The 288358-nt window shown below is 38.8% G+C and overlaps 6 protein-coding genes and 1 long non-coding RNA gene across 32 annotated transcripts in view; 3 read left to right on the top strand and 4 right to left on the bottom strand.

Moving 5' to 3' along the window:
* Window positions 1-16198: 16198 nt before the first annotated feature.
* Window positions 16199-141634, bottom strand: MANBA (mannosidase beta). The gene is made up of 17 exons (XM_020901948.2): window positions 141361-141634; window positions 130911-131005; window positions 128225-128330; window positions 126060-126230; window positions 121873-121996; window positions 110521-110696; window positions 109348-109458; window positions 88727-88878; window positions 85785-85902; window positions 83872-83958; window positions 80232-80399; window positions 54290-54508; window positions 48779-48943; window positions 33607-33751; window positions 22470-22612; window positions 21359-21616; window positions 16199-17507 (listed from the first exon to the last, which is right to left on the bottom strand). The coding sequence occupies exons 1-17, from the start codon at window positions 141535-141537 to the stop codon at window positions 17283-17285; spliced, it is 2640 nt and encodes an 879-aa protein (XP_020757607.2). The 5' UTR covers window positions 141538-141634; the 3' UTR covers window positions 16199-17282.
* On the top strand, window positions 74009-74672 carry LOC139030231 (non-histone chromosomal protein HMG-14). The gene has a single exon (XM_070452196.1). The coding sequence runs from the start codon at window positions 74036-74038 to the stop codon at window positions 74339-74341; it is 306 nt and encodes a 101-aa protein (XP_070308297.1). The 5' UTR covers window positions 74009-74035; the 3' UTR covers window positions 74342-74672.
* Window positions 141635-160412: 18778 nt separating the features above from the next.
* Window positions 160413-187837, bottom strand: UBE2D3 (ubiquitin conjugating enzyme E2 D3). 7 transcript variants are annotated; one of them, XM_070452218.1, is made up of 8 exons: window positions 187669-187837; window positions 186217-186372; window positions 172374-172437; window positions 172254-172303; window positions 166391-166468; window positions 165318-165423; window positions 163256-163349; window positions 160413-161284 (listed from the first exon to the last, which is right to left on the bottom strand). In XM_070452218.1, exons 2-8 carry the CDS (start codon window positions 186238-186240, stop codon window positions 161239-161241), a joined length of 462 nt encoding a protein of 153 aa, XP_070308319.1. In that variant the 5' UTR covers window positions 186241-186372; window positions 187669-187837; the 3' UTR covers window positions 160413-161238. The 7 variants fall into 7 exon arrangements, with proteins under 7 accessions (XP_070308319.1, XP_070308322.1, XP_070308321.1 ...); XM_070452221.1 differs by lacking the exon at window positions 187669-187837 and adding an exon at window positions 187557-187627; XM_070452220.1 differs by lacking the exon at window positions 187669-187837 and adding an exon at window positions 187459-187549.
* LOC110142644 (uncharacterized) lies at window positions 186684-190062 on the top strand. The gene is made up of 3 exons (XM_020901928.2): window positions 186684-186777; window positions 186996-187600; window positions 189699-190062. The coding sequence occupies exons 1-3, from the start codon at window positions 186684-186686 to the stop codon at window positions 189789-189791; spliced, it is 792 nt and encodes a 263-aa protein (XP_020757587.2). The 3' UTR covers window positions 189792-190062.
* A 3642-nt stretch (window positions 190063-193704) lies between these two features.
* LOC110142654 (uncharacterized) lies at window positions 193705-224061 on the bottom strand. Of its 2 annotated transcripts, XR_011482526.1 has the most exons (4): window positions 223800-224040; window positions 210722-211090; window positions 200807-200939; window positions 193705-200706 (listed from the first exon to the last, which is right to left on the bottom strand). It is a non-coding gene; the product is annotated as an uncharacterized lncRNA (long non-coding RNA). The 2 variants fall into 2 exon arrangements; XR_002315368.2 differs by lacking the exons at window positions 193705-200706; window positions 200807-200939 and having other exon boundaries at window positions 203461-211090; window positions 223800-224061.
* An 18-nt stretch (window positions 224062-224079) lies between these two features.
* Window positions 224080-235871, top strand: CISD2 (CDGSH iron sulfur domain 2). Its single transcript, XM_020901934.2, has 3 exons — window positions 224080-224255; window positions 233318-233532; window positions 234990-235871. The coding sequence occupies exons 1-3, from the start codon at window positions 224153-224155 to the stop codon at window positions 235077-235079; spliced, it is 408 nt and encodes a 135-aa protein (XP_020757593.1). The 5' UTR covers window positions 224080-224152; the 3' UTR covers window positions 235080-235871.
* A 15249-nt stretch (window positions 235872-251120) lies between these two features.
* SLC9B1 (solute carrier family 9 member B1) overlaps window positions 251121-288358 on the bottom strand; it is a 75227-nt gene continuing 37989 nt past the window's right edge. For 16 of the 19 annotated variants that reach the window (XM_070452216.1, XM_070452211.1, XM_070452205.1 and 13 more), the window contains 9 exons: window positions 284335-284505; window positions 282788-282930; window positions 281564-281691; window positions 274519-274694; window positions 270605-270711; window positions 269602-269751; window positions 266181-266289; window positions 265510-265646; window positions 264032-264262 (listed from right to left, as the gene is read on the bottom strand). In XM_070452216.1, coding sequence (XP_070308317.1) covers window positions 264050-264262; window positions 265510-265646; window positions 266181-266289; window positions 269602-269751; window positions 270605-270711; window positions 274519-274694; window positions 281564-281691; window positions 282788-282930; window positions 284335-284491 — 1320 coding nt within the window. In that variant the 5' untranslated portion in view covers window positions 284492-284505 and the 3' untranslated portion in view covers window positions 264032-264049. Of the gene's footprint in view, window positions 252106-259214; window positions 259312-260455; window positions 263504-264031; window positions 264263-265509; window positions 265647-266180; window positions 266290-269601; window positions 269752-270604; window positions 270712-274518; window positions 274695-281563; window positions 281692-282787; window positions 282931-284334; window positions 284506-288358 lie in introns of those variants that run through there. The other 3 variants (XR_011482525.1, XM_070452215.1, XM_070452214.1) reach the window with 3 other exon arrangements.

Genomic DNA, 288358 nt, shown 5'->3' on the forward strand with positions numbered 1-288358 from the left:
ATAGAGAGGCCCTGGAAGGGGGAGAGAGACAGGGAATGGCCATTTGGCGGAGCAGTCAGCACACACACACCATTTATCAAAGTTGACCAACTTGTATGGCTCGCATGCAGAGCAGGAGGCCCAGGTTTGATCCCTGGGTGGGGAAGATCCCCTGGAGAGGGAATGGCAACCCACTCCAGTATTCTTCCCATTGGCTATAGTGCATGGGGTCACAAAGAGTCAGACACAACTGAGCGACTAACCAGCACCACCACCACCGACCTGTAAGGATGTGGTTTGTGACACTTCAGTTACAGCAGTAACATCAAAGCATTGATCACAGATTACCATACCAAATATAATAATAATGAAAAAGTTCACAGTATTTCAAGAATGACCAAACTGTGACAGAGACATGAAGTGAACAAATACTGTTGTAAAAATGGCACTTGATAGACTTGCTCAACACACGGCTGCCACAAGCCTTCAGTTTGTTAAAAAAAAAAAAAGCAATATAAGCAAAGCACAGTAAAGAAAAGTGCAATCAAATGAGGTATGCCTATATTCCAGTTTTTTAAAGTTATATTTCTAAAATAAAAATAGCTCTGAGTCTCCTTAATTCTCCAACAGCAAGCATATGCCTCCACTCCTTGCCCAGTTCTATGCCCCTGTGACAAACAGTTCTTTTCCAGGTGGCCATGACAAGGCCACCAGTTTTACCGTATCATGCTAACACTCCTGAGAGGCGAGGCCTTTGTTCTGAGGGGCAAGGCCAATGTTGCTTCCCTGCATATCTAGCTAGTCCTGTGACAAGAGCAGAAGTGATGGGGAGTGACTCCTGAGGTTAGGTAAGAAAATGCAATTCAACTTCTGCCCAGTCCCTCGGGTAGGGCTTGTCCTGTTGGAAGCCGGTTAGCATACATGCTCTGAGGGAGCCAGGTGGCCATGTGGAGACACCACCTGCGGGTGTTCAACCAACAGAAATGGCAGACATGTGCTGGAGTGAACCTCTGAGAGGATCCCAGCCGTCAATCAACCCTGACTATTCGCTGGAAGGACCGATGATGAAGCTGAAGTTCCAATACTTGGGCCACCTAATGCGAAGAGCCGACGACTCATTGGAAAAGACCCTGACGCTGGGAAAGACTGAGGGCAGGAGGAGAAGGGGGTGACAGAGGATGAGATGGTTAGATAGCATCACTGACTCAGTGGACAAGAGTTTGAGCAAAGGACAGGGAAGCCTGGCATGCTGCAGTCCATGGGGTCACAAAGAGTCAAACTTTGTTGATTCAAACAACTCAGCAACCGCAGCGGCAGCCAGAGTCACACCTACGGGGACTTCACTCTGCCTCGGCCAACGCTGACCCGAAGAGTCCAGCCCTGGCGGCAGATTTACAAGGCAACGAAGCAACAAGCTGATGTTTTAAGCCTTAGGTGTGAGGTGCTTGTTACTGTCCCAACAATTCCCATACCAGGAGGTCATGTTAAAGAGAAGCTGACTCCAGGAGGAACAACAAAGAAACACACGCCGGAAGTGAAAATAGCATTTCCCTTCTTTAAGAAGAAGCCCTATTTCGCTTCTGTTCCTTTCTCTTCTCCCAAATCACAGTGGTGTCCTGAGTGTGCGTGTGCGCTCGGACAAAAGGCCACCAATGCCGTCTGTGCCTCTGAGGAAGGAGTGTCTTTCATTCTGGCCCGGCAGATGGGGGTAAACAGCAGAAGGAATGCAGGAGACAGGTGGGGAGCTACAATGGGCCTGAAATAAACCTTCCCCAAAGCCCGTCTCTCAGCAGGAAGCCATGCAAAAATAGCTTCCTTAGAGGCTTCGTCATCTTCTGAGTCTTCTACACGCTGCAAGCACAACCCAGATTTTTTCAGGATCTGCAGTCTTTGTCTTTTGACAGCAGGAAGCCAGGCTGCTGCCCGTTCACCCGCCCGAGTCCCCTGTGGTAGTTGGATGTGGTGAAGCTATTCCTGGACCACAATGGAACACAGCCCCCACGAACCCACCCTCTGCATCTTAGCCGGAATAGAGAGGCAAAGGAGACAGGCAGGTCTGAGCGTCTGTGACGCGTCAGTCCCTTTGCTGTAATGGATTCTAGCCATCATTCTCAAGCCACCCCTATGGGTTCATATTTAACCCCAACTTTACAATGAGGAAACAGATATCTGAATATTAACTACTCACCCCAAATTCAAATCCAGGTATATCTGATTCCACAGGTTCTTCTTTAGCCATGTCTGAGTCTGAAGTCCTTTGAAGTTCTATATTTAAAAAAGAAAAGAAAAAAATACTTACAAATCCGTACAAAAGCAATGGAATCACAACGTCATACCCCAGCCAACATGCAAAATGAACCCAGAGTACCACTAAAAAGATATGTTGATTAAATGTTCACATGATTTGATTCTCCCCATAATAATAGGCTAAACTGCTTAAATATGAATTATTCATTGATGGGAGGTCCCTGGGTTGCATATCTTTCTCATGTTGTGAGTTTTGGGGTAACTTTCTTTCTGAACTGTGCTTCCCCAGGTAATGGATTTAGGGAGGCATGGAGTCAAAAGATGATGTAACTAAAATTCTTTCATTTTCTCAAGGCTAGACAATATCTTGAAGATCACCTAAGTAAATTATCCAAATCGCCATCTTTTTAAAGTCCCTACAATGTGATAGCACCTCCTTCCTATAATCCTGGCTGCAGCTGCCTTTCAACACCAATTCCCAAGGCTATGCGTTCCCGACCATTGGTTTTCTAGGTTTACCTGTTAGCACAGGGGCTGGGGGCGATACTGAGGAAGCGCTCATCTTAACCCAGAAGAAACATCCCCATCTCCTTCCTAAGCCCCAGCCCCTGCATCCCCCCCCCAATCACCACCTGGGCCCCAGCATCAGGGGCATGTTACCGTTCCCACTGGTGGGGATGTACATGCTGGGGATGTACATATGCTCATGGACTACTGGGCAAGTCAGCCCAATGCCAACGCAGCGCTTGGCTGTCTTCTCCTTCCCGGTTTTGCTCTGGGAAGGTCAAAGCCACCACTTGGCCCTGACTGCTTTCCTGCCTTGCCAAAAAAACATCTTGAATGATGATCCACACAGGCACACAGCAAACGTGCTGGGGGCCATTGTTGTTCTGAAAGGCAAAGAGACTCCAGGTTTAAAACTTCAAGGAAGAATGTGTGGTACATCCGAAACTAATACAACATTGTAAATCAACTATACTCCAATAAAAATTAACAAAGAAAGGAAATGTGGGCAGGAAGTCACACACACCCACACGTCCACCCCCCTTCAACAGAAGCAGCTGTGCTGGACCAGGGAAGACCCACCCTTGCTCCCTCCATTACCAGATTTCTTCAAATCATGCTATAACGTGCAGTTTCAGTCCTCATCACTCTCTGCTATTGTGCCGTTTAAAAGCTCATCTGACTTCGCCCCCATCAATCAGCCACTCTGGGGGCTTTGTGCCAAGTTTCCATAGATCCATAGCCATTCAAGTATGGTGAAAAATTGTTGAGATGCCACCCGTTTGCCAAGGTAGCAACAACGAAGGGAAATGAAATAGACTGAAAAACAGCAGAAAGGGTCACTCTGCAGGTCTGACCCTGGAGATCAGCCTCTTGGACGCCCTGCCTCTGAGCCCTGGAGCCGAAGGAGCTTCAGCAAAGCTGCTCTGTTCTTTCCTCCTGCGATCCTACTCTCCTCCCCGCTTTCTCTCTCTATCCATCCTTCTTTCGGTCTCTCTCTCTCCCTCCCTCCTCTCTCTTTCAGCAAAGCCTCCAGCATTCCAGGGCACGGACAGCCAGTTCTGTGAAGCCTGGACAGGGGACGGTGAGGGCAGAGGGCCACAAGCCCTTCCTTGGTCTGCCCTCCCTGCCTTCCTCTGGGGAAGCCTCCAGGAAACCAGTGTCCTGACCCAGGGTCCCCCTCCAGCGGCCACCAGCCTCATCTCTTGAGCACAAGAGGCCTCTGGTGGAAGAAACAGAACTTTGCATGATCACCCAACAGTTGGCACGCCTCCTGCTACTCAACTTTTTGCGTCAATATAACTGGAAAGAGGCTCACCAAAAGAAGGAAATTTAGAAACTTCTTCGGCTTACTGCCTGAGTATTTCTTCTCCAGCTCGGGTCACAGAAGTCTGATGATTACTTTCCCTTGGTAGAGAAGACTTAAACTGTTCTTTTTCTTTCGTCCCCAAGGCCTGATCATTCCAGCCACAACCAACCCTATTCTTTGAGGAATAATTGTCTTAAGCCAGCATTTATGACTCACTTACCCATCCTAGGCATTGTATATCCTTTATTTTTGGTAATCATCACAACTCTATAAAACAGTAGCTACTAACCTCGTCTTAAAGAGGAGACTGGGGTCTAGAAGTTAAGTGATCTGTCCAAGTTCAGTACATGTTAAGAGCCAAATTCGCATACTGCAGGTTTAACTTCAGAGCAAGAGCCCATACTGCCCTGTCCATAGGCCCACCTACGCCTCACCCCCAAGCCGCCTTTGTCCACAAGAATGCTTTTGATGATAAAATCAGAACACCTGACTACAAGTGGATTCAACAAACAGGGGCTTTCTTTTTTTTAAAAAAAATATCATAGTAAGATCAGAGATCTACATTTTACATGAAATTTTGTCTTTTTTAACTTAGTAAGTAATTCAAATTTGTAAAAAACATTGCTTGGGCCTGCAAAAGCATCTGCTGGCCATGTACAACTTGGGCATGGCCCAAACCACACTTTCTGCAACTGTACCTGCAAGATGACCAGGCGGGGTGATGAGCTGACAGTTCTGAGGAGGAATCAAGGTATTCACACCACTTCTCTTCCAGGGGCCACTGCTACCGCCTCACTCCCTTGGGCTGCCCTCCTCAATGATGCTGTTCCCAATGCCTGAGCAGATGTCCATTTTGCCCACCTCTGTAGGCTTTCTTTGATGACTAAATACAGAGGCAATGATAATGATAAAAACATTTGTTGACTAGCTGTTGTGTACTCTCAGTATCTATGCATCATCTCATTTAGCCCTCACAATTAACCCAAGTAGTATGATTATTATTACCCCATGTGTACAGAAAGACCTAGTAACTTATATGCAATGTCAAACAGTGCCCTGACAGTAGATCTGGAACTCAAACATATGTATGTGTAATTTCAGAGCCCATAACCTTTAACTGTTGCATCAACTAGGATGCTTTTGATTAAAACTCAGAATACCTGACTACAATTAGATTAAACAAATAGGCCTTATTCTTTTTAATAAGACCAGAGTGAGATGATTACAAGGCTAGTTTAACATCTCAGACATTCGCCCTGTGTCAACCGTATTCACTCAGACTTCCCCAGTGGTCCAGAGGTTGAGTCTGCCTACCAATGTGAGGGACAGGGATTCAGTCCCTGGGCCTGGAGTATTCGACATGCCGCAGGGTAACTAAGCCCATGCACCACAACTACTGAAGCCCATACACCCTAGAGCCCACACTCTGCAACAAGAGAAGCCATCATAATGAGAAGCCCACACACCACAACTAGAGAATAGCCCCTGCTTGCCGCAATTAGAGAAAGCCCAAGCATAGCAACAAACACCCAGTGAAGCCAGCAATAAATAAATAAAAATTTAAAAAATATTATTTCCTCAAGGACACAAAAAGGTTGCAGAAGCTCCAAGTATCAGGTCCTCACCCAGCAGCTTCTCAGTCTCAGCAACAGCAGAGGGTTCGTGCACAGATCTCTTTCTTATCAGCCAGGAAACCTTGCCCGCCCCAAACCCCTCAAGCCCCACACTAAGTATCACTTTATGCTTCATTTGCCAGAATTAAGTCACGTGCCTAACCCTAGGTGAATCACTGGCAAAGGAGAATAGGATTAGTATAACCAATTATGATTCAGTCCCTGGGGCTGGACATGTAGCCACCTCTATTAGTAGAGAAGAGGGCGCAGCTGTAGAATGCCCTGCCAATAATGTCTGCTCCAACTATAGGGAACATGTGAACTGTCTCCCAGGATCCAGTAAATTTTACAAAAGCCATAACAAGTAACCGTAACAGAGTAAGAACAAGAGGGTTGTTCCCACATACATTGTGAGACAGGAATGAGTAGCACCTTTCAACCAGACATTTCCAGGATCCCAACGTCCCATTTCCCCAGATTTCCAGGCCACTTCGGTGGTGTTGTCATCCTTTGTACTCACTCACTGCGTACACAGCACAACACGGCACGAGCTGGGGCTCAATAATCCTCTGCAAATACCAAAACCTGACCTAAGGAATTCAGCTGCATCACTGTTGCTAACTTTTTTTCCCCCATGGCAGGATTCAGTAACCCAGGTCTAAAGAAAGAGAGGAGAGACAGTTATAAAACATGATACAGTGATGTGATGCCCTTATTTCTGCAAAGCCTGTTTCCTGTTTGGCCCCTATTCAAGGGCTCAGAGATGTCATGGCAGGCAAGCTCCCTTCGGCTTATTGATCACAAACTTAAGAGACCAGCCTAATGGACCACCTAGTCCTGTGCTTTTTTTCCTCCTTGTGCATTAATTACAGTGACAATCTTGTAAGACTCCTTTCTCAACTGACGTTTTTTCATTTTTTTAAATTTCCTTTTTAAAAAAATTTTATTTATTTAATTGGAGGATAATTACTTTACAATATTCTGATGGTTTGTGCCACATGCCAATACAAATCGGCCATAAGCAGACATGCCCCCTCCCTCCGGAACCGCCCCCCTTTCCTCCCCACCCCGTCCCTTCAAGTTGTCACAAAGCACTAGCTTTGGGCCCTGCGTCATACATCAAAATCTCACAGGCTATCTGTTTTACATATGGTAATATATAAGTTTCAATGCTATTATCACAAACTTTCAAAAACTTTCCTTAAGTGTTGAACAAGATGGCCTTATCTAACATGCACCCTCATCAGGGTCATGTTAACCTTAATGGAACTGTCACCAGCTGAAATGACCTTATCTATTTACTTGCTTCCGTCTGTCTCCCCCTCCAAGGCCAGTCCATGACAGCATAGACTTTCCAGCTTTTTTCACGGCAATATCCCTGAGAATGAGGTCAATGCCTGCTCAGTGTTTCTTAATAAGGACTTGGTAAATGAATGAACTGGTGGAGGGCACGGCAACCCACTCCAGTATTATTGCCTGGAGAATCCCCAAGGACAGAGGAGCCTGGTGGGTGGATACATTCTTAAGTTAAACAGTCTTTACAGTCAGAATATAAATGTGTCTTAACAGTGCTTTGGTCTGTGACTTTAATAGTTTTGCACCACATCACTCTGGTACCTTCCAATAAGTCAATTAGAAAACAGGCTATCTTTTCTTCACTTGAAAATATTACAAAATGCCACTTCTGCCTAACACATTTAAATTTATGCTCTTACTGAAATGATAAGACTGAGTGCACAGTCAAGGCAGACTCGGGAATATTTTGAAATGCATTGAATTTCCCACACAAACAATGCCGACTTGTTTCTCTCCCTAAATCTTACCAAGTTGGAGGATAAGTTTCAAATCTGAGAGCCAGAGATAGTCTCAGAGAATATCCTTCTGTCTCAAGTCTGTGTCACACTTTAGGAATGCTTGGGAAATATATCTATTTCTCCTGAAGGCCAGTACACTTTCATTCCAACAGAGAACAAAATCTTCCCATTTTCCAAAGTCAAGTAAGAGAAAAAAACAAGAAGAGTTACAGTGAGTGTGATTGAGAAAATTACCATTTTTATTGTTTTCTCCACTCTAAAATGGGAAGATGGAATCCCACGAGCTGACCGCTCTCCACCTTGCTCCCTGGAATGTGCTCTGTAACCACACAGCAGAAGGACCTGAGCCTGGTCTTCCCATCCATTAACACTTGCAAAACCACTAAAAGAAGAGCCTTCTCAGGTATCCAAAGCCCAGAGCAAGTACATCCAATTCTATTTCAGCAAGTGTGGCAAAATAAATCTGCTAAAATGGTAGAAATGACTAACCTCAGTGCGGCACATGAACTGTGCAAGAACATTTTGGATGTAGCTATCCTCTTACAGAAACAGTATGTATACACATTCCAGCACATTTCTCTCCTCTTATAAACCGCTGTCAGCAAATATTTATGTCTATTCATTCATTTACTCTTCCTTTATACATTCATTCATTTCTGATATCTTCCCCCTATCTTTAAAAAAAAATTTTTTAAAGACATTTGCCTTGAGGAGGGGGATTAAGATGGTGAAGCAGGGGGACCTGGAGCTTACCTCCCCCAACAATACATCAAAAATACAATCAAAAATACATCTACACGTGGAACTCACAGAAAACTTGGAACTGGCCGAAGAAATCCTTTACAACCAAAGCTGCTAGAAAAATCTCCATGTAACTGGGTAGGGCAGAAAAGAGCATCCGGCCAGGACGCGTGCTCCTGGGAGAGATCTGTGAGGAGAAGGTGCACACGAGTGGATCACTGCGCCAAGGAGTGAGCGGGCTGGCTCACTACCTGGGCACCCCAGTCCTGGGTTCCTGCACGGAGGAGAGAAGCTCTCTCGCCCATCGGGAAACGTGCTGAGACAGACAGAAGGGCTGGAGGAGCCTAGACTTGACTCATGAGGAATGTACACACGTGCAGACCTGCTTACGACCAGGGCAGAGAGAGCCTTGGCCTGGAGGCTGCCACCTCACCACACGTCACAGTGTGAAGGGGCAGATGACCTGCCCACTCCACACCACAGCCTGGCGTGCGATCTGGGCAAAGACTGCGTCTAGATACACAGAGACAGGCTAGGGAGCCTGCAGTGTGAGCCACCGAGGCAGCCCGCACCCCGGGGTGACAGGTCCAGCCACGACAGACGTTATCCGCACGGGCACCGGGCAGCACCACAAGCACACACAGCAGCTAAGCTCCGAATCGTGGGCAGACGGGCCGGAGGAGCAGGCAGGAGTGGTTTCCCAGAGAGAGCATCCTGGTCCCGCCCACTTCACACCGTGGCTTAGCGCTAGGCCCGGGGAGAAGTCTGCCACAGGGGCGGCCCTCAGGTAGCAGCACAGTCACCTCAATCCCATTCCTGTAGACGGAACACCCCGACTCCCAGCCCCAGTCTACCCCTCACCACAGCCTGGCGCTAGACCTGGGACAAACACAACAGAGGAGGAGAGGTGACCCGGGGTTGATTTTAAGCGGGACCATGGATGCCTACACAGCTAAGGGTCCCCTGTGACCACACAGGTCTCGCTTCAGCAGGCATCTTTAGGGCAGGTCACACACGCAAGGCCAGGGGAACCTGAGGGAACCAGCCCTCAGGGCTTTGACTCCAACAATCATTATATGCCAATAAATTGAACAACCTACAAGAAATGGACCAGTTTCTAGAAACTTACAGCCTGTCAAAACGGAGTCGAGAAGAAACAATCTGAACACACTGATAACTAGAAGTGAAACAATCTGTAATTTAAAAAAGAAAACAAAACCGAAAAAACCATCCCTCCAAACAAGAGTCCAGCGTCAGACAGCTTTACTGACTTATACCTATCCTACTCACATTGTTCCAAATACCTGAAGAGGAGGGTACTTGTTGTTCAGTTGCTCAGCCGTGTCCAACCCTCTGTGACCCCATGGACTCCACTATGCCAGGATTCCTTATCCTTTACTATTTCCCAGAGGTTGCTCAAACTCATGTCCATTGAATCACTGATGGCATCCAACCATCTCATCATCTCGTCCCCTTCTCCTCCTGCCTTCTATCTTTCCCAGCATCAAGGTCTTTTCAAATGAGTCAGTTCTTTGCATCAGGTAGCCAAAGTATTAGAGCTTCAGCTTCAGCCATCAGTCCTTCCAAAGAATATTCAGGACTGATTTCCTTTAGGATTGACTGGTTTGATCTCCTTGCAGTCCAAGGGACTCTCAAGAGTCTTCTCTAGCACCACAGTTCAAAAACATCAGTTCTTCAGTGCTCAGCCTTCTTTATGGTCCAACTCTCACATCCATATATGACAACTGGAAAAACCACACCTTTGACTATACAGACTTTTGTTGGCAAAGTGATGTATCTGCTTTTTAAAACGCTGTCTAGGTCCTCAGAATGGGAGAAAATAATAGCAAACGAAGCAACAGACAAAGGGTTAATCTCAAAAATATGCAAGCAACTCCTGCAGCTCAATTCCAGAAAAATAAATGACCCAATCAAAAAATGAGCCAAAGAACTAAACAGATATTTCTCCAAAGAAGACATACAGATGGCACAAAAACACATGAAAAGATGCTCAACATCACTCATTATCAGAGAAATGCAAATCAAAATCACAGTGAGGTACCATTACACGCCAGTCAGGATGGCTGCTATCCAAAAGTCTACAAGCAATAAATGCTGGAGAGGGTGTGGAGAAAAGGGAACCCTCTTACACTGTTGGTGGGAATGCAAACTAGTACAGCCACTATGGAGAACAGTGTGGAGATTTCTTAAAAAACTGGAAATAGAACTGCCATATGACCCAGCAATCCCACTTCTGGGCATACACACCGAGGAAACCAGATCTGAAAGAGACACGTGCACCCCAATGTTCATCGCAGCACTGTTTATAATAGCCAGGACATGGAAGCAACCTAGATGCCCATCAGCAGATGAATGGATAAGGAAGCTGTGGTACATATACACCATGGAATATTACTCAGCCATTAAAAAGAATTCATTTGAATCAGTTCTAATGAGATGGATGAAACTGGAGCCCATTATACAGAGTGAAGTAAGCCAGAAAGATAAAGACCAATACAGTATACTAACGCATATATATGGAATTTAGAAAGATGGTAACGATAACCCTATATGCAAAACAGAAAAAGAGACACAGATGTATAGAACAGACTTTTGAAATCTGTGGGAGAAGGCGAGGGTGGGATGTTTCGAGAGAATAGCATCAAAACATGTATATTATCAAGGGTGAAACAGATCACCAGGCCAGGTTGGATGAATGAAACAAGTGCTCGGGGCTGGTGCACTGGGAAGACCCAGAGGGATGGGGTGGAGAGGGAGGTGGGAGGGGGGATCGGGATGGGGAATATATGTAAATCCATGGCTGATTCATGTCAATGGATGGCAAAAACCACTACAATACTGTAAAGTAATTAGCCTCCAACTAATAAAAATAAATGGAAAAAGAAAAATAAAAGAATAAAAATAAATAAATTTTAAAAAATGCTGTCTAGGTTTGTCATAGCTTTTCTTCCAAGGAGCAAGTATCTTTTAATTTCATGGCTGCAGTCACCATCCGTAGTGATTTTAGAACCCAAGAAAATAAAGTGTCACTGTTTAGAACACTCCCAAATTCATTCTATGAAGCTATCATCACCATGACACCAAAACCAAAGACATTACAAAAAAGAAAACTACAGCCAATATCTTTGAAGAATATAGACACAAAAATCCTCCACAAAATATTAGCAAACCAAATCCAACAATACATACGAAGGATCATAAACCACGATCAAGTTAGATTCATTCCAGGGTCTCAAGGATGGCTCAACATATGCAAACCAATGTGACATATCACATTAACAAAAGAAAAGACAAAAATCATACCATCATCTCAAAAGACACAGAAAAAGCATTTGACAAAATTCAACATCCATCCCTGATTAAAAAAAAAAAACTTTCACCAAAGTAGAAGGGGAGAAATTTCAACATCATAAAAGCCATTTACAACAATCCCAGAGCCAGCATAACATTTAACGGTGAAAACCTGAGAGGCTTCCCACTAAGTTCAGGGACAGGACAAGGATGCCCACTCTCACCACTACTATTTACAAAGTATTCTAAGTCCTAGCTACAGCAATCAGACAAGGGGGGAAAAAGGCATCAAAATTGGAAGGGAAGAGGTAAAACTGTCACTATTTGTAGATCACATAATACTCTATGTTGTTCAATTGCTCAGTCATGTCCAACTCCCTGCGACCCCATGGACTGCAGAATGCCAGGCTTCCCCATCCTTCACCATCTCCCAGAGCATGCTCAAACTCATGTCCATTGAGTCAGTGATGCCATACTCTATGTAGAGAACTCTAAATTCTTCTCACAAAGACTATTAAATGAATTCAGCAAGGTAGCAGGATACAAAATTAACATACAGAAATCTGTTGCATTTCTTCACACTAATAACAAAATATTAGAAAGTTAAAAAAATACCATTTAATATGTCATAATATCAAAAATATCAAAAAACAAAATACCTAGGAATAAAAGTATTTATTTAATAAAAGGTATTTATTATTTATTTTACATCCTTAATCAAGGATGTAAAAAACCTATACACTGAAAACTAAAATACTGATAATGAAAACCGATGGCGATTCAAATAAATGTATGATAATCCATGATCTTGGATTGATGAATGAATACTGTTAAAGTGGCCATACTACCCAAAGCAATCTACAAATTTAATGCAATCCTATCAAAATACCCATGATATTTTTCACAGAATAAGAATCAGTTCAGTTCAGTCGCTCAGTCGTGTCCAACTCTTTGTGACCCCATGAATTGCAGCACGCCAGGCCTCCCTGTCCATCACCAACTCCCAGAGTTTACTCAAACACATAACCATTGAGTCAGTGATGCCATCCAGCCATCTCATCCTCTGCCGTCCCCTTCTCCTCCTACCCCCAATCCCTCCCAGCATCAGGGTCTTTTCCAATGAGTCAGCTCTTCACATGAGGTGGCCAAAGTATTGGAGTTTCAGCTTCAGCATCAGTCCTTCCAATGAACACCCAGGACTGATCTCCTTTAGGATGGACTGGCTGGATCTCCTTGCAGTCCAAGGGACTCTCAAGAGTCTTCTCCAACACCACACTTTCGAAGCATCAATTCTTCAGCGCTCAGCTTTCTTCACAGTCCAACTCTCACATCCATACATGACCACTGGAAATACCATAGCCTTGACTAGACGAACCTTTGTTGGCAAAGTAATGTCTCTGCTTTTTAATATGCTATCTAGGTTGGTCATAACTTTCCTTCCAAGCAGTAAGTGTCTTTTAACATCATGGCTGCAATCACCATCTGCAGTGATTTTGGAGCCCCAAAAAAATAAAGTCTGACACTGTTTCCACTGTTTCCCCATCTATTTCCCATGAAGTGATGGGACCAGATGCCATCATCTTAGTTTTCTGAATGTTGAGCTTTAAGCCAACTTTTTCACTCTCCTCTTTCACTTTCATCAAGAGGCTTTTTAGTTCCTCTTCACTTTCTGCCATAAGGGTGGTGTCATCTGCATATCTGAGGTTATTGATAATTCTCCCCGCAATCTTGACTCCAGTTTGTGCTTCTTCCAGCCCAGCGTTTCTCATGATGTACTCTGCATATAAGTTAAATAAGCAGGGTGACAATATACAGCCTTGATGTACTCCTTTTCCTATTTGGAACCAGTCTGTTGTTCCATGTCCAGTTCTAACTGTTGCTTCCTGACCTGCATACAGATTTCTCAAGAGGCAGCTCAGGTGGTCTGGTAGTCCCATCTCTTTCAGAATTTTCCACAGTTTATTGTGATCCACACAGTCAGAGGCTTTGGCATAGTCAATAAAGCAGAAGTAGATGTTTTTCTGGAACTCTCTTGCTTTTTCAATGATCCAGAGGATGTTGGCAATTTGATCTCTGGTCCCTCTGCCTTTTCTAAAGCCAGCTTGAACATCTGGAAGTTCACGGTTCACGTATTGCTGAAGCCTGGCTTAGAGAGTTTTGAGCATTACTTTACTAGTGTGTGAGATGAGTGCAATTGTGCGGTAGTTTGAACATTCTTCGGCATTGCCTTTCTTTGGGATTGGAATGAAAACTGACCTTTTCCAGTCCTGTGGCCACTGCTGAGTTTTCCAAATTTGTTGGCCTATTGAGTGCAGCACTTTCACAGCGTCATCTTTCAGGATTTGAAATAGCTCAACTGGAATTCCATCACCTCCACTAGCTTTGTTCGTAGTTTTGCTTTCTAAGGCCCACTTGACTTTACATTCCAGGATGTCTGGCTCTAGGTGAGTGATCACACCAGCATGATTATCTGGGTTGTGAAGATCTTCTTTGTACAGTTCTTCTCTGTATTCTTGACAACTCCTAATATCTGCTCCTTCTGTTAGGCCCATACCATTTCTGTCCTTTATCGAACCCATCTTTGCATGAAATGTTGCCTTGTTATCTCTAATTTTAGAGAAAGGCAAATCAAAACTACAATGAGGGTATCACTTCACACAGGTCAGAATGGCCATCATCAAAAAGTCTACAAATAACAAATGCTGGAGAGGATGTAGACAAGAGGGAGCCCTCCTACATTTTTGGTGGAAATGTAAATTGGTGCAGCCACTATGAAAAACAATATGGAGATTTATTTAAAAAATAATTTTTTTTAATCATTGCCATACGATCCAACAAATTCTACTTCTGAGCATATATCTGGCTTAATTGAAAAGATGCAAAAGATGAAAAGTTTAATTGAAATTAAACTCTTAATTGAAAAGATGCACTCACCCCAATGTTCATAGCAGCACTATTTACAATAGCTAAGACATGGAAGCAACCTAAATGTCTATTGACAGATGCACAGATAAAGATGTGGTATGTTTACACTGGGTTGGCCAAATGTTCATTCAGGTTTTCCTACAACATCCTACAGAAAAACCTGAATGAACTTCTTGGCTAATCAGATACAATTAAATATTACTTGATCTTCAAAAAGAATGAAATAATGCCATTTGAAGCAACATGGATGGGCCCAGAGATTATCATACCTCATGAAGCAAGCCAGAGAAAGACAAATATTATATCCTATTACTTCTTCTGGCATCTTAAAAAAAAATAATGCAACTGAATTTATGTACAAACAGCAACAGACTCACAGACATAGAAAACAAACTTATGGGTAGAAGGAGAGGGAAGGACAAAGCAGGATGTGGGATTAACAGATACACACTGTTATATAAAAACCAGATAAGCAATAGGATTTACTGTGTAGCACAAGGAGTTATATTTAATATCTTATAATAATATATAGCATAAAATAATTGAGTATATATATATGTGTGTGTGTGTGAATCACTTTGCAGTACACTTGAAACTAATGCAATATTGTATTAACTATTCGTCAAAGTAAAAAAAGACAGAAAAAAAGAATCTGTGCTTATTTGCTTCATTTTTACCCTTGCTTCATGTACTAATTGGGTGATAATGATGTTCTAAAAGTATAACCACCACTTAGCATTTATTTTGTTCCAGACCCTATCTGTTTAATCTTTACAACTACCTTTGAGGGTCAGAGATAATCATCTCCACTTAACAGATGAGAAAACTGAAATCTAGAAGGCCAAGTGGCTGCCCAAGGCCACAGAGCCAATAAGCCTCAGAACCTGGATTCCAACTCAGGTCAGTGTGGCTGGAAGCCCTGCCCTCTCTAGACAACAGGGTCACACCGAAGATGGTGCCTCCATTCACAGAGCCTTCACTAAGTGTCAATACTGGGCCAAGCCCTTGAGCCACGTTTTTAATTTATTCTTCAAAACACACTTACAAGGTGAGGGTAATTATTCCCATTTCACCACAAGAGGACTGAACATAGAGGTTAAATTAGTCGGTTAAGGCTACAGAGCTAAAAAGGGCAGAACTGCAATGTAAATTCTGCCCATCAACTTCAAAGGTCAACTCACAGGGCACCTGTAATAGCAAAATGCTCTAGTTAATGGAGAGGAGGGTGCCCCCTGCCCACCCAGCAACAGTGACAAGAACGTGATATAATATTTATCAAGTAAGAATCTTCTGGATTACAGCCCTAAGCCCCAGTCTTTCATACAGTTTAAAAGCTGTATGAAATAAATATTTCACATATATATATATGAAAAGCTGTATATAAATATATATTTTGAAATGACACATAAAATGAGGAAACTTAGATATTGAAGGCGAAGAGTGGGTTGTCTGCATTTATTTTCTTTTTAGTCTCTGTGAACAATGGCCAAAAATTTCTTAGCTTTAAAACCAAAATATTACCTATTTAGTCTTGATTCTAAAGCCAAACTCTCACCGCCGGTAAATTCCATAACCCTCTTGATTCTTCTTCTAGAAGACCCTTCAAATATCCTGGTCTAGATTCCTCAAACTCTCCCAGTTTATCAAGTGGATTAAAAACCTGACCAGAGCTAAATGGAAATTAATGCCTTGCATGATACTGGGCACAACCGAGTTCATGGAATGAGGAAGTAAGTCACAGACAGAACACCAAATTGTCAATGCAATTTATATAACCTTAAATTTTTTATATATTTCAAACTTACAGAAAAGTTGAAAAAGCAGAACAAAAAAATTCCTATACACCTTTACTCAAATTGACTACTTATTAACATTTTGCCCCTTGCTTCAGTATCAATGTAATTTTATAAACAGGATGATGCAGAACACAATGATTTCATAGCAATTATAATTAATCAGTGTTTTTTAAAATGGCTCAATCTCAAGTTAAAAGCAATACCACTTTGCTGCCAGGTTCATCACATGCAAATCAAACCATAGCCTTGAATTGGAAAGTTCACTGGACTTAACCAAATCTGAAGCCCATACATAATACAGGTGACCACTTATGTCGGGACACCCAAAAGTTTCCAACGTCATGAAGGTGATGTCCATTTCAATGTGAGCTTTTTTTCCCCAAAGACGAATCACTAATTGCCTTTGAAAAAATAAATTATTACTGTTAAAACAAATATTAAAAAAAAAACACCTCACAAATGAAAAAAGATTCCTACTCAAAAAGTAATCGAATGGCAACAATCCATCCCACCAAACTTTCCAGCATCAATAACCAATATGGCTACCACCCAGACAGCTCTTTCTATTGCAACATCTGAATCTCTATTTCCTCTGGAAATAATGACAAAGCAGTTTCATTTCAATCGTTTGGTATTTCTCAAAGCGAACCATAGGGGCCTACGTGCCCTCACAACCTTCCACATTTGATTCCACAGATACCACAATGGTTATCACCGTGATTCCCTTAAAGGGCTACCTGGGAGTGTACCTCTGATTCTCTTAAAGGATTGCATGCGGACAGGACCTCCCTGTGGGGTTAGGAGAGACAGCTGGGTTAGAACTGATTCATGTGGTGTGAAAGGAAGAGCTAAAGACACAGCCCTGGTGCAGACTGAACAGCACCCAGGCACAGCTTTGCTGAGGACATCCCCTGAATATACACAGCCTTCCCTGGGAGAACCAAGTGGCTAATTAGACATCTGACAGCAAGCAGATGCATTTCCTGGCTTCTTCAACTTGTTTCTAGTTGCCTTCAGCTCTCGAAAATACAACCTGGATCCGTCAGTAAGTATCAGCCAGTGAAGTCACATGAAAAGATTGCTCCAATTCACTCTGGCTGGTGGGTTTCCAAGGGTAAAAGAATACAGTCCGTGTCTTCTCAGTCATGAGGAAACCATTGTCACTGAATCTCCCTGGGATGCTTCCTACATCCAACCAAACAAAGGGAGCGACAGCTGAGGTTTTCAGATCAAAAACAAATGTGTCCCCTTGCTGCGAGATGGTGGCCTGAAAGAAAAAGATAAATCAAGTGAAGGTGGAGAGCAGCTCTCTGTTCTACGTGGCTAACATGAAGTGCACTGCCTACAACTTTGGTTCTATTACTGCTAAAGTCATATATTCCATGCACTGTGTCAGATGCTGAAAAAAAATACATGGAAATTTACTGAAGGCTGTGGAAAATCACCAAATTGTAATCTCAAATCAGGGGTAGAAATATGTGGTCTCCAAAGATTCAGGAGAACATTTCACAGGAAGCTCAGAGTTTTGTAGCTGTGTATCTTCTCCTCAGGGTCTCATCAAAAGAAGCACACTTCTGCAGCAGGAGTGGTGATTTTAATGACTTGCTCAGGATCTGTCAGGAGCTGACTGTGGAGCCAGCCATGGCACCCACCTTTTGGTCTTATGAGAAGACCCTGCAGTCCAGAGAGCAGTCAGCCAGGCATCTCCAGAAGCTATCCCACTAGAGCTGGTGCTCTTAATGCATCGCTGATAAAGTCACTTTATTAGCACCTCAAACACGTGTGAATCCCACACAATATAGCAAAAGAGAGTGCAGTTTAAGTCTCGTCACCCTCAGCCTCTTGGCAGAGGCTGACAGTGAGGACGGCTGCTCCCTGGAAGGCGGGGTTGGTGATCCTCTCTCACTGTGAGGACACAGCTGGGTGGGACCTGGGAGTCAAGCCATGCATTTGTCATGACACAGAACTCTTCAACATGCATACATGCCATGCCACAGGTTTGACATTACAGGCTATGTGTGACATAAAGAATACCCAAAGGCAAATTTTACTACATATAACTTAGCCTGCTGCATCATGCAGGGTTCTACAGTATCAACAAGAAATCCCACACTGGTAGGACTTCCCTAGTGGCTTAGTCGGTAAAGAATCTGTCTGCAGTGCAGGAGACCTGGGTTCCATCCCTGGGTCGGGAAGATCCCCTGGAGAAGAAAATGGCGACCGACTCCAGTACTCTTGCCTGGAGAATCCCAGGGACAGAGGGGCCTGGAGGCCTACAGTCCATGAGGTGGCACAGAGTCGGCTGGGACTTAACGACTCCACCACCACCACCATCACTACTTTGGTAGAAGCAAGAAAAGAAATTTAAAGAGAGCTACCTAATTACTTTAAATTTCTTTTGTTGCTTCTACCAAAGTAGTGATGGTGTCAAATTCCCAAATCATGCTGCCCACTCGTTGCAATGAAGACCCTACAGCAGTCTCAGGCACACAGTTCACACGGCAGGGCCCTGGCCGCTGCCAAGGCTGCAGGAAGGCCTCAGCTAGTCTGTCCCAAGGCCAAGGCCAGAAGGGAAACTGGCGTGCGCTCACTCGTAGGTGCCTTCTTATAATTGGCAATCACACCTCTGCATTATCTGACAGCGGAGCAGGGAGCGCAGTACTCTGACTCAAGGCCCCTGGGGAGGCCCCAGGGGATGGAATTAATGCCCGGCTATGTTAAGCCCGCGAGGATGTTTACTATCATTACTATTATCGTTGCTACTGTTATTACATCTCTTTAGGATGTAATAAAGGGTCCCTTAGGATGCAACATATCACTGAAACACAACTGAGATAGGACCGAGAAAGAAGGCCTGCTCCTTTCCCACTCCCAGCTGTCTCAAGGTAATACAGACCTAGATGAGAAAAGATGAAAGAGTTCAAAATCCTGTCTAAAGACCACAAATTTGTCCACTAATAGTTTTGTGCTTTTTTTCTGGAAAGAAGCCATGTAAACGTATGTCATTTCCTTCATATCTGCTCTACATCAGATGTTACAAGTAAGTTAGATTTCATTAAAGGAACAGTTTACTATTAACTAGGAAGGAAGTTGTGTTTTCATTTCAAGGACTGAGTTTTGATATTTCGAAACCAAATATAAAAAAATCCTCTCACTTAAGTCTTTTCAATGAAGTCTAAAATAAACTTATAATTGGTTAAAAACAGAGAATGAAACTTTCTAGAAACATATTTTCAATCACCACGTGGAGGTGGGGGAAGGAAGGAAAGGTTTTCAATCAACTAGATAGATTCCATATTTTCCAGCTACACAATTTTTACAACACAGCCTATCCTGATCATCCCATTATTTTTCTTGACAATGATAAAGAGATCTGGTGATTAAGCAACTTGAACGTAATAAATCAGAGTGGAGAGTGAAAATTTTTTACATTAATAGACTCTCCTTAAAAATGCAAAATTAAGGGTGCTTTTAGTACGGCTGAGTCCCTTTGCTGTCCACCTGAAACCATCACAACATTGTTAATCGAATATAAATATATAAATATATATCGTTAATCCAATATAAAATTTAAAAGTTAAAAAAAAAGAAACGGAGAAGATTTAAATGCATGCTGTTAAGTAGAAAACAGCTGATCTGAAAGAACTACATACTGTATGGTTCCAATGATATGACATTCTGGAAAAAATAAAAATATGTAAATTGCCAAAAGGTCAGCGTTTCCTAGGGACTGAGGGGAGGGAACGATAAAGCAGGGCTTTCCAGGTGGCTCGGCAGCAAAGAACCTCCCTACCGACGCAGGAGACATGGGTTGGATCCCTGGGTCGGGAAGATCCCCTGGAGAAGGGAATGGCAACCCACTCCAGTGTTCCTGCCTGGAGAATCCCATGGACAGAGGAGCCGGGCGGGGTTGCAAAGAGTCAGACACGACTGAAGTGACTGGGCACAAGCAAAGATAGAGGAGGCAGAGAGCAACGGACTGCAGAGCGGTGGAAGTACTCTGTAAGACACTGTGACAGTTGTCACATGCCACTGCCATTTAGCCACTCAGTTATGAGGAAGACTGGGTTGCCATTTCCCTCTCCAGGGAATCTTCCTGACCCAGGGATCAAACCTATGTCTCCGGCTTGGCAGATGGATTCCTAACCACTGAGGCACCAGGGAAGTCCACATATCACTATACATTTGTCAAAACCCATAGAACACACAACAGAATGAGTGTATCCTGATGTAAATTATGACCTGGGGCTACTCCCTAGTTGCGATGCGAGAGCGTCTCACTGCAGGGACCAGGCCCCACTTGCTACAACTACAGAAAAGCCCATGCAGATACAGAGACCCAGCAGAGCCAATCAATCAATAAACAGCTGAAATTAAAAAAATATTAAATGAACGTGTCAAAGCTATCACAACATTGTTAATCAACTATACTCCAATATAAAATAGAAAGTTAAAAAAAAGAGAAGAAATTGTTTGTTAGATTAAAAAACAAAGAGTGCTTTTACTGGACTCTGACACTTCCTGGCTACAGACTGAATAGCTACTCGGCCCCACCAAACAGGTTGGTGTGTGTGTGCCCAGTCATGTTCAACGCTTTGTGACCCCATGGAGTGTAGCCCACCAGGCTCCTCTGTTCATGGGATTCTTCAGGCAAGAACGCTGGAGTGGGTTGCCATTTCCTTCTCCAGGGGATCTTCCTGACTCAGGAATCAAACCCACGTCTCTTGTACCTCCTGCCTCGGCAGGCAGATTCTTTACCACTGAACCACTTAAGGAGCCCCCAAACAGGCTTTCTCACTTACAAATGCAGGTGGTAATATTTCAGGGCTGGTGCAGAGGCTGGAACCCGGCTGAGGAGCACTCAGGGGTGAGGACCCTGATGCCCTGCTCTCTGCTGCACCAGCCTGGCAAGGAGAGGTGATGGGACCACCGGCGTGGCAGGCACCGTAAACTCTGACAAACGCTGAATCAGAAATAAAAATTATTTGCTCTTTGCTTCCAGTGGGAAGGGGAATCAATCTTCCCCAGGTCCCAAATAAACTCAGTACCAAGGGGAAATTTTGCAAAACAGCAGGACAGCCCTCAAAGCCACAGCAACTCCAGACCTCTGGTGCTTACAGTGATATTTGCCTTGAGGAGCCCCTTGGCATTCTTCAGCGAGGACAGGAAGTGATAGTTGATTGGGCTCAAGAGTTCCCCGTCAGTTGACAGGTAAAAGGAAACCACACAGCTTTGTCGTGTACATCTGGGACATCCTTTTAAAAACTCAGGCACTGGCTTAGTATACAGGAGAACAGACTCCCCAGCTTTTATCACAAAAGGCTTAGTCAACTCAGAGCATACGAGCTCCAGGGAACTCCAAGTGTGCACTCTCACCTGGGGAGAAACAAGACAGAAGAAAACCAAACATTCTTAGTTCCTAATTTTTTTAGAGAATAAGAGTAGTAACAATGGATGGAAGTCACAATAGCAGAATGATTAAGAGACTGAAACCTGAGTTTAACCTCAGCTCCGCCACGTACGAGTTATGTAACTAAGATGTGAATTCAACTTCTCAAAGTATCCATTTCTTTATACATAAAGTGAGAACAACAAATCATAAAAAGCAGTAACTTCATAGGCAGTTGTGAGAATTAAATAATCTATGGAAGGCACAGGACCTCAGGTATTGTAATTCTTCCAAACACTTGACCAATTCTCAATGTCCTCTCAATGGCAGCCACCTAAGACTTCAAGTTTCTATCCTCTCTTTTTACCTAACTTTGCTTTAAATACAACTTCACTTTCCCACATATACATTTTGCATAATTTTACTAATTTCCACTTTAATATACTGTTTTAAATGATTTCTTTTTATAAAGTTTAGGCTTTTTCCAGCTTCTGATGATTATAAATAATCTCTGATTTAAGTATCATTTTACAGTTTACAATTCACATTCATCTAATTATTGTATTCACTATCCACAGAAATCCTCTAAAAAGGTAACTTGGTGTCATTTTACAGATGAGAAAACTGAACCAAGACATTAAGGTCGTAGAATAAACAGTAGGATTTTGTCCTGAATATAGATTCTCAGATTTTAAGAACAGCCCATTTTCTGCTACAGGCACTAGAAACATTTTGATACAAATTTCTCTTTTCTTTTTTCCAAAAAGAACAGAACCAAATAATGAAAGAAATCTAAAATTCTCCCTCCAGCACAGAAAGAAAAAAGTCCAAGCAACTTACAGTGAGCATCGTCTGATGGTCTGAGTGAAGATCTGACACACCATAGATGAAAAGCACATCTTTATCCTCAAATCCCACTGCTAACACTGGGGCGAAGAAATGCCGAGCAAAGTAATGAAGCATTTTCCACTTTCCTCCATACTCTAAAAATAATCAGGTGGGTTAGGAGACATGCAGGATCAAGCAATGAGAGCCACTGTCCACACGGCCCAGGTGTATGACCTGTCACATTCTGGGCACTGAGCGGGGAAGAGGGCTGACAGCAGACAGGACCCGTTATGCGGAGCGCAAGGAGCATTTTGGACATCATCTCATATCAGCCTCAAATCTGGAGGAGGCAGCCATTACCATCACACTCTTCAAATGAGGAACTGGAAGCTCAAGCAGTTACGTTAAACATGCTACATGCAGTATTTTGAGCCTAGATGTGATTCCTGGCTGGCACTTTCTCATTTGCAGTTCTGCTTCCGGGAGCTCACTGCGCCAATGTTCCTTCTTCCTACTTACACGTGAAAAAGGGAATCAGGAGCATTGGCAGTGAACACCTGTTACAACTCTTCATTTATAAGAATTATTTAGAGGAAGTACTATTATAGAGGTTGGACAAGACGGTGGAGTAGGAAGACCCTGTGCTCACCTCCCGTGAGCACACTACAATCACAGCTATTGAGAGAGCAACTCTTCATGAGAAAGACAAAATCTAGCAGAAAAGATCATCGACAACTAAAGATACAAAGAAGGAATCATAAGATGGGTAGGAGGGGCGTAAGTTACGTAGTCAAGACCCACACCTCAGGGGTGGGTGAACCACAAATCTAAGAATAACTACAACTGCTCCTCAAGGAGTCTGAGTCCCACAGAGGGCTCCCCAGCCCATGGATCCTGCCCTGGGAAGACAAGTGCCTGGAAAGCTTGGCTTTGAAGGCCTGCAGGGATTAATTTCAGGAGTCACCGAGGGCTGGGGGAAACAGACACACCACTCTTAAAGGGCACACACAAAATTTCACACCCTCTGGGACCCACGGCAGAAGGATTCATTGGAAAAGAGGCCAGGTCGGACTCATTTGCTGATCTTGGAGGGTCTTCCTAAGAGGCAAGAAGCAACTGGAGCTCACCTTGGAGGCAAAGGCACTGGAAAGTGCCATTCTGGAATCCTTCAAGAGAATTAGCACCAGGATCCAGCCCCGCCCAGACTCCTGCAGCCTGTCTGCAGCAATGCTGGGACAGCTCAGGCCAAGCAACCAGCTGGATAAGGACACAGCGCCACCCTACAGCAGACAGGCTGCCTTAAGACCTTCTGAGCCCAAGGCTCCTAAGGTCACAGTCCTGTTCGCCAGAGGGCTCAGGCCCCAGTGCTATCAACAGTGAACAAGCACTAGCCCCGAGACCCCCAGGGACATGCAGCCGGAAATCTGCAGACCCACGTTCCAGCCACAAGCCAGCCAGAACCAGCCCTCAAATATTCTGGGCCTTGGCTTCACCTACTGGCCCCAACTTCACCCAGCGAGGGGCAGACACCAGCCCCAGGACCACTGCAGCCCTGCAGCCTACCTTGTTAGGACATAACCAACACAGCAGATTGGCACCCCGGCCCCACCCAAGAGCAGACCAAAACCAGCTCTGAGAAATCTTAGAGTCCTCAGCCAGCTGCCCTGGGATCCAGCCCCCCTCAGTTAGCCGGTGGGTCAGCAGGTGCTGGCCCATTTGGGATACCCTAGAACCTGTGCCAGCCATATTAGGAACTGGCTCCAGCTACCAGGAGGCCAAGACTAGATCCATGAGCCCCAGCCCTGTAACCACTCACCTAAGAACCTGCTCTGACCGTTCGTGAGCAAGGACAGGGTCCTCTAGGGTTCTGCAGCCAGCAGCCCCGTGACCTGGCCCCACCAACAAGTACCCAGCCCGCTCCACACAAGGCACGGCCTGGCAACCAACTGGGCCAAGGGCCAGCCACGTCTATCAGACCATGGCAGGAGCTGGGCCACCACACAGAAGGACCCACGCACCTCACACAGGGGTACCCCTAGAGCATATAGCACTAATGACCAGAGAGGAGGGAGCTGCTGGGACACAGAGTGTATCTCCTACAAAAGGCCCGCTCTCCAAGGTCAGGAAATGTAACCAACCTACCGGATGCAGAGAAATAAAAAGAGCCAGTTAGGCAAAATGAGGTGACAGAGAAACATGTTTCAAACAAAGGAAGGAGATAAAACCCCAGAAAAAGAACCAACTGAAGCGCAGATAGGCAAACTACCTGAGGAGGAGTTCTGGGTAAGGATCACAAAGATGATCAAAGAATGTGGGAGAAGAGTGGATGAACACGGTGAGAAGCTTAACATAGTTAGGAGATATGAAGAACTAAGCAGAGACGAAATATACAACTGAAATGAAACATAAACTAGAAGAAATCAACAGCAGATTAAATGATACAGAGGAATGGATCAGGGAGATGGAAGGCAGAGTGGAGGAAATCGCTGAAGCTGAACAGAGAAAAAAAGAGTAAAAAAGAAAATAGAGTTTAAGAAATCTCGGCACAACATCAAGGGCACTGATATTCACATCATAGGGTCCCAGAAGAAGAGAGAAAGGGACAGAGAACATATTTGAAGACCCAATAGTTGAAAATCTCCTTAACTTGGGAAGAGATAGAGACATCTAGGTCCTGGAACATAGATAGGATCAACCCAAAGAGGTCCACACCAAGATACACTGTAACTAAAATGGCAAAAATTAAAGTTAAAGAAGGAATATTAAACACAAGGGAAAAGCAACAAGTTATATACAAAGGAACTCCAGTGAGGCCATCAACTACTTCCAGCAGCTCTGCAGGCCAGATGGGAGTGCACAACAAATTTTAAGTGATGAAAGGGGAAAACCTACAAACAAGAATACTCTACTCAAGACTTTCATGCAGATTTGATAAAGAAGCCCCAAGGTTTGCAGAGAAGCAAAAGCTAAAAGGAGTTGAGCACCAGCAAATCAGCTTCATAAGAAACGATAAAGGGATTTCTTTAGGTGAAAAAGAAAAGATTACAAATAAAAACATGAAAATTATGAAAGGAAAAAGCTCATTAATAAAGGCAAAATTTAGGTAGTAAATCAACCATGTTCAAAGCTATCAGGAAAAGTTAAAAGAGAAAAGTGGTAAAAATCATTTATATCCATAATAATTAGTTAAGAGATACACAAAAAGATGTAAAATATGAAACTAAAAACAATAACCATGACAAGGGTGAGGCAGTAAAAATGCAGGGGTGTTAAAAATGCTTGAAATTAAGAGATCATCAACTTAAAATGAACACATATATTGCATTACATTATATATAGATTGCTATATATAAGCTGCATGGTAATCACAAACCAGAAATCTACAATTTATAAACATCAAAAATAAGCGAATCCAAACATAACTAAAGATAGTCATCAAATCAACAGGGGAGGGAAGAGGACAGGAACTAAGAAGAGCTACAAAAATAAGCCCCAAACAATGAACAAAACAGAAGTACATACCTATCAGTAATTAAATGTAAATGGACTAAATGCTCCAATCAAAAGATGCAGAGTGGCTGAATGGACACAAAAACAAAACCCATATATATTCTACCTATAGGAGACACACTTCAGATCTAAAGACATACACAGAACTCAAAGTGAGGGGGTTGAAAAAAAGTATTCCATGCAAATATATGTCAGAAAAAGCCAGGATGCCAATATTTATTAATATATTAGACAAAATAGACATTAAAACAAAGACGTGACAAGTGACAAAGAAGGACGTGATATAATGATCAAGGGATCAATCTAAGAATATGTAACAACTGTAAATGGATATGCACCTATATATAAAAGAGTGCTATATACATAAAGCAAATATTAATAGACATAAAGGGAGAAATTGACAGTAACATAATAAGAGTAGGGGAATTTAACACCCCACTCATATCAGTGGACAGATCATCCAGATAGAAAATTAGTCAAGAAACACATTAGATCAAATGGACGGATATAGAACATTCCATCCAAATCAGCAGAATACACATTTGATTCAAATGTACATGGAACATTTTCTAGGATGAACCACATGATGTACCACAAAAACAACATTCAATAAATTTAAGAAAACTGAAACCATATCAAGCATGTTTTTCAACCACAATCCTATGTGACTCTTCGAAATCAACCACAAGGGGGGAAAAAAAAAAACTGCAAAAAACACTAACATGGAAGCTAAGTAACATGTTACTAAACAACCAATGGGTCACCAGAGAAACTCAAAGAATCATCAAAATACTTGGAAACAAATGACAACAAAAACACAAAGACCCAAAATCTACTGGATGCAGCAAAAGCAGTTCTAAGAGAGAAATTTTAGTGATACAAACTTAGCTCAGAAAACAAGAAAAATTACAAATAAACAACCTGACCCTACACCTAAAGGAACTTAGAAAAAGTACAGCAAACAAAACCCAAAGTTAGTAGAAGGAAAAATATAATAAAGATCAGAGCAGGAATAAACAAAAATAGAGACTTTATAAAATAAAAATCATCAATGAAACCAAGACCTGGTTCTTTGAAAAGATAAACAAAATTGATAAAATTACAGCCAGACTTATCAAGAAAAGAGGTCTAATCAATAAAGTCAGAAATGAAAGAGACACTATAACTAATACTAAAGAAGTACAAAGCATAAGAGACTAGTATGAACAACTCTACACCAACAAATTGGACAAGCTAGAAGAAATGGACAAATTCCTAGAAACATATAACCTTCCAAGACTGAATCATTAAAAGATTTTAAAAAACAATCTGAACAGATCAATTACTTCAACGAGATTGAATCAGTAACCAAAAACCTCCAAAAAACAAAAGTCCAGGACCAGATGGCTTCACTGGTGAATTCTACCAAACATTAAAAAAAAAAAAAAATTAATACCAATCCTTCTCAAACTCTTCCAGAAAATTGAAGAGGAAGGAATGCTTCTGAACTCATCCATGTGACCAGCATCAACGTGATTCCAAATCAGGGGAAAAACCTTATGATCATCTCCATGTATGCAGAAAAGTTTCTGAAATAATTCAACATCCACTTATGATAAAAAAAAAACAACCCTCACCAAGTGAGTGTGGAGGGAACATGCTTCAACATAACAAAGGCTACATATGAGCAGACAGCTAACACCATACTCAACAGTGAAAAACTGAAAGTACTTTCTCTAAAATCAACAAGACAAGGATGCCCAGTTTTATTCAACACAGTACTGAAAGTCCTAGTCACAGCAGACAAAAAGAAAAAGAATTCAAACTGGAAAGGAAGGAAAACTGTGACTGTTTGCAGATGACGTGATACTAAGAAAATCCTAAAGACGGCATCAAAATCTAGTAGAGCTCATCAATGAGCTTGGTAAAGATGCAGAATACAAAATTAACCTACAGAAATTTGTTGAATTTCTATATACTAACAACAAACTATAAGAGAGAAATTAAGGATGCAATCCCATCTACCTTCACATCAAAAAGGATAAAACGAAAATCAAAGTGTTAGTCGCTCAGTCGTGTCTGAGTCTTTGTGACCCCATAGTCTGGCCATGGGATTCTCTGGAAAAGAAAACTGGAGTGCGTTGCCATTCCCTTTTCCAGGGAATCTTCCCGACCCAAGGATCGAACCTGGGTGTCCAGCATTGCAGGCAGATTCTTTACCATCTGAGCTATCAAGGAAGCCACATCAAAAAGAATAAAATACCCAGGAATAAATCTAAGGAGGGAAAAGACCTGCACCCAGAAAACTATAAGACTCTGATGAAACAAACTGCAGACAACACAAGCAAATATAGAGATACTTCGTTCATGGATAGAACTCATATTGTTAGAATGACCGTACTACTCAAGGCAATCTACAGATTCAATGCAATCTGTATCAAAATACTACTGGCACATTTCACAGAACTAGAACAAATATTCCTAAAATTTGTGTGGAAACACAAAAGACCCCAAGTAGTGAAAACAATCTTGAGAGAGAAGAAATGAAAAATGAAATTAGAACATTTTCTCACACCATTTACAGAAATAAACTCAAACTGGATTAAGAACCTAAATGTAAGATCAGAAACCATAGAACTCCTAGAGGAAAACACAGGCAGAACACTCTGACACAAATCGTAGCAATATATTTTTGGAACTGCCTCCTAAGGCAAAAGAAACACAAGCAAAAATAAGCAAACAACCTAATTAAACTTAAAAACATTCACACAGCAAGGGAAACCATAAACAAAATGAAAAGACAGTCTATGGATTGGGAGAAAATATTTGCAAATGATGTGACCATTAGGGGTTAATATATAAAATATATAAACAGCCCATACAACTCAATATAGAAAAAAAAATAATAATCAAAAAAATTGGGAGGAGACCTGAGTAAACTTTTTTCAAAAGAAGAAATACAGATGGCCAACATGCATAATATGAAAAGATGCTCAACATCGTTGATCATAAGGGATGCCAATCAATACACAATGAAGTATCACCTCACAACTGTCAGAACGGCTATCATCAAAACAATCACAAATAAACGGTGGCAAGAATGTGGAGCAAAAAGGAACCCTCCTACACTGTTGGTGGGAATGTAAATTGATGTGTCCCTCATGGAAATCAACTTGGAGGTGACTCAGAAAAACTAAAAATAGCATTATCATAAAACCTGTCAATTCCACTGCTGGGTATATGTTCAAAGAAAATAAAAACACTAATTCAAAAAGATATATGCACCCCATTGTTCACTGTAGCATTATTTACAACAACAAAGATGTGTAAGTAATCTAAGTGTCAATCAATAGATGAATGAATAAAGAAGATGTGGCTTTTGAACAGCAAAGGAAACTATAAACAAGCTGGAGAGACAACCCTCAGAATGGGAGAAAAATATAGTAAATGAAACAACTGACAAAGGATTAATTTCCAAAATATAGATGCAGCTCATACAACTCAATACCAGAAAAAAAAAAACCCGATCAAAAAGTGGGCAGACCTAAACAGATTTTTCTCCAAAGAAGACATATAGATGACTAATAAACACATGAAAAGATGTTCAACATTGTTCATTATCAGAGAAATGCAAATTAAAACTACAATGAGATGTCACCTTACACCAGTTAGAATGGCCATCATCAAAAAATCCACAAATAACAGGTGCTAGAGAGGGTATGGACGAAAGGGAACCCTCTTGCCCTGTTGATGGGAATGTAAACGGGTACAACCACTATGGAAGACAGTATGGAGACCCCTTAAAAAACCAGGACTAAAACGACCATCAACCCAGCAATCCCACTACACGGCATATACCCTGCGGAAACCAAAATTGAAAAAGACACATGTACCCCCAAGTACTATTTACAATAGCTAGGGCATGGAAACAATCTAGATGTCCACTGACAGATGACTCGATAAAGAAGCTGTGGTACATAAATACAATGGAGTATTACCAAGCCATAAAAAGGAACTCATTTGAGTCAGTTCTAATGAAATGGGTGAACCTAAAACCTATCATACAGACTGAAGTAAGTCAGAAAGAGAAACGCACTCTCTGAAAAGAAAGTGAAAGTGTTAGTTGCTCAGTCGTGTCCGACTCTGCAACCCCATGGACTGTAGCCCACCAGGCTCCTCTGTCCATGGAATTCTCAAGGCAAGAATAGTGGAGCGGATTGCCATTCCCTTCTCCAGGAATTTTCCCAATCCAGGGATTGAATCCGTGTCTCTGCATTGCAGGCAGAGTCTTTATCATCTGAGCCACCAGAGAAGCCCAATATTGTCTATTAATGCATACATATGGAATCTAGAAAGATGGTACTGACGAACCTATTTGCAGGGCAGAAATGGAGATGCAAACATAGAGGACAGACCAATGGACGTGGGTGGAGGGGGAAGAAGGAGAGGGTGGGACGAATGGAGTAGCATGGAAGCATATATACTACCATATGTAAAACAGATAGCCAATGGGAACTTTCTGTGTGACTCAGGGAATTCAAACCAAGGCTCTGTAATAACCTAGAGGGGTGGGAGAGCTTCAGAGGGAGGGGACATATGTATAGCTATGACGAAATCATGTTGATGTACGGCAGAAACCAATGCAATGTTGTAAACGAATTATCCTTCAGTTAAAAACAAATTTTAAAAAAGATGTGGTATATGTATAGATAGATGTAGAAATATATGCCATGGAATATTAGATGCCCATTAAAAAGTATGAAATTTTGCCATTTGCAATGATGTGAGTGGGCCTGGGTGGGGAGGAGTATTATGCTTAATGAAATATATCAGACAGAGAAAGACAAATACTCCATGTTATCACTTACATGTGTAGTCTAAAAAATAAAATAAATGGATGCATATAACAGAACAGAAACAGATTCACAGATATAGAGAACAAACTATTGGTTATAGGTGGGGAGAGGGAAGGAGGGAAGTGCAAGACTGGCATAGGAGTTTGAAAGGTACAAACGACTATGTACAAAATAAATCAGATACAAGGCTATACTGTGAGCACAGGGAATACAGACAGTACCTTATAACTTTCAAGGGAGTATAATCTATAAAATTTTGAATCACTATATTGTACACCTGAAATTAATTGTAGACCAACTATACCTCAATAAAAAGAGAAAAATAATAAGTTATATAATTTAAAAAATAAAGTTACTTAAAACTCGAAGTCTCTTTTTTCCATAGGCACAAATCCTCTGAGTGAAACAAAACAACAACAATCACAAATATGTCTGGCAGGTTCAGACTGCTGGGGGAACATCCAAACTCATGACAATTAACGGCAGTTCCTAAAATACAGTTAGAAGCTACCAAGAACCTTCAGAAACTTGTGCCTTGTTGGCATGTGCAGTACGCTAAACCCATAAACTATAAACAGTATTTCAACATGCCTCCTCTTCTTCACAAAACACTGCATCGAACAGCTTCAGAGAGAGGTACACAGTGAGAGACGGAAGGGGAGAGGAAGGGGAGAGGGGGAGATGAGGGGGAGAGAATGGGGGTCACTCTCAGAATTCACCAGTGCAAGTTTTTGAGACGGAGGAACAGCTAGAACTAATTTCTAGCTGTTGAGGTTCAGCTAGAACTAATTTCTTTAGGTTTTGCAAAATTTTGACTCTCCAGTACTTCAATTCCAACTCTCAGTATTTCCCCTTAAAAATAACAAGGGGGAAAGGTGGGGAGGCCTATCAAATTAGAACTACGAAATGAACTAGAGCTTAGAAAGCTCTAGAAAGTTTTCTCATAAATGGAAAATGACTCAAACCTGAGATAACTTACACACTCTAATTAGGACATTCATTACTAGGAAAAGACTTCAAACGTGAGGTTCCAGCCATGGAGGCCAAAAACAAATGGCAATCAAAAGAACAGCAACTGAAGCAAAAAGTCAGTGATACACACTTCAGTTACTAAACAGTGAGACCTCCGAGAGATGGTGACCCTCTCCTCGAAAGCACTGACCTGCCAAAGTTTAGAAAGCAGGCAAATTCTTCCTCTAACATCATACTCTTATACCCTTTCTGAAAAGCAGAGAGTCATTTAAGGCAAGAGTTACAAGCCCGAGCTCTCCCATTTGCTGAACTGAACTCAACTTCAGAAGACACCACCTCATTCACAGACAGGAAGCAGGGTCAGGCTCCTAGTCTCTGAACAATATATCTCTGTTCAGTTTAAGCATCCCAGAGAGGCTATTTCACTAGCATATACTCCTGCTGCTGCTGCTAAGTCGCTTCAGTCGTGTCCGACTCTGTGCGACCCCAAAGACGGCAGCCCACCAGGCTCCCCCGTCCCTGGGATTCTCCAGGCAAGAACACTGGAGTGGGTTGCCATTTCCTTCTCCAATGCGTGAAAGTGAAAGTGAAGTCGCTCAGTCGTGTCTGACTCTTAGTGACCCCATGGACTGCAGCCTACCAGGCTCCTCCAACCATGGGATTTTCCAGGCAAGAGTACTGGGAGTGGGGTGCCATTGCCTTCTCCAATCTACCCCTGATTCTCATTCAATATCCTATCCCTGGTTGATGTTGATAAACAGGCTGATCAGGGAAACTTGACCAAGACTGCAGTTCCCCACAGGAAATGATGAGCATTCATCGAAACATGTGGGGAAGAAAGCCCATGATCTGCACTCACGGCTCAAGAGCCTCACCCAGCGAAACCGACCTTTTACTTTATGACTTTGCCTCATTTTTGACCCAAAACTTTGTTCATATTATTAACTGAACTTGGCTTCAAATCACCTCCAGTGGTTCATTACTACACCTTAATTTTTTTAATGCACCAAAATAGACAAAATAATTCAAATAGCAAATACCACATCAGCCATCTCACCTGTTGCTCAACTGAACAGGTCCAACTGACAACCCTTCCTACTTGTACTTCTGATTCGACTCCCTTTCCCCTCAAGAGACAAACAGGGCAAAATAAAGATGATCGGGTGAACTTGAAGGGGAATCAGTAAAGGGACATTTTTAAGGTTTAGCTGGGTTAGACTTTCCCACATTTGAATTCTCCTAAGCAGAAGAGGTGCTGATGTAAATCTCCTTTTATCCTGGGAAGTCCTCTTAAATAAATTCAAAATTCTAAGCAACAATTAGAAGACACGTGGCTGAGAGTGGGGCATCGTAGGTGGCACTAGTGGTAAAGAACCCACCTGTCCATGCAGGAGATGGAAGAGACACAGGTTCGATCCTGGGGTTGGGAAGATCCCCTGGAGGAGGCAACCCACTCCAGGATTCTTGTCTGGAGAATCCCATGGACAGAGGAGCCTGGCGGGCTACAATCTATAGCGCCGTACAGAGTCGGACATGACTGAAGCAACTGACCACGCACACATGTGACTGAAATGTTTATGCGTGAATCCATCCCCTCGTCTGCCTGCTTTTGTGACCACACAGAACAGAACTCATAGTGAGGCTGCCTCTCAGGCACCCCAAAGACTGTGAAGGTGGGAGAGGTGGCCAAAGGTCAGACACTGGCAGCTGAACAGCCTCCCCTCCCCGGAGTCCTGCTTGGGTTCACGGGACGCCTCCAGCTCTGTGCTGTCTCAGCCTCTCCCGACAGGTTTGGCTTTTCTCTCACACACAAAGAATGCTGAAACACTCACCCAGAGAGGACCAGGAAGGAGCCTGCCAGATGTCATTCAGCTGCCAATAAAGCGCCCCCATGGTGTGCCCTTTTCCACTCACTATCTCGTTGCGACTGCGACGGTAGAATTCAGTTTCTGTTTTGACACACTGGGCCTGCATCACCTGATTCGGGGGAAAACGGTAAAACACGGGTGTTTTCAAATGAACTTATTTATGAAACAGAACAGACTCACAGATACAGAGAACCGACCTGTGGCTGCCGGGCGTGGGAGTGGGTTGAACCGGCAGTTTGGAATTCGTAGATGCAAACCATTACATTTAGAATGGAGTTAAAAACGAAAAGGCCCTGCTGGATAGCACGGGGCGCTTCCCTGGTTGCTCAGACAGTTAAAGAACCTGCTGGCAATGCAGGAGGCCCAAGTGCAATCCCTGGGTCATGGAGATCTGCTGGAGAAGGGAATAGCTGCCCACTCCAGCATTCTTGCCTGGAGAATTCCAAGGACAGAGGAGCCTGGCAGGCTGCTGTCCAATAGGGTCGCCAAGAGTCAGACACGACTGAGCAACTAACAACAGTAACAATAGCACAGGGAACCATATTCAATATCCTGTGATAAACCATAACAGAAACTACGAAAAAGAACATATATAACTGAATGACTTTGCTATACACCAGATACCCACAGCATTGTAAATCAACTACAACTCGAGTTTTCAAAAAAAAATTATTCAAAAAAAGAGAAGCTTAATCCATTGCAAGACAAAAACAAAACCTACACAGGTGTGTTTGTTTGAGGTAGGCTGTCTAGATCTGAGAAAATAAGAGGCTTGAAAAAATTGGGGCATTTAATTAGCACTCTATATACCATTACTATACTAGATCTGGGACCAACCCTATGAGAAGCTCTTATTTATAATGGCTAGGTCTGGGGGGAAGCATGGTGTTTGGTTTATCATAACAATGGGTAACCATGGAAATAGGATGGTGTAAAAGTTCTTTGCTACTGATAGTGGGGGCAGTGACAGAAAACAAAGACCACAGAGCAAATGCTTTATGTAGTCAGATACTAAATTTCGGGCAGTGAGCAGTTTTACTAACACGTCTGTGGCTATTGGGAAAGGCTAGCTACTCCAGTATTCTGGCCTATAGAATTCCATGGATTGTATAGTCCATGGAGTCACAAAGTCAGGCACAACTGAGCAACTTTCACTTTCACTTTGTGACTATTAATACCTTATTAAAAAAAAATCTGTAGGAAAAAAACTTTATTATGAATGATACTGTCAAATTCCTAACCCCTTTTTTTCTAGTCAAGCAATTGATAATGTAAAACTTATGAGTGCAATTCCTTCATCATAGCAGAACAGATGGTGAGACTGCAACAAGTGGTAATACTGCAACAAAGAGACAAATAAATTCAGTTCTTGTTTAAGAGGCACAAAAGAGCTTCATACAGAACCCTTGATTACTGTCGTCATCACTGAAAACCCAGTCTCCTTCACTGCTGCTGTCACTGACACTGCAAGCATCACATCTCTTAGCTTGGAGCTGCAGTTCAGAAAGGCCCACAAAGAGAAGGTCAGCGGCCTCATAGGAGGTTACCAAGGACAGCCTGGAGAGGGAGAGCTTCAAGGAAAAGGGCAGTCTTAAAGTGTGGCTGGCGTTTCACAGAAGGGGAAAAAGGGGACGCACATATGGCCACTGGAAGACTAAGCTCAGAGGCCTCCCTAAAACATGAGAAAAGCTCCAGGGAGGCTAACACCTTTAGACAGAGGAGGGCTGGCTAGGGAGGAAGTCACAGATGAAGTCAGAACTTACATGAGGCAGAGCTGTAACATTCCAGAAGGGTAAAGCAAAGAGAAACCATGGCCATTCAATAAATATTTAGTAAGTACCTACATTACATGTTACATGCTGCTAATGAGAAGCCACTCTCCCAGCAAAAAAGAAACAGCCCATCCTCCCGGAGCTTACTGACTTGTATAGAAGACAGGCCTTACCCAAAGAATCACACAACTATATGGAAACTCTGAACAGTCATGACGGCTAAGAAAGAGAGCTACACGATGTTAGGAGCCTGAACAGCAGGGAGATGGGTCTAGCTGAGCAGTGGAACTAGCCTCAAAGTAGAAAGAAAAAGAAAGGGGCAGAATTCTGCAGCCAGAGGGGACATGCATGATGAAAGGAGAACACATAGCAAAGAGCTGGAAGAAGGCAAGGCAGTCTGAGCCCAGAGAGCTGGGAGCAATAGAAGCAAGCCTGATGGGGTGCAGTCCCCAGACCTGGGAAGGTTTGGAATGCATCCTAAAGGCAACTGGAAGTCACAGAAAGCTTTTAAGCTAAAGGGTGAAGTGATCAGACCTGCATTTCCAACAGGCGACTCTGATCACTGAAAGCAGTCAAGAGACTAGAGTGGATTTAGGGAGATCATTTAGAAATCTATTACCAGCTTCTAGGCAAGAGAGATGCTAGCTGTGAGCAGATAAAGAAATGCCTCTCCCATTCAGGAAGCAGACCATTGGGACCACAGCAATGACAACAGGCAAATAACACTCCAAAGAAAGTAAGAATCTCACAAAGAGAAGGGGGAGGATGCCAGCTCAAAAGGACCACAGGATACTACCCGAATCTATCAGTCTATCACTGAGTCAAGGAGTGAAATAGAAAAATAGGCTGAGGAACTATGATCTATGACAGTCAAGTTAATCTGCAATTATGAGCTAGGCTGGGACCTAGGACTCTTTACCGGAGTACTGGCACCTGAACAAATGTCTTCTCAAGCAACAGAATACAAAGAAACAACAAGGGACTAAAACCTACCTCAGGCACTGCACAGCTGGAGCCAATTATGAACAATAAGATACAAAAGGGCCACAAACCAACCATTCATTTCTGAGATGCTGGGAGCAAAAGCAGGGTACCACACATGACCTCTGCACACAGCACCACCACGGGGGTGGGCAGACCACCTAAAACTATGCCTCCCGCCCAACTCACCAATCGATCTCCATCCTCACCCACATTTTAGGAGCCAGGGAACCTGTTACTTGTTTTCCCTCCCTCATGCTGCAGCACAAATCCCAACAAAGTCTTGCCTGAATTCTCATCCGACCTCATCAATTTCTATTGGTTAAAGAGTCCACACCCAGGTGAGTAACAGCTAGACTCGGGATGTCTATACAAGTTCCTTATAAAAAATAAGGATCTTATCTGAGCTAAACTAAAGAAGACAGAGAGTTACCTACATCTAGGCCTGGAAAGCTAGGCACAGGGAAATCAAGTTCCTTCATTAAATGTTCACTGTTTGTTGAGTTATCAAAATCATTGTTGCAGAAAAATTTTTATAAAGTTCTAAACTTTTAGAAAATAAAGCAGGCAAGTGAAATCTCATTGTTGCAGAAAAATTTTTAGAAAGTTCCAAGTTTTTAGAAAATAAAGCAGGCAAATGAGATCTCAGTAGAAACAGGGCAGCAGCAGTTAGAAGCCATGCCCATTGCAGATCCCACATCATCACATCAATATGGAAAGCAGTCTTGGTATTGTTTAAATTTGATAATATCTTACTTGGACCCCCAAATAATGTCCCCACCAACCAAGCGAAAATTGGCCCCTGGGCACAAAATCAAGCCAGTCCCTGCCCTGCAGCATGCACACCCAAGGCTTCTTGTTCTCCTCCTGAGATTCCTGAGCAATCATCAAAGGCTTTATGGACTGTGTGTGAAGGGGTCATGGGAAAAGATAAGGAAGCCTTCATCACACCAAACAGTAACAGGTAGAAAGAGGCAGTCTGGTCACCAGACATCCAGAAGTGCTGGCCTAGCCCCAACAGTCTGAGCAGGAGCATCTAACGGCAACCACCATGGACGCTCTGCTGTGGGTGCTGGCCCACAATTCTGGAATTCCCAGGACCTGAAGTATCGTCAAAGTTTGGGCCATTCCTGATACACCAAGGGAGCCAAAGAACCTGCAATGCTCTGCTATGGGACTTCATTCCGCGTGGACTCGTGAGCAGAAGGGAAGGAGAGGTGTCACTCAAGAAGTTTGGGATTAGGATCGCTTTCCTTGCATCCAGGTTTATAAAACAGGGTGAACAGGAGAAAAGTGAAAAACAGAACTTTGAGGTGGGAAACAAAACATCAGTGTATACCAGAGTAGGAAATTAATTCATCTCTTTCTGGCAAAACTACAAGCTTTGAAGACAAAGCCATACTCATTGAAACAGTCATGGTCATGCTTAGTTGGATCTAACCCAAAGGACGATTAGATGCTCTACTGAAGGCTTTGGTAGAGGTGACCTGCATTTTCTTCAAGGTGAATTTAAGCTTCTTTTGGGGGGGGGAATGCAAACAGCAACAATTTCTTTTCTTTACAACAATCCAAATTCCTTCCTGATCTTTGTTAATATGTATTGTAACTCATCATATTGTAACATAATGTAACAAATATTGTAATATTTTGGCCATCTGATGTGAAGAACTGACTCATTGGAAAAGACCCTGATGCTAGGAAAGGTTGAAGGTGGGAGAAGGAGACGACAGAGGATGAGATGGTTGGATGGCATCACTGACTTGATGGACATGAGTTTGAGTAAGCTCTGGGAGTTAGTTATGGACAGGGAAGCCTGGCATGCTGCAGTCCATGGGGTTGCAAAGAGTCTGACATGACTGGCAACTGAACTGATTATAACGCGTATGCATTTATAGTTTTGTATTCTATTCAGTTAATTTTCACCTATGTACACTTCCATGAGAGGCATCGGCATTTTCTATATATCTCTGTGCTTTAAAGGGTTATATAGTTATAGCTTGAGGAATCATTCTCCAACGATTATTAGGCATTTGAATGGTTTGCAGCTTTTTCTTTAAATATAAGGATTAAGAACATTTTATGTTCAAATTAATCTCTTTGCTTCTTGTGTTGTCTCTCTTGTCAATATATGACAACATAATGTCATATGTCAATATATGACAAAATAATACGACCATACAATGTCAATATGATGTGTCAATATACGACACATTTTATTTAATTTATTTATTTATTTATTTATTTTATACGACACATTTTAAAGGCCTGGTTGCATGTTGCTCTATTATGTTCCAAATGAGAGATTGCCATAAACTGGTAGCCTGCAGGCAGGGCTCAGCCCACACAGGTTTTAATTGGCTCACAGAGCAGGTACTTCTTGTCTCTAGCGATGGTATTGTAGTTTAGTGTCTTAACTCAGGGCCTGTATGCTCCATCTTGCCACAACCCCCAATATTCACACTCGTGCATTTAAATTACCTGCTGGGCTCCTACAAACATTTGAGTTTTCAGTCCCTAAACCATTCCAATTCTCAGAATCACCTGCAAAATATATTTATTTCTGTTTATCTAACCATTTCCGAGCTGTCATTTACCTTGTCTGGCTTCATAGATAAGCATTAGCAATCCTTTTATACTTAGAAAAAATTTTTAAAGCAAGCAAGACTCCTAAGCCTTGCGAGGAATGAAAGGAGAAGAGCAGTAGGCAAGCCCTACCTCACAGCCGATCACACTGGAACTTCATGTGAAAGTGACGACCAAGGCTCTGCAGGGCCCCGGGTTCTGTCACGCACACCCTGGAGGACCCTCCACAGACAGCTGGTGCCATGCCTGGAACACGGATCTGGGTTTATCCAAACCAGTGGGTGCCAGTTAGGGCTAATGAATGACACCTTTGTTCATAAAAATGCAGAAGACCATTGCCCATTGTCCATCTTAAAGGGAAAACGTACAATCCTACTTGCCTGGAAAAAAAAAAAATCTCTGCAACTGCCTCTTTTCCTTTAAAAATTGTACCCATATTTGTACATTCATGCATTTTTCTCCCACAGAAAACAATCTTTACATGTAAGGATAAATGCTTAGTCATTTCCTAGGTTACTCAGGCCCACTGTTAGCAGACAAATCTTATTTTAGTTTCAGAAATATGCCTATTTTCAGCAGCTCACTTGATTACACTTATGAAATTGGTCTCCTCAGAGAAACACAGCATAGGAAAAAGAAATGGGACCAGGACACCAAGACCTAGGTTCCAATTGCAGCTATGCCACTGTGATAAAGGTTGCTATGTACACAGCACAACCGACTCTCCCCTTCCTCCAGAGTGGCAGGGTTATACCTGGTTACATGCTCAGAACCACACCTCTGCCTTTGGAACTAGGAGTAACCACGTGATAAGTTCTCCTGATACAATGGTGTTTATACGCTATATTTACTTAAAATTATCTTGACAGTAATAATCCTATATAGCCACTTTTAAACTGGATATAACTCATGCCACACAACTTACTCTTTTAGTTTACAATTCACTGGTTTTTAATATAATCACACGTTGTGCAAACCTTACCACTACATAATTTAAGAGTATTTTCATTATCTTTCCCCACAAAATTCTGTGCTGGTTAATACAGTGTTATTCCTGTATTATACTGCTCATTCTTCCCTCTCCTCTGCTTCTGGAAACCACTCATCCACTTTCTGTCTGTATACATTTGCCTATTCTGGACGTTTCATGTAAGTGGTATAACACAATATGTATACCACTGACTTCCTTCAGTTAACCTAAAGTTTTTGAGGTTCACCCACATTGGACTATGTACCAGGACTTCAAACCTTTTTATTCTGCTGGATACTATCTCATTGCATGGATATGCCACATTTTGTGTATCCACTTAATTGGTTGATAAACATTTAGATTGTTTTAACTTTTTGGCTATTATGAACTTTGAGGCAGAGCTTTTTGTGTGAATGTTTTCCATTTTCTTGGATACATCCCTGAGAGTAGAATTTCTGTGTCCTGTGGTAATTGTTTTAACTTTTTCACTGACAAACTTTTTCACAGTAGCTGTACCATTTTATTAATACATTCCCACTAGCAAACCATTTGAGGTTTCTAATTTCTCCACATCCTTATTGTGATGGTTATAACATTATGTGTGAATCTGACTGGGTTAGGGGATGCCTACTCAGGTCACAAAGGGTCGGACTGAGCACGCACACACACAGACACAGCTGGTAAACACTATTTCTAGGTGTGTCTGTGAGGATGTTATTGGTGACTCCATAGACGAAGAAGGTCAATCCTCACGAATGAGGGTGAGTGTCATCACAGGCAGCCGACAGCCTGAACAGAACAAAGAGTAGAGGAAGGGTGCATTCTCTCTCTCGAGCTGAGACACAGCTTTCTAACTCTCCAACACTGGAGCTCCTGGTCACTGGACCCTGGGACTCCAGATCTTAGAGCAACAGCGCCTTGGTTCTCAGACTTCAAGCTGAATCATACCATAGTCTTTCCTGGGTTTCCTTCATGCAGATGGCAGACTGTAAGATTCCTTGGCCTCCATAATCATTTGATGCAATTCCTGTAATAAATTTCCTCTTTTATATATCTATGTGCTAAGTCGCTTCAGTTCTGTCCAACTTTTTGTGACCATATGGACTGTAGCCCACCAGGCTCGTCTGTCCATGGGATTCTCCAGGCAAGAATACTGGAGTGGGTCGCCATGCCCTCCTCCTGGGGGATCCTCCAGACCCAGGGATCAAACTCACGTCTCTTATGTCTGCTGCATCGGCAGGTGGGTTCTTTACCAGTAGGGCCACTTGGGAAGCCTCTATCTATCTATCTCTATGTATCATATTTGTTCTGTTTCTCTAGAAAACACTGACCAATATACTTAACCAATATTTGTCTCTTTTTTCTTTTTTTAAATTCCAAATATCCTAGTGGATATGAGTGGTATCTCATTGGTTTTGATTTGCATTTTCCTAGTGACATACTGTGCATCTTCTCATGTACCTACTTGGCCATATTCACTGGACAAATGTCTATTCAAATCTTTCACACATTTGTATATTAGAGTTGTCTTCTTCATTCCTGTGTTGTAAGAGTTCTTAATATGTTCTGGACATTAGATCCTTATTAGATACATGACTTGTAAATTTTTTCTCCGATTTCATGGATTATCTTTTCACTTCTGTGATAGTGTCCCCTGACACACAAGTTTTTAATTTTGATGAAGTCCAATTTAATTTTTTCTTCAGTTGCTTGTGCTTTGATGTCACATCTAAGAAACTGTTACCTAATCAAAATTCACAAAGATTCACACCTATATTGTCTTCTAAGAGTTTTATTCATTTGGATCTTTAACCCATTTTAAGTTCATTTTTGTATATGTTGTGAGGTGGAAGCCTAAATTCATTGACATGTGGTTATTCAGTTATTCAAGCACCATTTGTTCAAAGCACTATTCTTTCTCCATTTTATCATCTTAGCATCCTTGTAGAAAGTCAATTGACCACAGATGTGCTGATTTTTGGACTCTCAAGTCTATTTAATCAATCTATGTGTCTGTCCTTTGTCAGTACCATTGTGCCTTGATTACCGCAATTTTGTAGTAAGTTTTAAAAGCAGGAAGTGTGTCTTCCAAATTTGTTCTTTTTCAAGCTTGTTTTGACTATTCTGAGTGCCTTGCATTTCTATATAAATATTAGGATCACTCTGCTCATTTTTCTGAAGATGGTAGTATAAATTTTGAGAGGAGTTATGCTGAATCTGTAGGTCAGTTTGTGGAGTTCTGCCATCTTAACAGTATTGTCTTCCCATCCATTAACACAGAACGTCTTTCCATTTCCTTAATTTCCATTGCTAATGTTTTGTAGTTTTAGTGTGCAAGTCTTATATCTCTTCAGTTAAATATATTCCAACGTATTTTATTCTTTTTGATACTATTGTAGATATAGTATTGTTTACTTAATTTCACTTTCAAACTGTTTATTGCTTAAAATATAACTGATATTTGTATAGTGACCTTATATTCTGCAAAGTAGTTAAATTAATTTACTGGTTCTAATGGATTTTAGGTAGTTTTTATGGTTTTCTATATATAAGATCGTGCATCTGCAGATATAGTTTTTACTTCTTTCTTTCCAATTTGGATGCCTTTATTTCATTTTCTGGCCTAATTGTGCTGACTAGAATCTCCAGTACAATGTTGAACAGAAAGGACAAGGAAAGGCTTCTTTGTCTTGTTCCTCATTTTAGGGAGGAAGCATTCTTTCTTCCACTATTAAATTTGATATTAGCTACGGGTTCTTCATAGATGGCTCTCTTTCAGGTCGAGGGAGCTCCTTTCTAGTCCTAGTTTGTTGAATTTTTTATGATGAAAAGGTGTTACATTTTGTCTAGTGCTTTTTCTTCATCTATTGAGATTATCACATATATAGTTGTTTTTCCTTCATTCTATTAACATAGTGTATTATATGCCACTGTTTACACTGTTTCCCTATCTATTTGCCATGAAGTGATGGGACCAGATGCCATGATCTTAGTTTTCTGAATGTTGAGCTTTAAGCCAACTTTTTCACTCTCCTCTTTCACTTTCATCAAGAGGCTTTTTAGTTCCTCTTCACTTTCTGCCATAAGGGTGGTGTCGTCTGCATATCTGAGGTTATTGATATTTCTCCCAGCAATCTTGATTCAACCTTGTGCTTCTTCCAGCCCAGCGTTTTTCATGATGTACTCTGCATATAAGTTAAATAAGCAGGGTGACGACATACAGCCTTGACGTACTCCTTTTCCTATTTGGAACCAGTCTGTTATTCCATGTCCAGTTCTAACTGTTGCTTCCTGATCTGCATACAGGTTTCTCAAGAGACAGGTCAGGTGGTCTGGTATTCCCATTTCTTTAAGAATTTTCCACAGTTTATTGTGATCCACACAGTCGAAGGCTTTGGCACAACATACTAGTGTGTAATATGCAATGTTAGTAATCTCACTTTCATTCCCTTTCTTTACCCACCCTACCCCCTAACTTATAAATTCAACATGTTCTGGATCCCCACCACATTTGCTTACCAAAAAGGAAACTGTCTCAGAGTAGCAGGTATCATCAACACCTGGGCCTACCGCATAGGCTGTTTTTTTTTTTTCTTTGTTCTTATGATCAAGTCATTCGCAATGTAGTAGATAAAATGGATCCCTAAAGTACATCCCCAAACTTCTATCCCTCATTACATGCTCAGTAAATATGTGAAGAATAAACGAAAGCACTAGAGGGGGCTATAAGCTAAGGGGTTAGTGAAGCCAGCTTCCTCTCTAGCTGGCTAGCAAGAAGCCAGGGTGGTCGAGTAAGTCGCCTAACAGATTTGTTAGTGTAGACAGTCCCCAAACTAAGCAGCGAGGTCTGTGTGACACAGCTTAAGACAGTGTGCCTAGGTATGTAGGTAATTTGGAATACAACAGGTTAAAGTAGGAGAATGAAAAGTAGGGCAAGATTATTTTGGAACATTAGAAGAATTAAAGAGGTGAGAGCCTAAGGGATGCCTTTGTGGTTGTAAGATAAAGAGAAGCCAAGGAAGGATCTAAATGTAAAGAAACTTATTGCACAGCTTTCTCAGCCAAGAATTTTCTGAAGAGTGCACTCAAAATAAATTCCTTAAGAGAATGTCTTAAAAATTGGCATGCAGGCAAGTATCCTGGTTCTTCAAAACAGTGTAACAGATTATGAGAACAAGATCAAGAGGTGGGAGTGGGAACAGAGAAAATGGACCAAAGAAAGATTTACTTCTTGTATGTACACTAAAGATGACTGTTCTAATATGAAAATAGTAAGGAAAGAAAAACTTGTTAACAACATTTCCTAACATTTCCTGTCTATACTTAGTCAAGAAAGTCCAATACTAAGGACAAAAAAAAAAAAATCATAATTCTGATTTCTTTCATCTCAGATCCATCAAGCGTCAGAGTCTCAAGATAGAACCAACAAGTCCAGTTCCCAGCCAATGCCTGATAGGAAGCTCATACTTAAAGGATCAGACAAATCACCAAGAAAAACCACCAATACATAATCCCACTGTACACCAGTTTCTGGGTTTCCCAGGTGGCTCAGTGGTAAAGAATCCACAACCTGCGAATTCAGGAGACACAGGAGATGTGGGTTTGGTCCCTGGGTCAGGAAGATCCTCTGAAGAAGGGAATGGCTACACACCCAAGTATTCTTGCCTGGAAAATACCATGGACAAAGGAGCCTGGCAGGCTATCCATGGGGTCACAAAGAGTCAGACACGACTGAATGGCTGAAATCACACACGCTCCTAACTGTGTACCTCCAACGTTCATGAGTTTGGAAATAACAGTCATTTCTGTTAGTTCTTTGAATGTATTTTGAGGAAACAGAATAAAGTGACCATAATAAAATGAACAGCTGGGAGGGGGAAAGCCAGCCTGAAAACAACAGCTGAAAAGGTTCCCACATAACCCACACACAGGAATAGGGACCATCCTATTTCACATGTCAAGACTGAGATATTTTTAAAGAATACTGGCTATGAAAAAGTAATAAGGGTGAACTACAACACTTGAAAAGGGACAAATATCTGTACCACAACTTCTTTATCCATTCATCTATCACTAGACACCTAGGTTGCTTCCACGTCCTCGCTATTGTATATAATGCTACAATGAACACTGGGGTACCTGTGTCTTTTTGAATTATGCTTTTCTGGGTAAGTCAGAAAGAGAAAAACAAATATCATATATGAATACATATATATGGAGTCTAGAAAAAAATGTTACTGATGAACATATTTGGAGGGCAGGAATAGAGATGCAGACAGACTTGGGGAAACAGTGCAGGAAGGAGTGTGTGGGACGAACTGATAGAGCAGGGTTGAAACATACATTACCACGTGTAAAACAGATAGTTAATGGGAAGTTGTGTGTAACACAGGGAGCTCAACCAGTGACAATCTAGAGGAGAGCGATGAGGGTGAGGGTTGCAAGGCAGGGAATACGTGTAGACTTAACGGCTGATCACACTGATGTATGGCAGAAAGCAACACAGTGTTGTAAAGCAATTATCCTCTAATTAAAAATTTCTACACAAGGAGAGGATATGTATGTATACTTACAGCTGATTCATGTTGTTGAACAGCAGAAACTCACACAACATTGTAATTATCCGCCAATTAAAAAAATAAAAAAATTATCACCAAAAAAGGGACAAATATCAACAGAATCCTTAAACTTGTGTTCTATGAAGTAAGTTTATAAATTACATATCACATGAGCAAAACTTCTTGAACTAATACTAGTTGAAAAGTTAAAATTCTCTTCATCAGTTTGTTCCAAAAAAGAATACTGTTCTGGCTGACAGTCTTCTGTTTCAAATTCCATCCACGGTTTTGTATTTTTATACAGGAGAAAACTGATGAGAATAAGCTTGAATAAAAATTGGAACATTCTTAGATGCTGACATGCAAAAATTAAAACATTTAATACATTATTTCAGATCAACTCATATGATTGAGATTAGGTTCTTCCCTTCTCTCTCAGAACTTGAAACAAGTTTAGCAGAAATATCAGATATATGAGCAGTTGCTTTCAAATAGTCTTACTTGGTGCATTCACAGGTTCATGAAATAAAATAGGCAAATGTAAATATTAAGATGAAAATATTGTCTAAAATGCAGGTTGTTCTTTTCTTTAGGAGTTAAACATAACACGGATGTAGAGAGCAGGCATGTAGACATGGGTGAGAAGAAGGGGATGTTGGGTTGAACTAGGAGACTAGGTTTGACATACATACACCACCATGTGTAAAACAGCTAGCTAGTGGGACCTGCTGGACAGTACAGGGAGCTCAGCTCGGCGCTTATGATGACCTAGAGGGGTGGGATGAAGGGGAGGCAGGCCCACGAGGGAGGATATATGTATACACACAGCGGATTCACTTCACTGTACAGCAGAGACTAACAGTGTGAACCAATTATACTCCAAAAAAAGTCAAACATACATTCATCACATAACTCAGCAAGTTTACTCAGATATTTCTACTCGAGATGAATGAAAGTATGGGTACAAAGATGTGGATGCAAATACTCATATTAGTAGTATTCATAATAGTTAAAATGGAAACTAACCCAAATGTATATCAACTGATCGATGGATAAGTAAAACATGATCTCCATACAACAGGCTATTATTCAGCAAGAAAGAGAAATGAAGTACAGTATATGCTATAATACGGAAGAACTTCAAAAACATTATGCTCGGTGAAAAAAGCCACATACCAAAGAGAGGTATTATATGATTCCAGCTATAAGAAATGTTGAGAAATAAAATCTACAAAGACAGAAAGCAAATTAACATTTGTCGAAGACTGGAAGTGAGAAAGGAGAGTGATCACAGATGGGTAAGATGGATCTTTCTGGAGTGTCAGAAATGTTCTAAAATTGGATTATGGTGATGGTCACATGACTCAACAAATATACTAAAAATCACTTAATTGTACACTTAAAACAAGTGAACTTTATGGTATGTCAATTATACCTCAACAGAGCTATTTAAAAAAAATCTAGTAAGGTGCGTAATATAATATGAACAGCTCTTCAGTGTATAACTCGGTGAATTTTAACATATGTATACACCCATGTAACTAGCATCCAGAGAAAGACACAAAACTTTTTTAGCATTTCAGAAGGTTTCCTTGTACCCTTTCCTAATCATAAGGCACCAACTTCCTCCACAAGAGTGGTTACCACTGATTTGCTGTATATCACCTTGATTCATTTTGTCCTTGAAATTTCAATGTTTCTTTTGCTCAACATAATGTCTATGAGATTTATCTGAGCTGAAGCTGATATCAGCAGTTCATTCTCTTTTTTATTACTGTGGAGCCCTCTTGGGCTTCCCTGATAGCTCAGTTAGTAAAGAATCCGCCTGCAATGCAGGAGACCCCAATTCGATTCCTGAGTCGGGAAGGTACCCTGGAGAAGGAAAAGGCTACCCATTCCAGTATTCTGACCTGGAGAATTCCATGGACCGTGTAGTCCATGGGGTCACAAAGAGTCGGACACGACTGAGCGACTTTCACTTTCATTCCACTGTGTACATATTCCACAATTTGTAAGTTCTTCTGTTAAAGAACATTTTGGTTGTTTCCAGTTTGGGGGTATTATGAATAAACATGCAATGAACATTATTTTAGATGTCTGTTGGCAGACATATGCACTTGTTTTTCTTGGGTACACAACTAAGAGTAGAAATGCTGATTCAAGCAGGAAGCACAAATGTTTAGCTTGGGTACCAACTGCCTTAAAATTTCCCAAACTGTTTAGACAAATTTCCAGTCCTACCAACAATGTCTAAAAGTTCCAGCTGTCCCACCTCCTCACCAACAGTTGGTATTGTCGATCCTTCTAATTTTAGCCATTGTGCTAAAATTACATTGTGCACACAGTGTGTAGGAGTATTCTGGCATGGCTCTAATTTGTATCTCCTTAATTAAGAATGAAATTGACTGTATTTGCATATACTTCCTGACCATCTAGTTATCTTCTCGGATGATGTGCCTGATCAAGAACTGTGTCCATTTTTAAAAGGTTATCTTTTTCTTATTGCTTTGCAGAAGTGCTTTACTCTAAATACAAATCCTTTATCAGATATACATACTGCAAACACTGTTCCCCAATCTTTGGCTTGCATTTTCTCTCTCTTGATGGTGGCTTTGATACACAGAAGTGTATAATTTAACGAAGTCCAATTTATCATTATTTTCCTTCATAGTATTTTTTATGTTCTGTTTAAGAAACTGTTTGCCTATGCCAAGGTCATGAAGATAATCTCCTACGGTCTCTCCTAGAAGTTTTATTGTACTACCTTTCCCAGTTAAGTGATCATTAATTAATTTTTGTATATGGGGGGTCACAGCTCATTTATTTCCCATAAAGACACCCACTTGATACAGTACTGTATTGATAAGCCTATCTTTTCCCACAGATTGCAATGGCATATTGCACCAGTAGTCAGATGACTGTGTCCTACAGGAGTCTGTTTTTGGTCTCTCCTGTGTCCCATTTTATCCTTGGCAAATGCTACTTTAGACTTAATTACGGAACCTTGATAGTCATCTTGAACTAGGGAATATTTGAATACACAATTTGTTATAGAATATTGTGAGCTATTCTTGTAAGAAAGACAAATGCCAAAAATTTTACTATCTCAGGTTTTACCTGTCATCATATCTCTATTTTGAAGAAGATAATGTTTTTTTAAATCAGCAAGATGAAACCCTGAATATTTTTCACCACAAAAGGCTTACAAACTCGACAGGATCTCTTACATTAACTGCAGGTAGCTGCTGAAGCCTAGAATGAAAATGGCTTACCTGAGTAAGATAAAGAGTGTCTTTGAACCTGCGTAGTTGATCTGCACTGTGTGGGAGCTTGAAGTGAAGTTCGATCTGCTTAAGCATTTTATTGTTACCGTCAATCAAATGTTGCCGATGAAGTGCAAACCTGCTTTCGTAAGACCAGTCCTCTTCAGAGGAAACCTTTCAAGTAAAGAATAGAGATTCAAACTGGGAAGTTAGAGGAGTGAAACTACCCTTTTCCAAATTCCTGGCAAACTTGGAAAATAATACACACTGGAAAAGAGCTTGAGGCTTGTTCTGGGACCAACCTCACATTTTAGGCATCATATTTGTTACTAGTGCAAGACTAGCCTTACTCTATCTATTTGGTATTTCTATCAAAAGACTTCTCTCATCACACCATGTTTGGTTTTTTTAGAATATTCATTATATACATTTAAAAATGTCATCTCATCAAAGCATGGAAACTGTCAAAACTGAATAATAAACTGAAAATAACATTCTTTTAAAACTGTCAATCTTTAACAATAATATCACCAGTGAGATGATAATTGCTTAGCATATACTCATTTGTCTCTCACTAAATATATTTGATACATACACATTTAATTTTGATATAGTTGAAGATACAAAACCAACCAATGATATTCTTTTCTGCTAATAATAAAACTTCTTTTTTTAACTTATAGAATCTTTCTTTTCCTGTGAGAAGTTATCATCTGATCAAGTAAAAAGACAAAAACAAATACCACACATTAGTAGTGTACCTTTTAAGAAAAAAAAGCAATAGTTCTGGCTTCTAGGCCTGTGATTTAATGAACTGTTAGCATGTGACAAAGATGTAAGACAACTGCTGGCTACATCTGAAAATATCAGGGTTTAATTTTAATCCAAGCTACACAGAGACTGAAAAAACATGTTCTGCTCCACCCTGAAAAAACCCTGAAAATTAGAAAACTCAAAAATCCCTGCTCATAAAATATGACTTATAAGTCCCAGTGATCATGCACAGACCAATCCGCTTAAAAAGAATAAAGTTATTCTTTAGGAATTTATTTATACCAAAATACATGCAACGTACACTGGCCATACTTAAGGAGGGTGTTTTTCCGAACTGAATTAATTGTTGGAAAATGTTACACCACAGTTTAGAGAACAGTAATCACTCCTATTACTTGAGACAGAGGCATTAGTATTTACAGTCATCCTGTACACATTCGATATGCACAAGCCTTTACCAGCAGTAGCTTTTCCTTCTTTCTATGCTTCCTTCTTTTCAAAGTTGGAAATTTCTCCAGGCCTTTCAGCCCTCTGACTGCTAATAATCTAAATGTATTCCATAATCATAAATCTGATCTGTTATGTGGGAAGCTTTCTACCATCTGGTGGCTATGCTTTGAAATTCTTGTAAATTTCAGCTGTAACAATGCTATAGCCAGAAAACAAGTCTTTATTGTCTCAGTGGGTCAGGAATCCAGGCTCAGCTTACCACGGTGCCTCTGCCTCTCCCAGAGGCTGCCTTCATCTCGAGGCTCCACTGGGACAGAGGTGGGGAATACTGCCTGAAGGACTGAAAGATCTATCTGACTGATATTCTAAAGTTCTGAGCACATGGTGGATAAGTAGTTACTTATTCAGTGAATATCCAGAGTAGCGGTTCTCAATCCTAGCTGCACATCAGAACCCTAGAAGAGTTAAGATAAGGAAAGAAAAGCTCACACGACACCTTAGAACAAGTGAATCCAAGTTTGGGGGAGTACAGTCCAGGCGTTCGTTTTTTAAAAATGAAACAAACCAAAGAAAAACATCTGAGAGTGATTCTACGGTATATTCAGGGTCTACATCTAGGGCAAAAGTGTCAGATAAGGCTCTAATTGCTTTCAAAATATTAACTCATTTAATCATCATAACAACCCTATGAGTGAGTACTATTATCACCCAGTTTTACAGAATGAGAAAACCAGGCACAGAAAAATTAAGTTACTTGCCCAAGATCCAAAGCTAGTTAGTATAGTCTAGCTCCAACTTTCATTTAAACCATATGGCTAGCGTTGACTGTATGAATAGTAACAATAGCTTACATTTTAAGAGCTCATCACTATGTATCAGGAACTGTGCTGTGTTTCAGTGTATTAATTTAGTGTTTATACACAGTCACACAGCACACATGCATACCTGAATGTGCACACACAAAAAACAAACACTCCTTGAAGTATCTGCTACTATTAACCCCAATTTACAGATGAGAACACTGAAATTCAAAAAGAATGAATGATCTGTTCAAGGCAATATAGCTAGTGTATAGAAGTTCTAATATACAAATGCTGATCAGTTTATTACAAAACCCTGGATTAGATCTGATAGAGTACCTGAAGAACTATGGATGGAGGTTCGTAACACTGTACAGGAGGCCATGATCAAAACCATACCCAAGAAAAAGAAATGCAAAAAGGTAAAATGGTTGTCTGAGGAGGCCTTACAAATAGCTGAGAAAAGAAGAGAAGTGAAAGGCAAAGGAGAAAAGGAAAGATACCTCCATTTGAATGTAGAGTTCCAAAGAACCGTGAGGAGAGATAAGATTGCCTTCCTAAGTGATCAATGCAAACAAACATTGATCTGTCATCCCCTATGATGATCTCTGTCATCCCCTTCTCCTTCTGCCTTCAATCTTTCCCAGCATCAGGGTCTTTGTCAATGAGTCAGTTCTTTGCATTAGGTGGCCAAAGTATTGGAGCTTCAGCATCAGTCTATCCAATGAATATTCAGGACTGATTTCCTTTAGGATTGACTGATTTGAGGACAGAGGATGAGATAGTTGGATGGCATCATCAACTCGATGGACATGAGTTTGAGTAAGCTCTGGGAGTTGGTAATGGACAGGGAAGCCTGGCATGCTGCAGCCCATGGGGTCGCAAAGAGCTGTGAGAGTCCAACTCTCACATCCATACATGACCACTGGAAAAACCATAGCTTTGACTAGATAGACCTTTGTTGGCAGAGTAATGGCTCTGCTTTGTAATAGACTGTCTAGGTTGGTCATAGCTTTTCTTCCAAGGAGCAAGCATCTTTTAATTTCATGGCTACAGTCACCATCTGCAGTGACTTTGGAGCCCCCAAAAATAAGGTCTCTCACTGTTTCCATTGTTTCCCCATCTATTTGCCATGAATTGATGAGATCTGATGCCATGATCTTAGTTTTCTGAATGTTGAGTTTTAAGCCAACTTTTTCACTCCCCTCTTTCACTTTCATCAAGAGGCTCTTTAGTTCTTCACTTTCTGCCATAAGGGTGGTGTCATCTGCGTATCTGCGTATCTTGATTCCACCTTGTGCTTCATCCAGCCTGGCATTTCACATGATGTACTCTGCATATAAGCTAAATAAACAGGATGACAATATACAGCCTTGACGTACTCCTTTCCTGATTTGGAACCAGTCAGTTGTTTCATGTCTAGTTCTAACCATTACTTCTTGACCTGCATACAGGTTTTTCAGGAGGCAGGTCAGGTGGTCTGGTATTCCCATCTCTTTAAGAATTTTCCACAGTTTGTTGTGATCCACACAAAGACTTTGGTGTAGTCAATAAAGCAGAAGTAGATGTTTTTCTGGAACTCTCTTCCTTTTTCGATAATCCAGTGGATGTTGGCAATTTGATCTCTGATTCCTCTGCCTTTTCTAAATCCAGCTTGAACATCTGGAAGTTCACGGTTCACATACTGTGGAAGCCTGGCTTGGAGAATTTTGAGTATTACTTTGCTAGCGTGTGAGATGAGTACAATTGGGTGGTAGTTTGAACATTCTTTGGCATTGCCCTTCTTTGGGATTGTAATGAAGACTGACCTTTTTCAGTCCTGTGACCACTACTGAGTTTTTCAAATTTGCTGACATATTGAGTGCAGCACTTTCACAGCATCAAATTTTTCATGCAAAGATGGGCACAATAAAGGACAGAAATGCCATGGACCTAACAGAAGCAGAAGATATTAAGAAGAGGTGGCAAGAATACACAGAAGAACTATATAAAAAAGATCTTAATGACCCAGATAACCACAATGGTATGATGACTCACCTAGAGACAGACATCTTGGAGTGAGAAGTCAAATGGGCCTTAGGAAGCATCACTACAAACAAAGCTAATGGAGATGATGGAATTCCAACTGAACTATTTCAAACATGGAAACTTACATTACCATGGAGTGGGGGAGAGGGGGACAATGGTGGGACTGCTGAGAACAGCTGGCACTTGGACCTCACTGCCTTGTACAGCATCATGGCTGTGTTCTCCAGCCCCCTGGCTGGGGAAAATTTAATGGCTCAGAACGCCTCACTTCACTTCAACAAACTTTGAGTGGACAAAAAGAACTATGACCTGAGGATCCTGGAGCAAGCCAGATCCCAATAAATGGAGAAGAGAAGGGACCAGCATGGCAGGGGTTGGAGCAAGGTGGAGGGGGTCAAGGGGCCCCATCAGACCACAGAAAGAGGCAGAAAGTAAGATGAGTCACAGACAGTCACTAGATTGGAGCCTAAGACAGTGGGGATGAAGACGGAACAGACACACTGGGCCTGGACTCTTTCTCACTCCCCTGCCAAGGGCCCCTCCTTCTCCCTGGTTGGCCATGTCTGCTTCCCTCTCTTTCCCATCCTCTTCTATCATTTTTTAATCTCTTCTTTCACCATGAAATTAATTCCTATCTTTTGGTCAGGTAGAATTGGGAGGGTCCCATACTCCCCCATTCTCCTATTTTCCTTACCATTCCAAGCTCCCTTTTCTTTTTTGGTCTTTATGAATATATTTATATGGACAGAATTAAGAAAAATTGATTACCCCTCTCACCCCATTTTGTCTCCCCAAACCCCACAGAGTTTAAACTTGGGCCTCCTTCTACACCCCCAGAACACTTGTATATTGTTTGAGGTTTGTGCCTCAGTAACAACACAGTATTTAGTTGCACATACAGATGTTTGCTGGGTATATTCATTGTAAATTTTTTAATTAATCTGATTTTTTGTTTGTTGGGGGGTTCTTTGGGGGGAGGTTGATTTTGTTTTTAAATATTAAAAAAAATTCTGTCATTGGAAAAAAAAAAGGGATGCTACAACATAATAACATCAGACAAAAGTTTATTTACCTATTTCTCTTACTGTAGCTAACTATCCAGTTCTGAGTATCCGTAAATAATAAAAACAGTTGTAGGACACACAGAAAGTAGTAAGTGAATGTAATTTTCACGTATTTCATGTAACAAGTGAGGCTTAAGGAATCACTGGCTTCCCATTGAATTTTTAAATGCTCTTGAAAGAATGTAAATAAAAGCAATATGGAAAAGTTATAACCCACAAAATGATGACTATAACAGTTTAGAGCCCCAAAAGTTAAGGATAAAAAGTTCTTTTCTATTATCTTCTTCCTAAACTTCTGTTTAAACAAGAAGTAGATTTCATTTGACCTTCTGAACCACACTGAGGAAGTGACACATGTCCATAGTCTACAATTCTGAATCCCCAGTAAATCAAAGATGGCTTACCTTTTCTAATGTACTGAAGGAAGGCCAGGACTGATATCCATACTCAGATACAAATCGAGCTTTGGGGAAAGTTCTCCAATCCCAGCAGTCACTCATATAATCATAAAAATGTACGTCCCCATAATTCAGGTCATAGGGGTTTGGAGAAAGCCAACCTTCTGCAGTGGTTTTGGCCCCATTTGTAGGACTGGATGTGATAAAAGGACGAGTCTGGTCTCCCTGCATTCAGAAATAAAATGGTTTAAAAGATAATATTTTCACCCAGTAAAGTACAGATCACTTACTTCTTTAAAAGTATTATCAGGTCCCAGAAATGCCAAGTTGTTGTCATTTAGTCAAGTAACTGATAGAAAAATGATAGAGCCACCTATATTCTTCTGCATTTGTGCTGTTTGCCAATCTTCCATATCTCTTTTTTATTTTAATTTAGCTTCATAGAGTCTTAGTTGCGGTATTCAGGCTCTAATTCCCTGATCAGGCATTGAATCCGGGCCCCCCTCGAGCTCAGAGTCTTAACCACTGGACCACCAAGGAAGTCCCTCTTCATATCCTTTCATAATGCTGTTGCTGCTGCTAAGTCACTTGCTTCAGTAGTGTCCGACTCTGGGCGACCCCATAGACGGCAGCCCACCAGGCTCCCTCATCCCTGGGATTCTCCAGGCAAGAACACTGGAGTGGGTTGCCATTTCCTTCTCCAATGCATGAAAGTGAAAAGTGAAAGTGAAGTCGCTCAGTCATGTCCGACCCTTAGCAACCCCATGGACTGCAGCCCACCAGGCTCCTCCATCCATGGGATCTTCCAGGCAAGAGTACTGGAGTGAGCTGCCATTGCCTTCTCCATTTATAGCTTATTCTTCACAGCAGCTGTTCCTAATCTTTTTCAATCACGTTTTACCTACACCTGACCTTCCCCCATCATGGGTAGTATATAGTCTGGTACAGAATTCTGGCACTAGTGACATTTTAAGCCTAATAATTTTTTGTTTTGTGTGTGTATGCTGTAAGTGGGAGAGGTTTTATATCAGTACACTCTAAGACGTTGAGCAGCATACCCGACTTCTACCTACTAGACACCAGTAATACCTAACCCCCAATCCCCCCAAAAAATTCTACAGACATTGCAAAATGTTCTTCTGTATCCTGGGAACAAAATCACTTCCACTTGAGAAACAAAGGTCGAGTGGTTTAGAATGGCCTATTGATAGCTTCTTGGCCTTTGGCTATAATGAAGTATAGAATGGTATATGGAGTCAGAGGAACATGAGTTTAAATCTCAAATTAGAATCATATTGTTTTGGGACAGGTCTAAGCCTCGGTTGTCTTATCTGTAAAATGGGGATAATAATACTACCTCCATCATCATGCTATTATAAAATGGTAAAAAAAAAAAAAAAAAAAAAAGGAAATGTGGAAGAGATGGCTAAGGGTCCACTGAAATTCATGTTCACATTTCTGTAATTTGGAGCTGCCTGTAGGAAGTGCCTTCCTACCCTATTTGAAGTCTGTGAGATCAATTCTCATTCTCTTCCCCAGTTCACAGGCAAAGGCCTCGGAGATGGTAGAGATGGAAGGAGCCTGGGTTTCAAAAAAACAGGAGAGCTGCCTGTCCATCAGAAACATCCATTCTGTAGTGTTACTGAGTAAAAAAGAAACTTTTATTACATAAACCACTAAAACACTGCAGTTTGTTACAGCAGCCAGGATATAATTATTTAATCCAGTGTCTAGAGCTCAAAATGTTTTAATTATTATCTCACTTAATGAACTGACTTATTTCAGTGAGAAGAATCATTTATTTACCAAGTCTCTCTCAAGTGTTTACTGCAAGTCAGGCATTTTTCAGCAAGAGAGAGAGAGAGAAAATCTATGACAATGTCAAGTATTAATGCATCAAATCTCTGTTGAGCATTTAACCATGAAACAGGCATGCAGTTTTTGCTATATACTGGAGGTTCACCAAGGAACAAGACAGACATGCTGACTGTCATCTTGAAAGAGTAGATGGGGGGGGGGGGGTCCTAAGATGGCAGAGGAATAGGATGGGGAGACCACTTTCTCCCCCCAAAATTCATCAAAACATCATTTGAACGCTTAGAAAATTCCACAAAACAACTTCTGAATGCTGATGGAGGACACCAGGCACCCAGAAAGGCAGACCATTGTCTTCAAAAGGAGGTAGGACAAAATATAAAAGATAAAAAGAGAGACAAAAGAGTTAGGGACGGAGACCTGTCCCAGGGAGGGAGTCGTAAAAGAGGAGAAGTTTCCAAACACCAGGAAACCCTCTCACGGGCAGGTCTATGGGGAGTTTTGGAATCTCAGAGGGCAACATAACCGGGAGGAAAAAAATAAATAAATAAAACCCACAGATGACATGCCTAACCACAACTCCCAGCGGAGAAGTAGCCCAGACGCTCGCATCCGCCACCAGCAAGTGGGGGCTGAACAGGGAGGCGCGGGCTGCAGTGCTTAGGGTAAGGACCAGGCCTGAATGCCCTGAGGACAATCACTGTGGGATCCAAGAGAGAGAGGATAAAAAGAAAGAAAAACAGACAAGAGAGAAAACTTTCCCCATTTCCCCAAAAAGCTCTAACCTAAGGCACTGCCGGGCCACTCACAGAACAAAGGACTGAGCAAATACCAGAGGAGAGCTAGCCAGCTGCGGGCCAGCCCATCCCCCACCAGAGGCAGGGAGGCAGGCGGGTGACAGCCAGAGCCGGAAGGAAAGGGTCAAACTAGGCCCCAGAGACGGCATCCTCCACTGCGAGCAGGCTCCCAGTTGCGAACCAAGTGTTCCTGGGATCCTGGACGGTTGACATCCGCCAGGAGGGCCGCAGCCAGAGATCAGCTCCCCAGAGGAGACATAGGCCACACCTGAGACGGTGCTCCCGCCACGCACCCAGGAAACCAAGTGGCCAGGATGGGGGAGGTGATGCGACGCATCGCCCACCTGCGGAGTGTGCATTCGCCAAGCACCTGGTCTCCTGAGCTGCTCAGACCCAGGAAGGGCACAAAATGCAGGCCCAACCGAATCTGTGCCTTTGTGGAGCACCCGAGAACCTGAACCTGAGCGGCTTAGACCTGGGAAGTGCACGCAACCCAGGGCCTGCTTTAGAAGTTCCCCTGCAGAGCAACCTGGAGCCTGAGCAGTGTAGACCAGGAAGGCACACACGCCGTGAGCGGGAGTAAACCCAGTGTGGCCCAGGCACTGTGCGCACTCCCCACACTCGCCAGTGATGTTTGTCTGCAGTGCTCCTCCCTCCCCACAGCACGACTGAACTAGTGAGCCTAAATAAGTGACCACCTCCGCCCCCGGGTATCAAGGCAGAAATTAGACACTGAAGAGACGAGCAAATGGGGGAAGCCAAAATAAAGAGGAGGGAACTGCTTTGGAAGTGACAGGAGCAACAGATTAAAACCCTGTAGTTAGCATTGACTACACTGGAAGGGGCCTATAGACCTTGAGAAGTATAAGCTGGAACAAGGCACTATCTGAAACTGAACTGACCCCACACTGCCCTCAACAGCTCCAGAGAAATTCCTAGATACATTTTACTATTATCATTTTTAATTTTTTTATTTTTAAGTTCTTTATTACTTCTTTAATTTTCATTTTTAAAACCTACTATCAGAGGACTGGAGCCAAGATGGCGGAGGAATAGGACGGGGAGACCGCCTTCTCCCCTACAAATTCATCGAAAGAACAATTCAACACAGAGCAAACTTTACAAAACAACTTCTTATCGCTAGCTTAGGTCATCAGGCGCCCAGAAAAGCAGCCCATTGTCTTCGAAAGGAGGTAGGACAAAATATAAAAGATAAAAAGAGAGACAAAAGAGCTAGGGACGGAGACCCATCCCGGGAAGGGAGTCTTAATAGAGGAAGTTTCCAAACCCCAGGAAACCCTCGCACTGGCGGGTCTGGGGGAAGTGTTCGAATCTCGGAGGGCAACCTAACTGGAAGCAAAAATAAATAAAACCCACAGATTACGTGCCTAAAAGCAACTCCCAGCAGAAAAGTACCCCAGACGCCCGCATCCGCCACCAGCAAGTGGGGGCGGAACGGACAGGAGCGGGCGGCATTGCTTAGGGTAAGGACAGGGCCGAATGCCCTGAGGGCAGGAGGGAGCTTTTGTGAGATACCAACTTAAACTGTGGGACAGCAAAAGAGAGAGAAAAAATTAACCGGCCCGAACACACTGCCGGCCGTTCGCAAAACAAAGGGTCTGAGCAAGTCCAGAGAAGAGCTCGCAGGCTGCGAACTGGCCCAGCCCCGCTGGAGGCAGGGGGGAGGGGAAAGGGGCAAACTCGGCCCCAGAGGCGGCACCCCCTACCACACTGCAAACAGGCCTCCAGTTTCTAACCAAAGACTTCCTGAGATGCTGGATGGTCGACAATCGCCGGGAGGGTCGCAGCTAAACACAAGGCACACGCACCCGACCAGCGCGCTCCGAAACTGAGGCTGGGGCCGCGGAAGGGAGAAGGCGCACTGCACCCGGGAAAGTGCGCCCATCAAGCTCCTGGCTGCCTGAGCTGCTCGGGCTGAGGAAGGCACAAAACGCAGGCGCAGCCGAGTCCGCGCTTTTGTGGAGCACCCGAAAACTGGAACCGCATGCAATTCAGGGCATGCTCCATATAGAGCAGCTGGGAGCCTGAGCAGCATAGACGGGGAAAACAGCGCCCCTGCCTCCCCCCACCTCCCGCAGCGCGACGGAACTAGCGAACCTGAACAAGAGACCACCTCCGCCCGCCTGTGTCAGGGCGGAAATTAGACACTGAAGAGACTGGCAAACAGAAGCCAAATAAACAAAGGGAAACACTTCAGAAGGGACCAGTGCAACAGATTTAAATCCCGGCAGATAACACTGACTACACCAGAAAGGGTCTATAGATATCGAGAAGTGTAAGCTGGAACGAGGAGCTATTTGAAACTGAACCGAACCCACACGGACCGCAACAGCTCCAGAGAAATTCCTAGATATATTTTTACCTTTTGTTTTTTTAATTAAAAAATTTTTTTTCTTATTTTTTCTCTTTTACTTTCTTTTAAAATTCCCTATTACTCCCCCATTACTCCTTAACTTTCATTTTCATATATTTTTACGATTTTTTTAATTAGGAAATTTTTTTGTTTTTTTTTTCTCTTATTTTCTTTTAAAGTCCTCTATTACTCCTCTACTACTCCTTAATTTTCATTTTCATTTCACTATAACCTTGCAAAAGAAAAAAAGAGAAGCCCTATTTTTAAACCAAACTTCATATATATTTCTAAAATTTTTGTGTTTTTGTTTTTAACATTGTATTTTTAAGAGTCTAACCTCTACTCTAGATTTTTAATCTTTGTTTTTCAGTATGTGATATAAATTTTGGACATTTAAGAATCCAATATTCAGTTTCCATTTTTACTCAGGAGTGTGTTGATTACTCTCTCACTTTTGACTCTCTGTTTTCTACCTCAGAACACCTCTATTTCCTCCTTTCCCCTTCTCTTCCCAATCCAATTCTGTGAATCTTTGTGTCTGGGCTACAGAGAACATTCTGGGAACAGACAACTGCGTAGATCTGTCTCTCTCCTCTTGAGTCCCCCTTTTTCTCCTCCTGCTCATCTCTATCTCCCTCCTCCCTCTCCTCTTCTTCATGTAACTCTGTGAACCTCTCTGGGTGTCCCTCATGGGGGAGAATCTTTTCACCATATCAGTGCTGTATAGTTGGAGAAGTCTTGAGACTACTGAAAGAATAAAACTGAAATACAGAGGCAGGAGATTTAAGCCCAAAACCTGAGAACACCAGAAAACTCCTGACTACATGGAACATTAAGTAATAAGAGACCATCCAAAAGCCTCCATACCTATACTGAAATCAACCACCACCCAAGAGCCAGTAAGTTTCAAAGCAAGACATACCACACAAATTCTCCAGCAACGCAGGAACATAGCCCTGAGCATCAACATACAGGCTGCCCAAAGTCACACCTAACACATAGACCCATCTCAAAACTCATTACTGGGCATTCCATTGCACTCCAGAGAGAAGAAATTCAGTTCCACGCACCAGAACACCAACGCAAGCTTCCCTAACCAGGAAACGTTGACAAGCCAATCATCCAACCCCACCCACTGGGTGAAACCTCCACAATAAAAAGGAACCACAGACCTCCAGAATACAGAAAGCGCACTCCAGACACAGCAATCTAAACAAGATGAAAAGGCAGAGAAATACCCAACAGGTAAAGGAACATGAAAAATGCCCACCAAGTCAAACAAAAGAGGAGGAGATAGGGAATCTACCTGAAAAAGAATTTAGAATAATGATAATAAAAATGATCCAAAATCTTGAAAACAAAATGGAGTTACAGATAAATAGCCTGGAGACAAAGATTGAGAAGATGCAAGAAATGTTTAATAAAGACCTAGAAGACATAAAAAACAGTCAATTAAAAATGAATAATGAAATAAATGAGATAAAAAACACTCTGGAGGGAACCAAGAGCAGAATAACGGAGACAGAAGATAGGATAAGTGAGGTAGAAGATAAAATGGTGGAAATAAATGAAGCAGAGAGGAAAAAAGAAAAAAGAATCAAAAGAAATGAGGACAACCTCAGGGACCTCTGGGACAATGTGAAACACCCCAACATTCGAATCATAGGAGTCCCAGAAGAAGACGACAAAAAGAAAGGCCATGAGAAGTTACTCGAGGAGATAATAGCTGAAAACTTCCCAAAAATGGGGAAGGAAATAGCCACCCAAGCCCAAGAAACCCAGAGAGTCCCAAACAGGATAAACCCAAGGTGAAACACCCCAAGACACATATTAATCAAATTAATAAAGATCAAACACAAAGAACAAATATTAAAAGCAGCAAGGGAGGGACTTCCCTAGTGGTCCAATGGTTGAGACTCCACATTCCCAATGCAGGGGGCCCAGGTTCAACCCCTGGTCAGGGAACTAGATCCCACATGCTCCAATTAAGACTCGATGCAGCCAAAAAAATTTAAAAAAAAATAAATAAATAAAAGCAGCAAGGGAGAAACAACAAATAACACACAAAGGGATTCCCATAAGGATAAGGGATTGATAAGGATATCAATTCTATTGATATTGATCTATCAATAGAAACTCTTCAGGCCAGAAGGGAATGGCAGGACATATTTCAAGTAATGAAAGAGAATAACCTACAACCTAGATTACTGTACCCAGCAAGGATCTCATTCAGATATGAAGGAGAATTCAAAAGCTTTACAGACACGCAAAGGCTGAGAGAATTCAGCACCACCAAATCAGCTCTTCAACAAATGCTAAAGGATCTTCTCTAGACAGGAAACACAGAAAGGTTGTATAAACGTGAACCCAAAACAACAAAGTAAATGGCAACAGGACCATACCTATCAATAATTACCTTAAATGTAAATGGATTGAATGCCCCAACCAAAAGACAAAGGCTGGCTGAATGGATACAAAAACAAGACCCCTATATATGCTGTCTACAAGAGACCCACCTCAAAACAAGGGACACATACAGAATAAAAGTGAAGGGCTGGAAAAAAATATTTCACGCAAACAGAGACCAAAAGAAAGCAGGAGTCGCAATACTCATATCAGATAAAATAGACTTTCAAATAAAGGCTGTGAAAAGAGACAAAGAAGGACACTACATAATGATCAAAGGATCAATCCAAGAAGAAGATGTAACAATTATAAATATATATGCACCCAACATAGGAGAACCGCAATATGTAAGGCAAACGCTAAAGAGTATGAAAGAGGAAATTAACAGTAACACAATAATAGTGGGAGACTTTAATACCCCACTCACAACTATGGATAGATCAACTAAACAGAAAATGAACAAGGAAACACAAACTTTAGATGACACAATGGACCAGCTAGACCTAACTGATATCTATAGGACATTTCACCCCAAAACAATCAACTTCACCTTTTTCTCAAGTGCACACGGAACCTTCTCCAGAATAGATCACATCCTGGGCCATAAATCGAGCCTTGGGAAATTCCAAAAAATTGAAATCAATCCAGTCATCTTTTCTGACCACAGTGCAGTAAGATTAGATCTCAATTACAGGAAAAAAATTGTTAAAAATTCAAACATATGAGGCTTAATAACACACTTCTAAATAACCAACAAACCATAGAAGAAATCAAAAAAGAAATCAAAATATGCATAGAAATGAATGAAAATGAAAACACAACAACCCAAAACCTATGGGACACTGTAAAAGCAGTGCTAAGGGGAAGGTTCATAGCATTACAGGCTTATTTCAAGAAACAAGAAAAAAGTCCAATAAATAACCTAACTCTACACCTAAAGAAACTAGAGAAGGAAGAAATGAAGAACCCCAGGGTTAGTAGAAGGAAAGAAATCTTAAAAATTAGGGCAGAAATAAATGCAAAAAAACCTAAAGAGACCATAGCAAAAATCAACAAAGCTAAAAGCTGGTTTTTTGAAAAAATAAACAAAATTGACAAACCATTAGCAAGACTCATTAAGAAACAAACGGAGAGGAACCAAATTAACAAAATTAGAAATGAAAATGGAGAGATCACAACAGACAACACTGAAATACAAAGGATCATAAGAGACTACTACCAGCAGCTCTATGCCAATAAAATGGACAACTTGGAAGAAATGGACAAATTCTTAGAAAAGTATAACTTTCCAAAAATGAACCAGGAACAAACATAAGATCTTAACAGACCCATGACAAGCAAGGAAATCGAAACTGTAATCAGAAATCTTCCAGCAAACAAAACCCAGGACCAGATGGCTTCACAGCTGAATTCTACCAAAAATTTAGAGAAGAGCTAACACCTATCTTACTCAAACTCTTCCAGAAAATTGCAGAAGAAGGTAAACTTTCAAACTCATTCTATGAGGCCACCATCACCCTAATTCCAAAACCAGACAAAGATGCCACAAAAAAAAAAAAAAAAACTACAGGCCAATATCACTGATGAACATAGATGCAAAAATCCTTAACAAAATTCTAGCAAACAGAATCCAACAACATATTAAAAAAATCATACACCATAACCAAGTGGGCTTTATCCCAGGGATGCAAGGATTCTTCAATATCCACAAATCAATCAATGTGATACACCACATTAACAAACTGAAAGACAAAAACCTTATGATTATCTCAATAGATGCAGAGAAAGCCTTTGACAAAATTCAGCATCCATTTATGATAAAAACCCTCCAGAAAGCAGCATAGAAGGAACATACCTCAACATAATAAAACCCACAGCAAACATTATCCTCAATGGTGAAAAATTGAAAGCATTTCCCCTAAAGTCAGAAACAAGACAAAGATGCCCATTCTCACCACTACTATTCAACATAGAAATAGAAGTTTTAGCCACAGCAATCAGAGAAGAGAAAGAAATAAAAGGAATCCAGATTATAAAAATAGAAGTAAAACTCTCACTGTGTGTTTGCAGATGACATCATCCTCTACATAGAAAACCCTAAAGATACTACCAGAAAATTACTAGAGCTAATCAATGAATATAGTAAAGTTGCAGGATATAAAATTAACACACAGAAATCCCTTGCATTCCTATACACTAACAATGAGAAAACAGAAAGAGAAATTAAGGAAACAATACCATTCACCATTGCAATGAAAAGAATAAAATATTTAGGAATAAAGCTCCCTAAAGAAACAAAAGCCCTATATATAGAAAACTATAAAACACTGATGAAAGAAATCAAAGAGGACACAAACAGATGGAGAATATACCATGTTTATGGATCAGAAGAATCGATACAGTGAAAATGAGTATACTACCCAAAGCAATCTATAGATTCAATGCAATCCCTATCAAGCTACCAATGGTATTTTTCAGAGAACTAGGACAAATAATTTCACAATTTGTATGGAAATTAAAAAAACCTTGAATAGCCAAAGCAATCTTGAGAAAGAAGAATGGAGCTGGAGGAATCAACCTGCCTGATTTCAGGCTCTACTACAAAGCCACAGTCTTCAAGACAGTATGACACTGGCACAAAGACAGAAATATAGATCAATGGAACAAAATAGAAAGCCCAGAGATAAATCCACGAACCTATGGACACCTTATCTTCGACAAAGGAGGCAAGAATATACAATAGAGAAAAGACAATCTCTTTATCAAGTGGTGCTGGGAAAACTGGTCAACCACTTGTAAAAGAATGAAACTAGAACACTTTCTAACACCATACACAAAAATAAACTCAAAATGGATTAAAGATCTAAATGTAAAACCAGAAACTATAAAACTCTAGAGGAAAACATAGGCAAAACACTCTCTGATGTAAATCATAGCAGGATCCTCTATGACCCACCTCCCACAGTAATGGAAATAAAAGCAAAAATAAACAAATGGGACCTAACTAAACTTAAAAGCTTTTGCACATGAAAGAAACTACAAGCAAGGTGAAAAGACAGCCTTCAGAATGGGAGAAAATAATAGCAAATGAAGCAACTGACAAAGAATTAATCTCAAAAATATACAAGCAACTCCTGCAACTCAATTCCAGAAAAATAAACAACCCAATCAAAAAATGGGCCAAAGAACTAAACAGACGTTTCTCCAAAGAAGACATACAGTATAAATGAAAAAAAAAAGACATACAGATGGCTAACAAACACATGAAAAGATGCTCAACATTATTCATTATCAGAGAAATGCAAATCAAAACCACAATGAGGTACCATCCCACACCAGTCAGAATGGCTTCTATCAAAAAGTCTACGAACAATAAATGCTGGAGAGGGTGCAGAGAAAAAGGAACCTTCTTACACTGTTGTAGGGAATGCAAACTAGTACAGTCACTATGGAGAACAGTGGGGAGATTTCTTAAAAAACTGGATATAGAACTGACATTCAACCCAGCAATCCCACTGCTGGGCATACACACTGAGGAAACCAGAATTGAAAGAGACACGTGTACCCCCAGTGTTCATCGCAGCACTGTTTACAATAGCCAGGACATGGAAGCAACCTAGATTTCCATTGGCAGATGAATGGATAAGAAAGCTATGGTACATATACACAATGGAATATTACTCAGCTATTAAAAAGAATGCATTCAAATCAGTTCTAATGAGGTGGATGAAACTGGAGCCTGTCATACAGAGTGAAGTAAGTTAGAAAGAAAAACAGCAATACAGTATATTAACACATATATATGGAATGTAGAAAGATGGTAATGATGACCCTATATGCAAGACAGCAAAAGAGACACAGATGTAAAGAACAGACTTTTGGACTCTGCGAGAAGGCGAGGGTGGGATGATTTGAGATAATAGCACTGAAACATGTATATTATCATATGTGAAACAGATCGCTAGTCCAGGTTCGATGCTTGAGACAGGGTGCTCAGGGCTGGTGCACTGGGATGACCCTGATGGATGGGATGGGGAGGGAGGTGGGAGGGGGGTTCAGGATGGGGAACACATGTACACCCATGGCTGATTCATGTGAATGTATGGCAAAAACCACCACAATATTGTAATTAGCCTCCAATTAAAATAAATAAAAGAAAAAAGAGTAGACTGAAATCTAATGGTGAAACCAGATGCTGAGCAAGTAACTGTAAGTGTGATGAATGTTTTAAAGGAGAAGTACAGGGCTCTTTTGAAATATAAAACATATCATAGAAGGCTAATAAGGCCTCCCTGAGAAATAGGTTTTCAGAAAATAATTTTCTCAACCTTTCTCTATTAGAATTCTCACTTCTTGGTATATTCACCCATTGTTTTCTTTTCTCATTTCTCTTTTGTCATGGGGGGAAAACCCTTATTCTTTCCCTTTGCCAGCTTCTCCATAGTTCTCTGGTCTTTTGACTTCATTTTGGAATTAACACCAGTAAATTATCATCCACTCTTTTAAAAAATCTCGCCACTGTCCTTTCCATCAGCTTAAGGACTTTCCATATCCTAATTAAAAAAAAAAAAAATCCCCCAATCCCTTGCAGCCCATCAGATTTCTTTACCACCCATTCCCTCCTCAACCCCTGATACTCAATTCCTGAGCATTCCACTCCACTGAAATTGTTTTTGGATATTTCATAAACTACTCATGAACTTCTATTTCCCAAATGAAGCAAGAGTCTCCACACTCTTCCCCCTCCAGCATGCAATAAATGATCTACTTACTACTTTCAGGCATTCTCCCCACTCCTGACTGCTTGTTCACTACTCTTTCACATTCTGGTTTCCCCAAATCTTTCGGATCATTCCTTCTCCAGTTCCTCTCGCCATTCTTAGATGGATGTCACTCTCTTCAGCCTCTCCTGCTCTATACCTTTTCCCAAGGCTGCCCTCTCACCAATGTTCTGATTGCTCCCAGACCACTTCACCCTCACATTTCAGTTTCCAATAACCTGGCTCCAGATTCCACCTGGCTTGTCCTGCCAACATCTCAAATCTAATCTTTCAAAGCAGAACGCCTTATTTACTTATCCCAAACCTACTTGCCTATGCCTCCTACCTTCATTAAAAGTGCTTAAGTAGGAATCATGTCCAATTTCTTCCTCTCTCACATCTCACACTCACTTGCTTTTCTCCCATCAAGTCATTTACAGCCCCACTACCTATGACCTATATGACCTTGAACAATTCATCTTTCTAACCCTCCAGTGTCTTCATCTCTAAAATCAAGATTACATTACTTACATTCCAGGGTCCTTAAATAAATCCTACAAAGCACCTTTATCATTACTATGTTAATAAAATAAGCATAATCTATCAATGCCTGGCATATAATATTCCCAATAACTTGGAATTTTGAATTATTATAACTCATTTTCTCACCTAGAACCTCTCACCTAATTCTTTGTCAGTAATAGTACCAGAAACAGAAAGGTATACCCAACTAAACACAGATTTCCAAACAACAGTACAGAGAGACAAGAAGGCCGCCTTCAATGAACAGTGTACAAAATTAGAAGAAAACAACAGAAGAGGAAAGACTAGAGATTTCTTCAGTAAAATTGGAGATATCAAGGGAACATTTTGCCCAAAGATGGGCACAGAAAAGATTAGAAATGGCAAAGACCTAGTACACACTGATAAGATCAAGAAGAGATGGAAAGAATACACAGGACAAGGGAGAACTGTACAAAAAAAAAAATCTTAATCAACTAGATTATTACAATGGTGTGGTCAGCCAGAGCCAGTCATTCTGGAGTGTGAAGTCAAGTGGGCCTTAGGAAGCACTGCTGTTAATAAAGTTAGTGGATGTGATGGAATTTCAGTAGAGCTCTTCAAAACCCTAAAGGATGATGCCATCAAGGTGTTGCATCCAATATGTCAGCAAATCTGGAAGACCCAGCAGTAGCCACAGGACCAGAAGTCAATCCTCATCCCAATTCCCAAGAAGGGTAGTACTAAAGAATGTGCTAACCATTGGACAATTGCACTCCTCTTCCATGGTAGTAAGGTCATGCTTAAAATCTTGCATGCTAGGCTTTAGCATTACATGAACCAAGAACTTCAGGTGTCCAAGCTGCGTTTAGAAAAGGAAGAGGAACCAGAGATCAAATTGCCAACATTCGCTGGATCATAGAGAAAGCTAGGGAATTCCAGAAAAACATCTACCTCTGTTTCATTGACCACGCTAAAACCTTGACTGTGTGTATCATAATAAACTGTGGAAAGCTCTTAAAGAGATGGGAATACCAGACCATCTGACCTGTCTCCTGAGAAACCTGTATGCAGGTTAAGAAGCAACAGTTAGAACCCTGTATGGAACAACTGATTGGTTCAAGTTTGAGAAAGGAGTACAACAGGGCTGTCTGCTGTCACCCTGTTTGTTTAATCTATATGCTGAGCACATCATGAGAAATGCCAGGCTGCATGAGTTACAAGCTGGAATCAAGATAGGCAGAAGAAACCTCAACAACCTCAGATATGCAGATGATACCACTGTAATGGCAGAAAGTGAAGAGGAACTAAAGAGCCTCTTGATGAGGGTGGAGGAGGAGAGTGAAAGAGCCAGTTTAAATCCAGATTTAAAAAAAAACTAAGATCATGGCATCTGGCCACATTACCTCATGGAAAATAGAAGGGGAAAAAGGTGCAAGTAGTGACAGATATCCTCTTCTTGGGTTCTAGATTGACAGGAGATGGCGACTGCAGCCATGAAATCAGACAATGTTTGCTTCTTGGCAGGAAAGCTATGGTAAACCTAGACAGCGTGTTAAAAAGCAGAGACATGACTCTGCCGACAAAGGTCCACAGAGTCAAGGCTATTGTTTTCCCAGTGGTCATGTATGATTGTGAGAGCTGGACCATAAAGAAGGCGGAGCACTGAAGACCTGATGCCTTCGAACTGTGGTGCTAGAGAAGACTCTGGAGAGTCCCTTGGACAGCAAGGAGATGAAACCAGTCAATCTTAAGGGAAATCAACCCTGAATACTTGTTGGAAGGACTGATGCTGAAGCTGAAACTCCAGTATTTTGGTCATCTGATGCGAAAAGTCCCATTGGAAAAGTCCCTGATACTGGGAAAGATTGAGGGCAGAAGGAGAAGAGGGCATCAGAGGATGAGATGGCTGTATGGCATCACTGATGCAATGGACATGAACTTGGGCGAACTTCGGGAAATGGTGAGGGACAGAGAGGCCTGGTGAGCTTCAGTCCATGGGGTCGCAAAGAGTCAGACACGATGGGCTGACTGAACAACAATAGTACCATCTAGAACGTGGATCATATAAAATTCCCCCTCTCCCCCCAAATGTCTACTAGCTTCCCACTGTCTACTGAATGAAGTCCAACTCCCTAACGTGATTCAAAGTCCTTTTAAGATTTGTTCCCAAACTGCCTTTTCTGTCTTTGACTCTCCATACCAATCCCCAAGTCCTTTGCTTCAAGCACTGGGCACTGCTTGCTGCTTCCTATACATCCCTGTTTTCACATCTTTTCACCTTTCTTGACATTAGTTTCATGGCCTAAAATACCTAAAGAACAACACTTTGCCTCAAATTCTACCCTATCTTTAAGGCTTGGTTTGAATGTCACCTTATAATTGAAAGCCTTTCTAGAGCCTTCCAGTTAAAATGATTGGTTCTCCCATACAACTGCCAACATTTTGGAACTACATTTTTCATAGCACTTCTTTCACTCGGCCATGTGGAGCTGGTATTTCTTTTCATTTCCCAAGAGCTATAAGCTCCACGAGGATAACAGTTTCCCCATAGCATCAAGAATGAGGCTTTGTTCCTAGAGATATATACTCAGCAAATTTGGTTGAATTTGAAAATATTAAAAAGCTTGGTAAGATTATAGGGAATAAAATTTTAAACAATATTCTATTATAATGGCTTTAAAGTAAAATTGGAAAAGGCTGATCAACTGATCTTAACAATCAAGCTTGATTGGTTTCCCTCCATTATTCCAGATTCTTGAATAATTTGGTAAGTTAAGCCAGTCAGTAAAATTACTAATGAGTCTCTGCCTAAAAACATCCACCTGTGATAATGCACTATTATTTATTTCCATTTTTGTATAATTGCTGCTTGATGTTTGATTTTTAGTCTCAGAGCTCACAGATGATTTCTTTCTAGATCATGACCTTAAATGATTATTTGAACCAAGAGATACCATAAGATAGACCAAGAGAATGACTGTTCTTTAAAAAGCATGAATTACAAAAGAAGACTGATCATTTTGTAAGTGTGTAGATGAATCAATTTGCTTTGTGTGCTGTGTCTGCGTGCTCAGTTGTGTACAACTCTCTTGTGACCCCATCGATTATAGCCTGCCAGCCTCCTCTGTCCATGGAATATTCTGGGCCAGAATGCTGGAGCGGGTTGCCCTTTCTTACTCCAGGGGATCTTCCAGACCCAGGGATTGAACCCACGTCTCCTGAGGCTCCTGCATTAGTAGGCGGATTCTTTACCACTGCACCACCTGGGGAGCCCAAATGTACGTTACTCCTAAATGCTTTATACTTTGATATAAATGACAACAGTTATGATTATATACCACTTAATCCTGTCCATCTTGAAATAAATTAGCAAACATCACTTACTGCTCACAAAATCATTAAAAAAAAAAACCACACAAACAAAAAACACAGATTCCCTTGAGAAATTCCCTGGTAGTCCAGTGGTTAAGACTTGGTATTTTCCCTGCCATGGGCCCGGCCCCTGGTTGGGAAACTAAGATCTCACAAGCTGTTTGTAGAAGGGAGGGAGGGAGAGTGGGAAGAAAGAAAGAAGGAAAGAAATGGTCCCTGTTCAAGATGGCAACATAACTATGTCTCCAAAAAAATGACAGCTTGTAAAAAAGTTAAATAAATAAAAACAAAGATCCCCTGAGAGAAAGGCATGATGCTGCCATTTCAAAGATGGATAAGAAGTGGTATACACAAACTAATGGAAGTTCAACAGTGGAGTGTTAAAATTAGAGATTAAAGTTGGAAAGTATCTGAAGACCTCTCTTGCTGAGGGAAAGCAGCAGAGATGATACTGATGGTAAGCATTTAGTAAAGTCCACTGTGTGCCAGGGTCTGTGTAATCACCTTCCATCCACTTCCTCACTTAAGCTACATAACATCTCTTAAGAGTTGCTGACTCTTAGATGGGAAAATGGAGATTAAGTAATTTATCCAAGTTTGTTATGGACAGTATGTGGCCCAGCCAGGATTTGGAGTCATGCACTCTTAAGAACTAAGCTACAAAATGAAAATTCTCAGACATTAATATCCATTTCGTAAACCTGTCAGATATGAAAAACATAATACCAATACTGTGAGTAAACAGATAAGTGTTCTATAAATATTAAACCTTATACCATCACATTTTGTGAATAAAAAAACTCTTCATGACACATGACTACTTAGCATAACAGATAAGCAAAAACTTTGAACCTATGTTTTTCATGAACCCTCACTAAACTTTCCTCACATAAATATCTCTCAGCCTGAACTGATGCTCCCAGCTTACATATTCTAAAATTAAGAATGTCGACGTACATGGATACTTCTAAATTCTAGATGCAATGCTATGTTTCTAGAAAACCTAAGCATCTATAGCTTTAGAAGAAGTTATAAACCCAAATTAAATACACGAGGGCTAAAAAAAACTATGCACCCCAGGATGCAAATTGGCACAGTCCCTATGGAAAACAGTATGAAAGTTACTCAGAAAACTAAAAACAGAATTACCATATGATTCAGCAAAGCCACTCCCAGGCACATATTCAGACAAAACTATAATTCAAAAAGATACATGCAATTCTATAGCCATCACATGTAAACGACCTAAATGTCTAGCAACAGATGAATGGATAAAGAAGATGTAATACATACATACAATGGGTTACTACTCAGTCATAAAAGAGTGAAATAAAAAAAAAGAGTGAAATAATGCTATTCGCAGCAACAGGGATGCAACCACAGATTATCGTACTAAGTGAAGGGAGAAAGATAAACATATGATCTCGTTTATATGTGGAATATGAAATATAACTCAAATGAACCTATCTATGAAACAGAATCACGGACATACTGAACAGACAGGTGGCTACCAATGGAGAGCTGGGGGAGGGGTAGAGTGAGAGGTTGTGGTTAACAGATGCTTAATAAGCTTTTATAATAGTTCACAGAATGGATAAACAACAAAGTCCTACTGTATAGCACAGGGAACTATATTTAGTATCTTATAATAAACCACAGTGGAAAAGAGTATTTTTAAAAGGGTATATATACATACACACATACACACATATATGTGTATATACACCTGAATCACTTGGCTGCACAGCAGTAATTAATCCAACATTGTAAATCAGCTGTACTTCAATAAAAAACAAACCAAAATAAAACCTATGCCCCTCCAGGTCACTATTACATGTCCATTCTGGCATGTCCAGACTGTTACATGGGTGAATTTGTCTCAACAAAGCCAATCATCTCTATTTTATTTATATTGTTCCTAGACATTAAAATGGAAAAGGCCCCTAACTCATTCTGTGAGGTTAGTACTAACACATTCACACCAAACACTACGAGCTGGGTCCCATGGACCAAATATTTCTTGCAAGGAGCTCCAACCAGGCCATCCTAAAGGAGATCAGTCCTGGATGTTCACTGGAAGGACTGATGTTGAAGTTGAAACTCCAATACTTTGGCCACCTGATGCGAAGAGCTGACTCATTGGAAAAGACCCTGATGCTGGGAAAGATTGAGGGCAGGAGGAGAAGGGGACGACAGAGAATGAGATGGTTAGATAGCATCACTGACTCATGAGTTTGGGTGGACTCCAGGAGTTGGTGTTGGACAAGGGGGCCTGGCATGCTGCATGCAGCTCATGGGGTTGCAAAGAGTCGGACACAACTGAGACACTGAACTGAACTGAATAATTATGTTTAGATAACATTTTTTTAGATAACATTTTTAATACTGAATATAAATGTTATGAGACCCAACATCCATTCTCCTATTACTATAGTCCCCTTGTCTTTCTTTGTGAGCCTCATCTACTTGATTCAATTTTTAAAAACAAATTTGGCTCCTCTAGGAATGAGTTTACAATTCTTAATCTTATCACCTCTGTCACAAACCACCCAATTCTACTCCTGGGCAACAGGTGGTGGTTTAATTGCTCAGTTGTGTCTGACTCTTTGTGACCCCTTGGACTGTAAACTTCCAGGTTCCTCTGACCATGCGGTTTTCCAGGCAAGAATACTGGAGTGGGTTGCCATTTCCTTCTGCAGTGCATCTTCCCAACCCAGGGACTGAACCTGCATCTCTTGTGTCTCCTGCATTGCAGGCAGATTCTTTACTCACTGAGCTATCAGGGACCAATTTTACTTGCAAATATAAATTTTAAAATCCTACCAAAATCTTAGCAAATCAAATCCAGCAGGGCAAAAGAACAAGGCGTTATAACTAACTAGAGCTTGGATTATGACTAGCTTATCATTAGAAAATTAACTCACATTAGTCACTATATTGGGGCTTTCCTAGGTGGCACTTTTGGTAAAGAAACTGCCTGCTAATTCAGGAGACATAAGAGATGCAGCTTATCATTAGAAAATTAACTCACATTAGTCACTATATTGGGGCTTCCTAGGTGGCACTATTGGTAAAGAAACTGCCTGCTAATTCAGGAGACATAAGAGATGCAGCTTTGATCCCTGGGTTGGGAAGATCCCCTGGAGAAAGGCATGGCACCCCACTTCAGTACTCTTGCCTAGAGAATCCCATGGACAAAGGAGCCTGGTGGGCTACAGTCCACAGGGTCTCAAAGAGTTGGACACAACTAAGGCAACTTAGCACATGCACAGTCACTATATTAATATCTTAAAGAACTAAAAGGCGGGGGGAGGGAAAGAAGCAGTGTATCAATAAATCATCTAATGCAGACATTCTCGGCCTTTGGGGATCCACGGATAGGCTCCAAAGAGTTCCTGACAACCTGTGATTCAAAGTGCAATACTGGTGTACATGTGGTAAGTTTCAAAGACAGGTTAATTCTCAAAGAAGTCAATTCATGAATCCTTTCATATGTTGCAGCATTACTGGGCTGCGCTAAAAAAGAAAAGTACAGAAAAATATACATCAGTATTCAAACTGTTGCATTTTTAAAACAGATTCTTAAAATTCTACTTCATTAAAAAGCATGACAGGGAGCTCGGGCGGCGGGAGGAGAGGCAGCGGTCAGGCTACTCAGCTTCGCGAAGGCTCTCGGCGCGGCGCGGCCCTCAGGCACTCGGCTCTCGCCCGCCCCGCTGCCACGATGCCCAAGAGGAAGGTCAGCTCCGCCGAGGGTGCGGCGAAGGAGGAGCCCAAGAGGAGATCGGCGAGGTTGTCAGCTAAACCGGCTCCTGCAAAAGTGGAAACGAAGCCAAAAAAGGCGGCGGGAAAGGATAAATCTTCAGACAAAAAAGTGCAAACAAAAGGAAAAAGAGGAGCAAAGGGAAAACAGGCGGAAGTGGCCAACCAAGAGACTAAAGAAGACTTGCCTGCAGAAAATGGAGAGACTAAAAACGAGGAGAGCCCAGCCTCTGATGAAGCAGAAGAGAAAGAAGCCAAGTCTGATTAATAACCACACGCTCAGTCCTGTCAGTGGTCCCTGTTTCCCTTCTTGTACAATCCAGAGGAATATTTTTATCAACTATTTTGTAAATGCAAGTTTTTTAGTAGCTCTAGAAACATTTTTAAAAAGGAGGGAATCCCACCTCATCCCATTTTTTAAGTGTAAATGCTTTTTTTTAAGAGGTGAAATCATTTGCTGGTTGTTTATTTTTTGGTACAACCAGAAAATAGTGGGATATTGGATATGGGAGGCTTTGATTGTCTTGGGTGTCAGCTTAACATTCCATAGATGGGGGGTAGCTTTTATATCCTATAATACAAAAGCATACTAAATGGCAGTTTGGAGTCAGTTGTGCATTTAATGTCCTGAACACTTTAAATTACTTCTCTTCCCATATTGTTTCGGTAGAATTATTTCCTACAGCAAACCACTTTTTGATCTTGGCTCTCCTGGTCAGAATTTTGTGCACTATACTATAACATCTTTGGTCATGGTAGTCCAGTTTTCCTAGTAACTTGGTTAATGTGCTGTGAAAGATTGACAGTTTGGGTATGTAGTGTATATGATATTAAATTGTGAATCAGTGGGACTTATGATGTAACAACATATCAATATTTGAAGATACTGGTACTTGATACCCTGATAAGAAAGTTTGCTCCAAATTTTAAGCTGGAAAGTCACTGGAATAACTGTTAAGAATCACAACTACATGATATTTTAGATTTCTGGTACGTATGTGAGAATTGTGTACAAATTGAAATGTCTGTGTAGTGATCCTCAAAACAACCAATAAAATCTCAGTTATTAAAAAAAAAAAAAAAAAAGCATGACAGGGCTTCCCTGACGGCTCAGTGGTGCAGCGTCTGTCTGCCAGTGTGAAGGACATGGGTTTGATCCCTGGTCTGGGAAGATGTTACCTACCTCGGAGCGACTAAGCCAGTGCACCATGACTACTAAGCCTGTGGTCTAGGGCCTGAGAGTCTAGTTGCCCTAGATCATGTGCTCAGCAACAAAAGAAGCCATCACACTGAGAAACCTGTGCACCCCAAGGAAGAGTAGCCCCCACTTTTCACACCTAGAGAAAGCCCGCACAGCAAAGACCCAGCACAGCCAATAATAAGTAAACAATTTTTTTTTTAAAAAAGCATGACAGGCACACCATTTTTACTAGGAACCTAGAGGTTATCATACTAAATGGAGTAAGTCAGAAAGAGAGAGACAAATATCATTACATCCCTAATATGTGGAATCTAAAATACAAATTGATGTATCTATGAAACAGAAACAGACTCACAGACATAGAGAATAGACTTATGGTTGCCAGGCAGGAGGGGAGGTAGGAGAGGAAAGGAATAGGAGTTTGAGATTAGCAGAGACAAACCATTATATATAGGATGGATAAACAATAATGTCCTACTGTATAACACGGGGAACTATATTCAAGACCCTATGACAATCCCATATGGAAGAGAATATGAAAAATAATATATATTATAGATATAACTGAGTTATCTTGCTACATGGAAGAAATCAACACAACATTGTAAACCAACTATACTTCAATAAAATTTTTTCAAATATCCAAAAAAGTGGAAATAATACAAATGCCCATCAACTGACTAGATAAACAAATGTGGGATACCCATATAATAAAAGACTATTCGACAATAAAAAGGAATGAAGTACTGATACATGCTAAAACATGGATGAAACTAAAATATTTTGCTAAGTGAAAGAAGCCGGTCACAAAAGACTACCTATTGTGTGACTTTACTTATACGAAATGTCCAGAATAGGCACCTCCATAGAGAAAGAAAGCAGATTAATATTTGCCTGGGAGAAGGCAGAGCAGAAATTGGGAATCAGTGTTAACAGATACAGTATATTTTAGATAGCGATGATAGTTGCAAATACTGAAAATATACTAAAAACTACAGTGGAGTTCATGGTATATGATAAAAAGAAAAACCTCCCTGCCAATGACATGCAGCATACAGAAGAAATGAGTTTCATTGTTCTGAGCCATGGAAATTTGGGGTTGTTGGGTTATCACAGAATAGCCTATTTTAATAATGTACCTGATAAATAAACAATTCATCTATTTACCTACAAATTAAATCAGAAAATCCATGCCCTCTCAAAATCTTTAGACAAAATTCCATCATCCTACATTTATCAGGTTATAGGTCTCTGTATCAAAGCGAACTTGGTTTGATATGAATCTCTATATGTGACTGAACACTACTATTTGAAAGTGTCATGAAATTCAGTGAGGGCCTTAAAACCTGAAAATACACAGTAGATATTGGAATAAATTTGCAAATATTTGTTAAATGTTTCCAAACATTTAGTTTTATTTTCTATGATTTTACTTTGTCGTCATCTTAGACAACAAAAAAGGGAAGATTAAATGCTGGATAATTGTATTCTTATATGTTAAAAAAATTTCTTTTGCTATTTTGAAAATTAAACATCATTCAAAGAATTATAATGCCCTTAATACTAGTGTATAAGCATCAGTACAACACATTTAAAGTGAATTAAATAATAATCCAATTTAAAATTACACAAGGTGGTAGAAGATATACTGTATATATATCCGCCAAATCACTTTATCATAAGGTGATTTCCAAATGCATCATTTCTTCTATTTTCAAAAATCCTACTGATCAAAAAGTTCTATTATCACATCTTTCATTCAGATTTTCCTAATTATTATCATAGATGTTTTGTTAATTGTGTGAGGTTACATGTGATCATTCTGTCTTACTTTTTTCCTTTTAAAGCTCACAGGAAGATTTCTTCTTAGACTGTATGTAAGTAGTCAAGGACCTTATGCTTATAGAAATTATATCTTAGAAAACCAAAATCATGTCTCAGATTTTTAATGTCTTGAAATATCCCTACCAGTGTTATAATATTGGGATTCTCTATATTTTCCATTGCTGATCTCTTAATTGTTGTGGTGGTCATTTGATGGCAAAGCAAATCTAATGGGATATTTAAGTATAAGTGTATAAATTTTTTAAAAAAAGGGAGCACAGGCCCACCATTTTTACTACAAATTGAAGGTTTGGGGCAACTGTGCCTCCAGCAAGTCTATCAGTGCCATTTTCCAACAGCATCTGCTCATTTTGTATCTGTGTCACATTTTGGTAATTTATACAATAATTCCAACTTTTAAACTATTACTATGCTTGTTATAGTGATCTGTAATTAGTGATCTTTGATGTTATTACTGTAATTATTTTGGGATGCCACAAACCCCACTCACATAAGATGGAAAACTTAATTCTTTAGTGTTGTGGATGTTCTGACTGCTCCACTGACCAGCCATTCCCCCATGAGGGACTGAAGAGACCAGCCATTCTCTTCAGGCCTTCCTCTTCCCTGAGACACAATAATACTGAAATTAGGCCAAGTAAGTGTTCAAGTGAAAGCAAGAGAATATGCCTCTCCTTTAAATCAAAAGCTAGAAATGATTCAAGTTAGTGAGGAAGGTATGTCAAAATCCAAGATGGGCCTCTCTCACCAAAGGCCTATTCACTTCTATTCACCAGCCAAGTTGTGAATGCAAAGGAAAACTTCTTGAAAAAAATTTAAAGTGCTACTTCAGTGAAAACATGAATGATAAGAAACAGAACAGTCTTATTGCTGATATGGAGAAGTTATGGATAGATCAAAACAGCCACATACTCTCTTAAGCCAAAGCCTATTCCAGAGTTGGGCCCTAATTCTCTTCAAGGCTAAGAAGGCTGAGTGGGAGGTGAGGAAACCTCACCTCTTTTCAGAAGAAAAGCCTGAAGCCAGCAGAGATTGGTTCCTCAGACTTAAGAAGCCATTTCCATAACCTAAGAGTGCAAAGTGAGGCAACAAGGGCTTAACGTAGAAGCTGCAGCAAGTTATCTAGACTATCTAGCTAAGATCATTTTTTAAAGTGGCTACATTAAACAACAAATGTTCAATGTAGATGAAACAGCCTTCTACTGGAAGGAAATGCCATCTGAGACTTTAACAGCTAGACAGCAGAAGTTAATGCTGGCTTCAAAGCTTCAAGAGATAAGATGACTCTCTTGTCAGAAGCTAATGGACTTGGTGGCTTTAAGTTGAAACCAGTGGGTGATGTAGTGGTAAAGAATGTGCCTGCCAATGCAGGAGACACAAGAGTCTGAAGTTGAGAAGATCCCCTGGAGTAGGAAATGGCAACCCACTCCATTGTCCTTGCCTGGAAAATCCCATGGACAGAGGAGCCTGGTGGGCTACAGTCCACAGGGTCACAAAGAGTCAGACACGACTGATCACACACGTGTGCACACACACACACAATGCTCACTTACCATTCCAAAAATCCGAGGTCCCTTTAGGATGACGCTCAATCTACTCTACGCTGTGCTCTATCAGTGGCACAACAAAGTGTGGATGACAGCACATCTGTTTACAACACGGTTTCCTGAATATTTTAAGCCCACTGTTGAGACCTACTGCTAGGAAGAAAACATTCCTACTCATTGACAACACACCTGGTCACCCAAGTGCTCTGATGGAGATGTACAATGAGACTAATGTTTTCATGCCTGCTAATACAACACCCATTCTGAAGCCATGGATCAAGAAGTAATTTTGACTTTCAAGTCTTATTATTTAGGAAATACACTTTGTAAGGCTAAAGACAGAAATTCTTCAGACAGATCTGGGTAAATTCAATTGAAAACCTTCTGGAAAGGATTCATCATTCTAGATGACATGAAAGAACATTTACAAATCATGGAAAGAGGTCAAAATGTCAACATTCCTATGGGAGTTTGGAGGAAGTTGATTCCAACCCTCATGAGAGACTCAAGGGGTTCAAGACTTCAGTGGAGTAAGGAACTGCAGATGTGCTGGACACAGCAAGAGAATCAGAATTAGAAGTGGAGCCTCAAGATGTGACGGAATGGCTTCAATCTTGTGATAAAACCCAAGTGGAAAAAAAAAAAAACAAACCTAAGTGGGTGAGGAGTTGCTTCCTATGGATGGGAAAAGAAATTGGTTTCTTGAGGTGGAACCTATTCCTGGTGAAGATGCTGCAGAGACAGTTGAAATGATAACAAAGGATTTAGAGAATATCACATAAGAATAGATGATAAAGCAATGGCAGAGTTTCAGAGGACTGATTCCAATTTTGAAAGTTTTACTTGTGGGTAAAATGCTATCAAACAGCCTTATGTGCTGTGGAAAAACAATTCCTAAAGGCAGAAATCAATTGATGTGGCAAACTTGATTGTCTCATTTTCAAAAATTGCCACAATCACACAATCTTCAGCAACCACCATCCTGATCAGCTGACCGTCATCAACATCGGGGCAAGACCCTCAACCCGCAAAGAAATTACAGCTTGCTGAAGGCCCAGGTGATTGTTAGCATTTTTTTACCAAGAAAGTATTATTTTATTAAGCTCTGTACATTGTTTCTTAAGACATAATGCTATTGCACACTTAACAGACCACAGTATAAACATAACTTTTACATGCACTAGGAAACCAAAAATTCATGTGACTAGGTTTACTGCACTATTCTCTTTATTGTGGTATAGGGAACCAAATCCACAGTATCTCTGAGGTATGTCTGAACTTTTTTTCTTTGAAGATTTTATTACTTCTGATATAGCAAGAATGAGCATGACACTGTATTGGTTCTCTCCCCCACATCCCAGTTCCTACTGGGGTGACACAGGATGGATTCATTGAGTGCCACACATGTGCTAAGCTGTGTTACACTGAGGCACGCTGAGTTTGGGGACTCCATGCTGAGAGGCATATAGAATCTCAGTTCCCTGGCCAGGGATCCAACACGCAGCCCCTGCACTGGAAGCATGGAATCTTAATGACTGGCCCACCAGGGAAGTCCATGAACTTACTTCTAAGACGATCGTTCGGATGTTTTTCACGTACAGCGTCACATAGTCATTGATGTAGATATGCGAGTAGTTGGGCTGTATATCATACCAATCCATCATTAGTGCTGCTTCATTTTCATTATTTCCACTCCATGTGATGATGGAGGGATGAGATTTCAATCTCCGGACCTAAAATTGAAGAAAACATAAAACAATTTTCAAATGCTCAACATAAAAAGGCTCAGAGTTGTAATTATTCATAAAATTATAGCCATTGCCTTTCTGCATGTATATTTTTACATATCAGAAAACTCATCAGAAAATGAGCAGTAATGTTACATGTGGAAAGACATTTTAAGAAACCTGACATTCTTTTTATCTACATTTTATGAACATTGATAAAATATGGTTCCTCTTCTCTTTTATAAAAATTGATGAAAATATAATCCCTTTTACTAAAGAGAAAAATAAATCAACTCATCATTATCTGACTCACCACAAAAAGGTTCTAAAAAGTACAAAGGGCAGGAGGCATTACATTACAGAGGTTAGTTTCTCAAAAGCAAGTTGGAGTTTTTGAGGAAGAAACAAATAAGGCAGAACAAACACTACTGCTGAGAGAGGGACTGAAGTCCCACACAGTTGTCTCCATAAAGATCAGAAAACCACCAGGACAGGTAGAGAGAGCTTTACAAAGCAAGTGAGTACCACAGAGATTCTGAAATTTACCAAGACATGAAACATTCTAAAGGAAAAAAGATTACGACATCAAGAGTCTGTCCTCTGAAATAACTACGTCATATCTTAAGACTTTGGCCACTTGATGGGAAGAGCTGACTCATCGGAAAACACCCTGATGCTGGGAAACACTGCAGGCAGGAGGAGAAAGGGACAGAGGATGAGATGGTTGGATGGTATCATGTTTCAAGGTACATGAGTTTGAGCAAACTCTGGGAGATGATGAAGGACAGGGAAGTCTAGCATGCTGCAGTCCATGGGGTTGCAAAGTGTTGGACATGACTTAGCGAATGAACAGCAACATCTTAAGAAATCAACTAAGGTTAAGTCACTGAATTTATCTAAATACAAAAAAAGAAATTGAGGAATCTGAAAACCCTGCATGATCTGGGCTCACTATAGGCCAGCCCTTCATAGAGGTGAAAGGATTCAGTTCTTCTGACACATTGGAAGATAAGCCCAGCAGAAGAGGGCAATTAAATCTCTCTGAGAACAACAGAGTGAGTCAATGGTCAAGAGAAATTCTTTTGGAACATGTTTTAGCAATATAACCTTATTGGTTTTCATAGCTTCTCTTGCACTGGAATGGATGACTACACGATGGACTTCAGCTGATGTTCTCACTGTGGTCTCCACTCAATAATGCTAAGTAATCCACATGTGAAATAGAGATGTATTAAGAATACCTTAAAAAGATATATGTAATTTAAAAAATTAAAGTTTGTGTTTTTTCTAAGCTAGTCTTATAAACAGTATTTCCTTATTTGCCTCTGAAAATACTGTTTATAAGGTAGCTTCCCTGATAGCTCAGTTAGTAAAGAATCCACCTGCAATGCAGGAGACCCCAGTTCGATTCCTGGGTCAGAAAGATCGCAGGAGAAGGAATAGGCTACCCACTCCAGTATTCCTGGGCTTCCCTGGTGGCTCAGCTGGTAAAGAATCCACCTGCAATGCAGGAGACCTGGGTTCGATCCCTGGGTTAAGAAGATCCCCTGGAGAAGGGAAAGGCTATCCACTCTAGTATTCTGGCCTGGAGAATTCCATGGACTGAATAGTCCATGGAGTTGCAAAGAGTCATACACAACTGAGCAATTTTCACTTTCATTTTTCATATACAGGTAAAAGAGGGCTATGACCAGCTGTGACAGGCATGCTTATGGTACTGATGAAAATACAAATACCGAAGAGACAAAAAACTTCAGTGGCTCTATGCTGCACACACCCTTCAAACTGACCTAGAATTTTATGGTGAGCTTTACTTTAAATTTTAATAAACCCTGCACAAAAAGTTCTCTTTAATAATACATAAAAGAACTGAGAACGCATAGATATATTTTAATTGTGTGAAGGAAAATTAAAACTGAAATGTTTACAACCTACATAACTACAATTAATATTTTAAAAGTTATTCCCTCATCCATCCACCTATACATCGGATGAATAATACAGCCGGGTCATGGGGGAAACTTGCCCTAAGCCTCAGGGAGATTACAATCTTGATAGAGTGACAAAACATTGAACAAGTAATTTCAAGTGTGATGTATGTCACAAAGGGAAAATGACCTAATCTAGACTTGTAGACACAGTAAGTTTCTTCCCAGAGAGTCATGCCCAAAGTAAGACGAGTCAGAAAAAGAACGATTCAGATCATCCGCAGGGGAGGGTAACAGGCAAGGCATTCCAGGTCAGGGAAAGTACAGGGAATATGGTATCTAACGAGGCTGGGGAGACAGGCAGAGACAAGAAAGTGCATGGTGAGGATCTTTAACTGTATCTAGAGGGCTCTGAGTAAGGGATGATTCAATGCTCACTTTCTAAACTTAAGAAAAAGCAGACACAGAAAACAAACTATGACACAATGAATTATTATTATAAGGCAATCACACTTGCAACACCATCTAGGCTAAGAAAACTTCACCAACACCCCAGGAGCCCTCATGTACCCCTTCCTAATCATAGCCATTCCTTCCTTCCAAAAGTAACCACTATCTTGAGTGTCATAATATTTTTTTCATTTCTTTTGGTTTTCCCCACAAATATACATTCTCAGACACCAATGATGAACTTATAGATTTTAACATACTTGATGGATTTCGATCCACTGACATTCTTATCCTTACTGAATTTCAAATTGTCCCACTTTTGGTCAGTCAGTCTCATCAACGTTCTTCTAACATATCTTTGGTAGCTTCCTTGTTATTTGTATGCCAAAATATTCCAGCATCATCTAGTATATCTCTTGTTCCAGACCTGGAACCAGCCATTCCTCTAAGAACCCTTCTTTTAGCGGGAAAGACTATTTCAATATAAGGATGCTCAATTTAACTAGGCTGTTCACTGTTTTTAAGATTTTTCAGTGAACAGAGCTAGGATATAATCACTTCTTTGCATTTACAGATCTATAAATATAAGGTATTTATATGTGGAATGCAACAGAAATCAAGGAGTTAAGAATCAAAATTTTTGGCCTGAGAAATTCAAAGACTGGTATTGCCATTTATTGAGGTGGGGAACACAGCAAGAAAAGCAAGTCTGGGAAAGGTAATATAAGTTTGGTTTAGACCTGTTACATTTGAGATTCCTATTACACCTCTAGGTAGGGGTTCCAAGCAGGGAGCTAGATAGTAAGAACCAGGAATTCAGCAGAGAAGTCAGGGCCAGGAATAAATCTGACAGTCATCCACCAATAAGTGGAATTAGAACCATGAGACTGGATGGAATCGCTCAAGGAGTCAATCACCTGGCTGATTTTTTTCCCCCATGGGATTTAATAAAACAAAAAGAAACAAAGAGAAGAAATTAAACACAGCATGGTAAATCAGCTATACTTCAATGGAATTTAAAACAAGAAAAACACGGACAGGTTTAACAAAAGGCAAAACTAAAACTTAAGCCTTTACTTCTTGGAATGGTAATGACATACCTGTTGAGTGACTTCTTCTCTCACAGAATCCATGAAATCCTCATCGGTTGGGTAAAGTGCACAGGCAAACATAAAATCCTGCCATATCTAGCAAATCAAATAAGAGGTAACACAGTACTTCCATCGATTTCATTGCACAGAAGAAAATTCTCTGTCCTAAACCTTGGGCATTATCTTTCATGTAAACAAAAATCAACTTAGCCTGAAGTGTGTGACCGTTTTCGCAGTGCAAGGCATGAGGTACTGGGAAAGGCACTTTACAAACTCTCTAGGACTGTAAGGAAGCCTGAGAAGAGAAAACATTAGGTGTGCAGAAAAGAAAAAAAAAAAACAGGAATTCAAATAAGGAAATAGTGCTTGTGTTGTGGAGAATATGAAATTCAGTCAAGATGTCCCCCAACCTCTCCTCATTTCTAATTCATTCTAATTTTCACCAGGAATTTGGTTTTGAGAAATGGCCCAGACTGTTAAGAAACGTACTTTTTTTAAAAATCAAAGGATTAACTTTTCATGGCCAAAAGGATCACTTCATGGACATTTTAGAGAGGAAACCACATAAGTGCAATTGGGCTTCCCAGGTGGCGCTAGTGGTAAAGAATTCACCTGCTAATGTAGGAGACGCTAAAAGAAACGGGTTCAGTTCCTGGGTTGGGAGGATCCCCTGGAGTAGGAAATTGCAACATACTCCAGTATTCTTGCCCAGAGAATCCCATGGACAGAGGAGCTTGGTGGACGAGTGTCCACAGGTTGCAAAGTGCCAAACACGACTCAGGATGCACCATTCAGGGAGGCCACAAGGAGAGTGGTTTAGAGCACAGAGCCATATCTGTTGGCCTGAGTCAGAACTTCATTCCCACCATATACCCACTGTGTGAGTTTGGGAAAGTTAGTTAACCTCTCCATATGCGAGTAAAAGGGGGATAGAGAACAACAGTAACTACCTCATATGGTGGGCATGAAGATGAAATAAAGTAATAAATGCAGAGCACTGAGAACAATGCCCAGAGTATTACAGAATATTGATACATCATGACCATCGGCATTATCAATGTTATTAAAATTACTACTCTTCTATGAAGTGCTTTACATCTTAGAACTGCAGCACTAGAATTAAAAGAACATATTTCCTTTGCCTAACCCTCATGAATGCAAACCATGTTCAGAAGTACTTAATGAGAGTATTAAACACATCTTTTAAAATGTAATCATTTTTCTTCTCTCTAGGTCTTGTTATATCTCCTTAAAGTTAAAATTTTTTAATATTTTATTTTTCTTTTTATGCTTAACCTCATATCACAAACCTCTTATCACCTCTTATTACAAAGAAAATATAGATATATGCTTAGATACAACCAATATGCAGAATGTCTATCCTTTTAAAATAATCAAATAATTATGATATTTGCTATCAATTATGGCTCTGGGTTTGCTAGATGCCATTTATTTCTCTGCCAAAAAAAAAAAGTGGAACATCATTCTTGGCTCTGAGAAAAGAAGGAATGGGCTATGATACCACTTATATGTGGAATCTAAAATATGACACAAATGAATTTATGAAAGAGAAATATAACTTATGGTTATCAAAGGAGAAGGAGGTGGGGAAGGATAAATTAGGAGTTGAGGATTAGCAAATATAAACTATTACCTATAAAATAGATAAACAATAAGGACCTACTGCATAGCACAGGGAACTTTATTCAATATCCTGACATAAACCATAACGGAAAAGAATATGCAATACATGCATAACTGAATCACTTTGTTGTATTCCTGAAACTAGCACAACATTGTAAATAAACTACACAACAACAACAAAAAACAAAGGAATGGGCAATATCCCCACTCAGAACACTGGAGGTCAAACTGAGGATATGGTAACATATCAACAAAATGGTGAGCTGTCAACTACATACCATTATTCCTAGTTCATCACAGAGTTTGTAGAATTCATCCTGCTCATAAATTCCTCCTCCCCAAACCCGGAGAGCATTCATGTTAGCATCCACAACAGACTGCAAAAGGAGCCGTAACCTACAGAAGAAAATTTTAAAACAAATGCTAATTTAAAATCTTGGGAACATTTAAAAAAAAAGAACAAAATTTTAAGAAATATGCTGTGGTTGATAAACACATTTCAAATCACTGTTAAAAGAACACATTTTAATTATGATGGTTTGGATACAATGTACAGTGAAGAAAATGAGACAAAATTATATACACATTAACTGTAATTATAATTGACTTTGCTCATGGCTCAGATGGTAGAGAATCCATTTACAATGCAGGACATCCGGGATTGATCCCTGGGTTGGGAAGATCCCTTGGAGAAGGGAAGGGCAACCCACTCCAGTGTTCCTGTCTAGAGAATTCCATGGACACAGGAGCCTGCAGGCTACAGTCCATGGGGTTGCAAAGAGTTGGACACGACTGAGCGACTAACACTTTCACTTCACTTTCTAACTGTAACCACATAAAAATAAACGTAGAAAAATTATGAGTGATATATTCTCTCTGCCTTCTAAGTTTTCAGTCACTATTAACACTATTTTTAAAATTAAGTTTTTGTCTTAAAGTTATTCCTGTTGTAAACCTTAGAAACTATGTGTTCATTTTATATAACCATTTCAAACTATGAGACAAAAATCAGAGTTTGAATATTAGTTTCTAGCTCACTCTCATCCGTTTTTTTTTTTTTTTTAAAAAACAATTCCTCCAGTCCAGTACCCCCTTATCTAGTAAATTTCCTTCTTGCTCTAATTCCTATTTACATCACCTTCAAGAAAGTTTAGAAATTTGCATCCACCTTGACAGCAGTACCTTCCATTTCCAGAACAGCACCCAGAAGGGGAGGAAAAAGTCCAATAACAGGAAGACCATGGACCCAGAGCACTGTGCTCCTAGTAAAGACACCTGTGGGCAGGTTTACTAACTCGCCCAGCTGTGCTGTACAGTTGCCACCAAAACCTACCAGGAGTGGAGTCAAAGTGTTAGTTGCTCAGTCGTGTCTGACTCTTTGCAACCCAACAATATTGAGGTGGGTTGCCATTTCCTACTCCAGGGAAGCTTCCCAGGTGGCGCTAGTGGTAAAGAGCCCTCTGCCAATGCAAGAGATGAAAGAGACAACCCCTGGGTTCAATCCCTGGGTTAGAAAGATCCTCTGGAGAAGGGCATCGCAATCCATTCCAGTATTCTTGCCTGGAGAATTCCACGGACAGAGGAGCCTGGTGCGCTACAGTCCGTGGGGTCACAAAGTCAGACATGACTGAAGCAACTTAGGATGCATGCACTCCAGGGGATCTTCCCAACCCAGGGATCAAACCTGGGCCTCTTGCATTGCAGGTAAATGCATCTGAGCCACCAGGGTGGGAAGGAGACAGCAAAATTTCCATGCTCTGTCTGAAGAATGATTTTATTTTCATATGAAATTCAAAAATATTACACATTTTAAAGTAAAAGGATATTATTATAAATATAACTTTTGGCAAAATTAGAGTTTACCTATATCAACCCCATCTACATTCTAAACATAATATACCTCAATGCATATTTGTATAATATAAGTAAGTCCATCACTTCATGGCAAATAAGATGGAGAAACAGTAGAAACAGTGGCTGACTTTATTTTGGGGGCCTCTAAAATCACTGTAGACGGTGACTGTGGCCATGAAATTAAAAGACGCTTGCTCCGTGGAAGGAAAGTTATGACCAACCTAGACAGCATATTAAAAAGCAAAGACATTATTTTGCCAACAAAGGTCCAGCTAGTCAAGGCTATGGTTTTTCTAGTAGTCATGTATGGATGTGAGAGTTGGACTGTGAAGAAAGCTGAGCGCTGAAGAATTGATGCTTTTGAACTGTGGTGGTGGAGAAGACTCTTGAGAGTCCCTTGGACTGCAAGATGATCCAACCAGTCCATCCTAAAGGAGGTCAGTCCTGGGTGTTCATTGGAAGGACTGATGCTGAAGCTGAAACTCCAATACTTTGGCCACCTGATGCGAAGAGCTGACTCATTGGAAAAGACCCTGACGCTGGGAAAGATTGAGAACAGGAGGGGAAGGGGACGACAGAGGATGAGATGGTTGGATGGCATCACCGACTCAATTTGAACATGAGTTTGGGTAAACTCCAGGAGTTGGTGATGGACAGGGAGGCCTGGCGTGCTGCAGTCCATGGGGTCGCAAAGTGCCTGATACAACTGAGCGACTAAACTGAAGTGAACTGAAATGTGTTTATTTTCACCTCACAAAGCTTATTTTTACTATTACAAAGATAGCAGTTTATAAATCTAATCAGGAAATATTTTCTTGTTAACTCCTCAGAGCTTCAGAAAAACGCTTTGAAGATTTCTTTAGTACTTTTTATTAAAAGCATAATAAACATGAAGAATGTGTAAATATCTTAGCGTGAAGAAGTAAATAGTTTTGATAAAGCATTGCATTACCAAATTTACCATTTACCATTTTTTTGGTAAAGCACTCCAAACAAACAAACAAAAAAAAACCCATGCTATTCTTCAAAAAAAAAAATTTTAAGTCAAATTTAGTCATCTTTTTTTACAGGGGCTAACTATCCAAGATGCACATTAGCCATTTTCTTGTTCCTCTGGAAACAATTTATAAAAATTAGATAGTTTCAGCAGTCTCAAATAGTTTAGCTGTAAGATGGTCTATAGCTCATGAGAATGAAATGACTTAAAAATTTTTTCCATTCTAGAGTTTTCATCATCCTAGAATTATATGTTCCCTCTTGGTTCCTTCCACCAGAACAACAACAACAAAAAATTAAAATGAGTAGCTCTTAAGCTCTGTGGGATTGATAATAATAAGAGGAACAAGAAATAAAGATGATAACTTACAAGGCAGAGGTTACTCTATCCTGGAATAAATCTGCAGGGATCCAATTCGAGCCTTTCAGAAATATGGGAAGGCCATTAATTTTGAAGTAGAAACTCAGACCAGGAGAATCTTGTATGGGCTCTTCTACAAGTTCCACTGTCCTAAAATAAACCTATTGTTAACAGAATTAAATAATGAATATAAAATTTAAAATATAAGCATATGCCAAAACCAAACTTTATTATTTACTATAGCCTTAAAAAAAAAGTTTTTTTAAAAAAAGCAAACTTCTGAGCAGTTTCTATGAACATAATTTAGTGTTAATTTTCTATCCACTTGAAGCTCTTAATGTGAAAGAGCATTTTTAAGAAAATATATAAATTATTGCCAGATTCTGTTATTTCTCTTTGAGAATAAAACACAGAAACCATTAAAGAGTGAAAATATATTGTCTTTCCTATGAAGTAGCATTTGCAATAATGTCAAAAAATATATATTTGAGATAACATTTCAAAATTAAAACAAAAATTGATACTACTTCACAAAAGTGGGGGAGAAAAGTCACCAGTTAAGCAGATACACCTTTGAAAAACACGTTCTCATTTCAGTACTATTAAAACCTGCCGAAATGTGCATCTTAGAATCAAAGAAATACAGCACAAGGTATTTCATTATTTAACAATTTTCCATCTTAGGAGCTCAATATTATAAAAAACCATTTTGTTGAATGGGCAACTGAATCCTAACTAATTATCCATCAAACTCAATGTCTGAGAGAGCACAAGTAGAGAGACTGGAAACGTGAGTGATGTTTCAGCTGGAAGAAGGGACGGACTTATCATTGCTGCGTGAGAAGAAGCTAAGATCTTTGTCCCAGAGACAGTCCAGCCAGGTTTCTCCTGGCTGAAAGCATGAGCAGCAAACTAGAAAAGACTGTATTCTTATCCAAATCTTCACTCTTTCCAGCCATAAACTAGATCAAGGAATGAGGGAGACAGTTTCATACCAATAAAGCCTCACCTTGAAAACAAGATTATGCATTTCTTCTCTAACTAAAAATAGTTAATAGATCAACTTATTTCATGTAGTAAAAGTGCCCACTGTTCTTTCACTTTCTGACGCTTAGCCTAATTAATACGACATAACAAAAGATACCAGAGTTAACTTTGTAGGAAGACACAGAACAAGGCCTTGATGAGGATGACCTTGACATGGAATTACCACATCTGCTTTAGGATGCAAAAATGTTCTTTAAAAAAAATGGCTATTTTCAGAGGTAACTTTCAAACATCTTGATGGTTGTTTCAAAGATCTAGAACAACAGTTAGTTAAGTGTGACTAGAGGACTATATGGGGTCCCTGGGAACCTTTCAAGGGGATCTCTGAGTTCAAAACTATCTTCACAGTAAAGCTAAAACATTACATGCCTTTTTCACTCTTACTCTTTTGAAGATACAGTGGAATTTTCCAGAAGCTACAAGATGTGTGATGACATCATTCTGACAGCTCATGGAATTTGTGTTTGTATGTTCTGGTGTGTTCTATAGCAGAGGCTGAGGGCATAAAGAGGTACCTTCTCAGAGGTTAGCTCAATGTTTTCTGAGTACTACTCGGCTCTTCCGAGCTGTTGGTGATTATTCCTGCTATAATCTCTGTAGCCTCATTCCTCATTCCAACTTAAACAGAAACACAAAAGGATGAGGTACCGTTTGTTAACTTGTTCAAGTAATAATTTTTGTTCAAGTAATAATTTTTAAGTTTTCAAATAAAAATAAATTTTGATTTTTGAGACTCATTTAATGATACTTCATCTCATTCTAAAAGAAAACATTTATAATGTTTTTCCTAATTTTTATCTTATTGTCTTAAAATGGGACTAGAAGATTAACATTCTCACCTACAACCACACTGTCTTACATTTCAAAGTGCTGGAAAAAATGAAACTGACTTATCTGTCTTCTGACTCAAGGAAGGGAGGAATCTACTCCAAAGAAACTGGGAAAAATAATAAGAAATGAGACTGTGGTGAAAGCCATATTCCCTTCAACTTTATAGGTGTTAATAATTTATCTTATAGTGCATTATGCAATTGGAGAAGGAAATGGCAACCCACTCCAGTACTCTTGCCTGGAGAATCCCATGGACAGACGAGCCTGGCGGGCTACAGTCCATGGAGTTGCAAAGAGTTGGACACAACTAAAGAGAATTAGCACCCATACATTATGCAATGCAACATGTAAATAACAATAATATTTATGGTACCAGTTACATTGTAGTATCATTTTGAGACCAATCATTCTAAGTATGAAGAAAAAGAAATTGAATATTTTAAACTTAAATGTGATAAGCTCTTCTGAAAGCAGTACATTCTTTACTACACTGTAGTACATTGTTTATGTCATGTTATCATATTTTTCAAACTAGAAATGAAAAAAGCCACTAGTACATCTCGTAGGGTTGGTTATCACACTGCACTTGCTAGGGAAGCACACATACTAGCTCAGAGAGTTTTACAGAGGGTAACATTGTTAGTGCCTTGGCAGAAATCAAGGCAGTGTCTCCAGTTTGTGCTGGTAGTCATTATATTCCTCACCTTCATGCATTATTGGTGGGAGGAGCCAGTTTCACTTAAGGACGTCCTTGATAAAACAACAAAAAATCATTAATTCTATTAAATCCCAATCTTGAATACACATCATTGTAGTAGTCTGTGTGATGCAACGATGAAATGGCAACTATGAATAAAGCATCGTGCAGGATGGATGTCTTTAGGAAAAGCATCTGTGCTGCAGTTTGAGTTGTAAGCTGAATTGGCCATCTGGTTCATAAAGCTTTATTTTAACTTGAAAGAACCACCAGAAAAACTATGTTTATTCAGATTGGTGACTTGATAGACATTTTCTTGAAAATGACTAACTGAGCCTTGTCATTTCAAGGCAAATTAACAGTTAAAAATTAGGATTTAGGAAAACTTGTACCCCCTACCAAGAGCTTGAGAACTTCCCAATACTTAAAAACATTTCAGAAGTTATTGACAGTGGTATTAACAAATGTGAATGTGATTTTATATACTGAAATGGTTTAACATCTGGAAACATTTAAAAATCTCCAGACATCAACATTTTTCAAACAGCCAATGCATTATATTACAATATCATACATGCATAAAAGACCCATTACAACGAGAGCCCAGAAATAAACTCACGCGCCCATGGTTAATTACTCTTCGACAAAGAAGGCAAGAATATACAATGGGAAAAAGTCTCTTCAGCAAGTGGTGCTGGGAAAGCTGTAAATCAGTGCACATAAACCAGTGAAGTTAGAACACGCCCTCACACAATACACAAAAATAAACTCAAAATGGCTTAAAGACCTAAACAGAAGACCTGACACCATAAAACTCCTAGCAGAGAACACAGGCAAAACATCCTTTGACACAAATCATACCAAAGTTCTCTTAGGCTGGTCTCCCAAGGCAACAGAAATAAAAGCTAAAATAAACAAATGGGATCTAATCAAATTTACAACTTTTTGCACAGCAAAGGAAACCATAACCATAAACAAACCTAAAAGAACCTATGGACTGGGAAAAAAGATTTGCAAATAATGTGACTGACAAGGGCTTAATCTCCAAAATTTACAAACAGCTCATGCTTCCAGGGCTTCCCTCGTGGCTCAGAGAGTAAAGCGTCAGCCTACAATGTGGGAGACCTGGGTTCGATCCCTAGGTTGGGAAGATCCCCAGGAGAAGGAAATGGCAACCCACTCCAGTACTCTTGCCTGGAAAATCCCATGGACAGAGGAGCCTGGTAGGCTACAGTCCATGGGGTTGCAAAGAATAGGACACGACTGAGTGACTTCACTTAGTACTTAGCTCAATATAAAAAAACCAAGCAACTCAGTCAAAAGACAGCCAGAAGACCTAAACATGCATTTCTCCTAAAAACAGACAGAGATGGCCAACAGACACAGGAAAAGATGCTCAACACTGCTAATTATTAGAGAAGTGCAAATCAAAACTACAATGAGATAACACCTCAGGCCAGTCAGAACAGTCATCATTAAAAGTCTAAAAATAACAAATGCTGGAGAGGGTATGGGGAAAGGGAACGCTCCTACACTGTTGGTGGGAGAGGAAGTTGGTGCAGTCACTATGGAAAACAGTATAGAGTTGCCATATGATCCAGCAATCCCATTCCTAGTTATATATCCAAATAAAACTATAATTCAAAATGATACATGTAACTCTGTGTTCCTAACAGCACTATTCACAATAGCCAAGATACAGAAACAACCTAAATGTCCAACAGAGAAATGGATACAGTGGATGTGGCATATATACAATATGGAATACTACTGGAATGAAAAAAGAATAATGCCCATTTGCAGCAACATGGATAGACATACAGATTATCATACTAAGTGAAGTAAGTCAGAAAGACAAATACCATGTGATATCACATGTGGAATCTAAAATGTGATGCAAATGAACTTATTTATGAAACAGACTCACTGACATAGAGAACAGACATGTGGTTGCCAAAGACAGCATAGGGGGAAACGGAGTGGGAGTTTGGGTTAGCAGACTGTTTTTTTTTACTGTGCAAATGTTTTCATGAAAAGACAGCTATCCCTATATCCCAGTTCTGACGGTAACAATTTTATGACCCCAGCAAAGTAAACCTTAAAACATCTGCAGTGCCTCAGAGGTGAAGCAGCAGTGATCAGGCACTTTGCCCCCTGCACACCCCTGGACAGGTCACAGGCTGGGCGGCCTACGACCAGTGTCTGTAAAACCATGTCCTCCGGCAGTTTCATCAGGTAACATAAAAGCCTTATTTTACAGCAAGTATTTTACCTCAGAGAAAATAATGCGCTCCTAGAAAGGTTTTCTGAAAAGACCCCTGAGTAACATATTTACATCTATAGTGAATATACTATCTCTTTACAAGATCAAAAATATTTTAAACAGCTCAAAAAAGTTACTTCTAAAAGTAGAAAAGGGTGTAAATATCTGAGAACATAAATGTGTAAGTCAAGCAGCTTGAATTAAAAAAATTTATTTAATCGCCAAACTTTCTATTTAATGTTGAAAGTTCTATTAGCACCTCAATAAATAACTTTTTAAATTAGTTTCATGATTTAATTTTTAAAATAGGATTAATTTTAAAAGCACAGGATAAAACAAAACAAAAAAATAAATAAAAGCACAGGATAACTGAACATATTTTTTAGACAAAAGTTAGGAATATCTTATCTAAAATGGCTTAAGAGGTTTGTGACTGATAAGTATATACAATACTTTCAAATTCCTTTCTCTGGCAGGTCAAACAGATGATGATGTAATGAAGCACTGATTACTTCTTAGCTGTTTGTAATCAAATATTAATACTTGAAAAGCTGTCACAGTATCATTAGATTTTCAAAAGAATAAGTTTCTTCTCTTTAAAAAAATAACATTTCTAAACATTGACAAGTGGTATTTGAAACTATTTTCAAATAATCTTCATGTATTTTCAAAGTACACTTTCTAAAATAATTTCACATCTACTGTCATGCATTTTTAGAGACAACGAAAGCCCCCATTTCTGTGTGCTCTGTAAGTCCTCTAATATGTAGAAATACTAAGAAAACCGGTGCTGGATCTCCACAAAGAGCTCTCCTCAAACAGACCTGTGCAGAAGGATACAAGAGAAGCTCTCCTTGTCATGACCTAGAAGTCTGCAGATGGCAGCACAGCAGAAGTTAACAGGTTGAAGTTTACATCAGCATAGCTGCTTGTTATCTTTATAGCCAAATGTGTACTCAGCGTATCTGATAGATACTAATGGGCTTCCCATGTGGCACTGGTGTAAAAGAATCTGCCTGCTAATGCAGGAGACACAGAGACACAAGTTTGATCCCTGGGTCGGGAAGATCCCCTGGAGGAGCACGTGGCAACCCAGGCCAGTGTTCCTGCCTGGAGAATTTCATGGATAGAGGGGCCTGGCATAGAGTCACACAGAGTCGGACCTGACTGAAGTGACTTAGCACCAGAGATACTAGATAGGATCACTTTTTAATATATCTTTTTCTATATGACAAAATTACTTTCAGTAATAATGAAATAAAATGAATAATGATAATGGCCAGAAAAAATACAGACACTGAAAGTTCTTTTGTATTTAAATGCCATATGAATAATCATACCTTTTCTGAAGTAAAATAAATATCAGTATAAAAACTACTGGATTTATAAATTTAATTATATTATTTGTAATAATAATATTTACAAACTGGTTTTTATTTACATATTTACATACTGGTTTGCTATAGTGATGGATAATAATATTTGCTATTTTGAGCCTTAATTTCTAAGACTGTCAAGAACTGATCTTTATATGTATATGTTCTACAAAGAATATAGTCAGATTTGTCAATCTATCCTTGAAGAGTTGATGGAAAAACATCTTTTGTTAATTTTAATTGAGAAATGCTTTTTCAAATGAATCTAAAGATATACAAATATTTGGGGAAAGTATCAGACAAAGGTTAAGTTTTGTCAAGATTCATAAAAACTCAACTTCACATTAAATTTCAAAAAATGCAGTAGTATCCATGTCTGTTTCCTTGAAATCCATTCAAACTGCTTACAAATGCCCCTATATTCAAAAAACTTCCGCTTCTCAAGTATTTCTCTGGCATAATCCGCAAAAATGGCTGAATGACAGTGAAACACAGATATCTGATCTACTGCTTTAAAACAAGTCTCCAGTTCTTGGTGAAAATGGCTGGGACATTCAACCTCACTATTTTGATTTCTTCAGGCAATGCAAGATCAGCATTTCTTGCTGCTTCTCCTGGCACTCCTCTTCAAATTTGGGGTTTTTTTTTTCCCTCTGTAAATGTTCATTTCTTCACATTTTGTTTTTGCAAAATAAATAGCCTTCAAATTTTTTAAGAGTTTTAAAAGCTTGGAATTTCACTGTACATTGTTCAAAGCATATATATTTGTATCTGATTAATCTCATCTAAAATTCTACACTAAGAAAAGAAAAAATTCGGAAGAGAAAAGCCACACTAGCAGAGACACAAATGAGCTGATTCATACGTGTCCACATTTTCTTCGACTCACACAGGAGTTCAAAGTCGAGATTAACTTTTCAAAATTCAGTTTTCTGGTGCCCTAACTTCATAGCGAGCATTCTTTTTGTCTAGGAAACTTTCTGCAGCTTTTTTCAATGATGCATTGAGATTTTAAAAAATGAATAAAATTTTTCCAAATTTCCAGAAAACTTCACACCTGAAGAGATATTTCTGGGCTTCCCTGACGGCTCAGTGGTAGAGTCCACTTGCCAGTGCAGGAGACATGGGTTTGATCCCTGGTCCAGGAAGATCCCACATGCCTCCGAGCAACTAAGCCTGTGAGCCACAACTACTGAACCTGTGCTCTAAAGCCTGCAAGCCGCGACTACTGAGCCCCGCGTCTCAACTGCTGAAGCCTGCGTGCCCTAGAGCCCGTGTTCCCCAGCAAGAGAAGCCGCCACAAGAAGAAGCCGGTGCAGTGCAGCTAGAGGGCAGCCCGTTTGCGAGAACTGGAGGCAAGCCCATGCGGCAATGAAGACCCAGCACAGACAAAAATTAATAAACTTTTTTAAAAAAGAGATGTTTCCAAAAGAGCAAATCCTGCAAGTTTCAAAGAATGATTTTCAGGAGGCAGAAGTAAAATTTGGGATTAATCTCCTTGATTTTTGTATGAACTCCACGGTTGATACTGGCCACATATGCAGTACTCATATGGAGCTAACCACAACAGAGGTTTATAAAAAAACCATCCAGTTGTTTTAAGATACCTGTGAGTACAGCAGCAGTCTTTCCAGAAATAGGAGAGTAACTTTATTTCAACTCTACCACCTTCTCTATGGACATATCTGATTAACTCACACATTTGATCTCTGTATGGAGCATCTGGAGTGCTACCAAAAAGAATTTCAAGTTATTTTGGGGTTTTTTAATAACTGCCACCACTGATGTCACATTTTACTTTGATTCCTTAGTTTTAAAACAATCATCTAGTAAAAAAATTAATTTCAATTCTAAAGATATTAAAATTAGCAAAACATCTTATATGTACTCAGTCACTTCAGTCATGTCCAACCCTTTGGGACCCTACGGACTGTAGTCCACCAGGCTCCTCTGTCCACGGGATTCTCCAGGCAAGAATACTGGAGTGGGTTGCCATTCCCTTTTCCAAGGTATCTTTCTGACCCAGGGATCAAACCCACGTCTCTTTTGTCTCCTGCATTGCAGGCAGATTCTTTATCCAACAAGTCACCTGGGAAGCCAACCTTTCATATATAAACCCAAATATGCACTTACCAAGCAAAATATTATATATTACACATCACATTTCACACTTTCCTCTATTTCAAGTTTTTTTTTTAAGAAAATACTTAAGTTTTTCAGAACAGTTTAAGACTCACAGCAAAACTGAGAGAAAGGGACAAAGATTATCCCCTGATCCCACACATGAATATCTATCCCCATTATCAACATCCTCCACCACAGTGGCACATTTGTTACAACTGATCAACCCATACTGATACCTCATAATCACCCAAAGTCTATAGTTTACATTAGGGTTCACTCACAATGTTGTACATTCTATGAGTTTGGACAAATGCATAATGCATGTATCCATCACTATTATGGTGTTAGACAGAGTGGTTTCACTGTACTAAAAATCCTCTGTGCTCTACCTATTCATCTCTCCCTCCACTTCCCAACCCGCAGCAACCACTGATCTTTTCACTGTCTCCATAGTTTTGCCTTTTCCAGAATATCACATAATTGGAATCATTTCAGGTTGGCTTCTTTCACTTAGTAATATGACTCACATTCTAAGGTTCCTCTCGAAATAACTTACTTGACAGGCTTTATAATATCCCAACACCTACTTTCGTTTTTTAATTTATTTAAAGTTCTCATTAACTGTGCTTCATATCATCTCCTGTCATACTAAAACTATTTGCTCCAAAGTTACTCCTTTTAACAACAAATTTCAGACAAGATATTCTTTCCTGCCCAAAAGAAATACAGTGAGCACTTTCTATTCCCCACAGTGCCTGCATTCTTTTTAAGACCCAGTACATCTCTGCTACATGGGCAAAAACCAAAATCTGTAACTTCCCCAAGGCATTCTGTCTGAGACTGTGCTTCTGTCTTGTGACATGTCTAGTAAACATAAAAATTAAAATGCGTATGTCTAATGTCGATGGAAGACAAGACATAAGCTTAACAATATGGATTTCAATGAGATACTTTAAAAATACGAAAATATTTTTGCATAATGCAAGCCCAGGATAACAATGAAACCATCAGGAAACATGAACAATAGAGAGCCGATAAGAGAGGGCTGGAGGTGAGGGAAAAAATTCCTCTCTGACACAATACTGAGTGTTAACAAGCACATGACCATGCTGAGTAAAGATGAAATACAAACGCTTTGGAAAACAGTTTAGCAGTGTCTGTAAAAGCTGTACCCACGCATACCCTAGCATTCAGCAATCTCACTGACAGCAGAAATTCTATTGGAGGAATATGTGCTCCGAGGCTCACATAGTAATGTTCATAGCAACATTATTCAGAAAAGTCAAAAATGGAAACTACCAAATCTCAACAGCACAAAGTGTAACACAATGAAATATTACAAAACAGTGTAAGCAGACAAACCATGGCTACAGACCACAACATGTCTAAATGCCACAAATATAATGGTGAGCCAAATTAGCCAGTCATAAAGGCAAACAAATGATGCAGTGCCATGCAAACAAAACTGAAAAACAGGCAAAAATAAATTATAGTGTTAGAAGCCAGGTCAGTGGATCTGCAGAAAGGAAAGCGGGTAGTAATTAGGAAAGCTGGCAAGAGCCAGGAACTTCTGAGGTGCTAGTAATGCTCTTGGTCAGGATGACAGCTGCATGAGTGTTCAACTTCTGATCATTCATTAAGCACTTTACTTATGTTCCATTTCTTTTCTCCTGTGTGTTATACTCTGCAATAAATAAACAGAAACCCCAGTCTGACACATTCCCACCAAATAAAGGCTGGAAAGAACTCAGACTGAGAGACTCCTGCCGGGAAACAGATAATGATGGCAAGTAGCAATCTCATCTCTTCACTTGCTAAAATACTGACAAGTTGGAAAACATCAAGAAATTTGGGCATGGCAAGAAACTGAATTCCCTGGAAGAACTTCTCTAGATGGAAACAGAGGTGAATTAGGTAGCTCTCTTAACCAAATTTGGCAGTATATATACTTTTAATCTACATTTCAGAAGCCAATATTGATTTGCAAAACAGCTCAAATTTTTACATCATTCTGATTTCCTCTTGTGAGCAATCATGGAAGGCATAAGAGATCATTCAATTCAACCTCTATCACCCCAGTCAATGGACACAAACACTTCTTAAAGTTCCCTGCAAATGCGTTAGGAGTTGCTCCTCAGTTACCCATTCTAGCATAAACAGCCTTGACTCTGGTACAGCCTGTCCTGGGAGTAACCTCGACCTCACACCCCACTTCAAGCTCTCATCTTCCCTCACATCCGTCCTACTACAGCTGAATGAAAAAATACCATAAATAACAAACTGAAGGATCTGCTCGCCTTCCAGTTACATTATCTCTTTCCTTTATTCTTTCTTCCTCTAGTCACCTTCATAGCTCTCTTCTGAATCTCCTAAGGAGCAAAGTTACAAAACTGATTACAGTGTTACTGTTATGATTTTAATGAGCTAAATAAAGTAGTACCTTGACTCCTATGTGATACAGAATTATCATTCCCCTAACATTTCAGAGTAAGAAGATAACTTCAAAAATCATAGCAGAGAAAGATATTGAGTTTTGGATTCAAGCCTCACCTAAACTTTAAAGTATTGCTCAAATATGATAAATATAATTAGCATGTATAAAATCAAGGTAGGCAGAGGGTTCAGAAAACAATTTTAAACCTACCACACACCTATAATGGCTTGCAAAACACCATTAAACCAGCCTAAAATGTCACCATCAGAAATCGGTAGTTCTAGGATAGAAAACCCAGAGATACGCCCATGCACCTTATGGTCAATTATCTATGACAAAGGAGAAAACAATAAACAATACTGGAAAGAGTCTCTTTAACAAATGGTGCTGGGAAAACTTGACAGCCACATGTAAAAAAGTAAAATTAGATCATTCCATAACTCCATAAACAAAAATAAGCTCAAAACGGATTAAAGACCTAAATGTGAGACCTGACACAATAAAACTCCAAGAGGAAAACACAGGTAGAACACTCTGACATAAATCACAGCAACATCTTTTTTGATCCATCTCCCAGAATAATGGAAATAAAGGCAAAAATAAACAAATGAGATCTACTTAAACTCAAAAGCTCTTGCACATGAAAGGAAATAATAAACAAAATAAAAAGACAAGCCACAGATTGGGAGAAAATATTTGCAAATGATGTGACCAATAAGGGATTAGTCTCCAAAATTTAAAAACAGCTTATGATGCTTAATAGCATCAAAACAAAAAACCCACTCAAAAAAAAAAAATGGGCAGAATACCTGAATAGACATTTTTCCAAAGAGGACATACAGATAGCCAATAGTCACATGAAAAGATGTTCAAAATTGATAAATGCAAATCAAAACTAAATGCTAAATGCAAATAAAAAATGTGATATCAAATCACATGGGTCAGAATGGCTATCATCAAAAAATCCACAAACAACAAATGCTGGAGAGGGTGTGGAGAGAAGGAACCCTCCTGCACTGTTGGTGGGAATGTAAATTGATACAGCCACTATGGTGAACAGTATAGAGGTTCCTTAAAAAACTAAAAAGAGAGCTACTATATGACTCTGCAATCCCACTCTTGGGCATTATCTGGAGAAAAACATGACCTGAAGAGATATATGCACCCCAATGTTCATTGCAGCACTGTTTACAATAGCCAAGATATGGAAGCAATCTAAATGTCTACCAACAGAGGGATGGATAAAGAAGATACTGTAAATATATGCAGAAGGAAATGGCAACCCACTCCAGTATTCTTGCCTGGGAAATTACACAGACAGAAGCCTGGCAAGCTCCAGTCCATGGGGTCACAAAGGGTCAGACACAGCTGACTGACTTAACAACAGCACATTCTGGAAATGCACCAATCACAAGTTCAGCTGCATAAACGGTCAAGTGGGGAACGTGCCCAGCTAAGCAGGTGAAGGAACAGAACATGAGAGCAACCTTTTCATGCCCCTGCCCTGTCACTACCCACCTCTCCTCCCCAAAGGTAACCATTAACCCAGGTGCTATCACACGACAGATTGTTTTTAAGGTAAACTTTTGTTTTCTTCAACTCGACATAATCTATTGGGCAACCATAACATGCCTGGTGCTGAGGAGACAGGTAGTGAAAGAGGAATCCTGCTCGTGGAGCTCAGACTCTGCCAGGAAAAACAGAGTAATTCAGTAAATCGGTAGTTACCAGCGTTCACCGTGCCATGTGTTATGAGAGCAGAGGAACGAGGCTATGGGAGCTGACATCAGGGCGCCCTGGAAAACAGTCACCGGGTTTCGGGACAAGTTGTTTTCTTGAAGAGATACAGTGAGGGGAAAGGGCAAAAATTACAAACGTCATATGGATCAATAAATGGTTATGTTGTCAGAATGCCAATTAGGGCTTTGTTTTCAGCTGTATAAACATTAGGGCCACTTCATTCTTCCCGAAGTTAAGAAGTATATGGGATGTGTGATGCAGAGGGAAATATATGGTCATTGGAGCTGACTCCAAGTTACCAAACTGTGTATGAGGCTCCAGCTGAGAGGAAAGACATGTGAAGTGAGTATACTGAAAACATTGCAAAATAAAATTTCTCTCTACAAGAGAAAAAAAAAGATAATAGTACATATAAACAATGGAATTACTCAGCCATTAAAAAGAATGAAATAATGCCATTTGCAGCAACATGTATGGACCTAAAGTATGTCATACTGAGTGAAGTAAGTCAGACAGAGGAGAAATACCATACAACATCCCTAATATGTGGACTCTAGAAAGAAATGATACAAATAAACTCACTTGCAAAACAGAAGACGACTCGCAGACTTAGAAAATGAACTTAGGGTTGTCAGGGGAAGGGATAGTTAGGGACTTTGGGAAGGTCATGTACACACTGTTGTATTTAAAACAGATAACCAACAAAGACCTATTGTACAGCACATGGAACTCTGCTCATTTTTATGTGCCAGCCTGGATGGAAGGGGGTTTGGGGGAGAATGGAAACGTGTGTATGTGGCTGAGAGTCCTTCCGCTGTTCACCTAAAGATATCACAACACTGTTAATCAGCTGTACCTCAGTATGAGGTGTTAAAAAATTAAAATTAAAAAAATAAATCAATCATTCCTTCAAAGTGAAGATACTGTGACTCTCAGAAAAGAGACTCAATAATTCTTTCAAAGTGAGGACACTGTGACTCTCAGAAAAGAGATGCAGTTTTCAACCCCCAGAGCTGCCTCACAATCCTATCACAGTGCCTTATCTCTCTCCAGCCTTTTCTCAAGTCTTTGCTTTCCTCAAATGTCTAGCTTGGCCCCCATTACTTAAGTAACTTAAGTAGCTCATCCCCTGCCAAAGGCTAAAATTATTTACATTCTGTTGACTTACACATCTATATCTTTAACCTAGATTTAATTCTTAAACTCTCGACCCACATAATGAAGTGCTCATCAAATATTATTTTGGGGGTATCCCTCAATCACTCCACACAAAACACCTGTAACACAGAAATAATTTTCATTGCATCTCATCTTCCAAATGTGTCCTTCGTTCTGAGTCTTTAACTCAAAGAACGGAATTGCCACCTGACATTCAGTGACCCCAACCAGCAAATTAAGAATCATTCATAAATCATCCTTCTCTCCTATCTCTATACATCATTAAGCTTCCTAAATTTCTCTCAAATTTTACCTCCTAAATCTCTCTCAAATCTAACTCCTCAGCAGTTCTATAGACCAAGCAATTGTCATCTTGTGCCTGAGTTACCACCATAATCTGACTCGTCTCCTAATCCTGTCATTCTTCCAATCTGATCTACATAATCTTATAAACAAGTATGATCACTGTTCCCCCCTTAAAACCCTTCAAAAATCCCCAATGTCCTCAAGACAGTCTAATTCCTTCACATGGCTTACTAGGCTCCCGACCTAGTAAGGATGACCTTTATAATATCATTCTATTCTACCTCAAACTCAAACACAGCCACACTGAAATTTCTCTCACCTCCACAAACACACAACATTCCTCATGACCTGGGTTGGACATACTCTTGCCCTCTGCCTCTTTGCTACGCTGCACACGGTTGAATTCTACTGATCCCTCAGGGCACAGCTCACCATCTCTGCAAATCTGTCCAGGGTGGCCCTGCCCTGAGCTCACACAGTGCTCTATATTTCTCTAGAGTGCTTATCATACTTTATTGCAATTGCTTGCTTAAATATTTACTTTCCCAGCTAAATTATTAGTTTTACTAAAATCTCAGAAAGAAATGGACAGGGTGTCTCATTCACCGCTCTATTATCAGAGCCTATCTAAGTGTCAGGAATACAGTAGATGATCCGTAAGTATTGAGTGAATGAATGAGCTTCAAAAATACTCCACAGCAGCCCCAGCAAATAGGCACATTGCCCAGACATGCATTAACACAAGGAGTGAGGCAACACATATTCCTTTACTCTGTAGCTCATCAATTGAAAGAGTGGCATCTTTATATTAAAAAACAATGCAACCATATTAGCTTGAATTGAAACAGACTTATATCCAACACACACAACAACTCAGAAGTTCCTTTTCTTTTTCTTTGGTAAGTTGGAATGCCTCATTCTTTTCATAAAGATAACTCACAAGAAATAAATAACCCTTTCATAAAGATAACTCACAAGAAACTCAACATGGGAGAGTACACAAGTCTTCTGGCAAGAAGTTAGAATGAGAGGGAAAGTCTTGCTCTTTAGATAACTCTAGGACAAGCTCCCTGTAGATATTACGGACACACACACACTCACAGTGCCTCAGAAAATACAGAGCGTAACTAAACAATCAAAAAACAGAAAAGGAGCTCCTAAAGGGTAAGCTTCAAACTGAGCATGGTGTCTGGCCCACACAGAGGCAACACCAAATGGGAAGTGACACCAGAGGACAGCCACAGCCAGTGCCAGCTGCAAACACCGAAGGCTGACGTCAGCGGAAAGAGAAAATCGGTGGAAGTGATTAACACCACTTACTATACACTATCCCAAGCCACACTGAAGTTACCTCATCTCTACTGTCCCAGCATACATGCATGGAAATGGCAGTTGAAGGACAATACATAGTCTGAAGCTAATAAATATCAAGCAATCCTTAGTCCTGGCAGGACCTAGTCATTTCTTTAGACTAAAGTCAAATTGTGTCCTTCAATATCCTCTATCTGAGGTTACCATATGGCTTATTTAAAGACTTAGAGGCAAAACAGATGGTTATATCTTCAGAGGAAAACACTTTCATTGCATTTTTTATTCATTTATTTTTAATTGAAGGATAATTGCTTTACAATATTGGTTCGATCTCTGCCAGACTTCAGTATGAATTAGCCATAGGTTCATTTTGCTTTAAATACCAGTCGCAGGTATATTTGGAGCAGGGGAGGATTGGTCCTTCGAGGGGTAGTTCGACAGCATTAAAGTGCAAGGGCTGTTTTTCCCCACTGTCTTCTCTAGACAGCTCCATTCCCAATCTCGACTCAATTTTCGAATGTTTAAAGTAACATGAAGACGCAGTTTTATGCATAATGACTTAGAAGTTTTATCCCAAAGCAGAACTGAAACATGTTGTTTTGGAGGAAGGATCCTGAAGTTCACCTATCATTTTGCCAGTCAGCATCAGAGAGGTTTGCTTTGCAACCGAAGATGGAGAAGCTCTATACAGTCAGCAAAAACAAGCCCGGGAGTTGACTGTGGCTCAGATCATGAACTCCTTATTGCAAAATTAAAATTTACATTGAAGAAAAGTAGGGAAAATCAATAGGCCATTAAGGTATGATCTAAGTCAAGTCTCTTATGACTATACAGTGGAAGTGAGAAATAGATTTAAGGGACTAGATCCGATAGACAGAGTGTCTGAAGAACTCTGGATGGAGGTTTGTGACATTGTACTGGAGGAAGTGATCAAAACCATCCCCAAGAAAAAGAAATGCAAAAAGGCAAAATGGCTGTCTGCGCAAGCATTAAAAATAACTGAGAAGAGGAGAAGCTTTTCTTTCTTGATTCCAGGTAAAAAAGGAAAGATCTACCCATTTGAATGCAGTGTTCCAAAGAATAGCAAGGAGAGATAAGAAATGCTTCCTCAGTGATCAATGCAAAGAAACAGGGGAAAACAATAGAATGGGAAAGACTAGAGATCTCTTCAAGAAAATTAGAGCTACCAAGGGAACATTTTATGCAAAGATGGGTACAATAAAGGAAAGATATGGTAAGGACCTACAAGAAGCAGAAGATATTTAAAAGAGGTGGCAAGAATACAAAGAAGAACTAAACAAAACAGATATTAATGACCCAGATAACCACAATGGTGTGATCACTCACCATGACCCAGACATCCTGGAGTGCAAAATCAAATGGGCCTTATGAAGCATCACTACAAACAAAGTTAGTGGAGATGATGGAATTCCAGTGGAGCGATTTCAAATCCTAAAAGATGCTGCTGTGAAAGTGCTGCACTCAATATGCCAGCAAATTTGGAAAACTCAACAGTGGCCAAAAGACTAGAAAAGGTCAGTTTTCATTCCAATTGCAAAGAAAAGCAATGCCAAAGAATGTTCAAATTACCACACAATTGCACTCATCTCACACGCTAGCAAAGTAATGCTCAAAATTCTCCAAGCGAGGCTTCAACCATAGGTGAACCATGAACTTTCAAATGTTCAAGGTGGGTTTAGAAAAGGCAGAGGAACCAGAGATCAAATTGCCGACATCCACTGGATCATCAAAAAAGCAAGAAAATTTCAGAAAAAAATCTACTCCGCTTCATTGACTACACTAAAGCCTTTGACTGTGCGGATCACATCAAACTATGAAAAATTTTTAAAGAGATGCAATACCAGACCACCTTACCTGTCTCCTGAGAAACCTGTATGCAGGTCAAGAAGCAACACTTAGAACCAGACACGAAATAACAGACTGGTTCCAAATTGGGAAAGGAAGAGGTCAAGGCTTTATACTGTCACCCTGCTGATTTAATTTATATGCAGAGTACATGATGTGAAATGCTGAACTGGATGAAGCACAAGCTGGAATCAAGATTGCAGGGAGAAATATCAATAACCTCAGATATGCAGATGTCACCACCCTTATGGCAGAAAGTAAAGAGGAACTACAGAGCCTCTTGATGAGGGTGAAAGAGGAGAGTGAAAAAGCTGGCTTAAAGTTCAACATTCAGAAAACTAAGATCGTGGCATCAGGTCCCATCACTTCACAGCAAATAGATGGGGAAATAATGAAAACAGTGACAGACTTTACTTTTTTGGGCTCCAAAATCACTGCAAATGCTGACTGCAGCCATGATATTAAAAGATGCTTACTCCTTGGAAGAAAAGCTATGACAAATCTATACAGCGTATTAAAAAGCAGAGATATTACTTTGCTGACAAAGGTCCATATGGTCAACACTATGGTTTTCCAGTGGTCATGTATAGATGTGAGATTTGGATTATAAAGAAGGCTGAACACCGAAGATTGATGCTTCTGAACTGCGGTGTTGGAGAAGACTCTTGAGCGTCCCTTGGATTGCAAGGAGATCAAACCCAGTCAATCCTAAAGGAAATCAGTTCTGAATATTCATTGGAAGGACTGATGCTGAAGCTAAAGTCTTTGGCCACCTGATGCAAAGATCTGACTCATTAGGAAAGACTGCGATGCTGAGAAATATTGAAGGCAGGAGGAGAAGGGGATGACAGAGGATAAGAGAGTTGGATGGCATCACTGACTCAATGGACATGAGTTTGAGCAAGTTCTGGGAGATGGTCAAGGGCAGGGAATCCTGGCATGTTGCAGTCCATGGGGTTGCAAAGAGTCAGACACGACTGAGCAACTGAGAAGCTCAGAGAGGCTTGAGGACACAAAGCACATCGTGAGAGGGGGCACTGATGAAACTCCATTTGACGGTCAGAACTTTAATCCCCTTCTGCCACTAGACTCTTTGAATGATAACAACCAGTTTTATATTCCCCAGACACAAGACTGGAGAATGTCCTCATCTTTAGTCCCCTTCTGCCACTAGACTCTTTGAATGATAACAACCAGTTTTATATTCCCCAGACACAAGACTGGAGAATGTCCTCACTTGCAAGGCTAAACACACAGACACACACACACACACACACACACACACACAAAGATCTATAGCTATACACATGTGGGCATCACACATGATAAAGCTGAATTTCCACCTGAATACTGAACACTGAGGCTCACACAGGTCTTCTCATCTGCATTTTTATGATTTAATCTTCAGAATGAATCCACATCAAGAATAACTGACACTCCAGGAAAGTCTCTAATATAAAAGAGCCTGAAACAAGAAATAAAAGGAATGTGGAAAACAAAAATGCAAAGAGAACTTCAAAACTAAGAATTAAAATTCTCAGAGAAATAAGAAGATACTATAAACCATGAAATATAAATTTGATGCATTTTTTAAATGTTAAAACTTTAGAAATTTAAGTGATAAAAAAATATATGTAATTTAAAAATTTAAGATAACCCTACTGTATAGCACAGGGAACTCTGCTCAATGTCATGTGGCAGAGCAGATGGAAGGGGAGTTGGGGGGAGAGTGGATACATGTATATGTCTGGTTGAGTCCCTCTGCTGTCTACCTGAAATTATCACAACATTGTTAACTGGCTATACTCCAACATAAAATGAGAAGTTTTAGAAAATTAAGATAAAATCAAGTAAATTTTCCAGAACATAGAATAAGACAAGATGGGATAAAGAAGGGGATATCTAAGAATATTTCTCACTCTAGGAGGTCCATTCTGATTAATAGCTATACCAGAAAAATAAAACAAAACCAGATTGAGTTTCAGGACCAGAAGAGCCCACAAGACAACCAGCACAACAAAAACAAAAATCCACTCACTTTCGAATTTTCAAATATTAGATGATCAAAGATAACAAAATCCTAATAGCTTCCAGGAGTAAATACAAACAGATCTATGTAAGAAAACAGAAATTAGAATGTAATTACACTTTATCTACAACACATTCTCAGCAATCTGTTGAAGAAAGTGTAGAGTAAAAAAAAAAAAGAGAGAGAAACATGGGTCCAAAGAATTAGGATTCTATGTTTAATCCAAGAGAAAGATGAAGGAAATACCTAGAACTCCTAGAAGACAGATGAAGGGAATTTCTAGAATGATAATAAAAGGAAGTTGCAGTTAAATAGAAGGTCCAGACAGTAAGTAATCAAGCAAGATCAGGGAGATAATAAAATGGCTTTAGGAGAGAGAGTTCCGAAATATAATAAAATTTAAAAAATAATAATAGTAATAATAAACAACAAATAGATTACCAGTTGAGTGTGACTAAATTTAAAAGGTATATTCGAGAGTTTGTATATGATTTAAAAGAAGTAAAAAAAAAAAAAAACTGGAAAAATGAGACAATTATTAACTGTAAGGAAAACAGAAAATTGCACAAGAAAGAAAATATAATTTTAGGACACCATGTGGTTCAAGTTTGAAGAGCATGTTCATAATATAATAGTATAAACATTGAAAACTGAGTTAACAAAAAATGGCCATATGACTACATTGGGAGAGGGAGAGGGAGACAAGATGGATATACTGGGGGCCAAGTGGGGGTCATCAGAGAGAAACATGTAGGTTCCTCATCCTCTAGGTCTGAAGTCAATAGGTAACATACAAAACTGAAAAATTAGGAAATACTAGTAGAAGCAAGTTATTTGAGGAAATGAAAGTAATCAGCAGAATATACAAGTTAAAAATTATCGATTCTGAGGAGTAGAAAACAGGAATAGAAAGGGCTGGATGGACAAGGAATTCTATTTTTCACATGAAACATAGTAATATTTGAACTGTAAAATTATATATGGCTTCCCTGTGACTCAGCAATAAAGAACCCACCTGCCAATGCAGGAGACATGGGTTCGATCCCTAGGTCGGGAAGATCCCCTGGAAAAAGAAATGGCAACCCACTCCAGTATTCTTGCCTAGAGAATATCATGGACGGAGGAGCCTGGCGGGCTACAGTCCATGGGGTTGCAGGGTCGGACACAACTTACTGACTAAACAACAACAAAATTACATATATTATGTTGGCATAAAGCACAATTTAAAGCATAGTAGAATATAAATAAAATAATGTGCAATGTCTGGCCCATTAAAAAGATAAATACACACATACTAGAAGCTTTTAAATGCATATAACTATTATTAGTAACTATCTCCAAGTGGTGGGGTTACAGAAGTTTTGTCATTTTCTTCTATAAAGATCTGTATTGATATTTTAACAAAAAGTAAACTTTTTTTCACAAAATATCTTAAAGTATTTGCTTACCTTAGCTGATTTTTCAAAACGTAAGCCTCCATCCAGCTCAAAAAGAACTGTCATGTTGTAGCCAGTCTGGTTTCCATGTCCATGAGGCCACCAAGTTTCTACAATAACAGCCTTTTAAAAAATAATATTAAGTTCGTCTAAGTAATCTGTGGCATATTTTCAGCAAAATAATACAGTAATTCAGGGCATCATAGCAACTTCTCAGTCAAGCATAGAGCTATATCACTCTCCCTCCCTGTTTCATGTCAAATTATACCAGTCCATAGATAACATTTAAAAAACTCGACATGCTGGGAGTTAAGGATAGATTAATATAGACCAAAAGGGAAGAGAAGGAACAAAAAGAACAAAATAACATGGCATTCAGAAAAACAACTCTTCCCATTCCCACACTCAGTTCAGTTCAGTCGCTCACTCATGTCCGACTCTTTGTGACCCCATGAACCACAGCACACCGGGCCTCCCTGTCCATCACCAACTCCCGGAGTCCACCCAAACCCACATCCATTGAGTTGGTGATACCATCCAACCATCTCATCCTCATTCCAACACTTAGTTGACATTTATTCTATATTCTTAACATTTAGAATTGGACTTTGAGGTGAACTCTTCTTCCAAGCCCAGAACTAGAAAAGTGTTTTGAGTTCTTACTTTATCTGAACAGTTACTGAATGCTGATTTGCTCCATCCTTTTCAGCTCACAATTGTCAATTGGAAGAAAAAGGAAAGGAAAAAGAGAAAATAAAATCCAGTCCACTTCTACTCATGAAAGATTATAAGTTGAGATTTAGAATTCTGTATTCAGAATAAGCACCAATATTCAAAATAGTTTACCAGTATCAAAAACAATCACAGCATTCAAATATGATGCTTAGGATGCATTTTGGATTTAGGACACTGCAAATACTGCAGAAAAATTAAACTATAACACACCTGACTTCTTGAGAGGAGAGGATTCCAAAATTAATCACATAACCTCCATTTTCTTAACCTTAAAATTGGAAGAAATCATTCCTTAGCTAGCACACACAAAAAATATATAACAGGTTAAAAGTAAAGGAGAAAATGGAAAAGGTACAATTTTCCTTAATATTCAGTTCCTTTCTTCTAAGCATTTCTTTTGAACAATACTGCTTTCTATCTTGTAGCCTCTCAGAAAGTGCCGACATTCACCTTGTCGATTTTCACAAAGAGCTTAACAGTCCTTTCCCCATGCTGAAGTTCAATGTTGTTTGTCTGCTGTATGTTTAATTCAGGGATGGCTACAATCGCTTCACCAGAAACCAGCTTTGAACTGACAACATCAAAAGAAGACTCTATTTTAAGATTCCATGTCTTCATATAGTTATCTAAGGTGTAAAGAGAAAAAGAAAAAATATATAATTATGTAGAATTCATTGAAAAAAGACCAAAGCAGCTCCTAAACTGTAAGTGCTCCACAAATGCAATCATGATCAAGAGTTCAGTGAAAACTGTTTTAATGTTTAATCCTTCATTCTAAAGAAGAATAACCAAAGTTATATCTTTGTATATACTTCTACTCAAAACTGTTATAATCGTAAGTCACAAAAACTTTATAAACAGGGCATAAATATAAAATTACAAGTGAAAAGATAGTATAAATCTTTCAAGATTGATAAACTCTTCGTTGTTCCTTTTTATAAAGTAAAAAATACTAAGGGTTTTTAAGCCATATAATAAGTTATAAACGTAGTTGTATTAGAATTAATCAGATGTGCAAAAAATAAAGATGTATTCTAAATGTAGATTATTAATCCAAGAAATAGAACCATGTATTTTGCTAAGTGATAGGACTTTGCCATGTATTTTGCTAAGTGATAGGATTTAAATAGTGACCAGGGTAAACAAACATGGCCCCTGCACCTATGAGCTAAGAGAATAATGGGATATGGATAAGTGCAAAAGTGTGATGGTACAAGAACAGGAGAACTAAAAGGTTATTCAGAAAAGTATTCATATTCCCTTTACCACATTTTAATCATTTTTAAATGGAAGCACATACTCCATTCTGATCCAAAGCTATTTATTTTCTAAGATATCCCTAAGTCTTTGACACCTGCCTCACCTTTAGCTCCTAATCATATTGCCTCTGGCTTCCCTGTGTGGGTACTAAGTCACATCAGTCATGTCTGACTCTGTGCAACCCTATGGACTGTAGCCCACCAGCCTCCTCTGTCCATGGGATTCTCCAGACAAGAATACTAGAGTGGGTTGTCATGCCCTTCTCCAGGGGATCTTCCCAACCCAGGGATTGAATCCACATCTCTTACACCTCCTGCAGTGGCAGGCAGGTTCTTTACCACTAGTGCCACCTGGGAAGCCCTTACTATCTCTTATTTCAAGAAATAACAATATTTACCAAGAACATATTATGACCTAGGCATTGCGTTATGCCCCCAACATGTATTAACTTATTTAAGCATCGCACCACTGCTATAAGGTAAATTCCACTATTATCATGTTATAAATGAGAAACCTGATTCAGAGAAGTTAAGTAACTTGCCCAAGGTCACACAGCTAGTAACTAGCATAACTTGGATGTGAACCAAGACAGTCTAAAACTAGAGACTGTACACTTAACCTTTAAATGCAGCCACTCTCACCCAAATAATTTCACCCAAACCGTATCTTAGTGGTGTTCAGGATTTTTACAGTGGGGAGAGGGTTTTATTATATAGGAGAACATGATGGCAAGCTATGCCAGACATCAAACATGTCTTCTGGCTGAGTCTTTGACCAAAACAGCACAGATTTGCAAAACTGTTGAAGTACGCCTACAGATCACCTAGCCTACCTTCTGATGTGTTTGATTTCTCTAGACCACTGGCTGCCAAACTACGGTCTGTGGGCCAAACCTGGCCTACCTCCTGTTTCTACAGATAAAATTTCATTGGAACACAGCTGCTATGGGTTGAATCGTATCATTTCTCCCACCCAAACTCCATGTGCTGAAGCTCTGGCCCCTAATGTGATTCTCTCCAGAGACAGGGTCTTTCAGGCGGTAACTACGTTAACCGAGTTCATGAGGGTAGGGCGTCCTATTCTGACAGGAAAGTAGCCTTACAAAAGGAGGAGATTAATCTCTCCCTCTCCCTCTCCCCCTTCCTTGCCTCCCCCGCTTCATGTCGCCCAGCCCCTTCCCTTTTTCTGTCTCTCTCCCGCCACCTCCTCTCCACCCTCCACGTCTCTCTCTCTCCATGTCTCCCTCTCTCCCCCATGTCCTTCCCTCCGTGAGTCTCTCCCTCCATGCCTGTCTCCCACTCTCTCCATCTCCCTCTCCGCCCCTGTCTCTCCCTCCATCTCCCCCCGACCCTGACCACCACATGAGGACATAACTAGGAAGTGTACCATCTACAAGCCAGGGAGCAGTCTCTCACCACAAACCAAACTGGCCAGTACCTTCATCTTCCACTTTCCAGCTTCCAGAACCGTGAGAAATCAACTCCTGTGGCCGAAGCTGCCCAGCCTTCAGAACCTTGTTCCAGCAGCCCACACAGCACCCATGCCGACTGCTCACACACTGCTCTCAGTTGCCTTCACGCCACAAAGGTCGAGTTCAGTAACTGCAACAAAGGCCATACGAACCCAAACGCTAAAATATTCACTACCTGACCCTTTACAGAAAACCATGCTGCTCTCTATCCCAAAATATATCCCCCCAAAATGCTATTCTAAATGCCCACCTCCCTTTTTTCAGGCCTTGACTAGTAGTGAGGCACAAGCTGGAATCAAGATTGCCGGGAGAAATATCAATGACCTCAGATACGCAGATGACACCACCCTATGGCAGAGAGTGAAGAGGAACTAAAGGGTCTCTTGATGAAAGTGAAAGAGGAGAGTGAAAAAAGCTGGCTTAAAACTCAGCATTCAAAACACTAAGATCATGGCATCCAGTCCCATCACTTCATGGCAAATAGATGGGGAAACAATGGAAACAGTGAGAGACTTTACTTTTTTGGGCTCCAAAATCACTGTAGATGGTGACTGCAGCCATGAAATTACCACCTACAGGTTTCAGTTCTGCCCTCCAGGCACCTCCTACCAACCAATAACCACTAAGACCAAGCAGGTCTTCAGCTGTTTCCTATCACTTCTTCAACAGAGAATCTGCTGCTTGTAACTGCCTCCAGCTGTAACAGTAACTCGCAAACGTTACTGGCCAAACTGCTCAGTGCCTACTGCTTCTAACATAGAACGTTCTAAAATAAACCATCACACGTCTGGAGCTCATCCCATTATTCTCCTGGAGTGCCACAGAATGAAAAAACTAAGGCTGAGAAATGAAAAACCCAACATGAAGAGTTACAAGCCTATCGTCATTACTGAACCCTACACCAACACATTTTGCTCTCTCATCTTCCAAATAGAGTACAACCCTTCCCTCCAGAAGTCATGGAAAATTTCAGTAATTTAGGTTCACAAAGCACATTTAAACAATAATTTTCTGTCATTACCCAGTCTCTTCTTTTCACTGGCTGATTTTATAATGTATAATCTTACATCTAGTTAAGGAACGCTCCCTCTTATAAATCAAGACCCATTTCTAGAACACAGCTTCCTAGCATATCTCTTGTAACTAACAAATTATCCTTCCCTAAAGAATACCTATCACCCCCAGCTCTCCTGAAGCCGAATGCAAGATCATTTCAAAACTGGACAAAGTACTAGATGGTATAAAGAAGAAAGGTTAGTAAATAATTCAAAATCCCCTCCCAGGTCTCTCAGTTACATCAAGTTCTGCATCCTTCCTCACCCTGACTGATCAACCCCAGGCCCAAACAGGACAGGAACTCATCATCAGAACAGGGTGGAGAATAAACCAACGTGCTCTCTCTCTACAATCAACGCCTTCCCTGGCCTGCAGCCTCAGCAGTGTCCTAGCTGATCTTTTTTCCCCGCAGAAGACACTACAGTTTACAGTTTGCTCCATACAAACTCAACCAGGCAGGCGACCTGGGACGCGGCAGAGAACATGGTTCTGGCCATTGAATCATTCTCAAATTCTTCAAAGGCTGATTCAGTGTGAGGTTTCTAAAGACAAGAACCAACCAAATCAGCATGAGTCTGACTTGAACTAGAATTTGCAGAAAGGGTAACCAGCCACACAGCCCAGATTAATGTATGATGCTGCTTCATGCAAGCAGTCTTCAGGACAACGCCAATGGGTGCAGTTGTGGCCAACACACTAGCCTTTGAAACTGTTTATGGGACATCCCTGATGGTCCAGTGGTTAAGAATCTGACTTGCAGTGCAGAGAATGTGGGTTCAAATTCCTGGTTGGGGAAATAAAGTCTCACATGCCACAGGGCAACTAAGCCTATGAGCTGCAACTACTGAACCTCTGTGCTCCAGAGCCCAAGCACCACAACTCGAGAGTCCACAACAAAGATCCCCCATGCCGCAACTAAGACCGATGCAGCCAAATAAATGTAACTATATATATATATATATTTAAAAGTCTAAAATGTGCCAGCTCCTTTTACACTCCCATGTAGTACACTTTTTTGTCAAGATGTGGTCAGGGGAAGAAAAGCTTTACTGGGTTGTCTAAGAGAAAAAAGAAAAAAATCATGGAAGGAGAAAAATAGGAAGAAGGCTGAATTACCTTAATTCAAACACACAGAGGAGCCTAGTGAGGGACAGTCCATGGGTCACAAAGACCAGACGTGACTGAGCATCTGGGCACACACAGAAGCGCGTCTGTAACCACCAGAAAGACACTCTCAGAACTACACCGCAAGCCTTGCTTTAACTGACTGTAATTAAGTATCAATATCTTCATTTAATCATGTATCTAGCTTCAGAAAACCTGAGTTCTTCCACACATATGCCCTCACTAGGCTATAATGAGTGCTGTAATTTACAAACATGGGGAGAGAACCTGTGAAATGTTAGAGGCAGAGGAAACGTGGTGATCTACAAGTCACTTTGTAGATGGGGTACTGGAGGCCTTGACTGCAGAATTAGCCCAAAATTCCTGAGCCTGTGGACAGGACAAGGGCCCAGGTTTCCTGACCCCAGTGCTCTCCATCTTGCATGCCTCTCCCACAGAGGAGGCTATCAAAGAGAGGCACCCTAGCATGCAAACACGGAATGAAGCTGAACAATGAGGAAGAACAAAAGCAAACGTGCTTTTTGCCCTTCAGAGTCCTAAGTCCTAATAGTAAATATGTGACATGTGAAAAAAAGCACTTCAAGGGTGTACAATAGAATGTTAGCCTCTTAATATGAGAGTCGTTGTAAAAAAAAAAAAAAAGAAAGAAAGAAAAAACACTGAAATCTACTAACATAAACAATGTGTCTGACCCTCCACCAAGTGCATAATTATGTGATGCCCAGATCCTCTATTTGTCAGAATACCATCTTTGTAATCTAAACTACATGACAAAGGCATGGCACCAGTTATGTGGGCATTTCTGCCAAACAGTGGAAATATACTTCTTGAATAATTACTGTCTGAATCTTGACAGGCGCTATAAATTATACTCCAAATACAAACAGCAAAAATGTTGGATCTACTCAAAGAAACAAAATGTACCCCAAAGGTCAGGGTTAAGATTACAGGACGGCATCTGGGAGGGTTAAGAACCAGTAGGGACATGGAAGCACACTCTGGTCAGCATGGGATGGATCTGCAAACGTTGGTAGATTGCTTATGTAAAATGAAAAAGATGCTTAATCTCACTGAGGGGGAAGCTCTTCAAAGACGGCTGCATTCATTAGCCCTGCTGAGCTCCTCCCAGCTCCTCTTTCCACCTGTGAGCTGCATCTTGCACCTTTCATAGGTGATGCAGAGCTGCAGTGCCCCCGAAGGAGCAGCAATGACAAGAAGCCTCAGAATGTTTAAATTCAGACATAGGATATTTCCCCATCCTTCTGCCGGAATTACAGGACAGACTCCAGTAGCTGCTTTTCAAAGAGCTAACAGCTTGTATTACCCAAAAAGCAGGCTTACATAGTTACAATAGTTGTTTTCCCCTTCTTTTCCAAGCAGCAAGATCTCCTTGCCTACTCAGCAGGACAAAATCCTCCAAGATGAAATCAAGACAAAACATGCACAAAGCAAAATCTTCCCCCACCCCGACACCAAACAAGGATAAACCGGTAAGTTCTAGAGAAGAAAAAAAATTGACTTACACAACAATAATCAGAGGAGGTTATTCAAACAACTTACCTACCCATAAATATATTTTCAAGGCTGAATACTGTCATTTTATGGGTAATGAAAAGTGATTCAAAATTAACGCAAGAAAATGCATGCTTGCATTCGAAGATGTATGCGTTAAACAAGGCACTAAGCAAGACTGATGGGTTTCTCAGGTTGCTCAGTGGTAAAGAATTCACCTGCCAATGCAGGAGATGTGGGTTTGATCCCTGGGTCAGGAAGATCCACTGGAAAAGGAAATGGCAACACACGCCAGTATTATTGCCTGAGAAGTCCCATGGACAGGGGAGCTTGGCAGGCTATAGCCCATGGAGTGGAAAAGAGTGGGACACAACTTATCCACTCAACAACAGAGCAAGATGGGCAAATCTTTGCTACTTTGTAATATTATATGCTCTGTAGCAAGCTGTAAGCAAAGGGCAGCAGTGACCTTCAATGCAGGCCTCTGTCAGGCAGGCTAGAGTCTAGCTAGGAGCTGGGCCCACTCCTCCAATGCAAAGGCATTCTCTTCAAGAATGAAGAGATGGGGTGCCTTAGGCTGAGGCAACAGGTAAATCTGGATAGGCTCAGGGAGACGGTGTCTCTGAGGAACGGAAGTGCGTGCCCGAGCACAAGTTAAAGACTCACAGCTCACCTCAGCTCAAGAGGAAGATTTACATGTGGAAAAAAACATCTCTGTACTATTTTTCTAACTGTGGTAACAAAAGATTAAACAATGAAGTGTTTCATGAGAACATTATATATTTGGACTTAAAATGTCTATGTAACCTTACGGAAAGTTCATAAAAGTAAACAAACCATCCCTCCCAAAAAAATTTTAGGACCTAATATGAACAATTTACATCAGGTTACAAATATGAGATGATCAATATATGAATATATGTCTCTGTATCTCTCACACGCACATATATGCATTCAAATAAATATTTTCTAATGAAGTTTTAAAGAAAATCATATCAATACATCAGTATCTCTTAAAACCTAGATAAATGAGAGCCTAAGAGACAATGAGAGCAACTCTTGTTTCCCTTTGACCTCAGTGTTTTTTCCAAATACAAACTTGTTTTTATTACCTTAAACATTAAGAATACTTGAAAATCATTTAGGAAACCAAGGGAAATCAAACAAATGACCAAAGGATATTGAAAAGTGCACTATGATAAAAAATTAAGAATGTAGAAAGAGACAAATATATATATGTATGTGTGTGTGTGTGTATATATATATATATATACATAAAGAAAATTAATTAACAAAAATTTCAAGTTAATTTTTAAAAGTCTAATAGCTTTTTTCTGTGTACTTTGTACAATTAAATTGCAGAACTATGGTTGGTCATTTGATCTTTAGGGGTAAGCACACTAATTTTAAATAACGAAATAAATTGAATATTTGGAAAAGCAAAAAGTTATTTTCATCTAACCACAACAGGCAGAAAGCAGAAAGTGCCACAAAGTCAAAGTAGTTTAGCCTTTCATAATAAATTGACTGAAATTACTAGATATTAGATTAGTTTATTTGCTTTCTTCCCTTATTATAGAGACAATATAAGCTCAATATATAAATTTATAAGAATTAAATACAAACTATCTGTAGTATTAGTATACAGAGATTGGCCACTGCTTGCATTAGCTTTGATTAGCCTCATTTCACACTTCAATTTTTAAAATGAATACAGTATTTTATTTTATTTTATTTTTTTTTTTTAAATGATTTTTATTTTAATATAAATCCTTTAAAGGACAACATCCTGTTTGAAATATAAATGTTGATATGTGATAAGAATCTAGGAAATATTTTATTTTTTTTTATTTTTTATTTTTTCCATTTATTTTTATTAGTTGGAGGCTAATTACTTTACATCATTACAGTAGTTTTTGTCATACATTGAAATGAATTAGCCATGGATTACAAGTATTTGATTTTAAATAAAAATGATGTGTATCTACTTTAGATACTGAATTACTCCTGTTTAAAAATGTTTGGTAACTCTCACAATCCTGCTTCAAAGTGTATACAAAATAAATGCAAAAAGTATCCAAAATATATTAGTTTATTCTCTACTATTTTTCAACTTTTAAATTTCTATTGATCTCAGTGATGACTGCTATTTTCCAAATACAAACTGAAAAAAAAATTCTGAAAAAACTCCTAAAGGAAGTTTCTCTCCTAATGCTTCGTAAGTTTATGCTTCAATTTTCTCTATTACATCAAGCAACCAAATTGAAATCTATTAAATTTATCAAAAATATAAGAATTACTGCTTAATATGCATAGGGCACATCTTCTGAACAGGAAATATACTTTTCTCTCTGTTAAGTACAAAATATATTGTAGTCATAAGACATCAAAAATGTACTTGATGTGGATAATTAATAACAGTGAGTCTAAGTAAAATTTTAAGCATCACTTAAATTGATTTAATTCAAATAAAATTCACCCTAGTCACCAATGGCTAATAAACTGAACCTTAATGACTCACAATCAGAAAGAAATATTTAGGTTCATATTCAAGCTTTTAAATTAAACTAGGGCAGTGCTATTGAAATTTTTTCAGTTATCAGAATACTGGAACTCAGAGCACTTTTTCTAACCACCCAAACGCTGACTAAAACTATTGAATAAATAACTTTTGGGAAAATCAGGCCCCCTCTTACAGACGGTTTTATTATATATACCTGAGAAAAATTATGGATGGAGGTCGGGGAGAGTGAACCATTATGTATTTGATCTTACAGCAAGGCTCAGTTTGGGTTGCTGAAGTCTCTGAAGAACAGTTTGAGAAACACTAAACTAGAAAGCTCTAAATAGCCACATTTATATGTGCAATTTACATCAGGGCCTCTAATGCTTTTTTAACATTTAAAAATGCCAGCAGCACCTAATAGCCTCCTCAATTATCAACCATCTCTGATGTGCTTTCATCTTCTGCCTTCAGAAAACACAGATTTGGCTCCATGTAGAGCAATCTACAGAGAAGGCAGTGGCACCCCACTCCAGTACTCTTGCCTGGAAAATCCCATGGACGGAGGAGCCTGGTGGGCTGTAGTCCATGGGGTCGCTAAGAGTCGGACATGGCTGAGCGACTTCACTTTCACTTTTCACTTTTATGCATTGGAGAAGGAAATGGCAACCCACTCCAGTGTTCTTGCCTGGAGAATCCCAGGGACGGGGTCGCAGAGTCAGACACGACTGAAGTGACTCAGCAGCAGTAGCAGCAGAGCCATCTAGGGTCAACGGGCCCCAAAGACACCAGAATTCTCGTACAGACGCATCACAACCTTGCATATAAACAACGTCTAGCTAGGCCTGCAGTGAACTGGACTGAGCATCGTGAGCTATTGCTTAAAATCCCATTTGCCTGGAGAAGGAAATGGCAACCCACTCCAGTGTTCTTGCCTGGAGAATCCCAGGGACGGGGGAGCCTTGGTGGGCTGCCGTCTATGGGGTCGCACAGAGTCAGACCGGACTGAGGCGACTTAGCAGCAGCAGCAGCCTAGTCCTATGTCTATTTACTAAAACTGAACTAAGCAGGACTAGGCTTAATTTAGAGAGTAGCTGCTGTTATGTTTCAATTTTTGATTAGGCCTGTTGATACACACATAAATCTGAGAAATGTCTGAACATACCATGTAATCTATTTAATATTCATTTGCATTAGGAAGGCTAAGATTCTCGTTTTCTAAGTTATAAGTCCCATTATTTAGGTAAAGGTCAGACAAGCATCTTTCTTCTAAACCTTCACTGTATCACATCCATACAGTCAGGAATCTGTAATAAAGTCAATTGATTTAAGAATAAAAAGTGAACATGTAACTTTCTGAGAAATACAATCCCTGAAGTACTCACTAAAAATGGTCAATTATTATGACAATGATTAACAACAGGGGCACAATTCAAAAGCAAAAATGTTCTGTTAATGTGCAGTAAACTGAGCAACAGGGATGACCCCAGAGTGTCTTAGGGCCAGGGCATGCCCTGCAACTAAGACTCAGCCCAGTAAGAACAACTTAGAACATGCTTCTTGATTTAATGTGCTAACAGGTCAGGTTCTCAGCAGCAGTTCTAAAACTATTTCGATCCGGCTTTATTTTTAGTAAGTGAACCACCTATGACTGTCAGGCCTCTTCCTAAAAGCTTTATATTTTACAGAATTAAATAATAAAAAATTTATGACAAAAAATAAAAAAATTAAAAAAAATAAAATAAAATAAAATCCCATTTGCCTCCACCTTCACCCTGACTTTTCTAACTTCTCAAATCTTCTGATCTCTGATTTTCCAAACTACTGGGGTTGCCATCCCGAAGACTGCAACACAATCTAATTTGGTTTATCTCTCCCCTCCACACCACAACCAACTTGCAATGTCAGTAAACACATTATATTTCTTTTCTAAGCCAAACAGACACACAAAGAGTGCTGAGCAAAGAGCTCAACAAATATCTGACCAGCACTCAACCAATTTGTTGACATCTGTGAGATTTCTGAGGTTTTTTTCAATGCTCCTTTCAAAAGAAAAAGCAGTATTCTTTACCTTACCAGAGTTTCTTTAATGTCTTGTTTGCCTTCCAGTTTACTTTCAACTCTTAACAAGGCTGGTATGTCATGGCCTTCAGAGGAGAAAATGTGCAGTGACAGAAAGTCAGCCCAGTGATTTAAGCAAACCAAGAACTCGGCACCATGGAGTTCTGAAAGTGACTACAGGGGCAGCAAAAAGGAGTGCAAGCCCACAGACCCACTCTTTTAAGAGAGAATACATAGCTAGGGAAAACAGAGTCCCTTCCTTCCTTCTTTCCTTCCCTCCTCACCTCCTTCTCTCCTCCTTTCTTTCTTCCTCTAATTTTTTTTTATTTTTCAGGACATATTAAAAGGTAGCTACCCACCTACTTACCTGCCTTATATATTGGGTTGGCCAAAAAGTTTGTTTGGGTTTTTCCATGGAAAATAAATTTTCATGACAGATCAGTTTGTACATATTTTTCACTTTTCTAAACTTAATGTGCCATAAAAATTTTAAAGTAAGTCTCTGAAAAGTACACTCGTCCCTCATTAACCACAACAGATTGGTTCCAGGACCCGCTGGAGGGAGAAAAATCCACTGATGCTCAAAGTCAGCCCTCCTGTATCTGCAGTTCTGAGTCATGGATTCAACAGACCTTAGATCATGCAGGACTGTAGTATTCATTAAAACAAATCCACATGAGTGGACCTGCACAGTTCAAACCCATATTGTTCAAAAGTCAACTGTGTATTTGTATATTCAAATTATAAAGCCAATATTTATAATACAGAGGAGGCTCAGAAAGGAAAACAAAAAAAATCACAGCTCTTAGCTTACCATAGACGGGGGTAAACGTGAAGTAGTTCAGATGACAAATATTATAGGCTTCAATTCTAACATCTTTCCAGATGCCCTGGGTAGGAAAAGAAGGTCCCCAGTCCCAACCAAAGGAACACTGCATCTGTAATTTCAAGGGGAAAAAAGAAGATAGACTCTAATTACCATGAGACTTAAACATTACAAAAAACCTTTTCTTTTAAAATAGTACGTATGTGTATATTGGTTTGCCAGGGCTGCCATAACAAAATACCCCAAACTGGGTGACTTAAACAACAGAATTAAGTTTTGCACAGTTCTAGAGGCTAGGAAGTACAAGATCAAGGTCCTGGCAGGTTTGGCTTCCTGGGCTGACAGACGGCCGCCTTCTCACAGTGCCCTTAACAGCCTCTTCTGTGCACACACACATATACCCTTGCTGTTGTCGAAATTTCCTCTTCCGATATGGACATCAATGATACTGGATTAGGACTAATCCTAATGGTCTCATTTAACTTAATCACCTCTTTAAAGTTCTCACCCCCAAACCGGGAGACATTTTGATCTTATTGAGGGTCAGGACTTCAATACATAAATTTGGGGGGGGGGGCGGTACACAGAATTCAGTCCATGGTAGTGTGCGTGTATGTCCCATCTAAAATAACCCACAATGCACACTCCTGGTATTCACACCCTAGTGTAACCCCCTTCCCTTGAGTATGACATGACCTAATGAATCACTTCTAACCAACAGAATACAGCAGCGATGAGAGCATGTCCAAAATTAGGTTATAGAAGACTGTACCTTCTGTCTTAGGTCAGCTCTCTCTTGGCCAAGAGGGAAGTTGGCTGCCATGCTGCGAGGCAATTCTGGAAGAGGGCCACATGAGTGAGCCTGGAGGCCCATCTCAGGCCACCAATAAGCACATGGTGGAGCTTAGGCAGGCCTCACCCAGGCTTAAAGTGACTGCAGCCCTGGTCCAGAGTTTGTCAGTAACCTCAAGAGTGGCCTTGAGCCAGAAGTACCCAGCTAAGACACACCTGCATTCTTGGCTGACAGAAACTGTGATAACAAACCTTGTTTTAAGCTGGTAAGTTTTGGAATAATTGTTACACAGCAATAGATAACTTAATACAATAACTAATCTATCAACCTAGGCAACATAGTTAAATTTGGTAGAAAAGTTCCAAGACTATAAAATCTAATTATGTACATTTATCCTTCAAAAGCATATTACACTGAAGCAACACAATAGATACTCTTTAAATTTCTTCAAAATGTCTCTGAACCTACTACTATAGTTAAAGGTAATAACTACAAAAAATGAGGAAACATACTGAAAGATAAAAATACGTTTAAACAGGATTAAGAGACTGGCTAGACTTGCAAACCCCTATTTCCTCCAGGATGAATTCAGAAGTCCTAGGTTCTGAACTTACATCCCAGAAACAATAAGTTCAGAATTTACACATCTATTGCAATTACCCTTCAATTAAAAATAAATAAATTTTTGAAAGTATAAAAAAACAAAATAGCAAGAAAAGAAAAAAAAAGCCCTCAACATTCAAAAACTAAAATCATGGCATCCAGTCTCATCACTTCATTAAAAAAAGAAAAGAAAAAAAAAAAAAAAGACTTTAGGCACTGACAGAGGTAACCAGAGCAGAATTTTTCTAACTTCCACTTCGTAAAAGAAAAAAAAATTTCTAAAACACAGTCAATTAAAATGTGTGAGGCTGAGTTAAGCTTTTAAAAGAGAACAAACACCAGAGGAAGTAATGAGATCTTCCTGAAGGGAGAACTTGCAGAACAGAGCCTAAGGATCTGGCCACAGTGTTCTCATTTAAGCATTTGATATTATTTCCTAAGTTCTGTACTTATCTGTAACAGAGATAATTCAGTCTCCATTACAGAGAAAAACAAACTACTAAAACCACTTCACAGCATCCACATCCATATAAAATCAGGACTTAAGGATCTCATGTTCAGAATGAAGACCATCTTGAGGATAGTTATTGCAGGGTTTTTAAGTTCAGATATGTAATTATTTTATTAGGAATAGAGAGAAGGAGGAGGGCAAAAATATTCAACATCTTAAAAGGCAGATTATTTTCCCCAGCAAGGGTTACAAATCACTCTAATTTATATAATCTCTTCAAATAAAAGTTTTCACTTATTCAAAAATATTTGTGCAGTGCTCTCTATGTTTCGGCCTGGGAGTATATTAACATACCAAATAGAAACAGTCCTTTTGCTTACTGCACTCACAGTATATAGCAAGAGATTCAGGCATTGAACAAATATTCACAAAGGAAAATAAAGGAAACAAATTGAACAAATAATCATAAAGGAAATAGCCAGGGAACATATAATGGTGTCAAGGCAAGTCCCCCTGAATAATAGTGACTTTTAAAAGGAGACTTGAAAGTCTCACTTTTAAGTGAGTACCACTTGTCCAGTGTGTTTAGGGGAGAGGGAATGAAGGCATCCTTTCAGAAGGAATAGCATGTATGAAGTCCTCAAGATGCTAGAGAACACGGTGCATTCCAGGAAATGAAAACAGTGGAAAGAGATGAGCAGAAGACTAGAACAGTGGGCACATGGGCCAAACTTAGAGCTAAGAACTTTAGACTTTAGCCTAAAAGCGAGAAACTGTTGAAGAGTTTAAAGGGGGGTGGGGGGCGGGGTGCCGAGATGATTTTCATCTGAAAGGAACACTCTGGCTGTTCCCTGGGCAAATTAATTGGAGTGAGGCAAACAAGGTCACTGGGTACCAGTTGTGCAACCAAAGCAATACCTGATGCAAGAAATAGTAACAGATGGAACCCAAGTGTGGGAGTAGAGAGGAAGCGTGAGCAGATTCAGGAGCTACTAAAAAGGCAACATCCACATCATCAACAGGACTTTTAAAAAACAGACAGGGAGGTATCAAAAACAACTCTGAGGTTCCTGGCTTGAGCAACTGCTGCAAATGGTACTCCGTTCAGTGAGACAGAGAGCCCCGGGAGCAGGGTTTAGATCCCAAGTGCAGTGCTGGGCACAATGAGCTTCAGGCACCCATGGTATGCATGTACAATGGAATACTAGTCAGCCTTAAAAAAGGAAGGAAATTCTGGCACGTGCTACAACACAGATGAACCTTGAAGACATTATATTAGTATCTGAGTATGATATGACCCAATGAATCACTTTTAACTCACAGAATAGAGCAGCAATAAGAGCATGTCCAAAACTAGGTTATAAAAGATTGTTGAAGTGAACTAAGTCAGTCACAAATAGACAAATATTGTATGATTCTACTGGTATGAGGTATCTAGAGGATTAAAACTCCTAGAATCTGAAAGATGGTGGTTGCCAGGGGCTGAGAGTTGAGGGAAAGTCGGGAGTTATTTTTTTAATGAGTACAGAGTTTGTTTTGCAAGATGAAACAGTTCTGGAGACTGATTTCACACAATGTGAATATATTCAATATCACTGAATATACAATTAAAAGAATTAAGATGGTAAATTTTGTGTTATGTGTATTTTATCACAATTAAACTTTTTTTAAATAAAAATACAATTAAAAATGAAGTGTGACATAATATACTAATTAATCCCTGTATTAGTCATCAAGACTGAAAACAGACCCAAAGAGAATTAATCCCCTGTGGCTTTCTTCTCTTTTGTTAGATGTTATGAGAACCTGGCATTAAAACATCACACATCAGCAAATGCATTAACAGTTGCAGAAGGCTAGTAACCAGTATTGCTCATAAATATGAACCCTACAGTCTGATGTAAAGCTGGATAAACGTAAGTGCTTTTAAAAAAAATTGTAAAGAGGGAATGCCCTGGCAGTCCCGTAGTTAGGATTCCGGTAGGGGGCATGGGTTTGATCCCTGGTCAGGACACAAAGATCCTGCAAGCCTCGTGGCATAGCCAAAATAAAAATTGTAAAGGTGCATTATCAGTCACCTATTTTTCTTCTTTTTCCAATGTTATCTAAGTTCTTGGGTACTCCTCAAGAAGGGAACCTAGAAAGAAAAGTTCTCCTCAAAAATTCATATAACTTTTGGTTCTTACTTCTAATTTTTACTATAAATCCCACAAAGGGGCAGGAGAGAGATGCCCACCTTCTGAAATACAACTGCAGTCTTCAAACAAGCATTTCATATACCATCATCCCATCCTTAAGGCTAACGACCCTCCACTGTGAGACCCTTACCTTGCGAATAAAGTTGACATGACATTCGCCATCCTGCACAGGCGGAGGGCAGCTGGGGGGCACCCAGTAGGCAGTGTGAAGTTTACTCCTCTGGTCCGCATATATCACTGGTGACTGGAAACGCACCTCAATGACGTTCACTGCTTTGACCACATGTGTAATATCAAAGCTCTAAATTAAACAGAAAGAACATTTATGAAAGCATCCTCATGTACAAAATTTAAGACATAGGCAAAATGTATGAAAGATGCATAAAATAACTGAAATTTTTAGGTCTAGCCTTTTTGCTGAAGAAAGAATTTCTCCAAGATAGTATAACTTCAGTTCAATTCAGTTGCTCAGTCGTGTCAGACTCTTTGTGACCCCATGGACTGCAGCACACCAGTCTTCCCTGTCTATCTCCAACTCCCGGAGCTTACCCAAACTCATGTCCATCAAGTCGGTGATGCCATCCAACCATCTCATCCTCTGTCGTCCCCTTCTCCTCCCGCCTTCAATCTTTCCCAGCATCAGAGTCTTTTCAACTGAGTCAGTTGTTCGCATCAGTTCTTCGCAAAGTATTGGAGTTTCAGCTTCAGCATCAGTCCTTCCAATGAACACCCAGGACTGACCTCCTTTAGGATGGACTGGTTGGATCTCCTTGCAGTCCAAGGGACTCTCAAGAGTCTTCTCCAACACCACAGTTCAAAAGCATCAATTCTTTGGCACTCAGCTTTCTTTATAGTCCAACTCTCACATCCATACATGACCACTGGAAAAACCATAGCCTTGACTAGATGGACTTTTGTTAGCAAAGTAATGTCTCTGCTTTTTAATATGCTGTCTACGTTGGTCACAGCTTTTCTTCCATGGAGTAAGCGTCTTTTGATTTCATGGATACAGTCACCATCTGCAGTGATTTTCGAGCCCAAGAAAATAAAATCATCCACTGTTTCCACTGTTTCCCCATCTATTTGACATGAAGTGATGGAACCAGATGCCATGATCTTAGTTTCCTGAATGTTGAGTTTTAAGACAACTTTTTCACTCTCCTGTTTCTCTTTCATCAAGAGGCTCTTTAGTTCCTCTCTACTTTCTGCCATAAGGGTGGTGTCATCTGCATACCTGAGGTTATTGATATTTCTCCCGGCAATCTTGATTCCACCTTGTGCTTCATCCAGCCTGGCATGTCACATGATGTACTCTGCATATAAGCTAAATCAGCAGGATGACAATATACAGCCTTGACATACTCCTTTCCCAATTTGGAACCAGTCTGTTGTTTCATGTCCAGTTCTAACTGTTGCTTCTTGGCCTGCATACAGATTTTTCAGGAGGCAGGTCAGGTGGTCTGGTATTCCCATCTCTTGAAGAATTTTCCACACTTTGTTGTGATCCACACAATCAAAGGCTTTGGTATAGTCAATAAAGCAGAAGTAGATGTTTTTCTGGAACTCTCTTGCTTTTTCTACGATCCAGCGGATGTCAGCAATTTGATCGCTGGTTCCTCTGCCTTTTCTAAATTCAGCTTGTATAACTTAGTTGCCAACTTTTAGTTATAACTGATCACATTCTCCTACCCAAACGTAGATTTCTAGGTTTTCTCCTGCTATTTTTACTGAGAGATGAGGGTCCAGGGCCAACAGAGCAAACAGAGGCTATGTTCAGTCCTGGAAAGTCTGCTCTTGCTATTTACTTATGGCTTTGCATTGCCAAGTATTTCCTAGATACTTCATAATAACCTGACCCTCCGGTATGCAGAGCATGTATTTCTAAGTCATAAGTTATTTTTGTTTTGAAAAGTCTACCCTTGACAGGGAAGGGAAATCAGGATAGAATCTCTTAAGGTAACACTTCCAGAAAGGAAGGAACACTTCCTTTTAAAAATGGCTTGTCAGTTGTCACTTCCCTTGAAACTCTGGATTCCAAACAACAGAGAAGGGAACAGCATTTTCAAACATTTTCTATGTGCCAAAAACTAAACCAATCATTTCATACAATTAACTCATTAAATCCTCACAATAATTCTATAGGGCTTGAGTGTCTTCATCATTCAACAAATATGGCAACTGAGAGATAAAGTAACTTACCCATTGCATCAAAGGACTTGTTCTTGCTGCTCGTGATAACAATGAACACAAATACAAACAGTGGTTCTTTTTAACCTGATGTCCTTATGTACTTACGTATCTTCTGAACATGTTGTCTGTTTTGCCAATAGGAACGCTGTTGAGCAGGACTACTGCAACTGTATCGATACCCTCAAAAACCAAATTTACTTTACTCCATTTGCTAAAAAAAGAGACGATTTTTAAAATGAGATGAATAAAAAATAAATAAATAAAACAAGATGAATAAAACATTAACTTAGATAACTAGTCTTTTTTTTATTAAGAATGAAAGGAATAAATATTTCAGAGAAAATATACATTCTTGGAAGGCAATTTTCAATAAAATTTTCAGAAATACTGCTTTAATACATTTTTATGTTGTATGATACAGTTTAACTTTCTTGATAATATTTCAATCATTATCAAATCATGAGGATAACTTCTAATTTCCATGCATTGACTTTTTCCCTAGAACTTCACAAAGTTCTTATATGAATCAAGTTCAATACTGATAACAGACACAAAACATTTTCACAAACTGTTATATTTACTGATGCTAAGAGAACACATTAACCAACTAGCAAGTATCTATGAGTAAATATTATGTGCCCAGTACTCTGCTAAGCCTTACAGAGAACTAAAACAGTCTCTGAATTTAAGGAATCTGAAATCTGTTTGGCATTCAAGCCTAAAACACAGGAAACAAAGAGAAAGCTTCCAATCTCTTCTACTTTGGGATATAGTCTTGATGAATAGACAAGTGATATCAGTTTATGTTATAAAGAAAGACTTCAAGAAGGAAACAAGAGTTTAAAGAACAAAATAATTAAATGTGGCATATCCATACAATAAAATAGTACTCAGCAATAAAAAGAAGTACTGGTGGCCACGACAACACAGACAAACTTGAAAACATCATTATGCTAAGTGAAAGAAGCCAGTCATAAAAAGGAGGTATATATTGTACAATTCCATTTCTTTGAGACTTCCAGAAGAGAAAACTGCATAGCGATAAAAAATAAATTAGCAGTTGCCTAGGGCTGGGAGAAGAATAGGAGGATGGTGATGCAGGAAGTGGTACAGGATTTGCAACAGTAAGCAGCATTTTCACAGACAAGCGGAGAAGGTTAAACTTGATCTGCCAATCAAAAGGAAGACACTCTCATTCTTAAGCAAAAATGTCATGGTAAAATAAACATTTGAGGGCTTTCCTGGAGGTCAAGTGGTTAAGAATTCGCCTAACTGGTTCAATCTCTGGTCCAGGAAGATCCCACATGCCTCGGGGCAACTAAGCCCATGTACCACAACTGCTGAAGCCCAGGGCCTGTGATCCGCAACAAGAGAAGCCTGCGCATCACAACTAGACAGTAACTTCCACAGCAATAACCAAAGCCTGAGCACAGCAACAGAGACCCAGAGCAGCAGAAAAATAAAATAGATAAGCATTTGGAAGAGATGAATCTAATGTTTCTACATACAGAAGACTAGAGAATAAAAAGATAAAGCAAGAAATCTTAGTAGGTAGCACAGGCCTAATGCCAGGCATTAAGGCCTAGGCAAAGGTATAAAGGCCAGGTATAAAGGCCTAGGCAAAGGTGAAAACTTAGAAATGAGGAGGCAGGGGCTGAATCAAGAGAAATGACAGGCAAAAATTAACAGAACTCAGAAACAGGCCAAATACAGGAAGATGAAGAAAAGATATGATAAGCCAAAAACTCCCTGGGCATGGGAGATTGGGAAGATGATATTATCTCAAGAGAAACAGTGAGGTGGTTGGAATCTAATGCACGCTTTAAGTCGGACAGTCAATTGGTTAACTAAATGTTGAGTTCAAGATGAAAGAGGACTCCCTATTGGAGATATTTTAAGTATCAGCTGGAAATAAGAGTCTGGAACACTGTAACTCCATGATATTGAGCACTATTTTCTGGCTTTATTTCTTCTTTAAGAAGCTAGTGATTAATTACCGCCCGCCCCCCAAAAAAGGTCATATTAAAAGGACAGAGGGTTTTTTTTTTAATTTAGCAATAATGGTGGTTAGATATTAATATAATTAGGTTGAAGCTTCCAAGGTGGCCCAGTGGTAAAGAATCTGCCTGCCAATGCAGGAGACACAGGTTCAGTCCTTAGGTCGGGAAGATCCCCTGGAGTAGGAAATAGCAACTCATTCTAGTATTCTTGCCTGGAAAATTCCATGGTCAGAGGAGACTGGCAGGATACAGTCCATGGGGGTGCAAAGAGTTGGGCAAGACTAAGCAACTCAGCACACACACACATAATTGGGTTACATTCTGCTACATAGGACATTACTGAAAACTATACCATGCCTTTCCTCATGTCCTCATGATATAATATAAGGCCAACACCATAGTTTCTGTGGCTGGTTAACACTATATCAAACAAATGATGTATCTCTAAGCCTATTTGACAACATTGTAAATATATATACTTTATGGATTACTGGGAGAGCAGGGAAAAGAAAAGGAAGATAATAGAACTAATCTAGGTGATGCCATTATAACCACTGGGAAAAAATGACTGAATAAAAAATAATTCTGTGACTGATGATCAGCAGCACAATCCTCATATACAAATCAAAATATAAATCATATTTTCACTTTTATAGTTCAGGCTTTAGTATGACAATGTAACCTAAACAAACAAAAGATTACTGCAAACAGAAAAAGAAGTTCAAATAATAATTATTATTATTATGAATAAACAGACATAGATATAAATATAGATATACACACATATGTACCTCATATCAAAGCGGAGTTTAAATTTCTTGGTATAGGTCCAGTTATCCAAGGCGATCCATCTGTAGTCAAGGTTATTAAATCTGTAGTAAGGATCCTGTTGATAAAAAATACAGTAGGTGATTAAATATGCAAAAATAATTAATGAAATAAACTAGTAATGATAGTTATTTATTACCTAAAAATCAATGAACGATTGGCCTAGGAATGCAAGCATTTCATATGCTAGCCCATCCCATCCTCAAGGCTAAAGCTCCGTCTGTTTAAGATAGCATTACCTTTCAAACAAAGTTGCCAGGGCATTAATATCCTAAAAATACTAAAAATATTTTTAAATGTAAAAGTCTAACAAAGTACCCAAAATGAAAGCATGCTGAGATACAACTATATTACAGTTTCATGAGGAGTTCCCTGTTGGCTCAGATGGCAAAGAATCTCCCTGCAGTGCCAGAGACCTGAGTTCAATCCCTGGGTCAGGAAGATCCCCTGAAGTAGAGCAAGGCAACACACCCCAGTACTCTTACCTGGAGAATCCCATGGAGGAGGAGTCTGGTGGGCTATAGTCCGTGGGGTTGCCAAGAGTCAGACATGACTAAGCAACCAGCACACACAAAGTTTCATTATCAAAGAAATATGTGGAGACGTGGAAATGAAGACTGGGTTCTCCACATATGTGGAGATGAAGATTGCGTTCCCCTGTTAAAACCAAACACAGAACCTGCAAGGTCACAGCAGAGAATGACCGGCAGCACTTTCAATGGCGGGACGCCATCAGGCACTCTCTGCCCTCTGGTTCTCACTCTGCATCTTGCTGCCACTGTCCCAGCCGGCTTCCCCCGGGGAATGCTTCTTCTCTGTCGCCCAAAGATCAGCCAAACTCCCCACTCCTTGGATTTACTCTGCATTTACAGAGCTATTTTTCACTCAGCTTTACTGTGTGTGCGTGCATGCTAAGTCGCTTCAGTCATGTCTGACTCTTTGCAACCCTACGGACTGTAGCCCACCAGGCTCCTCTGTCCATGAGATTCTCCAGGCAAGAACACTGGAGTGGGCTGCCATGCCCTCCTCCAGGGGATCTTCCCAACCCAGGGATTGAACCCATGTCTCTTACCTCTTACGTCTCCTGAATTGGCAGGTGGGTTCTTCACCATTAGCACCACCTGGGGAGCCCTCAGATTCACTATGCTATGCTGTGCTCAGCTGGTCAGTAGTATCCAACTCTTTGTGACCCCATGTACTGTAGCCTATCAGGCTCCTCTGTCCATGGGGATTCCCCAGGCAAGAATACTGAAGTGGGCTGCCATGCCCTCCTCCAGGGGATCATCCCAACGCAGGGGTTGAACCCAGGTGTCCCGCATTGCAGGAGGATTCTTTACCAGCTGAGCCAGCAGGGAAGCCCAAGAATACTGGAGTGGGTAACCTATCCCTTCTCCAGGGGAACTTCCCAACCCAGGACTCAAATTGGAGTCTCCAGCACTGCAGACGGATTCTTTCCCATCTGAGCCATCAGGGAAACCCTTAGTTTACTAAGTGAGCACAGAAAGTATCTCTCCAGAGAACATGCAGGCAGCACAGACACTGTCAAACTTACAGACTTCATGTTTCCTGTACTAGCCTAGACCAGGTCTGCAAACTACAACCCACAGGCCTAATGCAGCTCACTATCTGTTTTTGGGCGGCCAGTGAACTAAAAACAGACATGCATCAGTCAAGTTTTACAGGAGCACAGACAGGTCCATTCCTTTGTAAATTATATACAGCAGTTTTCACACTATAATATCAGAGCTGAGTAGACATGACAGAGACCTAATGACCCATGATGCCTAAAACAGCATTAATAACATCTGGCCCTTCATCAGCCTCTGCCTTCGATGACTGGCCTGCTGGGTGTTCACAAATGCTATTCTCTCTGAGGGTCCAGCCCCAATTCCTCCTGTCCATAATACTTACATCTTTCTTCCCCTTCTCATTTTCTACCCTTTAGCTTCCTGATGAGGGCTCCCAGGCAGGAGGCAGAATGGTACAAGAAGCTTGTCAGTTCATCTGTCTGTGAACACCACCACAGCTACACGGAGGGACATCGTGCAGGCTAAGAGGGCCTCTCGCCTCTGACTGGGCCAGGGCCAAGGGCGATTTCCTTAGGAACTGAAACTCCAAGTTGAGAGGGAAAAGCCAGCTTTATCTACGTTCCACAGAGGTAAGGGCTGACCATTGACAACAGCCAGTTGGGCACCTGCCCAGGACACAAAATGTAAGAGGCACTATAACATCACTGGGTGTGTATCAAAATGGAAAGAAAACGTGTCAACCAGAAACTGCTCCTGATTGGAAGAAACATTTTGGTATCACAGGGGCGATCAGCAGTTGACCAGATTTAACAACAACCAATAATCACCAAACTGACTTTTAAGGTCTGGTTAACCTGTGAGCTTTTTGTTCTGCTAAATGCAGTGCACCAGACCCAGCCCACTTGCTTCCTTTTCTTCTCTTTGCCCACACACGGCGCCCAGCACACTCCACCGAACTAATGTGAAGTAAATAGTTAAGGACACAGGTTTGAAGAGGCACCTAATTATAAGCCTGCCCATGTGTCTCCATCCTGCCCTATTTATAACTCTACACTGTGGACTTAATCCAATACAGTTAAAAATATCAGAAGGAAGGTGTGAAGGCCAACGTAGTTGCAACACTTCAACCTGCTAAGGTTCAACCTGCTAACATCCTCAGGGATGGCTGATGGGGCACAAGACTGCTTCCTATCTCCCAGATCCTTGAAGGAAGTGGCATGTTGAGCTCCAGCAGGTAATCGTCTCAGACAAATTTTTTCTAGACAAGGAGAATTTAGATGTTAAATATTTCCTATTTCTTGAAAGAAGCAAATCTGGAAAGGCTACAGACCCAGTTCAGTTCAGTTCAGTTCAGTCACTCAGTTGTGTCCAACTCTTTGCAAGCCCATGAACCGCAGCACAGCCAGGCCTCCCTGTCCATCACCAACTCCTGGAGTTCACCCAAACCCATGTCCATTGAGTTGGTGATGCCATCCAACCATCTCATCCTCTGTCGTCCCCTTCTCCTCCTGCCCTCAATCTTTCCCAGCATCAGGCTCTTTTCCAATGAGTCAGCTCCTCACATCAGGTGGCCAAAGTATCGGAGTTTCAGCTTCAACATCAGTCCTTCCAATGAACACCCAGGACTGATCTCCTTTAGGATGGACTGGTTGGATCATCTTGCAGTCCAAGGGACTCTCAAGAGTCTTCTCCAACACCACAGTTCAAAAGCATCAATTCTTCAGCGCTCAGCTTTCTTCACAGTCCAACTCTCACATCCATACATGACCACTGGAAAAACCATAGCCTTGACTAGACGGACCTTTGTTGGCAAAGTAATGTCTCTGCTTTTTAATATGCTATCTAGGTTGATCATAACTTTCCTTCCAAGGAGTAAGCGTCTTTTAATTTTATGGCTGCAAATCACTGTCTGCAGTGATTTTGGAGCCCAAAAAAATAAAGTCAGCCACTGTTTCCACTGTTTCCCCATCTATTTGCCATGAAGTGATGGGACCAGATGCCATGATCTTAGTTTTCTGAATGTTGAGCTTTAAGCCAACTTTTTCACTCTTGTCTTTCACTTTCATCAAGAGGCTCTTTAGTTCTTCTTCACTCTCTGCCTTAAGGGTGGTATTATCTGCATATCTGAGGTTATTGATATTTCTCCCGGCAATCTTGATTCCAGCTTGTGCTTCCTCCAGACCAGCATTTCTCATGATGTACTCTGCATATAAGTTAAATAAGCAGGGTGACAATATACAGCCTTGACGTACTCCTTTACCTATTTGGAACCAGTCTGTTATTCCATGTCCAGTTCTAACTGTTGCTTCCTGACCTGCATACAGATTTCTCAAGAGGCAGGTCAGGTGATCTGGTAGTCCCATCTCTTTAAGAATTTTCCAAACTTTACTGTGATCCACACAGTCAAAGACTTTGGCATAGTCAATAAAGCAGAAATAGATGTTGTTCTGGAACTCTCTTGCTTTCTCGATGATCCAGCGGATGTTGGCAATTTGATCTCTGGTTCCTCTGCCTTTTCTAAAAGCAGCTTGAACATCTGGAAGTTCACGGTTCACATATTGCTGAAGACTGGCTTGGAGGATTTTAACCATTACTTTACTAGCGAGTGAGATGAGTGCAATTGTGCGGTAGTTTGAGCATTCTTTGGCATTGCCTTTGTTTGGGATTGAAATGAAAACTGACCTTTTCCAGTCCTGTGGCCACTGCTGAGTTTTCCAAATTTGCTGACATACTGAATGCAGCACTTTCACAGCATCATCTTTCAGGATTTGAAATAGCTCAACTGGAATTCTATCACCTCCACTAGCTTTGTTCATAGTAATGCTTTCTAAGGCCCACTTGACTTCATATTCCAAGATGTCTGGCTCTAGGTGAGTGATCACACCATCGTGATTATCTGGGTCAGGAAGATCTTTTTTGTACAGTTCTTCTGTGTATTCTTGCCACCTCTTCTTAATATCTTCTGCTTCTGTTAGGTCCCTACCATTTCTGTCCTTTATTGTGCCCATCTTTGCATGAAATGTTTCCTTGGTAGCTCTAATTTTCTTGAAGAGATCTCTAGTCTTTCCCATTCTATTGTTTTCCTCTATTTCTTTGCATTGATCGCTGAGGAAGGCTTTCTTATCTCTCCTTGCTATTCTTTGGAACTCTTCAGTCAAATGGGAATATCTTTCCTTTTCTCCTTTGCTTTTCGCTTCCCTTCTTTCCACTTCCCTTCTTTTCACAGCTATTTGCAAGGCCTCCTCAGACAGCCATTTTGCTTTTTTGCATTTCTTTTTCTTGGGGATGGTCTTGATTCCTGTCTCCGGTACAATGTCATGAACCTCCGTCCATAGTTCATCAGGCCCTCTGGCTACAGATTATATGATGACAATTATATGATATTCTGGAAAAGGAAAGATATGGAGACACTAAAAGCATCAGTGGATACCGGAAATAAAGGAGGAGAGAAGGATGAACAGGTAGAGAACAGAGGATCTTTAGGGCAGTGAAACTATTCTGAGTGATACTATGACGGTGGGTACATATCACTATATATTTGTCAAAATCCATAGATTGAATGGTAATATAAACTATGGACTTCCAGGAATAACAATGTGTCACTTTAAGGCTCACTGGCGGAAACAAATGTGCCACTCTGACAGGAGGTGTTGGTAGTAGGGCAGCTGCGCCTGTGTAGGGGACATATGGGAACTGTCGGTATTTTCCAGTCAATTTTGCAGAGAACCTAAAATTGCTCCCCCAAAATAAATAAATAAATAAAACCTATTAAAAAACTGCTCTAAGGGCAGTTTTTAAAACTGCTCTCTAAAATAAAAGTTGTGGAGGCTCACATTACATTTATAATAAATATTGCATATGCTAAGCTACCAACTTAATTTGGTTCCAGAGTGGTCCGATCTCCTCTGCTCATATTAAAATCGTGAGTCTTGTTTAAAGCAAACAGCAGCTCACCATTACCTCTGATGAGTAAGGATCCATGAAAGTAACTGAGTTGTTAAAACAAAGCCTTGAATCCTAAAGACAGTCAAAGTATCACTTGTTGATCATTTACTTTATATTAGCCTCCAAGACAGTCACTCATTTACTCTTATCCTCATAACAAAGATGTGCAGTAAATACCATTTTATAGTGGAAGAAACTAAAGCTCCAAAGGGTGAAGTGTCTTCCCCGAGGTCCCATGACAAAGCAGAAGTACATCCAGGGATGAAATAAACTTAGCCCAACACCAAAGTCTGCATTTTTTCAACTGAACTACAGGGCCTCATTCCCGATTTACCTACACTTTTATACATCTGGCACCAATCACTGTATCTGGTACCTACCATTTTTGGTAGTGTTTGTGTATTTACAATGTATTTTCAATACGTGCTTGTGCTCAGTTGCTGAGTCGTGTACAACTCTTCACAATCAATATATTTTCTTCTATTTTTAAGAGTAGATTTGAGTAGGAAAATCTTCATAATGGAGTCTATGCAGTTATTAAAATTTTTTGAAGATCTATATTTATAGACATTTATAGATACAAAGAGATGTTCATCATATATTTTAAATGAAGTAGCTTACAAAACCATCTCAGGGATTGACTTCATAGTTTATATTTCTCTGCACCATTCTTGTACAATAAGTATTGAACATTTACTATTCTTTTTAAAAGAATTTTAAAAGAGAGAATAAGAAAATTGTATCAATATATGAGATCTTTGTGCATGATAAAAGTAACATTTTATTAGTGGACAAAAGAGAAATTGTTCAAATCATGGGATATAAAAAATTGCTTAATTATTTGAAAAAACTCAAATGGATCAAAATTTTAAATACAAAAACACAAAGAGGAAACATAAAAATACTAAAAGGAGAAAATACAGTTAAATATTTATTTAATTAGGAGAGAGAAGATTACTTACAAAGCATAATACCAAGACAGAAACAATCATAGAAGAAAAAAGTTTGTAAGATTTCAACACATAAAACTTTAAAACATCTATATAATAAACTATATCATTAATATATGGAAAAATTTGAAAATATATAAAAAGAAATCTAACAAATCTATATTTTAGAAGACAGTCAATAGAAAAATAGATTAAAAATAGGAATAAGTAATCCTGACTCACAAATAACGTAAACATATAAAAATTGTTAACATCACTAGAAAGCAAATTATTTCTATTTTTGTTTTTTAAAATAATATTCAAATCTAGCACTTAAAATAAGCACTCTAATAAAGTCACAACAGGAGTGTAAAACTGGTACAAGTTTTATGGAGAACAACTTAGATGTATACAGTAAAAGAAAAAAATGCATATTCTTTTGAATCAGCAATTATACTTCTAAAAATTTGTCTAAGAAAATAAGAATGTATGCTAACTAAAATTTAGCTAAAATATTTCCCCATCATTACAGAATAAAATCCAAAGTTTTTCTCAATGGCATAGGAGTCCTGCATGATCTACTCTAGAGGCCTGCTTTGAACTTATCCACCTGCCCTGAAGTCACAGGGTTGCAGCCACACTAGCTGGTTGGCTATTTCTGGAGCTCACCAAGTTCCTGCCTCAGGGCCTCTCCTCTCCTCACTGCCATCTTTTCTTCCTTTTTTGCTGGAAGTGCACTTTGGTTTAAAACTGATCTCCTCAGAAGATCTTTATCAAAATGGCTATTTTTAACCACTTTTTAAAAAACAGAATCTTTTCTAACCAGCCTTCATTTTCTCTTCCTTTAACCTGCTTTATTTTTTTTTTTTCAGTGTACCAGCTGTCACTATATTATCTATTAATATCTGTTTATTATTTATCTCCCCCACTAGAATGTCTATTGGGACAAAAACTGTTTTCTTCACCACTTGATTCTGAGAGTCAACTCCTGGGTAGGTTGATAAGAAGTCCAGGGTCCCCAAGGAGGAGAAAGGGGTCCAGAGTGCTAGGGAAGAAAAAAGGGGTCTGGGGCTCTCAAGGAGAAAAAGACAAATTTATTTTCTACATTGCTTTGTTTTAGTCAGTATAACAATGTATCTTGCTAGAGGACATATTTCTCCTTAACAAGAAGGTTTTCTGACTAACCTTGTTATCTCAAGACTTCTGTTGTGGGAGTGGGTCTGGTAAAACCTTTCTGTTGTTAGTTTCATCTTGTTAATTTAAGATATGTATTGTGGGAGTGAGTGGTCTAGGGCTCTCTAGGAGAAGATAGGGGTCTGGAGTTCTCAAGGAGGAGAAAACGACAAACATTTTTTTTTCTTTAAGCCCAGAACTGATGATTGAACAACAAAACAATTCATCTTGTTCAAGGATATGTTTTCTCTTAAACTCTGTACCAATGATTACATGACAACCATGCATCCTGCTTGAGGACTCTTTCTCCTTGAGAACCTGCTGACTAATCCTGTCATCTTAAAAATGTATATTGTGGGAGTGGGTCTGGTAAGATCTTTCTATTAGTTCTAATCCTGTTATCTTAGAATGTATATTGTAGGAGTGGGTCTACAACCTTGAGACATTCTTTTGATTTCCTGTAATGACCAAGTGAAAAAAGTATATAACTCCCTTTCTAAGACTAGCAGAGGGCACTCTCGGTCCCCTTCTGATGTCTATGTCAGAAGCTTTTTCTGTCCCTTTTTCACATCAATAAAACTCTGCTACACAAAAGCTCTTGAGTGATCAAGCCTGGTCCCTGGTCCGAAGCTAAATCTTCTTCGGAGATCATGAATCAGTGGTTCACCATAAGCTATCAATTCCAAGCACCTAGAATAATGCTTGGAGGTACCAAATAAATATTTATGAGATAATTAGGTGAATGACTTCAAGGAGATATATTTCAAGTTCTCATGTAACCACCATATTTAGACCAGGGTCTGCTCTAAGCTATAGAATATTTCCTGAGGTCAACACCAAAAATGGATGTTATAATAAAGCAGGTGGAATAACAACATCATATTACTCAACATGATACCTGATGTAGGTTATTATCAATAGTCCTAGAGTTCCCCAATCGCCAAAAGCTCCCCATCTCTCATCTCACTATCATTTAAGACCTACATGTACCTTGTTGTTGTTTAGTCACTTCGTTGTGTCTCACTCCTTTGCCACCTGGAGGATTGCAGCTCACCAGGCTCCTCTGTCCATGGGATCCTCCAGGCAAGAAAACTGCAGTGGGTAGCCATTTCCTTCTCCAGAGGAATCTTTCCAACCCAATGTCTCCTGCACTGTGAATGGATTCTTTACCACTGAACCATCAGGGAAGCCCACATCTACCTTATTGAAACTTAAAGTTTTCCTAAGAATTTATTAACAGATCTAACAGACATTGTAAATTGTTCCCATGAGGAAAAGTCAGTTATCTCAGTCTATGAGCACATCATTCACTTTAACAAGTAACAAAACATTTCTTGGTATGCAGCCCTGTAACACAGAACGGTATTCTGATTTACTACAGCCACTAGTGATTTCCCATTGCCTTAATTTAATCAGGAAAATGAGGCAGGAGAGACACTGCAATATAAACACAAGCATCCTCAAAGTATGGGTTAGTGAAGCCTTAGGGTACCAAGGTCCATGTCATAAGCTGTTTGTTAACTAAACATAGTTTAAATACTTAAGTTTGAGAATGACTTACTTAAAAAAATAAAGAGGACCATGGTCAGTGTCATTTACATTTGTTTCTTTTCTGATACACATTCTTGAAAAAGAGCTAATGATACCAGATCAGAAATCTGCATAACAGTCAATTGTCCAGTCATTTAAGTAAACTTTGAATTATATTCCTGACAGTCAACTCCAGTGCTTTAAAAAACACTTGATTTTTCAAACCACCAGGAGAAGTGTCACACAATACAGAAGGCTATGAAGTCAGGCCAGGCTGATTTAGAATTCCATTTATGTCACTCTAAGTTGCTGTGTGATCTTGGGTACATTCTCTAACTTCTCTGGGCTCCATAATTCATATCATCCATAAAATGCAGAGAAGAAGACTTACTCTTTAGAGTGGCAGAAACGGAATTCTATACCAGCCTGGCCTGACTTTGTAGCCTCCTATACTGTGTGACACTCACCCTGGAGTGTTTAGGAGGATCAGGACAATGCGTGCCAACCACTTATCAAGTACATCTTGTCCCAAGCAAAGCCATTAAAGATGTGCAGCGGATGGAAGGAAAAAACAGTGGGAAGTGGCAGTCTGTTTGCAAACCTCTACCCACAGGCAGCCAAACAGGAAAACGTCCTCCATAAGAAGTCTAGAAACTGAAGCATCTATTGGGACACACACACCACATCACATGCACTGCAAGGAAACAGCATCTTTCTTCATATCCCACCAACCAGCCTTAACAATTATTTAGCCTTTACACTAACACGGACAATCCCAACCTTACACGTGCGGGTCTCATTCTCAGCCTATGTGCTGCTGTATCAATTCCACATCTGACCCTAAAAGCCAAAATGAAAAACTAAGGCATCACTGAATATAGTTAACACTTGGCAAAACACTATCGTCCCCTGCAGTGTTCGGGTAGTTGGAACACTCAACCCCCGCCTCAGGCTCCGTCAGTGACATGTCCTTTCTAACGCGCGCTTCAGCGGAGAACCATGGCAATGACATTGCCAGAATAACTGCCCGAAGCTCCGCTTTCCTGAGTTACTGCGGCCCCAGTGAGGGGGAGGGGCTCAGTCTCCATCTAGCCCGGACCCCAGCGGTGCTTTTCGCCAAGAGTAGACACATTGCCTCACCACCCTCCCCCCACGCCCAACCCCTTGCAGACCACAAGAAGCAAAGCGGAAGTGCCAAACCCAGGAGAACACCGCCGGGCTCGGGGGCGGCCAGGCTGTTCCTGGGCCCCTCTCACCGCGCGAGGGACCTGGGCGCAGGTTCCTGGCGGAGCGGCCGCACACAGTACCTTGATGATCCTCTGGTGGAACAAGGCGCTGTGCACACAACCGGGAACCGCCGCGGGCAGCTGCAGCGAACCGTTCCCGCTGTGGATCTTCCAGTTTCCCCGCAAGCTGATGCTGACCACCTCGGTAGCGAAGCCCGCCCCGCACGGCGCAAGCAGCAGGAGCAGGCGGAGGAGCATGGTGTTGGCGGGTACCCGATACACGCACAGAGCAAGAACCCGAGGGATGCGGGGGACAGCGGAAGCCACGCACAGCCAGAGCTCTAGCTGACCCCGCCCCGGGGCCCGCCCCCGGCTCCCGCCCACGCCCCCGATTGGCGGCCACGCCCCCAGGTCAGCTGAGTTGCGGGCTCCGCGGCTGATCCCCAGCTCCGCCGGCTCGCTGACAGCGCGGAGACCGCGCGGTTTGGCGGAAGCCTGCGGTCGCCAGTGCGGGAGCCGCTGCACCTGTGCGCCGCCCCGGGCTCGGATCGCTCTGTGCTCTGCGTCCTCCTCGGAGCTTATTCCAACTGCTCCGGCGTCTGAACGGAAGGCGAGAGCCATGCACGGTAATTGGGACACACAAATCTCTGGGCGCAAAGTGGCGCACAGCCTTGGGGAGCTCAGGGACAAACAGTAGTGTGAGACTACAGCCAGAGACTCTCCAAAGAACAGAAAAGCAAGACACCCCATCGCTTCAGTTTCCCCCAGTTTCCCCAGACCCTCGTCCGAGTTGCAGGAGTCTCCCCGGAGCCGGTAACTCGCACCTTTTGCCTGCTCTACAGGTTGGTCTCAAGAATAGTCTGCGCAGTAAACAAGTGTAAATACTAAAGTACCTATTCGTAGGGTTGTTGTGAGAGCTGAGAAAATTCGTGTACAGCGTGCAACATAGGGCCCAACCCAAAGAAAAAGCACGTTGGCCTGATGTTCGTGGACTACCACCTTCTGTTTTGTAAAGTCACGCAGAGGAGGCTCCTGACGTTCGGGAAACCTGAACTAAAATGCACGGGCAAATTTAAAATCCTCTGTCGCTCACTAGCTGTGGGACTTAGGCAAGCCACGCAATTTCTAATACCCCTGTTCCTTGAACTCGAAAATGAGTTAACATATTTGGCTATCCCTAGGAATGCCACGGTACCCAAAAAATACCACAGGTTTATGTCAAGTCTCATGGCGCACAGTTTACCTTAGTCCTAATTTTGCAATTGGATGTAACTGTGATCTGGGAAGTTAAGAAGGAATTTCACATTGCATAAAATAGACTGACATATGACTGTTTTGATGTTATCTGCCTTATTTCTACATTTAAGCAGAGGTCTTTGAAGAGAAGTTCTTCCCTCATCAAATCCAACCTTTGTTTTGCCTTATGATGGCCTTGGAGTTGCCGGATTCTGTAGACATAGGATGGTATTTTATTTTTTCACAGTCAGCGTTTTCAAAAGCCTAGCATCTTGGCTTTTAGGGACATTTGGATTATCCAGCCCAAGCCTCTGGGTTTACAGCTGAGGGAACAACGTCCAAAGAAGTCAGGTGACCGCCTGTCAGATGGTCAGAAAGGACCCAAACTCACCTTTCCTGGCTCCCATCTCCTTGCAGTGGGGCCCACTGATGTTAAGGGGGAAAGGCTCTGGCTGGTTCAAAGGCTTCTTCACTCCAGAAGCATTTTTACTTCTAATAGGAACGGAGCTCTAAACTCAAATTATATTCCCTGATTCATGGCATTAAATGGCCAGCCCTAGTCTGTTCAGAACTGATAACACGACTTACGGCAGCAAAGGTGGCAAAGGGGTGTGTGTTTGTAAATCCCAGAGATCCCATTAAGCCAAGTCAAAGGAAAATTCATCCCTGCAAATATGTTTGGATATATTCTGTTATTCTATTAACAAATATTTTAGGACATCTATTTAAAAAACAAGAATAGAGGCTTAACATTTCTCCTTTCAGTCCAAGACACAAATATGACATCATTAGGATTACTTCACTTTGAAAACACATTGATCCAAATTCATATAATGTACACCACCATGACTGAACTGTAAAACTGTAATGTAAACTGTAGACTTTGGGTGATAATGTGTCAAGCTCGGTTCATCGATGATAACAAATGTACCATTCTCGTGGGGTATGTTGATAATGGGGGAGGCTGTGCATGCGTGGGGGCAGGGCGTGTATGGGATGTCTGTATTTTCTATTCAGTTTTGATGTTAATGTAAAATTGCTCCAAAAATATATATATATATACACATAGATATATATCCATGGGTCAAAGACATAAAAGACTTTCAGTTACTATTTTATCATGTCAGGAGCTTGAAAGTCATCACTGTATCCTTAAAAACAAGTAAAAAGCTGAACAAACTGAAAATCACCAGCTTTTGTTAGATCTGTCAAAGAATTCAGGTGAAAGGGCAAACTGCTGCCCCTGAAATTGGAGGAAAAAGACAGGTGTATACAGAGAATCACAACTTACCAAAGCAGAAACCCATGCGTAGAAAGCTCTGTGAAAACCAGTACTAGGGAAGGAAAATCTAAACTCTAATTGCTGAGTTGTTGGAGGCTCAGTGTGGACAAATCTGAGAGTTTAAAAACTCCACAGGAACTCAGCCTTTGTGGGTCTCCTAGGATTTTGTTGTTTGTTCCCAGATCTATCAGTTGTCACACTGAAGATTCTCGGGTATTTCCCTCAAACTTCCAGCAGGGGGACAGGGGAAAGGAACTGTTCTGAAATACATGATACCATTCTGAAGCGCTACCTCAAGAGAAATTATTTTATCAGAGCCTTACCTGATGGAGTTTTATCAGAGCCTAACACAGAAGAAGGCCCTAGCCTTCTTGCCCTAGCTAAGGGGCTGTAAAAAACACGAGAAATGCTTCGGAAATTCACAGCCCAGGGCTCAAGTTCACTAAAAGACTAAGGCCCAAACACAGGACTCTCAAAAGCTTCCTCTATGATTATAAGCTTCCTCTCTCCTCATGGCCTCCCACTAAATCACTGAAGGTCTCTTCGCCACTGTTCCTTTCACCCATACATCATGTATGGCTTTCAACAAAAAATTGCAAGGCAAAAACAGAGCAAGCCCTTGAACCAGACTCATGTATAGCAGGGATGTTCAGTTATCAGGACAAGAATTTAAACTATTAGGCCAGCATTGGCCTAATACCAACACCAGACAAAGACCTTGCAGTAAAAGAAAACTACAGACCAACATCTCTCATGAACGTAAATGAAAAAATCCCTAACAAAAGAATAGCAAACTGAACCTAACAATATATTTTTAAAGTGTATATATACCATAAACAAGCAGGATTTACTCTGGGTATGCATGGCTGGCTCAGCATTCACTCAATTAATGTAATTCATTACAGCAATAGGTTAAAAAATAAAAATTATAGAATCTTATCAATAGATAGAAAAAAATAACTTGACAAAATCCAATATCATTTATGATAAAAACTCTACACACATTAGGAATAAAGGGAACTTATTCACCTCGATAAATAACATTCACAAAGAACTAACATTAAATTATGAGAAACTAGAAGTTTTTCTGCTTGGATTAGGATTAAGGCAAGAATGATTCTTCTTGTGACTCCTTTCCAACTTCATATTGGAAGTCATAACTAATGTAATCAGAAAAGAAAAGGAAATAAATAGTATACAGTTTAGGAAGATATAAAACTGTCTTGGTGGGTGACATGATTGCTATGTAGAAAATCAATAACAATAACAAAGAAAACTGGAAATAATAAATAAGCAATGTATAGCAAGGGTACAGGATACAATATATAAGGATATTGGATACAATATCAAGGTTACAGGATATGATATACAAAAGTCTATCATTTTCCTATGTACCAAGAAGGAACAATTGGAATTTGAAATTTAAAATGTAACACTATTTACATCAGCACCCCTCAAAATAAAATACTTAAGTATGGGACCTCCCTGGCTGTCCAGTGGCTAAGACTCTTTGCTCCAAAGCAGGAGGTCTTGGTTTGATCCCTGGTCAGGGAACTAGATCCCACATGTTGGAACTAAGAGTTTGCATGACTTGCTGAAGAGTTTCTTTGCCACAACTGAAAATCCCATGTGCTGCAACTATGACCCAGTACAACCAAATAAATAAAAATAAATGTTACAAAAAAACAAATTCCTAAAAAATTAAAAAACACTTAAGTATAAATGTAACAAAAATGCATAAAATCTATATGAGGAAAACTACAAAACTCTGGTGAAAGTAATCAAAGAGGAACTAAATAAATGGAAAGATGCTCCATGTTCATGAACAGGAAGACTCAATATTGTCAAGATGTCAGTTCTTCCCAGCGTGATCTATAGTCAATGTGATCCCAATCAAAATCCCAGCCAGTTATCTTGAGGATTCTGACAGACTGATTCTAAAGTTTATAAGAGAGGTGAAAGACCCAGAATAACCCACACAGTATTGAAGAAGAAAAAAGTTGGAGGATTACCGCTACCCTGTGAGGAACTCAGCTGAACTAGAAGAAAACAGCCGTTAAGGCGTCAGAACAGCCGATTAAAGCAAGGGGCTTAACTGAAAGTAACAGTGAAGCTGTTAATCACTTAGAGTGGTAGTATATGCAGGAGGCTAAAACTGGAGAAGATGCCAACTCCCTCCTGCCTCATTCCCCCATAAAATGGCATACCAGTCGAGGGTCAGGTGGATCAGCATGGTGTGTCTCACATAGAGGGAGCCCTAAACAAAAGGCACTGGATGTTTTGTGGGCCCTGAATAGGGGAGGAGAGTGAGGGGGAAGGGTAGGAGTGGAAAATTGCTGAGGTCTGCAAGGAGGTCCAACAGTCCATCCTAAAGGAGATCAGTCCTGGGTGTTCATTGGAAGGATTGATGCTGAAGCTGAAACTCCAATACTTTGGCGACCTGATGCAAAGAGTTGACTCATTGGAAAAGACCCTGATGCTGGGAGGGATTGGGGGCGGGAGGAGAAGGGGACGACAGAGGATGAGACGGCTGGATGGCATCACCGACTCGATGGACATGAGTTTGAGCAAACTCCGGGAGTTGGTGATGGACAGGGAGGCCTGGCGTCCTGTGATTCATGGGGTGGCAAAGAGTTGGACACGACTGAACGACTGAACTGAACTGAACTGAGTTTGAGTAGGAATAAATACCTTCAAGGTTTCCCACTTCTCCTCCCCAATCAGGAGATATTAGCACAGTCACCTGAACAAGACCTCTGGCTAAGACCTCAGATAAAGAGAACTAGGAAGGAAGTCACTGAAACTAGGACTGTAAATATGTAAAAAGCATAAACAGTCAGAAGGGCAATAATAGGTCCTCACTGTGACTGTATACCGAGTCTAGTTTGGGTGGACACCTTTCCCTCATGAAACCTGTCAAGTAAAGTCTTTGTAATTGCCTGTGGGCAAGCCTGAAAAATCATACTTACATCTTGTGGTCCATTAGATCTGATAGTGGTAGAGATATCCATGGAGGATATATTGATTTTGAGGCAAGCTCTATTAGAAGAGTCACAGTGTAGACACTTATATTCTGGAGCAAGGCTGTGTACTTCACCATAAAGAACTGATCTGGTTGGAAAAAAAAGGTCCAACTGTACTGTTGGGTCTTAATAGAGACCAAACATCTGACCATAGTACACCAAGTGACTCTGCAGCCTGAATTGAGGATTTTCAGATCAGTTTAGTTCAGTCGCTCAGTCGTGTCCAAATCTGCAACCCCATGAACCGCAGCACACCAGGCCTCCCTGTCCATCACCAACTCCCGGAGTCCACCCAAACCCATGTCTATTGAGTTGGTGATGCCATCAAACCATCTCATCCTCTGTCGTCCCCTTCTCCTCCTGCCCTCAATCTTTCCCAGCTCTTCACATCAGGTGGCCAAAGTATTGCAGTTTCAGCTTCAACATCAGTCCTTCCAATGAACACCCAGGACTGATCTCCTTTAGGATGGACTGATTGAATCCCCTTGCAGTCCAAGGGACTCTCAAGAGTCTTCTCCAGCACCACAGTTCAAAAGCATCAATTCTTCAGCGCTCAGCTTTCTTTATAGTCCAACTCTCACATCCATACATGACCACTGGAAAAACCATAGCCTTGACTAGACGGACCTTTGTTGGCAAAATAATGTCTCTGCTTTTTAATATGCTATCTAGGTTGATCATAACTTTCCTTCCAAGGAGTAAGTGTCTTTTAATTTCATGGCTGCAATCACTGTCTGCAGTGATTTTGGAGCCCAAAAGAATAAAGTCAGCCACTGTTTCCACTGTTTCCCCATCTATTTGCCATGAAGTGATGGGACCGGATGCCATGATCTTAGTTTTCTGAATGTTGAGCTTTAAGCCACATTTTTCACTCGTCTTTCACTTTCATCTAGAGGCTCTTTAGTTCTTCACTTTCTTCCATGAGCGTGATGTCATCTGCATATCTGAGGTTATTGATAATTCTCCCCGCAGTCTTGATTCCAGCTTGTGCTTCCTCCAGACCAGCATTTCTCATGATGTACTCTGCATATAAGTTAAATAAGCAGGGTGACAATATACAGCCTTGACGTACTCCTTTACCTATTTGGAACCAGTCTGTTGTTCCATGTCCAGTTCTGACTGTTGCTTCCTGACCTGCATACAGATTTCTCAAGAGGCAGGTCAGGTGGTCTGGTAGTCCCATCTCTTGAAGAATTTTCCACAGTTTATTGTGATCAACACAGTCAAAGGCTTTGGTGTAGTCAATAAATCAACCAAGCCATAAAGCTGGGCAGGGCTGCAGTGTTCCTCTGTGTGTAGCAGTGATACATCCAGACTCAAAACAGAAATTACATGATTTGCACTGATGATGACACTGATGACCTCATGGGTGGTTCCTTATGCCTGACTGATAGGCCTGATACCTACCTCGGCTGATGCAATATGTGTTAGAGCTGGCCATAAAAGGACTGCTGCCACTTACAGTCCTACTTAGGAGTGGCGCTGAATGATATTGGTGAAGGGAAATCTGCCCAGTGCACAGACTTGTGAGCTCTATGTTTATTTTTCACTTCCTGTGAAAGGAGAGGTGGCTTGAGGCATAGTTATATACTGACATTTGGGCATAGCCAGAAGTCTTGTTTGGTTCATCACGGCCTTAAAAAAATCAAACTAGAATACAGAAGATGTGGAGGTCTGGGTAGATAATATGTGCATGGAAACTGACATTCACAAGAGAACATGTGCAGAGGGGGCTCTTGACAGCTAGGTACACAGAAAGACAGTCCTATGAATTTTAGCTGGCCTCTCTCTTCACTGTTTCAGTACTTGATATTGGGCTCATGAAGAGACTGGCCATGGTAACACAGATGAAGGCTATGCATGAACCCAACAATACGGGTTTTCTCTCACCAAGTATATCTTACTGCCTCTTCTGATTGCCCAACCACCCGGCAGCAGAGACTAATTCTGAGCCCTCGATAAGGGTACCATTCCTTAGGAGGACCAGGCAGTCACCTGTTGGCACACTAATTACATTGGACCTCCTTGATTGGGGCATCAAATTGATGTACTAGCATTAACACGGATTCTGTATACATTCTGCCTTAACTGACTGCAGTGTTTCCACTAATACCATCTGAGAGTTTACAGAATTCTTTACCTCTTAAAATGATACCCCACCACATTGCCTTAGAAAACAGACCCACCTGAGTAAAAGGACATGTGAAGATGGGCAGGTGAACTCATGACCTTGAGAATCACTTATTTTACCAAATACCCTATCACAGGAGCAGGCAACTTCCTCTCAAAAACAAACAAAAAACAATGGAAAGGCCTGTGGCAGTTTCAACCCGAGGACAGACAGCACCTCATGAGGTTGTAGCACTTTCCTTCAGGATGTGCACTGAACTATGGTCAATATGCTTCCCTGCTGGCTCAGTGGTAAAGAACCCAGCTGCCAATGCAGGAGACACGGATTCAACCCCTGCCTTGGAAAGATAACCTGGAGAAGGAAATGGCAACCCATTCCAGCATTGTTGCCTGGAGAATCCCATGGACAGAGGAGCCTGGTGGGCTATAGTCCATGGGGTCACAAAAGAGTCAGACACGACTTAGTGATTAAAGAACCACAAAATGGTCAATATATGGTGCTATGTCTCCCCAGAACTAGAATCCACAGGTATAAAAACCAGGATGTAAAAGCATAGGTAGGCTGTCTCATCATCACTGTCCATGACTCACTAATGGAATTTATTTTTCCTGTTCCTGAAACTGTTGACTCTTAGGTCAGAAGTCTTGGATGCAAGGGTGGAGAAGGGTACAGGGTTCCACCCGTTTGGAAGTTGTGACTAATACTGTGGAGTCACTTGGGATTTCTTGTTCTAGTGGACAAACAGATAAAGAATGAGCTAATGTACTGACTGGGGTAATGAGCTGATTATCAGATGAAGCTAGAGTTGCTACAACCCAGTGAGAACAAGACCTAGAGGAGAGGCACTGGAACATGTCTTACTACTTCCATGCCCACTGTTAACTATCAATGGGAAATTACAGATACCACAACCCAACAGAGATAAGACACCCACCATGATAAGATCCTCAGTCGCCCTAGGATCCAAGGCCTAAACCAGTCAGTCCCTTGGAGATTCTGGCTTCTGTCATCATTTGTAATCTCCAGTCAGGCACCACGCCACAGATCAGGCTTCCCCAGCAATTACCCAAAGGGGTTTTTCCTTCTTCCTCTGTCTTAATTCCTTTAACCTATACTCTCACTATTCTGGGACTGTACCTCACAAAAATAAATAAATACATTTTAAAAGATGAGTAATTAAGGTATGCCTCAGTCACTGATGGCTCGGGTACTCAGGCAAAGACAGTATTCTCTCTCAATTTATATTCATTAGGCTACTCAATCATTTTAGGACTGTCCAATAAAAATTAGACATCCAGAGCAGTCTGATATAAATATTGTGTAATAATCCAAAGTAATTAAAAAATATCTAGTAGTCACATTTTGAAAAGTAAAGAGAGCTTCCCTGGTGGTCCAGTGGTTAAGAATCTGCCTTGCAATGCAGAGGACACTAGTTTGATCCCTGGTCTGGGAAGATCCTACATGCCACGAGGCAACTAAGCTCGTGTGCCACAAGTACTGAGCCTGGACTCGAGTGCAAGAGCCACAGCACCAAAGCTCATGTGCCTAAAGCCTGTGCCCTGCAACAGAAGAAGCCACTGTAAGAAGCAGCCCATGCACTGCAACTGGACAGTGGCCTGTGCTCGCCACAGCTAAAGCCCCCGCACAGCAACGAAGACCCAGTGCAGTCAAAAATAAATGTAAATAAATATTTTCAAAAAGTAAAAAGGAAACAGGTGAAATTTTAATAATCTTATTTAATATATTAAAATATTATTTTAACATGTATTCAGTATGCTGTTATTATTATTTTACATTCTTTTTTCACACACTTCAAAATCTATCGTAAATTTTATACTTACAGCATATCTCACTTTGTAAAAAATATCTATTTATTTGGCTGTGCCAGGTCTTAGTAGTGTGGAGCACACAAGGTCTGGTTTCCCAGCCAAGGACTGAATCTGAGCCCCCTGCACTGGGAGTGTGGTGTCTTAGCCACTGGACCATCAGGGAAGTTCCTCACCCATCTCAGCTTTGATCTATATTCAATTTCATAAATTTTGCAGTGAAAAAATTCACATACCAAATTTGTTTTGGAATATTGGATGATAATTCTCTGATATTTCTGAACATCACGTGAGTAGAGGCACTGGATTTTTTTTGTCCCAGACAATGTTTTCATGAAGGATGTTTGTATATCAAACAGCTCTGGAAGAACACTCATGTTCTAACTTGTGTAGTTAGTCAGAGAGCAAATTATTTCTTTTTCTATCTTTTTGTTCTTCTTAGGCTCTCAATGAATTGGATGATGTCAGTTCAGTTCAGGGAGGACAGTCTGATTTATTGAGTCTACAGATTCAAATGCTGATTGCTTTTGCAAAAACCCTCATCAAATCACCCAGATATAATGTTTAACCAGTTACCTGGGCATCCTATGGCCCATTCAAGTTGGTACATAAAATTAACCATCACAGTGCACAGTTTAGTGAGTTTGGCAAACGTACATACTTGTGTAATCACACCCTGATTAAGATACATAACATTTCATTCTAGAAAGTTCTCTCCTGCTTCTCTCCAAACTCCTCCCATCCCAGGTATGGCTTTTCTGATTTCTAGAGCCATCATTTAATTTTGTGTCTTCTTGGATGCCATGCAGATGGAATCACACGCTATGTTTTTCTTTTTTTTAAATTTCTTTTGTTCAACACTGTGTTTTTCAGACTTATCCATGTTACTTACCCTGATTCTTGAAGGATATTTTCCTTGGTGTAGAATTCTAGGGTGATAAATATTTCTTCTCAGCATATCGAAGTTAGTATTACACTATCTTCTGTTTCTGTTGTTGACAAACTTTCCATTTTTGCTCTCAATCTACCTGTTGATGTGTGTGTGTGTGTGTGTGTGTGTGTGTGTGTGTGTGTGTGTGTGCAGAGGAAATGGCAGCTCTGTATGGACCCCTGGACTGTAGGTGGGCTATACACAGCCCTCCAGGCTGTTCAGGTATGTAACCCTCCAGGCCACAAAAAGCAAACCATGTAGGATATTTGGTTTCCATGTCAAGGGGACTGCAAAAAGTTTATCAGGTGGCCAAGGCAGCAAGGTCACAGATGAAATTTCAGTTACTTTATTTTAAAAAATCTCTGGAAGTACTGCTTTTGGTTATTTTTCAAGTATGATTTGTCATTTTTTATAGTCTCTTGCTCTTTATTCATGTTTGAGACTTTTATTTCTGGCATAATGGTTAAGAGGTAAGACTGGAATTTCATTACCTGGATTTAAATCCTAACTTCTGTCATTAACCTTGGGTAAGTCATTTATCCTCTTTGTTCCTCAGTTTCCTCATCTGTAAAGCAGAGATAATCATGTAAGAATATGTTTGTTAATAAGTATGTAAGTTTGTTGATAATAATGTGTAAGTAATATGTACAATTCAGTGGCATTTAGTGTGTTCACAATGTTATACAATCATCACCTCTAAGTTCCAAGGTATTTTTATCATTCACAAGGAAGACCTCATACTCATTAAGCAGTCAATCCTTATTCTTTTCCATGACACCCACCCCCATCCGTGGCACACATAAATCTGACGTTTGTCTATAAATTTAACTATTCTAGATATTCATACAAATATAATCAAGCAATATATTTCCTATTATGTCTGGCTTCTTTCATTTAGTGTCATGTTTTCAAGATTCACCTACACTGTAACATGTATCAGCACAACATTCCTTTTTATGGCTGAATAATGTCATTGTATGGGTACATCACATTTTGTTTATTCATTCATCCATTGTTTCCATCTTTGACTATTATGAATAATGCTGTGAACATTCATGTATAAATATTTATTTGAATATCTGTTTTTAATTCCTTTTGGTATATATCTTGGAGTGGAATTCCTAGGTCATATGGTTATTCTGTTTAATTTTTTTTTAGAAATTAGCAAATTGCTTTCCATAGAAGCTACATCATCTTACATTCCCACCAGCAATGTACAGATGGCTTCAGGGTCTCCAAATCTTCAAGAACACTAATTTTCCATTTTTTAAAAGTTACAGGTATCCCAGTGTGAAGTGGTACCTGATTATGGCTTTGATTTGCATTTCTCTAATAACCAATGATGTTGAGCATCTTTTACAAATTTGCTGGCCACTTTTGTTTGGAGAACTCTTCTATTCAAATCTTTTGTCAATTTTTAAATTGGATTACTTACCTTCTGGTTGAGTTTTAAGGATTCTTTATGTATTCTGGATACTAGACACTTACCAGATATGTCATTTGCAAATACTTTCTGCTATCCTTTAAGTTGTCTTTTTATTTTTATAATATACTTTGATACACAGAAGCTTAAAATTTTGAGCAAGTCCAATTTATTTTTTTTCATTGCTTGTGCTTTTGGTATAATTTCTAAGAATTTATTGCTGAATCCAAACTAACAAAAGTGTATTCCTTTTTTGTTCCAAGAGTTTTATATAGTTTTAGGCCTTTCATTAAGGACTTTGATCCATTTTGTTAATTTTTGTATATAATGTAAGGTAGGGGCCCAAATTCATTTTTTTGCATGTTAATATTCAGTTGTCTTAGCACCATTTGTTGAAGAGACTATTCATTCCTCATGAGACTATTCATAATGAGTAGTCTTGGCATCCTGTTGACCACAAGATGTATATGAGTTTATTTCTGAATTCTCAATTATATTCCATTGTCCTATAAGTTTATCTTCATGCTAGTATCATACTGCTTTGATTTCTGTAGCTTTGTAATAAATTTTGAAATTAGGAAGTATGAGTCCTCTTTTTTTTTCACGTTTTTTTTTGTACTCCTTTGTAATTCTGTATGAATTTTTTTAAATCTTCCATTTCTGTAAAAACAGTCACTGGGATTTTGATAGGGATTGCATTGAATCTGTAGATTGCTTTGGGGATCATTGCCATCTTAACAATAACAAATCTTCTAATCCATGAACACAGATGTTGTTGCTGTTGTTGTTGAGTTGCTAAATCACAACTGACTCTTTGCGACCCCGTGGACTGCAGCATGCCAGGCTGCCCTGTCTTTCACTGTCTCCCAAGGTTTGCTCAAATTCATGTCCATTGAGTTGGTGATGATATCAAACCATTTCATCCTCTGCCTGCTCCTTTTGCCTTTAATCTTTCCTAGCATCAGTGTCTTTTCCAATACGTCTGCTCTTTGCATCAGGTGACCAAAGTTTTGGAGCTTCAGCTTCAGCATCAGTCCTTCCAGTGAATATTCAGGGTTGATTTCCTATAGGATTGACTGGTTTGATCCTGATGCCCAAGAGACTCTCAAGAGTCTTCTCCAGAACCATAATTCAAAAGCATCAATTCTTCTGCACCCAGCCTTCTTTATGCTCCAACTCTCACCTCCATACATGAGTACTGGAAAAACCATAGCTTTGACTAGACTGACCTTTGTCAGCAAAATAATATCTCCACTTTTTAATATGCTGTCTAGGTTGGTCATAGCTTTTCTTCCAAGGAGCACGTGTCTTTTAATTTCATGGCTGCAGTCAACTATCTGCAGTGGTTTTGGAGCCCCCAAAAATAAAATTTGTCACTGCTTCCATTTCCCCCCTTCTATTTGCAATGAAGTGATGGGACCAGATACCATGATCTTCGTTTATTAAATGTTGAGTTTTAAACAGCTTTTCACTCTCTTCTTACACCAAGAGGCTTTTTAGTTCATCTTCACTTTCTGTCATTAGAGTGTTATCATTTGCATACCGATCATACATATCAAGGTTGTTGGTACTTCTCTCGGCAATCTTGATTCCAGCTTGTGCTTCATCCAGCCCAGCGTTTCGCATGATGTGCTCTGCATATAACTTAAACAAGCAGGGGGATAATATACAGCCTTGTCCTATGTACTCCTTTCCCAAGTTTGAATCAGTAAGTTGTTCCATGTCTGGTTCTAATTGTTGCTTCTTGACCTGTATACCTGAACACTGGATGTCTTTACATTTATTTAGGACTTTAATTTTTTTAGAAATATTTTGTAGTTTTCAGTATACAAGTTTTCCTGCTTCCTTGGTTAAATGTATTCCTAAGTATTTTATTCTTCTTGATGTTGTTATAAATGGAATTATTTTATTAATTTCATTTTGTAGTTCTTCATTGCTACTTATAGTAGAAATACAACTGGGTTTCCTGGTGGCTTAATGGTTAGGATTTCAGGCTTTCACTGCCAAGGCCCAGGTTCAGCCCCTGGATGGGGAACTGAGATCATGCAAGCTGTGCAGCTCAGCCAGAAAAAGAAAAAAATGTACAACTAATTTGTGTTGATTGTGCATCCTGTAATTTTGCTGAATTCAATTATTAGCTCTAATAATTTATATTCTTAAGATTTTTCTGTCATCTGGAAAGGAAGAAATTTTTACTTTCAATTTTTATGATCTGATGTTTTTAATGTCTGAAACTTTTGCACATCCGTTCCTACTCATGGTACAATACTAAGTTGTTGTACTTTATTTTCTGATTTTTAACTGTGAGCTATTATTGAGTTCCTACAGAGTATTTGTTTACTTCCACCAGCACCAGGTTGCTGATTTGGAACAACTTATAAAAATGTTCTGCTTGGGTTTTCAGACTATCCACGTAGTAAGGTTTAGAGCTGCAGATTTTCACAAAGTCAAACTATTATTACATGTTCTAAGAGAACGTTCTCCTGCCACAGAGAATGAAGATTCAAGACATGCAAACTTATCTATCTGTATTTAGGGTGGGTTTATCCTAATTGACACCACTCTTTGGTGGTGTCAATACATTCTGGGCTTTGCCAGGGTCATGAAAATGAAAATATATTTCATTTGATTCTTCAAGTGTTCTAAAGATGCTAGCTAGATTCTGATTATAGCCTGCTTCTTTTGGGTTCCTGGTTTCAATTTGGTTTGGGCTTGAGAGATGAATAACATTTTTTAAGTGCTTTCCCCACAGCATGTTTAGTTGCTTTTTCACATTAAGAGCTGGTCAGTGTAATCATGTATACTGACAAAAAACGGAAATGTTCGTCCACTCACTGAGATACTTAAGAGTCAAGAAGCATCAGTCAATTATAGCCTGCCAGGCTCCTCTGTCCATATTTTTCAGGCAATATTAGTTGGGGATCCAGGGGATCCTCCCAACCCAGGGATTGAACCCACGTCTTCTGCATTGCAGGTGGATTCTTCACCTGCTGGGCCATTGGGGAAGCCCCCTTGTTAAGGGAGTTATTACATAACATGCCATGGTGCTCTACTGTGGCAGTGCCGTTGATAATGTATGCAGAATAGTTGAGAGATTGATAGATTGACATTTGAAACCTAATGATTAGGGAAGAGCCGTATTTTATCTTTGATAATCCCAGGTGAAAGGGAAGAATGACGGCAAACATCTTGAGGTAAGAAAAAGTCCACTATGTTCAAGCCTCAGCAGAGGCCTGTGTGACTGAGCTGAGGAAGCTGGTGGGGAAGTTACTAGGGATGAAGTGGTGGGAAAAGTCACTTCCAGCCTGTAACTTTTAGGATTTGGCCTTTATTCTGAATGAGATGAGAAGCCATTAGGTTTGGAGCAAAGTGATATGATCCAATATGGTTTAGGAATATGCCTGGTTTTGCGTGGATGACAAATTGCTACAAAATGAGAAGGGAGACCACTTAGGCTTTTGCAATAACCAAAGAAACAATATAGATTTAGACCACATGGCAGCAGTGAAATGTGGTAAACAGGTAGGTTCTGGGGAAAAAATTCTAGAACTGACAGAATTGCTGTTTTAATTTTCAAGCTTGAGAAACGATGCCTAGGTTTGGGGCCAGTGCAACTGAAGTGTTTACACTTACGGAGGCCAAGAGGTAGAAACGTGTGTCTGTGTGTAGAAATCAAGTCAATCATTCTTTAGAAAGTGAGGCGGATGATGAATAGGAAGCTACACAAGTGTTCAGGAGAGATGGCTGGTAATCATATAGTAATGTTTAATTGTTCTTAAGCAAACTAGGGATATCAAAGTATTTCATTGTTTGGCCTTACTTGGTAATATTCAAATTTGACAGGGTAAACAAGGAACCAAGTTTACACAGTGCTCAGACAATAGTTATGTAAGAATGAAAAGTAGTTATTTCATAAAACCATTTTCTACAATACAGAAAGAAATTAAGAGGGCTCTTAACACATTATTTTATCCAGAACGTGTACAACCTGGCATGAGGGAATTAACAATGGAATGTTAACTAAAACAACATATTCGATGTGAAAAAGCAAATATCAGGAACACTGTATAAGAAATTACTAAAATTTTTTTCAAGATGAGGCAAAGAAAGGAATGAGTATTTAACAGGGTAGTAAGAAAGGATGTGAAATAGTTAACCACTGGGAACCTGGAGGGGGCGGGGCAGGGGGGGTGGTTGGGACACAGCTAACTGCAAGCTTCCTAGCTTTGTGTGAACTTTCTGATCTTTTAACATGTAACACTTTGGGAGTGGGAGAGGCTGTCACCTTTCAAAATTCTGGTCCAAATACCTTTACCATTTATTTTCCCATCACACCAGGGGAGTACAAAGTTTTAATAGTTACCTTACGGTATGTTTAGTATCTGTTCAACTCAATGGAGAGTCCAAACACCCTTAACATGACATCTTACCTTTCAACCCTCTCCTTCTCCCAAAAATTGCTTCAGCGAGAGGGTACGACCAGGGCTCAAATCCTTGTTCAGCTAGCTATCTAGCCAACACTTAGCAGAAATACCTAGCACCTGGTTACTCATTTTAAACACTTGGCAATTAGTTGAATCACATTTCCCAGAATAAAGTTAAGACTGCTACTTAAATTAGTTCATTGTGGGATGTTAATAACATGTTAAGTAAATTTGTAAATCAACCTATGGCATAATTCAAAGTAGTATGAAGTATGTTAAAAATTTAACACTTGGGCATATACATTCTTACAGCCATGAAAGAAGAGTAAAATGATCACAGGGTCAAAGTACTACTGCTGTAGTCTATTACAAGGGAGAGCTAAGAACAGACTTCCAAGACCACTTTAATGGCTTCTTCAAACAGGCCACTGTGTGTCATTCCATAGTTTCCGAAATCAGTAGGCCTGGAGTGGGATTTGATAATTTCCATTTTAAAGAACTTCTCAAACCATACTGATATTGCTGGTCTTGGGTTCACACTTTGAGAATCCTAAATTCTTTATAGACCATAGTTTTTATAACAACTGTAAGTTCAAAACGGAACTCACACAGGACATTAAGTATGAATTTCACGTTAGCTGGAATTACCAAGTAAGACCAGAGTGTCTTTAAACACAGACTTTAATGGAAACAATTCTTTAAGCTCAGTTAACCTCAGCTATTACAAGTGTTATGCCGATGTCACTAAGACAATATTTAGTGACTTGCACTGGGTTCCTCATAAAAGACAAATTCACTTAAAACTATAATCAACAATCATTTAACAGTTTTGTTACGCCAACACAAAACATGGCTAATCTGAGTCACTTCCAAAATCACTAACACAGGATGGTCAATATCTGAAGTATGTCAACTAAACCACTAAAAAAAAAAAGTGAGTGTTTCACTACCCCTGAGACCACCAGTTAACTGTGGTTCATACTTTTAAAAAATTGTGAGCACACCCACACAAGAAAGCCAAGTAGTTTTTCTTTTAAATCTGATTATCACATTGCAAACTTGCCCAGGAATGAGTCACTTAAAACGTAATTTATCATTACGTCAACTGGACTATAATCCTCACAGGTTAAGGTAAACTTAACATAATTTAAAACTGAATTATGCATTAAAAGATGTAGGAAACAGGAAGAACCAAAATCAATTTTTAATCTGTTAATAATTTCAGTGCTATACATGGCACTATTAGTATATATGGGAGAAAGGACAAATTCTTGGATTCTTTTGAAGGTTTCACTGCAGATGATCTCAAGTCCAATGTTCATACATTCGAAAATGTTGGTTTTCCAGGTACTTTTACTGTTGTGTTAAACCTGGAGAAGCCTTTATGGCTTGTTCCCTTAGAAGTGACATAGTAAATATAGAAAGCATCAAGTCAAAGATACAGAGAACTGGACACATCTATTAACCATTATGACAATAGCTTCAGGAAGTCATCTCTATAAAATCTTAAGGGTTACCTGTAGCTAAAAAGGTCAATTTGAAAGCCAAGTAGAATCCAGCTCTGACAAATGTTTTATTTGTGGCTGGTTTTCAAGAAATGATATGCCTACTATAAAAGCTATTATTTTGAGGGAAATCTCATAATTTTCCTAAAAATAGCCAAAAAGTTTCTTACCTTGTGGAGGTATCTTACTTATTTGTACTTTGAATCCAACAGTTTTAACAGTATGATATGTACCCTTATTTTTAAAGCAACGATAGAATGAAAAATTCACTCATTGGAAAATGGTATAACTGGATTGATATTTCTCAATGAAATGCTAATTACAGATTCAACAAAGCCAAAACATTTTCAGAAGGCATGCATTTCACTTTCAGTTTAAAGAACCTTAATTCAATAAATCATGTCCAAACTGCATATTAAAATGTTTATAAAAATCAAGCTTTAACATTTATTTTATATCTAGCTTTCCACATCTGTGTGCAGACAAGGAATAAGATTGCACATAAGTGTAAGCAGTGCAAATATGTGTAAGTGGAGAAAAGTCACAGATGTGCTAGAAATTGAATACAGGACCATTAGAAAGCAATGGACAAATCAAAGAAACTAGGAAAAAGTAATAAAACTATCGGGTGAGAATTAGAAAGGGTGAAGAATGATAATGCCCTTGTTACTACAGAAGTTACATAAGTGGCACAGATAGCACTTGTCAAACAAAAAATAATCCAATAGCATTGACTTTTATTCATTCATGTTAAGTCACCTGAAATGGTATCTGTTGCATTTAAATGCTCATTAATGTAAATGGCTGAACAAATCCATTTTAATGGATATTCAATCCATTAAAAAAACTCAATATCCCACATAATTAAAGTCACTTCAACATAGCCTCATGACAACTCCCACACCAAAACAGTACTTTATTTTGTAAATTTTGACCCATTATTACTCCCATGTTATTTATGGTCTTTTCAGCTGTCAAGCGTACAAGGTGAAGAAAAAATTTAGTTAGATGGGGGTTGCACCTGGAAAATAAATTTCTTAAACTCCATATACATGTTTCAAATCTGCTGGGTCCCAAGTCCATCTATGAACTCCCAGGCTGCCAGTATCATGTGCAGCATACTAAAGCTACACTATCTGAATAGCTTATTAATTCTGCATAAATCAGGTCAATCAATGTGTCAACCTGTAACAGACTGCGCACTTTTAACTGAACATGGCAAAATATTCATTCTCTTGAACTTTACATCATCTTTGATGTCAAACAATGAGGCAAATCCCAACAGTATATACAAAAACAGCTTTGCGTTTACAAAAGATTGTTTCCCATACTGATTAATCCAGGCAGCTAACTCATTGGTTTATGCAACTTTATTGAAGAAAAATAAATCAATTACTAGCAGAGCTATTAGTTGATCACTCATCCATTGACAACTTGCATCATTTATTCAGTGCTATATTAAACAGTGTATTGGAAGATAGATTAACTAATAGCTCCAAGCCTCCTAACAATTTAAATGAAAATTACAAAATGTTTTGAGACCCTATTTTGGAATACAAAGGGTGTTTGACTTCCAATTTCCATTCTCTGTAGAACAAGAACAGGTCATTCCTTTATTGACATGCATAAAATACATCACATTTTCTGTTCTGCTGATGCTATAAATTCAATACCAATTCTCCAGCCACATCAGTTATGAGCATAAAGTATATCATGTAACCTCAAATCTCTAACAGTGGAAGGCTTAGACAAGAATGGATGCTGCTAGAATAATGCTGCTTCCTTTGATGTGACAACTCAGCATCCATCTCCCTCCCTCTCAGATGATTCTTCAGCATGTTAGAGCAGTGAGGAATGGTTTTAGTCTCATAACCAAGTTAGAGTGAAGACATTGGCCACATAATACACATGCTCCCATTTTTTTTAAAAATTCTGAATCTTGGGCAACTGTTCTCTTGTAACTACTTTACAGTTTCTAAAAGCAGTTATTGTCCAAAGCTGGAAGAACTTAAGTCTTCTCAGATGAGCATGTGAATGAATGGAGGGAGGTAAACAAAAAATAAAATTAAAAAAGATGAGGTCTGATAGGGGAGCAGCCGGATAAGAAAATCAAAAAAGGAACAGTAATTTAAAGTTTATTCCAGCTATAATGCAGGTTATTCTGACTTTAAGGTAGCATCACATGGCATACTTCTGAGTCCATTCCCGAGATATTCTGTTGTATCTGTAAATAAAAAAGATGTTATTTAAAAATTTAAAATAATTCTTAACACTTAAAAGGTAAGGAAAGAGTATTTTACTTCTAGACCCGTCATGGAGTCATCTTGAATGGCTACGACTAGGATAAAGCCAACAAGGAAGAAAAAGCACTGGTACTCAAAGCACTGTAGGAGTCGAGACCCTATGCTTCAATACAGTGTCCTAATCCAGTGAAAGGCATACTTTAATAAACATATAGACTGGCTAGCAAAACTCAAAGACCTTTTTTCTTTCCTACTACTGAGCTAACGGTCTATTAGAAATTTTACAATTAGTATCCATTTCAACAAATCTTAACCTTTCTTTTACAACTTGCCATGGACCTATTATCAGAATAGTGCACTTTTCTGTAGATCTATAGAAACTCCCATGAAAGCCAGACTGAGCAATGAACTAATAAACATTTTTATCTGAATCCTGGACTTCATGATAATTTACTTCACCCTTGATATTTCCAAGAGAAAATGCCTTTGAGACTTCAGCACAGGCAGAAGATTAAGACACTGGGGAAGATGATAAAAAAGCAGTAATTTTCAAGAGGTGGTAGGCTGTGAGTTATATGTGTTAATCAAAATCACCTGTTAAAGTGTGGTGATTGGCAATTAAAAAACCCCACTTGAGACCTGATGGATAAAACTAGTAGGAGTACAAGTGGGGGCATCTTTGTTTAAAATGATCAACAGTTAATTCATACACAAGCAAGGATATTTACTGCTGAGGAAGATAACTAATATTGATAAAATGCTATCAATTTCTCCCTGTATTACTACCATGCCAGAGGCTACTTACCAAAACAAAAATTATAGTGATAACCTCAAGAAAGGAATATCTAAAAGGACATAGGAGAACTGATTTATATTTACAGCTTGACCTCTATAAAAATATTAACTTCATATCGAACCGAGAACTGAACATAATTCAACCATTTTTCTAACTTTAAGTTCCTTCTCTACCAATTCGTGGTTACCTCACTTAAGGATACCTCTCAAAGCCAGCACTTTAAAACAAAGGTTTCATTTAGCATACAGGTAGCCACAAAGTATAGCTGACACTAATGCATGCTTGTCAGTAATGAATATTTAGTACAGATAGTGAGGCTTAAAGAAGTGTTTGTCCCTTACATTATCTCTTGACAAAATTTTAGCTAAGTTACCACATTCCATATGGTATTGAAGTTTACAATATACCAATATTTAAAGTTAAAATTTAAATACTATAGTAGTTTGAAAAAGATACTAAAATTTTCATTTTTTACTGGTGCTATATAACACTGCTTTGCCATGCAAAATTACTCTCAAGCAATAATGACTGCTGGGTATACTTTCACGCTAAACAGAGATCAAGCAGTTAAGTGTACAGTTTTCAGAAACTGCCACATCAGTTACCTTTTGTTAGTTAATACAGTGCCTTACGCATGCAGCACTCATGTGCTGGCAGTACCATGAATAAGCGCACCATAATGTGCAGATCCTCTTACCCTACAACATAGCGTATTTCTCTGTCCACTCTCTTGCTAACCTATTGTACCTAATTGAACAAGTATACTGAGCATTAATTATAACATACGGAAATTTTAATGGTCAAGTTGTACATAAAGAATATATAAAATATTTAGACCAAATTTTTACAACAGTACCAATATTTTTGTTTTAAATGTGATTGGGATGAAGAAAAAATACCTTTCTTCCTCAAACATAAAAGTGACAAACTGCTGAACATGTTAGAAAAAGAAAACATAACCTAGGAAATTAAAAAAAAAAAAAAAAAACCAATCACATTTCAATAACTAGCTCCTGCACATTTCAACTACCATCTTACCAGAAATAAGCATCAAGTCTCCTTGGCATCAAGCCACAATTTACAGCAACGCATATAATACTAACTCGTTAAGAAAAGCCACTTTTTATATTGTTTTCTCAAATTACTACATACTTACTTATCTCTGTCTGTTTTATAGATCCGTGCAATCTCTGGCACTAGGGGGTCATCTGGGTTTGGATCACATAGCAGTGAACAAATGGATAAAAGAACTGGAAAAAAACAAATGTCTGTTACCCACCACTGGGAATTTGAAAAACAATTATTATACACCTCAATCCTCAAAAGAGGATGAGTTTCCATCTTAATTCCCATAAGACAAAGTTTTACAGAGATTTTGATTCATAGAAGACAAGTTCCTGGTAGATAAGAGATTCCAAAAATAGGTATTTGTTATTTGTTAGCATGTATGTTAGTTTACTGACTAGCTACAAAAATCGGGCAAATTCAGAAATTCTGAGATAGTGAAATGATGCCATTTAATTTATATTACCTTTTCTTTTGCTATGCCACGTTGAATGTGGGATCTTAGTTCCCTGACCAGGGACCAAACCTGTACCCTCTACAGTGGAAGCATGGAGTCCTAACCACTGGACCGCCAGGGACTTCTCTATATGAACCTTCTGAAATAGTGAAGTGGAATTTCTTGGTAATGGCTGGAGGGGGTTGGGGATGGGGGTGGTGGGGATTTTGAATAACAGTACAGCTATGCAATATATGCTGCTTAGCTGTTTAGCTTGATAAAATAATCCATTTTCTGTCCTACTCTGGGGGAGTATCACAAAAACACCCAACTGCCCCAATGACTACAGGTTTTATCTCCCAGAATTTATAAGGTAGACACCATATCCAAGAGTTTTGATTAAATTAAAAACAAACAAACATCAAGATCTACTACTGAGTAGCTCTTCAGCTACAGCTCTCACTCTGACCTGTTCAAAATATTAACTTAAAAGATGTGAAGCATCATTGGAACATGTATCTATTTCATTGTGAATATGAATTATGTGCCACTGTGCAAAGTTTTATAAAAACTTTATGATATAAAAGCTGAATGTGGTTATGACAATCCTTGGATGAAGATAATAGCAATACCATAAAAAAAATACATTATTATAGAAAATATAATTTTAAACTCAAGTGCAGGATCAGAAATAAAACTAAATCTGCATTACAGAAACAGTGTTCAGTATTACAGTGTATTCCCAATGATGGTAAAACCAAACACATCTGGAAAATAATATTAAGGTCTTCGTCATACCAGGTGCCTGGTGTTAAGAGAACCTGACCTGAAAAGAAACTCGAATGTATCCAGGGGGGTGAAAAATGGGCCTAAAATAATGCTGCACCTAAAAGAACAGCAGCAGCATTTACCCAAATTGTCCCCACTCCCCACACAAAAGTGTTTCTGATTAATCAAATAAAAGTTTGGGAATGCTAGACAGTCCCTTTAAGGAGATTCAAATGCACTGTACAAGGACATAAAAGGCTAGCTGTCCTGCCTTAACAAATGAATGAACAAACAAAACCTGTTTCACTTTGCATTTACCACACTTCTAAAAATAAAACTTTTTGTAAAACACTATTAACTATTTCAAGAAATAATCTAGGGAATGCTACATTAAGTATTCAGCCAGAAAATGAGAATGCGTCCAGTAAGCTGCTCTCCTCAAATATCTGAAATAGTCATAATTAGCAACATTTAAAACTCATTTTGTGTACTAAGGAATGCTAATAAGCCAGCACCAAAAACTGAAAATTACTAAAATGCAGACTTTCTTCTCATTAGGTAGCTTTGTAGTAGGTGATTTTTATTTGTGGGGTAAAAGTGACATAGTAAAGCCACCAGAGTTGTTTGAAAGAGATGGAGAGATAGTCCATCTCTATCTGGAACATCAATGTGGAAACTGGACAACCTATTAAAGATGTCACACAACGAATCCCTATTAAAGTAGAAGAGCAGAGTTTATCTAGAGACCTTTCCCAAGACTATGCATTTTAGAATATTATTAGGTAGGAAACAACCTACCATGAGATACATGAACACTTAACTAAAGGTTTCTTTAAAAGTCCTTTCCCCATCTTTATCAAAAAGCTGGCATTAGAAAAATACTTAGATAAGTCAGCTCAAAAATGAAACTCCTTTAACTATTTGAAAATCAAAGCCTCTAATATTTTACCTTTAGAAATAGTTAAAGCAGGAGACCACTGTGATCTTAGAATATCGAGACAAATGCTGCCATTACTGTTAATATTTGGATGATAAATTCTTGTTGTAAATGCAACCTAAAAAAAGAATTAAACAAAAAACTTTATTTCTCACAGATAAAAACAAGCACTGTGAACTTTGGCCAAAAAACTGTAGCTACACTTAAAAATAGTTTAAAAATTTTAAAAATCTAATAGCTAGAAGTTATACACATAAAAGAATCTGTATTCTGACAAAGATCCTTCAGGGGCTTCTTCAATTAAAATGGAAAATGTAACCATGTGGCAAAAATTTATTTTCAGTGCTATGGTAGGTTGTTTCAAAGGTTAACTTTGGCCCTACCATAGCATGAGTATCAAAGGAGCAACTTGAAGGGAATTTAGGATTCACTAACAAATTAGAAATTTTCTGATGTAGACCAAAGCATACAGATTACCTCATTTAAGGCATCAAGGTACAAAAGCATGTATTAGAACCTCTATTTCCAACTGTACACAAAACACAATTTGAATATCACAAAAGTATTTTTTTCAAGTAACTGTCATATTGTACCTATAACATAATTGTGAAGATAGTTTATATGTGTAAACTCAAAACCCAAAATATATCGCAGTCTTAAATTCCAACACAAATTGGTATATTTTTTAGCATCAAGTGAAAATGCATAATGAAGGTGAGTATCTGGAAGGCTAGTATTTTAAGACACTAGAGTTACTGATCCAAATCTGTATAAGCACAATAAAGTGGGAAAAATGCTTTCACATGGTATATTTGAGCCTTGCAACATAAAGGATAAGGCAATTCTTACCTCCAGTTACAAAGTTCAAACCCAGATTTATCTCTTCTTAAAGGCTAACAGTTAGCATTCAACATCAGTGATTTATTTCAGTATATACAGTCAAGCCCCAATTATTCTTATTCATTATACATTTACATTAGTTTAGCCTTAACTTATGCAGAACCCTAATGTCTAGGAATGTTCTATTCCTCTGGAATAAAATACAAATCTATACTCACAGGTTTTGGGGTGGGGAGAATACTTGCCTTAGGTGGTTTGAAGGGGTAGTCTGTAGGAAAATGAATTGTCAAAAAGAATACACCGCCTTGATATGGGCTGTCATTCTGTGAAAAGAAAAATATGCTTAACTCTGCTATTTAAAATGACTGCTAAATAATTCATGTTGACATTTATTTTCTAAGCATTTCTCTAATATGAAGCAAATTACCTATTTACATGAAAATAGTCTAAATTATTCCACAATAAAGTTCTTATTAGTGAAAAATCACAATATTTACTACAGAATATAAGGAATCGTAATTTAGATCCTATTTTACATGAAGTCAAAGAATTTTAAGAAAAGCTGTTCTGAAACACAAGGTTCTAGATCCGAGTTCTCATAAAGTACAGTTAACAATAAAGTCTACATAATAATGTATCAAATTATAATCTGAAAATAAAGCTTACATGTATTTGTTGGGTATTTCTTCTAATGACAATCATATATATATACAAACAACTTTGTACCTTAACAGGCTATTCTGGTCACTGACAAACCAGAAATTTATCTCTTGTAGGTAAACATAACTCCCTTCAATAGGGGAAGTAGAATAGAAACAAACGAAGTTTCTAAGAAGTTTAGTTCCCAATTGGCCCCTCAAAATCCTCATTTAATAAAACCATGACAGTCTTTTCTTCAAAATCACACCACTAAATCCTTTACAGTAAGTCAATACACAGAAGTACTAGATTTGGAAAACTTGGGATGTTTGCTTCGCACACTTGAAACAGAAGATACAAAAAATTTCATGCTACAGCACTACTTTTTCTCCTTAAATGTTTTACTCATTGTAATTTGAGTATGGAAAAACTCCTCAGTAAATAAACATCATGTAACAGTATGAAGTAACATTTGGGAGAAACTTACTAGTATTCCACATTTAATTTAACCAATACCAAGAAAAAGATATCACTGTTGCTGTTTCATGAGTAAATAAAATAGGACTTAAAGTAACTTAGTGAACTATACAATTTGTTCATGATAAAACCAGGATTCAAACCCAGGTCTTCTGAAAACCAACATATCAAAGAACGAAAAGGTGATGTGGTCAAGGATTTTAAGGTCAAAGAGTTTTTCAAAAAAATGGAATTGCCTAATTGCCTCTGGATATGTAGAGTCAACATAGAAATGTGTTTGAAAATCTGCAGTAATTGAATTATCAATACCCATTCCTCTCCATTCAAGTGAGGATGTATATACAGTGCTATTATGAACCTTTTTTTCTTTAATGAACCTTTTATTGTACTAGGCCCACTCCTTATGCAAGGCAAATAACCTTCACAGGGCTGACACTGCAGTACAGCTCATTTAATCCCATCCCGCTGTAAAATTATTAAACATTAGTTGAATTACTACCTCCATTCTATTTACTGGGTAAGTGAAAGGGATACAGAATAATTTCTCATCTTGCTAAGTCTACAATCTGGCAGAGACATACAGTGAGATTTTATAGCTATTATGAAGAAATGAACAAGGGTATATACCTGGGGTTTAAAGGAGAATGGTCAGTTTACTGATGATCAAGTTAAAAGATACATACTATTTAATGGGAGAGCTACTATTTAAATGTCTTTCCTACTTCCTAGTCCCTCTGCTTCATAATGCCTACAAAACTCTAATTCAAGAAAGACTGCAAAACAGCATCTGAGAACTATAGAAAAATCAAAGACACAAGAAAGTAATCCAAATTAGATTATCACTGTTAAATAATATAACTATTAATTGGAAATAGAGGCTTCAAATAGCACACACTTTTATAAAATAAGCTCATATGAAAGACAACATTTTTACCAAGTACAGACAACAATTTAAGGGTAAACTGTTTTAATGAAAACATGTTTTCATTAAGCTCAATTCCAAAAATTTTGTTTACGCTTTCATTCCAAGTTTCATACAATCAAGCACTACATCCGACTGCTTCTTAAAGGTAGTCTAATAGATTTAATAAAAAATCAAATTTCATCTCACTTGTTCAAGAAAAAAAAAAACTTATAGAATGAAAATATTTCACTGTTACAAATTAACACCAAAACTCCTGCAAAGAGGAAAAACTGGTAAAAACCATACATGATCTAAAGATAACCAAATGATGTCACCTAAAAACTAAGGCTCTACATTTGAATTTACCATGAATCAAACAAATATACCAAGAAAAAGGAATACTTTGATAAACAAACTGAGCCAATCTTAGAAATGAAGAATACATAATGGATCTCTTCTTCAGAAACCTTCGACCATGGTCTTGCTACAATTAGTCCAAACTGCTCCTCCCTCAATGTCTGTCCGTATTCTTCCCCTAAGGCAACTATGATAGACTGATATTCTTCTGTCTCCTGTCCCATACTTATTTTGGTAATTCTAGGATCTATCTTTAGTGTAGTTATTCCTTCGAGGACATATATTCAAATGCCTATTGAATATGTTCTACTCAGATGTCTCAAAAACTGAAACCACACTAGTTAAGCCGCAAACTAGGATCTCATCACTGATTCTTTCCCATCTTCTCATAGTAGATACCAAATCTCAAAAATCCTTAAGTCTTCTGAACTGGATTCCTCTCCTTTGTATCCACTGCTTTAGTACAAAATCTTACTAACTTTTGTCTGCATTATGGCAATGGTTTACTACTGGTATTCCTGCCTTCACTCTGGTTTTTCCCTCCAATTTATGCCTCACCCTAATGCTGAAGTGGTCTTTTCAAGATAAAAGTTAACTCCAGCTTGAAATCAAGCACAGCTTGACAAGACTGAAGTTCAAATTCCTGTGCTTTAATGCAGTTTCCAACAATCTAGTCTCATCTTTCACCTCCTCTCCAGAATACATTTCTTACTGCACAGTAAGTAATGCTTCACATTTCCTTTTTCTCATATTTCTTTCCCCTACACTTGGAATATTCTTCCTTACCCACAGGATCCTATCTATACTGCAGGGTCCATCTTATGCTTAAATGTTTTTAAAAGGTACATAATACAGTCCTTCCTTGAGTCCAAACTGCTGGCTGCCCTTGCTCTGTATAGTTACTATTATTCAACAAAAACTTAACATTTAATTTTCGTCTTACACTATACAGCTCCTTAAAGAGTAAGGTACTAAAGATAAGTTTTCATGTATTATTAGCCTTTGCAGGCTAAATGTAATAGTCAACATAAACTGAAAAATTCACCCTTGTTTAACAATATAACATTTCATATGGACCAAATATTTTACTTCAGATAGTTTTTGTAGCTGATTCTGCTCAGGCTGCCAATAATTACATTATTCACACACATAGTATGTGAATGGCTATTTATCTTAGATTAGGTGGAATGGAAATTGGTGTGGTTCTCAAAATAATTTCAAAATTCCTTCTAACAGCTCCATTTCCAATTTTAAAAAATCAAGCACATAAATATCAGAAATAGGTAAGGAAATTAAGCTTCTTCTAACTACATCAATTTGTTACGGAAATTTCCTTAGTAAAAAATAACCAACAAAATTTAAACACCGTGTCACTAGCACTGGTCTGCAATTCTTTCAAAGCTTTATTTTTTATCAGCACATGTGATCCAAAGTATCTTGTCTTCAGAAAGAATAAGGTAACACACAGGTTTTAAGAATCATGCGTTTTTGCTCAATTATCAAGAGTACTTCCTTACTAAAATCCACCAAAATCCAATAGTAACTCTACTAACAAAATAAAATTATCTAATCAAACTGTGATGTTTTGTCACAAGGATGCAGTCAAAAGTCAAAGTAACATGGTTTGTCTCATTGATATACTTAATAGTAAGGGTAACTGTTAACCATGTACAAGCTGATATCGAAACTTAGATGCTTACTTATGAAGCACAATTAAAATCTGCATTTTGGGGGAGTTGTAACTTTTGACTCATTCCTGAAATTATCCAACAATGAGAATTAACTTCCTTAGAAATGAGGCTAATGTTACTAAAGCAGAACTATGCTATAAATATCATTTTTGCTCTTGTTAACCAGGGGTAGAGTTCTGAAAATAAAGTTATTTGTTTTTGAAAGAATAAAATCGCTATCCTTTATACTAACAGGTTGCTGGAAAAAAAAAATTAGCGAAGAATAGCCATAATCTGAAATATATATATATATAAAATAAATGAAAAATGTTTCCTGAAAATAGAAGCAAATTAAACCAAAAAATTTTTCAGGATAAGCAATCTCCTATTCTCTGGAAGACTACTAATGAGCTCCTCAATTATGCTTCACTTTGATTTACTAAAGGTGAACTTTTGGAAAGGAATAAATAAAAAACCAGTTCCAAAAACCAAGCAGAAAAACTTTACACTGGTTTAAAAGAATTGGTTTATTACACACACCATCCAATCACACAAGTCTTGACCACCAATGCTTTCATGCTTTATTAGTACTGACAACTCATTTTCATGAGAGTATCTTAAAGCACCTCTGAATCAAAGATGAGTTTTATTTGGTTCAGATATAGCAAGGCATTGTACTGAATTCTGTGCTTTGAAAACTGGTGATCTATAATGGGAAGATTCTACAAGTTGCCAATGTAAGTGCTGAAGTGGATTTGGTAGAACTGTGGCAGATACACACATCTCATTTGAAAAAAAAAAAAGCAGCAGTTGCTATTCCAACCTAAGCCTAGTCAGGAGGTTTTTATGCAAAGCCTGTCAACTTTTGAAACATTGTGTGGGTCAGGAATTCTCTGGTGGTTCAGTGGTAAGACACAGTACTTTCACTGCAGTGAGGCACAGGTTCGATCCCTGGCTGGGGAAGCCATAAAATCCCACAAATCATGCGGTGTGGATAAAAAATAAAATACTGTCAAACTGGGTCAGCCATGAGTTACACAAATACGTATATTTAAAGGGGGTGAGAAGCACAGGGCAGTGGCAGATCACAGTTTTGTTACCAATTTGACAAAAGCAAGCACTTCAAACAGTAAAAATATACCTGCAGGTAACTGGAAACAATCCTGACTCTGTAGTTTTCATTAGGATAATCCAGATGTACTTTAAACTATTAAAAATGTCCCCTTCCATCTTATTTATAATTAGAACTGTTAAATAAACATGTGCTAATCCAATCTACCCTCTGGCTAACTTTTCAAGGGTATTTCCTCTAAATTATGAACTACTTACTATTATCTCACCTAGTACATTATTGCCATTTACGTTGAAATTAAAATACCAAAAGGGGTAAGAAAGCAGAAAATTCAGTAACAAACACACAACTCAGAACAGAAACCCTCACGTGCCTTCCAAGTTAAAAAAAAACGTTAAGTATTGTGCAAGATACAGTCTTACCCCAAGATGTTTTACTGCGCTCTAATTCTGTGAAATTCTTAGATGGTATCCATAATTCTGAACATTCAATTATCCAGCAATACAGTTTCTTATCTACCCAGGATAGAAAGGAATTTTGCTGTATTCAAAATATCACTTTCTACCTAAAAATATTCAAATTTTATATGAAACTCAAGTTCTATAAAAACTCAAAATATCAAAATAATACAATTAAGCTAGATTTTAGGCAGTTACACGCTCAGAGTCTGAGTAACACCATGATATGGTCAGAAAACTCATTGGCTCTGTAAATCAGGAAGCTCTGTGACAATACTTTACATTGCTATGAGAGAAAATTAGAAGAGATATTTGACAGGTCACAGAAATGCTAAACATAGAACCCAGGGGCAGACATTTATACTGTACTTAACAAATGACTAGTTTCTTTCAAAAGCAATACAGTTATGGCATATTCCAAATAGAATTACAATGTAATGAAATAAAGCTATAAAGAGTTAGTTAAAAATTACAAACTAGATTAATGCTGCGTTTTTAATTAAGTTTTTGCTTTTAATTATCAGTACTTACAGGTCCCATAATTGTGGCTTGCCAATGAAACACTAGAAAAAGAAAATACTCTTGTTATTGTCTAAAAATACACAAGCTTTTTTGAAACTAATGATAAAAATCAACTTGAAAATTACTTACTATCATCCCCAACTGGACCTGCAGAACATTGTGCTGGAGGGTCACGGGCCAAATCACTAAGTTCCTACACCAAGATAGAAAATGCTGGGTCATAAGGCCGTAACAGAAAGAGTCATTTGCTTTGTTATTTTCACACCATTCTTCAAGGGACATATATAATCACAATTTACATCAACAATACATTCCATGAGCAAAGAAAACATATCCAACCCTAGCCCAGTTCCTGGGACACACTAGGCATAGTCATTTTATGGGCGCATACAACAATCATCTTGGCTAAGGGTTCATGAAAGCATACACACACAGAGATATGAATTTTTATCACAGGCATACCTTGTTTTGTTGTATGCTTCATGGATACTGTGTGGGGGTCTGGGAGGGTGCTTTGTTTTTAAACAAATTGAAGGTTTGCGGCTATCTGGGCCCTTTTTCTAAAAGCACTTGCTCATTTTCTGTCTTTGTACCATATTTTGATAATTTCTTGCATTATTTCAAACCCTCTGTCAGTTAAAAAAAAGATTACAACTTGCTCAAGGTTCAGATGATTAGTGTTTTTTAGTAATACACTATTTTTAAATGAAAGTATGTACATTTAAAAAAAATAATGCTACTATACACTTAACAGACTATAGTAAATGTAACTTTTATGTGTTATGGGAAACCAAAAATAATAAATGTGTGACTTGCTTTATTGTGATATTCGCTTTATTTTTTTCATCTGGAACCAAACCCTCATTATCTTCAAGGTGTGCCTGTACATGAACAAAAGCTGTCCTACAAAATGAAAATGTTGTAATCCGATACTTTTCCTAGGTTAAGGACTTAGGGCAGTTTTCAACATTCACATTATTGCTGAACTTTTAGACCATCTCACAGGGCCTATCTTAATCACTGTCTACCTTCTTAAATACTGTTCTTTCTGAACCACCACTACCCAATGACCTCATTTTCTCCTTAAAATCTCTCATGGGGCTAGGTTAAGTATCCTTTTTGGTTTGATCTCCTTATCCCTATACTCAACACCTTGTCTTTTACTCAGCATTGAGTATAACTCTGAAACAATCATCTCTCTAGGTAGAAAAGTGTTTTGCACATAGCAAAATACAGAGTTTCCACAATTCCATTTGACCTTAATTCCCAAAGTGTTAGCCCTACCATGACTTTTGTATAACCCATACGGATAATCTTGTAAGAAAACAAAGCTGCTTCTTTACAAGTTTTTTTAAAAATTTATGATACAGCCTTATCTCTATATACCAGTATGTAAATTCCTACAGCATCGGGATTTACAGACCCTGTAAGATCCCCTGGAGGAGGAAACAGCAACTCATTCCAGCATTCCTGCCCGAGAAATTCCATGGACAGAGGAGCCTGGCAAGCTACATCCATGGAGTCACAAAGAGTCGGACACGACTTAGTGACTGAGCACACACGAGACAATAATGGATTTCAAAGAAAAAGGCAGGGAATACACTTCAGCAAGACGACGAGACAAATATTTGCCTTTACCACATGGTCAAAATAATGCACTTCAGAAAACAGTCAACCGTTTAGAAATGTGTTTAGATTCACTCCAGTTTAAAAAAAAAGTAGCAATAAAGAATTGTCCTTTAGAGTAATCATTTTGTACTATACACATCAAATTATCTATTAGGTTATACAAAAAAGTGCCTTGATAAGACACTTTGCCAATTTGCTTCTGAAACTTAAAACTACAACTACCTTTAAGTTTATCAAGACAGTCAGCTAATGCCAGGAGTCAATTTTAAGATGATGGACGAGAAGTTCAGATCAGACCTTTATGGTTGGCCTATGTCAATTTACTTCGTATGTTCAACATTATTTGAGAAAAGTAATTCTAAACACTTTGATTCTGAAGGGTAGGAACTACAGAAGCTCTTATCCTAGAGTTAAGCAAATAGCTAAAACAAGACAAAACAAAACGAAAAACCCCACAACACAAGTGAAAGCAAGCATGCAAAGAGGAGCCTAGTGGGCTATACAGTCAGCGGGCCGCAGAGTCGGACACAACCACGTAGACGCACACACACACACCCCTATACAGTGTGCCATACAGTCAGCGGGTTGCAGAGTCGGACACAACCGCGTACATGCACACACACCCCTTTAGCTTAGAACTGAATCATAGTTTTTTTGAGAAAAATAAATAATGCTGGCAACTTGAACTAATGAACTATCCAGATGACTGTCATAGGCCAGATTAACTCCCATGAAGCATTTGCTGTAACTCCCATAAGGCACTGTAGTTAACAATCGAGTATAGTTTGATACGAAGAGAATTTTTTTCCATGTCTCAAACTTCTTTAACAAGTTCTTTTGTTTAACTGGTTCAATGAAAAAAAAAAGATAAATGCAGTCTGATTTCCTCTTAAAGAACGTAAGAGTCCAAAAAAGTCTATTTTAAGGTTAAAAATGTACCTATTCTGAACCACCCTCACCACTTTCCTACACAACAATAGATTAACACAAAAATGCTACTAAAACCAAATACAAAGTTGAGCATACAACTCAAATGCTCAAACACAGCAACGTGAAATAAGGACAATGAATATGTTCCTCCCTCAACATGATCATAGTGGGGTCTCACTTTTAATCCAATTTAGACCCATTACATCCTAGCGTTATTTCCTCACCCTAAAATAGAAATGCCTGTTTTACAGAAGTTTTGAAGGGATGAATGAGATAAAGTACTCTAGCACACTATCTGGTATTTAATATATTAGGAACTCAGCAAGCAAATTACCCATCTTGAAGGCAACATTTCTTGGAAAGGTGCTCAAGTCATTTATTAAACAAAATAAAGCTGCTGTATAAATAGGCTACGTTATTATAGCCTTAGCTCATTTAAACCTTTTGCCTGCGTGATGAAATTTTATGCTTAGTTGTCTATAACAATCATCTAGCAACTGTCTGGCTCATGATGCTACAATATACATTAGTAATAAAAGGTCAGCAATTCAGGGACTATTTGTGGATGGGGTTTTAAAGAAACCATTTTACCAGACTGCGTGCATGTGTGCTAAGTCACTTCAGTCGTGTCTGACTCTTTGTGACCCCATGAACTGTGGCCTGGGGGCTCCACTGTCCACAAGGATTCTCCAGCAAAGAGTACTGGAGTGAGTCGCCATCTCCTTCTCCAGGGGGTCTTCTCGACCCAGAGGATTACACCTTATGTGTGATCTTATGCCTCGCGCACTGGCAGGCGGATTCTTTACTACTAGTGCCACCTGGGGAGCCCAGGTTGAATCGTACGGAATTGTTAATACTTGACCTTTTCTGAACCACAGAAACTGCAATTTCATGCAGTTCTATCTAAAAAGTCTCGTAAGCATTTGAACTCAAATATTGCTAACATTAGTTTCTTACACAGATCTATCCCAAATCATGTACTTTAACACATTACTGAAGTGATGCTGAAACCACTTCATAATAAAGTTCAGCAATCTACAGTTGACCTGGAATAGATCTACATCCTATTAAAAGTTGCAAATTTTATGAAAAAAGCCTAAGAAGATATTTTGAAACAGTTTTCCTGCACAGGGACATCTTTGAATCACCAAGCCTTTATATATTAGTATTCACTCCTTTAGAGTGAATGAACAATTTCAGGAAAAGTTAGCACTGAATTTCAGCTCTTCACTCCCATAATTTCAGGTTCTTCGTCCCCTCAGATAATTTGTAAATGCCTTATTTTCCAAGTTCTCCATAACTAAGACATCTCTTAATACTCAAAGATCTATTATTTGGCAAATTAACTTATGTAGCAAAATCTACTTTAAAGTCAACATCCTAACTTAAGGATCAAAATATCTTTTACACAAATACAAGGACTTACTTCAAAGATACCAAATAATTCTCATGACATTATGATGTCCACAGCATAAGCAAGTAAGACATAAAAATATCTGAGCAGTGAAAAAAAAATGAGAAAAGCGTAAGAAGTCATCTCAGATGCTCTTCTATGCAGCATTTTGTCAAATGCTCATACCACCTTCCCTTACTTTCTGGAAATGTTTTTCTCTTACTCTAAACGTATGATTGTAGTGTTGGGTGATTGTTAGTTACCATTAACCAACTACTCAGAAAGGATAATCAGAATTTCTTAGCTTCAGCTTCAGTGATTAGCTCAGAGTTGGAAATAACACAAGCTAGAACCTGATCCTATCAGTCTGTCCCTCTATTCCTACCAGAGATTTTTCAAATTGAAGCTAAAAACTGGAAAGGTCATTTCCTTCTTTCTCTATAATCATGAGCTGTACGGATGCGACCCAGAGCTACTGGCAGGCACAAGCCCTGAAATTACATGATGAATCCTAAAAGAGAGGCCACAATGGGCAGCAGAGATTAAAAAAAAAAAAAAAAAACTAACTTGGCATCCAGATACGCAATCTCAGTTCCTAAGGCTGTAGCTTGCTCTAATTCCTACAGTTACTGCTTTGATTGTTAACTACTCCAGTTTTCTCCTAACCAATTCAAGAAGTAGGGGGACAAAAAAATAGAACCATCTTAAGCAGAGTGCTACCTGGGCCCTATTACTATTATACACATTTATCCAATGAAAATACAATGCACTGCTTTAATCTGGCTGTAACATGTGTAAGAAACATAAACGAAGCAAAGTTCAAAAACCAAACTAGAGAACCAGGAAGAAATCATGTGTCTTATCTAGTAAAGAGCTAAACTTTCAGTGACAGAAGCTGAAGATTAAGTGAAATCTATTTCTAAAATATAAAGCGTAATATTAGCACATTTCACCAAAGCATTTATTCATTTATATGGAGATTGCCTTTTTGGTGTCAAGCATGTTACATCTGAAAATAACAAAATAGACCATGAATGCCTTCCCCAGTAGACTAACAGAAAGTAGACATACTATAAAAAAATAAAAAATTACATTTCAAACAACCTGAATACTTAAAAGGCATTCAACTGCTTTGTGAATTTTGAAATGGTTATCACTAACCTTGCCTAAGTTTAAACCAGTGACATTTGAGTTGGGATAAGCAGTCAAGATAGAGAAACTAAAATCCAGGGGAGTGAAAGGAAACAGGTTGTTAAAAAACTCGCTTGTAGTTTGGTATACCAGACACACAATGGGTACAGGTTAAGAGTAGCAGATATGGCTAGAAAAGTTAATCAGGGCTAGATCTTTTGAGTTTTGATTACTATAGCAGACTATTCCATAGGCAATTCCACTGACCGCTTTTTAAGGAAGACAAATGAAATTTGGATTTTTTGATGTACTAGCAATAGTACACTAGAAATAACTTTCTAGATCCTTTTACCATACCTCTTTCAGATTTTAAGTGTTGCAGATCTTTCATGTACTCCCCACATACCCTTCCCTTTCCCTGACAAGTTAACAAGACTATCCTAAATTTGACCATCCTAAATTTGGTTTCTGTTGTTTCTTCACATTTTCACACACTCCTAGCCATGTATATGGCATTATTTGTGACAAAGACTAGGAATTCTAATAATCTGATGAACTGCCGACCCTCTAGCCCCAGTACAGATGCCTACACAAAACTTTTACTTAACTTACGGGATATCAAAGACCATCCTCACCCACCATATTGTAGGAATTCCTGCTACAAAGGATAGATGGATAGATAACTACATCAGAACATAAACTTTAGTCACCAGGGATGAAAATTATCTTAACACACTGATCACTTTACAATGTTATGGAAATAGGTCTTCTATCCATTTTATATTAGTACCCCCTTAAGAGGGGAAAGGAAAGACTGAATCAAATGTAAGATATGTTGAACTTCAGGACTGGTTGGAGAGCAAACTAGTGTATCTACTGGACAACCTAAAAAATAGATCCAGAGATACATTTAAGACTACTTTCTCAGTGTCCTTGCACCAAAGATGTATTTAAGTTAACGACTTTGATACGGTATCTGGCAAACTGGAGACAAAAATTTCAATCCCACCAACCCAACTCTTCATTTTACTCAAGGAATAAATGCCACAAATTAAACGAGACACAGAAAACTGGTGTTTTCTTGTTTCTACTCCTTATTTCTTCTTATTCACCGTTGGTTTGTATCTCACTGTACTCAGTGTGAGCCTAGGTTACCCATTTTTCAAGTTATGTGGACTTTAAAGTCAAGTAAGAAAACATTTGTGGCACTGCAAGAACTGTATTTATTAGATTTGAGATCAGTTTCCAATGTAACATCTATTCAAAGAATTTTCAAAAGCTATTTTGTCCTTGGTGTTCACCTTATAAAATGACTTTAGAACCTAAAGGTTTCACAGGCTTTAGAGACAAAAACAATTTTTAAAATTATATGAACAACTTCAATTGTCAGCTCTTCACTTAGTAGTTTAAGAGGAACAGTGGCAAGAATCAGAAAGAACAGCTCATATACAGAACCAACAAAGTCTTTGTACTCTGACCATACTTCCCAACCATAGAGAAAAGCATTACTCAGGTGGGTTCTTTACCAACTATCAAGACCACTGAAACAGAAAATAGGTGTCAGGGGAGTTTGGCAAACACTAGCTAAAGGCTCCACCCACCTTGAAAGGACACTAAGATAGATCAACAACATATTAACTATGTGTGCTTATGTGTGTGTACTCAGTTGCTTCTGACTCTTTGCGATCCCACAGACTGCAGCTTGTCAGGCTCCTGTCTGTGGAATTTTCCAGGCAAGAAAACTGGAGTAGGTTGCCGTCTCCTACTCCAGGGGATCTTCCCGACCCAGGAGTTGAACTGACATCTCATGCATTGGCAGGCAGATTCTTTACCACTATGCCACCTGGGAAGCCCCTAATATAACTAGGGCACAATGCTGAAAACTGTATTGTCCATTAAGAAAAAAGAAAAAGTTAGACACTTCTTCGCCATGATGTGCTCTTGTGGGGAAATCTCCTTTGAGGATTATTTTCCTCTGAATTGCTTCTCCTGAGACCTGAACCCCTGGTAGTGTGAGAATCCAGGCCTTCTCCCACTGGGAAAATATGCTTCTTTCCCTTAAAAGCCTAAATAGACCCATAGAAAAATAAGTAAATGAATTTTCTCTAAAAGCGAACCAACAGGTATAGCTTAAGTTAGTGAGGGTTTTCATCTGGAGGTATGTGATTAAACAGTAATGAGTCTGACCATTCTTCATGTGGGACTCAAAAGGCTACAATTTATTTTGAGGAAGATCTTTGCTTCTATCATCATGGGACACAGTATCTTTGACAATTGACTATTAGAGGTAAAACATGAGAAGGCTGAGAGATACTGGCTAAGAGCAGAAGTCTAAACATAATGCTAAATATTTGCTTTTTGTTTCTCTAGCTTATCAATTGAAAAAAACAAGAACTAATTAAAATTATAGAGCAGACATATGGGTAGATGAGTTACTAGTAAGATTCAAAACCTCCAGTAACATTCTTTTAATGACACTACTTACTCATTAGAGCAACATAACCAAAGCCAACATTTACAAAAACAAAGTTCCTATTTAATCAATTCTGCTATTGAGGTGTAACTTCCTAAATAACCTTTTCTAGTTTGTCTAGTTCCATCATTCTCTCAAGGACTTTGCAAAACTTAACTCAGATGACTACTGTGGTAAGGTCAAGTACAATAATTAATTATGATATTAAATGTAATTACCACATTCCACAATCATGTTATTCCAATCTCTGACATCCATTTTGCATCAGTCATAATGACTAAAGTATTATAAACACATTTTGTATCATCAATTTGGAGAAAACTTAAAAAGTTCATTCCCTTTGTATAAGCTCCTTCTTGTACTTTATTTCAGAGCCAATTTCTTTCAAAACTTTCGCTTGACTTAAAGATTTGCATGACCATGGGAATTCACACAATACAGACAGACCTTGCCTCTTAAACCTATACTGACCAACATAAAATACTACTCTAGGAGATGGGTAAGATGAGGGCATGATGTAGAAAGCAAAGACAATAAGTGCCTTAAGAAATTTTGAGATAAGGATCACCCTCAGAGCCTTTACAATCTAGCAAATATAAGGGTATATCCTCAGACCAATGATAAAGGTCAACATGCAGTATTAATAGCCCAACTAGTAAGACAATAATTGCTCTAATTCTTATAAACGTCAAGTCTGCTATGAAGCAAACAAAAAAATTTTAAACTTCAATGTTGTCAAATTTAAATACCACACATAGAAACAAACAGTAAGGAAAAAAAAACAACAAATATCTCAGAAATGCATGGCTACTGGAAGTGATTTCAAAAGAAGGAAGTTTGGCAAAAAAATTTTCGGGTCTGAACAATTTCATATATGGAAGGAGTGGCCCTTTTCAAGAGTCAGTTTAGTTTGGGATTTTAACTTCTTTTGAGAAATTCTGTAGAGTTTCTTTTACTTTAAGGATTAAGAGATAAGTGCTGCATACCATGTCTTATTACATCACTGACAAGAAATTAACTTCCTGTTTAGTTATAATTATGAGACAAGTATGCTTATTCATTCAGGCAAAAGTACAAAGAATGGCTTGAGTGAATAATACTATAATTTTCTTTCTTTAAATCACCATTAAAGTAACTCACTTAAGATTACTCAAAGTTATTCTTTTGTAAGCATTATCTCTAAATGGGGGTTAAGACACAGAACCATATCTAGTTTCTAAGCTTTGAACTACAAAAGCAAATAAGGCATTTTAAAGATAGGGAAGACAAAATTAACAGCAGTCCACTAGTTGAAAACATTCAGTTATATATTAGCCATGAAATTATAACAAGACTAGAATTAATGTGAAGTATTGCATGAACAAGTAACCAAGGAGGGGTAAAACACAAGGAGATCTAAAGGTTAAAAACAACAAATTTTAACAAAGCTGGTTGGAGGTCTCTAAATGATACATTATGTTTAAAGTATTGTTGGAGATAAAAATCAGATGTTTGAGCAAGTATAAGATACTTCTTTGAACTTTTACCCTCCCCACATGACAGGACCAAGGGTACCATCTTGAGACCAAACCTCATCTAACATTAGACTGGCAAATAATAAACTCACTAAACACATCCATTCTTAGTTACACTATACGACTGGATAGCAAAACTAAATCAAGAGTACAAAATTTACAGTGAAATAAAATAGTAGTAATAAAATAGTACGGTAGTTATAAATAAAAAAAGACACTAACAATAACAAAATATAGTGGAGAAAGATATTTAGACAAATCTAAAACAAATCTAAGACAAAGCTAGACAAATCTATCTTTAATCATGGGTAAATCAGACATTTAAATAACAATTCCCCTTATCTTAAATGTTTATTGATTTATAGTAACTTTGAAAAGTTATACAGGGTGACAAATATCAATTTATGCATTTATACGCTTGCTTCCCTCACTCAAAACAGAGAGTACCACGGGTAATAACAGGTTTCCCTGTATTTTGTCCCCTGGGACTAGGCTACTGGGCCAAACATTAAGACCTCAGTAAGATTAAATGACTATTCCTTATGTCTTAGGGCTTCCCAGGTGGTGCAGTGGTAAAGAATCTGCCTGACAATGCAGGAGACACCAGAGCCATGGGTCCGGATCCTTGGGTCCGGAAGATCCTCTGGAGAAGGAAATGGCAATCCACTCCAGTATTCTTGCCTGGAAAATCCCACCAACAGAGCCGCCTGGTGGGCTATAGTCCATGGCGTCACAAAGCCTCAGACATGACCGAAGACACACCACCCCACCCCCACCCCATGTCTGAGGTTCTTAACCAGAGGAGGCTTCAGAATCACCTAGGGGACATTTCAAAATTATGCCTGATCCCAGGGAAATGATTTAGTAAGTCTGAAGTCTGGTAAGACCTCATGTACTTACACTCTTTAAAAACTGTTTTTAACATTCTAATACATAAATGTAACCCAGGTCAAAATTCACATAGTGTGTAATAGAATGCAAAACCTAATTTAGGATTTGATTAACACTTAATATCAGTTCTAGGAACTTGGTGTCTGTCTTCTTTAATAAAGAGATTATAGTGAAATGCTTTGGAAAACCCTCAAGAATTGAGGTATCAAAGGACACCTGAACCCACCAGTTAACATACAATATGATAGACATAACCAATGATGCCCTTCCCCAGAGCTAAAGCAAGAGTATTCAACTTCCCATTTGTATAACTACCAGAATTAACCTTGTAGAGGATCAAGATGAAACCAAAGCAAGTCTCAGTTAACCTTACTCAAATAAGTAGCACATAGTGGTTTCCTTAGTCCTTGAAGATACTAACCAAAGAAGAAATTCACTTCTACTTCCAAAACTTATCTTAGCTCAGATCTAAACTGAAGAATTAGCTATAACCTAAGAATAAAGTTAAATCCCAATTATCTAAAGGTTCAGTAAGAGGAGAGGTTATTTCAGGAAGCAAAATTAAATTTAGGAATTGAAATTGTTCGAAGCAGCGGTTCACAAGGAGCTGAGGAGTCTGAATTCTTGAAGCAGACTCATCTGAATCTCAGTCCCTTCCTAGCCATTCTGAGCATAAGACAAGGAACTTACTCCACGCCCGTTTCCTGATGTGTAAAAGGGAATGTTAAGAGCATCCATCTCATATGGTGGTTGTGAGGATAAAATGAGAAGATACTGATAAAGGGCTTAGAAACAGTGTTCAATACACAGTAGATGCTAAAACCTAGCTATTAGCAGAAAGATATATGCAAAAGAAACCTTTTTGAATACCAACCCCCTAAAAAGAAACATGAAAATGTAGTGGTTAAGAGTACACACTTTGTGGAGTCCAATAGCCTAGGTTCTAATCTTAACTTTGCCATGCTATGACCCTAGGTGGATTTTTTAAATCTCTCTGTACCTCAGGTTTACTAATCTCAAAAATGGAGGTAACAATTGTACCTACTTCCTTGGACTGTCTTGAGATTAAATGAGTTAACACAAGTGCTTCAAACAGTTCTGACACCCTGCAAACACTCAAAGCATGAACTATTCTTTCAGGTTTGGTTCATATTATATTTTATGTAAAGTTCTCTTTAAACTTCCTCAAAATACATGGACAGTGGTTATTTTGTTTAATGGGAGAAGACAAATTGTCTATGGCTCTCAAAACACCACCAACTAACGTGGGAGTTCCCATTTTTTGATTCTTGTTGTTTAACAGCCCTTGTAATATCACAGCTTGTCCAAATAAGTACAAGAGGAAAAACAAAAGAGTTGATTGATAAGGTTGCTTGGTCCAAGAAATAAACAAAATTGTAACATAAGCTTCAGGAAAGAAATTAAAAAACTTAAATCAAATGAACTACTACTGATTAAAAATATTCCCCAAATAAGCATTTCAATAAAATATCAACGAAGGATACCGATCTATCAACATTTAGAATCTGGGCAGCTGCAGGAAAGAAAAAATTTAAAAATAAAGAGCATCTCCCATCAGAGCTGTCCACGTGCTAAAATTGTTTGAATCTGAGTTTTTGGGTTGTTTTTTAGTTTGACCATGTGATTCTGACACTAAACAGCTGAAAACCAAACCACAACTTTTCTATAGACTGAATCAATAATGTCCCACATAAACACTTTTTTCCAGTTTTGCAAAGTATTAGGTCCAGTTTCCGTATTACACAGACCTTCTAAGTATTTATAAAAGGACAGTATGGTATTGATGAAGAGTACTAGACTAGAAAAGTTCTTTAATAAAAGCTCTTAAAAATTAAACACAGTGAATATTAAAGTTGCAGTAACAGTATGAGTACCAGGTGCTGGGGGGGTGGGGGGGTGGGGGTCTGCTCAAAGCCACACCTGAACTGATTTAATCCTCAAAAAAAAAAAAAAAAAAAATCTTGGACTCTATTCGTTTTGCTCACTGATGCATCCTTAGTATGATCTAGAATAGTGCCTGGTACATACTAAACACTCAATTATTCACAGCTCATACATAACAGAGGCACACAGACAAAATCTTTCCCAGTCTTAAAATTCTAATTTGAGCATTTTTTTGCTCCAAAGTTCACACCCTTAACCATTACATTGCCTCTCTAGAGCTTTTAAATGATTAAAGTGGTGTCACAGCAGCTGGGTATCACCTGTAAAAGAAAAAAAACCAATGAGACCTTCCCTTTAAAGTATTCTGTTCTATGTGCATAAAAATCTGTGGATCTGAAATCATTCCACATCTTAGTGGCCTGGATGAATTCCCATAGAAAAAAGGTGTTGACTTGCAAGGAATGCTATGTTCTTTTTATTAACTATACTGCAAAATATAACCATGCTTCTCCAATGTGTTGTTGGCCTTCAAAGTGGTCACAGAAAGTGGTCTGATAATCCTTTTTACTTTAAGTCTTAACTCCTACTCCTTTCCCATTGTCTCAAAAATAAAAACTTCAGTTTATATTTCACATACATCCACAGTGACGATGGCCTGAAATAAAATTCACCATTTCAACACATCAATACATTGATGATCTAAACTTTTCTTTCATAAAACAGCAGTTTGCCAAATATATTCCAAAAGTCACACATTAAATGTAAAATTAAGCAGAATCAGGTCTATTTTTAGTAAATCCAAGTCCTAGCCATTCCTTCCATATAAACTCTTTTAAAAGAAATAACCTAACAAAAACCAAAGTTTGCAACCCACAACCTTCTGTCTCCTAGTTTTAGTAAGGCTGAATTTATTCCACAGCATTTTTTTCAAATAAGCTGGAAATACTCCACCCTCTTCGATTGTGCAAGAACCAAACATCACACACACACACACACACACAAGTTACAAAAAAGGGAAACACAGTCTGAGAGTTTGAATATAGTTAAGTCTTAAGTAGGAGGTCTTAGAGCAGTGTACAGTCTGATATAAAAGATAACATTAAACAATTATTATTTCATATTACAAGAAGAGATGCCGGAAAGAGCCTGAACCAGTTAAAGCAGCCGCCATCTTAAAATGCGGGATAGAAGTTAGAGCAAGAAAATGAGACTAAACCACCGGAGGTGGAGGTTCCGTTCACCCCCAGAACCTCAAAAAACCCTGTTTTCTCCAACTTGTAGCCACAGTTGAGCATCAAACCTCGTTGTATATAGCGAAGCAATTTTCCCAGAAAATGTTATTAAATAGACAGAGGCAAAAATAGGTACTAGCCTTCTCGTGCTGCCATCTCACTCTCTACCCTCCCCCTCTTCCCATACCAAAGAAACACGGAGCTTCCAGAAAGGTTTTACATCAGCTCCCGGTGTGCCTCTGATAACAGCTTCGGGTGAAAAGCACCGACTACAAAACACAGGAAATGGCAACACTGTGTCAGCCCATCTTCTCCCAACTCAACTTATGCTTGTGTAACCTGCCCAGTATTGACGATCACTTTCTGATTAGACTCACTCACTACTCTTCAGCTGCCAAGACTTCTACCCTGACCCCTTTTATCAAGTTTGGGACCTGCCGATTTCTTAGATTTTCTTTCCTCTGCGTTTCCCACGTTTCTTCCTCCAGAAAGCACAGAGCCTTGATATAACAACAAAGTTTTCAAGCAATGAGAATAGGAACGCCATGACATCTGCGGGAACGTCTCTGGCCAAGTCTGACTCCCAGAGGGGACTAACACTTCTTAGAGAAGAACCGAGACGCCTGAAATCACTCTCCATCCCTAATTTGCACCGATTCCATTGAAACATACTCAAGATAACACTCCTCACTTGTCAGAAGTGTTCCGTTCTTTTCAAACCCCATTCTTCATAAAGTATATACGCGTTCCCTATCCCCAATGGAAGTGACCCAAGGAGGAATATTTCCATATTATACTGCTCCACTCAAGGCTTTCCTCCAGGCTGAGCCTCCCTTTCCTCCCACGACCCTATTCCCCTCAGCCCCAGTGTTACCTTATTAATCCGTTTCAGCGCCATAGTCTGTGCTTTTCGTCTGGCTCCTCACTATCTCGGTGTGTGCTCGAAGGTCCGGCCAAAACTCTTTGATTATCCCAACGGCTGGGAAGGATTGTCTCTTCGTCTCACACCGGCTCTGCCAGACACAGGCGCCTTTTGCAAAAATGGAGCAAATGAGCACTCGTACAGGCTCCGCAGAGACCCTGACGAATCCAAGTCCCTCAAAAACGGTCGCGATCCGGGGTGGGTGGGGTGGCAGAGCCACCGCCAGCCTCTATGCCGTGCTCCGGCCCGAAGAGGGGGCGAGGATGACGGGAAGAGCGGAGGGGTGGCTGCAAGTTTGACTTCCCGGCCTCTAGAAAGGAAGAGACCCGGGTGGGAAAGGAAGAGGCGGAGGAGAAAGGGGTGGGTGCGGGGCAGGGTCCGGGGCGCAGCAGAGGAGGAGCCGGGGCCTAGTCGGCGCTATGCCGGCGTCAGTAGGGCAAAGAAAGGCAAGGGGGGAGGGGGAAACAGGAGACTCCGGACTGATGCCCGGCTCCTTTCGGTTTCTGCTCAAAGGTGCGGCCGGGGAGGGGAAGGAAGCAAAGAGGCTTGAAGTGTGCTGCTGTCCCCGCAGCTAGAGCTATTCTGTGTCGCCCCTGACGCCACCGTACACTCCGCCTTCCAGCGCGCTCCCGCGCGCGCCCGCCCAGCCATCGCCAGCCCCCACGCGCCCGAGCTGCCCCTGAGGCTCCGGCTTAGGCGCGAGGACGCGCCCATTCCCCCTCCCTCTTAAGCAGAAGAGGCCCCGGCTTCTCTAGCCTTCCCACCCCACCCCACCCCACCCAACAGGCTGGTCACTGAAGCCACCGAAGGCCTGCATTTCCCCTTACCCGGCCGGCCAGGGGGCCAGCCTCCCTTCCCTTCCCCTAGCCGTCCACACCCACGCGTACAGAGGGGCCGGGGCCTCCCTCACGCTGCGGCCTCGGCCTCCTCCCCGCGCGGCAGCTGGTGCCTCCCCGGCCCTACGGGGCTCACGCGCACGACACAGCCACAAGATGTCCGCTCTGACGGAACTACTGCCAGCTGCCACGCTCCGCCCCTCCCCCCTCCTCCTGCCTCTTCACCGCAGCGTATCAGTCCGCCAACGCCGCCGTCTCGAGCACAGGACGAATCTAAGGCTGAAGGGGGACGGTTTCCTCCCCACGTCAAGGGCCGAGCGTATCTGTGCCAACCCCTTTCTCCTTTTCGGAACAGCACCTTCTTATTAAACAGATCGGAAGCTGGACTTGGAGGGCGGGGGCCGAAGGCGAGTCATGGGCTGGGGGGAAGGGTAGACGACCGGCGGAAACCCTCACACTCAGAGAAGCATCGAGAACCGGAAGGAGACCATGGCAGGAAGGTAATGAAAGCGGCAGCTGCGCGGTCGCGCCCCACGCCCCTCCCGAAAGTATCCCCCAATTTCCTCACTTGGTATTGAGGAGGCGGATCTCGCGAGAACCTCGAGGCTGGTTAACAGGAGCTGTAGCGCTGCAATGACTTAAGGGCAGTTTTGTGCACTCTTCCTGGTAGGGGCCCGCCCCCAAATCCACAAATTCTCGCGAGATGCCGATGGGCCACAGGCTCGAGCTGGGGCGGGCCGTCGACCGGGAAGCACCGCCCCTGAATGCTTATGCTGGTGGGAGGGAGAGGAAATGGAATTCCCCGGACTGGTAAGAGCGCGAGCCGACACATCCCTCTCTCACGCGCCCAATCAGGAATGTGCGGTGGGAGGTACTATGCGTTAATTACTGGATACCTTTAATCTAGATAGAGTCTGCGTTTGAAGTTTCCGGTGGAACAGGTGAGCGACATTGGCTCGCCTGCCGGCCAGGACTGATTAACCTCTGGGAGAAGTCGCCCCTCAAAATGGGAACAGTTATTTTAAGTAGAACCTGGCAGGCCCCTGATCAGCGCTCCCACGTGCGGAAAGTTAGTGCTGTTCTGACCCAGGGCCTAGAAGATCAACGCAGAGAAGAGTGTGCCCATTGACCAGTCCCCGGAATTAGAGCAGCCTAGAAATTAAGCTCAACTGTGAATTATTAGGATGGAAAATAGGGATTGGGGCGGGCTGTTTACTTGCCTTTGGTCACCATCGCCAAGGTTTAGGTATGGGAGTAGGCCTAATACCTTTTTCTTCCTGTTGCTCTCAGTCCCTAGAGCCAGAAAGTTAAAAACTCATTCAAGAAATCAGAGTTTGGAGTCCGAGAAACTGAATACTTACTGAAAGTAGCTGAAATATCCAGGGGGATAAATGTAAGGTTTTATTCTGCCGGTGAAAACAAAGGACAGTTGGTTTTGCCTTCCAGTATATCATATCTCAGGCAAAGGGTAGTAAGACGTTAATTTTTAAAAGGAATTGAAAGGTAAACACTGACCTGCTTCAAGTTTTCTAACGCTCCTTAATGGTCCCACTTAAGAGTGTGAAGGTCTTTAAGAATGGATATAAAAATTTGTTTTCAATTTTTAAGTTTTAATTCTTAAGTTTTAAAAAAGGAAAGCAGTAAGCTAGAGTATTACCTAATAAAAACTTCTTAGGTCTGTGATAAATATATATTATTCAAGTGATCATAATAGCATCACTAGAGCAATTAGTGAACATGCTTTTCAAACTAGTATCTTCAGTCACTAGGGACTTGTTCAAAAATGCTGTTTTTGATTTAGTAAGCCAGGGTGGAGCCTGAGATTCTATAATTCTAACACGGTCCTAGGTGATACAGATTACTCAGAGGACCACCTAGTGAGTTCCAGAGCATCATAGTGCTTACCTCATGGCCTGCCGACACTTCTGCCCCCTCAGACACTTCTGCCCCCTCCCTCTTCCTTGAATAAGCTTTCTTTTGTTCTTTATTGTAACCAGTCTCCTGTGGTAGATACAAAGGATTTGGCAGTTAGAGTGAGAGAACAAATCCAGGTTTGAGTTCTTGTTCCGTTGCTTCCTATTTGTGTGATACTGGTTGAGGTTACTTGTCTTAGTTCCTTCAACACTAAAGTAGGTGTAATAATAACTGTCCTTTCTCACAGGGTTATTATGTGCTTCAGATGTCATAATGCATGTGAACGGGCACTGTGGACTACAGTGCTATATAAATGTTATTAATTGGTCAAACATTAACTGGCCATAGGGTGAAACAAATCTATAACAATAATATAGAACATTTATAATGTACCAGGTACAGTGCTTATAATGTACCAGGTACAGTGCTTATTAACCTCCTTTTACAAATAAAGGGACTGATGCACAGAGAGATTAAGTTACTGTCCCAAGGTCACAGAGCTGATAAATAGAAGTAGAATTTGAACCCATGCAGTTAATGCCAGAGTAAATTATTGAATGGAGTATTTATTGTCTCTTAATTTAGAAAGTAGAAGAGTAGAATGTTTTATATTTCTACTTTCAGTGTATCTGAAGCTACTTTTATTTAACTTATTTCTCCCTCTTACTTGTTTTGCTCTTTCAGAAGCCAAGGTACAAGGGAGGAAATATTCCTGCCTACTCAATGGAAATGCATGATATCCAAGAGGTCCATGAAGAAAAGTCCCAGAGAAGCTAATTTGTACTACTATAATCTAAACAAACTTTGGTATGAAAATACAACGGACCATGTTAATGTTCTAAATTAACAGAGCACAGCAGACTGGGACAAATTTGAGGTCAACTTTCTTAACTTTTTTGAGTCACAAACCACTTTAGCAGTCTGGTGAAACCATGGACTCTTCTTACATTTATGCTTTTAAAAGTATAAAATAAAATTCATAGCATTACAAAATAAAAAAAATTGAAACAGAATCTCAAAATATTAAAGTAAAACAAACTTTTATTTATTTGTGTGTGCCGGGTCTTAATTGTGGCATGCAGAATTTTTAGTTGCATCACACAAACTCTTAATTACAGCATGTGGGATCCAGCTACCTGATCAGGGATCAAACTGGGGCCCCCTGTATTGAGAGCAGAGCCTTAACCATTGGACCTGCAGGGAAGTCCCAAGAAAAACTTTTGATATGGGAATACAAGTTTTTTATTATTAACACAGTAAGATCTAGTGGAGGCTCTAATAAAGACCAAACTTTTGAAATAATAATAAACATAAAATTTCCAGAGTTTGCAGCAGTTGTAATGTGATACAAAGGATCTATGATTTCTGTTGGAGATACATATGTAGGTGCAGCTGTTTGCTGCTTTCATTCATGATTGAAGGAAATGCTAATTTTCACTTGGGAGATTTAGTGAATATAAAGACGTAATTTTAAAAATTCAATCTCACACAGTCCCTGAATTCTATTCATGGACTTAATGTTAAAAAATCCTTGGGTGGAATCAAACAGACATATTCCTGTTGGTAGGCTTTTAAGAGATTGTGAAATTTTAACATAGACATATAATTGATATTCATAATAATAGTGATTTATTAAGAAAAAGTTTACCACTGGTATACTCCTGTTTAGAAGACATGGAAACATGTTATAGGGTAGGAAATAAATTTATCCCATTTGTTTTATTTTTTGATACCTACAAATGTATTCTTTGGGTTTCTCAACATTCCGGATAGCTTACGTTTTACTGTATCACTCTTAATTATTACACACCTTTACAGATAAGTCATGGTGGAAGGATTGCAAAATGAAAATAATAACCAAAGATGAAAGATATTAAAAACAATATATACTTAAAACGCTTAATAATAGGTGTTAACAATTATTCGAAGTACTATGTGCTGGGCCCTTGAATTCTCTATCTCATCAAATCCCCATTGCACAGATGAAACATTCAAGGTCTTACAGTTACTAAGTAATAAAGCCAGGATTTAAACCTAGGCAGTCTGATCTCCAAGCTCTTTTTTTGTATCTTAAAATATAGTTGAAAAGCTCTCACTGTCAACTACTAAGGTGTTTATTTTTTTACCCTTTGACTATTAGCCAACTTTAATTTGCCCACTAGTGTAACAAATACACATTCATTGCCTCAAAATGTTTTCACTGGTGTATAGTTGATATACAGTGTTGTGTTATAAAAGGAATTTTCTAAATTCTCCCTTTGCTGTGATATTGCTTATATCCAACACTACCTTTAAAATAAGTGGGCTATCAGTAGAGGCTAGAAGATTGTTTTGCAGAAATTTTTGTAATGGAATTTTGCTTAGAAGATGAAGAACTCATGTCTTCCGTGCCCTACAAACATACTTTTATATCTGAAATTAAACCTCTGTATTATAATGGTGCTACTATTTTTTATATTGACCACTGTCAGGGTTGTATCCAAGAAATAACTGCATGTAAATAAATCCTAATATATGAAGTTCTAGGTTATCCATGCTTAATGGAGAGAAGTGATTACGTTATCTCAAATTCATTTTTATTTGGCATTAGAGTAAATTTATTGGCTGAATATGCTTTCTGTTTGTATTTACACTAACAAACATATTTCTACTTAGTTTTGCTAAGGCTAAAATTAAAAGGACCATGGCCTACAAGTATTTTGATGATTTATGAAGCAGTTTAGGAGTAGCTCAGACTTAACACCATTCACATATCTGGTAATATAGAGAACCCACTTGACAGTTGCATTTAACCTATTTGAATTACAGTGATAGAAATGTCCCCATCTGAAAAAAAGAAAATAATTTTTTATATTGTAGTGTGCAATGTGCTAAAAAAGATTAGTTTTATATGTTGAAAGAAACAGTTACATTCAGAAATTAAAAAGATACAAAAATGCTGAAGAGCTAACACAATCTCTTCCTTCTTAATGAATATTATATTGAAGTCTTTCTAATTATGGTAAATCAGATTTTCTTGCAAGAAGTAGCATAAAACAGGAGAAGAATATAAAGAATGAAGAAAAATAGCATAAAAGTGGCAACAGAATAACTAATCCAAATTATGGAGTCCTAATATATGAATGCATCAGTGTAGCCACATTATTGTAATACTGTGAATACAGGGGTTAGTTAAAGTGTACTGTGAATAAACATGGTTAACACAGACTAGTACATATAGTTACATTATTAATAGTATTAATATTATGTATTTTCAGATCTTTGTAACATTGTCACAGAATTTTTTTTCTTATTGAAGTATACTTACAGTGTTAGTTTATGGTGCACAGTAAAGTGATTCAGTTATACGTATACTTACATACTCTTCTTCATCATGGTTTATTAGGTATTTGTCTTTAACTTAGTATGATCATCTCTAGGTCCATCCATGTTGCTGCAAATGGCATTATCTCATTCATTTTTACAACTGAGTAGTATTCCATCGTGTATATATACTACATCTTCTTTATACATTCATCTGTTGATGGGACATTTAGGTTGCTTCCATGTCTTGGCTATTGTAAACAGTGCTGCTGTGAACACTGAGTTGTATCTTTTCAAATTCGTTTTCCCTGAATATATGCCCAGCAGTGGGATTGCTGGATCTTATGGCACGTCTGTTTTTAGCTTTTTAAGGACCGGCCATACTGTCTTCCAGTGGCTGCATCAATTTGCATTCCCACCAACAGTGCAGGAGGGCTCGCTTTTCTCTACAGCCTCCGCAGCATTTGTTATTTGCAGATCTTTTAATGATGGCCATTCTGACTTGTGTTGTCGCTGTTTTATAGCTTGCTAAGGACACTGGCTCTAACACAGTTTATGCCATTTTATTGATTAAATTACAAATGTTATGGTCCAGATTTAATATAAAGTTATGAATATGTAAACTGGATGTTTCCAAATTCTACTTGGAATAGGTAATATGGACCTCAACTCAACTAAATGTTATTTCATATTTTTTGCATAAAAATCAAATTAGTCTTTATATCTTTCCAGTTCAGAATTTTAGTTTCTAATCAAGACAAGTTAGTGTGGTTTAGGAGACTTATTTTCATGCTGAGAACATCATTTGACCTTAAAATAAGATGGTTTTTGGCACATCATGAACCATACCCAAATGTAAAGCTAAAAATTAAATTTGAGCACTTTCCATGTAAAGAGTTGTGTACATGAATGTTCAGAGTATTATTCATAGCTGCCAAAAAGTGGAAACAGCCCAAATGTCCATCAGCTAATAAATGTATAAATAAAATATGGTGTCTCTATATGATGGAATATTATTAGTTAATAAGAAAGAACAAAACACTGATATTGCTACAACATGTATCCTGAAGCTTGAAAACATTCTGCTAAGTGAAAAAAGGCAGACATGAAAGGCCAAGTACTGTGTGGTTCCATTCATATGAAATGACTAGTAGATGACTAGTTACCAGGGACTAGGGGCAGGGAGAATGGGGAGTGGCAGCTTATGAGTATGTGGTCTTTTATGGGGACGTGATGAAAGTTAAATAATGATGATGATTACATAACTCTGTGAATATTCTGAAATTCACTAAACTGTGCACTTTAAAAAGACTGGGTATTATGGTATGTAAATTACCTCAATGTAGATTTTTTAAAACTAATGAATTAGAACAAAAATATGAGAGTCTGGAATAAGAATATTTTTATTACTGAATATTTGCAGTATCTCATACTTCTCAGGTTATTGATTGTAAATGGCATCCTTGTAAACTGTAAAAAATTTACATCCAGTAAGAGTTTTTTCCTTCAGTACAAACAACAATATAATTCAGATTTGGTTTTAATAATAATCATTTGCTGTCAGTCTTAAGTTTGGAGGTATTTTTTATCAGTATTATTCACATAAAACATAGTGATTAACATTAATTTTAAATAACATTTTATTGAAAGTTAAAGTTCATGATTATGATCAGAACTAGAATACATCTGATTTTGGTATACTCTAAATATATAAATCTTTCTTTAAAATTTCAAATAAAATCAAGTAGTTGAAAATTGGGGGTAGATTATTTAGATAAGAAATTTGAGGATTAGGTGCTATCAAATGACAAAATTAAAACAATTTAGTAACGAGTTTGATGTCCTTTATTCAAGAAAAAACAATCTGTAGATTGAGGGTGTAAGCAGTGGAACACTCTTTCCCTTCTCCAGGGATTTTTAAGCAAGAGGGAGTTTTATAGATCGTTAGAAGCAGCAACACCAAAACAGAGCATGGTTGCCTCGGAGGTCAGGGATTTTCTTGTAAGGCCAGCAGGTCCTGTTTTCTAGGGTCAGGTGAGCTATTTAAGCTGAGTTGGAAGTTTGTGATTGGTATACGTTAGGTTTCTAAGTTAGGTGTTTCATGTAAGTGCAGGCTGACTGACATTTAGGTTTGTGGCATGGGCTGAAGCCACTGGGGTGGTCGCCATATTTTTGGGTTCCAAAATACAAATTAAAAGTACTTAACTAAAAGTAAGGAATTCAAATAGAATTACTTCCCAAAAATAACGACAGTGTTTCTTGTTTCCATAACAATCTACAAAATCTAAGCAGAGATGTCTTGTAATTTAGACCAAAATGATCATTTTACCCATATTGAATTTGATTATTTAAATATATAGGTGAGAATGTGTAAGACCGTGATGATAAATGTAAAATTCTTCCATTACAGAATTTTAAAGTAGGTGTGATTATGGGAATGTTGTACTGTGTGGTTCTAAAGAATCGATCTACATAGTACTTGAGTGGCTTAATGGAGCCACATATGGGAGGCTTTTAGTTTTTAATGCTATCTAGTACCTGTTGATTTTTTTCATTGCAGGGAAGTAGTGATTTAACACATGGCACAGTAAGAAAGAATGAAACTTACTAAGAAACATTCTATTACATCTAAAAAATAAAAACTTGTAAGAATTTGGCTCATTTGATGTTGAAGTATGACAATTTCAGAGAGATCCCATCATCAAAATGTATTAAATCTCAAAGTTAATGATTAATAATGTGAATGGGCTTTATTATATATGCCCAGTAAGAACAGCATGATTCCATGATATGGGTTCCCCATCTTACAAAAAGACCTGTACAAGAAAGAACGTGGTTGCTACAATGCTTGATCAGTTCTCCAACAGTAATTTAGACACAAAGGCCAAGAGTTAAGATATAACTAGATATTTGAAGGTTTATATGAATTTAGCCATTCCTTGTTTCTATTCTGCACAAATGGAGAGAAGGGCCAGATTACCCTGGAGCATTTTTGGGGTAGGGCTAAATGGGTACCCCTGGCTTGGAGAGGGCTATAATTAGGGACAAAAGGGATGGTTGAGGATACTGGAGACTAGATGGAGAGATTTACAGAAAGAAGTAGGAAGGAAACTGTCAAAGGTAGACTTGCCTTGAGGGAACTGGAAGTGAAGAGGCAACCTTTTCCTCTTCCTCTTTACTCAAGCACTACCCGGTCTCCTACTGTAGCGGGAAGAACAGAATTCAGGGTGCCACCACTGCAGTGGTTCAGTTTTACATAACTTAGTTGCCTTTTTCTGTATCAATACTTGCAAGCTTAAAAATCTAGTCACTGTAACATGTTCATATATAATTGTTTTGCCTTCCCCCCAAAATTCCTTATTTACAGTTTTAAAAATGGGGATTTATAAAATGGAACTGCTTTTGAGGTGAGTTGTCAATCAGTGATACTAGGATGTCCCTGGTGGTGCACTGGGTAAGAATCTGCCTGCCAATGCAGGGGACACGGGTTTGATCCCGGGTTCGGGAAGATTCCACATGTCTCGGAGCAATGAAGCCTGTGTGCCAAAATTACTGAGCCTGTGCTCCACAGCCTATCGACTGCAACTGCTGAGCTCACATGCTGCAGCTACTGCCGCCCACGCGACTAGAGCCGGTGCTCTGCCCCTGGAGGAGCCTTCACAAAGAGAAGCCGGCGCACTGCGATGAAGAGTCGCCGCACCCACGGCTCCTGGAGAAAGCCCACACGAAGCGACAACCACCCAGCTCAGCCAAAATTAAAACATTCTTCAAAACAAACAAACTGATATGCAGGTCTGAGTAGGCTAGCTGGTGTCTTAAGATTTAGGCCCAAGGATGTTAATGGAACAGATTTGTTGACGATAATCACTCCCATCTTAAGTGTTCATTTAAAAAAAAATACTGAGTGCCTGTTATGTGCTAGGCACTGAGCTAGATGTTGAAGATAACAGATGAAAGCCAGCTGTCACCTTTAGGAAAAATTTTTATGTAGGGAGCCCATTAACTATCAGATCACAAATAGGATGTATACAATACTATAAGTGCACATATAGAGTAATTTTGTGCTCACTTAGTCATGTCTGACTCTTTGCAACCCCATGGATTGTAGCCCACCAGGCTCCTCTGTGGAATTTCCCAGGCAAGAATACTGAAGTGGGTTGCCATTTCCTTCTCCAGGGGATCTTCCTGACAGGGATTAAACCTGAGTCTTTCGTGCCTCCTGCAACGGCAGGGAGATTCTTTACCACTGTGCCACCTGGGATCATAGAGCAATACTGATATACCCAATCCAGCTGGAGATGGGGAGGCTACCTTCAGAAGGGAGTTGTATTTAAACAAATGAAAAGGTCATGCCAGGAAAAAAAAAAAAAAAGGAATGCTCCCATGCAGAGGGAACATCGTGCAAAACAGAGAACTTGGCCTGATAAGTTTTGGGAATTACAAGTTTCCAAAACTTTGGAAAGTAAGTTTCCAAGGTACTTTGGTAGTTTAGAAAGTATTTTGACTACAGGAGTAGTAGTGGTATTGTGTGTAGGGGTGGGAGAGATGAACGAGCAAAGATGAAATGAGACAAAACTTTGCCAAGACAAGGCTGGATATCTTGAGGGCCTTATAAGCCATGTTCATGAGCTCAGATTTAATTGTGAAGGGTATGGGATGAGGGAATTAAATTTTTAGCATAAAGTCATGACATTTTAATCATGAGAAGATAACTATGATAATGTGAAGGATGTAGCAAAACTGTATGTTAGGATGGAGATTAGAGGTAAAGAGACCAATTGAGATGGTATTAAAATAATCTAGATGAGTTGTGATTGTGAGAAAGACCTAAAATAGTTGTAATAATTGCTGTTAAAAGTGCTACACTCAATATGCCAGCAAATTTGGAAAACTCGGCAGTGGCCACAGGACTGGAAAAGGTCAGTTTTCATTCCAAAGAAAGCAATGCCATAGAATGTTCAAACTACTGCACAATTGCACTCATCTCACACGCTAGCAAAGAAATGCTCAAAATTCTCCAAGCCAGGCTTCAAAAGTATGTGAACTGTGAACTTCCAAATGTTCAAGCTGGATTTAGAAAAGGCAAAGGAACCAGAGATCAAATTGCCAACATTCGTTGGATCATCGAAAAAGCAAGAGAGTTTCAGAAAAACATCTACATCTGCTTTATTGACTACACTTAAGCCTTTGACTGTGTGGATCACAACAAACTGTGGAAAATTCTTCAAGAGATGGGAATACCGGACCACCTTACCTGCCTCCTGAGAAATCTGTATGCAGGTCAAGAAGCAACAGTTAGAACCATACGTGGAACAGACTGATTCCAAATTGGGAAAGGAGTACGTCAGGGCTGTATACTGTCACCCTGCTTGTTTAACTTATCATGTGAAATGCTGGGGTGGATGAAGCACAAGCTGGAATCAAGACTGCTGGGAGAAATATCAATAACCTCAGATATGCAGATGACACCACCCTTATGGCAGAAAGCAAAGAACTAAAGAGCCTCTAGATGAAAGAGGAGAGTGAAAAAGTTGGCTTAAAACTCAACATTCAAAAAACTAAGATCATGGCATCCAGTCCCATTATTTCATGGCAAATAGATGGGGAAACAATGTAAACAGTGAGATTCTTTATTTTCTTGGGCTCCTAAATCACTGCAGATGGTGACTGCAGCCATAAAATTAAAAGACATTTGTTCCTTGAAAGAAAAGCCATGACCAACCTAGACAGCATATTGAAAAGCAGAGACATTACTTTGGTGACAAAGGTCCATCTAGTCAAAGCTATGGTTTTTCCAGTGGTCATGTATGGATGTGAGAGTTGTACTATAAAGAAAGCTGAGTGATGAAAAATTGATGCTTTTGAACTGTGGTGTTGGAGAAGACTCTTGAGAGTTCCTTGGACTGCAAGGAGATCCAACCAGTCCATCCTAAAGGAAATCTGCCCGGAATATTCATTGGAAGGACTGATGATGAAACTAATATTTGGCCACCTGATGCAAAGAACTGACTCACTGGAAAAAGACCCTGATGCTGGGAAAGATTGAAGGCAGGAGGAGAAGGGGACGACAGAGGATGAGATGGTTGGATGGCATCACCAACTCAATGGACATGAGTTTGAGCAGGCTCTGGGAGTTGGTGACAGACAGGGAAGCCTGGAGTGCTGCAGGCCATGGTGTCTCAAAGAGTCAGACGTGACTGAGCAACTTAACTAAACTGCAGTAAAGACACATAGTACAGGGTATTTAATGGGTAGAGCTGACCTTAAGAAAAAAAATTTTTTTGAGGTTTCCCCTCCAGTTATTTATTAGAATGTAATAATAAAGTCATATATATATATATACACACACACAAATACATAAGATGATAACATATAATACAATAAAAATAAAATACTTGATATAAACTTTATGCTCTTAAGTTTACATATTAAATGTGGGAAAAGGTAAAACTAATAAAATTAATATTTATGTGCTACTTGATTTTTATTTTTTTCCTGACAAATCACCTCTTGAAACAAATATAGAGCTGACTGTTACAATTTAGGTTCTTTTATATTTGGCATAACTAACTGCTGTGTTCTATATATAGTGACCAGCTTTCTCTACTAGAAACTTTAGGAGACCTTGTTCATTCTTTCACTGATGTCATTTCACTGATGGCCAGAAATTAGCAACTGTTACCTATGTCTGTTCTCATTTGCCCTAAGACAAAGTACTGTTTCATGGTACTAACAAGATCATAAACCTAAAGATGACACAGGCTCTGGAATCACATGGTAGTGCTAAGTTGTAAGTGGGATCAAGGTGATCTGGACAACATTTATATTACTTTCTGTAGATTAATGAAATAAATCACAACATGAGGAAAAATATCTAGTAAAGAATTCAAATATTCTAGTTTGAGAAACACTGATATAGAGGTTATAAAAACCCTTTTATCACATACCTAATGTTGATTTTCCTCCACGGATTCCAGTTTATTCATCTAAAAAATATTTGACCACCTACTCAAAATATCAAGTGTCACATGGTATAGAAGTTTCATATATACTAGGAATTAGAAATTTTTCAACTAAGACTTGTCACTGAGTGAAGTGGTGTTGGGAACTGAATGGAATGAGAAAAATTGGACAGCTTGGCCATGACAGGAAATTGGAAATAGGGTATTAGATAAGAGGAACTTAGGATCAAAGGTGGTTTTTGTTATTCAGTCACCAAGTCATGTCTGACTCTGTGACCCCATGGGCTGCAGCTAGACTTCCCTGTCCTTCACTATCTCCTGGAGTTTGCTCAAATTCTTGTCAATTGAATTGGTGATGCCATCCAACCATCTCATCCTCTGTTGCCCCCATCTCCTCCTCCCCTCAATCTTTCCCAGCATCAGGGTCTTTTCCAATGAGACAGAACAGAAAGGCGAGATTAATCGATGGAGCCAGTTTCTTCACAAGACATGACAGGAGGTCAAACAGTATTTGATTCTGTAAAAGGGATAAATGTATCTGGGCTTCCCAGACAGTGCTAGTGGTAAAGAATCCACCTACCAAAGCAGCACATGCAAGAGATGCAGGTTTGATCCCTGGGTCAGGAAAATCCTCTGGAAAAGGGAATGGCAACGACTCCAGTATTCTGGCCTGAAAAATCCCATGGACAGAGGTATCTGGTGGGTTATAGCCTATGGGGTTGCAAAGAGTTGGACAAGCCTTAGCACTGCAAACCTATCAGGGACTAGAGGCAAGAAGATTAGAATGGGTAAATAAATTTTAGATGAGAGGCAGCAGGAGGCTAGCCATTAATAATCAGTGTTCTCAGGTTTCTTGGTAAAATAGGAAGGAGCGCTGTGTGATGATTGAATTGGGCATGAGAAAAGGAGGTAAGTGTGGGATCACTGAAAGGGGAAACTAAAGAACCGAAGAAAGGAAAAAAAGGCCTCCTTAAGGGCCTAAGGTAGAAGACAATGAATTTGTCAGGGAAGTTTTCCATGTTATTGTATAATTGTTTTTAAAGTGTAAAATCAACAGTTCTCAAAAATTAGTGTTCGTTCCCATCTCAAGAAACTCAAATGACAGAAAACTTTTTATTGAGAAAGAGGATGTGTAGAAAGGAGTGAGAGGCAGTTTACATTTAATCAAAATTCATTTAGTGGATACTTACTGAACATCTACTATGCATCAAGCTCTGAGCTTGGCTTGTGGTAAAATTTATGTAGTTTTCATATTTTATTTTTCCTCCCCAGTAGTTCTTAAGTCTGTAAAACTAAGAAGGTGCCTGGGTTGAAATTTGAAGCCTTGTCCATTCAGATTATCACGTTCTTTCCATCTTCACTCCCCATTTCCACTCAGGATACCGCAGATGGTTCTGTGGGTATGCCTAGTGCTCATTAAACATGGTCTGGAAAACCAAAGATCTAATGAGTATTAATACTGAAGCCTCATTATAATAATAATAGTCACATGTAAAACAAATAATGCAGGAGACGTGGGTTTGATACCTGGATTGGGAAGATCCCCTGGATAAGGAAATGTCAACCCACTCCAGTATTTTTGCCTGGGAAGTCCCATGAACAGAGGAGCCTGGCAGGTTACACAGTCCATGGGTCACAAAAGTCGGACATGACTTAGCGACTAAACAACAAAAACAATATGAAGGTTATTAGAGATAAATGTAAAGACAGGCACTCAGATGAAGAGAATCTGGCCTAACAGCATGTGATAAAGACAACAGCAATATGCTTAGGGCTGCCCAAACGACCTATACATTTTTACCACGAAAGATGTAACTAAGCTATGCAGAACAAAGCAGTTTCCTTTTTTTGCTCATCTCTCCTCGTCATATGAGAGTAGATTGTGCTTTTTAATAGCTTTATTGAAATATAGTTGATACAAACTAAACTGCATATAAACCATGCAGTTCAAAAGCTGACATATGTATACATCTGAGAAATTAACACCAAAGTAAAAATGATGAGCGTATCCATCACTGCAAGCGTCCTTGTACTCCTGTGTAAACTCTCTCTCGTTCTTCCCATCCCTCATCCACAGGAAACCCCTGGTCTGTTTTCTGGCACTGCTGATTAGTATTTTCTAGAATTTTATTTAAATAGAGTCATAGAGTATGCCCTATTTTCTTCTCTGGCTTTTTACACTGGCATAACTTGTTTTGAGATATATCTATGTTGTGTCTCTTAATAGTTTGTTTTTTAAAAGTTGCTGAGTCATATTCCATTTTATGGATGTGCCACGATTATTTTATCCATTCTCCTGTGGACATCTGGGTTGTTTCCAGTTTTTGTCTATTACAAATACAGCTGCTATGAACATTCTTGTATGACTGTTCATATGGACATGTGCTTTCATTTCTCTTGAGTAAATAGCTAGAAGTGGAATCACTGGATCATATGGTAGGCATATGTTTAACTTTTTAAGAATCTGCCACACTTTCTCAGGTGACTATACCTTTTTACATTCCTTCCTGTTGTGTATGAGAGTTCCAATTCCTCCTGAATTCTTACGATTTGTCTTTAATCTTAGTCATTCTAATAGGTATGTAGTGGTATCTCATTGTCCTTTTAATCTGCATTTCCTTGGTGACGATGATGTTCAGCATCCTTTCATGTGCTGCTCTGCCATCCATATACCTTCTTTGAAGAAATGTCTTTTTTTTTTTTTATAAGAATAAATTTTTATTTTAAAACACTAGGGTTTTTTTCACAGCAAAATGAAGAAATGTCTTATTTGCATTTCTTTGCCCACTGCTTGTTGGGTTCCTTTAGTCAGTATTTATTTACAGGCAACAGAGATTTTACAACAGGCAACAGAGATTTTAGTCAGTATCTATTTACAGGCAACAGCCAAGATTTTAAGAAGTAATAACCAAGTCATAACAAGGTAGCATATACATGGAAGAAAATGAAAAAGACTTAATTTTTAGCAAGGACTTTACTTTGTGTGATGGTGGAATTTAAGGGTTCATTATATAAATCTGAGTATTAAATCTGTTTTAGCTTTAGCTAGCAGGACCACTTAGCTCATATTGGTCAGTCTTTGTCCCTTCTTTAAGAGCACAGACAACAGTATGCTAGAGCTGGCTGACGCTGCCTTATGAGTGCTGATTTTAGAAGTTTTAAAACCTATGGCTGATTCACGCTGATGTTTGGTAGAAACCAACATAAAATAATTATACTTCAGTTTAAAAATAAATGAATTTACAAAATAAAAATTAAAAAGTTTTAAGAATTTTTCAGAATTTAAACACAGCCATTATCAGAAATTATATAAACTGAAAGTTATAGTAATATCCAATATTACTGAATAATAAATACTCAAAACTCATTTTCTTAGTTATTTTACTATTTCATTATTACCCATGTTTTTATGATTATGTCTGTTGTGTGCATATGAGGGAAATCTTATAATCTGATAGTCTACACCTCTTTCCACCTCTGTGTTCAGTGTTAGCTTGAAGTAGAGTCACAGTGGGAGTATTTAACCCCACTGGAATTAGCGGACATCACAATCAGAACTTTGTTTTTTTTTAACCCTGGAGAGCCTAGTTGTTAAACTTACAGCATACTGGTAAAGACCCTTCAAACTACACTAACTTTCTGTCCATGATGAATAATGAAGCTTCAGTTACATGGAGAATTCACCTTTGTGAAACAATTCCTCAAGAACAGATCAATTTTTTTTGTTACAGAACAAAGCTTACAACACCTATTTTCCTTGCTGCTCAGTTTTTTTCTTACTTCCAAGTTCCCTAAGGTTGAGAATGCCAAAGTTTGAGTAATGGGTAAGGAAGGGTGCTAATGTATTATTTTCGTGATTTGAAATAAAAAAATACATAAAATATTTTTTGTAGAAGAATTACTACAAAAGATGTTAAATATAGAAAATTATAATGGGCAAAAAATAGGAAAGATAAACAGCTCTATACTACCAAATTTCTATACATGTAGGAATAGAGGAAACTAGACTAAAATGAGAAGGAGCAAACCAGGATACAAGAAGTCCAAACTTAACCAAGACTCTGGATGCCATCAGAAATTTAGTTACAGATTTGGTAACACAGTACAGCAGTCTAGAGATGTCAAACTGGGCAGGAGAGGCAAACTCTTAAAGCGCAAAAGATAGTAAGTGACTGACACACTTGAGTGTTCATTACAATTTATTGTTTTAAAGTTCTAGAGGGAGAGATTGATTAACATATACACATTATACTATGTATAAAATAGGGCTTCCCAGATGGTGCCAGTGGTAAGGAACACGCCTGCCAATGCAGGAGACAGATGCAGAGTCAATCCCTGGGTCAGGAGGATCCCCTGGAGGAGGGCATGGCAGCCCACTCCACTATCCTTGCCTGGAGAATCCCATGGACAGAGGAGCCTGGCGGAATACAGTCCATAGGGCCGCACAGAGTTATACATGAGTGAAACAACTCAGCACGTATGCATATGACATGGGTGTATAAAACAGGCAACTGATAAGGACCTACTGTATAGCCCAGGGAACTCAGTGCTGAGTAATGGCCTATATACGGGAAAAGAATCTAAAGAACAGTGAATTTATGTATATATATAACTGACTCACTTTGCTGTACCACTGAAACTGACACATTATAAATCAACTGTACCCCAACTTAAAAAAAGTATGAAGAGAAACGAAGGATTTCAGAAGGAAGAGAAACCATCTTAAAGTTTCAGGATCCAAATGAAAAGCGTTTACATTTAAAATATAAAAGAAACGTATACATATGACTTCCAATAAGACATTTTTATGTCTCACATGGAATTCAAATAGAGGTGAAAGAAAATGTTTGCCTGGATTATGCTAAGGTACTAGCATGACAACTTTGTAGAGTGATGTACATCAACAGTAACAGTTTGGTATTAAACTCAAAGGACCAAACAATCTTTAAACCAGTCAATGCCCTATATAATCACTTTACCAATGAACTGGACAAAATAAATCAAACTTTATCAAATTAATTGGTAGGTACAAACTTTTCTTGAAGTTAAAAATGAAGAGGAATACAAATTCCCAAGGAAATAACTTCTCTCTCTCTCTAGAAATTTAAAATTTATCAAGGAGACTGAATGAAATGATCTCACATGAAAAATACCTAATTAAAAAAAAATACCTAATAATATGTGAAACTAGTAAATGTAACCAACAACTACCTGCTGAACATTTCCACAATTAAAATTAAGTAAACCACTATTTTTTCACCAACTCTTTTCCTGATTTCCAAAATCAACTCCTCTTCTAATTGACTTATTTAGATGAATGTATTTTCTAGTCTCCAAGATTCAGTATTGGAGTAACTTTTTTTCTTTTATCTTTCTTTTATCAGTCTCTGTGTTGGGCCTTCAAATGCATACATTTTAATATACATTTAAAAATATTTTCGTCATTTTATTTGCATAACCACTCTGTGAGTAACGCAGAAGTTATAAACATTTCATCATTCTGTTGGAGGGCCTACAAGGTGACTGGCATGTAAACAGGAAGCAGAGTAAGAAGTTAAATTACTTGCCTAAGTTGACAGGACCAGTAATTACAAGTCCTATGATCCTAATGTCAACATTCTTTTCATTACACCATGGTGCCTCCCATTAACTCATATTTGATCCATTACTCTAGATTTCTAGTGATTTTCTCTGCCTTTACTCTTACCTGTATGTTGCATATCAGTATCAGATTAAACACAGCTTTTATTGAAAGATTATAATAAAGAAGCTGCCAATGATTTCCTATTATACAGAAAATATAGTTCAGAATCTTATATCTGTTTCATACATGAAACCTCTAATCACACTGGGCTTCTCTTGTTCCTTTGAACATAACGTTTAACTTTCCTGAGACTGCCTTTGCTTTTAGCAGTGTTTCCCTTCTCTGAGTTACATATCCCTGAATAACAATTATTGCAGGGACCTGAACATTTATCATATATATATGTATTATTTATATATAGTTTATAGACTAAGTATATGTATAACTACTACTTTGTGTGTTTTGATGGAGAGGGGGCAGGGAGCACCAGTAAAATTTTTGACATTTAAAAAAAAAGTCTTCGCAACTGAAGTGTCCATCAGTGAATGAATGGTTAAAGAAGACGTGATATATATATATATATATATATATATATATATATACACACACATTGGAATACTATTCATCCATAAAAGGAATGAAATCTTGCCATTTGCAAACAACACGGGTAGACTTGGAGGGTACTATGCTCAGTGAAATAGGTCAGAGACAAATACTGTATGATATCACTTTTATGTTGAATATAAAAAATAAAACAAACTAGTGAATGTAACAAAAAAGAAACAGACTCACAGGTACAAAGAACAAACTAGTGGTTACCAGAGGGGACAGGGGTGGGGGAAGGGGCAAAATAGGAGTAGAGGGTCAAGAGATACAAACAACTAGGCATAAAATAAATCAGCTACAAGGATGTATTGTACAGCACAGGGAATATAGTTATTTTATTTATGATAACTATAAATTGACTATAACCTTTAAAAATTGTGAATCACTGTGTTGTATATCTGAAACTGATACAATATTGTGCATCACCTATACCGCAATTTAAAAAAAAATGAGACCACTGCAGTTCCACTTCTGGTAATGAAGGACTATGGTTTTGATCATGTTTCTGCTGAGAACATCTAGGAAAGCTGAGACAAAACAAAGAAATATATCTGTTTGAAGGCACTGGAACTCTCAAAAGTGAGGATTTCACGGCTAAGACCTAGTATAGGCAGACAGGTTGGAGAGGCGCTTACAGCCTCTCTGCTGGAGGCACCTGTCTCTTCCAGAAGCAACTAAGAACAACAAAGCCTTTTGCAAGCTCACAGACCTAGGTGGGGGTAGAAGAGGAGAAAAACTGGAGTTGGGCTCACCAAGAAAGAGATAAGGACCTCAGTTTTTCTGTTGAAATTCTAACGTGCTGTACCCTACAAGTCAGAGTGAGCCGAAAATAGATTGGAACTGAATCATCTCTGTTCTCAACTGGATTGCAGTGATCTGAGGATGCTAAAGGCCCTTGCTACCTAATAGAAGTAAAAAACTCCTCTCTAAAAGAAAGTCATGCTATCCCAAGCCTCAAAATATTTCTACAATTGTTTACATACAATGTCTAGCACACATAAAGCAATAATCAGGTATATGCGATGACATGACAAGATAGAGAAGCAACCACAGAAACAGGACTCACGGGGATTATGAAATGAAGACTTCAAAACAGTGTAATTACGGAGTTCCCTGGTGGTCCACTGGATAGGACTCAGTGCTTTTACTGAGGTGGCCCAGGTTCGATCCCTGGTTGGGGAGAACTAAGACCCTGCAAGATATGTAGCACAGCTCTCTCCCAAATTCCCCAAATTACTATGATTAATCTGTTCAGGAACTTAGAATATGAGTAAGAATGTGGAGAATGGAAACATAACCAAATGGAATTCTATTGAAAGATTCAACAAAAATCCAGTGAATGGATTTAATAGCCAATTATATAGAGTTGAAGACAAAATTAGGGAACTGTAAGAAAATTCAGAAGAAATTGCGGACAGATTAACAAAAAGACTAAAAGATGAAAAATGGAAAAAATTTAAAAGATAGGAGATACAGAGTAAAAAAAAAAAAAGTCCAATATAGGTATATAATTAAAACCCAGAAGCGGCATGAGAGACTGTAACAAAGTAATACTGAAAGAGATGTCTCAAATAAACAAAAAGCATCATGCTTTAGATTCAAGAAGCATTATAAACCTTTAAGGAAAAGGCAAAGAAAATAACACCTAAGCACTTCATATTAAAAGTGAACTATGCTAACTATGCTAAAAGTGAAAAACGCTAACTGCTGATATTCAAAGGGGGAAACGTTGAGCATCCGTAGGTAAGAAAATTATTCTATCGAATGACGGTAAGCTCCTTTGCAACCAAATGATGCTATCTTTAGAGTATTAAAAGAAAACAGAATCATATTCAGATAATATAACTTTCAAAAGCTAAGACAATATAAAGGTATTTTCAAACTAACAGAAACTGAAAATTGGGCTTCTCTGGTGGCTCAGCTAAAGCATCTGCATTGCAGCAGACCTGGGTTCAATCCCTGGGTTAGGAAGATCGCCTGGAGAAGGGAGCAGCTACCCACTCCAGTGTTCTGGCCTGGAGAATTCCATGGACTGTATGGGGTCGCAAAGAATCTGACACAACTGACCGACTTTCACTTTCTTCACCTCTGCCTTGGAGGAAAAAGTAACCGTTGAGTAGAGAGAAATGTTCTCAGATGGAAGTTCTTAGATTTTCAAAGGGATGAAGAACAGTAAAGAAAATATATGGGTAAATCCCAACAAATATATTAGACTTCCTTTATTATTATTATTTTTTGTTTGGCTGCGCTGGGTCTTAGTTGCGGCATGTGAATTCTGTACCAGCGTGCAAACTCCCAGTTTCGCAAGTGGGGTCTGGTTCCCTGACCAGGCATCAAACCTGGGTCCCCAGCATTGGTCCTGCACCAGGATATCACTGATCCGTTACAGCACTGAAGTCTGTACCAATGGACTACCAGAGAAGCCCCTATACTAGACTTGCAGATGTCAAGGACGCACGTTCTAATTTCTAGAGCAGCTAAACAATAATAAAAAGACATGCAGGCCTCCTTGGTGGCTGAGCGGTAAAGAATCTGTCTGCCAGTGTAGGAGATGCAGGTTTGATCCCTGGGTCAGGAAGATCCCCTGGAAGGAAATGGCAACCCACTCCAGTATTCTTGCTTGGGAAATCCCATGGACGGAAGAGCCTGGTGGATTATAGTCCATGGGGCCACAAAACAGTCAGACATGACTTAGCGACTAAACAACAACAACAAAAAGACATATAACTAAAAGGAAAAGGGGAATAAATAAACCTGACGTATCACAAAGGATGAAGAAAGTAGAGAAAAAAGAGTGAAGAGCAGGGGAGACAAGAAACAGTAGGATAGCAGCTTTAAAGCCCCATGTATCGGTAAAAACAAACTTCAATTGACTATCCCAATTAAAAGATAAGACTGCTGCCTTGGATTTATAAAGATACACCTTTAACCTGTTTTCAAGAGGTAAATATTAGAATACAGAAAAGTTTAAAGCGAAGAGATATGCAAAAACTAAAAGAAAGACTGCGGCTATGCTAATATTCAAGAAACAATACAAGAGATATAAAGCTCACATGTCAAGAGCCCTAACAGGAAACAAGTGACACCCTCAGGATTGTTTGTTTTAAACAGAGGGACTAATTACAAACGTGTGTATAGGGTATAAGAGAATTACAAGGATAGTTCTGTAATCCAGGGTTAACAACAGGGGAACTGCACCTCTCTTAAGCTCCAAGAGACAGAAGGAATTAACCAAAGTCTTAAGGGAGAGAGAATTATCAAGAGTTCATCATGAGAGAGGCAATCATTTTTGGTCAGGGTACACATTCAGTTCAGGGCAACCTCTAATGGAGCGAGCCAGGGGGACTATAAGCACTTATCTCAACTCTTTTCCACCATACACTCTCCTTCTATCAGCTACTGATCATGGGGTGGTATCAATTCAGTCACATTCTCATCTGAAGCCAAAAACGTTATCCACCCCAGACTTCTTCATATATGGTAAGGGAGAAAAGAAATAAGTCACAAAACATAATTATAGTTTCATAAAACCAGTGTTTCAGCTGGTCATGAAGACTAGGTTCATGAGCATAGCTGCTTTCTATCACCACCCATCTAGGTCTCTCTTACTCCCTGCTTGGACCTAAGCTGAATGGAATTCTTTACCAGGTAAAAGTGAAGTCGCTCAGTCATGTCCAAATCTTTGTAACCCCATGGACTGTAGCCCACCAGCCTCCTCCATCCATGGGATTGTCCAGGCAAGAATACTGGAGTGGGTTGCTGTTTCCTTCTCCAGGGGATCTTCCCCACCCAGGGATTGACGCTGGGTCTCCCGCACTGCAGGCAGACGCTTTACCGTCTGAGCCAGGGTGGGTGATCCAAAGAGTCACTCTTACAAGATGAAACCAAGTTGAGGTCCTTTTGGGTTACCCTAGTTTTTTCATTGACTGTTGGCCAAGAGAATACTGGTGAATGTCATACATTCCATTTAAGTCCTACTTACTCCACTGTGCAACAGCAATCGAAGTTCCCCCTTTAAAAGGAATCTTTCTCCTTTGTTTGTCAGTAGTGCTCCCCCCGCCCCCCAGTGGTTAACGATAGGAAAAGTCCTGCCGGCAAGCCATGTCCACTTCCAATTCATTGAAACCGTGTTTCCTAGAAATAATTCCTCCCTTGAGTACTAAAACCTCCAAAGCCACTAAGACTGATGCTTCATGGACCAGAAAATTCCTCAAGAGGTTCACTAGGCATAATGAGAGAATGCAACACAGATGCGTACGTGTGTACACCAAAAGACATACACAACAATGTTCACAGAAGCTCTCCTAACAGCCAAAGAATGGAAACATCTCTAATGTCTATCGACAATACAACGGATAAATAAATGTAGTGTAAAGTAGAATACTGAATGCGGTTGTAGCAATGAAAATGAATGAATGACGGTTACCTGCGCCAGGCAACAACATGGATAAATCTACAATGTTAGATAAAAGAAGCCAGAAACTCAAGATACATTATGTATTCAATTTATATAAAGGTTAACCACTATCAAACCTAATCTTTGGTGTTAGAATTCAGGATGGTGATTACCCTTGGGAAGGATGAAGAGTAATGACTAAGAAGGGACATAGTTATTGATGTGGGTGGTGACTATAGTTACCTTCATTTTGTGATGTCATGCTAAACAACTATATTTGTGTTTTTCTATACATACGTTATGCTTCCATTAAAAAGCTTATTTAAAAAAATAATATAACTGTCAACTTGCATATAATGTATAATTTCTCTGGATGCTTTTGTTTTTCTGTATTTTATCAGTTTGACTATAACATGCATAGGTGTGACTTCATTGTAATTTTTCTGCTTGCAATTTCCTGAGCTTTGTAGATTTATAGTCCTATGCTTTCCACCAAATTTGGAAAACATGCCACCTGAACTCTTTTTTACAAAATTAGTCATTCTGAAAAATAGAAGGACTACTCTCATATCCACTCTATACACCTTCTGGGGAAGGTAGCACCATATACTGATTATGGATTCTAAGCATGTACTACATTGTTTAGGCCAGCATCCCTAATTTGCAGGTTACTGTATCATAACTGGCCAGTTTTCCAATTTCTTCTGAGTTCTCCTCTAGCCTGTCAACTCATAAGCCAGTGACAATGAACCAGTACATACCCTGACCTCAGGCTGTATTCCTAACATTATTCCCTACGGAAAGATTTCCCTTTACAATATGTGTTAGTGCCGCTAATGAGAGGTGTTTTACTGACCATTCACATCCAGCTGTGGCCAGCTCACAGCAGATCCTTTCAAGAATGAATAGGACCCACACTTTTTTCTCTTCCATTAACTGGTCAGAAGGAACTCCTCCTGAAGCCAACTTATATGGGTTGGGGGAGAAACGCTGAAGGAGCAGGGTCAGGGACTACAGGAGTCTGAGTCACCTGCTCATTTAGTTCAGCCGTAGCCAGTTCCCAGTCTACCAGGGAGTAGACTGCTCTGTGCTCATCCAGCTGTATGGTCTTGTGAATCAGATAACGTCAGTTCACGATGGGTGGTTTGATTATTCACACGGTCACTTGATGTCCCATGGTCAGGTGTTCCATCCTACCAGGTAGCAGGAGCAAATCTGGAGCTGCCTTTCAAAGAAACAAAACAAAATGTTGTTGGCGGAGGAAGATATGTTCTTATTCCGAAACCAAAGGGTCTGTGTTGTAATTCCCCTATGGGAACTTACCTAAGCCTTCATTTAACATCTCTTACCATGTGAACTTCCAGTACCATTGGACCTGCCTCATCACAAGGCCCCCCCTCAAAACTTGCAGTCTCACGGGTTACCCAGAAAACAGGTTAGAGCAGGTCACCCAAATGTGCTTTATTTTGTTGCCTCCAGAACCCCAAAAAGTCTGCTACACCTTTCTCCCTTTCTCTGTGTTGTAGTGGTAGGAAACACAACTACTCATCACTTAATTTGAATGGATATTCAAACATGTCTCTGGCCACTGCAACCCTAGAAACTTGGTGCAGTCCTGGGTTTATCGTTGCATCTTCTGGCAGGCATATGCCTTATCAGATCATGCAGAATGCTTGCTACTCCTTTCCCATTAGGTTCATTTAACATAATTTCATTGTATAATAGACTAGTATGATATTCTAGGGCACAGTGATATGATCAAGGTCCCTTTATACCACAGAAACAACAGGGATGTTGACACAGCCCTGAGACAAGACAGTTAGAGCTGACTGTCGTCTGTGTCATTTAAGTGCAATATGCTTTTGATTTTCTTCACTGATGAGAAAGGAGGTGGGAGTGGGGGGCAGAGCACATTTCCAGATCAATACCTGTGTATCATGTCAAAGTCTCTATTAATTTCTCCCAGTGAAGACACCACAGCTGGGACAACTGCAGTTGCCCCCCACCCCCACCCCACACCTGACTAAGCTCTGCGACAGTCCACTGTCATCTTTCACTACCCGTCTGGTTTTCACACTGTCATCTCCACGATCCATCTGGTGATCACACTACTGCTGCTGCTGCTGAGTCGCTTCAGTCGTGTCCGACTCTGTGCGACCCCATAGACAGCAGCCCACCAGCTCCCCCGTCCCTGGGATTCTCCAGGCAAGAACGCTGGAGCGGGTTGCCATTTCCTTCTCCAATGCATGAAAGTGAAAAGTGAAAGTGAAGTCGCTCAGTCACATCCGACTCTTAGCGACCCCATGGACTGCAGCCTACCAGGCTCCGCCGTCCATGGGATTTTCCAGGCAAGAGTACTGGAGTGGGGTGCCACTGCCTTCTCCGGGTGATCACACAGGGAATTTAAATGGGAATATGGCAGCAGCTGCCATGCCAGCACAGGGGCACTAACTTCTGTACTGCTTTTCTTTTACTGTCTTGAGAGGGAGTGGTAACAATCAGTTCTGAACTTCCATCTAGTCCTACCTACAATAACAACACTCACTCCATTGGTCAGGAAATGAAAATGAAGATTGTTTCAGTTATTAAAATGTATTTATTCTCACCACATGTCTGGGGTTGGAGAAGTAACCACTATGGGTCTCTCTGGGCTGTTAGCCAGACTCAGGCCAGGACTCATGTGTCACTCGACTTTTTTGGGGGCCCCTATTCTAACCAATAAATAGCCACTGGAGAAGGATTAGGGCAATGATTCCCTAACTTGCTCAATGGAATTACTGGGGGAGCTTAAAAAATACAAAAAAAGGCCTGTCTCTCACCCCCAGAAATTATGAGTTAACTGGCTTGGGGTGTATCCTTGGCTTCTAAGGTGTTCTTAAGTCCAGACAAGCTTGGGGATCACTGGGTCTGGAGAAGATCAATGGTCATACCGCTGTGGCTGCACTGCAGGATTCTTCCTTGAAGGGACCAAATCTCTCCCCATCAGGAAGCACCAAGTCTGTGTCTTGGATGAGATGCTTCAAATTTAACTCCTCAGGTTCTCACTGGTCAAAACAGCAAGATCTTTGTGTAGGCCATCATTTGCCAGAGCAAGCTGCATACTCCTCTGATGGGGATGCTATGTCGGGATTTGCCTGGAGGAACTAGGAGGTGGGGAGGGTAAATTCTGAGGACAGTAGGAATCAACTTATGAGAGAGCTGCCCCAAAGCTTCATTCTTGTCTGCCCAACTATCCCCATTTGATGTCTCAAGGTTCCACTCCTTCCTCATCAATGCTAACTTTAGTGTAAGAAAACTGGAAGAACTGAGCATTTAATTGGTACTACAAATCTACTTTATCTGCCCACTGTCCATAGGGTCGCACAGTCAGTCATAACTGAAGCAACTTAGCACACACGCACGCACACACAGCCCCAAAGTAGAAACAGCTCAAACAGCTACAACAGAATGGACAGAGACAGCTTATCCACAAATGGAATATAACAATAAACATGAACAAACTACTTCTACAAACAACTTAGATAAACCTTACAAATATAATGGCGAAACACACATATAATTTCATTCATGTATGATTCAAAATGAATCTATGGTTATACGTTAGGATGAGTGGTTACATCTGGGGAAGCTGGGCAGTATAATTACTGGGATGTCACATAAGAGGTTTCTATGTAACTTGTAATATTCTATCCCCTGGGTGGTAGATAGAGGGATATTTTTACTTATGATAGATACTGCACTTATTTCTGCAGTATGCTGTATTTCAGTTTTTTTAAAAGGGTAGTCCTAATAAGACTGGGAACTACCAGTTATGCCTACTTGCCCCTCTCCATCAATTCAAACACTTCCTTCAAGGCCTGGTTCAGTTCCACAACTGACTTGAAGCCCAACCACTTCAGCTAGAAATGACTTATCTTTCTGCTTGGTTTTGATTACATCTCCTGGGAGATAGTGTAATATAGGAGAAATGGTACAGGCCAAGGGGCTTGGGCTTTAATCTGTAAAGCAATCAATAATAAGTAAGAGAGTGATGTGATCATATTTGTATCTGCACACCATGAATCTGCTTAACTAATTATACTTATTTATATTTGACTATGTGGACAAACAAAAATTTACATATACATTTAAGTGTAAATGTAAGTGTAAAAATGTCATATGTTTGATTGTTGCAATATTTGTTCCCAGTGTATCATGCCTCTTTTGTCTGTGCCTCTTTGCAATGTGCCTTTGCCACTTTTATTTTCCCACTTCTTGAATCTAGGCTAGCCTTCCTTATGACTTATCTTGACCACCAAATGCAGTAGCTGTGACTTGGTGTAACTTCTGTGGATGAGCCCTAGAGAGGCCTTGCAGCTTCCTTTTTCACCTTCTGGAACACTGCCCTGGGCCTCTATGCTGTGAATAAGTCTGGAATGAAAGACCATGTGAAGACAGCCACGTGAATGAGCCCAGAAGAAACAGAAAAACTTTCTACTCAAGACACAGAGTAGTGAGAAATAATAAATCATTATTGACTTTAGCCATTAAATTTGTGGTTGACTTGTAATGCAGGAAGATAACCTAGTCTGCTGTGGCAGAGATTGCTACTGTCTCTCAATGTCCTTTCTTCCTCTTCTTTTAGTATTACAACTCCCAAGTTCTGACTTAGTACCTTGCCATATAGGCAAGGACTATATTGCCTAGCCTCCCTCGCTGGTCTGGACATGCAACTACATTTTTGCCAAAAGAGGAAATGATAGCTGCAACTTCTGTGACATGCCCTTAAAAAGAAGAGGTATACTGTTTTTCCATTTCCCGTTCCCAGATATATCTTGGCAGGAGGTGAAACAACCATCTTAGGCCATGAAATAGAAGCCACATATTGAGTATAGCAGATTAACAAGCTAGAATGAGGGTGGATCCCTAACACCTGATGCTGCCGTATCAATTGAGAACTGATCATCTCTGAAATGTTACAAGAAAAAAATAAACTTTCATCTTAAGTTATTATTATGTTGGCTTTTAAGCAATCAAACCTATATCCCAAGTAATACATATTTTCCATTATTTCTCCCACATAGTTATATACAAATACACATGTGTATATATATATAGATCTACAAATATAAATATTTTGAGTGTAAACATACATACACACAAATATGCAAACATTTGTGTGTGCTGCTGCTGCTGATTTATAGACTGGGATCACATTATACACACTTTTCTTCATCTTGTTATTTCTCATTTAGCAGTAGTATCTTGTGGAAATCACAATTCAACTCATACTGCTTTAATTTATTCCTTTTGTTGGATACAAAAACTGTAATTCACTCAACCATTTTCTTATTAATGAGCTTTCACTTTGCTACTTGTTTTTAGATACTATGGATGATGGTACAATGAATATTCTTATAGATAGATCCTTACATATTTTAAGGGCTTCCCTTGTAACTCAGCTGGTAAAGAATCCGCCTACAATGCAGGAGACCCTGCAATCAAACCCTGGTTTGATTCATGGGTAGGGAAGATCTGCTGCAGAAGGGATAGGCTACCTACTTCAGTATTCTTGGCTTCCCTGGTGGCTCAGCTGGCAAAGAATCCGCCCACAATGCGGGAGACCTGGGTTCGACCCCTGGGCTGGGAAGATCCCCTGGAGAAGGGAATGGCTACTCACTCCAGTAGAATTCCAGTAGAATACATGGACTGTATATCCATGCAGTGACAGAGCTGGACTCTGAGCGACTTTCACTTACACATTTTATACCTATTGGACAGATTCCCAAGAAAGATATAGCTAGCACAAAAGATATTTCTAGTTTAAAACATTTTAACACGGGTTGCCAGACTGTTTTGCAAACAGGTTGAAAAAATTCACATTTATATCAGCATGCATGCGTGTTAAGTCACTTCAGTCAAGTCCATCTCTTTGTGACCCTATGGACTGTGACCTGCCAGGCTCCTCTGTCCATGGGGATTCTCCAGGCAAGAATAATGGAGCTGGTTGTCGTGCCCTCCTCCAGGGGATCTTCCCAACTCAGGGATCAAACCTGCATCCTTCTGTCCCCTGCACTGGCAGGCAGATTCTTTACCATAGCGACGCCTGGGAAGCCCATTTATACCAGCACCATATAAGAGAACTTTTCACTCGGATCCCTCAAACTGGCAACAGGTACTATTGGTCATTTAACATTTGCCCAGTCTGAAAAGATTCTCACTTAATTTCATAATAGGAGAAATGCACGGTAAAACTACACTAAGATTAAACATTTTCACTTATCAATCCCACATCCAGAAGTTCAATAATATCCTCTAATGAAAATGCTGTGGGTGCACTCTTACTTGTTTATATAACACAGGGAAATCTGGCAATATCTAGCAAAATCAAACATACATACAAACCCTCTGATGGAACAATCTTATTTCCGTGAAATCTTGAACATGTGAGACAAAAGTATACACAGTTATCCATTACCACATTGTTTTCAAAAGCAAAAGACTGAAATCAAAGCAAATATCCATCGTAAAGGGTTGGTAAAATAAATTCTGGCTCTCCTGTAGTGGAATATATTCATAGTGGAATACTATGCAGCTTTTAAAAGGATGAGGACTCTCATTATGAGATACTTAAATAACTGAGTTATCAAATATAGCACATTATTATAACCTTTGTTTTTTTTTTTAAAAAAAGGGAGAATAAACTTGTATAAAAAAGCTATGGGAAATACATGAGAAACTAATAAAGTGGTTTTTTTGGAGACAGGTAGTATTGACACAGGAAATGGGTGGATGAGAGACAAGTGGGGGGAAGCTTCAATTCAAAACATAAATATCTATCTATCTAGATACACACACATACACACACACACATTACCATTTGAATGAATTACTCCTCCAAAAGAAAAGTAGTTCTAGTATTTCCCAAGTTTCCTCTATGTGATTTCTGTCTAGTCAATTCACCTGTCTGATCCTTTCCTCAGCTGTAAAACAGGGATAAGATCTGCTTCACATTGATTTGGTAAGCACTAAAGCAGGTCTGTGCTTAGCCAAGAGCCTGTCACACAATAGGCACCTAATAAATAACTAGTTAACTAATGGTTTGCCAATCTGTTATAAAGGGCTGAATTTGGCATCTCATTACTTTTACTTGTATTATCCTGATTTCTTCTGATTTTGAGCAACTTTTCACATTTGGATTTATTCTTTGCTGAATTCATATTCTTTGCCCACCCATTTTCTATAGAATTGCTTGTTCCCTTGATGTGAATTTTAAAGGGCTCTTCTAATACTAGAGATGTTAAACCTCATCATATATATTTTTAAAAATTTAGTCTATGTATTAATTTTAACTATGTTTATATTTTTGCATACAAGTTATTTTTTATACTGACAAATGTCTATCTTTCTAAAGAAGAACATGTGTTCTGCTGGTTCTGCGTAAAATATTGTATAACTGTCAATTAGATCCAACTGACTGATGGTGCTACACCGTTCAACTACTGAATATATACTCATTGACTTTCTGCCTGCTAGATCTATCACTTATTAAAGCAGGGGTGATGAAGTCTCCAGCTATAATAGTGCATTTGTCTATTTCTCCTTGCAGTTCTATCCGGTTTTGCCTTAGCTACTTTAAAGCTCTATTGTCAGACATACGCACATTAAAGGCTTGCGTATCGTTTTGAAGCACTGACCTCTTTATGTAATGCCCTTTCCTATCGCTGATAGCTTTCCTTGTTTTGAAGTCTGTTTTGTCTGAATACAGCGGCTACAATTTTCTTTTGATTAGTATTAGATAGTATTAGTATTAGATTAGTACTAGCATAGTAGATCTTTCTCCTTTCTTTTACTTTAACCTGTCTGTGTCTTTATATTTAAAGTGGATTTCTTGGGACTTCCCTGGCAGTTCAGTGGTTAAGACTCCAAGCTTCCAGTGCAGGGAGCATGCCACAGCTAGAGAAAAGCCTTTGTGCCGCAACTAGGGAAGCCATAGCGCATGCCACAACTAAGACCTGATGCTGCCAAATAAATAAGATTACAGTAAGCATGGAGTTTCTAAGGCAAAAAGGTGGCTTCTAAAAAAACTTGAAAGATCTATATAGAATAAAGCTCTTTATTATGTCTATATACATAGACTTTGTATCTATTTTTTTTAAAAACAAAGTAGTGTATTTTATTTAAGCCACTGTTATTTTGAGCTCTATGTGTGTATTAGTCATAGCTGTGTCTGACTCTTTACGACCCCATGGATTGTAGGCTGCCAGGCTCCTCTGTCCATGGACTTCTCCAGGCAAGAATACTGGAGTGGTTTGCCATTTCCTTCTCCAGGATTTACTTTTAAATTATAATCTTCTCCTAGTAAATGACTGCAAAAGTGGCATCTCAATACACACTCAGAGAATTACAGGATAACTCTATCATGTCTCTAGGAATTTTCTATTATGTGCTTGTGTATATTCCTTGTTTTAAGCACCACAAGTATTATGGAAAATGATTTTTAAAGTTTCACCATTTGTTATTAACTTTAAAATACCAGTTTTGTTTCTCTAGTTTTGCTTTTATGGCCAGTTTGCTGCATTTCCTCTTAACGCTGTGGGTAAGGCAGGGCAGTTAAAATGTGGTTCCTCAAAAGAAAGGGGAAGTATAAAAACGCCAAACACCAAAATAAAAATCCTCTTTTAAAAAAAGTTTTGTTTATCCCTTAAATTTTTTTAACACATAAACTGACAGATTTAAGTAATTTTTCAAAAAAGATTTGCTTAGTTGTTCATGCAATAATCATTAATTTGAGCCCAGGAGGTTACGGCTCCTCTCAATCTATTCAAACATATTAGGTATCCCATTAATTTCATCTTACTGTTCCAGTCTATCAACCTGCAATTCCTTTTACTTTTCTTTTATTTTGGGCTTATTTCCTTGATCACATGTCCTACTTCTTGGTTTGTCATGTGTCACCCTTCATTAGTTTCTTTAGAAAAGATGCGTGAACTGCATATTTGAAACCTCTTAGGACTGAAAATAATTTCTTTTAGCCTTGTATCTGAGTAACAGCATGGCCTGTATAGAACTCTAAATTATAAGTAATTTTCCTTCAGAATTTTAGAGCTTTGTTCCATTACCCTTTTGCTTCCAGAGTTGTTATTGAGAAGTCTAACACATTCATCTCTGTATGCATCACATGAAATCTGTTTTCTCTCTCTATAAACTTGAACAATCCACTCTTTGTCTATTTCTTATCTTTATAGAGTAGAGAAAGGCGGTAGATACACAGGAAAAAAGCTCCAGAAATCAGCATGGGGTCCCCTTAAGCATTTTATACTTAGAGCAATCTTAATTACCCCCCCTCCACAAGAGCCACATGTGATTAGCATTGGCACACGGCATCATCATACACACCTCGCAGCCTGAGGGCAACCGCTGTAAAAAGCAAAACAAGGTAAGGCTACAAGAAAAAAAGATGTGTTAATGGGGATGTAAAAATAATAACTATGATGAAGATAAATGCTAACACTATTGTGCCCGTCTATGTGCCGGGTACTGTTTCAATGGCTTCATATATATTAACTCACTGAATTAGTATATACAATACAACCTTAAGAGGTAAGTGTTATCTTCATTTTACAGGTTAGATAATCTACCCTGGCACAGCCAAAATTCTAGTCCAAATAGTCCAGCTCCAGAATCTTGTGATCTTAACTATTACACAGTACTACTTTCCGGTAGTAGATAGCAGTCAGTTTTTTCTGTTTATTATACTGTTTTAAAATATCTTTTCTTGACAAAATAAAAAGTTGGCAAACCCATGTTTACTTCCTTAATTTAAAAATGTATTGACTGGTGAAATGTGAAAACCCGGAAATCACCAATTTATAGGACCACTAGAGAGAAAGAAAATGAAAATTTGAGGGAAGATAACTGATGGAACAAGGTCTTAGAAGATCAGTTCTAGAACACAGGGAGCTGGTAGACCTGAAGGACTGGGAAGATGCTAAGTACAGGGGGATTATAGCCACATTCAGAGATGATGGTGAGGAAAAAAATCTCTGGTAACATCTGAGCACAAAATAAGACTGGCAGTATCAACTTAGAAGGCTTAATAAGTAAATAATATAGAATGGTGAAGATTTGGAGCAACTTTTTTAAGGAATGGGAAAAAAAAAAATAAGGCTAGGAATGAACTGACAGACTAGAAAAATGGAAATGGTTTCAACACTAAATATAGTGAAGAAGTCAAAGAATAAGGTTAGTGGGAGTAACAGGTGGACAATGTATAAACAAATATAGCAAGCTGTGGTTAGAAGACAGGATTTCTGAATTTAAGATCGCAAAGCCAGAATAAATTCTCATTCATTGATGATGATGATGATACTGACGATAACAACCATTTATTAAGCACACACACTAAAAAATATTGATTAAATCTAGTCATAACAACAATTAGTATCAGCATATTACAGAGCAGAAATTGAGGTCCTAGTGAATTTCCAGCAACATTCAAGTTTTCCATAAAACTTAATAAAATGACTCTGAAATTCATATACAGCAGCAAAGAATCTGGCATTCCCAAGGAAACAGGTAAATATTAACCATTGTTAATATCTTGCTGGGTATTAACACTTATAATAAAGCTGTAGCAATTATGATAGTGTGGTAATGTAATAAAGGTCATACAAATTGACCAATGGAAAAGAAAAAACAGTCCATGGATGTGTGGAAACCTGATTTGAAATCAATGACATGACAAACTATAAAAGAAAAGTCACACTATTTAATAGTTGCTGCTAGAACAATTAGTTGTTTATATATAAAATAAATAAATTAGATCTCCACCATATGCACAAAAATAGTAGGTTGATTTAAAAAAACAATAAAATATGAAAAGTTTACAATTTTTAGCAAAAAGATGAATATCTTTGTGATTCTGAGGTAGGAAATGACTTCTTTTCTTTAGGAGAGGATTTCTTAAATCAGACACCCAAAGCAAAAAATATACAGGAAAAGATGAATAAATCTGATTATATTCAAACTAAATTTCAGTGTAAGAAAAGACACCATAACAAAGGCCAGAGAAAAGGCATGAACTGGAAGATGACAGACAACTAATACATCCTACAATGTATTATTATCCAAAAAACATAAATCAATGAAAAAGATAAGCAAAGCAATACAAAAATGGACAAAGATGCCCAAAGATATCCAGGAGGCATTTGGGATTAGTACTAGAGAATCTGGGCTGGAAATAGATTTGGGCTGTATCAACTTACTTATCATATACGAATTCACAGAACTAGATGAGTTTCTAGGACAGCATGTAAGGCAAGTAGAAATCGGCCTAGCTAGGACATAAAGCAAGCCAAGGATTACCAATCCTCACTCTTCCCCATCCAACCTGGGGCTGCACAGCGTGAGGGATCCTAGTTCCCCGATCAGAGAGGGAACCCATGCCCCCTGCAGTGGAAGCACAGAGTCTCAGCCACTCGACCACCAGGGAAGTCTGCTCACTCAATTCTTAATACTACTAACTGCTTTAACCTTATCCACATACTATTTTGTCTGGCTTTTTCTGATCATAACGTTAAGTCTTTTAAAGATGAGGTCTAAATATAAGAAATAAACACTTATAATAAAACCAGATTTTGGGATGTCCCTGGTGGTCCAGTGGTTAAGACTCTGAGTTTCTGTAGGGGGTGTGGGTCTCATCTCTGGTTGGGGATCCCTCATGCCATGTGACATGGCCAAATTAATTAATTTTTTAAAAACCCACATTTTGTTGGGTATTACATCAGAAGATGATACAGGGAACGATTAAGAGCAGGAGGAGAATGGGGCGACAGAGGATGAGATGGTTGGATGGCATCACCGACTCAATGGAGAGGAGTTTGAGCAAACTCCAGGAGAGAGTGAAGGACAGGAAAGCCTGGTATGTTGCAGTTCATGGGGTCACAGAGTTGGAGGTGACTTAGCAACTTAACAACATCAGAAGGTGGTCAGATAAGGCTGCCACTTCTGTGTGTAACAATTACCTTCAGCTCCTCTACTTTATGTTCTGCCAAGAAGACAGGGTGGTGGAAATGAAATGCAAATTAAAAAATAAAGCAAAACAGGACTTAAAATTTAAAGCAAAGGGAATCTAAGAAAACGTTCCCTAAAATGAACAGTAAGGGTTTTTTAATTGGTGGGGTTAGGAACAATCTCCTTTTATACATAATATATATATATATATATGTATATAATTATTTAATTATCAGAATGGCTAATGGCTAATGTATGTCTACACATCTTGACATTTTAAGACAAAAAAAAGAAAAATGCTTCATCCATATAGACTTCTATTCCCTGCATTTCTTCTACTTGGAAATGGCAAAACAGCTATCCACTGCTCAAAGAAGTCAGTCACAAAAGAACTACATAGAGGGTAATTTAACTACATAGAGGGTAATTTCTTTTATATGATGTAAAAACATGTAAAGTAAGAATAGTGGTGGTGGTGGTAAGGGGATGGGATTAGTAGGGACATAGAAAGACTCTATGGTATGTTTGGTGTATTCTGCATATGTGGATCTGGGTGTTGGTTACATAGGCACTTGAGCATTTTATTATATACCTCTAAACTGAGCTATACATTTTTTAATCCTTTAAAGAAAAACTTCTTAGAGGCCTTAGGGATCTCACTCAACACAGCCTGCTTTGCTTCAGTCAAGACAACAAAGCCTCTAAATAAGAAACGAATATTTACTGGCCTTCTCTAAGCTTTTCTTCCCCTAATGGCCCCACTCCCTCAAATCACCCTGCCTCAACCACCTCCCAAAAGAACAGTCTTAAGGACAAGGACGTTGAGATCATCATTTTCAGGATAAACAAGCTCCAGGGTCCTTCTTCCACTAAATCAAAAGTAAGCTCCAGTAGTAAACTGAAAGGAATCTGAATGTAAACACCAACCTTTCAATCATCACTTTGTATATGATCTTCTATACCACCCTAGCTCTTGAACATGAATCTGTATCTAAACATCTTGGTAGAAATTTCCATTATAATTTTACTTCGACAATTTTGACCAGGGTAAAATGACAGAAAATCGATTTATCTAGATTTCAATTAATTCTCTTACTGATGATTATTTTTTTAGTGAAGGACGATAACAAATATTAAATTTCAACAGTCCAGAGAACGAAAAGTTGCTTAAAAAAAATTCCTCCCCTTTTCACTTTAGGATGAAATACCGAGAAAAATTTTTAAAAACTTACATATTAACAATTGGTTGTTACATTTTAAGTCATACAAGGTGAAATACTGGACCTTGTGCAGTTCATTTTTCTATGTTGTTGGTCAAGCAGGGTTCAGAAAGGAAATGAGGCTGGGTTATTAAGATATAAATACACAACATGCAATCAGCAAGTGCTTTACCTCTGATATTTTACTGTACAAACGTGAAACAAAGTCATGTCAAGGAAGGTGCTTCAAGGGACTGACGCTATCTCCTTTCGCTCTTTATTTTTTCGGTGTTAATAAACCTAAATAAAAACTAAAGATCTCCAAGGTGATACTTTAGTTTCTAGCAGAAGCCCTACAACATGAAATAAAGGAAACCCTAAATCTTCATATTCTTTTACCACTTTCCCAGTTTTAGTTAACCGGGGGGGGGGGGGGGGGAATTGATCTGCAGAAGAATTATCTACCGAAAACAGATACCGAAGTAAGGACTCTACCGGGTCTGGTCTGAGTCAAGGCCTCGGGGCAGGATGGCACTAAATAGCCAGGGGCAAGGCTGTGAGCAACGCCGAGTTTAGGCATCTTCATTATTTTTAAAAAGCCAGATTTGTAGAGGGGAGAGAGCGAAATCAGGCACCACGGGGGTGCGGGGGAAGGGTGCTCTAAGGAGACTTTGCAATTCTGGGAGGAAGAGGCCGAGACAAGAGGGCCCGAGGTAAAGAGCGACGCCAGGAGAAACTCACTTTTGAAAGATACCTTCCGGTTACAAAGCACTCTCACGTGCTTGACCTCCTCGGACACAGTCTCCGGACGTGAAAAGCCCACCGTGAAGGCCCTCTTCGACCTCAGGACTCAGAGGCGGGCCCCGCTGCCCCACTGCCGCCCGCGCCGCTTCGGCCTCCGCAGGGCGCGCACGTCACCCGCCCGCGGCCAATCGGCGCCCGGCAGCTCACCTCTCCGAGCCGGGGCCCCCAGCCCCGCCCCGGCCTGGGCCCCGCAGGGAGCGCCGGTCGGCCGCTTCCGCTCACGGCGCAGGCGCAGCAGCTCCGCCGGAGAGCCGCGCGAGTCGGGCGAGGAGCGGACGCCGCTGGCCAGGATGGTGCTGGAGAGCGTGGCCCGCATCGTAAAGGTGCAGCTCCCCGCGTATCTGAAGCGGCTTCCAGTGCCCGAGAGTATTACCGGGTTCGCCCGACTCACAGGTAATCCCAGCCTTCAGCCAGTCCCCATCCTTGCAAGCTTCCCCAGGCGGAGGGTGGGGGCGGGCATCTAAAAGTCCTGCGGCCGAGGGGCGGGGCGGAGCCTGGCGGGTGGCGCGTGACCTGGGATCCCACTCCGGCTTTCTTGCCTGGAGAGTCCGGTGGACAGTGGAGCCTGGTGAGCTACAGTCCGTGGTTTCGCAAGGAGTCGGACAGGTCTGAGCAGGCCACCACCACTCCCACTCTCACTGCATCCTCGGAGTGTGTGTGAGGCCACATCTTGGGACTTGGCGGCCGCCTATGCTTCTCCTCGTATCTGTCTGCAGTGTCTTTCCGTGTTGAGAGGCCGGGTCTTTGCAGAGAAGGTGCTGAGTTGGGAATAGGCCCTTTTTTTTTTTTTTTTAATCTCCGTCGCTCCCTTGCAATGCTGCTTGTTTATTTTAAAGCAGGAAAAGTCGTCGTTATCCAAGGCTCAAAGCCTCTGTGTATCAGGCCATCCCAGCTCTTGGCTGAGTTTGCCCCACATAGTGTGGGTGTGACTGGGTGAGAGAGAAACACACATACACGTAATATGTATGTGGTGGTTTTTTTTTTTTTACTAACAAAATTAGAAAATTCCTGTTCCATAGGGGAGAGTCAACCTGTTACGAGGTCATTTGAGGTCATCACCGTAACTACGGGCCTGGAAGCAATTTAGTTTACTCGAGTTGGAGGAAAGATACTTTTGCTAGTATGACAGACAAAAAATTAGAAAGTGAAATTTACTGGTGACATGTAACACTTGCACTTAAGTCTCCTCCTTTGCAAAATAGAGGGCTTCCCTGGTGGCTCAGAGGTTAAAGCATCTGCCTGCAATGCGGGAGACGTGGGTTCGATCCCAGGGTCGGGAAGATCCCCTGGAGAAGGAAACGACCCACTCCAGTACTCTTGCTGGAGAATCCCATGGACGGAGGAGCCTGGTGGGCTACAGTCCACGGGGTGACAAAGAGTCGGACGCGACTGAGCGACTTAAGTAACGTACAAAATAGAACCCACAGCGCGGGATTTCATATCTAAAAGATGAACATTTCCAGAATGCAGCCAAAAGTTGGAAGATTTTGTTGGGTTCTGAGCTTTACAGTGCAAATGAGATATGGGTAAACCAGACTCAGGGACTGATTAGGATGATGGCGGGGGAGGAGGATGGGGAAGCCGATTATTGATAAAGCTAACATTGAACTCATATGTTCTGACTGATTACCAGGGAATGTAAGCATGAATTAAGATAATTTTGAGGTAAATAGGGCTGCTTCTGGAGCAGTTTAGAAATCTATGGTAGCTGACTTAAAATGCAGTATTCGGAAGGCTGACAGGTGGAAGAAAATAAGATGTATTTTATGTAGACCAGAAGACAACTAGGGCCAAGTTAGTGATAGTTATTTGAACATGGATTTTAGTTGCATCTTAAAGGAATTCTTTTTTTTTTTAATTAGAGAATACTTTACCTTAACAGGGTGCTTTGAGAGCTATCCCCTCTCAGAGATTTATAAAAACAACAGGCAGTGTCTGGTGGTGGATAGGTAAGATATGGTAAACTAGATCTAAATCTAGTTCTAAATCTAGAGATTCTTTAAATAATAATCACGGACATTTGCTTTGTTGACAAATGGATTGTGAAAATATAACATTTTTAGGTGTTAAAAGGTTTGACAGAAATAATGTAATTGAACAGAAAGAGTGGTAACAATAATAAACACTAAAAGAAATCTACACATAAGGAGCAACATAAAAGTGACATTAGATGAAAAAACTTTCAGATCTAGTGTTTGTAAACATCTTAGTCCTCTTTTGAATTTACTAGTTTATTCTGATGGATTACAGCAATTATGTAAAATTTTGACTTTTTCTCCCCTTATTTTTTTACATCACAGTAGGCCTAACCATTCCCCTGCAGCTGGAAGTTTTGAATGTTTTTAATATATATATTTTCATAATGTTCAGTGGGTAAGTAGCCCTATACCAATTATTTTTTTCCTTCTTTAAAGTACACCGTTAAATGTATTCAGTAAATGGTAATACGTCAAAAGGATACAATCATTTTATGACATTTGTTCGCAGTTGCCAACTTACTTTCTTAATAATTTGCATAAATTAACTGATGAGTTTTTAGCAGTCAAGAAAGAAAGAAAATCCCCTTACTCCAATGCCAACCTGTGCATGCTGAGTCAACTCTTTGCCACCCTATGGACTGTAGCCTGCCAGGCTTCTCTGTCCATGGGATTCTCCAGGCAAGAGTGGGTTGCCATTTCCTTCTCCAGGGGATCTTTCCAACCCAGGGATCAAACTCAGGTCTCCTGCAGCTGCTGCATTGCAGGTAGATTCTTTACCCTGAGCCACCAGGGTGAACCCAGTTTAACCTTAATTATGTGCGTTGAATCTGATTGTGGCTGGTTTTATAGTAAAGTTTTCCGTAAATAGAGTGTAGTTGAAGGAGACTGGAAGGTATGATATTTGACTTAATGACTAGAAGACTTTTAAACTTTTTCTTTTCCTTCTCAGGAAATTCTGTCCACAAATATTTAATTCCTATTAAGACATTAAGGAAGCTCAACCTAAACCTTTTCCCTCTTGAATAAATAATATATAGTAGTTTCTTCTCTGACGCTCTTAAATACTTAATGTGAAGAATGATTCTCGGAAATAATGACAACTCTGATAAATATCTTTATAGTGCATATTTAACCTGTCTCATTACAGTGTGTCTACATTTTAGTTCTCATTGTAATAGCCATTTGTTTAGGAAATGGTGTTTGTAATAATTACTTTACAAAAAATGAGACAGTCTGCTTTGCACTGGACAATGATAATATAACAGTTGCAGAATCTATTTTGGAGCACTATGGAAGAAAAACTTTAAATTTCCTCTCTGAACTGCCTCTCTTGATTAGATTGTAATAGTTAATGACATTTGGATGTCTTGAATGAACTACTTTTAGGATCCATCTTAGACCTTTTTTTGTTGAAATAAAAACCTGGTAGATAACTTTTCAAAATAAATTGTTTAAAATGTCTACCAGATCAAAAATATTTTCATTTCTTCTCTATGATAATTAGAACCAAAAAAAATGTTACAGTTCACATTGTTGTTGCCTGTTTTTCCTTCCCTATTTAGATCCAGTGGTGTTTTAAAGCAATTGACTCTCTCATGATGACTCTGCATTCTTAGTAAACACTTGGAGGTCCTTAATTACTGTACAGTATTTATAGACAGCCCTTACCTGTCAAAAACAACTTTGTCAAAAACCTGTCTTTGTTTAGGTTACATTGTTAAGAGTGAGGCTTTTAAGGTCCCCCTTTGAAAGTATATTGTATTCAAGTATATTAACCTTTAAAAAAGCTTTCTCTGTCATACAACCTTTTAAAATAGAATAACAAAAAGCTTCCCATTCAAAAGTCAGAAAAGTTTACCTCTAGATTTAAAAGCTAGTTGTGAAATTTTGAATGTAGTAGTTTTTCCCCACTTAAAAAACTAGTTTCTTTGAAATGTAATGGTTTTACTCTTAAAGCAATGAATCCTTAGACTGTAATATTTTCCCCAGAGTAACACAAACATGTCAAAGCTGACACTTTCAGGAGGATTAGCTCTAGAAAGGACCAGTTTTGAGCAAAGAATTTAAGGAGTGGAACAGAATTGAAAACATATATCCGCAGAAAGACTTACACAAGCATGTTCATAGCAGCCTTAGTCATAATAATCCCAAATTGGAAGCAGCCCAGGTACCCACCATCAGGAGAGTGGATAAACAAATTATGGTATATTCATGGAATGGAGTACTGATTAGTAATAAAAAAGAATGATTTACTGATCTGCTGTTGCTGCTGCTGCTAAGTCGCTTCAGTCATGTCCGACTCTGTGCGAGCCCACCAGGCTCTCCCGTCCCTGGGATTCTCCATGAATCTCAAAAATTTTATAAAAAGCCTTTGTCTATAGGAATCAGTGTGAGGAGATAGACTGGAAGGGGGCTGTGTGCTGTTCTTAGTTGTGTCACTCAGTTGTGTCTGACTCTTTGTGACCCCATGGACTGTAGCCTGCCAGGCTCCTCTATCCATGGGGATTCTTCAGGCAAGAATACTGGAGTGGGTTGCCATTTCCTCTTCCAGGGGATCTTCCCGACCCAGGGATCGAACCCAGGTCTCCCGCATTGTGGGTGAATTCTTTACTGTCTGAGCCGTCAGGGAAGCCCAAGAAAACTTGAGTAGAGTGGGTAGCCTATCCCTTCTCCACGGGAACTTCCCAACCCAGAAATTGAACTGGGGTCTCCTGCATTGGAGGCGGAGTCTTTACCAGCCAAGCTACCCCAGAAGCCCAAACCCTAGTATTCTTGCCTGGAGAATCCCATGGACAGAGGAGCCTGGCAAGGTACAGTCCATAAGGCCCCAAAGAGTTGGACATGACTGAAGCAACTAGTTGGAAGCAAATGCTTGTGTCTCCTGCATTGGCAGCTGGGTTCTTTTCCACTAGCACCACTTGGGAAGGCCCTCAGTGGAGGCTACAATAGTGTCTTTAATTGACACAGCCCAGAGCTAAACACCTGAGATCTGTTTGTTTTATTGTATGCAAATTTACCTCATTTCTTTTTTAAAGAAATGGAACAGAAGATGAATTTTCTTAATAGGAAAATGTAATAAATGATTAAGTTCAAGCTAAAGAGTTGCCTTTATTAACATGGAAATAAAAAGTTTATTTTTAAAAAATTAAAGAGTTTTATTTCAGAAAACTTATTTTTGAGAATTTAGGAAAATATTTACATAGTTACTGTAAGTTGTAAAATTTTTTTCCCCTCTTCCGAGGTAGACCAACTAAATTTAAAAGTCACTGTAATTAAAAAGCTTTTATGGAGAATAATTTTGATGTCATTTAAAACATTTTCTTCCATGTAACCACTCTGCAATTTAGAATTCCTCATGTCATCAAGTATTTGTTGAGCATGTACTATGGGACAGGCAATGTTCTAGATATTGGGACACTGCTCTATTTATAGTAGTGAGTGGAAAAAGATTTTTTTAATTGATTATTAATTTCATTTTATTGGCCATTTGGTCCTAAATAGTCTTTAAGTGGTAATAGTAAAGCCATCCATTAAAAATATTTTATTTTCATCTTTCTATAGTTCAGAAGTGAAGTCATTTCTATGTTTTACCCATATTGATACTTTAGAAAATATTTATGAAATTATCAACAATCAAGTTACCAGTGTTATTTTTATGGGATCATTATATGCAACCTTTTGAAAAGGAAGAAAAAACAGAGCAAAATAAAAATGCAACAGTGTTACCAGCTCTTGACTGGTGGAATTACAAGTTATTTTATTTTTTATACTTTTTAAAATTTTCAGATTTTATAAATTAAGTGCTATTTCTGATAATCCTTAAACAATTTTAGAATGTACTGTGCAAAGTACACATTAAACCTAACAATTAGTAGGTAGGAGATTTCCCTTTACAGTACCTAATATATCTGCCGTAGCTCAGTATACATCAAACAGGTTCATAAGAAATAGCCAATCATAAATTTTTTTTAAAAATTTGTTTATTCTGTATTTCATATTTACCAAAAATCAGCTCTAACAAATATAATTTAAATGATTTAATTGAGCTTTATAGGCTGTTATTTTCCTTTATAATCTTTCCTGTACTTAAATTGAAGTTTGTCATCTTTAAAAGTAAATTTTCCCACATAAGACTGTTGTATAAATTATTTTGTTGTAGGAAATAATGGTACTTTTCATCACTGTATTACCACAGTGTTTTACCGAGGAATTAAGTGTTGAAAGAGCAACATTTTCTGAAGTAAATTTTAAAACAACATTCTGTTTAGTCCCTGAGATTTGTAGGTTAAGATAGGGAATGTTAAACTTAAGAATCTAAGTTAAGGTTATCATCTTTACATGTTCATTACCTTTTTGACTTTCATTTACTCAACCTCTTGAGACTTTTAAATTTTGTAGTATACATAATAATACTTAATGTTATACTACATTCAAAAACATTTCTTGAATATGTACTGGTTCAAGATACTATACTGGATGTTGGGACCAATAACAATCTAAGACATTTATTGCCTGATCTGGAAGATAAGTGTAAATAAATAATTACAGTATTATGTGAGTGAGAAAGGGACTGACATTTACACTGTAAATGTCATTCATTCGTTCATTAAGTCACTTAAATTCATTCATTTGTTAAGTCACTCAAAACATTTATGAGGTTCTACTTTGTGCCAGGAAGTGGAGCTCCTTTTCCTATAGGATTATGGTGGAATCAACTTTGTAAACAGAGAACAGTGGTATGATAAAAGAAACTGAGGAAAGGGGGCTTGAAAGCAGAGGAAGGAGCGATTAGTTTGCTTTGTGAAATTGAGAAAGACTTCTGGAAAGGCAGTGTTTGACCCTGGTTTTCAAGGGTCCATATAAATGAGTCAGGTGGACCACAAGTAGAAAGGCATGGCAGACAGAAGGAATTCCTTATGCAGAGGGCACAGGAAACCTGCCACTAGGTAATCAGTAGCTTCGGCTGGCCCTAAGTACCAGAGGGATGGGATGTTTGTGGGTGTTGAAACTGTCACAGTGGCCTTCCCATGTCATAGACATGGTACTTTGTGGAAACTGTTGGTTTACAGCAGCACCATCCAAAAGCCTTTTTGTGATGACAGAAATGTTTTCTGTGCTGTCAAACGATAGTAGCCACTAGCCACACATAATAGCTCTGGAGCTATTAAAACGTGACTACTGTGTCTTAGAAACTAAGTTTTGAATTCTGCTTAACTTTGTTTAAATAGCCACACGTATTAATCATGCTTTTTGTGTTCTATATTTTATGATAATTGGACATCTTGGGGACCTTGCTGGCCAGGGAGGTTTGCCCCCTCCCTGGACTAGCTGATGCCAAGAGATAGTAAACTACTTGCTTGTGAGCAAATTTTTCACATGCAAACCAACCAATCCAAAGCCTACACTCCAAACACCTTTATCTAACTCTCACTTACCAAGCAGTATTTACCCTGCCCTAAATCACCCAAGGCCAGATATGAGACAATTAGGGACCAGCTCTATAGCCCAAAGCCCACTGAAATTATTCAGGCTAGCCAATACTAAACTGTTTACTGTGCCTTACCTTGCCTTTTCTGTAAACCACAATAAAGGCTTGGGCCCTTTCCTCTCACCTTGCTCCTGACCAAGCCTCATACCTATATGGTCATGGGTGGCCTGTTGTGCTCCCTCTTGTGAATTGTAAGTAAACTTTTCTTTCAAGGCAGTTGTCTACATGTCTGTCATCTTACCATATCTGATTATAACAAAATCCTGGGTCCGAACAAAACAGTGTGGCTAGTGGTTACTATCTTGGACAGCAAAGATCTATAGATAGACCCTTCACCCCAAGAAACAGTTTTTTGTCATTTTCAGAATGTTAATTCATTCAGAGTGTTTCTGTGGAGTGTCTCCACTTTTGTTAAGAGACTAGCACAGATCAGCCTGACTGGCAAGATCTTACCCTTACAGAATTTCATTCTGGTGACTGAAAGATTATATCCCCAAAGATTTCTGCCATGTAGTATTGTCAGGTTGAGTCGGCAAAATGTTTTTCAGAGGAGCTGCTTCCAATCTTCATAATCTTAATAAAAACTACCATTCACTGTTTATCTTCTCTGTGCCACGCACTCTTACAGGTGATGCACATATGTAAATAGGTTGTGTCATCTAGAGCTCATAAGAAACCTTTGGATGGTGTTTTTTCAAAAATAGCTTCGTTTTGGAAGAGTTAGTATTAAGCCAGCCTTTTAATCGTTGAATAGTAAGAACAGTTATCTTTGGAGAGTAGTTTTACTGAGAGAAGAAGAGATAAAATTTTGGCTCTGTTGAATTTCATTCATAGTGACTGAGAACAGGCTTTGTACTTCCTGTCCTGGGCTAGACCTGCTTAAGCTCCAGTTTACCCACATGAAAAATGGAAATAATGGCCTACTAAACTGAGTTGTTTAACACAATGTTAACTGAGGTATTACAGTTGCACTCTTAGCATAATCTGTTCATTTATTATTAACATTTATTAGCACACCTTAGCATATGACCTTCAATTTTTCATTTTCTCCATTAAGCTATAGTGCTTATTAGCAATGTGTCAGGTTAGCACTCTGAGTGATGACAAGCGATGACTCTTAAGGTCAAAAGGGATTCCCTATGGAACCCAGCAGAGGCAGCGTACTAGCCAACATTTGATAAATGCATGCTGAAATATAAATATTTATTTTGGCTCCTTGGTGTGTTTCTCTCTGCAGACATAGGGAACATTTCATTTATGTTACTTATATTCCCTATCCCCCAAAACAGTGCTGAGCACTACAAAAGGCTTTAATGAATACTTACGAAGTAAGATGTATCTAATAATGAGATTATTTAGTATGTGAAAATTTCACCCAGCTCTTTAAAATAGCTTTTACACAACACAACATTTAGGTTTTTCTATAGGAATCACACTATGCCTTACCAGAAATGTAAATTAAAGCATTGAAGACATATTCTGTCTGAAATTTACAAATCAATGGTAAATAGTTTACAGGAAATTCTGTTGTATGATTTTAGATATGGTGGAAATGTTTTCTAAACATATAAAATTGAGTTTTATTTATAATTATGGTGATCATAATTCCTGAAATAAAACTAAACACAGATATACTTAGGATAATGAGATAGGGTATTGGATAGAGGATTTATTTCTGAAAACTTTGTTTTCCAGTTTCAAAAGTCTCAAGGCATCCCACAAATAAAGTGGTCCTAGGTATTGGTTCCTTGATATTTATTCACAGTTTTACAGATAAGTTAAGAAATTAAAGTGAGAGGTAAAGAATAAGCTGAAGGGTGAGACATACTATTTAAGTTCTTATTAAAATTTTTCTTAAAAATGTATTTACAATAGGTCCTTGTTGGTTATCTGTTTTAAACATAGCAGTCCGTACATGTCAGCCCCAAACTCCCAGTCCATTCCTATTTGAGTCCTTTTTCAGACTCTTAACAAATCTGTATTTTTAGTTTCAGAATGGCTTCGGTTATTGCCTTTCCTTGGTGTACTTGCACTACTTGGCTACCTTGCGCTTCGTCCATTCCTCCCGAAGAAAAAGCAACAGAAGGATAGCTTGATTAATCTTAAAATACAAAAGGAAAATCCCAAAGTGGTGAATGAAATAAACATCGAAGATCTGTGCCTTACTAAAGCAGCTTATTGTAGGTGTTGGCGTTCTAAGACGGTAAGATGTCCATTTACACATACACTAAAATTTTGTGCGGTTAACATGGTTTTGCTTCTTAAATCCCCAGTTTTGAGGTTCTGTGAGATGAGAGACTTTTCCATAGTATTCAGCACTGAAAACCTGTTCTAAATTAAAGTTTGCCTCTTCTGATCAATATACTTCCTACATTAGAAAAGTTAGAGCAGCACAGAAACTTAACTGAGCAAATTACTTAATCCTTAATCTCTGTCAGTTTTTTTTAATCTGATAATATCACAGAAATTTTTGAGGATTTAGTGAGATGATGTATGTATAGTACAGTGCCTCCTATGTAGTATGAGCTAGTGAATGGCAGCTGTAATTATGGATGACTTTGACTACGGAAATTAAAAAGGAATTTGGTAGATGCAACTAGATTATCATATGATGTAAATTAAGTCAGACAGAAAAATACCATATCATATCATATATGGAATCTAAAATAAGACACAGATGAACCTACTTATGAAGCAGAAACAGAATCAAGGCAGAGAACAGACTGGTGATTGCAAGCGGGGTGGGATTGGGGAAGGGTGGAGTGGGAGGTTGGGGTTAGCAGATACAAGATTTTATATATAGAATGGATAAACAACAAGGTCCTACTGTACAGCATAGAAGACTATTCAGTATCTTATGATAAACCATAATGGAAAAGAATACTTTTTAAAAAAGAATGTATATATGTGTATAACTGAATCACTTTGCTAAACAGCAGTATTTAAGACAATTTATAAATCAATTATATTTCAATTAAGAACAAATAAATAGACAAGGAGGAGGAGTTTGGAATGATACATTTTAAGTAGTTGATGAGGTCTGTTTTCTTCTGCTACTTTGGTCATGGCTATTTGAGACTTTACAATAATGTTCATCATAGCATCATTTATAATAACCTTAGAAACAATCTAGATATCTGATAATAGAGGAATGATTAAAGTATAATACAAGAGTGCACATAGTAAAGAGAAAAAAAGATACAAAATTGTTAATTATTACTTATAAGTTTTTAAAAATATATTTTAAAATGTTTTTTAAAGTATTATAGTGTGCATGAGTTTTATAGTGAGAAAACATAAAAGAATTTAATTTGAATTTAAATTACATCCTTAAAAAATTTAAAATAATTGAAAAGGTGAGTTCAGAATTAGAGCTCTATAAAAAATAGCTTATTTTGATCCCCTTTTAAGACTATCATATTGACTTGTATGGTATCATCCAAAGCTTTTAAAATCTGCCAACTAATGAAATATTTAAATGTTAGGTTTGCCATAGTATTGGAAGGTAGTTAGCTATAGAATATATCTGTTGCTCAGAAAAGCTATCTAATGTGCTTTTTTTCTCCCAAAGTAATGGACTTTCTTTATAAGAGCATGTCAAATGTATTTCTACTTACTGACTCATTTAAAAAATAACATTTGCAATTTTTTCTTTTCTAGTTTCCTGCCTGTGATGGTTCACATAATAAACACAATGAATTGACAGGAGATAATGTGGGTCCACTAATACTGAAGAAGAAAGAAGTATAATAGTAATGAATTAGGATGGAATTCAGTTCTGTGCTGTAAAAAGTTATAACAATATTTTTGCATTCTTTGTTTATAGATCTTTCAAATGGTGGTCTTAATTATTGCTCCTGGTTGAATAATTATTTCTGCCAATTTATTTTCTTTTTACACTACTGTTTATATTTGATACTTTGTATATTCAAGCAGTCTTTATATAGAAATTAAATGACAGTTCTTTCATTCTGACTTCAAAGAATTAATGTATCTTCCTACAAAAAAAAAATCAACATTTTTAATTTTAATTGAGAAAGTTTTGGCAATGAGTGCAAAGCTGTTTGAACATCAATATTTTCAACAGAATCTATACTTTAAAAATATCTCCCTCCCCTATTAAATATATATATTTTTAGTACCCTTATGTTTTGATCATTTGCAGTGATTTTTTTCCCCTTTCCATATTTCATTCTTTTTAGGTCAGTGAGAAAAATATTGCTGTCAGAATTGCTTGAGTTTTCAAAGAGAAATACTCTTTGCTTTTTAAATATTGTTCTCTATAAATGTGAATATCCGAATTTCAGAAACAACAGGAACTGGGTATAAAAAGTTTCAACAAGGAACAATTATTTACATTATAAAAGACTTGTTTATAAAAGGTTTGTTTGTGTCTGTTTACATGTGTTGTGTTTGTGTATCTCAGAGCCGTCTGACTCCGTGACAAAGTGGGGTAGGATGGCAAGAATACTTAGAGCTAAACTCATGAGCTGCTGCAATTTGTAGGTCAATTAAAAATAATTAAAAGTAAAGTAAATCTGGTACGACTGGGTCCCTTTGCTGTTCACCTGAAACTGTCACAACATTGTTAATTGGCTGAACTCCAATATAAAATAAGTTGTTTTAAAAAATCTGAATTTATATTAATGTGATAATAGTTCAGTGTTCAAAATTGTATCTGTATAAACATTCTTCTCTTTTTTACAGTGTAAACCAGTAAACAAAATACAAAAGTTTTGCAAAATAAACTTATTGGAGGATCTTTAAAACTTTCATAGTTTTTTTAGCCTGAATCAATTTAATTTCATATTACAATTCTTATATTAATAGCTATCAGTCAGTTCACTGCTTTCTTTATATATGAAGATGGTTCAGGAGGCAGACATACTTAATTCTTCTAATAATCATCAAAGCTAATAGTTACTGTGCACTTGTGTAACAGACGCTGCACTAGCATGGTACCTGGATTTTTTGTGAATAGTTTATTGCATGTAATTATCAAAGCTTCTTATGAAACTACCAATGTTAAAATTGTTAGGTAGGAACATTTAAAATAATTGAAAACTTTTTTCATCTCATAAAAGGTAATTCTAATACTCCAAAAATAAGAAGGTTACACTCTCAAATAAGACTTTTTTCCTCCCCACATTTTCAGTTGTTAAAATTGGTTAAAATTTGAAATTGGTTAAAGAAAGTAATGGTTATTTTCTAGGCCATTTCTTTCTTTAACCAATTTTAACAACTGAAAATGTGGAGGAGGAAAAAAAAAAAAAGAAGGTAATACTCTTGAGTATGATTTTTTTCTCCCTACATTTGCAACCAAATATTTTCCCACATGTGCAGCTTCTTCAGAAGCCCCGGGCTGGTAGCAAGCTGTTATTTTAATTACTTCTTTACATATGCAGTGTTACCAGTTGCTATCACTTCCTCTTGTAAGTTCACAGAATTCCATCATGTCTGTCTTAAAAAATTGATGTCTAATTGAAATTAATTGCATGTAAATTGATAACAATGGACGATACTTTAGCTCTTGAAATACATATCTTGGTTTCCCAGAACATTCTAGAAACAGCCATATTGTTACTGTCACATTATAATCATTTTGAGGACTGTTGCTGCTCACCCAGGGAACTAGTCAGTCATTCCCTTACTCAGACATGAGCACCATCATTACATAAATAAGTATCCAAAACTGTTGAGCAGGACTTGAGGTATTAGTGATTCATTCTTACGGGTAATTAAACAAGTTACATTATGAAAAGCACATTACAATTCAGTTTTGAGTTCAATTTTCATATGATGATTCATTAAATTGCTTTTGTATTTTGTAACCTAATTTGTTAATAACTTTATGGCAAGCTAATTAAGCCAGCTGCTGATCTATATAGTTCTGTCTCCCTTACTGTAATCCTACAGTCTTGCATTAGAAATGTGCTATTACCTTGCAAAGAGAGTTTTAAATTTTTTTAAAACAGGGTTCTTAAATTATGATAGACATTTTATTTACTACTTACCAGAAACATCTAACTGCCTTTACTTGTTTAGAATTCAGTTGTGGAGCATCACCAATCCTGAGAAGACCAGGAGAGCTCTTACTAAAGGCTTACAGACTTTGTTAGGAAGTGCTTGCAGATCCGTATCTTCAGTGTCTGCTTGTTCTTGTGCTGTCCTAAGTCACTCAGTCGTGTCTGACTCTTTGCAGCTCCATGGACTGTAGCCCACCAGGCTCCTCTGTCCATGGGATCCTCCTGGCAAGAATACTGGAGTGGGTTGCCATGCCCTCCTCCAGGGGATCTTCTGGATCCAGGGATCGAACTCACATTTCCCTAGCTGGCAGACAGGTTCCTTACCACTAGTGCCACCTGGGAAGCCCCTGCTTGTTACTACTTCATCCCTAATTCTGACAAGTTTACCTGATTTCTGCTCCTGAACAAATCACAAGTATTGACAGGGTCCTTCTAAGGCAGGTAAATAATAAAATGTGACAGCTGACAGCAGGGGAGGGAAGCAAAAAATAAATTTAATGTGAACAGTAAAAGTCTAGCAACTTGAGAAAATTTAAAGGAGTCCTCCACAACACAGTGCCTAAAAGCATCACTGTGGTTCAATTATATAAGTGATGTTTAATGATGAATTTGCATCAAGATGGTGGTGTCATCTGCATATCTGAGGTTATTGATATTTCTTGTTGCAATCTTGAGTCCAGTTTGTGTTTCCTCCAGACCAGTGTTTCTCATGATGTACTCTGCATATAGGTTAAATAAGCAGGGTGACAACATACACCCTTGATGTACTCCTTTTCTTATTTGGAACCAGTCTGTTGTTCCATGTCCAGTTCTAACTGCTGCTTCTTGACCTGCATACAGATTTCTCAAGAGGCAGGTCAGGTGGTCTGGTATTCCCATCTCCTTCAGAATTTTCCATGGTTTATTGTGATCCACACAGTCAAAGGCTTTGGCATAGTCAATAAAGCAGAAATAGATGTTTTTCTGGAACTCTCTTGCTTTCTCAGTAATCCAGCAGATGTTGGCAACTGGTGGAAACAGTGGCTGACTTTATTTTTCTGGGCTCCAAAATCACTGCAGATGGTGATTGCAGACATGAAATTAAAAGACACTCCTTCGAAGGAAAGTTATGACCAACCTAGACAGCATATTAAAAAGCAGAGATACTACTTTGCCAACAAAGGTCCATCTAGTCAAGGCTATGGTTTTTCAGTGTGAGAGTTGGACTATAAAGAAAGCTGAGCACAGAAGAATTGATGAACTGTGGTGTTGGAGGAGACTCTTGAGAGTCCCTTACTGCAAGGAGATCAGTCCTGGGTGTTCATTGGAAGGACTGATGTTGAAGCTGAAACTCCAATACTTTGGCCACCTGATGCGAAGAGCTGACTCATTGGAAAAGAGCCTGATGCTGGGAAAGATTGAGGGCAGGAGGAGAAGGGGATGGCAGAGGATGAGATGGCTGGATGGCATCACTGACTCGATGGGCATGAGTTTGAGTAAACTCTGGGAGTTGGTGATGGACGGAGGCCTGGCATGCTGCGGGTTCAGGGGTCGCAAAGAGTTGGACATGACTCAGCGACTGAAGTAGTTTAAGGTATGTAAGATTTGTGTTTTGTTTGGTGATACCGATTTCCACTTCATATGGTTAAAAGCTGAGTGCTTAAAGTAGTATCCAGATGGAAAGTATGCAGAAAATACCTTGACTCGTTCCTTGATATTTGGAGGCTTTCTCATAGGCAGTTTTTCATTCAGTTGAAACATTTTTCAGGTTTAATGATTAATTCACTACATAATTTAATTTGCTAAAATATGAGAGAATTTAAAGGAACAGTGATTTAAACCACATACATCAAGTCAGAGGACCTCCTCCACCTTTGAGGGGATGAGTCATGTTTAAAGTCGCTCAGGGCAGCTCCGTGACTGCCGCCTGCCTTGCTGACCACGCAGTCCCTTTGTACCAGAGAGAGGACTGAAGAAGACTCTCAGGGCTGTTGCCGTGTTTTAGCTATGCTGCATCATCTGAAGTTATCATTTAGTTGTTACAGCAACTTTTTACTGGAAGCTCATGCTATCATGTTCAGAGAGGCATCCATTATCTTTTGCAGAAATCCAATTTGTTTGGAGGTTATGTTGAAGCAAGCAGTTTTATATAAAAAGTAGACCATTCATATTACTTACTAGCAATAGTGTTGTACAATTTTCTTCTAGGTTTATATATATATATATATATATGTATAATATATATTTAATAATTATATATATACATATATATATATAAATGAGGGTGTGTGTATTTGTTTTTGTTTTTTTTTTTTTGGCCTTGTGGCATACAGGATCTTAGTTGAACCCATGACCCCCACAGTGGAAGTACAGAGTCATAACCACTGGACCTCCAGGAAATTCCATTTATGATCTTGAAGGCCCCTGAAAATCTGTTCAGAGAGGCATTGTTCTGTCAGTTAGACAGGACATCGCTTTCTAAGTTTCCTTTGGTTTGAATCCTTGATTCTTGCTTACAAAAAGTATATTCTGTGACTCTCTTCTCTTAAAACACTGTTGTCAAATAAATCAGCCACAATATTTACAAGTTACTGGTGTCTATTATAAAGCTGTAATTTTCCAAAATAATATAGAAATGGGAAAAGTAGTAAATTGCATAATTAGAGAGATGAACCTTGTAATTGAAAAAACATCAACATTCACTAAATTCTCAAATTTCCTGTAATTTTCCATTAGTATCCATCATAAATTCCTCTGCATTAATCACAATAAAGATAAGAATCATTAACATCCTTCAATAAATTTAAGACAGAAGCTGCCATGAAGTGAAATAAGATGAACATAGAAGTACACTCACTTTAAAATTTTGAGTGCAGCTGTGTAGCAACATACTGGAAAATCTAGAGGAAATGGATAATTTCCTAGGAAAACATAAAAGATCAAAAGCGACCCAAGATAAAATTTTACATGTTAATAGACCAATTTTCAGATACGAATGAAAAAAGCGATTTTTTTAAATCCTAATTTTAAAAGTTCTAGGGTTGCAAAGGAGATGATTTTAATGTGATTTAAAGTATCCCAAATTTCTTCAAAAAGGAAAACCTCTCCAACTCACTTTCATACAGCTGCTGCTGCTGAGTTGCTTCAGTCGTCTCCGACTCTGTGCGACCCCATAGACAGCAGCCCACCAGTCTCCTCTGTCCACAGGATTCTCTAGGCAAGAATACTGGAGTGGGCTGCCATTTCCTTCTCCAATTCATACAACTAGTATAATATTAATATAAAAACTTGGTAAAGAAACAGAAGGCCAAAAAAAAAAAAAGGCCAATCTCATCTATACATACGGATGAAAATTCTAAAGGAAGGTGGGCTGCGCTTAGTCACTCAGTTGTGTCTGACTTTCTGCCACCCCAGGGACTGTAGCCCACCTGGCTCCTCTGTCCATGGGGATTCTCCAGGCAAGAATACTGTAGAAGTTTGCCAGGTCCTCCTCCAGGGGATCTTCTCAACCCAGGGATCAAACCCAGGTCTCCTGCACTGCAGGTGGATTCTTTACCAGCTGAGCTACTAGGGAAGCCCAAATAAAAGTGTAGCACTGTTTAAAAAAAAAAAATCACTATGGCAAAAAGGATTGTATTCCAGGAATCCAAGAGTGTTTTGATTTCAGCACATCTATTAATACAATATTGCCACTTCTTTTTAATCTCTTCTGCTTTTATTAGGTTCTTAATGTTTCTGTCCTTTATTGTGCCCATCCTTGAATGAAATGTTCCCTTGATACCTCCGATTTTCTTAAAGAGATCTCTAATCTTTCTCACTCTATTGCTTTCCTCTATTTCTTTGCATTATTCATTGAAGATGGCCTTTTTATCTCTCCTTGCTATTCTCTGGAATTCTGCATTCAGTTGGGTAAATCTTTCCCTTTCTCCTTTGCTTTTTTGCTTATCTTCTTTCCTCAGCTATTTGTAAAGCATCCTCAGAAAACTACTTTGCCTTCTTGCATTTCTTTTTCCTTGGGATGGTTTTGGTCACTGCCTCCTGTACAATGTTATGAACCTCTGTCCATAGTTTTTCAGGTACTCTGTCTACAGATCAAATCCTCTGAATCTATTTGTCCTGATGACTGGGATTACCAGGATAGTGTGGTCACTCACCTAGAGCCAGACATCCTTGAGTGTGAAGTCAAATAGGCCTTAGGAAGCATTACTACAAAGATAGTGGAGGTGGTAGAATTCCAGCTGAGCTATTTCAAATCCTAAAATATGATGCTGTGAAAGTGCAGCACTCAATATGTCAGCAAATTTGGAAAACTCAGCAGTGGTCACAGGGCTGGAACAGATCAGTTTTCAATCCAATCCCAAAGGACAGTGCCAAAGAATGTTAAAACTAGCAGACAATTTTGCTTATTTTGCATGCTAGTAAGGTTATGCTCAAAATCCTTCAAGCTAGGCTTCAGCAGTATGTGAACCGAGAACTTCTAGGTGTACAAGTTGGGTTTTGAAAAGGCAGAGGAAACAGAGATTGAATTGCCAATATACGTTGGATCATAGAGAAAGCAAGGGAATTTCAGAAAAACACACAGTTTTGCATCATTGACTATTCTAAAGCCTTGACTGTGTGGATCACAACAAACTATGGAAAATTCTTGAAGAGATGGAAATACCAGGCCACCTTACCTGTCTCCTGAGAAACCTGTATGTGAGTCAAGAAGCAACAGTTAGAATCATACATGGAACAATGGGCTGGTTCAAAATCCGGAAAAGAGTAAGTACATCAAGCCTGTATACTGTCATCCTGTTTATTTAATTTATATGTAGAGTACCACCATGAGAAATGCTGGGCTGGATGAACACATAAGCTGGAATGAAGATTGCCAGGGAAATATCAACAAACTCAGACATGCAGATGATATCACTCTAATGGCAGAAAATGAAGAGGAACTTAAGAGCCTCTTGATGAGGGTAAAAGAAGAGAGTGAAAAAGCTGGCTTAAAATTCAACATTCAAAAATGTAAGATCATGGCATCCAGTTTCATCACTTCATGGCAAATAGATGGGGAAAACAGAGGAAGCAGTGACAGATTTTATTTTCCTGAGCCCAAAAATCCCTGTGGATGGTGACTGCAGCCATAATTAAAAGACACTTGCTCCTTGGAAGGAGAGCTATGACAAACCTTGACAGCATGTTAAAAAGCAAGGACATCACTTTGCCGACAAAGCTGATTTCCCAGAAGTCATGAATGGATGTTAGGGTTGGACCATAAAGAAAGCCGAGCACCAAAGAATTGATGCTTTTGAACTGTGGTGCTGGAGAAGACTATTGAGAGTTCCCTGGACTGCAAGGAAATCCAACCAGTCCATCAACCTTGAATATTCATTGAAAGGACTGATGCTGAAGCTGAAGCTCCAGTACTTTGGCCACCTGATGTAAAAAGTGGAATCCCTGGAAAAGACCCTGATGCTGGGAAAGACTGAAGGCAAAAGGAGAAAGGGGTGGCAGGGGATGAGATGGTTAGATAGCATCCCTGACTCAATGGATGTGAATTTGAGCAAACTCCAGGAGATACTGAAGGTCAGAGAAGCCTGGTATGCACAGTCCATGGGGTTGCAGAGAGTCAGAGATGACTTAGGAACTGAACAATTAACAGAAGCAGTTACCCAGATGATTAAAGAATTGAAAACATGATCGTATTTATTGTTGTTCAGTCACTCAGTCCTGTCTGACTCTCTGCGACCCCGTGGACTGCAGCACGCCAGGTTTCCCTGTCCTTCACCAACTCCCGGAACTTGCTCAAACTCATGTCCATTGAGTTAGTGATGCCATCCAACCATCTCGTCCTCTATCATCCCCTTCTCCTCCTGCCTTCAATCTTTCTTAGCATCAGTGTCTTTTCCAATGAGTTGGCTCTTCGCATCAGGTGGCCCCAGTGCTGAAGCTTCAGCTCCATGATCATATCGATAGATGGTGATAAGCATGCTGCTAAGATTTAGTAGCCATTCCTAATGAAGATTCTTGAGTAAAACAGAAATTGAAGGAAACTACTTAAAACAATGAAGAGTATTTATGAAAACTGCAAGTATTTAAAACTGTAAGCTGTTTCAATTAAAATCAGGAACTAATTACTGATTAGTCAGGAATGGTTACTGTCAATTATTATTAAAGATTATTTTGGAGGATCCAGTGACTGTTGACATGATTTTATATGCCTAGGAAATGACAGAGCTTGGGAAAGACAGAATTAAAGAGGGATTTTTAGTAAGTACTCGGAAACCAGATGAATATACAAAATTTAATTGCAGTAAGCACTCTGAAGTGCTAATGGGAGAAATATTTCATTCACGATAGCAAAAAAGCCCAAAAAGGTAGAATAAATTTGCTCAGAAAGGTACAATACTTATAAGAAAAAAATAAGCTATAAAAATGTTACTATAAGATACTGAACAAAATTTAAACATATTAAAAAACACTACTGTAAAAATACAAATCTCTTAAAGTTAATTCATTAGAACACATTAGAATTATGAGTATTTTTAAATTGGATTAAACTATCTTAAGATTAATTTGGAATAGTCAGAAAATTCTACAAAAACAATATGAGAGAAACTTTACTCACCAGATATCAGCATATACTATAGTCACTGGAATCGAGTCAATATGGTAAGAAAAATAACTGCATTAAATAAGAATAAACTAGATTGGTAGAAAAGAATTGTTCTGAGGTGAAAATTTAACATATGATGAATATGGTGCTTTAATTCAAACATAAAACAAGATTGGACTCCTAATTTTCATTAAAAGCTTTGATGTGATATAAAATTATTTTAAAAATAATTATTGGGAATTCCCTGGCTGTCCAGGGGTAAGAACTCAGTGTTCTCACTGCCAGAGCCCCTAGTTTGATCCCTGGTTGGGGAACTAAGATCTCACAAGCCAGAGGGCATGGCAAAAATATATATATTTTTTATTATTTTAGAAAGAGAATTGGGGTGGTGAAGAAGAAAAGAAGAGACTAAAGATAGGGAAACCTATGTGGCAAAAATTAACAATTTTTTGTGACAGAAGAGGTAAAGTCAAATATCAACTATACATAATAAACATGGAGGAAACTGCAATGTAGGTTACAAAGAGTTACTATCTATATTGCTCTGGATTATGTAATATGTAATGATAACATGTATTATAGAGCACTTAAAAATGGGCAAAAAAATAGGCAAACAAAACCATGGGCAAATATAAAGATATAACCATAGAAAAATAAATCCAGATGACCAAGATATATAAAATTATGTTCAAACTCACTAGTGATCAGAAAAATACAAATATAGCTCTAGAAGACAGTCATTTTATACCCCAGTAGATAGGTAGTCACATGTAAAGAAGAGCAATACCCATCACTGGTGGGAATTTTCCAGGAGGGACCAAGTATTCTCATATATTAGCAGTAAGAAATACAGATTGCGAGTCTTTTGGGAAGAAATATATTCTTTGTCACAGCAATCCTACAGAAATAAAATCAGTATATTTGTCCATATATATATTTTATTGCAACATTGATCTTAAGGGAAAATACATATTAGAGATATATTAGTTGATGCAGTATTTCTATGCACTAGTGACTTAGCAGCAGCAGCAGTGATGGGATGTATATTAATATATATATTATATACTCTTCTTTTGGGTTGTGTGTGTATGTATATATGTTTGCATATGATTTATAAGCATGAAGAAAAATGAAAATGATGTATCAAAACAGAGAGATTACTTTACTGACAAAGGTCCATCTAGTCAAAGCTATGGTTTTCCAGTAGTCATGTATAGATGTGAGAGTTGGACCATAAAGAAAGTTAAATGCCGAAGAACAGATGCTTTTGAACTGTGGTGTTGGGGAAGACACTTGAGAGTCCCTTGGACTGCAAGGAGATCAAACCAGTCAATCCTAAAGGAAATCAGTCCTAAATATTCATTGGAAGGACTGATGCTGAAGCTGAAGCTCCAATACTCTGGCCACGTGATGCAAAGAATTGACTCATTAAAAACGACCCTGATGCTGGGAAAGATTGAAGGCAGGAGGAGAAGGGGACAACAGAGGATAAGATGGTTGGATGGCACCACCGACTCAAAGGACATGAGTTTGAGTAAGTTCTGGGAGCCGGTGATGGACAGGTGCTGCAGTCCATGGGGTCGCAGAGAGTCAGACAGGACTGAGCGACTGAACTGAACTGAAAGTAGATGATATCATTTATCTAGAGAGGGTAGGTAAAGATGGGAATTTGGGTGGGAATGGGAAGAGGAGAAAGGAAAGAATAAGAAAACAGAAAAAAAATTCCATGTATGAGATCCCATTTTAAAATTATATCAATTAAACATGTGCATATACAATAAGAAAGCTTAAAACATTAACTGGATTTGTTATCATGAAGGTCATTTTATGACCTTACCCAGAGAAGTTTTGGGTAAGTGGAAGGAAAGAATAAAGTAAAATTCTTATTAGAGCAGTTTGAATAATAAATAAATAGTAAGATAGCAGACCATTATAAACAAACTTTGCAAAATAATATAATACTAATAAAAAAGTAAAATACAATAAACAATGATAAGCAAAAAAAGGGATAAACAAAGCTATCGTATGTTATGTTTATGAAGCAAAGGTGACCTCTGTATATTGGCCCATGGGTGGTTTATTTCTTCAGAGCAGGTTGTGACCCACTAGCTCAAAAGCCACTGGCACCAAACCAAAAGTTCACCCATCTACTTGTTTTAAACATAATCCAGACAAACAGAATTTTTAGCCATTTAGAGCTTGCCTGCTTTTTATAACCTGTGAAACTGTCCAAAATCTGCTTGCTGCCGATGAAATAAACCTTTGGGCAATAAAGACCTAAGCTGCTGCTGTGCTTTGGAACTCTAACTCAGAGACTCCTGACATGCTGCTGAGTAACATAACACATAAGCCCCCTAGACAAAAAACCTCTGTCTATGATGCCTCTTTCCCCCAGTAAGCTCGCCCTCCTTCCCATCTTGATGGGGGCCTGATGCCTTAAAGCTCTGGGTGGTGCTAGAGCCTTGCCCAACTTGCAGACCTGTTGAGTAGTAAAACAGAGCTCGTGTGCAGCTACTGCCACCTCATGGCCATAATGTTTGCTTTGCTCAGCCTCAAAGTGCTCAAACTCACTCCCTTATACTACATAATATAAAACTAAAAATTCACCAGTTCAGAAGTTGTAGACACCTGATAAATCCTCAAAATAAATAAATCCAAAATGAATAAAATTACAAAGAATAATTGACAAGCTTACAAATACAGTGGGAGATTGTATAACACATTCAGCTCAGTTCAGTTCAGTCACTCAGTCGTGTCCAATTCTTTGCAACCCCATGAATCGCAGCACGCCAGGCCTCCCTGTCCACCACCAACTCCCGGAATTTACTCAAACTCATGTCCATCGAGTTGGTGATGCCATCCAGCCATCTCATCCTCTGTCGTCCCCTTCTCCTCCTGCCCCCAATCCTTCCCAGCATCAGGGACTTTTCCAATAAGTCAACTCTTCGCATGAGGTGGCCAAAGTACTGGAGTTTCAACTTCAGAATCAGTCCTTCCAATGAACACCCAGGACTGATCTCCTTTAGGATGGACTGGTGGATCTCCTTGAAGTCCAACAGACTCTCAAGAGTCTTCTCTAACACCACAATTCAAAAGCATCAATTTTTCAGCATTCAGCTTTCTTCACAGTCCAACCCTCACATCCATACATGACCACTGGAAAAACAATAGCCTTGACTAGACGGACCTTTGTTGGCAAAGTAATGTCTCTGCTTTTTAAATGCTAGCTAGGTTGGTCATAACTTTCCTTCCAAGGAGTTAGCATCTTTTAATATCATGGCTGCAATCACCATCTGCAGTGATTTTGGAGCCCCGAAAAATAAAGTCAGCCACTGTTTCCACTGTTTCCCCATCTATTTCCCATGAAGTGATGGGACCGGATGCCATGATCTTAGTTTTCTGAATGTTAAGCTTTAAGCCAACTTTTTCACTCTCCTCTTTCACTTTCATCAAGAGGCTTTTTAGTTCCTCTTCACTTTCTGCCATAAGGGTGGTGTCATCTGCATATCTGAGGTTATTGATATTTCTCCCGGCAATCTTGACTCCAGCTTGTGCTTCATCCAGCCCAGCATTTCTCATGATGTACTCTGCATATAAGTTAAACAAGCAGGGTGACAATATACAGCCTTGACATACTCCTTTTCCTATTGGGAACCAGTCTGTTTTTCCATGTCCAGTTCTAACTGTTGCTTCCTGACCTGCATACAGGTTTCTCAAGAGGCAGGTCAGGTGGTCTACTTTCAGTAATTGACTAAATGGACAGAAAATTAGTAAGCTTATATAGATTTTATAGAACTCAAATCAGCAGTTAAAGAATACCCATTGTTTTCAAGCATACTTGAAATATTTACAAAAATTGAACAAATATTAGGCCTAAAGGTATCAAAATATTAAACTGATTTGGAGACCACAAAGTACTACTATTATAAATCAATAATAAAAGATTACCCAAAAGAGAATGTAAAATTTTAGAAATTAAAAATACTGTTCCAAATAATTCATGTAACAGAGAAGTAATTAAAGTAAAAAATTAGAACATATTTAAAATTGGGTGAAGATGAAAAGATTACATACCAATAGATATGTAATAACTGAAGAAGTATTTAGAGGGAAAATGCAGTACTTAGATGCAATATCAAAAACAACAGAATGATCCCTGTTCATTTCCAAGGTAACCCACTCAATCTCACAGTAATCCAAGTCTATGACCCGACCAAAAATGCTGAAAAAGCTGAAGTTGAATGGTTCTATGAAGACCTACAAAACCTTCTAGAACAAACACCCAAAAAAAGATGTCCTTTTCATTACAGGGGATTAGAATGCAAAAGTAGGAAGCCAAGGAATATCTGGAATAACAGGCAAATTTGGCCTGGAGTACAAAATGAAGCAGGGCAAAGACTAACAGAGTTTTTCCAAGAGAACGCACTGGTCATAGGAAAACCCTCTTCCAATAACACAAGAGAAGAATCATATAGATTCTGGTGGACATCACCAGATGGTCAATACTGAAATCAGACTGATTATATTCTTTGCAGTCAAAGATGGAGAAGCTCTATACAGTCGGCAAAAACAAGACCAGGAGCTGACTGTGGCTCAGATCATGAATTCCTTATTGCAAAATTCAGACTTATATTGAAGAAAGTAGGGAAAACCACTAGACCATTCAGGTATGACCTAAGTCAAATCCCTTACAATTATACAGTAGAAGTGACAAACAGATTCAAGGGATTAGATCTGATAGAGTGCCTGAAGAAATACGGACAGAGGTTTGTGATATTGTACAGGAGGCAGTGATCAAGACCATCCCCAAGAAAAAGAAATGCAAAAGGGCAAAATGGTTGTCTGAGGAGGCCTTACAAATAGTTGAGAAAAGCAGAGAAGTTAAAGGCAAAGGAGAAAAGGAAAGCTATACCCATTTGAACGTAGAGTTCAGCATGGAGAGATAAGAAAGCCTTCCTCAGTGATCAATGCAAAGAAATAGAGGAAAACAAGCGAATGGGAAAGACTAGAGATCTCTTCAAGAAAATCTGAGATACCAAGGGAACATTTCATACAAAGATGGACACAATAAAAGACAGAAATGGTATGGACCTAACAGAAGCAGGAGATATTAACAGGTGGCAACAATACAAAGAACTGTACAAAAAAGATCTCCATGATCCAGATAACCATGGTGGTGTGATCACTCACCTAGAGTGAGACATCCTGGAATGCAAAGTCAAGTAGGTCTTAGCGAAGCATCACTATGAACAAAGCTAGTGGAGGTGACGGAATTCAGTTGAGTTATTTCAAATCCTAAAAGATGATGCTGCAATATGCCAGCAAATTTGGAAAACTCGGCAGTGGCCAGTGGACTGGAAAAGGTCAGTTTTCATTCCAATCCCAAAGAAAGGCAATGCCAAAAATGCTCAAACTACTGCACAATTGCACTCATCTTACATGCTAGCAAAGTAGTGCTCAAAATTCTCCAAGCCAGGCTTCAAAAGTACGTGAACTATAAACTTCCAGATCTTCAAGCTTAATTTAGAAAGGCAGAAGGACCAGAGATCAAATTGCCAACATTCATTGGATCATTAAAAAAGCAAGAGAATTTCAGAAAAACATCTACTTCTGCTTCATTGACTACACAAAACCCTTTGACTGTGTGGATCACAACAAACTGTGGAAAATTCTTCAAGAGATAGGAATACCAAACCACCTTACCTGCCTCCTGAGAAATGTGTACGCAGGTTAAGAAGCAACAGTTAGAACTAGACATGGAACAAGAGACTGATTCCAAATCGGGAAACGAGTACGTCAAGGCTGTATATTGTCACCCTGCTTATTTAGCTTATATGCCGAATACATCATGAGAAATGCTGGGCTGGATGAAGCACAAGCTGGAATAAAGATTGCTGGGAGAAATATCAATAATCTCAGATATGCAGATGACACCACCCTTATGGCAGAAAGCGAAGAAGAACTAAAGAGCCTCTTGATGAAAGTGAAAGAGGAGAGTGAAAAAGTTGGCTTAAAGCTCAACATTCAGAAAACTATGATCATGGCATCTGGTCCCATCACTTCATGGCAAATAGATGGGGAAACAATGGAAACAGTGGCTGACTTTATTTTTTGGGGCTCCAAGATCACTGCAGATAGTGACTCCAGCCATGAAATTAAAAGATGCTTGCTCCTTGGAAGAAAGCTATGACCAATGTTGACAGCATACTAAAAAGCAGAGACGTTACTTTGCCAACATAGGTCCGTCTAGTCAAAGCTATGTTTTTTCTAGTAGTCATGTATTGATGTGAGAGTTGGACTATAAAGGAAGCTGAGTGCTGAAGAATTGATGCTTTTGAACTGCGGTGTTGGAGAAGACTCTTGAGAGCCCCTTGGACAGCAAGGAGATCCAACCAGTCAATCCTAAAGGAAGTCGGTCCTGAATATTCATTGGAAGGACTGATGCTGAAGCTGAAACTCCAATACTTTGGCCACCTGATGCCAAATGCCTGACAGAAAAGACCCTGATGCTGGGAAAGATTGAAGGCAGGAGGAAAAGAGGATGAGCTGGTTGGATGGCATCACCAACTCGATGGACATGAGTTTGATTAAGCTCTGGGAGTCGGTGATGGACAGGGAAGCCTGGTGTGCTATAGTCCATGGTGTCACAAAAAGTTGGGCACGACTGAGCTACTGAACTGAACTTCACTTTCATGGGAAGGACAACAGCTTACCCTGACAGTCCACGCAGTCTATACTGGCTCTTCTACTCTATGTCATAATACAGTCCAAAGAAACCTGGACCATCTGGACATTCTATAGAATAGCATATATGTTCACTTATTGATCAGTTCAAACAGTCTAACTAAGAAGTAGTAAGTATGCTGGACATCTGTGACACATGCATCCCTGAGAATAAGAAAAAACTCTTTAAAGATTAAGGGATCTGCCACATCAGTAATGATTTTAGGGGGATCCAATAGTCTGGAGTAGGTTTAAAATAAAGGACAAATTATTGCATGTCACATTCCCACCACAAAGAAGGAAGTACAATACCTCACAGGCCTCTTTGGGTTTGGGAGGCAGTATATTCCATAGTTAGGAATACTGTAGGGAGTGCCCTCAGACAAAAGAAACTATGTAGTTCAAATTATATTCCACCCAGGGGGCAGTACACATCCAATGACTATTTGACTGGAATTCATATTGTTGCCAACAGAATTTTAAGTAATATACTGTTAGGGAAAGAAAAATAAAACTTGGAGACAAGCAAATACAAATGAAGGTTGTTGGTGAGAGGATAGAAAATCAAAATGATGCCGTCTGTGAGGGCCTCTGAAGTTCAGAGGGTTATTTGAGTAGAAAGCAGCTGAGACAGGTGGATCTGAGGCCCAGACTGGGGCAGTGGCGGTAACGATATATCTGGACTTCAGTTTCCTCATCTGGAGGAAGAATGAGGTTAGACCAAATGGTCATCACATGTCTTCCAGTTTCTGTATTCTGTAATTCTAAAGGCCTCTGTAAAACATACATACAGCACTGAGGGACAATGCTTTTAATCTGCAAATGGCTTACTAATGGAAGATTATTCTTCAATACAATGCTACATACAATTACTATAACCTAGATATTCCTACATGGTAAATAATCCTTATCTGTAAATTTCAGTTCACAATAGTTCATATGAAGAAGCACAGCAAAAACTGAATATTTAGCTTGTATTAAAAAATAAAATGGCATTAACAACAATGCTCTTACCAATGGAGTATAATGTATAAATTAACACAGTAGCAATAGTATTAAATGTAATAGTCATTCCTTCCCTGAGACAACGGGACATCACCTAGTCCATTCCTTCATGAAAAGCATTTGTGTTCCTTGATCCACACACTCCTTCTATATGTCTTTCCTTCGGCAGTGGATGTTGGATTGAATACTATACACTGCTATACTCAAGATGCAAGCAGAGTAACATGCCAGAGTTATGTTCTGGATCTAAACAGTTCATCTCAAAATTCACAAGGAAAATAAATAATCACATAAAGTACTAGGGGAAAAAAAGGCACTGAGGGTAGCTGGCTCAACCAGATCTTAAAATACACTATACACATGACAATTAAACAACACATTAAAAAGACACCCACCATGATCAACTGGGATCTATTCCAGGGATGAAAGGATGGTTCAATATCTGCAAATCAATCAAGGTGATATAGCACATTAACAAACTGAAGAATAAAAATTATATGGTCATCTCAATAAATGTAGAAAAGGGTTTTGACAAAACTCAATATTTAAGATAAAACTCTCCAGAAAGTGACAATAGAGGAAACATATTTCAACGTTAAAAATGCCATAAATGAGAGGAGCCTGGTAGGCCAAGTCCACAGGGTTGCAAAGAGTCGGACATGATTTAGTGACTAAACAACAACAGCAATGGTGAGTCCATAGCTAATATCATACTTAAGAATGAAAAGTTGAGTTTGGGAATAGCAACAAACAGTACTACATATAAAATAGATAAACAACAAGGATCTAATAAATAGCACAGGGAACTATAATCATAGTAATGTAGTTAATAATCATAGGATATTTTATAATAACCTATAAGGGAAATAAATGTATATATATATATATATATATATACATCCTTATATAATATATATATATATATATATATATACACACACAAATATATATGTACACGCATGCATGTATGCTAAGTTGCTTCAGTCATGTCTGACTCTTTGTGAGATAGCAGCCTGCCAGACTCCTCTGTACTTTCTTAAATATAATAAATAAATATACATATCTATATATATTATTTTCCCTTAAAGGTTACTATAAAATATTGATTGTAGTTAAATAAATATAAACAGGACCTGGAGCTGAATGTGGTTCAGATCATGAGTTTCTTATTGTAAAATTCAGGCTTAAACTGAGGCCAACTAGGCTATTCAGGCATGACCTAAGTCAAATCCCTTATGATTATACAGTGGAGGTGATGAATAGATTCAAGGGATTAGACCTGGTAGACATAGTTCCTGAAGAATTATAGATGAAGGTTTATAACACTGTACAGGAGGCAATGACCAAAACTATCTCCAAGAGAAAGAAATGCAAGAAGGCAAAGTGGTTGTCTGAGGAGGCCTTACAAATAGCTGAGGAAAGAAGAGAAGCAAAAGGCAAAGGAGAAAAGGAAAGATATAACCAATTGGATGCAGAGTTCCAGAGAGTAACAAGGAGAGATGAAAAGGCCTTCTTAAATAACAGTGCAAAGAAATAGAGGGAAACAAGAGGATGGGAAAAACTAGAGATCTTTTCAAGGAAACTGCAGATATCAAGGGAACATGTCATGTAAGGATGGGCACAATAAAGGACAAAAATGGTAAGGACCTAACAGAAGCAGAGGAGATTAAGAAGAGGTGGCAAGAATATACAGACAAACTATACAAAAAACGTCTTAATGACCTGGATAACCATGATGGTGTGGTTACTCACCTAGGGCCAGACTTTCTGGAATGTGAAGTCAAGTGGGCCTTTGGAAGCATTACTACGAACTAAGCTAGTGGAGGTGATAGAATTCCAGCTGAGCTATTTCAAATCCTAAAACATGATGCTGTGAAAGTGCTGCATTCCATATGTCAGCAAATTTGGAAGACACAGCAGTGGCCACAGGACTGGAAAAGGTCAACTTTCATTCCAAGCCCAAATAAGGGCAGTGCCAAACAATGTTCAAACTGCCAGGCAATTTCGCTCATTTTGCATGCTAATAAGGTTATGCTCAAAATCCTTCAAGCTAGGCTCCAGCTGTACATAAACCAAGAACTTCCAGACGTACTGGGTTTTGAAAAGGCAGAGGAACCAGAGATCAAATTGTCAACATTCGTTGGCTCATAGAGAAAGCAAGGGAATTTCAGAAAAATATGAAGTTTTGCTTCATTGACTATTCTAAAGCCTTTGACTGTGTGGATCACAACAAACTGTGGGAAATTCTTGAAGAGATGGGAATACCAGGCCACCTTATCTGTCTCCTGAGAAACCTGTATGCGAGTCAAGAAGCAACAGATAGAATCTTACATGGAACAACAGACTGGTTCAAAATCGGGAAAGGAGTACATCAAGGCTGTATATTGTCACCCTGCTTATTCAATTTACATGCAGAGTACCTCATGAAAAATGCCAGGCTGGGTGAAACTGGAATGAAGATTGCCGGGGAAATATCAGCAAACTCAGACATGCAGATGATATCACTCTAATGGCAGAAAGTGAAGAGGAGCCTTTTGACGATGGTAAATGAGAAGAGTGAAAAAGGTGGCTTGAAACTCAACATTTAAGCAACTGAGTTTATGGCATCTAGTCACATCACTTCATGGCAAATAGGAGAAAATGTTGAAGCAGTGACTGATTTTACTTTCTTGGGCTCCAAAATCACTGTAGACAGTGACTGCAGCCATGAAATTAAAAGACACTCCTTGGAAAAAAAAAAAAAAAAGACACTCCTTGGAAGGAAAGCTATGACAAATCTAGACAGAATATTAAAAAGCAGAGACATCACTTTGCTGACAAAGGTCTGTATAGTCAAAGCTATGTTTTTTCCAGGAGTCATGTACAGATGTGACAGCTGGACTGAAAATAAGGCCGAGCACTGAAAAATTTATGCTTTCAAATTGTGGAGCTGGAGGAGACTCTTGAGAGTCCCTTGGACAGCAAGATCAAACCAGTCAATCCTAAAGGAGATCAATGGGCATGAATCCGAACAAACTCCAAGAGACGGGAGGACAGGGGAGCCTGGCGTGCTGCAGTCCATGGGGTTGCAGAGAGTCTGACACGTCAGAATTAGTGACTGAACAACAGCTCTATGTATAAATATACACATGTAAGTAAAACAGAATTATTTTGCTATATACATAAAACACAATATTGTAAATTAACTATATTTGTATTTTTAAAAAGTGGTGCCAGGAAAACTGGACAGCTACATGTAAAAAAATGAAATTAGAATATTTTCCCACACCACGTACAAAATAAATGAAAATTGATTAAAGACCTAAATGTAAGGCCAGAACCATAAAACCCCTAGAGGAAAACATAGGCAGAACATTCTTAACATAAATTGTAGACATACTTTTCTGGATCTGTCTCCTATGGTAAAGGAAGCAAAAGCAAAAATAAATAAATGGGACCTAATTGAAAAGCTTTTGCACAGCAAAGGAAACCACTGATTAAACAAAAAGACAACCTACGGACTGGGAGAAAATACTTGCAAATAATATGACTGATAGGGGTTAATATTAAAAATACATAAAAAGCTCATGCAACTCAGTGGGCAGGAGACCTAAACAGACATTTTCCCAAAGATGTAGATAGCCAAAAGGCACATGAAAATATGGTCAACATAACTAATCACCAGAGAAATGCAAGTCAAAACCACAGTGAAATATTACCTCATACCTGTCAGAACAGCTATCATAAAAAAGACCACAAATAACACATGTTGAATAGGATGTGGAGAAAAGAGAATGGATGTACATGATTGGTGGGAAGGTAAATTGGTGCAGCCACTGTAGAAAACAGTATGGAGGTCCTTCAAAAATCTAAAAACAGAGCTATCATATATATAACCCAGCAATTCCACTCCCGGGTATATACCTGAAAAAAAACGAAAACACTAACTTGAAAAGATACATATACCCCAGTGGTCACAGCAGTGTTATTTATAACAGGCAAGATACGGAAGCAACCTAAATGTCTACCAACAGATGAAGAGATAAAGACAATGTACATACAGGCAATGTACATTCATGCAATTCAGCCATGAAAGAATGACAATTTTCCACTTGCAACAACATGGATGGACCTGGATGGTATTATGCTAAAGTGAAAGAAGTCAGGCAGAGAAAGACAAATACTGTACATTATCATGTATATGTGGAGTTAAAAAAATAAAGTAAACTAGTGAATATAGCAAGAAAGTAATAGACTCACAAAGAGCACAAACTAGTGGCTATCAGTGGGGAGAAGGAAGCAGAGAGGAGCAAGATAGGGGTATGGGATTAAGAGGTACAAACTATATGTATAAAATAAATATGCTACAAGGATTATTGTAAAGCACAGTGAATATAGCCAACATTTTATAATCATTATAAAGGGAGTGTTAAAGTTTTGAATCGCTATGCTGTTATATCTGAAACAAATACTGTAAATCAACTATGCCTGAATTAAAATAAAAAAAGAAATGCTGGAAAACTATATTCCAAAGAAAAGAAAATGTAATATCTCTTAAAAACTCAATTTTTGTCCCTTTTAAGACACTAAAGCTAACACCTTATCCATGGGATGTATGTAGGAATTTAGGGAGGCTACCCTTGGCAGAGTGGTGGGAGAATATTTCAGATGCTCTCAGGATGTCAGGAGGAAATAAAAGCAACTTCTAGGGTCGAGAAGAGATAGAACAGAGCCCCCACAGAGAGAAAGGAGGGAAGGATGCTTCCTGCAAGGTTAGAATTCAGTGTACTATGCAGTCCCAGCTCAGACCTATGGCAGAGACACTGCCCATGGCTCCTGTTTGACACAGATCTGTTTCCTCCATGAGCCTACATTTGAATCAGAACAGCTGTGTCTTGCCTCAGAGTCTTGTCCAGCAATGACCCAGCCATCATATTAATGGGAACCTGCATGGTCAGGGCTCTGAGCCTTCACATGTCCAACTGCTTGGTCTCTAGGAAAGGTGCTATCAAAGCTCAAGTCCCACAGGCGGTGCCTAAGGAGACCACTAGGCACCAGAGGGACTGCCTGGGAGGAGACCCCTGCACGGGAACTTTGGGGCTGCCTGGGGCACTCTACAGTGCCTGGAACTGGGCACAGAGGGGAGCAGACATCTTTGTATGAAAGATATCAAAGGGCTTCATTACATATGGAAAACTGGGATTGAAAAAATTCATGAAGTGAAGCCATATAAGAAGATGACAAGAAATGAATATTTATTACCTTTATATTTAAAAAGAAATGACAGATTATGAAAAAGTTTGTTTTAGCTTATATTTAGAGTAGGCTGCAAATGCAACTCTTTTTAAATCCTTTGAACCAAGAATAAATCAAATGTTAAGTTGGCAGGCAAAATTTTACTGAATAGATTATTTAATTGTGTAATACAATGTCTTCGATTTTGCTTTTGACTTTCATGGCACAATTACTAAGAGGACATTTTTGCAAAAAGAAAAAGGGCTATAAAGCTACTAAAATTAAAATATTCTGGTGTTAGTAGATAAATAAATCAATGGAGTAGAATAAAACTCCAGAAAAAGACTCATGTATATATGGAAATTTAATGTTAATATATGATAAAAAAAAAAAAAAAGATACCCCAAGTCCAGGCAGAAAAGGCTATTTAATGGTACTTATTATGGTTGAATTGTGTCCCCCAAGAGATGTGTTAAATCCTAACCCTCAGTCTCTCAGAACGTGACCTTATTTGGAAACAGGGTTATGGAAAATAAGAAAAGATGCGTATATTCAACTGTATGAAAGAAAACTCTTTTGCTTTCAACAACAAAATGCACCACTAGCAAAAGACAAAAAAAAAAAAAAAAAAAACCTGGAAAAATATCTGTAATTTATATCACAGACAGTTGGTTATTTTCTCCATGTAAAGATATTTTAAAATAGAAAAAAGAAATACTCAGAATCTGATGAATGGACACAGGAAATGAACAGATAGTTTACCAAAAAAAGAAAGGCAAACAGCCTTTGAACCTATGAAAGGATGCCCACTCATAATCAGATACTTAAAGTTATACTGAAATACCACCTGTCATTTATCAGATTGGCAAAAATCTCAAAGTTTGAAAATAAATGCTCTTGGTATGACCCCAGAAAACATACACACACACACACACACACACACAGAGCTTGTATTCATTCATTGTGGGATTATTTATAATAGCAAAAAACCGGAAAGAACTATCATCAGTAGAGGGCTCCTTAAACCAATTATGACAGAGTCACAATGCAGTTCTACTTAGTGGTAAACAGAAATGAGGATAATTTCTATGTATTGATGTGGGACAGAAAAGTATGCTGCCATTTGTATAATTAGAGGGGGATATATTTCAAAGATAAATATATATTTGTTTATATTTGATAAAGGAAATACTGGAAGAAGAAACCAAAAACTAAATAAATGAAGTGTAGTGGAATTCTTAAGGACAGGAAAAGAAGCAAGAGTTCTCCCAAAAAGCCTCTTCATGCAGTTTTGACTTTTAAACCATATATTCCAAAACTGTATTTAAATTTTGTTTAAAAGGATATCTTAGAACAGGAAGAAAATGGAAATAAATGAATCAAACTGTATATCAAAGTGTATGTATATATATGTATATATATATACATATATATACATACACTTTCTTTAGGAATTACATCAAATGATTTTAAAATACAGTACTCTTACTGAATATCTTTGATGAGATATAGTTCAGGAACAAAATAAACTACAAAATATCTTAAACTTCATTCATGATTTTATTGTAAGTAATAATACTGGTATTGTAATTTTGAAAAACTTTAATATTATAAGATGAAACTAATTAATATTAATATTATTAAAAATCAAGATATTCAATATAAGAGAAAAAAGATAAGTTAGGCAAAAGCCCTTATAAAGGTACATCTGAATTAGAAATACCAAATTGATCTCATCTTTTATAGCTTTACTTTTTTTTTAATGATTTGAAACTATGATGACAGGAAACTTTAACATATCTAGTTATCTTACGGGACCTATGTCCTATGTAAGCTAGCCACATGTGCAGGCATGCTAAGTCACTTCAGTCATGTCTGACTCTTTGCGACCCTGTGGACTGTAGCCCACCAGGCTCCTCTGTCCATGGGATTCTCCAGGCAAGGACACTGGGGTGCCATGCCCTCCTCCGGGGAATCTTCTCAACCCAGCAATAGAAGCTGAGTCTCTTGCATTGAAGGAAGATTCTTTACCATCTGAGCCATGGCTGACTCAGGTCTATGTCCTAGAATTATATTTTCTTTATATAACACTCACTTGTTCTCCTCATTAATCAGCACTGAAAGGATTTTGACTAAATATAACCAGTGCTATGAATTATATTCTAAAATCATCAATAATATTTAAAAAGCACTGCTTTTATTCTATAGTTTGTATTAAAAGTATAATGATTTCTAAAACATATATTCCTTAGCAATGTTTACTGTGGATGTCTAGATGCAATGATACTCTAGTAATAGTGAACATCTTTGGTCTCCAGACTTTGTTTTTCAACATACCTATCCTCATGGAAAGATATCAGTGTCTTTTGGAGAATAGTTGATTCCAGGTCTGGAGTAGGGAAAATGCAATATAAATCTAGACAGCTTGTTACGCCTGAAAGGAAGAAAACATTCAAACATTATGGTACCATGTCCTAAGAGTGCAGAAACAAGTGTGAAGGGACCCAAGGGCCATTATTTGGGACAATTTGAAAATAAAAAAATAATGATGGGGTGAATGAAACACACTGCATATTTAAAAATTGTGAGTCGACAATGAAAAGAATACAGGGGACTTCTGGCTCTAGTGATGATGATATAGCAGCAAGTGCCAATCAATCATCAGCCACAACCTACATGAAAAGGAAATCCAGAAAAGAGGGATATACGCATACATACAGTTTAAGGTCCGTCTAGTCAAGGCTGTGGTTTTTCCAGTAGTCATGTATGGATGTAAGAGTTGGACTATAAAGAAAGCTGTGCACAGAAGAATTGATGCTTTTGAACTGTGGCTTTGGAGAAGACTCTTGAGAGTCCCTTGGACTGCAAGGAGATCCAACCAGTCCATCCTAAAGTAGATCAGCCCTGGGTGCTCATTGGAAGGACTGATGTTGAAGCTGAAACTCCAATACTTTGGCCACCTCATGCGAAGAGCTGACTCATCAGAAAAGTCCCTGATGCTGGGAAGGATTGAGGGCAGGAGGAGAAGGGGACGACAGAGGATGAGATGGTTGGATGGCATCACCAACTCAATGGACATGGGTTTGGGTGGACTCCGGGAGTTGGTGATGGACAGGGAGGCCTCACATGCTGCAATTCATGGGGCCACAAAGAGTCGGACATGATTGAGCGGCCTAACTGAACTGAACAGCTGATTCACTTTGCTGTACAGTACAAGCTAACACAACATTGTAAATGTTATCATTGGATATCCCAATAGAAATTAAAACAAGAACAAAACCCCCCAAACACTCATCAGCCACAAACACACACAAAACTGGGAAAGAAATTAGTAAAATATAAAAACAAGGATTGTTCTATAAAACCCTGGGAGAAATAATTTTCAGCAAAACACAAAATTTTAAGCATTCCTCTAATTTTATAATTTTTTACTGTGAAATAGTTGCTTCTGTTTTAAATAACAGAATTGATGATGAAGCAAGGAAATGTAATTTGGATGAAAAAATTCTTTAAATCTAATAAAAATTCCTTAAACAGCAAAAAAATTAATGAATAAACAAAAATACTCTGTAAATCTATAAGGAACAATACTCATATTTATTTATATAAACACTTAACAATGTGTACATGGTTAACTGGCTGCAACTTTTAAATGACATTAATAAAGTCAGTTTTTAATTTTCTAAACAGAAAATTTTAAATTCAAATTATATATGAATATCTGCAAGATTGTCTTAAAAAGTAGAATGTTTTGGTTTAATGAACACATAAAACACATGATACACTAAATTTATAGAAAAACCTATAGATCACAAAATGACAGTTTTCCCCTTAATTAAAAACATGTCCTCATTCTGAAAATGGCTTATTATAGCTTTATTTTTTACTAGGGTCAACTTTCTATTTTAAAGTCTAATTTATTAAATACTATCTTATGGATATATTTTCATTTTCTTACTAGTAAAAATGATATGCCCTCATGATTTAAACATTAATTAAAATACTGGTCCACTTTACATGTTTAAAATGTTACTACTAGAATTAAAATAGTTAAAAATGAGGCATGGGGTCATAAGCATGCTAACATGCAAAAGTATAGAAGATACTACTAGAACAGTAGCTATTATCTTCTCCCAAAATTATCTGGGTGTGTTTCAACTTTTGGCAGTTTTAGTGCTATATTTTGTGAAAAGTGTCAGTAAGAACAGATAGTTTGGTTGCCTTAAATTACAATTACTTTGCTTTGTAAATTTATGGGTAAATTTCATATTCTGTGCTATTTTAATACCTTGCTTATATAGATGGGCTTCTCTGTGGCTCAGAGGGTAAAGCATCTGCCTGCAATGCAGGAGACCCGGGTTTGATCCCTGGGTCAGGAAGATCCCCTGCAGAAGGAAATGGCAACCCACTCCAGTATTCATGCCTGGAGAATCCCATGGATGGAGAAGCCTGGTAGGCTATAGTCCATGGGGTCACAAAGAGTTGGACACAACTGAGCAACTTCACTTTCACTTTATATAGATGAGGGAGGAGGGAACCCACAGTAATGTTTAGTCCTTATATTTGGCTTTTGCTAAAGAAATGTGAACAATTTCTTAAAGGTTATTCACGAAGGCTGTTTGAGAAGATCTTACATGATCCGTTAAATTTTAAAATGGAAAACCTTGAAAATCAATTGAAACTGTATGTTGACTGTGATGGGTTCTCTATATAGCAGACTTCATTAGTTGCTGTTGAAATATTATTCTGTATTACTGATGAAAAGAAAATCTCATGTGAAGAATGGTCCACTAATCTTTCATTTCTGCAGGCTGACTTCAATTTCTACTAACTGAAAAATCAACAGTTTATTTCCATTAGGATTTAATTTTATATCTGTAAATAAGTATTATGCACAGTATTTCATTTAAAAACTGTTAAAGCAGACTGTCATTTTATGGGTCAGTTCAGTTTAGTCGGGCTTCCGTGATAGCTCAGTTGGTAAAGAATACACCTGCAATGCAGGAGACCCTGATTCGATTCCTGGGTTGGGAAGATCCACTGGAGAAGGGCTAAGTTACCTGTTCCAGTATTCTTGGGCTTCCCTTGTGGCTCAGCTGGTAAAGAATCCACCTGCAATGTGGGAGACCTGGGTTTGATTCCTGGGTTGGGAAGATCCCCTGAAGAAGGGAACAGCTACCCACTCCAGTATTCTGGCCTGGAGAATTCCATGGACTGTATAGTCCGTGGGGTCACAAAGAGTAGGACACAACTGAGCCACTTTCACTTTCAGTTTAGTCACTCAGTCGTGTCTGAGTCTTTGCAACCCCATGGATTGCAGCACACCAGGTTTCCCTGTCCATCACCAACTCCTGGAGCCTACTCAAACTCATGTCCATTGAGTCAGTGATGCCATCCAACCATCTTGTCCTCTGTCGTCCACTTCTCTTCCTGCCTTCAATCGTTCCCCACATCAGGGTCTCTTCTAATAAGTCAGTTCTTTGCATCATGTGGCCAAAGTATTGGAGCTTCAGCTTCAGCATCAGTCCTTCCAATGAATATTCAGGACTGATTTCCTTTAGGATTTACTGGTTTGATATCCTTGCAGTCCAAGGGACTCTCAAGAGTCTTCTCCAACACCACAGTTCAAAAATATCAATTCTTCGGCACTCAGCTTTCATTATAGTCCAACTCTCACATCCATACATGACTACTGGAAAAATCATAGTTTTGACTAGACAGACCTTTGTTGGCAAAGTAATGTCTCTGCTTTTTAATATGCTGTCTATGTTGATCATAGCTTTTCTTCCAAGGAGAAAGAGTCTTCTAATTTAATGGCTGGAGTCACTATCTGCAGTGATTTTGGAGCCCAAGAAAATAAAGTCTGTCACTGTTTCCATTGTTTCCCTATCTATTTGCCATGAAGTGATGGGACCGGATGCCATAATCTTAGTTTTTGGAATGCTGAATTTTAAGTCAGCTTTTTCACTCTCCTCTTTTACCTTCATCAAGATGTCCTTTTGTTCCTCTTCACTTTCTGCCTTAAGGTTAGGTGGTTTATCTGCATATCTGAGGTTATTGATATTTCTTATTGCAATCTTGATTCCAGCTTGTGCTTCATTCAGCCTGGCATTTTGCATGATGTACTCTGCACAGATGTTAAATCAGCAGGGTGACAATATACAGCCTTCATGTACTTCCTTTCCCAATCTGGAACCAGTCCATTGTTCCATGTCCGATTCTAACTGCTACTTCTTGACCTGCATACAGGTTTCTCAGGAGGTAGGTAAAGTGGTCTGGTATTCTCATCTCTTTAAGAATTTTCCACAATTTGTTGTGATCCACACAGTCAAAGGCTTTGGCGTAGTCAATAAAGCAGATATTTTTCTCGAATTCTCTTGCTTTTTCGATGATCCAGTGGATGTTGGCAATTTGATCTCTGGTTCTCCTGCCTTTTCTAAATCCAGCTTGAACATCTGGAAGTTCTCAGTTCACATATTGTTGAAGCCTAACTTGGAGAATTTTGAGCATTACTTTGCTAGTGTGTGAGATGAGTACAATTGTGCATTTGTTTGAATTTTCTTTGGCTTTGCCTTTCTTTGGGACTGGAATGAAAACTGACCTTTTCCTGAGTCATTTTAAGGGTACTGCAGAAGAAATGTAAGAGTATTTCAGAAGAAATGTAAGTCTAACTTTAGTTATTAATTCAATCAGTCACTAAAACTAGAATTTAAAATTCATTTAGTTGACCCACTTAAAGTTGCTTTATTTTTGTGAATTCTTTTTCCTTTTTCTGGTAATCTTTTCTAAGTGAATTACTAACCTGATGAAGAGTTCTCCTATTTAGAGACTTATACTATCTTATCTTTCTTACATTAGGTTCATTTAATATTTTATTGTTTTTAGTTTGTATTATGACAGTAAATCCAACTTGACAGATTTCTTTAACTTTCCTAGGGTATTTATGCTTTGATTTTGTTCTTGAAATAAATAAATACTAAGAAGGTATTCTATTTTATATTATCTTTATTAACTTTGGGATAAAAAAATTATAGGAATCCTCTGTAGTCAAATCATATATTTATTAAAGGTTTGCTTCTATGTACATTCTTCACGTATGTGTACCTTTTAATTTTTCCCTTATGTAAGAGAATTCATTAAGAGAAGCAGGCAAGTGATGGCAAATCAACTTTTTAATGAGGTTGTGATCCTGATAACTCCATTTTCACTTTGTTTATATCATAGCGAGTGAGTAGTTTAGGTCCCAGAATGCCAATAATTAGAGCTCCATTTGGAGCTGTGATCAAGATGGCTAAAAAGGCTACAGTCATCACATCCTTCGAATATGATTCCAAATGGGGTGCACTCATTCTTGCTTTTTCTAGAGCCAGAGGACCTAATACAGCCTATATTTAGAGGAGAAAAAGATGAGGCATAAAGAAAAATGCTAAATGGAGTTAACATATAGTAAAAATAAAGAGCTCTGTTATAACAAATAACACCTAGTACTAGACTACTAGAAAAGAGACAAGTGTTAAGGAATTTTTGTAAATGACTCATCAATTCTATGTTCTTCTTAGCAAATATTATCTGGAAGGAGAGTGAAGCAGTGAGAAATGGCTGATTTTGTGTTCTTGTCATCTCAGCTTTCCCCTGTTTAAGTATCTTTTTTGAGTGCTCACAATACTTTTGGAACCTCAGGAGTTCAGATGAATCAGAGTTTTGCATATTTGTCTTTACCATGAACCACTAGGTTCCTGGCTATAACGAGACAATACAAAGTGCTAAGGTTTCTTATGGTTCCTTAGGATTTTGTCATCCATCTTCTTCTTGTTCTTCCTACTGGGAGCAGTGTGATATAGTAAAACTAACAAGAGTTTTGGAATTTATAACTTGCCTAAAGTTATAGTAAAGTAACTTGTTATTCAAAACAGGCAGCCTTGTCCCAAGGACCTGCTTTGCTAACATGACATAGATTTTTTGTTGCATGGAAACTCACAAGCTTCTGTTTTGGAGTAACAGTAGAAAAAAGAATTTCAGGAAATCAGAGAGCATAACTACAAAATTTCCTTTTTCTCTTTCTCTCTTTCATTCATTCATTCAGCATTAATTTTTGTAGGCATACAGAGCTTATTTACTGTATACCTACTGCATGCTAAGTGTTAAGTATTAGGGAAAAATAACAACAAAAACTAACAAACACTTCTTATCCTTCCTATATATTCTAGTTGAGAGATTCAGTCATAAATCAGTCATGCAAATTAAATATATAATTAAAAATAATACATATGCATTTATGTATGGTAGGGTGAGTGGCAGGGGTAGGAAAGATATATTTCAAAAAGAATCAATGTGTCTCTACTTTAAAATCCTAACACTTAGCTCTACAATATTCAGCAAAATATAAAATTCCAGTTTCAGAAGTACTCTTATTTTAAATTTTGGGAAAACAAAAAATGTTTTCATAAGTTTAGCAAGTATTTGTCACTAAAAGCACAGTGTTTTAAAGATTATGTTACTTTTAGTGAGTAGTTATGATCAATCAAGCATTTAAAAAGACTAATAGCCCACATTTTGTGACTAGTTTTTTTTTTTCATTTAGAATTTAAAAAATCAACATTAAGATAATTAGAATGTCTTAATATACTCTTACCTGGACTGTAGCTTTCGGCATCCATGATAAAGCAATAAATATTTTCTCCTTAAAATTAAAACCGGCACAAGACATCAATACAAATGTAAAAGAAATTCTAACCAATAATGCCAAACTCACAGTACCAACAGAAACGCCTGCAACAGAAAAAGACAAACAGTATTTGGGAAGAAGTGGTTCTTTATGCCTAGAAATGTAATTTGCAAAAGTGCTGAAAACATTTTAGGACTACTGTCTCTCTATATCTTTATTAAGTAAAAATAATAATCATAAAAATAAAAATATGAGGCTTCTATGTAAAGTACAAGAGATAATCTGATAATGGAGGTATGATGAAAAGTAATATAAATTATGTTTATTTAATTCTGAGCTAACAGGCTTTGAACTTTTACTATAAATGAAAGTATTTAGAAGGTGCTGCTGGTATCTAATATTTCCCTTCAGAAAAAAAATTCTAATTTCTATTTCCTCAGATCACTCAGGGAAGATATTCAAGGTTGTCTTTGGTTAAAAAGACCATACAGGGTAAAGGAGGAAGAAATGCATATTACAACACGAGCTTCTGAAGGTCCTTGTAGCATTCAAAGACATATTGTAAGTAAAAATAAAAATTACTCCATTTTCTTAAATATTTTTAAATCTTACATTTTTATGCCTCTAATCATTCTTACCAATAACATTTGATTTAAGAGATGCAACAGATACTTCTGCTCCAACCAAACCAAACAGAACAGGTTGGAAAATATCCCATGCAATTCCAATAATTTTTTGGACTCTAACCTGTAGAAAAGAGTAATACATTTTCAGTTATTGTGACAAAAAAAAAGTATTTGCATTTCAGACATGTAAAGGTTCTCAACATTTAATAAATATAAGATATTCTATTTGTAGAAGAAATTTTAAAACAATAAAAATTAAATGAGGTTAACTCTTATACAAACAGAACTTGACTAAAAGAAATTTACAACACAATAAAAATATTAGTTGGTAATTTTGTCATGGAACAAAAAAGATATTACTTGGCAATTTTATCTTTGGAGTTCCTAACATGTTCTGATGGTGCAGCAAGAGTTCTACCTTTTGTTTGTGAGGCAACTGAGCAGGGATAGAACTACATCATGCCTGATGAGAACATATTCAAGCTCATTCAAATATTTAGTTCTCAAAAGTGAGTTGGGGAAGAGCTCTACTCAGTTATCCTGGGATCAAATCCCATGAAAATGAATCCTGATATGTCCTAAACTACTAGGAAAAAATTCTGGTAATCTGTTAGGCCTGCTTCCAAATGACCCATATTAAAAACATGAACCAAACCCAAACAGGTCATAGATTCTTATTTGGTTGCCTCACTGACTTCCCTTTCTGAGAATTAATCCCTCCCAGTGCTGCTCCCACAATTACATGGTTACAGGAAATGCTCCCACTGACATAAAAGTACTCTGGCTCTTTTCTAGGAAGTTGGATGAAGAGATTTTAGTCTCAGTCTGTGTTTATCCTTTTTTTTTTCCCCCAAACAGGAGGAGATTCATAAAACATTCATATCCTTTGAGGCAAAAACTATTTTCATAACTACTCCCCTTATGACTAGGTTTTCTGGTTGCTCTTTATAAAAGTAAGTTTGAAAAATGAAATAACAAAGGAAAACCAGTATTTCTGTCTTCTTCACAGCATTTATCCTATTTGTTACTTATTTAATCTTTAAAATCTATTTATTCTTTACTGTTTGATTTTCTTTATCATGTAAAGAGATCAAGTAGTTTTCATTTTATTTGTAATTTATTATTAGCCATTTAATTTCTTTTATAATTATGACTTTATCAGAATACTAAACAAATTGGGAACTTCTTAAGCTGATTCTAAAATTTATCTAAGAAAGAATATGGACAGGAACAGTTAAGAAATACTTTAAAAATAGGTACAATAAGAGGGAATCTTCTATACTAGATTCTGAGACATAAAATGACAATGATTTAGAGCACTATTAGCATAGGAATGGGTGTTTAAAGAGACTTCAGAAGTAAATATATATATATCAATGAATTATTGGATTAAGCAATAAATAATTTGAAAAAATTGACTATGCAATTCACATGCATATATATGTATACATGTATGTCTATGAATACATATATATTTATTATTTATATATATATATTTTATATATATATTTAAACACATGCATGTACATCCTTACCTCACAACATTCACAAAAATAAATTCCAGATGAAGTAGAGAATTAAATGCAATGCAAAACTACCAAAGTATTAAATGATAATATATAAGATGATATAATGTTAATAATCTCATGATCTTGGGTGAAAAAATCCTTCTTAAACAAGATAAATACCCAAAACCAAAAAGGAAAGATCGACAGACTTCACTATAGGAAATTTTACGGCCATACAAAAGACATCATAAATGAAGATAAGCAAAAATTAAACATGACACATAGATAACAAAGAATTAGTAGCCCTAACATATAAAGAAACTCTATAAATTAGGAACAAAAAAGGCAAATAAACCAGTTAATAATGGGCAAAGAATATGAATAGGTAGTTACAAAAGAATATATGAATAGAAGCTTGTTGTCATTGTTTAGCTGCTAAGTCATGTCTAACTTTTTTGTGACCCATGGACTGTAGCCTGACAGGCTCTCCCCTGTCCATGGGATTTCCCAACCAAGAACACTGAAGTGGGTTATCATTTTCTTCTCCAGGGGATCTTCTTGACCTAGGGACTAAATCCATGTCTCCTGCATTGGCAGGTGGATTTTTCACCACTGAGCCACCAGGGAAGCCTGAATAGAAGTTTACTCCACTATTAACCAGAGAAATATAAAGAATAACAATGTTATAAAGTATCTTACCCATCAGGTTGTTTAAAAAATCATTGGTAATATCCAAGATTGTTGATGAGTTTAGGTATTAAAGGACTCTTCCTATACTATTTGTAGTAAATAGCATAAATAAAATCTTTTAAGGGATAATTTGGCAATGTGCTAAATCACTTTAGTCGTGTCCAACTGTTTGTGACCCTATGGACTATAGCCCGCCAGGCTCCCCTGTTCATGGGATTCTCCAGGTAAGAATACTGGAGTGGGTTGCCATTTCCTACTCCAGGAGATCTTCCTTACCCAAGAATTGAACCTGCATGTCCCTCGTCTCCTGCACTGGCAGGCAGGTTCTTTACCACTAGTGCTACCTGGAAAGCCTAATTTGGCAGTAACCACCAAAATAGAAATGTACCATTTTTAAATTCAGTCATTCCATTTCTAGAAATCTAGTCCTACAGAAGTATTCATACATTTGCAAACCACATATGAATAGGACTGTTCACGGTTGTGCTGTTTGTAATAAAAGATGGAAGCGATCTACATGTCTACAAACAGAGGAGTGATTAGAGGAAACGACCTGGGACGGGGCTTTGACATTTGGGGGTGGTGAGGGGAAAGGAGCATTTTTCATTTTATTACATATGTGTAGCTTCTTTATTCTTAATATTTTATGAGCATAGTTTTATGTATTAATTGCATAATTAAAATTTTACTAAATACATCAATAAAAGTTATATAATCATATTGCATTAAACTTGGGAAAAAAACTAATGTGATCACTCAACTTCTGATTGCATTTTACTGTATTTCCAGTTCCTTTTCTTGAATATTTTATTTCCTTGATTGATTCATTCACCTTGAAGATACAAACTTATGGAACATCTTCCAACTAGAATTAATATTTCTTTTTTAGTTTTTTTTCTTAATATACATATTTTATTGAAGAATAGTTGACTTACAATGTTTCAGGTGCACAGCAAGGTAATTCAGTTAGACATATACACATATATTATTTTTCAAATTATTTTCCATTATATGTTATTACAAGATATTGACTATAGTCTCCTGTGCTATACAGTAAGCCTTTGTTGCATATCTATCTTTTAATCAGAAATCTAGCATTCTATTCATATTAAGTCAAACAAGTGGAATCAAAATGTCATATATTTTTAATAGAGTAAGATTTCTTAAATGTCCATTTCAGATATAAAAAATGCAGTTATTTTATCTCTTAAAAAATGGTGTATAAAAATATTCACCTTTTCTTTGGACCAACCTGTCCCTGCAATGAAACTCAATACTAGTGTGCACAATCCTCCAGCTGTGTTCATATTAAATTTATGGCTGCCTAAGACAGCAGAAATACACATACTCAAAATTAAAAATGCTCTCTTCACTTCAAGGTTTTCCTAGAATTAGACAGATATTTAGAAATTAATTTACATTAAATATATAATAATTCTATTATCTATCATTTATTACTGACCCTTTGATACCATGTCTCTATATGCTATATCAAATAACATCTAAAGTTTGACTTTTATTTCTCACCACATATTTTAGCAGACTTGTAACAAAATTTGCAATTATTAAGTTTCATTTTCTGCCACATCTCTGATACTACTGTCAGTAAAATGGTTATAATACTTTAACTGTAAGAAAAGAAGGAAAGAGAAGAGACCCATATAACCTGTAGTTCCACATAACATATCCAAAGAATTCTTAAAAATAAATGTCTGAGTATCTTTTTAGCTGAAACAATAACTACAGGGAAATTAAGATGGAAGTTACAGAAATCAAAGAGTAATGGCATATCTTTTAGGGCAGGAAAGATTTGATAGTGTTGCTTTAGTCAAAGGGAGAGGAAGAGAATTTAAGTCAGAAAATATGCAGAAATAAGTGGGAATATGTTACTCCCAAAATGTTCAATGGAATGTCTGAGGGAAAAAGATAAGGAGAAAAAGTCAGGAGTCAACAGGCAATTTGGTGAAGAAAGAAGTGGACGAAATGGAGAAGTTCCTCTGAATTAAGTACATTTTTCTGATATTCTCTGTCTAATCTGGAAGCAGAGATTTCAGATTAGGGCCACTGACCTGGATCAATGACAACTATGCTCAGTTTTAAGCAGAGAATAGGCACTGGAGGCTACTTTTGGAGAAAGAAAACTAAAGATTAAATTATTTCATGGATCTTCCAAAAGTTCAAATTTTTGAGAGAAATGTCTAATACTGCACTTCCAAATAAAGATTATATTTTATTTACCTGATCACTACTTGGAAAATGTCGAGCAAACATTCCCAAAACAATTCCTGAAAGCACACCAAGACCTGCATCCCGAAGAGGGGATAGGATGTTATTAGATATGTTACCTACAAGGGCACACAATAAGAAAAACATGTCAGAGAGAGGTATTTTCGTATAGCCAACACAGTAGGAAATCAAATGTAGGTGATTCATAAAGAAAGGTATGTTATTACAGAATAAATACACAAAAATGGACCTTTAAAGTTCACACTCATGAAAACATGCATATTTATTTGATAAAAGTGTACTCTCCAATGATTTAATATGTATACACAACTCAGAAATGTTCAGTGAATAAATAGGTCAGAAAACAAAGAAGAAACCACAATATGCTCCCCTTACACACCCAACCTAAGAGACCAGGTCAGGTAGAAGAAGGCAGAGACAGGCGGAGGAGTATCTCTGGCACCGAGCACATGGCTAATAATGTTGTTCTCTGCTATTCTATTATGGCAAATGATTTAAACATATTTATCCCAGGATCAATCCTAGAATATTCAAGGATCAACTGATTTTCCAGTACATTTTATATTTTATGGATACATGTAGTTTTATTGTAATACATTTTTAAAAATGATCTAGAGTCACACAAAAAAGTTTAGTTGTGCTCTGTGTATTCAGCTCAATACAAAAAGGTATTAAATATACATATTTTAGAAATATTTTCCCATTAAAAATAACAGAAGTGTAGGGTGACAATAGCATGATGGTAGATGGGAACTCCAGAATCGTGATCCCCCACAGAGACACCAATTTAACACCAACATACAGTCTAAAAGGCTTTATGCTCATCTAAAAAGTTACAGCAAGAGAAAAGCAACTCATCACATAAAAGAGAATGCCCATAAAATTATCAGAGGCTTACAGAGCAGAAGAGCTTCCCTGGTGGCTCAGATGGTAAAAAAATCTGCCTCCAATGCAGGAGACCTGGGTTTGATCCTTGGGTTGGGGAAATTCCCTGGAAAAGGAAATGGCAACCCACTCCAGTATTCTTGCCTAGAGAATTCCACGGACAAGAGGAGCCTACCGGGCTACAGTCCATGGGGTCACAAAGGGTCACGCACAACTGAACAACGAACACTTTACACGGCAGAAAACTTATAGGTCAGAGGAAGGCAGGATGACATGTTCAAAATGTTGAAAGAAAAAAATGCCAACCAAGAATAATATCCCACAAAACTGTCCTCCAAAGTGAACGTGAAATTAAGACTTCCCCAGATAAACAAAGCTTGATGGAGTTCATCACCACTAGACCTGCCTAATAAGAAATCTTAAAGGGAATCCTTCAAGTGTAAATAAAAAGATGTTAGCAACACACAAAACTACCACAAAACTGCACTCATCTCACACACTAGCAAAGTAATGCTCAAAATTCTCCAAGCCAGGCTTCAACAGTACGTGAACCATGAACTTCCAGATGTTCAAGTTGGATTTAGAAAAGGCAGAGGAACAGAGATCAAATTGTCAACATCTGTTGGATCACTGAAAAAGCGAGAGAGTTCCAGAAAAACATCTACTTCTGCTTTATTGACTATGCCACAGTCTTTGACTGTGTGGATCACAGCAAACTATGGAAAATTCTTAAAGAGATGATAATACCAGGCCACCGTACCTGCCTCCTGAGAAATTTGTATGCAGGTCAAGAACAACAGTTAGAACTGGACATGGAACAACAGACTGGTTCCAAATAGGAAAAGGAGTACATCAAGGCTGTACATCATGAGAAATGCTGGACTGGATGAAGCACAAGCTGGAATCAAGATTGCCGGGAGAAATATCAATAACCTCAGATATGCAGATGACACCACACTTATGGCAGAAAGTGAAGAAGAACTAAAGAGCCTCTTGATGAAAGTGAAAGAAGAGAGTGAAAAGGTTGACTTAAAACTCAATATTCAGAAAAGTAAGATCTTGGCATTTGGTCCCATCACTTCATGGCAAACAGATGGGGAAACAGTAGCAGACTTTATTTTATTGGGCTCCAAAAATCACTGCAGATGGTGACAGTAGCCATGAAATTAAAAGATGCTTACTCCTTGGAAGGAAAGTTATGACCAACGTAGGCAGCATATTAAAAAGCAGAGACATTACTTTGCCAACAAAGGTCTGTCTAGTCAAGGCTATGGTTTTTTCAGTAGTCATGTATGGATCTGAGAGTTGGACTATAAAGAAGGCTGAGTGCTGAACTGATGCTTTTGAACTGAGGTGTTGGAGAAGACTCTTGAGAGTGCCTTGGACTGCAAGGAGATCCAACCCCTCCATCCTAAAGGAAATAGGTCCTGAATATTCACTGGAAGAACTGATGCTGAAGCTGAAATTCCAATACTTTGGTGACCTGATGCGAAGAACTGACTCATTTGAAAAGACCCTGATGCTGGGAAAAGATTGGAGGTGGGAGGAGAAGGGGATGACAGAAGATGAGATGGTTGGATGGCAACACCGACTCAATGGACATGAGTTTGAGTAAGCTCCAGGAGTTGGTGATGAACAGTCCATGGGGTCACAAAGAGTCGTACATGACTTAGTGACTGAACTGAACACAAGAGCATGTAAATATAAACCTCCAGTAAAGTTAAATAGATAGATGAATTGGGAATCCAGTAATAGTGTAATGGTGGTGAGGAAATCACTTTTAATTCTGTTAGAGAACTGAAGACAGAAGCACAAAACATAACTAACGATAAAATTATGTTAATGTATATACAATAAAATGTGTAATTTGTGACACTGGTAACATAAGGTGAGGAGGGTGAGAGAGGAGTAGAAAAGTAGATTTTTGTATGCAACTTAAGTCACTATTATTTTAAACATTGCTATAACTTTAACTATAGAAAAACATGCAAATGGTACCTCAAAGAGAGCAGGGGCAGTCACACCTTTACCAGACAAGACAGACTTTAGGTCAAATACTGTCACAAGAAATAAAGATAGGATACTGCTTAATGGTAAAAGGGCCAATTGACTCAGAAGGTAAAGTGAGATCTCAATATCCACCAAATTCCAAAATATAGATGTTCTAAAGATCTAACGTATATAATAAAACTTAAAGAGTTCTTAAAATTTCAAGAGACACTTTACACAGTCATGTGGTGGAAGAGGATTTTTTTTAAGCATGTACCTGCTTGGTTTTCACTTTCTGGTCTTCTTTAAATTAGGTTAGGTCTCCTGTAGCCTGTTCCCCTAGCATCTTATACTATGTAATATTTATTCCACCTTTAATTACTTGTTTAAGATAATTTCCTTGAGAACACAGGCTACATGGCCTTTTCTGTTTGCTGTGTTAGGAGGCAGTACAGAATAGTACTTAAAAGTGTGGGTCTGAGGTCAGACTGCCAGATTTCCATATTGGTTCCCTACTTATTGGATCTCTGACTTTGAGCAAGTTACTTAATCTCTGTTCCTTAGTTTCTTTATCAGTAAAATGAGCATAGCACTGTTGTGATTATTGAGCTGAAACATGTACAGAATTTACAGCAAGTACCAAGCAATTGCTCAATAAAAACTAATACTGTTTTTTACTGTTTATCCTCAGCATTTGATACAGTAGCTGGTACAATGGAAGAGGAGCACAGAAAATATTTTTTGAAAGAATGACTGATATCAGTCATGAAGGAAAAGATTGCCAGATCTAACAACAGTAATAATACGGATTATAAAATTAATTGGAATATTTGGTTATTAAAAGGAAATCACTTGTATTAAGTAGTGCTATCTTAAACCATTGAAATTCCTTTTCTGGTCTAGAATTAGCTTTCCATAAAGAATAAAAATATGTTAAATTGAAAAGTCTTCACCAATAGATGAAGGAAAGCTAGAAAATTTGTTTAAAGAATAAAGAAAGCACTGAATTATATGGTAGCTGTTTTGTTTACCTGAGGAGAAAACTATGCTGAAGCATGCATTGAATCCAGAGATAGCCACGATGTCATCCAAACTGCTGGCAGCTATTAATAAGGTTGGAATGCCTTTCTCAATACCATATCCCTTTTCTTGCAAATGTAGCATGGAAGGGACAACAACAGCAGGAGAAACTGCACCGACTACAAAACTGAGAGAAAAAGCTTTGAAAACCAATTTTAAAACATCCTTTTAATGAAACAGTGCCTTACAGTAAATTGTACAACCAATATATTAATCTTTACGATGACTTTGAAAGTAAAAATTCTGCTTTTGAGTAAATATCATTTAACAATGGAAAATATTCCCCAGTGGCTCAGTGATAAAGAATCTTCCTGCAATGCAGGAGACGCAGGAGATGTGGGCTCGATCCCTGGGTCTGGAAGATCCCCTGGAAGAGGAAATGGCCACCCACCCAGTATTCTTGCTGGGAAAATCCCATGGACAGAGGAGCCTGGCAGACTATAGTCCACAGGGTCGCAAAGAGTTGGACATGACTGAGCACACACACAAATACTCACATATTCTTTAGTGCTGTTAAAATTTTACAGAAATTTTGTTCAAGATGTTAGGTCAAGCACAAATTGCTGCCCCTTCCTCCATCTCAAAAACATTTGAAATAAAGATATGAAAATAATAGGAAAGTCCATAAGCTAGCTAGAAAACAAAACGGGAATCCTCAGTGGACAAGAAACTAAGTGTATCCCAGGAAGATAAGAGACAGTTGGTTTAGGGTTGAACAAGGAAACCATAACCAAAATGCATATAAGACTGCTATAGAAGATATGGTGTATTCTAAAAATGCCCCAAACCCAGAAATGGCAGATGTGGGGAGTAGGAGGGACCTCTGAAGAAATCAAATGGTGATTATGTAGAGTACTGCTATAAGAATGGTCGGTAAGATGTAGTCTCCACACCACTTCTATCTCTTAAACAAGTCAGTAAGGAAGATATCTGTCCAAAAGAAGGAATAGTATGAGCACCTAAGTTACAAAGGCAAATGGGAAAATTTCTGGGGTGGCTGATGACACCTGTGAGGAATGGAGAAATTCCTGCTCAGAATCCTTTGTTGGTGCATCCCATCTACAACCCTGCCTTGTCTCTTCCACTTTCACCTCCTCAGTGCTGCAGTAACTGTGTGGAGTGATGCACGCGGTCCCCGCCAGAACCCTCCAGTCAGGCCAGTGCACACACTCCCCAGCTGCTGCATGTTGACTCCTCACCGCTAGCACTGGCAGCATTGTGGGAGCCTCGCACTGCTAACAGAAGCTTACCTACTAATGCTAAGGAGAGTCACCGCTTCCCCGTTCCAGACAGCCCCTGTCGGTGACCGACTGATGTGAGGGTCTAACAGTTCAGTTCCTTTGCCTCTGGCTGTACAACCTCCCTGGTTTGCAGACAAGATTTCCTGAGGGACTCAGGAAGAACCTAGAATTCTCTGAAAAAACATATTTGCCTAATTCAGTGGTTCCTGAACTTTACCGCACATTGGAACCACCTGGTCTACTATTTATCTGTTGCTGCTTAACAAATCATGCCCAAATTTAGAAGCTTAAAACAACAATGTTTATTAACTCACAACTTCTGTGGGTCAGCAATCTGGGTATGAATTAGCTACTCAAGGTCTCTCATGAGGTGGGTGGAAGAAGCCCTGATTCCAAGTTTATTCACATGTTTGTTGATAGGTCTTCAGTCTCTTGCCTTGGGGGCTTCTCCACAGGGCTGCACCCAACATGGCAACTTTACTTCCCCCCAAGAAAGTGATTAAAGAGAGTGCAAGAGAGAACAAGGAAGACAGAAGCCACCGTCTTCTTATAACCTAATCATAAAAGTAATATCCTATCACTTCTTCAGTATTCCATTGATTAGAAGCAAGTCAGTAAGTTCAGCCCAAATTTAGGAAGATGGTATTACACAAAGGTTTAAATATCAGAAAGCAGTGATATCTGAGAGTGATCTTACCATTTACATGGGGATTAAAAAAAATGCTGATGCCTGGGTCACATTCTAAGACATTCTGATCTGATTTAGGATGGAGTCTGATCTGAATGCTGGGATACTGTAAAGTTTTTTTAATTGTAAAAAATACATAATATAAAATTAAACTTCTTAGCTATTTTTAAGTGTACAGTTCAGTACTAATGATATTCACATTGTTGTTTAACTTAGAACATTTTCATCTTGCAAAACGTTTTGAAACTCTAACTGAACAGTATCCTTTCCCCTCTCACCCAAGCCCCTGACAACCACCATTCTATTTTCTGTTAAGATGACTCTGAAGACTCCAGATACATCAGTGGAATCGTACACTTGTCCTGACTTACTTCACCCAACATAGTATCTTCAAGGTTTATCCATGCTGTAGAATGTGACAGGATTTCCTCTTTCACAGCTGAGTGATATTCCTCTGTGTGTGTGTGTGTGTGTGTGTGTGTGTGTGTATTTTCTTTATCCATTCATCTGTCCATGGATACTTGAGCTGCCTCTACCTCTTGGCTACTGTGAATTATGTTGCAATGAATGTGAGTGTGCAAGTATCTCTTTGATATCCTACTTCCAGTTCTTTGGGATATATACCCGAAAGTGGCATTGCTGGATTAAATGGTAGTTTTACTTTAAGTGTTTTGAGAAACCTCCAAACTATTTTCCACAGCAATGGTCCATTTTATATACCCAATAGCATTGTATGAATATTCCAGTTTCTCCATGTCTGTGTCAATGCTTGTTATTTTCTAGGTTTTTTTTTTTTAAATAGTAAGCATCCTAATGAGTATGAGGTGCTATTTCCTTGCGGCTTTTATTTGCCTTTCTCTAATGATTATAAATTGGAGAAGGAAATGGCAACCCACTCCAGTGTTCTTGCCTGGAGAATCCCAGGGACGGGGGAGCCTGGTGGGCTGCCGTCTATGGGGTTGTAAAGAGTCGGACGCGACTGAGGCAACTTAGCAGCAGCAGCAGTAGCAGCAGCAATGATTATAAATGTTGAGTACTTTCATATGCTTATTGCTTATTTGTATATCTTCTTTGTAGAAATGTCTATATAAGTTTTTTGCCCATTATATAGTCAGGTTTTTAAAATTTGCTGAGTTATAGGGTGTTTTTTTTAACATATTTTGAATATTGATCTCTTTCCAGATATATGGTTTATAGTTATTTTCTCCTATTCTGTGTGCTGCCTTTTCATTTTGTTTTCTTTGCATGCAAAAATTTTTAAGTTTCATGCAGTTCCATCTATTTTCACTTTTGTTGCCTGTGTTTTTAGTGTCATATCCAAGAACTCATTGCCAAATTCAATATCATGAAGTTTTTACATACAGTATGCTAGATATAATATTCTTGGTTGGCTGGGGTTTTTTTCTTTTTTTCTCTCTCTTTTAGCTTGTTGAACATGTCATCCCATTCCCTTCTGGCTTACAAGGTTTCCATTGAGAAATTCAATTATTATCTTACAGGAGTTCTTGCTTTTCTTTCTTTGTTTTTAAGATTCTCACTTGCTGTGATTTTTGACAGCTTGAGTAGATCTCTCAGTGAAGGTCTCCTTGGTTTTATTTTAGTGGGAGATTTTTGATCATTTTGCATTTGTATGTCCATTTCCTTCCCCAGATTTGAAGGTTTGGATTACTATTTCTTCAAATAGGCTTTCAAACCATTTATTTCTCTCTTCTCTTTCTGAATCTCCTGTAATGTGTAATTGGCCCATTAAATGGCTTCCCACAAGTCCCTTAGGATCTCTTTACTCTCCTTGTTTTTCATTGTGCTCCTCTGATTCTGTAATTTCAAATGACCTATCTTCAAGTTCACAGATTCTTTTTTCTGTCTGATTTAGTCTACAGTTGATCTCCTGTAGTCAATGTCTCATTTAATTGTATTATTCTACAGGTCCAGAATTTATTTTTGGTTCTTTCTTTTTTTTTTACAGTTTCTATGTGTTTGTTGGTATTCTCACTTTGTTCATGCATTATTTTCCTGATTTCTTTTAGATGTTTGTGACATCTTTGCGCTCACTAGGCCTCTTTATGATAGTTATTTTGAATTCTTTGTTGAGTAACTGATACATTGCTATTTGTTTAAGGCTGGTGTCTGGAGTTTTATTTTGTTCCTTTGATTGAGCCCTAATTCCCAGTTGCTTTGTATGTCTTGTTATCTTTTACTGAAATTTGGGTTTTGAAAAAACAGCCACCTCTCCTGGTCTTTATGGATTTCATCACTAGGGAAAGACCTTCACCAATCAGCCCAGCTAAAGACTCTGGAAGTCTCTCAAACTTTTCTGGAATGTGCCTTCTCTGGGCTTTGGTGCATTATCTCCAGCTACACTTTGGCCTTTTCCTACTCCAGAGTATCCCAAGTGTCTATTAGCAGTACTGCAATATCTCTGGAGTATAGCAATGCAGAGCACTTAACCTTTGTCCTCAGTGGACCTCAGGCATCTAAAATGTGCCACTCTCTTTTCTGTCAGTGCTCCAAATCAGATGAGACAGAAACCAGTCCCTTGGTAGCCTCTTAAAAAGCCAGAATGCAAAAAAAAGAAAAAAAAAAGCCAGAATGCAGAACAAATGTCCCAGCTTTTTCTTTTCCTCCTGAGGGAGAAGCCAAATGTTGGCTGTTTCCTCCTGATTGCCCCTTGCTGTGCAAGAGGGGCATGGGGTATGATGGTTAAGTGCAATATAATGTTCTAATTGCTCCAATGTGCCTCTTTTTGGCCTTGGGCTTGCATGGAATGCTGCAACCTCTCAAGTGGTTTCTGGAGTTACATAAAGGTAATCTGGTCCTCACAATGTTATGATAGTGTCTTCATGTGGGAAAGTGAGGCTGGAGTTTCCCAGTCTGCCATCTTCCCAACATCACTCCTCTACTTACTCAGATTTTCAAAAGCTACCCAGGTGATTTTGATGAGTAGCAAAGTTTTGGAACCACTGACTTTTCCTACACTTCTATCTGGCTTTCTTTATTCAGAAGTTTCTACTGAGAGCTCCCTTAATAAATAATCTGCATAATAATCTTAGTGAATTCTCTGGCAATCCTGTGGTTAGGACTCGGTGCTTTCTTTTGCTGCGGTGGCCTGTGTTCAATACCTGGTTGGAGAGCTAAGATCCTGAAAGCCACGTGGTACAACTTAAAAAAAAATCTTAATCTCAGTTTGATCTTCTAAGGACACTTGCTTGGTAGCACGAGTGGCCTATTCTCTACAAGAAGGCAACAGCCAACAGGTAAAATAATCACAAGTTAATAGTAAGTTTCAACTTAAAAAATTAGTGCCCATTAAATTATCACCAACTATTTGGGGGAAGTCAATACTTTGAATTGAGGCACTGTATTCATTAAATAGAAAAATTTACACCTGAGGAAAGAGATATACTAAACAGTGAACAACAAGAACGTGACATCAGAATAACTATAAATATCCTCAGAATCACAAAAGTACATTGTATCTGTTCATAACATTTAACTATTATTCTTAGAAATTAATTGTCAAAATTAAATAAATAAATAGGTGATACAGACATAATAGTAGAGTGATGGAAAAGGCTAGAGAACTAAGCAGAGAAAATTTTCCAGTGTGTACTGCAAAGGCAAATAGATGAACAGTATAAAGAAAAACTTAATAGATATGGAGGAGGGAGTTACAAAAGGACAAAATAAAAGAGAACTGAGGAGAGATAAAAGATATATTCAAGACCTGGACAAAAAATAACAATTCTTTGATTGATTGAGAGATTCCACTAAACACTGAGTAGATCAAAATTTTAAGAGAGTCACCTAAGCATATCAAAAAATTGTTAATTTAGTTAGAAAATGCCCTTATCTTTTAGAAATGCACACTGGGATCCACTGGAATGGGTAAGTGGAGGCAAAAATTAAATGGATTGAAAAATGAAAACAAGTTCAAGATATAGAGATAGTAATCATAGACTATTAATCTGAAGAACTTGGACATAAAAAGAAATAGATAATAGATAATGATAGATGGGACACAGGATCTAGGAAAATAGTGTTTGCTTGTTTTTGTTATAATATCTACATAAAATATTTTTCATATATATAAAATACATATGCTATACATAATATATACATATTATATATATGTGCATACATAGTGTACAATGAAAAGGCCATTAGATTAATTAAAAAATAGAGATAGGGACTTTCCTGGTGGTCCGGTGGTTAGAAATCCATCTGCCAATGCAGGGGACAGGGGCTTGAATTCTGGTCTCGGAAGATCCCAAATGCCTGTGCAACTAAGCCTGTGCAACACAACTACTGAGGCTGCGTGCCTCTACTACTGAAGCCCACACACTTAGAGCCTGTTTTCTGCAATAAGAGAAACCACAGCAATGAAGCCTGTGCACTACAACTAGAGTTTAGTCCCCAATCACTGTAACTTGAGAAAGACTACACACAGCAAGGAAGACCCAGCAAAGCCAAAAAATAAAAATTTAAAAAACAGGGCTTCTCTGTTGGCTCGATGGTAAAGAATCCATCTGCCAATGCAGGTGACATGGGTTTGATCCCTGGTCTGGAAGGTCCCACATGCCACGGAGCAACTAAGCCCATGCACCAGAACTACTGTGCCTGTGCTCGAGAGCCCGAGAACCACAGCTACGGAAGCCTGTTCGCTGCAGAGCCTGTGCTCGGCAACAAGAGAAGCCACCACAATAAGCCTGTTCACTGCAACTAGAGAGTAGCCTCTGCTCTCCACAACTAGAGAAAAACCCACACAGCAATGAAGATCCAGCACAACCAAAAACAATAAATAAAAAACTGGAGATAGATACAATATAGGAGAAAAAATAAACTGATAAAGTGAATCATCTTAGCATTAAGCACTTAGGAACTATGAATATTTGTCAAAGATATAGTAGATTTAGGATGTGGTTCTATTTCTGACCAACTGATTTCCAAGATTCTCTACCACAGTAAAAAGAATTTTAATGATAAACTTTTCTATACAATATTCTGAATATTTCAATAACCAAGCATTTTAACTGGATATTTTCATAGAGAAAAATGAGAAAAAATTACCCCAACAGAAATGCCCACTGCCAGGGAAAATTCATAAGGAAGTGGGAAATAACAGCAGTTGAACAAGCTTCCATTAGACATGGACCCACAGACAATCTTATACAAACTCGCTTCAAATTCTTCAAAGCCTGAAATATAAACATAGTCACACTTAGACAAGCTTGTAGTGGCCAATAAGAAAATTATTTTAAGCAATATTGAATTATATAGTCTTTTTTGAGTGATAATCTTATTAAATTAAATCTCCCAGATATTCCATATGCTTTAAATGCTAATACAGCTCATTTTATATGTCATCATATATTGGATTATAAACTATTTCATATTTTATAAAATGCTGTTCTATTTTAATTATTATAATGACTCAGTTTTCTGTGATTAAATAAATATTTCTACCTTCCTTAATCTTCCTAGTAAATAGTATAATGAAAGTATCCTATAGGTTTGTTTCCATCAGTTAACTTTTAGGGATGAGTTGTGTGATTAGTGTCATAATTATAACATGCCAAAGGAGAAAATCACATAAAAAATGCATAATTAACTAAAAGGGAAAATTTTCAAATTTTCTCATTGGTTCAAATTTTTTACTGGATAATATAATAACTTAACACTGTCTATAATTATTTATGCTCTTCAAATACTTTCACCAATCTTATATATTTGCCACATTTGTTATATTCTGAATAGCTGTTATATTTATGAATATCCATCTTTAAAAAACTAATTTATGATTCCTTGATAGTAATATTTTAAGAAATATTTTAAAAGATTAGCTTTTATAAAAGTATAATCAGGAACATACTTCTGTGGGAAAAATTCATGAAAGAATAATATTATTGAAATTCATAATCATTCTGAAAAAACAAAACAGAAGCAATAACCTTTTATGGGATGACCTTATCCTCTGTTAACTGAAAAGTAAAGAGCTCTCCACAGAAGAGCCACAACTCCAAAATAATACAAATGCTGCATAAGGGACAACTATCTCTATGTAAATAATTAAAGACTATTACTAATAGAGATCTTACATCACACTGATTTCTTTTCATATTAGTAATATGATCAGAAGTAGACACTAAGGTGCCAATATTTCTGCAAAATCTTGTTTTTTGTCTTAGTTTTGCTCTACCTGAAACAACTATAAGAAAAATTCTGCCTATTTTTCTTTTCCAGCAGCCTCTAATATTTAAAACAACCAAATTCAAAGTGTAATTGGAAATCTACCTCTGGATCGAGTCCAAGCCCAGCTCGCACTAGAATAATGGTAAGGGCAGTATTTCTTAAAGTTGAAGACAGTTCATTACTAATATAGGTGACATCACTGAGGAATGGAACATTCCTAACGACAAAACCAGCCAGTAACATCCCTTAGAAGAAAAAAATAAACCATGTCTGATTCAGTTCATTTTTCTAAGACAGAAAACAGAAATGTTTAATATCCCTTCTTCAAATACACTGTATCTCTCATTACTTTGGTGAAGGATAGGTTACATACAAGTAGAGGAGACAGCATAAATAAAGGAATGGAGATAAGAAATGATATATCTCAATGGTGTGAAACAAGTAATTCAGTATTGAAGGAACATTAAGGACTAGTTGGGAGTGGGGAATGGGCAGGAGGGGCCAGATCATGGAAAGCTTCCTTTACTCCCTACTTTTCCCAGTTTTGGCAGAGTAAAGCGCTGTGGGTAAGTTTTAGGCAGGAAGTGAGATAACGAGTGTTGCATTGTCTATGTGATGGTATTGGTAAATGAGATAGACATAAAACTAAGGAGGGACCAGAAAAAAGGCTCTGTCATAGTTCATGGAATGGTTAGAAACTAATAGCCTGAGCTAGGACTAGAGTGGATGCTTTGGAGAAGTGGAAAAGAGATCCAGTAAATACTTGTGAGGTGCTGAAGGGTGTTATGAACACAGAAAGGGTGTTAGAGATAAGATGGAGTGATTACCTCTTTTGGCAGTAACTAAATATTAGAATGTATTGAATACTTAGAAGATTTAACACACCTCTAAAAGAAGTTTTTCTGTTAATTTTCCTCTTGTCTACCTGGAGAGTTACATAACAATGGTGATGAAGAAATAGGGTGTAACATTGTTTAGGCAGATGACACACCAATTAACATACATAGTGGAGATGCCCAAGGAACTCACCCAAGAACTATAAAACATATTGGTGCCCTAGTCACAATAGTATTTGAATCTTGTAATTGTATTTGAGGGCTTCCCAGGTGGCTCAGTGGTAAAGAATACATCTGCCAATCAGGAGACACAGGTTTGATCCCAGGGGTGGGACGATCCCTTGCAGTAGGAAATGGCAAGCCACTCCAGTATTCTTGCCCGGGGAAATCCCCTGGACAGACAGGACTTGTGGGCTACAGCCCATGGGACTGCAAAGAGTTGACTGTGACTTAGTGACTGAACAACAACAAATTTTATTTGAATTAGGTTATCCATAGAAAAATTCAGTTTCTTTCAAATTTTTCCTTTTCTATAAAACATGTAAAAGTTAATTTAAAAATGTCCTATTAAATGATAAAGCAACAACAATCACATACTGAGCATATTTAAATTATTTAAAAATATATTTCAGGAAAAATCTGTGTATAGAGAATAAATACTTCTATATATACACATATATAGTAAGTACACATATAAAAAAGCTATGTAGATCATATTACATTGAAATAGTTCTAAATTATATCTACTCTGACTAGAATATAGTCATAATTTACATATAGTCAATGACAAATAAAAGCTAATTATTCACTTACCAAGGAGAGGAGGAATTTTAGGCACTGAAGGTACTTTAACGATTTCCAAAAGTTTCCCCCCAATAAGGGCACAATAAAAGATAATTAACAGTCCAAATAAACCTCCATTAGGAAGAACTTCAGGGCCTGAGAATACCCAGGCTACACACCATATCATAAAAAGTATACTTCCTGAAATATAAAAAAGCACATATCGATTTATCTATCTAGACATAGATAATATACAATAAGACAAGAATCATATATTACAAAGTCTTTGTCAACTTAAAAGAAGTATTTTTATTAAGAAATATTTTAAAACTATAAGTGAATACTTAAAAGTGATAAACTTTCTTATATCACTTTTTAAAAATGTCATAGCAATATGATGAGGTTTACTTCATTTTATATTTTACAGTAGTTTTTTCACAAGGAATAAGGTGATTGGTCATAATATGAATTCTCAAATTTATTGAAGCTCATAGTGGCAGGGTGGCACATTTTTTAATGGCAGCAAACTAAATATCTATATTGAATGGATAACTTGGTGTTTGATACAAATTATTAAAGGGGATAATACGTGAGGTATGATGGCTGGGCTCCCCTGGTGGCTCAGACAGGTCTCATGCAGGAGACCCAGCTTTGATCCCTGGGTCAGGAAGATTCCCCTGGAGGAGGAAATGCCAATCCACTCCAGTATTCTTGCCTGGAGAACCCCAAGGATAGAGGAGCCAGGCGGGCCACAGTCCTTAGGGTCGCAAAGAGTTTAGTTCTCATGGATCCTTTCTTTTAGGCAGTTACTTGAGGATGTACACTAACAAAACCAGGAGGAAACCAGCAAAGGTGAAAGATTTTAAACTTGGAAACAGGGGACTGAAATCAGGAGAGCACTGAAAGCTCTAGAATACAGTCTTCCACAGACCTAGAAAACCACCACAAACGGAAACAGAAAAATGAAGGTCTCTGGGAGGAAAGTCTCCAAGAATAAGGAGGAATGTTTTAAAGTTTACAGAACTATGGAACAAATCAGTGGTTGCCAGTGGATTCCAGGATGAAGGAGGAATGAATAAGTAGAGCACAGGAAAATTTTAGAGCACTGAAACTATTATGTATGCATATCATTAAATACATATGTTAAAACCCAAAGAATGTGTAATATAAAGAGTTAGGGTTAGGGTTAGGGTTATAAGTCATGTGAAGGTAATGTACAGCATGGTGACTACAGTTAGTCACACTGTATTGCATTTTTGAAAACTGCTAAGAGAATAGACCTTAAAAGTTTTCATCCCAAGAAAAAATATTTTAATCATGTACGATAGATGTACTGTGGTGATCATTTTGCAATATGTACAAATATCAAATCACTGTTATGCACCTGAAACTAATCTAATGTTATATGTTAAATGTACTTCAATTTTTAGACATTTTCAGACAAATAAAAGCTGAAAGAATTAACTGCTAGAATAACTACACAACAAGAAATACTAAAGGAAGGTTTTTAGGCTGAATGTAAAAAAACCACATGGAAGCTCAGATTGCCAGAAAGAAATGTAGAGAATCAGAAAAAATGTGGAAAAATATAAGGAACTGTTTTAACTTAAAAAAAGAAAGAAGACTTTTGCCTTTTCAAGAAAAAATAATACAAATGTAGAAGTAAAATATATGATAAATCTAACACAAGAGCAGAAGTGCAGTTCAGTTTAGTCACTCAGTCGTGTCCGACTCTTTGCGATCCCATGAACCATAGCACACCAGGCCTCCCTGTCCATTGCCAACTCCAGGAGTTTACCCAAACCCATGTCCATTGAGTCGGTGTTGCCATCCAACTGTCTCATCCTCTGTCATCCCCTTCTCCTCCTGCCCTCAATATTTCCCAGCATCAGGGTCTTTTCCAATGAGTCAACTCTTCGCATGAGGTGGCCAAAGTATTGGACTTTCAGCTTCAGTGTCAGTCCTTCCAATGAACACCCAGGACTAATCTCCTTTAGGATGGACTGGTTGGATTTCCTTGCAGTCCAAGGGACTCTCAAGAGTCTCCTCCAACACCACAGTTCAAAAGCATCAATTCTTCTGCACTCAGCTTTCTTTATAGTACAACTCTCACATCCATACATAACTGCTGGAAAAATCATAGCCTTAACTAGACGGACCTTTGTTGACAAAGTTAAAAAGTCTCTGCTTTTTAATATGCTATCTAGGTTGGTCATTACTTTTCTTCCAAGAAGTAAGCGTCTTTTAATATCATGTCTGCAATCACCATCCGCAGAGCCCCAAAAAATAAAGTCTGCCACTGTTTCCACTGTTTCCCCATCTATTTCCCATGAAGTGATGGGACCAGATACCATGATCTTAGTTTTCTGAATGTTGAGCTTTAAGCCAACTTTTTCACTCCTCTCTTTCACTTTCATCAAGAGGCTCTTTAGTTCTTCACTTTCTGCCATAAGGGTGATGTCATCTGCATATCTGAGGTTATTGATATTTCTCCCGGCAATCTTGACTCCAGCTTGTGCTTCTTCCAGCCCAGCGTTTTTCATGATGTACTCTGCATATAAGTTAAATAAGCAGGATGACAATATACTCCTTTTCCTATTTGGAACCAGTCTGTTGTTTCATGTGCAGTTCTAACTGTTGCTTCCTGACCTGCATACTGGTTTCTCAAGAGGCAGGTCAGGTGGTCTGGTATTCCCACCTCTATCAGAATTTTCCACATTTATTGTGATCCACACAGTCAGAAGCTTTGGCATAGTCCATAAAGCAGAAATAGATGTTCTTCTGGAACTGGACAGAGGTTCATGACATTGTACAGGAGACAGGGATCAAGGCCATCCCCAAGGAAAAGAAATACAAAAAGGCAAAATGGTTGTCTGAGGAGGCCTTACAAATAGCTCTGAAAAGAAGACAAGCGAAAGGCAAAGGAGAAAAGGAAAGATATTCCCATTTGAATGCAGAGTTCCAAAGAATAGCCAGGAGAGATAAGAAAGCTTTCCTTAGCGATCAATGCAAAGAAATAGACAAAAACAACAGAATGGGAAAGACTAGAGATCTCTTCAAGAAAATTAGAGATACCAAGGGAACATTTCATGCAAAGATGGGCTCAATAAAGGACAGAAGTGGTATGGACCTAACAGAAGCAGAAGATAGTAAGAAGAGGTGGCAAGAATACACAGAAGAACTGTACAAAAAAGATCTTCATGACCCAGATAATCACGATGCTATGATCGCTCACCTAGAGCCACACATCCTGGAATGTGAGGTCAAGAGGGCCTTAGGAAGCATCACTACAAACAAAGCTAGTGGAGGTGATGAAATTCCAGTTGAGTTATTTCAAATGCTAAAAGATGATGCTGTGAAAGTGCTACACTCAATGTCAGCAAATTTGGAAAACTCAGCAGTGGCCACAGGACTGGAAAAGGTCAGTTTTCATTCCAATCCCAAAGAAAGGCAATGCCAAAGAATGCTCAAACTACCGCACACTTGCACTCATCTCATACACTAGTAAAGTAATGCTCAAAATTCTCCAAGCCAGGCTTCAGCAATACATGATCCGTGAACTTCCAGATATTCAAGCTGGTTTTAGAAAAGGCAGAGGAACCAGAGGTCAAATTGCCAACATCCACTGGATCATCAAAAAAAGCAAGAGAGTTCCAGAACAACATCTATTTCTGCCTTATTGACTATGCTAAAGAGCAGAAGAGGGATCAGTAAAGTCATTGTGCAAAGCTCTTTTATATTATCTTCATCTGAGTGATGGCTTTCCAGTGCATATATTTGTCTACATTCATGGAGCTGTGTACACTTCCAAGATCTTTGCACTTTCTGGTATGTTGACTATAATTCAGTAAAGTACCATTAACAAGAAAAAGTTTATGAGATGATGGAGAGTTTGGAAGAAACAGGAGTATGATACTGACAAGGAGATTAAGTCTTAGCACCCCCCAAAACTCTGGAGGTTATGGACAAAGCTGTTATAAACATCTGTGTGCAGGTTTTTGTGGGCAAAATGTTTCAGCCCATTTGTGTAAAAAATACCAAGGAGAGTGACTGC

Source organism: Odocoileus virginianus, chromosome 21 (genome assembly GCF_023699985.2).
Source record: "Odocoileus virginianus isolate 20LAN1187 ecotype Illinois chromosome 21, Ovbor_1.2, whole genome shotgun sequence".
Lineage (NCBI taxonomy): Eukaryota > Metazoa > Chordata > Mammalia > Artiodactyla > Cervidae > Odocoileus > Odocoileus virginianus.

Coding starts and splice junctions, on each gene's coding strand:
- LOC139030231 (XM_070452196.1), top strand. CDS start 74,036: ATGCCCAAGAGGAAGGTCAGCTCCGCCGAGGGTGCGGCGAAGGAGGAG.
- MANBA (XM_020901948.2), bottom strand. CDS start 141,537: ATGCTCCTCCGCCTGCTCCTGCTGCTTGCGCCGTGCGGGGCGGGCTTC. Junction 48,944..54,289: donor CCTTCAGTACATTAGAAAAG/GTAAGCCATCTT, acceptor TTTACTTGAAAG/GTTTCCTCTGAAGAGGACTG. Junction 22,613..33,606: donor TCCTTCCTGGTCCTCTCTGG/GTGAGTGTTTCA, acceptor GATTATTTTTAG/AGTATGGAGGAAAGTGGAAA.
- UBE2D3 (XM_070452218.1), bottom strand. CDS start 186,240: ATGGCGCTGAAACGGATTAATAAG. Junction 172,438..186,216: donor CGCTGAAACGGATTAATAAG/GTAACACTGGGG, acceptor ATCTTGGTGTAG/GAACTTAGTGATTTGGCCCG. Junction 165,424..166,390: donor ACCCCTTCAAACCACCTAAG/GCAAGTATTCTC, acceptor TTCTTTTTTTAG/GTTGCATTTACAACAAGAAT.
- LOC110142644 (XM_020901928.2), top strand. CDS start 186,684: ATGCCGGCGTCAGTAGGGCAAAGAAAGGCAAGGGGGGAGGGGGAAACA. Junction 186,778..186,995: donor CTTTCGGTTTCTGCTCAAAG/GTGCGGCCGGGG, acceptor CTCCCTCTTAAG/CAGAAGAGGCCCCGGCTTCT. Junction 187,601..189,698: donor AAGGAGACCATGGCAGGAAG/GTAATGAAAGCG, acceptor TTGCTCTTTCAG/AAGCCAAGGTACAAGGGAGG.
- CISD2 (XM_020901934.2), top strand. CDS start 224,153: ATGGTGCTGGAGAGCGTGGCCCGCATCGTAAAGGTGCAGCTCCCCGCG. Junction 224,256..233,317: donor CGGGTTCGCCCGACTCACAG/GTAATCCCAGCC, acceptor CTGTATTTTTAG/TTTCAGAATGGCTTCGGTTA. Junction 233,533..234,989: donor GGTGTTGGCGTTCTAAGACG/GTAAGATGTCCA, acceptor TTTCTTTTCTAG/TTTCCTGCCTGTGATGGTTC.